The following is a 283,931-nucleotide window of genomic DNA, read 5'->3' as shown; positions in this document are numbered from 1 at the left end:
ACCAATAAATATATGATCATTTTCCACCTTGTTTTGGACCTCTGTCTGAAACGCTTGGTTTTGGCATAAGCGCCTCCTTAAAACTCCAGCATAAAAAAACACACATCATAGTCAAAAGAATGGTGAAATTATGCTCACATATACTGAAGGTGCACATCACTGGAAACACATCAAAATGGTCAAAGACATCCATCTTAGTACATGTTTACATACACCAACAATTAAAAATAGCGCAGATGGGCAAAAGACTCAAGCCACACTAATAAAGAAATGTGTTGATTTTTTATTTTCTATTATGCAGGTTTTTTAAATGTATTTATAATATATATTTAGTGGTTACCATTGTTGAGAATGATGGGAAATGGGTTGCTGAGTAGCAAGACCAAAGTAAAGAGCAAATCCAGAGCAATCAATCAATTAATTTATATATAAAGCACAGTGAAAACAACACTAGTTGACCACTGTCCTGTACAACCACTGTGAAAAGACATTAGGGATGGGCGATACCACTTATTATCTTTTCGATGTATTTTTTTACGAATACTTGGGATAAAATGTGTCATTTAATATAATATTCATGATTCAAGTAATTATTTTTTTAGACTAAACAGAAAATGATCAGACTTCTAACTTGTTAACCCTTACAAAAATTAACCATTTCACTACAGTAACTATAGTTTAACCATGGTTTTAGTTAAATCATAGTTACCACACAATTAACCATGGTTACTACTACAATATTAATCTAGTAAAACAATGGGTTCAGCATCACCTTTAGATTTGTTGTTATTTTAACGTGAATTTACTCGCTGAAGCAGTGTAGTAGTGTCTGAAGAGGTGGGCATACTGTGAATTTATAAAAAAACGCATGCACTCAATCTCTAAAACTATTTTACATTTATATACAGTTCATGTAAAATGTGTAAGAATTTAAGTTTGGTGTAGAGTACACTGCTGGTATGGGAACTTCATGTTAATATTTATTTAAATTAATAGGTGCACTCTTAAAACAAATGTGTTGAAAACAACACAACATGTGTCGTTTTCAACACATGCTCTGAGTGTGCTCAGGGACAACACATTATGTGTTAAAATACAACACAGAATATGTGTTGTGAAAACACACAGACAAATGTGTTACTTTAGTTAACACATTAATGTGTCTTTTTTGTATACATCTAACACAACTGTGTGTTATAGATTTATTTTATTATAAAACATTATTGAAAAAGCTAGATCAGAATACAATATGTAGTTATCATGAAATCACACTGAAGCATTGAATACGGTTCACATACTGTTTATTTTGCATTTTTTCTGGTTTTAACATGGAATTCATACTGTAAAAAATACTGTTGATAAAAAAATAAGCATTTCAAAACATTAATCATATAAAACCGTACCATCCTGCTGATTGTCAGCTTTCTCCAATAAGTGTCTGATGTACATTTTTTTCTCAAAGGATGCTATTTCCTTGAGTTTTGGGATAATCGTCCCCTCCCATTTCATGATAAACATGTCTTCTTTCCCATCTGTCATCTGGGAAAATTCAATGTCCACCTGCAGTGCATAAAACAAAAAACAAAGAAATTATTAATATTAACAAATTATGAAACACAACCTTTGTGTAAAGTTCTCTGCAGCTTAGTTTAACATGTATTACCAAGGCTGGCATGTCCAGAAATCTGGGATATTCCTTGAAGATTTGACCAACAGTTGGCGATTTCGTCGTTATCCATCTTCTACGGTAACTGAATGTTTGGTCAAAAAAAAAAATGCTCCTAACATGAGAAACGGACAAATAAAAAGTTGGACTCAAGTATGCTTTTGCAGTTTGTATACGCACTGCCAAGTAATTTCATACTCATAAATTAATAATGTAAAACATCCTTACATGTCCTTCATTTTCGCCAAATGGGACATTAATCCTTAATGAGGGGAACAGTGACACAATCTCCTTTGCCAGTGCCAGCTTTTCTGAACCAGATGGATAGCTAAAAAAAGGGGCAATACAAGCATATACATGCAGAAACTCGTATTAACACAAACATTGACATGCACACAAAAAAGTTCCCACTTTGAATAATACATTGATACTCTAGACCAGTGATGGGCAAACTCGACCCTTCCAGTGAGGCCACTGTCCGGCAGAGTTTAGCTCAATCCTAATCAAACACACCTGAACAAGCTAATCAATCTCTTCATGATTACTAGAAGGCTAAAGCCAGGTTTTATCAGGGTTGTTAACAAGTTAAATTCTGCAGGACAGCTGCGTTTACATGGACCCTTATAATCGAATTGACTGCTCAATCGGACTAAAAAACCTTCATGTAAACATCTTAATCGATCCGATTGGAATTCCGATTGGATTGAAAGGGGTAGTTTATTCCTTTTGTAATCTGATCGAGAGAACATGTAAACACTTGATCGGATTGAAAACCGAAACTGAAAGGACTGTGCATGTGCAATGACATTGAAATAGCGTAATGACATTGAAATAGCGTAATGACGTATGACGCACGGAACGCGCTGTTCTTCCTGTTGAATAAAGTGTCATCTAAATGAATCATTACGCTATTTCAACGTCATTACACTATTTCAACATCATTGCACATGTGCAGTCCTTTCAGTTTCGTTTTTTAATCCGATCAAGTGTTTACACTCAGATTACAAAAGGAATAAACTACCCCTTTCAATCCAATTGAAATTCCAATCGGATCGAGCTCAATCAGATCGATTAAGGTGTTTACATGAAGGTTTTTTAGTCCGATTGAGCAGTCAATTCGATTATAAGGGTCCATGTAAACACAGCTAATGTTATTTGATGTTATTAATAACTTATGAGTGCAAATCTGTTAAACAGTTATATACTTACAATCCATGCTTTTCTACAAGGTCACTCACAGCCACTTTAACAAGTAACTTTCTCAAAGAAATTGACAATGTCTTTGTGTCTTCATGTTCTCTCAAGATTGTAGGGGCCTTTTCCTCGAGCAGTGTCAGCAGACCAGTTGTGGTGACAGTCCGGCTTACTTCTGTTGAATGAAACTAAGGGAAAAAAAATTACAATTGAAATGTTTACTTTGAAAATTATAAATAGGAAGAGTGAAAACATGACTCACCAGTAATGACTCAACTCTTCCATCTAATGGATCCTGTGTGATACTAGCAGTATAATATATTTGGAATTTGTCAAGCTCCTTCACTTCTGAATTAACATCGATGTCAATAAATTCTTGAAAATCTGTGTCAAATCTCAGTATTCGATCAATAGATACTTGTTGAGAGAGCTCCGTTTTGGCTGAGTTAATCAGTTCTCCAACACTTCCAACTGTGAATAGTTTTCTCCATGTTTCCTTTCCGTCTATGAAGACAGTCGCGAGAACTCTGTGTAAAATTGTTAGAGTAAACGTGATTTGACCCTCGTCTTCCATTACCTAGATAAAAGATATAATAACACCATATTATAATGCTGTAATCATACAAGAGTCATAATTTAATAATGAGAAAATGTAAACGTTAAGTGTATCGCGTTATCAATACACGCAAATAGCCTAGTCAGTGACAAGCAAGGTAACTTAGCACAAAGTGGCGCGCTTTTTAAACCACACAACACTTATCGCCACAACTATGCAGTGGTTAAAAAGACGTTTTTGGTAAAATGACTGTTAGAGACTAGTAAAATGAGTTCAAACTTAAGGTGCCATGTATATTAACCTTTAACGTTACGACTTTTTAAAAACAATTATTAGCAGTCATACCCAATAAATAAACAGCTTTGCAAAGCGTGAGAGCTCGATTGCCTTGACGCTAGTTAACACACAAAACATATTCGGCTACGGAACATGAAAACGGTTAAAACAAACAAATTATGTTTCCTGGACAAGTAACACAACTCTTTCTCATGCTATGTGGAGAAATATTTATTATTTTACACGTTTAATTATATTCACTCACCTGAGGCAGACAGACGCATTTCTGAATTCTGACGGCTGGCTAGGCGTCGGTTGGAAAAGAACGCCACCGCGCATGCGCAGAAAAACATCCCCGTAGTCCCAACAGTTGTTTCCCCCCAGCGAGTTAAAATGCTTTATTCACATTTTCAACATGATAAATAAATCCAATCATTAAAGTTGACATCGCCTGTTGAGTATTTGCAACAGAATATATGCCTTTTATATAAACATGTACTACTAAATGTGTTTAACACAGTAATTGTGTAAACAGTTGAGCACAATATTTACACATCATGTGTCTGTAGTAACACAAAATGTGTTACAAATCCTTTTACACATATTTTGTGTTCATTTTTAACACATCAATTTTAAGAGTGTGTCATTATTGTTCCTTTTATTAGGCTACAATGAAATTTGTTAATAATTTATTATTAGTCTAACTAATAAACTAATTCATAATACGCAATAAACTGTTAAGCATTAAATGGTAAATGGTCTGCACTTATATAGCGCCTTTTGCGGTATTCAAAGCGCTTTACACTGTGAAACATTCACCCATTCATACACACATGCATACACCAATGGTGGCAGAGATGCCATGCAAGGCACTAGCCTGCCACACTTCGGCATGTAGAGTCATGTGGGCCGGGATTCGAACCTGTGATTAGTGGCCGACCCGCTCTACCAACTGAGTCACCGCCCACATTAATATGAATGTAGTAATGTTCAGGTTAACACGTTATCTTGTATTACCATAGGCCTATGTAGCCTACGTAAAAATGAATGTTTTTTGTTTTGTTTTTTGTGTACTATTATGTACTTTTCGGGGTAGATTGAAATTGTTTTCCTACTTAGTAATATAAATGTAACTTATTTGACATCACGACAAAAAGGCACCACCGAAAGCATTAAAGGCAAAAAAAGGGGTGCAATAACATGCAGTATTTTCACAAAATGTAACTGTATAAGTAAATATACACAATTACATTTCATATTTACGTTTAGCAGGGAAATAAATATGCAGTGCAAATGATAGTTTCTCCAGGGATGCTTGTGTGTCAGATGCTGGAAATGTGCCGCCCCTTACTGAAACGGAAGATATGATTGGTTAGAACACATCCAATCGCATCTGAAATGAACGTTCTGATTGGTTGATCAGCTTAATCCGACTGTCTGTCTTGCCAGTGCTCCCCAGAGCATCTCCATGCGTGTGTAGAGATAATCTCTGTAAAAAAAATAAAAATAATAATAATAAAACACAATTCACTCAACGGTGCTGCGCCATTGCGTTATTAGATTGAAAAAGTTCCGGGTCAAAAGCGAGTTGTTTTGGCGACCACGCCTATCATCACCTCCTATCAATCCTAAAACAGATAGGAGGCCATACGACGCCTACAAACCAGAAGCTGTTTCTCTGATTTTCTATCATTACCTCTACAAAGCTCTGATCCCTCTTGTTTGAACGAGTCTTGTGACGGCACAAGTGCTTGTCTGTTTGTGTTTTTCAGCATTTATGAATGTTAAGATGAGTGGAAGAAGAAACAGTTCCATCCTGCACAAGTAGCTAAAATATAAGCTAATATAGCCTAATCCATTTTATTTCACTTTGAAGCTTATGATTATTGTTCATGGTAACCAAATAATAATATCCCTAGTTAAAAAAGAAATAAATAATTTAGAATGGATATTTTTTGGGTGAGGATCGATATTTTTGATACAACATCAGTATCGGAGGTATCGATACTTTTAGAATCGATCCGCCCATCCCTAAAGGACATCACAAAATGCATCACAGATGTCTCAAGAACTAAGATGTACAACCACAGTGCAAGAAAAACGGACATCACAAGCACATGTTTAAGCTTACACCACCCATGACAGACTTTATGATTGCTTATACTCCTACGCCTATTATAGCTTCTATCAAAACTGTTCTGAGGGACACAGGTAAACCGTTGTATAGTTTTGGGCCGGCTATAGCTAAAGCACGGTCGTCCCTCGACTTCAGTCTATACCTAGGAACCTTCAATAGTCTCTGATCAGATGACTTTAGACATCTAAAAGGTGTATATACACAGAAAGTCCGAAAGATAAGGAGGTGCCGGTCCATTTAAAGTCTTAAAAACAAACAGTAACATTTTAAAATTCTATTCTATAGAATTCAATTCTATAATGGACTGGCAACCAATGTAAAGAGTGTAAAATGGGCAATGTGTTCATATTACAAGTTCAAATTACGAGTACTAGTCAAAAGTCTAGCAGCTGCATTTTGGACTGTTTGTAAATGATTAGTACAAGTTTGGAATGAATGAAAGTGAAGAGCAGTAGTCAAGTCAAGATGAAACAAAAGCATGCATAACCCTCTCAAACTCTATAAATGATAAATCCTTTTAACCTTAGCTAGAAGTCTTATTTGAAAAAAGCTGGGTTTGACTACTGCATTTATCTGTTTATCATATTTCAGTGCAGAGTCAAATACGACACCTACATTTTTCACAGAGGGTTTAACATCAGATGCCAAATCACAAAAATCAAGATTAATGTTGCCTGAGATGCCTGAAGGCTCAAACACAAATATGAGCTTTACTCTCATTTAGATGTTAAAAGTTTAAGGACATCCATGATTTCATATCCGACAGGCAGGGTGCTAAGGACTTTAAGCCATTATTGTCATTATGCTTCAAGAATACATTTGAGTGTCGCCTCCATAACAATGAAACGACACTCCAAGTTTGTTATAGACTGATCCCAAAGGAAGCATATAATGAAAACTAAATTGGGGCAAGAATGGAGCCTTGAGGGACCCCTGTCAAAGTAGATTTAGACGATGAAAAACCATCAATACAAACTGAAACATGTCTATCCTCCAAATATGATTTAAATCAATTGAGAACATAGCCTTTGATACCCACACATTGTTCAAGGCGAGAAATAAGGAAACTGTGATCTACAGCATGAAACGCAGCGCTTAGATCTAAAAGCAGAAGTATCACAAAAGTACTGTTTATCTCTAGAAAACTTCAGATTGATCATAATTTGAGGGTACAATATGCTGTCTAATATCAACTATTTTATAACGTTCACATACTGTAGTTGAAGCATCAAAGAGGGCAATAACGGAAGGATTAATAACAGAATTTATAGTGTCAAAAGAGTCCTTGGTCTTTTGCTATAATGTCAGGGAAATAATTAGAATTAGCAGCTTTCACTGCTTCACTGCTTTCTGATATTATATTATTATGATTATATTACCAAGGCTCAGACTTGGGTTTTTGTTATTTTGCTCTCAAAGGTGCTACTGAGTCGAAGATGCCAGTACAAATAGTTAAGCATCTTAAGGTGTTCTTCTGCATTTAAATAATTGGAAGGGCATTCAAGGGCATACAGCTGGCAAGCCTCTTTCAATAATACAGAAAACTCATCACTAGATGTAGAACTGAACACGCAAGACCAGTGTACCGGCCTATTGCTTTTTGAAATTTGATTTAAAATAGAACAAGTAAACATAACAGACTTATGATCGGATAAACTTAAATCACAGATTTCAAGATCACAAATAGAAAATCCATGCAACAGAACAAGGTCTAGTATATGACCCTTATTATGAATGGGTCCTTTCACCATTCGGCCAGCCGCACACACCGGCACCATCTTGCAACTATCGCATCAAAAAGCAATTTTTGAAGCAACGGTCTCCTCTTCATTTCACCATCTCCCACACCCTATGCTACCTAATGATGCAAACATTTTAAAGACTTATGTATTAGTCTGACTGTTAATGGCTACCATTAATGTTGAGTCAGGTACTTTGGTGAAGTGCTTGCACAATAATTTTCTCATGGGATTTAGAGAAAAGATTGTGCACATTATTGTTTTAATAATGTAAATTTTTTTATGATGTAACTTAAGTAATTTGAGTAACACTATTTTTAATTAAGTATTCTGAACTTAATGCATTTAAGGCAATCAGTTTCCTTAGACCATCTGAGTTCTATGAATTATTTAGAGTTTATTAGGTATATTAACAGAACTTAAACAGATTTATGTTTGCTTAAAGAAATGAATGCAATAAACTAAACTCTTTTAAGTTAAGAATACTCAATGTTTTAAGTTTAGTTAACTCAGTTAAAATAAGTTCACAGTACTCAAACCATTACATTTATTGAACTTGTATGTAAAAGGAAATCTCAGTTAGCAGAATGCTAGTATTCTATTTCAAGCACAGCCTAAGAACTGTTTCCAAAACTTTTTTGCCGTAATTAAACAGGGGACCTTCTAACTTAGTACATTAAGATACTCAATAAATAAAATTGTATATATATATATATATGTGTGTGTGTGTGTGTGTGTGTGTTAGGTTTAGGGGATAAAATCTATAGTTTGTGCAGTATAAAAATCATTATGTCAATGGAAAGTCCTCATAATGATAGGTAGACCAACATGTATGTGTGTGTGTGCGTGTGTGTGTGTGTGTGTGTGTGTGAGCATGTATTTATCACTTTGTGGGGACCAAATGTCCCCATAAGGATAGTAAAACCCGAAATTTTTGACCTTGTGGGGACATTTTGTCGGTGCCCATGAGGAAAACAGCTTATAAATCATACTAAATGATGTTTTTTGAAAATGTAAAAATGCAGAATGTTTTCTGTGAGGGTTAGGTTTAGGGGTAGGGTTAGGTTTAGGGGATAGAATATAGAGTTTGTTCAGTATAAAAACCATTATGTCTATGGAAAGTCCCCATAAAACATGGAAACACAACATGTGTGTGTGTGTGTGTGTGTGTGTGTGTGTGTGTGTGTGTGTGTGTGTCACTTTTTTCTGCTTTAGCTTCTGTACTACTAGCTTAAAGAATATCACTAGCTTCTCTTGGAACTTGGCAGTGCAATGCCTTACAATACATAAGCAATACAAATTACATTATGTTTCTCATTTGTAAGTCACTTTGGATAAAAGAGTCTACAAAAGGGCTTAATTAAAATGTAATTTTAATGTTAGTAAATCTACAGATCACTGAAAAGACAAAGCAACTGAAGGTGGCTGTGTGGTTGTAAGTACGTGTGTCATTATTATTATGAATGATGTAATAAACTTCTCTGGGATTTAACATTAATATTTTTGTCTGCCTGCATATGTAATTACTAGATTAAATACAGATGTGTCTGTGAATACAAATTGTCTGTTCAGAGTGGAAATTAGATCTCGAGAGATGCATACAAGATCAGTATGTGTGTTTGAGTGTGTGTGTGTTTGTAAAGGAGGAGAGCTGACCAGAAGGTCACTATCCATCTTCAGATTTCACCAGTGATGGAATAAGTAGTGATTTGTTTTACTTTAGTGAAAGTACTGCTACTGAAGAAATAATTCACTTGAGTACAAGTTTCAGTGGGAGGAGTCCTGATGTACCTGCAACAGAACATCAACTAGCGTGGTTGCGATATCAAGAAAGTCTCATTGGACCGAAGAAATGGAGGAAAAATGTTTGTGAACATTGGCATGAGCACCAACGCGATTTGATGTTTCATCTGAACTGTACCACAACCGAGTAGAAGAGAAAAGACAAGAGACTGCATAAGAAAGAGAAGAGTTGGAGAGAAACTGCCAATTCTCTTGGACAGTCATGTGAGCAAATAGGTAGATTTTTCAGTATGAGGTACTTTTTCATATTGTAACCAATAAAATATATGATTAAAAACATACACATTATATTCTGAAATGCATAACGTATGATCATCATTTGTTTTCATATCTCGTATCACTTCTCGCATGTATTCTGTTGTGAAATGTAATTTATAGTCCAGGCAGAGTCGTCGGGGATTCATCAATAGTTAAATGTTTTGTAATGTGTTCACCCCTGTCGCCGATTCATTATGTAATTTGAACACGCTACGACTTCAGTGACAAGACAGACAGTTGTGTAATGTGAACGGTATCACGATCCGACATCTTTGAAAGTTGTGTAGTGTGTAGGAGTTATTAACCGCTAGGACAGTTTATTTTGAACAAGAGAGGGAACGGTTATGCCTCCTACAGAGAATTGGCAATTTGTCTATAAATCACTTCTCTTTCTCCACCCGGTTGTGGTACAGTTCAGATGAAACATCAAATATTCACTGGTGCTCGTGCCAATGTTCCACAAATTTCTTCGGTCCAATAAGACTTTCATGATACCGCAGCCATGCTAGTTTATGTTCTGCTGCATGTACATTAGGACTCCTCCCACTGAACCTTCCCATGCCACATTTCTTGTTCTCTCATTGGCTGTAGCTCAACGCTGCAGTTGTATTCAGTCAAAACACATTTCACATTGCACGATTTGGAATGGCAGACAGGTCCAGATATTTAACATTCTAGATATCTCGCTGACATCGGCAACGCGTCAGTACTTTTCTCAAATCGCATCTTTGATAGTTCATACATTGTGATCGTCGCTCACGGGAGCGAGCCATCGGTGATCTCTACAAAACTGTCGGCCATCGAAAATCGGGCTTAAAATCATGTAGTGTAAACTCGGCATTATGGAATTTAACGTGGGAGTATAATATCAAACTGATGCAGATTGATAGAAGAAAAGAGCCCATCTGTGCTTGTGAGGAACCAGACGGAGGGAAACAAAATAATGTTCAGTGAAAAGTCAAAAGAAGATCACAATGTATGTACTGTAATTGTAACTATATCAAATATTATTAATAAAACACGGGAACTCCTTGCGTGGGCATTTTTCGCCTCCATATTTTGAATTTCAGGGATATCTTTTGTCAATTTCTGTGGCATTTTTGCCCTGAGTGCCTGTTAAGTTCTGACACTATTGGCATTGGATCTTTCTAAGGTATTTAAAACGCTTGTTTTAGACATATAGTAGGAAGTAACCAAGATATCCCTACATATATTTCAAACTACATTGTGTTAATGTTTGACACAGTTAAAACATTGCAAAAAAAGTGAAGTTTGATCAGTGGTTAAATGTGTTCAGACGGTTCCCTCATACCTGAATGAACGGCTCCTTTCCAGAATAAAATGCAATATGCAGAAAATCACAGTATTACAGTTTTTGTAGTGACAGGGTAGAGAGTCTTGAAAAAGTTAGCGAAGAGAGGACACAAGTGGCAGTTTGAGAGCTGCTGTGCTCATGATGTTGTGCCCTGCGGGCTTCCATCATGCTGCGCACAGAGCGTTTAAGTTTATAATCAGATTTAGAAATTGCCAATTTCTTCACAAAACACTTACCAAAATTTCTGAAAGATTATGTATTTTGTTTTACTTTGTATATGTGATGAAAAAGAATTGTCGTGAAGTTGAATACTTTGAATAATTTTTAATCAACTCAAGTCAAGGTACTATTATTTATTTATTTATACTTAAAAAAAGTTTTTTGACTGAGATATTTCACAAGCTTTCACAAGTCCAGTTCTGTTTGTTCTCTTAATCTTGTAATTGGTGTTATCATGGCCTGGCTGGTCTACACCTCACAGGAGCTCCTCTTCGCCATGGCATGCTGCCTAGGAAATTTGCTGGTCATATGGGCCATGTGTTTGAGGCGGACCCTCCGTCAGCCCAATGTTTTGTGGCATCTCTGGTCATGGCTGATTTTCTGGTGGGGGCGGTGGCAATACCGCTGGTTGTGCTGGTGGATGGGCGGTTTCAGATACCATTCCAGGCTTGTCTGCCAGTCAGCTGTTTGGTGCTGGTACTGAACCAAGCTTCTGTGCTCTCACTGTTGGCTATTGCTGTGGACCGATATCTGTGTGCCTCTATACCTCTCAGGTAAGAGCTTTATCATCAACGATGGCGATATTATGTAATTAAAGAAATAGTTCGGCCACAGTCAATACAATGAAAGTGAAAGGTGATTCCACAGAAGTATGAAAGTCCATTTGATGTATTTCCACTCAAAATACCCCCTCCCCTCTCTCTGGGTGGGGTGTGGTCTCCGTGGTGTCTTCCCCTTGGGAGTGACACCCCCCAACATAGACACTGGTGGTCCCAGTTAGTTGACAAATTTCACTCTTTTTTGGGGAGAGAAAAAAGAGGGAAAGAGCCACAACTGGGCTAGACTGTCCATATTTTTTGCATTGGGGGAGATTATGTGTTGTTCTGGTGCGCTGGCTACTAGGCACACAGTAGTCCGCCCGTCTCGCACCGCCAGTTCACGTAACACAGTTCAGCTAGTTGTGGCATTTCGTATAGGGTCCCCTAGTGTCACTTCATCGACACAACGTCGAGTGAGTGACATATAGGGAATGTCCTGGTTACTTTCGTAACCTCCATTACCTTATGGAGGGAAAGAGACGTTGTGTCCCTCTGGCCACAACGCTGGACTACCCGCTGAAATGGCCGGGACCCTCTCTCGGCTCCTCAGCACAAAACCTGAAAGAGCGGTTCGCACGCCAGCTCCTTTAAACCCATATGTTCAGGGGAGTGGCATGCAAATACCACTCGCCTATTCCCATTGGCATTTTATCAAAAATCAGAGGTGTCTCAGGCTCCCAAGAGTGACCCCTAGTGTCACTACACATCGACACAATGTATCGTTCCCTCCATCAGGGAACAGGGGTTACGAAAGTAACCAGGACGTTTTCCAAACCATAAGGCAGTTGTTGACCAAGATTAACTCAGATGTACTACCAGTTGACAAATAGCAGATGCTTTTCCCACATCCAGACCCCAATGAGGAAATAAAAGCTACTATATATTGTCTTAAATAAATAGTATAGGTTCAGTTGAAGTTAAGATCAATCATCGGCATTTGCAGCATAGTGTTGATTACCACAAAACATGATTTTCTCCTCATTCATTAAGATTAAGAAAGCAATAACTGTTGCGGAAAGGCACTAACAACGGGAATGAATGGGTCCAGTTCATAGACTTTAAAACACACAAAGTTTTAGAAGTATGGCCACAAGATGTAAACATTATACACGTTATAATAATTTTGCTTACTTACCTTGTTATTGTCAAGACGCTGTAATACCAGTGAACCCTGCAATCTGGTAAACCCTGAACACTGATAAATCACTAATTTGATCACCAAAGAATTCATGTTAACCTACTGTATAATGTTTATGTCTTGTGGCTATACTTTTAAAGCAGTGTGTATTTGAACTTGTATGGAATGGCCACATTCACTTCCATTGTAAGTTAATTTACTGTAATGCAATTTTTGCTGTTTTTTAATAAATGAGGGACAAGAAATGTATTAAATTTATTTGGCAATAAACATAGTCCTGAGAACCAATCGTGACTGCAGTGTGTATTTTCCATTTCCATTTTTAATTTTGTAACTAGTAGCAACTAGTAGCTAGTAATAGTAAAAAAAAAAAAAACATTCTAGAGAAAATAGTTTGCCTAAAAATGTATGTCCACATATGTGGACAGCAGGACTAAGTTGTGAAATTGAACTAATACCAAACTACAGAAAGTAAGATTTATTTATGTATTTATTGATTTTATCAAATTGTTGTTTATGTTTCCAGGAGTGTTGGTTATTCAAGTTTTTGAGACATTACAGACATTACATCAGAAATAAGCATAATTAATTCTGATTCAAATAATGGCAATCATCATCCAATCACTGCCAACCATGTTAAAATAAAGTTATACATTATATATTCTGACCATTGTCCCATGTCTGCCAAACATTCTGAGTTGGATTTTAGGATTGAGATCATTTAGCTGCATAAAGAGCTATAGGATTCTCCCTTGCTCCCTATTTAGTGAACGACTTAACCACCACGGTGCTGTCTGTCTTCACTGGTCTCAGAACAATATGAAATGCATGTTATTTTCATCCTAACTCCTTATAAAGCCTCTGAAATAAAAAACAAATGGATGAACCAATTGATTCTCAATGTGAAAATGCACAGTAAATATTGGAATGCATTTACTAATGTTATTGATTGGAACCATATTGTACAGTGATAACAAAAATATCTATACGTTTATTTTGAAATGAAGCAACTCAGCGGTGAACCCTGTGGTGTATGCCCTTCGTATCAGAAAGGCTTACCTGGAGATTTGGTGATGGTATGTGCTCTGCTGGATAGGACAGAGAGACTTCTCAAGAACAGAATGCTGCGGATCAAACCATTACGGCTTCTGAATTACTACATAAGGGAACAACACAAATCTCCATTTTATTTTTTTATTTGTATTATTTTTACTAATAAACATGAACTATAAACACACAAACTGAATAATAACAGTCTGAGATAATCTTTGAATGATTGAATATTTGACATAATCAGTGAAAAGTTTAATTCTTCCAGGCATTCGCCTTAGAACGTATTGACCAATAGGGGGCGCCACAAGCTTTTGAAATATACACTGTAAAAACGATATTCTTTTTTAATGAAAAATAATGTAAAAATGCTACCGTAAGTATCTTTTTAGTTTTAAAGTCATAGATAACCCCCCAAAATATTCTCTCATCATTTACTCACCCTCATGCCATACCAGATGTCTGTGACTTTCTTTCTTCTGCAGAACACAAACAATGATTTTTAGAAGAATATTTCAGCTCTGTAGGTCCACACAAGGCAAGTGAATAGGAACCAACATTTTAAATCTCCAAAGCACATAAAGGCAGTATGAAATAATCCGATAAGATAAGGTTAAATCCATATCTTCAGAGATGGTGGACACTCCTCAAACAGATGCCAGAGAAATTGTTGAAAAGATGCAGATAGACATGACTTTTCCTGTTGTACCACAAAGAGAACAACCCGCAAAAGAGGAGGCTCAGTTCACACCAGAGGAACACTCCAAGGAAGATTTTCTTCCTCTGCTCGATAAAGCACTAAATGGTGTCAGCGAAAGGGTCACACACATTGACAATTTATTTTTCTCTGTTCAGATTTCTATATTCGACTGATAACTTGAAGAAGGCAGTTCAAGAGAGCACACTGGACGAGTCATGTAAGAAACTGGAGCAGATATTGGGAGACATTGACAGTCAGGACATGATTCTTGAAGTGAAGGCAGCTGTCTGTGAATTTCTGGATCACATCTCTACACCCGCAGATATGTTAGATTATATCTACAAGGAGAATCTGTTGGAATATTATTGCAATTTATGCATTGCCTTGCGTTTAAAGCAGATTAAAATGTACCTGTGTTCCACAACGTCGCAGGAAAGACTGAATGGCTTAGTAATGATTTCCATTGAGCAGAGAGTCAGAAGATCCCTGAACATGTAGGTCATAATTCTGGCTTTTGCTGAAGCCAAAAAACAAAAAGAAGACTTTTGCTGAGGCTAAAACCAAGAGGTTTATATCTTATAGCTGAAAGGAGCAAAAGCCAATCTGTAAAAAACAAACAAAAAAACAAAACAGGGGAGGTGGTGGTGCAGGGTGTCAGGTCCTGACTTTGATCAAGGCCCCCAAAATGATAAACCCACCCATGACTATATCTACAGTTTATTTTACCCACTTACTTCTGCCAACCAAGACAAGAGCCTTTTATATATGAACTAATTCAATTAGACAAGAAAAATAAGAAAAACCCAAAAGGCATTGAGTGTTAATCAAATGTTTATTTTTTTATACAAAACAAGGTCATACACAAATGCATGGATGTTCTATAATGTGTGAAAATTCTGTGTGATCTCACAAAAGTTCATGCCAACTGAAAATCTAAATTATTGATAGAACCATGTGCACAGTAAATCTCATTTAATATGATTTATTCTCTTCATGAAATCTTATAGCATAGCTTATTGTACTTGCATTAAAGACACATATGTTGTGAAGGCTTGATTCAGATATATTAGGCATAGAGTTAGTGTTTAAACAATATTTAAACTGTAGTTCCAGGGATGCTTTTCCGCAAGCCAGCAGATAGTTGGCACCACAAGGAAGGCAATAGACTGTATAGTTATCACCTGAGCAGGGTTTGATCCCTCCCACCAAACTATACAACCTACTACCTCACCCTGTCAAAGCACCAAAATGCAGTTTGTAATGATTGTACTCTGCACTTGTTTTCAGGATTCCCATGACAGCATGTCCACGCCAACATGTAGCATCTGCAATTAATAGTTTAAATGAACCGGTTCTTTCGGACTGTTTGTTTCAATGAACCGGTTCAAAAAGAAAATCGTGTTGCTTTTTGTCTTTGTCTATTAGCTATATATATATGCTTGTGTACTCCTGCCAAAGATATTGATGACTCATCTTGCACTACACAGATTTGTTGTCCAATCAAATGCTCTCTAGAATGAGAATGTCCCTCCCCATAATAGCACATGCAATCAAAAAGTAGTAGCTATCATGATTCATGGCTGTGATGTAACTAAAGCCTTTTCAATATGTTCTACCCCAAGTAACTGTTTCAGTATGAAATATGTCAAAACAGGAAAGAAAGGCGATTTCACAGGGTCTTTAATGAAAGACTATCAAGACAAACATTGTTACTGTGGAACAGGGCTGGACTGGTAATCTGGCATACCGTGCATTTTCGTGGTGGAAAATGCACTTTGGGTCCAATCAGGGGTCATCAAATGAACCGAGCGGGCCAGTGGGTTGGCCGCAAAATGGGCCGAATGGGTCACGATAAGCTAAAATGAGCCACTGCTTTATGCAGAATGGACCACAAAACGCAGAGAATGCAACAACCCCGAAAACTTTTGGGCCAGTTGCCATATAAATTCCTGGGTCGATTTCTCTTCCCAGTCCAGCCCTGCTGTGGAATAACATACATTGATAAATTGTTCACAATTAGGCCATAAATGTGTATTAAGAAAGTAAATTGGGTCACTTTTAATTTCATATTGACTCTCCAATAATACCAAAGAGCATAGAGAGAGTGTTGTTGTATGTTCATTTTAAGGCCATATTATCCTTTTCAACTCAGAGAATGACTAAGGTTGTCTAGAAGGAAGTGTGTAAGATGGTTCTATTTCAATTGAGTCCATGTTGTTTGTGGTTGATTTGGCTGTCGCCTTAGGAAAGACAGTAGACTGTATAGTTATCTCAGTGAGAGAGCACAGGGCTCCACAACTATTCAATCTACTACCTCAGCCCCAAGGACAGCAGAATAGATTGCAGATTGCAGACTGTTAGCATTTCTGTGGAGAGAGAGAAGTTGTTTAGCATAACCATACGGTGAAACTTTGAACATTCCAAGTTTAAAACGTTACAGCACATTGACATCAAGCTAGTAACACTTTGTCAACCTTAAAAATGTCTAAAAGTTTACAAAATAACAAAATATCAAACAAATTATAGTAGCGATTATTTTTAACTAACTGTGATCCCCCCCAAATTCACACAGATGTCCTAGCAGAGTGACCACAGACATATTCCACACAATTGTACAACTAAAACATGTCCAAATACGTTTTGCCCTAGTTTGGAACAACAATTGGAACAATCTGTCATTTTATCATTTGAAAACAAACAAATGTATTTTTGTGAAATATTTTGTTGGATAAGTGCTATTTTCTTGGTTTGATCTTTTGTCATATAATACAATGACATTCATTCATTTCCAAGTGTCCATATAGTTTTTAGGGCACAGTTTACTGTATATGCTATGACATCAACTGCCTGAATTCAGTCATTAGAACCACATAACGAGAATCTTTTAGATCACAGTGAAGGTGTTTTCTGTGTTAGTTACAGAAAGAAAACAGTCGTTTGACAGCTCAGCAAACGTGTTCTCCAGACTTGAGTCAGCGATGCTTCTTTGGGTCTGAAAGAACTACCGAACATGAAAGAGACTGTGGAAAACTGTGAGAGGAGTTAAACGTGTTGATCCAAGATGCAGGCTAAACGGGGAGTGCTTATTTTGAGAGCCAAAGAAATTACTCACTCATTCTAGCGAGGCTGGCATTAAATCATGAACAGAAAGTCTTGATCCTTCGCCAGTAATTTGTGCCCATTTTGCCAAAAACTGAGCTCATTCCAACGAGACAAGCTTGCGTAAGCTACGCTTTTTTGTAAACAGACCATGAAAAACATGGCTTCACTCAGCTGCCTCCTGCAGCTTTAACAAAGCTGTGATTCTGCTTTTCTGCACATGAAAATAGAGGGGAAACAAAATGGCGTCGTTTCGGCCATTTTAGGGTGCGAGTGCTATGCATGCCTTATAACCTCTGCAAGGTGTGCCTAAAAGCACGTACACTATTCTAAGAGTCTGTTTAGAAGAGTACGAGTCTCCCTTTCAGCATAATGAGGGACAACATCGGGCTTCAGTTCAACAATGAGAAAGAAAAGATTCATCCTTGAGTCAATAGGGCTCTTTCACACACAACAAAACGTACAGACATGCTGTAAATTCTGGGCATTTGTTTTCTTTAGCATGTACCCTATATGATAAAGTGCATTCAAAACAGAAGGGAAGCATCAAACCATGGGGCAGTGTTAGCATTTTTTGCATTACACTAACAAGTACATTCTGGGTTTGAGGAAAGAACTATAAAAACTATGTTTTTATAGTTCATTGCACATGGAATAGCCTTTCTTGAACACACTTATTGTGTCATTTCCTGTCATGGACTTTACATGCTTAAAAGCTTTCCTGTGTTGTATTTAGCTCCTTTCAACCCAAGTTTTTCAGTGTTCAAACTCATTCTCTTTTAACATTGATCTGCCAGCTAAGTGGTACACCGACACACAAAATTATTAGCAAAAAACAACGAAAGCAGTTATTGTGTGGCGTTAAGAGGTGGATGTCTGTGAACTGACTTTCAGCAATTTGTGAACATACAAAAGTCCTCTTAGCCCCGATTGGGTCATCAGTGATTGAAAAGTTTTGGCACAAGAAGGGCTCAGTGTGGTATAGTGTAGTATCAGCCCCAGACTGCACATAGATCGTCTATGGTTGTGCTTTAACACACCAAGTTCATACAATGAGCACTTCTGAGGAAGAATTTATCCCTGGATTTGCCAAGGTTTGCCAGATTAGTGGCATCAAGTTACACTTTGTTTGAGCCATTAAGTGTCAAAAAGTGTCAAGTTCATGTTAAACTATTTTGCTGATTTGCAATTTCCCAGCATGCATTTCAACATGAATAAATTATGCATATAGTGTTATAGTGTTTATTGACTGTATTTGTATGCTGCTATTATAGTTTTTTTGTTGCCACTGTTACACAGTTGTTGTGTGGTAATGTTAGGAGCTCATCTTTTATCAATCTTGTTGAGGTTTGTTGATTGTCACAGTTATTGAGGTTTGTGTGTTAGGGATGAGGTTTATTGTGGATCTAGGTCAAAAAATTGGGTAACGCTTTAAATTACAGCCCGCAATTTACAGTGCAAGTACACCAAATTTACAGCATACCTTTTTTGTATTAATAGTGTAACTACACCGTACGTACTTGTAGGTATAAGGGAACAATATGAAAAGTTTGGAGAATAAAGGGGTAATAATCTGGAAAATTACAAATAATTTATACTGTAAGTATTTAATAACTAAGGGGTTACTATTCTAATATTATGTGGTATATGACCTTATGTGAAACAACAATCTTACTTTGTGAGCAATTAAGCAAGAACATACACAGCGTACACATATAGGCTACTGTAGGTATTTTTTAACTATGGGTACATACTCTATTATTACAGGATACATTATTTTTTTTTTCTTCACTACTGTCATCTGATGGAGATTTGGTTCCTTGCCATCGTCGCCTTTAGCTTGCTCCGTGGGGGCTTAAATGACTATTAATACTCAGAAAATATTATCGAACTGTATTGACACTATCGGATGAGAACACAAAACTTTAACTATATTGAGCTGAATAATTACATCACTGTCGTGAGCTGCGTTATAGCTGAAATTGAAGTATTTTTCATAATTGATGGATTTTGAAACATTATTGTTATTTTTCTGTTTAGTACTGTGAAGCTGTTTTGAAACAATCTGTAGCCTATAGTATAAAGCGCTATTTAAATAAATGTGATTTGACTTGACTTGACTTAACTTGACATGATAGAGATATTACATGGTATGTTTGACCTACTATGCTAAACAACAGTCGTTTGTGAGCAATTTAGAAAGAACACACGCTGCAGAACATACACTGTATAATATATATATATATATATATATATATATATATATATATATATATATATATATTATAATATAATCGTATGTGTTATTAAAAAGGTACGCAGTGTATGTTCTTGCTAAATTGCTTGCAATCGTATGATTGTTGTTTAGCATAGTAGGTCAAACACCTACCATGTATTTTTAGAATAATTACCCCTTTATTCCCCAAACTTTGCATATTGTTCTCTTATACCTACACATAAGTCATTTATAGGTACACTATTATTGCAAAAATGTATGCGGTAAATTTTGAGTATTTACGCTGTAAATTGTGGGCTGTAATAAGCGTTACCAAAAATTGAATGTACTGGCTTGCCTTGCAAGACATACCTCTCCTCAGAGGCAACGATTGCTTTTAACGTCATGTAAAAATAAATGAAATGGTGTGAAAATGAAAGTTCTCCCATTGCTAATTGATTGTTGACTGAATAAGAAATTAGTAGTTCTCTCAACAAGAAGTTTTGCATTTAGTGAACAAACAAATTCACATTGATTTAACAAACCCAAACCTAAACCTAAACATAAAATGTAACCCCTTACACAAACTCTAAACCTAGCCATGAATTAATGGAAAGAAAACATCAGGGTTTGGAATGAGAAAACAAGGGAACCGTTACAGGTTATTGCCATAAATCAGTCATTTGTTTTTGCATAAATAAATATGGAACAAGTAACCAAATTTGTTAACAATCATTTGCTTCCTTAAATAAAGTATTGGATAGGAGGCTAGCTGAACTGTTATGCGTATATTGTATCAATTTGAAATACTGTTTGCTGATTGGTTGGTCTAAAAGTCATGCTTTTTCGAACAAGCTAAGCTGTCCGGTATCGTGCTATTTCGTCATCTCATACCAATTATTAAAAGTTGTCATAAGACTACGTTGTCTCTTTCTGTCTAAGTAAGCAGTTCTTGGCCAGAATAACCTTAAGCTATTAGTCAAAAGTCTGGATCTGTCTGAAGACTAGGTTGTGATGTGATGTGTGGTGTGGATGTGACTCAAAAATGGACTTGCTAGCTTTCGAGAAGGTTTATATCTGGTCAAATCAATAATCTCTGAAATAAAACCAAAAACAACCATAGCCATGTTTCGAAAACTCTCTTTTTTTACTGTGTTATAATAACTTAACTCAATTTTAAAGTGTTATAATATAAAGGGCATCAAAATTATCCATCAATTACAAAAACAGACCCATTTGTCTTACTATGGCATAATTAAAGAACATTTTAAAATCTACACTCTGTTATAGCTTTCACCATTCAGATGCTGTTTTATCTTCTTCTACTTCTTCTTTTGTTGTTTTTGTTTTATGATCTCGCAACTAAAGCCAGCAATTCTGTAGTACAGTCAGTGAACTATGTTACACAAGGACAACGTTTGATGCCTTACCAGCGAAAGAGGAAATATGCTAATACGGTAGTCTGACAGATGCAGCATTTGGATTATTTTTAGATTATACATGGAACTAGTCTGCCCTTCTGTTCCCCAATATGCTATAATCACCTTGATGGAGACTAACCAGTGCTTTTGGTGCTTTGCCAGATATTTAAGCCCATTTTAGCAGCACTTTAATATTTTTCATATGTAAATGAATTCTTTGGTATTCTCAAAATAAATAATGCTAAGCCCTATGTGTGCTAGTCGCAAATAAATTTTTTATGACATGAGTGTTTAAGAGAGAATGAAGGATTACAGTATCTGTTGCTTTTATTTTTGACAGTGTGGTCGGGATAGAATATGGAATCATAAGGTAATGTTCCATAAATGAGATGTCGCAGGAATATTTAAATTGTATTTTGATGGATTTATCAGTTGAGTAGGTCTAGAAACTCACTGGCGTCAAAACACTGACTTTCCTGTATACTAAAGTAGACAGGGCATGTTCTTGAAAGCTAAATGTGAATCAAAAATATGATTATATCCATACGTAATCAACAATACAGTTATCATATTGAAGGGGGCTTTACGTTTGGCAACTGATATGTGACTTTCATTGCCTGCTTCTCAATTGACACTGCATGACAACAGTGGAGGAATAATTCACCAATAAAGAAAGATGATTTGTTTCAATCACGCCATCTTGTAATGTGTGATGTTAATTTCAGAGCATAATATTTTAATATACTTCCATAAATAATGACATTCTGATCCAGTAGTATGAGCTTCTTTGAGGATGAGCTTCTTGCCCTTCTTCTACTAAATTTATGTGCTGACAGACATTGATTATTCGCATTTGCAGCACAATAAATGGTGCTGTAAGCAATTTTAGTGTTCTGAAGCTTTCACATGACTGATTAGTTGAGTAAGCCATGCCCCCTCATTCCAAAACCCCGCCCTCCAAATATAATTTTGAGACCGAAACCGAGCAAAAGAGCAGCTTTGTTTGTTCCTGTGTCTGTCAAATTCAACAGTGTCACAATAGCATCCTCAACTGACAAACATATGAATCATAGCTTCAATGATCTGCTTCAAATACAACACTATGAGAATGAGCGAAATGATTGACAGGTGAAAAGACTCAGAAAAGACTTTTGTTACAAAGTCAACAGCTGTCACAGAGACTGGTGAAATATCTCAGGACACTTATTTCATTAATAACTTTAAGGGAGTAGGGAACAATTTTTGCATACTTTTCCATGAAAAAAAAAATAGCTTATAGCACCTTTAAGGCATCTGGAACGCTAATAATTTATTTGGTTGTCTTTTAAAAAAATGGCTAGATCACATTTATTAACGCCATGTAAGGTTAGAGATTAGTTTCAATGTAACAAAATGTTTTATGTTAAAGTTTTTTAAGATAACAGCCCAACGTGTCATCGTTGTCTTAGCATTAGCATCGTAGCATGCAGTAGTCTTAGCGCTCTTTAACACTATTGCATTTCAGCCATACTCTATGTGTACGTATCATTATGTGGAAAATTCAACATGTGGTAGCTATTAGTTTTGAGTCAGTTCATGCTTTGTACATTTAAGAAAATACTAAATGTATTAATTTGTCATGAAAATAGTGCTCCTCATGTGAAGTGAACAGAAGACTCACAATTGATTTCAAGTTTGATGTTAGCATGTTGCTAAGCTAATGCCATGATACTCTAATAAGCATACAAATGTATTACAGACAAATAGTAGGCAAAATATGAAATTTAAGGTTGTACTGAACTATTACATAGAACTAATATATTAATTATATTAATAATAAATATTTATCTGCCTTATCCGCCATCTTGGAAGGATTTGTGTCTCTAAGCTTGTCACAATGTGTAATGGGATTAAAAAATTGGCCAACACAAGGTATTTTAGGTAAGTGCCTACCTGTAGGAACAGTCTTTGCATTGGGAGTGTACATACGATGCTTTAAAATGCTGCCTATGAGGGAAGATCACTAAGTTTTGGAATGGATCCTGTTTCTCTAATACGCTTTAGGAATGACATCACAAAACCATGATTTAATTCCTTAAAATCATCTATTCCTTATTACATATATACTGTAATATTTGAACAAACCTGAGTCTCAAAGTAGCCGTTAAACAGACAACGGCTGTTTTTTTTGTCCTACGGAGAGAGGATTGTGATATGCCTAATCTCTCAATAACACTTCTGCTTCTCTCAATAAACGGCTGCCATTTTTAATAGCCTGCTGCTTTTGTTTGCGTCACCTACTGTATGCCATACCAACCTAACACAATCATAACCCAAGCATTTTGTAGGTACTTTACAAAGGAACATCTTTCTGATCCGTCTGAATTTGGTAAATCGGAAAATATGTAAACGAATAAAATCTGACCAACAAAAGGCTTTCCATCTCACCCAGCGATCAAAGGACACAGACGTTAACCCTTGTGATTGTCCAATCACAGGAGGTAAACATGTAAATCAATTAGCCTGCCGAACACTTCCCTCAGTGTTTTGGTTTCCAAGACCAGAAGTGATTTGGATGTTCTCTAAAATCTAACAACGATAATGCCCAATGACAAGCTTGCATTAAATCCCCGGAACTGACTGTTTGGCACGACCTCAGCGATTGAGAAATTGGCCGATTGCTACCTATTCTTGTTTGCATTTTAATTTTCTCCCTGCCTTTCTGTCTTTGAGTCTGTGAGTCTGATGCCAAGAAAGGGGCAGTGCCTGTATGCCAGGCTGAATTTCAATGAATGGAGAAGGTGATGCTGGGCAGAGCAATTTTGGAGGGGGGATACTGGCAAAGTAAAAGGCCACAATTGAAGAAGAAACAAAAGGGAACATGAGACACCGGCTCTGTGCTGTTTTAATTTAACGTAGTAAGGGTGCTTCCCCATTTATAATCCCTTTGACTTCCACATAACCGCAAATTTGCATTCTTACCAAAATGCATGTACAGTGAGGTCCAAAAGTTTGAAACTACTTGTGAAAATGTTCACATTTAATGTTATACTTTTCATTTAGATTATAAAATTAGAGCCAGTTGAATTAAAAATGAACATGGATTTCAAAATGCTTTAGTGTTTGATGTCTCCCTTTTGCTTTTAAAGACAAAATGCATTCGAGTTGGCATAGACTCCACATCTTGATGATCAATGTTATCCAGCATAATTTCAAAATGTTCCAAAGAGAATCTTGTGTCTAACAGGGTCAATATCACAAATATGCTCTGAATTGATAACTTTGATGACATGTATGTGTTTATTCCTATGTGTTTAATATGCTGTATTATATGTGTTTAATCCTAAAGCCTAGTTTATTTCCAGGATGAAAAAAAAGGGTTTTCAATGTGGTCTCTGACATTCAAATCCCACTTTATGTTTCATGAGAATGAAAAATATGAGTTACAGAATGAACAAAAAGATGAGCAGTACACTGTTATCTTTCTTCGTGCAATCTTCTCATCTTATCCTTTGTTTGTACAGCTGTAGATTTGCATTTTCTGCACTGGTGAGCTCATACCTAGCCAACATGTCAGCCGCTAGTACTGAACGAACTGTTAAATGACTTGCTTAACTCTACGTTGAAGACCACATTGTGAAAGCGCAACAGAACATGGCATACTACGATCAGTCAAAAGTGGACACACCTACTCATCCTTCATGATTATTAGCATTGTTTAGCCACATAGTATAGCTATGTAAGTGCTACACAAACATAGTAGCAGTATAATACAAAGCCTATTAGTTTAGGACATCTAGACACTGGAGTTTACGTTACATCAGAGAACGCTGCAAATCCATTAATGTCAACGCAGATGATGTGTTGCAAGGACATAGAGGAATAACGCAATGGTTTTGTGAAAGTGAGGCTCAGTCATGAAACCTAAGGTTGAAAAATGTCTGTTGCAATGCACTCTGACATACACTACCAGTCAATTTTACACACCTACTCATTCTTTATTTTTACTATTGTCAACAATTTGGAAGAATAGTACAGTCATTAAAATTATAAAATAACACAAATGGATGAATGAAAATAGTGTTGTGTACACAACCTGTTAAACAAATTAAAACATTTTATTATTTGTTTTTAAGTAGCCACCATCATCTAGATTACAGTTCTGCAAACCCTGTCATCCATCAAATGTGTATTCTGGTAATCTGTTGACTGCTTTCCCCTCACTATTTGTTTCAAATCGTTAAAGAAAAACATTGAAAACTAAATTTCATTTTTGGTAATAAATAATAAAAAAATAAAAAAACACAACTGATAATTGTCTGCAAAACGATAATGCATATAGGCCAATATAAGCATAAACATTTAAGTCAAAAGGTTTCTAAGGTCATGAGAAAAATGTATTCAGTCAATTGATACCTGGATTGGTATCGGCTCTGATACTGACGTTTTTAGACTGATCGGTAATCGGTCCGACGAGCACAATCCAAATCCGATACTGTGTTTTAGTCATGTTCATTACTGTCAAGCTGAAAAAATTATATAAAAGAACAATAAAAGCACAATTAAAGTAGTCCATATGACTCTTGCATTTTATTCAAAGCTACTTGAAGACTTGCGATAACTTTGTGAATTGCAAAAGGCTGCATTTAATTATTAAATATACGGTATGCATGCGGAGTGCAATTTAGTGAATGGCGCTGCTCTGTTGACACACACACATAAGAACGCTCAGGCTGATGAGGTTGTCGCAGCTATTTTCAGCCCTCAGAGCTCACAGCTATTTTTGAATTTGAGCGCTACTCACCAACAACATCTCTGATGTAGATGCCAAATAGTTTGGTTCACTTATCATATGCATTTAGAACGGCACCAGAGGAGCATTTTATCATAATTTGAATAAGAAGCTAATTAAACTAATGTGAACCAGCCTACATATAGACACTTACAGGACGTCCTGGAGTGTTCCAACTGTCAAAATAAAAGCTTGAGGGTTTTAAAGTTAAAGGTGCATGACTGAAATATATTACTGTTGTATTGTAAAATTCTAAAAGTCATTATTAACAATAATAATCATACTTAATTATTATTTTGATCATTATTATTTGTTTACACATTACAACCATATTTAAGTTGAATGGGTTCCAAAAATAAATGTGTGAATGAAAAGTGGACTGATCTCAACTAAATTGAAAAAGAAACACAAAAAAAAAAAACGTAGACTTAACAATATGGTTTTTCTTAACATGCTATACAGTTAAATTGAAATAATGTTTAGTTAAAGGTTTGTAGTTCTTTACAAATAAAAGAGTACCCCCATCAGTTCCACACTGTGATGTATAGGTGTAGAACTGATTATGAAAAAACAACATCACTGGTATGAATCGGATCGGAAGAGAAAAAGTGGTATCGGTGCATCCCTACTTTTGACTGGCATTATGTAGTGTATTTGTATGAATAATTTTACCCTACGCAGTGCATGAACCCTGCACTATTAACAGCAAAACTCCACTAACAGCTCTTCAGTTTTGCTGTGTCATTGCTCTTGATTATTCCAGCCACACCAATCTGTCATAGTTCAAAAGAATTAAGCTATTAAAAGGTGTAACTTCAAAATGTCATTAATCATTCATCTTATGATTGCCTGTCATCAACCTACACCAAAGAGAACATCCATATTGCCTGCAAATTGTCTCCAAAAGCAGGAAGTTGGGCTTGGCTTGACCTTACTTGACTCTGTCATGCGGTCTCCAAAGATTCATCTGCTACTCAACGAAACTCAATGATAAGAATTCTGCCTTGTCTTATTTATACAAAGACCTTGCAGATTAGACTTAGATCTATGCCCTGACTGGGCCCATAATGTAACTTAGAGGCTCCGAGCATATGCTAAATGTTTGCACATTTGCGTGCAAACGGCAGTGTTTTCGCCTGACGTGAATTTTCACGGTGCTACTCAACTTTAACACTTTCATCATAAAACAAATGCAAATTAAGTTATCTAAACATAATTATAGAATTTTATATGAATCATTATATTCACTTAATGTTCAAGCATGATGTAGATTTAATCATACAGTAGATATGCAGTAAATATGTAGTAAGAAGTATTTTTAGGGTTAAACTCCTGCATGTTCGAAACACTATTTCCATACTTTTATTATCAATACTCAATAAATACTTTATGATATGATTGTATACATTAACAGAAGTTAAACATTAACATGAACTAACAATGAACAATACTTTTACAGCATTAGTTAATCTTGGTTAATGTTATTTTTTTTTACATATGTAAATATAAATATGTTAACATTAATAAATTCATATTTAACTAACATGAAAAACTATAAGCTCTAAAGATGAATTAATGCAGTAAAACATATTGTTTATATTTAGTTCATGTTAACTAATGCATTAGATAATGTTAATGTATAGAACCTTATTGTAAAGTGTTTTTTTACAATAAAGTAGAGTTTGGTATATATGCAGTAAAATGCAAGTATTTTTAGGGTTAATCTTGTGTTTGTTCTTAAACTTCCTTCCTGCTCGCTATGTGGCGTCGGAGCCCAGAGTGCATCTAATTGTCAGCACTACAGTAAATGTAGGAGGCAGCCAAGCTGTATGGGAAAGGGAAAAAAAGAGAGGGAGGGAGAGAGAAAATATGAAGATACATGATAAGTTCATCTGAGGAGAACAGGGGGAGGAGGAAAACGCTGTCTTTTCCTCCCTCCCACACTCCACTTTTTTCCTTTTGCCATCTTTCTCTGAGGAAAATAAACATGTATATGCAAACTTTTATCCCTCTTTGCAGAGCCCTGCGGTTTCACTCAACAAAGCAGCAAATTACCTGCCCTTCCTAACTTCTGCTGACGAGCAATAAAGCACAAAAAAGAACCATTATCCAAGAAAAATCTTTACTCTCTGGCTAAAACAACATGCATCAGCACATCAAGATATTTCAACCCAACACTAGAATATTTCATAGCTTTCCACTTTTGTTTGTATGCAGTGAAAAATATATTATCACAGGGATAGGGATTTGTTTGATAGGAAAGTCTTATACATTTTCAAAGAGTGTGTAAACCAGAAAACCCCTTTAAGTAAAACACACATTGTACAGTAGTACACAAACACGTGGCACGTCACCGCCATCTTGAGAGCTTTTCTTTGTAACAATTTAAAGGCGTGCATTGGATTTCAATCAAACTCATCAATGCATTTTCATTTTCACTGGTCAATTGATTTCATTTCGTCTGGGTTACGGTTCATTCTTCATTCTCTAAACAAAGCAGGGCTCAACAACTGCTCAGCCCGTTTAAGGAATTTAATGTGAAATTGGCCAAAATATCAAATGCACAAAATATTTAAAATTTGACGTATAAAAATGCATCATGCTGATGGATATGAACTGCCTTTTAATGTTAAGCTAAACTAACATTTAGTCTTGAATCAGTGCACTATAACACTATAAATCAGAATATCAGTCTCCTTGTCGACAATATCCCTGTTTGTTGTATTCTATCTGTAATATCGTATTTTGCATATTTCTTTTCTCCTCAATCAGTTCATTTGTTCTTGTCTACATAACAATTGATAATTAGTCCACACATTTATACAAATTCTGACACTGTATTTATTCATATAAACTGTTGCATTTTCTCTATTTTCCTTCCCAAATTAGCTGCACTCATTTTCTTTTGGCATTCATCTACAGTAATTTGCACTGCAAACACAACAGAAAAAAACAAATCTAGTATAAACAGAAAAGCCCACTTTTCTACTGAATACTTGAATAGAATAGAATAGAATAGAATATGAAAAGAAGTATCATTTTGATCGACTGCTCTCATCGAGTTTATGATTTCCTAAATGTACAGCTGAGTCTTCATTGGTTATTTCTTATAGACTCCAGATTTGAAACAAAATGAGGATCAATTGCATTGTCAGTTGACTCACAACAAATCTGTAGGGTTTCAGGACAGACTTTAAAGCAATTTTGTCTGCAGGCCATACACGAAGAGTACTGTCATATCCAAAAACATCACTGTGTCCATTTCCCTCCAAAAGCATCAAAGCAGCAGCCAAACACCATATGAACTTTCAAACCTTTAAATGCATTTAAATCCTCAAACAAATTCAAACTGTAAAATCAACAGCACAGAACAACCCAAAAGTAAAGGAACGCATCTGCTTTTCCAAATGCACACTTACCGATTTGACAAAATAACTTGTTTTTAAAAAATATATTAATAAAAAGACAAGTCCTCAAAACAGCATACAGTCGAAAAAACGTTTATGAAATGTACATCAACAGTTCGTTTGGCCAAACGTTGTTTAGCGTGGTAGAAATGGCGGAATCTGAAGCGGACACGTTTACAAGAGGAAGACAGCCCTGAACAAGAGAGGCAGAGCAGTGGGGCAAAAAAATCGATACAGATGCTGTAAGAAAACTGCTTTAAAAGGAGAAAACAAATTATTTGAGGGATATTAAAAAGTACAAATGCAAGAAAAAATTGAATACCTGCAAGCTAGAAGCTTGAACGTCAAAGACTACAAGAAGGCAGGGTTATGGCGGCGGGAAGAGTAGAAGAGTATAACGACTATGTCGGGGAAAGAGACCAACAAATGTGCTACCACCGAACACGCTCTTCAGCAGTGTTGTGGCTAAAGAAAGAGCTCATACAGCGGCCTCCGCTTCACCCGCCTCACCACGAGCCCTTTCTCACTGCCCACTTTGGCACAGGATGCGAAGTAAACGACAGAAACTTAGAGAGCGAGAGGGAGAGAGAGAGAGAGAGAGAGAGAGAGAGAGAGAGAGAGAGAGGAGGAGGAGGTGAAAGAATGGGACTTTGAGTAGCAGAAAAAGAAATATCAAGAAGAGAGGGTTTGCCATGCAGAAATAAAAGTGAAGTGGTCATAAAGGACCATTTTCTGTATCTAGCGTGCTAAAAATGGCACGCACCATTTTTAAATCTTGTTGAAACAGAGGGTTCACAACAGAAGAGGTGAGAAACAAGGCTCAGAACAGGTAGATAATTACGTAATTGTAGTGCCCTTTAGCCAAAGCATGTGACCAACCCTTTCAGCTATTAGTCAACGCTTTCTGTGGTTTTTCGAAGAATATAAATAACCCTCCTAAAGAAGTGCTAGAGAACAAGGAGTTGATTCTGCCCGCCCCTGAAAATGCAACGATTGCTTTTGTCAGCGTTTGGCATCTGTCCCAAGTAGTTTGAGCCTGCCAGTTATAGTCCCCGCTAATAATTACAAATGTCCAGAGGCTGTTCTGCCTCTGCCTGCGTTCTGGATATTTTTATCAAGGAAACATGACATGAGCACTTCTCAAAGAGCCTTCAGAGACACACTTTGTGGATCCCATTTGCCTGGCTGACAATTCTTGCTTGACATAATTATATAAGTTGCACTTTGCATGAAGACATACAGATGAGAGTATCAAAGAAACATGCATTTAAACAAGCAGATGCAAATTATAGCAAGTTTGCAAGGCTCTCTCAGATACTCAAGTTCCTTACCTTGAAAGAGGAAGTGACTAAAATGTATCAGTCATTACAATGCCGAACTTCACATGGTCCTCTTCCTGGTGCAAGAATGTTCTGATGTAAAACAAGGATACACTTTATTGTATACAGATGGCATCGTGACAAGAAATTCCACGTTTCTCCAGCTTGTCCTGTCTGCTTGCAGGCAGTGTCCAAGGCAGCACAGTCTGTGACGTCATTGTTCCTTTGTTATTGATGCATTTACATATTTCTCATTTGGCGAACTCTCTGAACTCTTCACTTCCTAGCACATCCGTTCCCTGTTTGACCCTCCCAGAGCGGAAAAAAGCCTCATCTTTTTTGATCATCTTTTTTATTGGCACCATGCCAAAGTAGGGGAGTGTAAAAGCACAGAAGGAAATCCTTGATGCAAACAGTCTCTTAGTTGCAGACGCTACAAAGATTTATTCAGTGCTTCTTCCCTCTCCTACAAATTTGCTCCCTGTTTCTCTTCCTGTCGAAGTGAGGCGAGGCTGTAAAAGTTTCAGCTGTGCCGGCTGAGGCTGTCTCAGTTGGCAGCGGTTCAAAACAGCCTTGCTTGCTTCAAAAAGCCAGCCTGCTTGCCAGCCGGGTGAGTTTGAAAAGGCCACGCTACACTCCGCCCATGAGGGAGAGCACGAGAGAGAGAGAGAGAGAGAGAGAGAGAGAGAGAGAGGGGCAAAGCTACACACCATGGCTCAGCCCTTCCCACCCTGCCTTACTTGGCAGTGCAGCTTTTTTTCCATGTTTTGGATGAGGGGAATCTAGGTCAGACCCCATGTGCCTGTCCTGGGACAGATCAGAGCACCTTTTCATGTGTGTGAGGTGTACACCTCTCTCTTGGTACTTACCATTTCCTGCACATGCCATCTTGTCGACTAAAAGCAGGACCCTGACTGCTTTCTAAAAAGGATCCATTTACTCGAGTACATTAAAGCGTACCTTTCAAAAGACACTTGGCTCACCTGTGCCCATATGGTTTCAAAGAAGTATCTGTGCTCTTAAGTTCTATGTAATGCATGTGCACATGGATTGGGCATGCTGGGATGCCTGTACACTGATTGTTTTTCCGTCTGTTTGTTTTGGGTTCATGGCCCAGAGTCATCTCACTTTCAGACCTGAAATGTTGACTTTGGCTTGGCGCACATCGCAGGTGTTAGTTCTGTGCTTAAAACACACAACATTGCTCAAAATGACTGACAGCAGCTCTAAGCAGATGACTGTCACCAATTAAAATATCTATATTTTGTAACCACCTACAGAGTCTGCATAGAACATATTCCCATTACACCAATACTTCTCCAGGATTGTCCATGGTTGCCAAAGTTTTTCTGCAGGTTCACCACTAACGTTGAAGAGCTGCTAACTTCTGGCAAATAATTGTGGCAAATCACAAGAGAGAGAGAGAGAGAGAGAGAGAGTGGTAAAGGCTTGTCACCTGGGTTATCAGTACCTCTTACACCTGTTTCTTGTTGTAGTGATGGCGGAGGGAGACATAAAAAGGCGCACGAGGCATCAGAGTTACAGAAAGAGACTGTACTTGTGTGTGCATGTGACAAGAAGCATGTATGGGGTAAAAGTTAAATAAGTACACATATCAAATTTTTAATTAGCAAAAATGATTTCCTTTCATAATGTAATGCATTCAGTCTTAATTCATAGCACGTCTATTAAGAAAAGATGCAAAAAAAAAATTGGAGATCAAATTAAATATGTTTTTTTTAAAGCACTGTTTAATTAAATTATGAAATTACCTTTAGCTGTCCCAATACAGTATATGGCTAAATTGAATAGCCTACACAAAACTGAAATCCATGCACATGCTTTGTGTAAGCCTATAATGAGATTAAGAAATATCATAAATATTAATAAATAATATTTTTATGAAAAACTTAAAACAAAAAGACACAAACACACACATGACGGTCAGCTGCCCATAAGCGATCTCTCTCTCGGTCACACCACCATCCGCAGGCGGCCTTTATCCCTCTCGGATGCTTAATTAGCCTGATGAGGGCCCGGGTGTGTATAATCACGACCCGGCCCCGCCCACCGCCCTGTCAAATTCATACCTCATTCTTTCAGGCTGGGGAGCCGCCGGCATGACGTACACCCCCCCCCCCCCCCCTTTCCCTGGGGGAGGGCGTGCCCTAAGCCCCGTCTGCCGGCAGGTCATCCCTGCCTTCCTGAATCTGGGAGGGGACAGGGGGACGGAAACAAAAATATATAAAATATGGGGTTAGTAACAGTGTAGTACGCCCCCCAAAAAAATCACTGTTAATTTTAAAAGAGAGGGAATAGGCTAATACAGAGCGGCTCTACCATCTAACGGATGACAGCCGCGCATCCCCAGATGGATCGGAGGCAGTCCTCCAGCCCCTGTTGCACGGAACGCCCCGCCGCATTCTCGGGGAACAGAAGGAGTCTCTCCCACTCCAGGCGGTCGGCAGCGAGCCCCTCCCCGGTCGGCGGTCTCAGACCATGCCACATTTCAGCGGCTGGTAGGGGACTCCTCCGCCCCCTGGCAGCGGCCCTGACCACTCCAGGCAGTCGGTTAGGAGCCCCTTTTCCCCTCGCGGTCGGCGGACATTCCTCCGCTTCCAGGCGGCAGGGCTCTTCTGTCCCTGGGCAGACGGCTGCGGCTGCTCCGTTGGGGTGGATGGTAGTGGCGAGAACTCTACTACGGCGTATCCCTCCTCCTTCCCGGGTCTTCGGCACCAGTATAAAGCAGATTTAGGGAAAGGAGGAGGCGAGATCCGGCTTGACAATGTAAATAATATTTTAATGAAAAACATAAACAAAAGTCACAAACACACACATGACGCTCAGCTGCCCGTAAACGATCTCTCTCTCTCTCTCGCACCACCATCTGCAGTTGGCCTTTATCCCTATCGGAGGCTTAATTAGCCTGATAAGGGACCGGGTGTGTAGAATCACTACCCAACCCTGCCCTCTGCCCTGTCACAAACATTTAATAACAATTAATCAATTATTTATCTATGTAACATTTGACTATTAAAAATTCCTGAATTTACATATCGTATTAGTATTAGTATTAATATCAGGGATGTTGAGTTTCATGCCACCCTTGAATGAATCTGTGCCTCACATGGGCCACCCCAATCCAAAAAGCCTGGACACACCACTGAAGACAAGCTAATGCATTTCACACATTTAAACATGCATGAAACAGAAATAAACAGAATTGCTTTAAAACAATGCAGCTAACCTGTAAATAAATATTTAGCCTATTTAGCATGCAAGCAGGTGACACTACCACAAGCCTGGCAGGTTCAGCTAAGGACACTGTTTTAATTCCCAGTTTTAATTCACTGGTCTGGTCAAAATAAAATGGCCTGTCTTCCAAGAGCAAGATAAATACATGTTGAGTATGAGTATGAGTCAGGTTCAATAGTGTCTCTGTACAAACAACAGAGCAGACGATTGTCCTGGTTATTGCAGTTACTCATTAACAATGGCCCCGCCTGTAACAATCCGGTCAAGTCAGGACACATGTGTCTCTCTCTCTAACCCAGATTCTCAGAGGGAGAGACAGGGCCTGGAGAGACAGCCACATCAAAACACATCACCCTGACCCCTAAGGGCTCTATGTTGCTGCAACATTAGAATACTGTCATGATGTTAATCTTTGAAACCTGCCCAGCACACCATGAAAAAGTGGCAAGATGCCAAGCAAATTTAGAGTTGCTCTAAATGTAACAAATGCATAACTTTAACACTGTATTGATAACAAACAGAGAGAATGTGCGTTAATGAAAGATTGTATATGCTGTTTTTATGATCTGTATGGCTGGGGTAAGTATAAACTGTGCATGTCTACTGGAATGTGGTTTATTTGTGCTATTAGTGCAATTCGGGACAGTTTCATTGACTACTTTTCCCAAGTGCTAAAGCCAAAAGAGGTGATATGCACTTTTTTGTGGCATGTTTTATTGTATTACAAAATGAATTATCAAAGTAAGTAGCATCTGATGCCAGATGACAAATTATGTTAGACCTTTTCTCAGCCATGTTGAAATGACCTGTAATCAACTGGTGCAGTTTTAATATATATATATATATATATAAAAAAAATTTAAACTCTCAAAAATGTAATTTTGTGATAATACATGCGAATGCTTTTGCTCTCTTTAAAAAAAATATATTTTTTTATCTAATACATGGACATTAATTTTATTATTTTATTTATTTATTTCATTATTTTAAGTGTGCAAATACACCACTGTTTCCAGGTACATTGTAACTGCTTTAAAATTACCAATGTGCCATCATGTTCTGTTACTTTCTGACAACATACTTGCCATAAGGGCATAGTACTGTATCCTTTGCTTATTTAGTGAAATCATACAAAAGTCTCTTGCATATGCAATTTATTTTTGCACAGACGTTGCATTAAGTTTAGAGTTGGATGGACAGTGCGCCTTAACTGTAAATATATTCCGATCAGCAGTTCTTTTAGTAAATGAGTAACTGCAGCTACATATCTGAATCGCAAAGTGTGTCATGGTGAAGTGAATCACAAATAAAAAAAATTCCAGGTTAACTTACACTTATGAGGACTTTTCACATTGATGGGCCTTATTAATTAAACATTAGAAGAACAAATTTCTGTTTACATTGAGCAATATTATAAAAATTATATGTATATATACTGTATATAGGGGTCATGTCATGAAGAATCAAATTTTCCTTGATATTTTGACATATAAGAGGTCTTTTTCAGAACTCAAAACATAATTCCCAATTAAAGTAGTTATTGAAACCAAGCTGCAAAAATACCTTGTTACGACATTAATTCATGACTGCCTCTACAGTGGAAAAAAATCAATGCCTACTTAATATCATTGCACCCTTGGCTCCGCCCACTGGTGCTTCAGTTTGTCAACTGAGAGAGAGCCGGACAAAAGTTCTAGTGCGGCCTCACTATTCCTGAACACCAAAGGGGACCCATCTGGACTATTTTGGATAATTTTTGTATGCATGCACTAGACAAACATCTTTGACCACATGATACATATCTTGTGCTGCTTTTAAAAGATGCGGTTACAACTCTGAAGAGGAGACTATTCGCTTAAATACAGCTGCTTTGCCTCTAGCGGTTTTGTGCATAAACTTATCATGGATGCGTTCTTTCACCCATCTGCGCTATTTTTAATTGCTGGTGTATGAACCAGCAATTTGACTTTGACTTTTTTAATACTTTTCCGGCAACGTGTGCTGTATGTGTGTGTCTAGTTCACACCGTGATTTGGACTCTGTATGTGCATCATGTGGATGTGTCTTCATCGTATTTCAGAGTGGATTGTAATATCATCAATCAGCATGGACTGCTCGTGAGCCAGTCATAATACGATTGAAGCTTTAAGCAACTATAACAGAGGGATGTGGCAGTTAAAAACACTTGGAACTAGGGTGGAAAATCATCATATATTATTAAATTATGACTGTTTTGGTGCAAAAAATAAATAAAATATATATATATATATATATATATATATATATATATATATATATATATATATATATATATTATCAGTGAACCTCAGGGAAGATAATAAAACTATAAAAAAAAAAAAAAAAAAAAAAAAAGGAGCATGACCCCATTAAGCTCAGATTGGCAAGCCGGCAGTGACAGTCTCAATGCTATCTTTAAGGCCAGGGCTTAAATGATTAATCGACTTTATCCAAAATGTTGACAATAAAAAATCATCAACAAAAATTTTCATTGCAGAATAGGTGTTTGATGTCATTTAACGTAACATGAGATCACATTAAACATTAATGATGATGCGCAAGAGCAATACTGCAGTTCGTGCCTGACTGAGGAGAGGAAGAATTACACAGCTCACAGACACAGTCCAAACATTCCAACCAGGTGATGTAGGTGATGTAGATCGCAAAGTATGAGGAAATAATAAAAAAAAAATGTAAATACAGAAGCACTCTCGTTGTGGAATAAGCGGAGACAGAGCTGCCACTGCTGAAGCAAACTTGCATGTCGAGCATCTTTAGTTTAAAGGATACACCCCAGAGTTACATCTTAAATGCAGTTATATTTAATGCGTTGTAGCTTTGTTTAAGTTCAAATTATAAGGAAGCTGGTCATGTAAATAATGTCCTGGTCACTTCCATAACCTCCGTTCCCAGATGGAGGGTACGAGAAGTTGTGTCAATGAAGTGACACTAGGGGTCGCTCTTGGGAGCTCGAGACACCTCTGATCTTTGATCAAAGGCCAATGGGAATTGGCGAGTGGAATTTGCATGCCACTCCCCCAGACATACGGGTATAAAGGAGCTGGCGTGCATACCGCTCATTCAGGTTTTGTGCTGAGGAGCTGAGGATAAGGTTCTGGCCATTTCAGCGGGTAGTTCAGCGCTGTGGCAGGAGGGACACAACATCTTGTTCCCTCCATCAGGGAACGGAGGTTACAGAAGTAACCAGGACGTTCCCTATCTGTCAGTCACTCGACATTGTGTTGATGAAGTGACACTAGGGGTCCCCTACCAAAACGCCATAACTAGCTGAACTGTGTTATGTGGACCGGCAGTGCGAGATGGGCAGACTACTGTGTGCCCCGTAGCCAGCACACCAGGCCAACACGTAACCTCCCCCAATGATACTATTAGCGTCAAACGACCCTTCGTCGACAAGTCGACTGCCCAAAAAATAGGGACAGGTTAGCCCCTACATGTCCTTTCCCTCTGTTTTCGTTTTTCTCCCCAAAAAGAGTGAACATTTTCACTCAAGGGGAAGACATGGCAGAGACCAAACGCCGCCCAGAGAGAGAGGGTGGGGGGGCGTTTTGAGTGGAGATACATCACATGGTCTTGCCGAGCATAGTCGGAAGTATGTCATGTGGAGAAGTCCCATGGTAGGTCCTAACCAATGGGTGAGGTGATTCTACGAACATGGCTCGTAGCCCTGCAGGAAGCGGCATGTGCTGAGTGTGGTATGCCATAGCTATGGCATCAATAATCCAGTGGGCGATCCTCTGATTGGAGACAGCACTTCCTTTCCGCTGTCTGCCAAATTAGACAAAGAGCTGCTCAGAACCAGCGTACCTGACTCCTGATACCCACCAGCAGGAGGTGGGAGGAGGTGCTTCGTCCCCACAGTCTGTCAAAACCATCCGGGTGTGGGTAAGTTTGTGCCACAGCTGGGCGTGCAGGGGCGGGGGGGACCGCCGCTGGAGCGCCGAACCTGCAAAGAGGGAATGGTGGACAATGGTTGTAATAATGGCCATGCACACCAGTAATGGGACCCAATGCTCTTTTGTTGAGTGTTTGGGTACCGCAGCTACTTGAGCATGCAGCGAATTTAAATGAAAACAAAACCTAGGGACAGAGTGGTCTGTCTACCATCTCCAGAGCAGCAGGTCTCCTCATCCCTGGGTTGCCTGTCTCAGGGGTGCTTAGAGGTGTTCTTCTTAGCAAGTGGCAGTGAGACGGGTGGCATCTACCTCCTGCGGGGGGCTCGGGGCCATAGGTGGCGCTCCTGGAACAAGAAAGTGGACATCGTCTGCCCGAGAGACCGCACCATGACCTTCGTCGCCCGGAGGGTTCCATTCTAGCAGAGGATTCCACTCTAGCCTGACACCCTGTCATCTCCGTGTCCGCCTGTGACTGGGCGACCACGCCCGAAGGGGGAAGTCCTGTGGAGTTTTCCACGTCTGACTGAACGAGACCGCTCTCCGATGCTGCGCTCTAAAGCTCATCACCTTCACTGGCACCGAACAAGAGGTCTAACTCGCTCTGAGACAAGCCGGCGCACTCATCCGGAAGCCTAACTGGAGCAAACGAGCATGCTGGGGAATGGGAGGTCCGTGGGGATTTACCTGGCTGAGGTAGTCCCATTGGGGTCCCCAAATTGGCCCCAGTGCTAGCCACGCTGGCCTCATACCCGTAGGATCCAAGGCGAGGAGCCGCTTGGGAGCCGCTTACAAAAGCGAGCCGCAACCGCAACGTTGCCATGGTTCACAAGACGCTTCACAAAGGATGTCTCCGCTTGGTCAGCACCCAGGCACGAAAGACAGCGATCGTGGCCATCTGAAGGCGAGAGATAACGATCGCATCCAGGAATAACACACAAACTGAAGGGCATCTTTATAAAGACGCGTCTTTAAAAAGACATTCCGTTTTGTGCCGCTCTAGAATATAATCTTTTAGTTTTGGAAAAATACCCTTTTAGAATATATTGTGGTTTGGAATGAGGTGAATGGAATGGAAGGCTTGGGAATACAGCTGTGTGAACATCAACCGCTCGGCTCTGAAGAGAAAATCTAAATGTGCGGTATGCATGCTAGCTCCAGAAACACTTCAGAAATACGATTACAGCCAAACAATTGCAACACTGATACCTGAAGCCTGAGTTTTTTGTAAAAAAAAAAAACTGAAACAGAAGTTTCTTATTGTATTTAAACTACATGTAAAAGCCTCAAGTTGAGTAATATTGTGTTTTAAAAAAAATGCAAAAACACATGGATTGTTTGAAAGGTATTGCAAATGTATTTAGAAATTCAAACAAATTCAGGCTCACACAAATTTTTTTTAAGATGAACCAATCACGTGAACAATAACGTAACTAACCTAAATGGCCAATGAAAAAGCAGCGGTCGTTCGCGCACTCAATTAGGCAATATATACTAGGCTTCAAATTTGAATAGCCTACAAATGGTCATTTGATTTCAAATGACGAACAAAGACGACAACAGCTTGGCCACCTGAACTGAACCGAAGAAAAAACGACGTCAAAAACAGCCACTTTTTTTTTATTAATTACGGTCATTAGTGTGAGCCCTGAGCACTAATTATGCGCCTAATTATGTATTCCGCGTTATGTACAGAAAAAGCCAGTGAAAGCGCGCCTCTATTTTGCGCTGAAAATTCTCTGCCTCTTAAAAGCATGTGTAACTTAGGAAGCGGCTGTCCTGGCATACCCTCCTGGTGAAGTGGCAGCAGTAATCCGAGCAAGACGAAGACATAGGCTAAGGAGAAGAGCTGAAAAGATTTTTGCGCAGGCCGCCTGTTGAGTACCTCTGAGTAACGCCCCCCATTTGTGCCTGAGCGCCCCCTCTCTGCTGCCTCGTTCACACCGCCCCCCAACACTGTCCAAACGCCCCCTAGGGGGCGGTACCGCCCCCGTTGAGAAACGCTGCTCTAGACCATGTGATCATTTTCTTTTTTGTTGGAATGAAAGTCCTACTGGTTTGGAGTGACATATTTGGGTGAACTAAAGCTGGCAAAGAAAAAAAAAAATACATTACATTTAAGCATTCAAACTATGACCATGACCAAGAGAAATGAAAGTTATTCACTTTAGAATTTAGATATAATAGCTCCACAATGTTACTGTGTTTGTGGATACTCACAACATGTTTGTGTGAATACAAAGAGAGGGCAGGCATTTTTGAGAACGCCCGAGGGAGAACTGTGCACTTGCTCAGCCTGCCCTCCATCTGCTGTCTGTGGGGACGTCAGTGTGACAATATACGGCATCTTTCAAGCATGATGAACCTCTTGTACTGTAACTCATGACAAATCATCTGACTGCCTTTTTTATTAGAAAGGAGAACACCTCCTGTGTGCCTTTTGTTCCTTTTCATTAGATCCCCATGCTCTTTTCTTTGTTTAACCCTATCCCTTGTTGTATTTGTGTGCGTGTGTGTGGGTGTGCGTGTGTGTGTGTGTGCAGAATAGTTCACATATTGCTCTGTACTGCAGCCCCCTTAGGGTGGAATTATATGATCTATAGTTTCCTGTTTACTTTTGTTTGATTTCCTTCACTGCAGAGCATCCTGTAGCCTGTGTTTAAAAGCTGTCAGGGTTTGCATTACCCTGTGTACGATATTCATGCCAAAATTCTGATCGTGCCTTTGCAATACACAGAAGACATCAGTGTATGAAACTTTTAAGAAAATATTTAGTAGATTGGTGATTAACTGAACTAAAACGTGCTTTTGATGAGCAACAGTGTCATAATATTTTCATAATTCTAATCTGATTTGTAATTTCTTTGATGTTCAAATATATAAAGAAATAACTGAATAAACAATGTGTATGCTGATTTCTCTGAAAGTGTAAATGTAGCGGCTCTTGAAAGTGGCACTTTCAACATTCATCTTATTTTACTTACCAAAATGTAATATTTAGCTGTATCCCACATTTTGTCATGTTACCATGTGATTTATTATTTGTTATTAAATAGAAAAATAATAAAAATTGTGACACCTTGGAAGTAAAATTATTTGGAACGGGAAGAAAAGTAAATAATCTCATTCCATTTTCTAATTTATTACACATTGTAGTGTTGACTGCATTCATCAAGCCCAATCATTCAACCGTATTACCAAAGGTATTGTAAATAAAATTACCAAATATAATATATATATATATATATATATATATATATATATATATTTACATGATTATAAAGTTTAACTTTATAAATAACTACAAACCAACATTATGTCCCAAATTAGGTAGCCCCTACTGAGTATTAATTTAATTTAGGCTTAATCTGCAACCATGTTACCCGTTCTGGCATATTTTATTATTATTTATTTTTCATTTTTATTTATTCTACATTTTTATAAATGTATTATATTTAAATGAAACAGTTAATATTATTTTTACCTTCAAATGTGGAAAAAAATATTTTTTAAGGTTATGCGCACTTACCATTTGTAAACAAAATAATGAAAACAAAAAGTGCATATTTTATGATTTTAAAGCCTTATTTTTAGGGTGGCCAGACGTCCCGTTTTTCCCAGAACAGTATCGTTTTTAAGCACTTTTTCTAGTGTCCCGAAACACTAGAAATAGTCGGAATTCTATTTATTTTATTCAAAATGTTTATTGTTTCAGAATTTCAGCATGTACGAAACAAATTCAGATTCACAACTCAGATGAACTATATACAAACAGATGCCATGAAAACTGTCCATCTTAAAGGACAATTGATGGGGTAGGTCAAATAAACGAGATAAGAGATCAGGGCTTTCGCTTGTCCAGCAACACTTCAGCAATTTCTTCACAGTTCTGAATAGTCCTGTCCTTTGCTCCATTAAGCTTGGCCATAGTACCTTCTAGTAAAGTGATATCTTTAAAGTAGGTTAACCAATTGAAAGTTGTAGTGATGGATGTTCTATCCAGAGCTTTAAAACCGTACCGTACCGGCTGCCAATAAAGTCCTTTTTTATTGTGCATTTAGCTGGAGTGTAAAATCGTCCAATAGCAGAAAGAGCATGGGAAACTGTGGTATCTCTAGGTGTAAAAATATCAGAAAGAACAGTGCATACAAATGTCCAGAATGGTACTACAGTGGGGTACTCCCAAAACATATGCAAATATGAGCCTACTATAGACTTATTGCAGAGATGACAATAAGGATCTGACCTAACTTTCATTTTCTACAGTGTACTTGGAGTATGCCCTATTATAATTGCTTAATAAGCTACTAATTGATCATCTGATGTGCGTGGTTCTTAGATGAATTGAAACAACTTGCCCATACCACATCCCAGTCAGGCTTAGCAGTTTCCCAAGAGTATACACCTGGAATATAGAAATACTATAGTAATAAAATGGAGTTATAGAGCTTAGAGACTAAACCACTTCAGGGGGTATTAGGGTTTAGCCACTCCCATAAAGGATGTGGAAGTATTTTAGGGGACCAGAGAACACCATAGGCCTTCAAAGCTGACCTCAGCCTTAAGTATAAGAAAAAAGAGAACCCAGGTAAAGAAAATTCTGCACTTAAATCCTGAAATTATTTGAGGCCAAATTCACAAAAGATGTCTTCCAGGGTGTGAATACCACGGTCAGACCAAGCTTTAAAGATAAAAGGTAACTATTATTATAATATATGGGTGTTGTTTTGGTATAGAGAAAAGGTCCTCTCATTATTTTTTCAACCCTTTTCCATACATCAAAGGAGTGTTCAACGATTGGTCAATCATTTTTCATTAAGCCTTTTGGAATATTTAGAAATGGGAGATCTTGTAAGCGAGTGTCCTGGAAAAAAAATATTTTGTCGCATATTTCCCATCTCCCAAAAAGGCTAATTTTGGGTAAAGGTACCCAAGAAAATTGTAAAACCAATAAAATCACACAGTGTTATTTCAAGTAGCATTACTACTATCTTTAAACTACTACTATCCAATCACAATCCCCTATCAATAGATGTCCAGTTAGTGAACTGATTGAAGAGTCTGTTTGAAAGAGCACACAGATGAAATTGCAGCTGGGAAATGTCAAGTAAGTGTGTATGTATATTTAATGAGGATCTTCAAAATGAGTTTACATTTCTAAAAAAGTAGTCACAGACAGAGCCAAGTTAAGTGGGGTGTGAGATTTGTGGATCTTGCTTTTCCATCGCCAATGGAGGCCACACTGACATCAAGCAGCATGTTCATACAAAAAAGCATGTGGATGCTGCTAAATGTAAGTGTGTCACACCAAGTGTTAGTGATTTGTTTTGGTGAAGCAAAGTTCAGAATCTGACAAGGTGCATGAAACTGAAAGACTTTTTGCTTATCATTCTGCTGCGCACGGCCATAATCTGAGAAATGTCTTGCAGACCAGGCTGGAGGAATCATTCACACCCTCTGACATTAAAAAGCAGTTGGATGCACTGGTTGAAGCTGGTGACATGCGAGCAGATAATTTTTTTTGTGCTGTGAGACACTTTTATTCTGCATCTGTGGATTACCTCCAAAATTGGAGGCACTCATTGGAGAACAGAAACGCTTGAGTGGGCCCTACTGAGAGATATCCCAGAGTGGAAAGACATTCAGAGCAGCCTCGAACACTTCTACTCCTGAATACCCACTCTCAGTTTGATTGACGAAAACACACACTTGATGATTGGGCTTGTGCGAAATACATAGTCACTCGTCGCATCACTAAGTGGAACATGAACAAGACGTCTGTGTCTGAGAGATGGACAGACGTTTTTCGTGAGCTGGAGAGCAAGACCATCAACTTCAGAGTCTTAGCCAAGGTCATGGAGTTTGTTTTATGCCTGCCTGGAACATCTGCATCTGTGGAGCGCATGTTCTCCTTAATGAAAGCAGCATGGACACCGGATAAATCTTGACTCAGTGTAACAGTCATGAAGGTACGGAGCCCCTAAAGGGCCAAGGTGGTGGGGAAAAAATTTGTGGTGTGGGGAAATAATAAACAAATGCTTTTGCATTCCCCTGAGAAACTTTGCATGTACTTGCAAAGCTTGTGCTCTCATATATGCATTCCTGTTCCTCAATGCTCTGCAGGCTATTGGATTTATAAGTCGAGATGACAGGTGCTGGTGCCTACTTTTTGTGGAAAACAGTATCTTGTAAACATGTAAATATATAGTGACTCCTTTCTGTATTGCATCATTACATGATCATACATAAATCTGACATATGGCATTGCCTGTGCAAAAAAAAAAAAAAGAAGAAAAGAAAAATAATTTATATGATTTAATGCAATTCAAAATGCATTATATTAAAAAAAATGCTCAAAAACGACAGTTCCCCATCTGTCGCTCACTTCTACGTTATCTTTCCGACGCGGCTTTCTTTTGTCATGAGAGAAAGCCACTTCAGCCACCCCTCGCGCCTCGCCTCCTTCCTACGGGATTGGGGCAGATGCCACGGGCGATGAAGGTGATTTGGGGACAATGACGGGCTCTGTTCGCCGGGTAAACCCCCTGGAACCAACTGCCTCTAAAGCACTAATAACTAGTGCTGTACATTTAACGTGTAAATTCAGTGCAATTAATTATATAAAAAATTAAGTATTAATCAAGACCTGTCCCAGACTGTATTAAGGAATTGTGTTAACATCTGGGGATATTCAAGCTTAAGGTACCACCTTCATGATTTAGCGACTTCCAGTCAGCAGGGGATAGTAAGTGCATCTTCAGCCATACAGGCAACAATCCACACTAATTGAAAGCAAACATGTCTAGAAGGTAACCCCCCAGTTGCCGAATGTCTCGTGAGAGCTGCATGAGATATTACAGACTTTACTTATTGTGTTTATATGGAGTCACACAGAAACCTTACACTTACCCCTACAGACTGAACTGACAGTGAAATCGGAAACAGTAGGTTGACTTTTCTTAGCTTAAATCAGTCTGTGCTTACAGAAATGTGAAACACTGCCACCTGTGGCAAAAATGGTAAGTGTTGTTGAGAGTATGGGCACGTGTAAGCTCCATTTTCCAGGTTAAATGTCCACAGAGGGGCACCAAAAGCAAGTTGTGAAGTGAATTGTTTTCAGATGTAAAGGTTGCAATACATTTAAGAGGAATTAATTTTTTATAAACTGTATCCCAAACCCGGGTCTCCCACACCACTGATGCAGTGCTCTTCCGGTTGTGGCACTGTGGAAGGTAAACACACTGGAATTGCTGCAAAAATGTATGATAGGAGATTACGTTTACCAGTGAGTCGGCATAATTTGGCCGATCCTAGGGTACCTCAACTCACTGAAACAACATGTCATCTTCCTGTGTGATCATGTTGACCCCTAAACCTAAACCTAACCCTAACCTTAACCCTACCACTAAATCTAACCCTAAAACTAACATTTGTAACATTGAATGAGACTCTCATGAGACTTAATCCGGTTTTGATGCAAAAACTCGCCCATTCACAGGAAGTTGGTGCGTGCATGCAACAACTGCTATGAGATGCTGGACTATTTATCTTTAGGAGTTTAGACCTAAATAAACCTTTAGACCTTTAGATAAAGATCTTTTATTTCCTTCAGACTGGAGGTGGTATGTAAACAAATGCAGGAATCTCCTTATCCTGTCATCCTCACACACTCTTGAAGTGCACATCCACTGATGTTGATGTCCACATTCCTCTTCTGTTTTTAGCAGCGATAATTGCTTCTAGCTCTTCTTTGAGACAGCAATGATGCATATGTGAGTGTTGCTACCTTGTGGACCCACTAATTAGTGCAAATAATTCCAGGCGCATGTACAGGTTAGAAACATTTAGCTGCATGTGTTCAGTGAACGCTTGATCACTTTGCTGAAAATGAAATTTGCATCTTGCATCCTGTGAAAAGCCCATATAAGTCAACCTAAGACAGATTGACAAATTCAATTGAAAAATTGGTTGCTGTGGACTACCAATTTAAGGCTTTACTTGTCTGCCTAATGCATTTTAATTATTTGAATTATTACATCTATTTTATGTATAATTACTGAAATATAATTATTCATAATTATTTAATCATTATATTTTAAATTGTTTTTTATGTGGAGGCCTTTCTCTGCAAATATTGATTATATGCGATCAATTCTATTAATTTGCATATAATTGTATTAATTCAAATAAAAAATGTACTCGATTGACAGCATTAATAATAACATCTCTTTCATCAAAGATGTATTTTATGCCATGAAGAGTTACAAGCTAAATAAACACAAAAAAGAATGAAAACAAACCACACTGACTTCCCCTTCCATCAGTGGCAGGTTGTAGCGAGACACTGTCCCTTTAAGGCCCGAGGAGCTTCGCCACAGTGGGCCAATTCACTGGCCTCTCTCGGGCGTCATGCCAGTTGCTGGGAAGGCTGAGAGAGCGCAGGCCAGTCAGCAGATCCATTAGTCTAGACTGCCATAATCACGCCAGGGAGAGAGAGAGGTGTAGAGGACAGAGTTGGATCCCTCGGGTCAGGAGGGGATGTATGCTAGGCCATTCAACTCAAACACTAATAATTAAAGCTAGAGTTTAAAGGCACAGACCCTGATTTCAACACTTGGTAGTCTGGCTACCTGCTTGAATCAGTAAAGGGACAGAAAATGTTAGGCTACATTATATCTGTATTTGAGGCATTAGATGGGACTAGTGATGAATAAGAGGCCCTTTAAGAGCACACGCACAAACATATATTAAAGGAATTTTTCGCCCCAAAATAACAATTATCTAATCATTTACTCACCCTCATGCCATCCCAGATGTGTATGACTTTCTTTCTTCTGCTGAACACAAACAAATATTTTAGAATAATATATCAGCTCTGTAGGTCCATACAATGCAAGTGAATGGTGATCAGGCCTTTGAAGCTCCAAAAAAGGCATCATAAAGGTAATCCATACGACTGAGAATATTTAAGTCCTTTTTTTATGATACATTTTCCTGCTTGCCCAGTAGGTATTAATATGCACTAAGAATGTGAATCGTCAAAAACAAAAGAAGACTGTGAAAGTGGAGATTTATAGTAAAAAAGGACTTAAATATTGATCTGTTTCTCACCCACACCTATCATATCACTTCTGAAGATATGGATTTAAATACTGGAGTCGTATGGTGTACTTTTATGCTGCCTTTATGTGCTTTTTGGAGTGTGTGTATTTTGTCTTACTGCACTGGCAGAGATTTTATAGTCAAAACAAGTGAAAAAATCTAGAAGTAATCCAAATTATTTAGAATACATAACTGACCTTGAGTAATCTAACGGAATACGTTACAAATCAAATTTTACAGCATGTATTCTGTAATCTGTAGTGGAATACATTTCAAATGTAACCCTGGTCATATCTAAAATAGTTCTGCATGCAGTAGAACAAGTATGCATGAATTGATTTCTCAGCACCACAACATGTGCTGAAATACTTCCCCCTCTTGTGGCAGATATTGGTAACTACACATGACTTCCAGCAATGCAAAAAAGAGCAGTAGTTCTTATAATGATAATAATAATAATAACAATAATAAATATAATAATTTAATAATATATTTTAATTAAATAAATTATAATTAATTAATTTATATGAATAATTCAAGATGATTATTTATATGAAATGTGATACAGGTGTCCTTTAATTGATGCGTATAAAGGCATGAATATAATCCAGTTATCATTCACCTAAGAATATATAACATATATATACTATATATATATATATATATATATATATATATATATATATATATATATATATATATATATCAATTTTTTAAAGTTGTACATCTGAATTATTTTACATTTAATGTCAATTTATTTTTTTATGCATTTGTACCACAATTTGTATTGAAATTTAGGCTTTTAATTGACATTTGGGCTTTTAAGCCAAGTGAAAATGTTGCAAGCTTGCCTCTTGGAAAGGCATAGTTTATTGTCTGGTCATTGTTTTATAACACAACTTTGTCAGTATGTCAGTAATAAATACAATAGCATGAGGATCTGGGATTTTAATCACAGATTTGGTTGAAATGCCCCTTAGCTAATGCAGAGGTCTCCAATTAGTGGACCACAGTCCAGATCAGAACACAGGATTGGGATCATTTCTCACAAATAAATACAATTAGAAACTTGAAAAGGTGTGTTTACACAGATTTTTAATGTGGCACATATTAAATGGGATTATTTTTGTATCTGTACATAGGCCTACTGGTCCAAGCAGCCATCGTGTAGTCAAATTAAACTACAGTAATTTGGCTATTTAATATTTATTATTTCTTACTTTTACAAGCTATTTTGACTGGCAACATGAATTTTTTTTCATGCACAAAAATGCACTATTGCTTTAATGCATTAATATTAATGATTAGTACCTAATGACAGAGCTTTATGTTGCAAGTTCCCCTAAGAGACATTAGTGGTACCCCTCTAATTCTGATGGCAATCCTATTTAACCCAGCAGAGGTGCTTTGCAGGTGGATGGGTAAGACCTCCAGTGAGGGGTGGGTGAGTGGTTTGCCTCTCATTGAAAGAAGGCACGCTAAAGCCAAATGCATGATGCAAAACAGCAGTCACATCTTATTGGACCATTAAGACCACCAGTAATGTTTCAAAGTGCAAACGGACATCTGGTAGAAAAGGCAATGTTTCTGTGTGGGTCATGTCTAGGCACATACTGTAAATGAAAGAATGAAAGATTGTTGAGAAAATGTTGATGCATGCTTTAGTTAAGCACTTGTTTCATTGACTTTATTGTTTGGTAGTTTAATACTGAGACCATTTATATATAACTAACTGGTTGATTGGTTGGTTGGTTGGTTAGTTGGTTGATTGATTGATTGATTGATTGATTGATTGATTGATTGATTGATTGATTGATTGATTGATTGACTGATTGATTAATAATCTACAGTGATCGTCAGTGACTTGATGCCTCTACAGAATGATATCATATAGGAGGTTTGGACAGTAGGCGGGTGAGTAAACCTGCCTTCTCCTTTGTCATAAAAAAGTCATATTTTACTTTCGTAATTATGTTAATATATCTTTTAGCCTCCCTAATGATGACTCTGAAAGGTCAGTACAGGTGAGGTACTTTTTAGGTGTCAATCTGGGCATTGTTTTTGTTTCGTATGTACTTGAATCTCGATAACAAGCATGCTTTAATGTGCATGCTTGCTAATATACAGTGGTGTTTAAAAGTCTGAGAACACACTGAAAATCATGTTTTTAAGTTTTAGAATTTTGAAAAGATTACAATGATATGATGATAATATAATCTGAAATGAAATATGTTCATTTTGTAGTAGTTGTATGAGAAGATGGTACATTCCTCTCTGTGTTGTTTTGGTTGCTCCTGAAGCAGATGGGCTTTACACGGAATCCTATTATCAACTCCTCCGGACTAAAGTACCTTTCATAATCAGCCACACTCATATAAACACACATGACAGCTGCTTCTGCTCTTTTTACTGGACTTTTACTGTTTTTACTGAGCTGATGTCATCGCAATAACCATGTCTGCAGAGAAGGTAGGGTTCGGTAACGGGGCAATTGTTGATCAAAGTGTTTAGAATCAAGTTGAAGTCATGAGGTCATTAGCTTGATAGTGGTGTCTTAGCCAAGCAAAGCTTCTAGAGTTGGTAATAGAAGATGTCAGAAATTTCTGAGGATGTTTTTGGAACTAATCCAATTGAGTAAACGTTAATTATGTCCTGATCCTGGTTACGGGTTAAGAATTATTAAGATTGTCATCCAGAAATCTATGATCTATAATAATCTATAGTCAAAAATCTGGTTATATAGTAAAACCATTCAGTACATTCAAATTAGTGGATCTGTCATGCTAACTTTTTTGTGAAGGGTGCTAAATATATTATTGGGTGTGTGTATATATATATATATATATATATATTATTAGTACTGTGCAAAAGTTTTAGGCAGTTGTGAAAAACTATTAAATTAAAGCTATATGTAATTTCAGTGACACAAGCACCACTGAGTGGAATTGCAAAAATAAACTTTCTTTTCAAAACAGCTTTCTGAATTTTCCCCTCCTCTGCCGTTGATGAAACAAAGATACACCAAACACATGCCATTGGTTGAGAAACGTTGTTGGGGCGGCTCTAAGTGGGTCTCTCAAAACACACAGGAATTTTCATAGCACCACAGAGACACAGTGTTCATAGTTTTCGAAAATAATTTACCTATGAGTTGCTAATAGTTGTCTATGCATTTTAGACTAAAATAAAGTATTTTAACACTGAAAAAGATACATATTATATTTGCATATTATATTATATATTATATACTGTATACATATTATATGTGGTGTGTTTGCCTTTAAAACAACACTATTTCTCCTAAATAAACTTACCGCAAAATTAGTTAATTCACACTGCAAAAGCTTTCCTGTAATCGGTGCTCGCATTCACACACATCCCGGGACAATCCCATAAAGACAAAAGTGTAATGTACAGCATCTTGAATTTACTGATAACCACATCTTTTCTCTCGAGAAGCCTAACTAGCTTACACTGATCATTTAAAATGATGCTTTTTTCTTCTTCAGACAATAGCATTTATTACAATAAGAATGATTAGGGTATTAATTTGCTGTTTATTTGTTGGTGTTTTGTTTAGTTTTTTTGCACTAGCAATGCCATTTTGTTTCAGTATGCCTTAGGCACTTTTTTAATGTACAAATAAAACATATTAGTGGGCTAATATACACATAGTATGCTAACTGTTGCGCTGTGATTAAGCATTGAGAAGCATCAAGGCAAATGTCATCTTTTCAATCATGATTTCTACAAGTAGTAATATCGAATATATATATATATATATACCCAAATAATTTGGGTATTATTTGCAACCAAACCAGACAGTTATAGAAGTGCAGAGGACAGACTCAATGACTGCTGAGTAGAACTGGATCATCAGCACCTGTGGCAGGTTGAACTTCTTCAGTCTGCAAAGGAAGTCTGCTGGGCCTTTTTCTCAATGGAGTCGATGTCAGTCTCCCACATCAGGTCTTGTGAGATGATAGTGCCCAGGAACCTGAATGACTCCACTGCTGCCACAGTGCTGGTGAGTGGGTCGATGCTGGGCTGTTCCTCTCAAAGTCCACTATCATCTCCACTGTTTGAGCATGTTCAGCTCCAGGTTGTTTTGACTGCACCCATGAGCCAGCCGTTCAACCTGCCTTCTGTAAGCAGACTTTTCGTCATCCTGGAGGAGGCCGATGACTGTAGTGTCATCTGCAAACTTCAGGAGCTTGATTGAGGGGTCCTTGGAAGTGCAGTCGTTTGTGTACAGGGAGAAGAATTAGTGGGGAGAGCACAAATCCATGGGTGGCACCAGTGATGATTGTTCATGTGCTGGAAGTGAATTTCCCCTGTCTCATTAACTGCTGCCAATCTGTCAGAAAGCTGGTGATTCACTGACAGATAGAAGTGGGACCCGAGAGCTGGGTTAACTTATTCCATAGGAGAGCAGGGATGATGGTGTTGAAAGCCGAACTGAAGTCCACAAATAGGATCCTTGCATAAGTCCCTGGTCTGTCTAGATGTTGCAGTATATTGACTGCATCAGCCACAGACCTGTTAGCTCAATAAGCAAACAGCAGGGGATCCAGAGTGTCCAGTGATGTCCTTCAGGTGGGCCAACAATTGTCTCTCAAATTACTTCATGACCATAGAAGTCAGGGTGACATATCTGTCCTGCAAGCTTGGGTTTATTTGGGACAGGGATGATAGTGGAGCATTTGAAGCAACTGGGAACTTTACCGAGCTCCAGTGATGTGTTGAAGATCTGTGTAAAGATGGGGGCCAGCTGTTTAGCACAGGATTTTAGAAAAGTGGGTGAAACACCATCTGGGCCCTGTTCTTTCCTTGTCCTCTGTTTCTGGAAGACACATAGGGCAGCACATCTTCTTTAATGCTGTAACATCTGTACACCAACTTGCATTGATGTAAAAGCATGTTCCACTGCCTCTCGTTTTCCCTGTTAACTCTGCAATGTGATCCGCTCTGAACAGCTTAATGCCCAGCAGATGTAACGTGCTGTCCAGAATGGTTTTGCTCAGCCAGGTTTCTGTGAACCACAGAGCAGCAGACTTAGCAAATCTCATATAAATAATTAGCCTATACCTATTTTCACTTATATTCCTCTTCAGAAATTCTGTAGAATGTTAATCACAGAGATTGTACTTCAGGTTTGGAATGTTTCCTCTATGACACCACACCTTTTCATCACAATTTACAAACTTTCTATCGCATCATATATGAGGGGAAATAAAGTTCAGACATTCAATGTGCTGCGCTCTGAATTAAACATTATTATATTTTATCATGTCAGGTTGGTGAGGATTTCTTATTTATTTTTATATTTAACTGATATTTACAATGGAAACAATTCCATTACTTGTAGGCTATATATATATATTTTTTAAATTTTTTAATTTTTTTCCCTTTGCTCCCCAATTTGGAATGCCCATTTCCCAATGCACAAGTCCTCGATGTGAAGTAGTGACTCGCCTCAATCCAGGTGGCAGAGGACGAATCTCAGTTGCCTCTGTGTCTGAGACAGTCAATCCGTGCATCTTATCACGTGGTTGTTGAGCGTGTTACCGCGGATACATAACGCATTTGGAGGCTTCACGCTATTCTCCGCAGCATCCACGCACAACTCACCACATGCCCCACCAAGAGCGAGAACCACATTGTAGTGACCATGAGGATGTTACACAAGGTGACTCTACCCTCCATTGCAACCGAGCCAATTTGGTATAAAAAAAAAAAGGAGTGAGTGGAACAAAATGGCAATGGTTTATGACAGCAGTATGTTTTTTAAACCGCTGTACACAGTGAAACTGTTGAATCTCTATTCGTCACACAAACTTTCCCCTCCACATGATAAATACGTCAGCACTATGACTCACACCCTTCCCAGCACTGGCTTGCATTCACACAGAAGGCTCCCCGGCATTGACCCTGGAAATATCCCGGGATCAGAGCCCAGTGTGAATGAGGTTTATTTAATCCCAGACTGTCTCGATGTTGAGATCCACCATACCATCTGTTGCAGGGTTCCCTGTTCTTCTATTCTATTTTATTTGCACAAGGAATGTTTCTCGAGTAGGTAAGCCAAGAGAACATTTGTCAACATCCCCAACGGGCAGTTATAGTAAAATTTCCTGTCACTGTTTAATATCTCGATTGATTGACTTTTTGATCATCAACTTGATTAATTTATTTTCTTGTCAGCAATTTTCAAGTCATTTGAAAAGGAAAGCAACAATAACAATGTTGACTTTCATAATATTAGCAGCCAATGGATTCTCTTGGCATTATTCTGGATAGGCCCTGGTACCTTTTTATCACAGTTAAATATGCCGGGTTGGTTTTAAATTATGGGAAGATGAGCGTTTCTTAAAGGCCAATTAAAAATTTATGTTCCTTTCATTTTTCCTGGAATAATATTTGCGCTAAAGTAACATTTTTAGATGTCAGAAGATAGCATTGTGTGAGGGCAAAAGGTAAGTGTTTATGATCTGATAATCTGCCATTGTTGTTGTAGCACCTCTAGTGTCTGTTTAACCAGGAAAGTGCAGTGATATGTACAACGAGCCACGTCAAAATATATTTACAAAAATGTAGGTATAGTAACGTGATTCTATGAGACCAGGAACATTTTTATACATTTATGTACTTCCTCTTGAATATCATGTTAAGTTTTAATATGCTTCAGATCGATGCCTTTTTCACGCATATATAATCAGAAGATTTTCTAGATGATTATCTATATTTTTGGGGATTTTTTTCCCAGATATAAATAGGGCTGCTCATTGCACAATAGTCTTTGTCTCTTCAGACATATTTCTCAACACAACTTCGGTAAGGTGTAAGTGCAGGGAAAAGCAAAGGGGGTTGCACAATTGTCTGTGTATGTGTGTGTGTGTGTGTGTGTGTGTGAGAGAGAGAGAGAGAGAGAGAGAGAGAGAGAGAGAGATACATGGTTTATTGCCCTCTTGTGGTTTCAGATTGTTAAACAGAGGCCAACTGAGTGAATTGGAAAGCATGTGAATTGGTCTTCAAATTTAAACGTCGGCTAATTGTAAAATATCTATGCCTCAAAAATATATTGATAAAATAACGTGCTGATCAATAATCAATATGTTGTGACATCTCAAAAGGAGGAGAAATTGTGATAATACAGTATGTCAGGGAGGGGTTGATCAAGGCCTCTGGAGCATGGCACTGAAACTCACTGACCAAAGGGTTTTTCAAGGAAACATACCTGAAATTATGAATGCACCTAATCATTAGCATCTCTGGACAAAATCAACATTTCTCAGCCTCAAAAGCTATATGGGTTCAAACATCGCTAAGACTACCTTAGCAAACAATAAATCTACCAACCAACCAATCAGATATGTTTAGATACATCTTGTTGTCATCAGTTAAAAATGGGCCGTCTCTCCTACTGTGGCTTAATCAACTACTGATAACAGTCTATTAAAGGGTTTTCCCATAACATTTGAGTAAAATCCCCATAGAGGCCGTACTGAAGGAACTCTGTCTTTGCTCTTTGTTGAAGTGAGGTCTATAAATACTCGTATGAGATTGAAACTAATCAGATTATATGCTCCACGCTCCATGCAGTATATTGAAAAGGCTGTGGTAGGCTGTGACGCCCGACCTTCATTGTATAAGAATTAGACTTTCTACATATCCCTCCCTCGAGCACTCTGTACATGTGAGAGATCACTTGTCAAACCATCCAGTTAAATATATTTATACTCCTTTGTTTGAGTTGAATGAAATGTACAGAAACAAAACTTGACAGGGGTGAAGAATGTGATTCAATTTAGTGACGCTAGTGTGTTAAGTTTCAGCCTTAATTCCTTGCATTTGAACTTGGGGAATGTTGGTATGTTTTCCAGGGAGTGGACATTTAGACTAATATTGTTTAATGATGCATCTTTCTAATGAATTCTGTATATCTTTTTGTTTGCTTTCATTGATGTGTGGTAATGGGTAAGTCCTAAACTTTCCTTTATATACTATACTATGCTCAGAAATTTACAAATGCACAAAACATCAATATTAATGCAAGCCATTGTCCTTTTTCAACAGCTACTGTATGTAGAAGCCAAAAATTAAGAAGCCAGAGGCAGATTCTGGGAAGGCCAACGAAGCCGAGGCCAAACCAAAAAAGAGCAAAGCTAAAAAGAGTGAGGATTTGTCAGGCGTGGAGGAGAGTAAACCCTCAAAAAGTCAGTCATACACATTACGCAATCTTGCAAACAAACTCACATAGAATGGCTATCAACTTGATCTTACTGTATCTGGATTATTTTGTTACCCCTGAAGGAAATTAATTAAATGGCAAACAAAGGGCACATGTCTACCAACCCTGGAGTCCCGTGTTCGAATCCAGTGCGTGCTGAGTGACTCCAGCCAGGTCTCCTAAGCAACCAAATAGTCCTGGTTGCTAGGGAGGGTAGAATCACATGGGGTAACCTCCTCGTGGTCACTATAATGTGGTTCGCACTCAGTGGAGCGCGTGGTGAGTTGTGCTCAACAAGCCACTTGATAAGATGCACGGATCGACAGTCTCAGACGTGGAGGCAACTGAGATTCGTCCTCCACCACCCGTATTGAGGAGAGTCACTAAGCCACCACGAGGACCTAGAGCGCATTGGGAATTGGGCATTCCAAATTGAAGAGAAAGAGGGGAGAAAATAAGAAAACAAAGGGCACATGAATGTTGATTTATCTGAAGATTGTAAAACGACATCTTAAGATAGCGCAATCTGCTCAAACTGATGTGATCTGATTCTGCATTACCTCTCAGTAGATAGCAAAACAGTAAAGAAAAAGAAAACAGAGAAGGACCAAAAAGAAGTTGCAGAAAAGAACACAAAAAAGAAGCCAAAGGGTTCTCCAAAAAAGAAGAAAGGTAAGACAGTAAATCTTTGAAAAACGTTTGAGCCATATTTCACCCTCACCCTTGTATTTCACAATTATATTCTATTCTATTATATATTTATTATATATCTCCTATATATTATTATAATTTTTTCTATACATGCTAACATAATATATATTTTCTGTACAGTATAGTATATCATTTGTTCATCATTACAATTAGTGAGAACAATTCTGTATGCCGCTTAAATTATGGAAATGCCTTGTTGATGAGAGAGGTCAACAGATAATGGCCAGACTGGTTAGAACTGACAAAGTCTACGGTAACTCAGATAACCACTCTGTACAATCATTGTGAGAAGAATAGCATCTCAGAATGATATTCTGAGATACGAGTTGGCACTGTTTTGGTGGCACGAGGGGGACCTACACAATTTTAGGCAGGTGGTTTTAATGTTGTGGCTGATTGGTGTATACACGTATGTACAAATACAAATCTGTTATATACAGTGCAAGGGAATGTAATGCAGAAAAGCTAGGATATGTTGGATACATACTGTATAAATAGACTAAGCTGTGTATTGCACATACTTATTGCTCAATAGGGCAGTTTTAACTGTTCATGAGATGGATAGCCTGAGGGAAAAAACTGTTCCTGTGCCTGATGGATCTGGTGCTCAATAATCTGTAGCACCTGCCAGAAGGCAACCGTTAAAAAAGGTAGTGGGCTGGGTGAGAGGGGTCCAGAGTGATTATTCCAGCCCTTTTCCTCCCTCTGGAGGAAAAGGGCGTACAGTTCTTGGAGAATGAGGCCGATGACTGTAGTGTCATCTGCAAACTTCAGGAGCTTGACAGAGGGGTCCTTGGCAGACAAAGTACATGTTGTTAATAAATATTACTCAGTACTTACATGTGTAATTACAATGTAACAAGGACACTGTCAAATGAAGTATAACCATACCTTTGCAACGCATATAGCTGATTCTACCCATTCTTAAATAATACTTTTTAATTTGCTCACTATTTAGAACGGTTTTGTTCTCATAATTTGCATTATTATTATTTTTTATTCAGAGTCTGAAAATATCTGAAATTTCATTGCCTTCATCATCTAAATTATTCATCCTTAATATTGACTCTTCTGGCGGTCTCTTTGATCAGAGTCAGATGATGAAGATGATGAGAACGATGAAGACGCGACCCCACAGAAGAAGACAAAGAAGACAACCACCAAAGAGAGCCCCCCTGCAGGCACCAATGAAAAGAAATCAAAGGCCAAAGGTCAGTTTAGCTTATTCTCATGAATGCATTAAATAAACGGGGACAAGTTTCATTTTGAAAGTTTTCACACTCTCACTATTTTATTACGTTTGTGCACTAACAATGTCCACAAGTGGATATAAATGCATCATCTTTATTATGGGCAAAACGGTTGCTTGTGCACGTTTGTAGTTTGTGTAAACGTTCAATCAAAAAATATGAAAATGGTTTATGATTATTTCACTCTTTGTTTAGTTAATCATAGTTTAAAAAAAATGCAATTCATGTTTATATGATAGATTTGTAAAGTCTGGGTCTGGGACAAGGGTTAAACAATAAAATGTACACTTAAAAGGCTTAAAAAGTAGGGGGAAAAAATTAGGACAGCCTTGTAAAAAAGCTTCCAATTAATTTCTTACTATAACCTTCTTATAATAATAAAAAAAAGATCAAATGTGTTATTTTAAATGAAAAAACATAAAAGTGGGCATATTTTAAGAAACTAGACTACATTTAGTCTCAGAAATCAATGTGAAGCTTTTGTTGGTTTTTCTCCCCAGAGTAAAACACTTTAGGTATGGTATCAGAGGAAGCTGTTAGACAATGGCTTCAGTGTGTGTAACACTTAATGTCATTATGTACACATACATGGGGGTTTGCTTCTCAGAAAGTGGATTAGCTGTAGATCCCGTGAGCTAAGAAGATTAGCCAGAACAATAAGGGAGAGCTGTCTTAAAGATCGCCACTAGGAGTTGAAGTGAAGGACTTCAAGTGAATTTAACTCTTGTTTTTAGTGACGCTTTAAGAGACACTTTTGCTTGTCTTTTAAAGGCTTGGCCTCTTTTGTCCAGTTGTTAAAAGACAGATGGTGAGGTCCTCAGGGGGGCGTCTGATGAGGCCTCTCAGATAAGTGGAGAATCAACTTCAATAAAGTTCAGCTGCTTACAAATCCATTTTCTAGCATACTTTTACAAAATACAGGTGTTATTACAATTGGAAAATGTTTGCGCAAGTTGAATCGTAGTGGCACAGAACAGCTGGAGCATGTTTCAAATCCAATACCTTCAAAAAGACAGCAATCTGACTAAGTGGAGAAAAGACAGAACTAATCGCTCTCTTATACTGATTTATCCCTGTTTTGACATTCAAACTAGAAACACTGCGATTGTTGATATGCAGCCTCTATACATCGAGTCATTACTGTCATAATTTCCATATTTAGCAGAGCTTCCAGTTGTCTTTCTATATCTTAAGCTCATTGGCACACCTAAATAACCCCAGGGGAGTTCTGGGAACTGGTCCCAACTTGGCTTTCACATTAGGGATCTCTGCTAAATTCTCCTTGAACTCTAATTTGGCTCCAATGACTCATACATCAACTGTTGTAGTAAAAAAAAACAAATGCTGAGTTCATTTTAAATCTAATTCTTTTTCTCTTCAGAGAAAAAAAGTGAATCAGAAAGCAAAGGAAAGACGACTAAGCCTAAAAAAGAGCCAGCCTCTATGTTTCAGATAAATGGAGATAAACCAGACTTTATTGCAAAAAAGAAAGGTAATTAACATTTTTGGTACAGTTATTATAGTATTTCTTATGACCATTGCTAATGGTAGCTGCTAGACTTGTTATAGGCAATACAGTCAAATACTTCAAAGGTGGTGTTTGTCATTTTTTCAGTGAAAAATTCTGGTCCTTGAATCTTACTAGATGAGCGTCATTCCAAGAGTGCTGATATACAGTCCAACAGCATTGCGACGCTTCAATATTTGCATCACTCTGCTTGTGTTCATTTTCAAATATCGATTTATCGATTTCATTCACTGATTTGTTCAGTGACCATTTCTGGAAATTGCTTATGTACTCCAGTAGGTGGCGAAACAATAAACATGTTTTATGTTTCAAGTGAGTCATTCAATCATTGATTAACTGATGTGTTAAAAATCACATCAAAACACGGAGTGATTCGCTACCATTCAGAATCATTTTTGGTCGTAATAAACATTATGCCACAAATGCTGTCGATTGAGCTTCACTTGTATTGAACCCAGAATATTCCTATAAATATTTGTTCAGAAACACAGTTTTGTTCATGAACGAAACACCACTAGTTTGAAATAGAGTCTTGAAAGTAGTGCAGAACGAGTTGTGCATGATGCATTGGCTTCTTTTGTAACTGTTTTCACTGGCAGATAAGAACTTTTGTCTGAAACGAAAGTTATTTAAAATTAGTTACTGTTTGTTGAACTGTTGAATAAAACGTCTTACACGTCTTGCTCTTATCCTGGATTAACGTGCAGAGACAACTTGAAGAAGGTTCTTTTCTACATTTTGCAGCTCTGTGGCTTTTTCAACATAGCTCTGTTTGTTTGAGCTCCCCAGGCTAGCAACACACCTACAGGTGAAACTCGAAAAATTAGAATATCGTGCAAAAGTTCATTAATTTCAGTAATTCAACTTAAAAGGTGAAACTAATATATTATATAGACTCATTACAAGCAAAGTAAGATATTTCAAGCCTTTATTTGATATAATTTTGATGATTATGGCTTACAGCTTATGAAAACCCCAAATTCAGAATCTCAGAAAATTAGAATATTACATGAAATCAATAAAAAAAGATTTTAAATACAGAAATGTCGGCCCTCTGAAAAGTATAATCATGTATATGTACTCAGTACTTGGTTTGGGCCCCTTTTGCATTAATTACTGCCTCAATGCGGCGTGGCATGGATGCTATCAGCCTGTGGCACTGCTGAGGTGTTATGGAAGACCAAGATGCTTCAATAGCGGCCTTCAGCTCTTCTGCATTGTTTGGTCTCATGTCTCTCATCTTTCTCATGACAATGCCCCATAGATTCTCTATGGGGTTCAGGTCAGGCGACTTTGCTGGCCAATCAAGCACAGTAATACCATGGTCATTGAACCAGGTTTTGGTACTTTTGGCAGTGTGGGCAGGTGCCAAGTCCTGCTGGAAAATGAAGTCAGCATCTCCATAAAGCTTGTCTGCTGAAGGAAGCATGAAGTGCTCTAAAATGTCCCGGTAGACGGCTGCGTTGACTCTGGACTTAATAAAGCACAGTGGACCAACACCAGCCGATGACATGGCTCTCCAAACCAACACAGACTGTGGAAACTTCACACTGGACTTCAAGCATCTTGGATTGTGTGCCTCTCCATTCTTCCTCCAGACTCTGGGACCTTGGTTTCCAAATGAGATGCAAAATTTGCTCTCATCAGAAAAGAGGACTTTGGACCACTGAGCAACAGACCAGTTCTTTTTTTCTTTAGCCCAGGTAAGACGTTTGACATTTGAAGCCCATGTCCAGGACCCGTCTGTGTGTGGTGGCTCTTGATGCAGTAACTCCAGCCTCAGTCCACTCCTTGTGAAGCTCCCCACACATTTGAATGGCCTTTTCCTGACAATCCTCTCCAGGCTACGGTCATCCCTGCTGCTTGTGCACCTTTTTCTTCCACACTTTTCCCTTCCATTTAACTTTCTATTAATGTGCTTTGATACAGCACTTTGAGAACATCCAACTTCTTTTGCAATTACCTTTTGAGGCTTTCCCTCCTTGTGGAGGGTGTCAATGATGGTTTTCTGCACAACTGTCAGGTCAGCAGTCTTCCCCATGATTGTGAATTCAACTGAACCAGACTGAGAGACCATTTAAAGGCTCAGGAACCCTTTGCAGGTGTTTAGCTGATTAGAGTGTGACACTTTGAGCCTACAATACTGAACCTTTTCACAATATTCTAATTTTCTGAGATTCTGAATTTGGGGTTTTCATAAGCTGTAAGCCATAATCATCAAAATTATATCAAATAAAGGCTTGAAATATCTTACTTTGCTTGTAATGAGTCTATATAATATATTAGTTTCACCTTTTAAGTTGAATTACTGAAATTAATGAACTTTTGCACGATATTCTAATTTTTCGAGTTTCACCTGTATTTTGTTAGTGGCCGCTAATGGTGCAGAAAATACACACATCACCTTTCAGTATTGTAATAGAATGCATGCTTGGAAATAGTTTTAATAGTGTTGTGAATTTACTAATAAATGGTCTAATTTTCGATTTCTTTGACTGTAACTTGTAAATGCCATCTCCAGCCGCTAAGTCTGACAGTGATGAGAGTGAGCCGGAGACTAAACCCAGCAAGACCAAAAAGAAATCAACAGCCAACTCTGCCTCCATGTTCCAGACTGGAGAAGAGAAAGAGAAAGTCAAAGATAAAGACAAGAAAAAAGACAAGAATAGCAAAGACAAGGAGAAGAATAACAAGAAAAAGAGTGAGTAAACGTTGAAACACAATAAGACACTTTTTAGTTTCTCGACAACTCCAGAAGGTTTTGCTGGCTTAAAGAGGTCATATCACACACATACAAACTGTATATATATATATATATATATATATATATACAGCAATCAGCCGCAACATTAAAACCACTGCCTAATATTGTGTAGGTCCAACTCGTGCCGCCAAAACAGCGCCAACCCACATCTCAGAATAACATTCTGATATGATATTCTTCTCACCACAATTGTACAGAGTGGTTATCTGAGTTACCATAGACTTTGTCAGTTTGAACCAGTCTGGCCATTCTCCATTGACCTCTCTCATCAACAAGGCATTTCCAACCACAGAACTGCCCCTCATTGGATGTTTTTTTGTTTTTGGCACCATTCTGAGTAAATTCTAGAGACTGTTGAAAATCCCAGCAGTTACAGACAAACTCAAACTCAAAATACTTGGTGTTTAAGAATAATTTATCTATTCTTCATTCTTCATTCACTGTGACTGGGCCGGCCAAGCTGCTGAACATTGAATAGTCATCATTGAGGTGTACATGTGGGCAGTACATATTGTATATAGGTTTCTAATGTCAGAAATCCACTGATTTCAGAACTGATTTCTCTGGACAGGAAGACTTGAGTTCTGAACAATATTTTTATTGAAAAATGAACTCTTTAGTTTAAGGAATATATTTTTAGATCAAATAAATTCTATTGTTTCATGATATGACCCCTAAATGGCTATATTTATTGTATTTTTTTTTACAAACAACTGACTTAATTTTAATAATATCAAGCACTGTTTATACAGGTACTACCTTAATGAAATCTTCTTATTTCACATATAGGTTCAGCTAAATCTGATGAAAGTGAAGAAGAGGTTACAGAAGTAGCCAAAAACAAGAAAGGCAAAGGAAAGAAAAGTAAAAAGGTTAGACTCTAGTCTGATATATTGCCTGGTGGGTGTTCTGTATTGTACATGTTCTCCAACATACTACTTGGTAATGCTTATGTGCAGGCCACCTGGGTTTAAATCTGGCCAAGGTCATGTACTGATCTCAGCGTTTTTTCCCTTTCATTTCCTGTCAATTATCTTCCATTGTGTACAAACAAAGGCAAAGAAGCAACACTGTGAAATGAGGCAACACAGACGCAAGCCTCAGGGAAAACATTTGTGTAATGCCCAATGGATGTTATGTCTTCCTGTTGACAGGAGGAGAGGCCTCCATCTCCACAGATTGTGTTTGATGACCTTGACGAGTTTGTTCTTCAGGCTGCACCTCAGGGAACCACCATCAAGTGTAAAGTGACAAGAGACAAGCGTGGCATGGACAGAGGCTTCTACCCAACCTACTACCTCCATTTAGACAATGAGAAGAAGGTTAGAGACACCAAACTATACTTCTGATATCTGATTATCCTTCAGATGACGATTCCAACAAAGATTCAACAAAGATCCCTGTGATAAATACCATGGAATGATGATATCCAGCAAGGGATCCTGGTGTGCTGCTTTGTCCCCCAATGAACCTTATTCAGAGTAGCATCATATATAACTTTTGATGAATGAATGAAAACAAAGCTGTGAGAGAGACTATGATTTTAATTAATGCAGCTTGGGACTCTCGTTTATTCTTGTCCAACAGGTCTTTTTATTGGCTGGCCGAAAAAGAAAAAAGAGCGCAACGTCAAATTATTTGATCTCCATAGATTCAACTGACCTGTCACGGGGTGGAGATAATTTTATTGGAAAGTTAAGGTAACTTTCTTGTATTTACATTTAATAAGTATGTATTCTGACATTGTCGGTTTGCTGTACAACTACACTTTTTTGGTTGTTTTGTGGATTCCTTCCTCTTGTCTTTAGATCAAATCTCATGGGTACCAAGTTCACCGTGTTTGACAACGGTCTTAACCCTGAACGTTCCCTCAGAGACATGTCTAACGCCCGACAAGAGCTAGCTGCTATCATTTATGTGAGTGTTCAATTCGACCAATTCCACAGTGGTTTGCCTGAAGGCTTCAAAATATTTCAGAGTTTGTAAAGAAGACACTGATGTTTCTTTCCAGGAGACAAATGTATTGGGGTTTAAAGGGCCCAGAAAAATGACAGTGATCATTCCAGGAATGGATGATGACAACGAGCGAGTACCAATTTGTCCACGAACAGTGAGTTCAATTACTAATCTACTACTTTAACTGATCTCAGAAATGTGATAATACAGGTGAAATGATTCACAAAAGCTTCTTTTCTACTATCGGTCCAGTGCAATCCAGGGCTGTAAACTGGTCAGCTGGGGCCAATAGCCTCAGACCTTGAGCTACGATACTAAAACCGATCTGCATTCCCACCATCAAGCTAATGGCCCCGTAATGTTGCCCTCAAACAGCCCTTAATATGCTGCCCTGGTGCCAAAATCACCCAAGCTGAGTTATCAGACTCTGGAGACTAGCTAGCCCTAGAAATGAACATGTATTTGTACTATGTCCACATTTTGTTTTTGGTTCGAAGTTTTGCGCTAGATACAGAACTTGGCAAGTTCGGCGACAAAATACATAATCACGTCTTTGATTACGCAGATGCCGTAGATCTGACGCATTTGTATCAGCCCAAATATTCAGAAAAGCCCAGATTTTATTTAATGACCAGTACTATCAATTCTCCATTCACCGTTGATCTGTTGAGGTAAGTAGGTAACTAGAAATGAAAAATTGCTAAATGTGTATCTTGGTGCTGAAACCTCTGCCCTGACTCAGCGAAACTCCTCCTTTGACATTGATCCCGACTCAATTCCCAGTTGGCCTTCTTTGGCCCAAGGGTAATCGGTGGGCCAGGGCACTCGGCTGTTGGCCTAAGCAAGCCCCGAAAGTGACAGTGGGAACACAACTGGCCCTGGCACGCATTTCCAAGTGAAATGTTCATTGTGTGGTGCTACAAGTGAGTAACATTTTCTCCCAAACAGATGAGGATTTCAAGGTTAATCTAGTAATCTAGTTGTCTATTTTTAAATGAACAAAACCGAACTCCCTACCCTAAACCTTAATCCTGACCTATAGTCTTATAAAAAGTAAATGTGAGATGAAAAATGCAATTGCTGCCGCAACCACGTTATTTCGAGGTGCTTCTACAGTATGACACTTTCAGCTCTTGTGTCAACTTGCATGCACTTCTGGACTCGTACCACGATCCTTAACATCACAAGGTCAACACTCTATTAGTTGAGCTATCACGCAATCTATTCACATTTGAGCAATTGTAAGCCATACAAGGCATGCACTAAAAAATGTTATATGTCATAACATAGCATTCTGTGACGGGCGAAGAGTAAGTGTTTATGAACTGATTATATGCCATTTAGTTTTCCTCGTGAAGTGTGTTAAAGGAAATAAAATTATTTGTTGTTGTAACGCCTCTGGTGTTCATTTCACCTGCTGCGATCTACAATGAACGACGTAAAAATCCTTTTGCAAAAATGTAGGTATAGTTATGTGATTCTATGAGGTCAAGTTGTGTTTAAGACTTTGAATCATGCCTTTCAATCTGTGTTGCTAGCCAAGAATTTTAGACCAAAGCACTGCCTGTGTCTCAAAACTTAGCAAGCTGACTCAAAGTTTAATGACTGCATCAACATAACATTTCTAACCAAAATAAAATGCCATACATAAGAGACAGGTTATACATAAGAGACACTCTTTGGCAGCAACTTACCACCACTCTCACAAAAAACATTAATAATTCCCCCCAAGTGAACCACAAGAAAAAACTGACCAACGCTCAACTGATTCTAATACTAGCATGTCGCTAAGGTCACATTCACACTAATCCGTTTATGTTTAAATCTCGGTTTCAATCTGTTTTTGGTGGAGAAAAAAGGTGTTCTTGTGTGGATGAGAGGCATAAATGTACGGTAGCTAAATTAATGCTTTTTCAAACAAACTTGTATTAGTGTGGACGTAGCCTAAATTGACAAGTTGATACATTTTTGTAGCACACAAAAATAATAATGTTTAAATACCACAATTTAAATATATATATTTCTTTCTAATTGATCCCTTTTTGTAATTCATTAAAAAAGAGCTTAATGCAACACATTCTAGAATTGCCTTATCCATCCATCAACTGTTTATAATGTTCACTATCCTGTTAATCATAGCAGTAGTGAGTTATGGGGCACACAGATGGCACCATTGCCTGAAAAGATTTTTGAGACTCAGAGACACAAAGTGAAGGGTCAAGGTGCTGTCATGCTTACGCTGAGATTCTGTAGCTGATGAATTAACTTAATTTAGAAATTGACCTCAATAACAAAAGCCTTCAAGCAGGGAAACTTTCTTATTTCACATTCAGGAAAATGACACTCTGCTAGCGCGCTACCAGAACAGACAGATGGACAATGTGATTGAACTTCACAACAAAACACCGGTTTGGAATGATGACAGCGCTTCATATGTCCTCAACTTCTCCGGTCGGGTCACACAAGCCTCTGTCAAGAACTTTCAGATTGTCCACAGCAAAGACAGTGAGTAATAAGGGTGATACTGATAATCCAGTCAACATATTTTGCTTGTCAACTAAACTTATTTTAATGCTGCCTTCAAGTGCACCTGGGAAGCTCTTATGTCTGAACACATTAGCTTAAGAGGATAAGCACAAATTACTGTAAAACACCTACATCAGTTTTACAGGACATCCTCATGCCCTTACATGATTTATTAATGCATGGTATCTGACAAATTATTAATTTATTTGCATAAAGCACACTATGAGGAGTGAGTCTTTAGTTTTATATAAATTGACTTTAAAATCTGTCATATAATGGATTAATATTACTGAACTTAAGAACTGAAATTTAGATCATTTCGCAAAATCATTAACTGCGGAATTGCCTGCTGCTGTCATTCATGTCGACTTTCCAAAACTCTAGATGAGCTAGAATTCTGAGTTCCCCACAGGTAAATACGACTTTGCTTTGTCATACATGTGCTTATACGGAATTACAATGATCTGACTCTACTTAAAGGCACTTGAAGTATGGATTAAATAAGATATTATTTGTAGCATGAACGTGTTGCAATCCAACTAAATCCCATGCTTGTGTTTTTATTTTTTTTATTGGTGCAGATTTGCCTAATTGAGTTAATTCGATTTTAAATCAATTATGTATTTTTAAAGGAATAGTCCACCCAAAAATGTAAATTCTCTCATCCTTTACTCACCCTCATGCCATCCCAGATGTGTGACTTTCTTTCATCTGCTGAACACAAACGAAGATTTTTAGAAGAATATTTCAGCTCTGTTGTGTATATAATGCACATGAATGGGGTCCAAATTGTTGAAGCTCAAAAAAGCAATCGTGATTTCATGCTCGATTACACGTACTAGCGCCATCTAGTGTTCTGTGCATGTGTCAAGCACTAGTAAGTGTAATCGAGCTTCAAATCATGATCGCGCCTATAGACTGCAGATGTCAAGATTTACAGCATAGTGACTCAAAACCAATTGGATTGCTTCTGAAGACATGGATTCAACCACTCGAGTTGTATGGATTACTTTATGCTGCCTGCTTTTTGGAGCTTCAAAGTTTTGGACCCCATTCACTTGCATTGTGAGGACCTAAGGAGTTGAGATATTCTTCTAAAAATGTCTGTTTGTGTTCTGCAGAAGAAAGTAAGTAATACACATCCGGGTTGGCATGAGGGTGAGTAAATGATGAGAGAATTTTCATTTTTGGGTAAACTATCCCTTTAAGGTGAAAAAAAAAGATCTGCAATTTTAACTGTAAATGCTCTGATTTTCAGATAGCTACATTGTTATGCAGTTTGGAAGGGTAGCTGACGACATGTTCACTCTGGACTATAATTACCCCATGTGTGCAGTACAAGCCTTTGCTATTGCTTTGTCCAGCTTTGATGGAAAACTGGCCTGCGAATGACCACAAAGCACGAAGCACAAATTCCACAACCAGTACACAAATCTTTGCAGTCAACACACAAGAACCTCACCATCCAGAATAATGATGAAGAAAGATCAGTTATCTGCTGATGTGGGAATATTTTCATGATTTTCATTGTGCCTGAATACACTGTAAGTGGGAGGCCCTAGACATACCTAAACACAAAACAGTAGCCAACACGAGAGCTGGGCATTATACATGTGCTGCATAAACTGGTCATTATAAAAGTATGTATACATGAATGTGATGTATTTGTTTATTCAGGATGAATGCAGGCTACATTAACTGTAGGACTATTATAGTATATTTCGTGTTGTACTGAAAATGTTGAACATATATGTGGATTTAGTTATTTATTGTATACCAAAACAACTAAATAAGCAATGCAATGTCTGTTTTCATCTTAACCTTCGTGCGACCTTAGGGACATTTTGTATTTTTCGTTTTTGTTTTTTCGATCATTTTGACTGTGTTAATGCCAATGGCATAAATTTTGCCAAAGGTATATATTTTTGGGGGAATTTTGATATTTCAACCTCAGTTCCTTTAATACATCTATAATACACTGTGTACACAAAGTAGTCACACTCAGGACCTTCAGGACAAAAATGTCCCCATTGAAACCTATTAAAACTGCAATATTTGATCCCAGTGCCATTGAAGCATAAAATCATTAAATTTATGACATTATGCCTTCATTCCTGAGCCCTAGCTTCAAAATAAAAAAATAAAATAATTTCCACCAGATGGCACCATTTTCCTCATGTTTAGCCTATGGAGCAAATACATACTTTTCCCCTATTTTCTGTTTGCTGTGTTATAGAGCACTACAGGCCAATTGAATAAATGATTGTGAGCTAAAATTGTGTGGGTGTGTTGGTATGGATGTCAGAGTGTGTTTAGTATGTGTGTATTGAGAAATGTGTTTGTGTGTAAAAAAAAACAACAGTGGCATTATGTAAACAAACTGGCATTTAAATGGTTAAAATCCTGAAAATAAATAAATATTTGGTAGTTATGATTAAAAAATCTAAGTAAGTGAAAGAGGAAAAATGTATGGCAGTTTATTTTTATTTTTTTGATGCAGACATTTTTGTCCTCTAAGGTCCTGATTGTGATTGTGATTGTGTTTTTTGTATTTTTTATCTGACACTGCACAAAACAATTATTCATCAAAATCAATGTTGTTCCTCATCATTGACATATCCAAGACTGTGATAATCCAAAAAATATTTTAGTATATGGAATATATATATATATATATATATATATATATATATATATATATATATATATATATATATATATTTCATAAAATAGAACAGTAGCATTATGTAAACAAACTGGCATTTTAAGGGTTAAAATATTGAAAATGAATGAATATTTGGTAGTTATGATCGGGACTTATGTTGGTTAAAGAAATTAACTCACTGAAAGTGGAAAATAATATTAATATATAATATTATTATGGCAGTTTTTTTATGCTGACATTTTTGTCCTCTAAGGACCACTTGTTTTAATGACGCACAAGGGTTAAATAATTGAGATGCATATATAAAACATAAAAAATAGCACATTTAAAAGTCAAACAGAATTATTATTATTTTATTTTTTTACCTATTGTTGCAAACATGGTATTATGGAATATGTTAATGGAACTTATAGTATGTCGTAGCCAAACATGTTTTGGTATTTTTATGTTTATTCTTTTTCTGTAATATTGTGCATGCTTTTCTATTTAATTCTGATGAATAACTTCTGTTTTGATTTTGTTTGGTCAAATCCCTCTTCATGATAAACACCAACATGCCAGCATTATCTTATGTTTCGCCATTTCTGAATATTTATCAAAGACCTGTGAACGACTCTGAATAGAGACATGTAGGCTACTATTGGTTGATTTGGATTGTAAATATCCTACAAAAACGTAAAAACGACAACAAAAAATGTCCACACAAACATTCATTTTGTTTCTTCATGATAGGTCCATTCTGATGAACTGAAGAAGCTGTCCGTCGGGTGGTGCTGTTTCAAAGGGCAGTATGACATTTCTTCACAAGACTGCTGTGAATTTACTGCAGTTACAGGCCATGTGTATTTTAACACGTTTCAATGCGCTCGAGTCGTATAGTTTGAATTCAACTTACCCAGTATTAATGCTGTATAAAAAAAGGGAAACAACTATACCAGACATTTTTTTTCTACATCTGCTTTCTTTAAAGGTTGCAAGTCGGACACTCTGAGTTGCCCCTTGTAGTATTAAGCTTTTTTATTTTTATACCACACAAAAAATGTCCCTATTCCCTGAGAGATATCGCAGAAATAGGTGTCCTAAAATACAACACTTGACAACAGCGGACTCTGTAAACACGGCATTCAAATCATTTACTCGCGGCACTCGCTCGTTGGCAAATCAGAAAACTCGGAGGCGGCCCTTAGCCAATGGCTTTATTTTGGGGCGGGACTAAATGTGTGTTCGACCAATGGTAAACGGGGCAGTGTTTGAAACGCTAGTAGTTCAGGAATCGCTTCAAAATCTTTCATTGTAAAACAAATAAATCAATAAATCTTTGTTAAATGTATATCTCAAAAAGGATGAACCCTTTCTTATGCAATTTCTGCTTAATAAATATCTAGATCAATACGTTTCTGTTCATAGATAAAACTGACATGGTTGTGTCTCAAAACCTAGCAAGCTGCGAGCTACCTACCTAGACAACATTTTTGAGCATCATGGGCATGTTTTGTATTTTTTTTTTTATTTCTTTATTTTTTACATATATTATTTTGGGGATCACATTTTACACCTTTATGATGGCCAAAAATCTAAATCTAATCTAAACGCACATATGATGCCCAACATTGCTCACTAGGGTTTGAGACACACAGCCAGTGAGCACATCTCAGCTGATATATGTTCCAAAAAAAAACAAAAACATATCAACTGATATATGCTCCAAAAAAATAAAACATCTCAGCTGATATATGTTACAATAAAAAATATATATATAATAAAAAAAAAAAAGATAAAAAGAAGAAGAAGAAGAAGAAAACATCTCAGCTGATACCCACGCCCAAGATTTGCTCGTAAAGTTTGAGTGGGGTGGAGATTTGACTCCCTCCTCCTCTTGACTCCTCCTTGAGCGCTCCGCTCGCTTTCGCTGTGATTTTATACCGAAGTCATACTTCACATTCCAGCTTTACTGTCAAATCGGGAGAAATATTTCTTCAAAAACATCAACGCTGTTTGCCTTTGTAAATGGGCTAATGAGATAGTGCTTCCAATCCCTTTTTTTGCACGTAGCAGAGCAGAGGTTTGCTTTTAAGGTAAGTGCAAAACTCTTATTGGGCTCCTTTGTTTCAGGCAGTCATTGCGCTCGCGCTGGAGTTTTTAGATCATTCTCATTTTTGGCATTTTTTCGGAGCTGCTTGAGTGATGGCTGCATTACATACACATACACACGTGGGTGAACAGATATATGAATACACACACATCGTTTTTACAGCACTGAATGTGTATGAGAAAGCTTGACTGCTAATCCAGAGCAAAATGTTTAATCAAAGACATTGGCCTTGAAACTCCAAAGATTTTCTAATGGAGTATAGAGCACTTACAGGACAAGCACAAACACCTAACCAAAACACTCTCGCGTCATTATTCGTCTTCAAAACAACATGACTTTGAAGTTCAGAGAAGTTGTTTAAGCCTATTAAGTATTCGTGGAAAATAATTTTTGGTCCTGTAAACTAATATATATATATATATATATATATATATATATATATATATATATATATATATATATTGCTATCTGTTATCATATTTTTCATGTAAATAGCAACTAATAAAATGCATAGATTTGCCTTTGATCTTCATATCTAAATGTAAGTCGTTGTGTTTCTAGTAATTGTCTACAAGACATAACCTTCTGTTGAACATGGCACTTAGTTTTGAGTAAGTATGTGCGTATGAATGGCAAAATAAAGAAATACAATAGGCCACTTGGGTAATTAATTAAGTATATAACTAAAACTTTGTAATCTTTACTAAATGTAATTTTTAATTTTTTTTATTTAGTCCGGCTATTCAAAATAGACAGCTGTATTGTGGAAAAATAAAATAAAATTTGAGCATAATACTTTTAAAATCTTTGTTTATAACTGTAAAACTGCTAGAGGTTTCACTTATTGATCTATAGTTGTTGGTTATTTCTAAATGTATATACATATGTGACCAAAAAAGATCTTTGGTTGTAAAAAATTCCTGGAATATTGGCATACGTCTTTGTATTTTTTGTGAGCTTATGAGCTTTAAGACAATAAGAGTAACTCAAACAACTGAATATCCTCCTGCCTGGTATTAGTTTCTCTGGAATTGTAATGCTGTGTGTTGTGTGCATAGAATAAAAGTATGATTCAGTTACATCTGATAGAGGGAGTGTAATAATTTATTTCATTTTAGATAATGCTGGGTTGTTTTTTTAAGATTCTTTGCATCTTGGATCAGTCGCTACATCTGTGTCAGTTCAGCGCTCCCTCTCAGTTTCGCTGTGCAGAGATCGAACGGGTTGTTCAGGTTGTGTAAGGTTACAATTAGCAATCAAAGGAGAATTTCTTAAGACACATGTGACAACTGTGGTGCTAAGAAAAATAAAAATACACCAGAAGTTTCCTTCAACACATCTGTCAGTCTGTCCAAAAGGGAAGAACAACATCTTTCTACATTGCTTAAGATAAGGGATTTGTTTAATATGTCTATTGTTTCTCCTAGACTGATAACGAGATTAGATGGAGACTTTTGCTGTAGTTTCCTGCCTCTCTAAATGTTATTTTATAGAAAAAGACTCCAGTAATCTCACACATCTCCTGTAGAATTTCAGAAGATCTCAACAAGGTCTCAAACGTTGCTTAGATGCAACAAAATAAGAAAGTCGTCAATCTAAGCTATCCATCCATCCATCCATCGTCAACCGCTTATCCTGTGTACAGGGTCGCGGGGGGCTGGAGTCTATCCCAGCTAACATTGGGCGAAAGGCGGGGGACACCCTGGACAGGTCGCCAGTCCATCGCTGGTCAATCTAAGCTATTTCAATGAAAATCAAATTCATCAACCATGTTTCCCCCAACCTCATTACCTGAAATGTAAGTTGATTTCAGGTTAATTGGGCCACTATTGGCAATAAAGTGGTCCAATTTGCCTGGATTCACCCTACTATGTAGATCTAATCTTGTTGTATGTCATACATTTTCTCATTTATATATTTATATTTATTTCTCCCATCCCAGCCTGCTATGCAAAGCCAACTGCACGTAAGCCATTTGTTGGTTGATTTACCCCAAAATATGTTTTCAGATTTATTTCCATTTATTCAGACCTTATTTGTCCTCTCTCTATGAATGTAATCTAATGAGAAGGGGGAATTGTCCTAACACTGGCTGCGAAGCTTCAAGAGGGACTGCAAAACATGACAAGTGTGTTCGCTGACCTCATGGCTTTAAATAGCATTTGAGTGTGTGCTTTATGCTTCAAACCGGAGCGATAACTTACTGATCTCCAGAAGTTGGCCGGTCTTACTTTAGTTTGTTCACCTTGTAAAGCCTGTTTTAAAGTTTGACCCCATTTGTTTCTCTCGGCACGTGGAGCGAGGAGGTCAGGTGTGGTGTCTGTAAATCCAGACTTCAAAATTGTCACTCTTCGTATAATTTCCTGCCAGTCGTATGCTGTTGAATGTTTTCCCTGTAGTCTTGAACATGTGTGACGGATTCGTTCCACATGCTGTGTACGCTTGTTTTCTTTATCATATGGAAGAATTAGTGTTCAATTTTCTGTCTAAAAGTCAGAGATAATGTTTTAGGGATGCCCACAGGCAGACATAAAAGGACAATGTAAATTGTGTCCTAATGTGGCCAAGGTTTTTTCCCCTTACCAAAACTGTCTACTGTGAACCTTTAAAGGAATCGTTCACCCTCATGTCATCCTAGATGTGTATGACTTTCTTTCTTCTGCTAAACAAAAACAAAGGTTTTTAGAAGAATATTTCAGCTCTGAAGGTCCATACAATGCAAGTGAATGATGGCCAGAACTTTGAAGGTTCAAATAGCTTATAATGCAGCATAAAAGTAATCCATATGACTTCAGTGGTTAAATCCATGTCTTCGTAAGAGATATGATGTGTGTGAGAAACAGATCAATATTTAAGTCCTTTTTACTATAAATCTCTACTTTCACTTTCACATTCTGGTCACTTAGTGATTCGCCTCAATCCGGGTGGTGGATGACAAATCCCAGCTGCCTCCGCATCTGAGCGCATTACCACGGAGACCTAGCACATGGGGAGGCTTCAAGCCATCCACCGCGGCATCCAGGCTCAACTCAACACGCGCCCCACCGAGAACAAACCACATTATAATGACCATGAGGAGGTTACCCCATGTGACTCTACCATCCCTAGCAACCAGGCCAATTTGGTTGCTTAGGAGACCTGTCTGGAGTCACTCAGCACACCCTGGGATTCGAACTAGCGAATGGGTGTTAGCCAGCATCTTTACCACTGAGTTACCACCTCACTTTCACATACTTTTGTTCTTTATCGGTTCACATCCTTTGTGCATATCGCCAGCTACTGGGCAGGGAGAAGAATTTATAGTAAAAAAGGACTTAAATATTCATCTGTTTCTCACCCACACCTATCATATTGGAAGATATAGATTTAAACAATGGATTACTTTTATGCTGCCTTTTGGACCTTTAAAGTTCTGGTCACCATTCACCTGCATTGTATGGACCTACAGACCTTAAATATTCTTTTAAAAATGTTTGTGTTCTGCTGAAGAAAGAACGTCTTACACATCTGCGATGGCATGAGGGTGAGTAAATATTGAGGGAATTTTCATTTTCAGGTGAGCTATCCCTTTAATTGGTGTGAGTAACCTAAACTGCATGGGACTAGTTTGGCATTTGCCAAGATGTGACGATAATGTTATTTTAAAAGGAATAGTTCACAAAAAAGAAAACACTTGTCATCATTTATTCATCCTAATGTTGTTTTAAACACATTATGACATGCAAAAACCAATGCCATTTGGGATCATTGACAACAAACCTGGCGTGGCACATCCTGACATACTGTACCGCATTTTGTTGTTTCAAATGTGAATGAGATTTGACAGCAACAGTGGAGGGGATGATTATCAGTGAATACCAATATTTAGGTCTGGTTCTCCCACAAAGCTTTCAAAAGACTTACATTTTTGGGTGAACTATCCTTTTAAAGTGTTTTCCTCAGCGGTAATTCCGATGCATTAACTTAAGTTTGATGGAGCTTTGACAAGTGCCGTCAGGGGATTCAATTTGCAGTAGAATGGCCACATATGTTTCTGTCCAACAGGATGCTGGTTGAAGTCTAAGACGTATTGTATGGACATCTGGAGAGGAAATTGGGTGATGGACAGTGACCATCTGGGGAGGAAACCCTGTAGGGGGGTCTACATAAATCATACACAGATATCCAGGATAACACAAAGTCTATTGATAGTGTAGAGCATCTAAACGCTAGAGTTTTCACTACGTTAGAGAACATCGTGAATCCATTCTTGTGTTGCAAGTACGTAGAGGGAAAAGGCAAGGGTTTGCGAAAGTGAGGCTTCCAACAAGTTGTGTTGTTTGTTGCTATGCATTCTGACGTCGGCATCCATTGATCTATTGTTTAGTCGTGCTTTCGAAAATTCAATTCGAAAAGCACGACTGAACAACCTCAAAACTGGTCTTGTTCATGAAACGCCTAGCCAGAACTTTCTGTTGTGTGTAAACAGCCATATTTAAAAAAAGTACCTATTGATTAGAGCACATGCTCCAACATATTGAGCCATGGTGCTCATGCGGATCGTTCAAGTTTGCATTCGGCTTGCAACATTTCCTGATCCCATTTCCATTTCGTATTCCTAATCTTTCCTGTCATAACTATGCGCTAAGGGCATAAATAAGTGGTAAAAGGACAAAAATTAAATCTTAAAAGTTTGTCTTACAATATAAGACCCTGATCTTAGAAATATGTCCTGTAATGTCTTTATGCAGTAAAGATCCAGTAAATATAATTTATGTGCTTGAGGAAATGGGGGTTTTGGTTTTCTTAAGAAACTTTAGGTCTGAGAAAACTGCAGTGGCAGGTTGTACAGGTTTGACATGGGTTGGGTCCACAGAAGGAAGAGAGAGGCGGTTCAGTCTCCTTTTAACAGGTCTTTATAGTCTCTTTTGTGTTCAGTATAGGGTTTTGTCACAAATGTAAAGTGCTTTTTAGTGTTCAACACCTGCACATGGCTGCCGGTTGTCTGGACTTGTCAGTGTAGGAGCTGTCCTGCTCACGCTGTTGTCTAGAAAGATTTGGTGAATGCATGTTAATATTGTACAAATTACAAATGAGTGCAAATCTCATGAAAACTAGCCCTTTTTTTGAGGACCTTTTTTGCTTTTTTGTGACATTATTTTCATGACAACTAAGCTCCTTTCAGTTGCCGCCCAATTATCAGTAGCCTCCTGTTTCTTTATGCACAATGTAATATAAGATTTTAAAAAAAATATGTATGTGTAAAAATATATTCAAATATTATATATATTTTTTAAGCTGGTTTTAAGGTACTAGAATTTCTCAAAGCCGAACTGTTTTGGATTGGTCATTTCTAAAGACTTTACTCTTAAAAAAGTAAAAGTGCTTCTTGTAGGGCAGTGTTAGTGTGATCTGGTCAAGTTGGTGCAAAAAAAAAAACAAAATTGAACCCATGCCTAAACAGCATTTAATTCAACATTGTTCTGAAGCACCTATTAAACCATCCAAGAAACCGGCATTACTTGCTCATGCCTTAAAATGCCTTCTTTATCTGTAATCTGATCTGTGGCAGCAGCTGCTGTCTACTTGTTGCTCTGTTGTTCTTTGTAAAAGTGTGTGTGTGTGTGTGTGTGTGTGTGTGTGTGTGTGTGTGTGTGTGTGTGTGAGGAGAGTGCAAGGGGAGAGTTGTTGATGAGTAAAGGCCTTTACCCTGTTGACAAGCATTGCAGCTGTTTTTCAAAATCTCCTGTCGATGCTGCTTAGGCCCTGTCAGTGAAACCAAGACTTAAATTGTGAATCACTCCAGATTAATCGTTATTCATCCACCTAGCACTTTGTAAAGATACAGTAATAACTTTGTTCAGAACAAAACATGACCTTGTAACATTTTGCTATAAACTTACTTTGAATTTGGTCAGATGAGTGTATGAGAAAACAAAGGCTGTTGATTTAACTTGTGCATTCAGTGCAAATAGTTATATAAAAAATAACATGTTAATATTAATGCAATCAATCATGCTCCTGACCATATGTAAATTCCATAATAAGGAATTTAACTAGTGATTGTTCGGAGCATTTTGAGAGTGGCAGTCAGCAGGGGGCAGTCAGTGCAACTCCAGCTGTATGGATAACAAACCACACTTAATGAGAACAAGCAACGCCAAATGAGCTTCACATGGCAGGACACGTTCAAATACAGCTGGACAGAACAGAGCTCAGAATGGAGGGGTCTTAAGACGTTTCAAATGCATTCACACGGCATACTAAAAACACAGCTTTTATGCATGAGATTCTACAAAAACAGTCAGTCAGGACATTTTACTTGTTTTTTTATTTTTTATTCTCATTAGTAATAATATTGATTCCCATTAGATTCTGTATAATAATAAAAAAAAATCACTAATACAATTGTTTTATTTAAATCAGCTAATTTAAAGACAACAAATACTGACATGAACATATAAATACTTATGGTCCCACTTTATATTAGGTGTCTTTAACTACTATACAAGATTCTCATTTGCTGCTACTGAGGTTGAGGTACGGTTAGGTTTAGGGTAAGGTTAACAGTGTAACTATAGATGTAATAAAATGCTGGTACTTTAAATGTAAGTACAATGCAACAACTCATACGTATATTGTTTCAATTGCTTAAGTACATAGTAGTTAAAGACACCTTACATAAAGTGTGTCCATACTTATAAATGTATAAATGCACCACAATACAATGTAACTAAAATATTAATTAGTACTGCAATATATTAATGAAAATGAAATTTAGCTGCATTACAGTAATGAGATTTGGTGGGAAAATGTGCTTAATTGTCATGAAAATATGGTCCCATTTCAAAAAAATGTAATGGTCCTAAAATAGGCTTCATTTTCTTTAATATACTTTCCTCTTTATCTCTTTTAATTTTGGGGTGAAATATAACTTAGACATGTTCTTGACAAATCCATGAAATTGACCCAGAGATTTACCAGCTCACTTGAATCTGGTCAAATAAATCCATCCTCCCTCAAAGTGTATATGCCAATATGTGATGTTAATGGGTTAATAGGTTTCATTAAATTCTTCTTTAATGAACATTGGTTATCCGTGAAGAGTGTGGGATGCTTTTGGTTTGTCACTTGATTCTGTAACTCAGTGTCTCTTTAGAGGCCAGCCAATGCTGCTCTTGAAGAGTGACCTTTTCGTGATAGCCATGTTTAAACCCAAGGTCAATATTTACTCATCAGCAATACATGCAAATATCTAAACATGGATGAGAATATTCGTTATGGCAATGATTTAGATCTGAACTTTAAAAAAAAAATAAAAAAAAATCAGTGACTTATATTTTCTTAGAGATAGGGATAGACAAGCCATTTGTAGGTTGATTTTCCCAAAACGTGTAAACCCTCTGACTCTGTAGCTCCAGTTGTGTCCAGTGTTGTGAGTTTGGGACAGGACAATCTTTTTGTCCAACCAAGTGGAAGTGTTAGGGAAACCTGTTTGAAAACAGTAATCATTTTTGCTATCCCATTTGGTGTCACTGGGGCGCAGATACTACATACTTCAGCTTTAATCAAGGGTCAAATAATTCAATTCAGATATAACCGCATGCAGATTTGAGTTTGAAAAGGCAAAACCCCTAACATTAATGATTATTCATGAGCTGCTTCATTCCAGGTTTAGAGATGCATATGTCCACTCAAACATTACAATAGTGTACATATTATTCATTTAGATTAAATATGAAGTGAAATATACTCCTATATTTGAAAAGCTATGAAATATATTCCAATAGTTTTTGATAGTATAGCATTATTTCAGTATTGGATGTCCTCTGTACCACGGGTCTGTACAAGGGTGTCCATGATGGTATTGCAGGGGGGGTCACCAATAATTGTTTGATTTCAAACTAATTTTAATGAAAAAGAAAAATATATATTAAACAAAAAAACATTGTTACCTTGAACCAAGGTTCAAGGTAGCTTAAGTTAAGTCAAGAATAATTAAAAACAGTATATGGTTATGTGTCCTTACAAAGTATGTAGATACATTAAGTTGCTTCTATCGTGCAGGTTATTAAAGGTCAGGCTTAAAAAACTCAATAAACTATATAACAGGGGGTCCCTGCTTTGTCTCTATCCACCAAGGGGCCCTTGACCTGAAAAAAGTCTATAACATTGTATTAGCCAGGTGTTGATATTTATTCATAGATAGCATTGGCTTGCATGAGCCCTGCATTATGAAGCAGCCAGTACACCTAAAACAGCAGTATTGTCCTTGGGGAGAGGACTGTGTGTTTCCTAAGTCTTAGTGGATGCCTAAATTGGTCAGACAACCCACACTCCCACTCCCTCCCCCTTCCATTTCCCTGTTCTTCAGGCCTTTTTTGGACTGGGGTGCTCGTAAGCGAGAGGGAAGGGGAGGAGAGGACGGGAGGGGAGGGGAAGGACAGAGGTGTGGGTGACTCAAAGGATCTTCAGAGAGAGAGAGAGAGAGAGAGATTGAGAATGTTAGGGACACTGTAGCTTTCTTTATAAGGGCATGTCTGGAATTTCAGTCCTTCTCTCTGTGTAGGTTCATTCTAGTGGTCCTGTAGTACCTCCTTATGACAACCACTTTGGCTCCACTAATGTTATAACTAAAGACCAGTTTTGCTGTTTGTGGCATTTCTTGCATATTTGCCATATTATGGTTGAGAGGCACTAAGTGGGATGGATCCTTCTCTTGAAGGAATAGGTCACCCAAATACATATTTAGACTTGCTTTAAGAGAATGTGTCTTAAATATAAGTGTATTTTGTATATAAGTGTATTTTTCACTTGGTTATACTTTTGCGAGTGCAGTAAAGACAAAATATACTTCTATTCAAGATCTATTCTCTAAAAGCAAGTCTAAATATCTTATATGCGGCTTCTCAGGTGAATGCATCTTTTATAAAGGATATTTAGATATTTAAAAATATTTGTATTTTTAATATTATATTCAGCATTCTCAGAAAAGGATTTTTTATTCTGCAGTATAGCCGCTAAATAAAATGTGCATAGTTTTAAATAAGTTATAGATATTTATATTGGAAAACAAGCCAAAACAAACTCAAATCAAAAATGTATTTTGTTGTATTGTATAATGGGGTGAAGACTCTCTCACCTTTCTGTTCAATTCAAACCATCTTTAACTCACATAAAAAATATTCTCTTATTAATAAAGCTGCGTATTGCCAATTTTCTTCACCATATTAAACACACAGTGACACATATATTATTATTCAATAAATCGCGAGCAATCACGTTATAATCTAGCTGCTGAGTTTTTAGTTGTTTACATGATCTGCTTCTGTATTATTTTATTCCTTATTTTTCCTTACATTTTATATAGTGCTTTTCTAGGCACTCAAAGCGCTTTACATAGTATATGGGGAATCTCCTCAACCACCACCAGTGTGCAGTCACCACCTGAATGATGCGACAACAGCCATAGTGTGCCAGAACTCCCACCACACAGTTATAGAGCCAATTAATCGATGGGGAGACCACGGTTGGAGACCACGGTTTAAGCCCAGCCAAGGACGCTCGAAATGAAAGTGAAAGTGAAGTTAATGTGTCATACTATAAAAACAACATGAAATGTCATGGTTGCTTCAATAAATGTCCCTTTCATGTGGAATTTGCTATTAAAACACTGACGAGGTTTAGGCTCTCATTTATCTTTTAAGACACTATTAGTTAGGTTTATGTTAAAGTTTAGGTTAGGGGTTAGTTAGGTTACTCATTAAAACATCCACATAATATTCACCTTAAAAACCTTGTCTGATTACAACATAATTTTACCCGCTTTTGGTACCCCCCACGAGACGTTGCACTGGGAAACTGCAGATGTGTAATTTTATGAGATCTGACTTGTGGTGTGGCAAGTTTTAATGTGTGGAAGTTTGAATGAGGAATGAGAACTCTAACTCCTTTAACTACAATTGCATGTGTTTAATAATGGAATTCTTAAAGGGGTCATGACATGGTTTTTTTTATTGTATTATTATGTTCCCTTAGGTGCAATTATAGTATTAATATATTTTTTTTTAAGAAAAACTTTTAAAATCTAGTGATTTATGACCTTTTCCCACCCTGTTTCTCATCCTCTGATTCAAACAGTCTGTTTTGGGGGCGTTTTCCATTTAAGACTTCAGTGTTAACGCCCACTGTTATGATTGGCTAACGTCAGTGCCTATGTATCAATTATTGACGCCTCCAGCCAGAACAATATGCAAGTAAACTAAGTAAAAACACTGTGATTATTCATAATGAATGAAATTGCGCTTTAAAAAGTAGTTTAAAGTTTAAAATAGATTACTTACAGTTTGTGTCGTCGTTGTTCCAAGAATAGTCGGCACGGACTTATCTTTGAGCAACAGTTTTCTGGCAAAGCCAGCATCATATTGAGATTTGTTCTCAAAACAGTCATCCTTAAAATGTACAGAACAAACGCTTAAGTTAACACTGCCGTGACTGGAACGTCCGCAAAAAATAAACTGCATCCATTTTTCCCTGACGTCTGGATCTTTCGGCAGCTTATTCAGAGGTTTTGTTTGACCACAGCCAGGAACAGCACATCTGTGTGGCATCGTAATTTTCCTGTGCACAAGTAGTCTCTGTCAGAGCTCGCTGTCCATCGACTGAACACTTGTGAGGCGCACGGCGATACTGAAATGAGCGTAGTCTTGCGCTTAAAGCGTAGTTATCTTGTGCTGGAGGCGGTCATATGCAAACGCTGGTACGTCACTTCTAACCGTCACGTCACTTCTAACCATGAATCCAGAACGAGCTGTATTTTGAGCTTGATTAAATAAATGATTCGTTTAGAATGGGGAGGACGTCTTAAAATATTAAACTTGCAGGACGTTTTAATGATACAAAGACCTCTTATATACCAAAAGATCAAGGCAAATTTGGTTTCTCATGTCATGACCCCTTTAATGTCCTTGAGTGATCTAAATGGAATAGGGCTAGAAAAACATCCATTCGTAAAACTGTATCATCTCAACAGCAGCAGAAGTGTCCTAACTGGGGAAAATTGTAATGATGTTTTCCACAGGCGGATAAACCCAAAGTCTAGTGTTACAAAGTTAAAATGTATTTGCAATGATCAGTCCAAATAAGTTTTGTCTCTGAGAAAGTTGCAGAATTTTGCAGTTGATAGAATGCAAATAGTTAGTGCTGAGTGCTCACCACACTGAAATGAAATCCATGACCACAAAAATGCTCTGTGGTGAATTCTTATTAATTTTCTTGGTACTCTGTACCAATTTTTCAGATTTATTTTGCATATGGCCTCAATGACTTAAAAAACTGTGTACAGAATTTCCTTTAGCTGGATGCTGGTCTGTTTGGTTTTGCCTTAATTGTGATTTAATTTAAATAAATTAAATAAAGGCATATGCTTCAATGTTTTAAATGAGTTTTTTAGACAAAAATATAATTGTGCCACCATATAAATTTATTTCATTATAAAAAAAAAATATTTATTTACAAATGGATAATTTGGACCGAATAATAAAGAAAAGCAGCCAATAAGTGCCCAACATAGATTGGAACTCATCTATGTAATGTTATGTCAAGAGTACATGTCTGCAAATTCTAGCAAAGTGTGACTACTTTGAAGATGCTAAAATTATAACATATTTTTTATTTATTTTGGATTTTGTTTAGTCACAACATAATTCCCATAATTCCATTTATGTTATTCCATAGTTTTGATGACTTTACTATTATTCTAAAATGTGAAAAAAAAAATTAAAACAATTATTTATATATATATATATATAATCAGGTCTTATAAATGAATTGGTTGAAAACACTGATTGGACCCACTTTATATTAGTTATCTTTTACTTCTATGTACTTAAGCATTTGATACAATGTACTTAGTTTTTACATATGTGTTGTATTGCATTACACTTACATCTAAAATACCTGCATTTAATTTCATATTTAGATACACTGTGAACCTAACCATACCCTTACCCTAAACCCTAACCCCTAATTGTAATCTAAACCCTAACCCTACCCCTAAACCTTCCCGTACCTCAACCTCGGTTGCAGCAAATGTGAATCTTCTGATTCACATTTGCTGCAACCGAGTTACACAATAAGTGCATTGTATTGGATGTATTTTAATGTTAGTACATAGCAGTTAAAGACACCTAATATAAAGTGGGACCCACAACTGATTATAGACTCATTATTATAATCACTCAATGATCACAGAAGTCCCTGCATGGTTTTTCACGTGCTTTAAAACGGTGTAGTACAAATTTCAATATATGTATGTGAATATTGCTGCTTTTTATTATGCATTGTTATCCTTGCCGCAATGGCTTGGTCGAAATTATGTTTCCAGAGATTAAAAAAAAAATCACCCTTTTAAGCCATTTTAGAGCAAATACGTAACTATAGAGATATCAAATATTGTCAAAAGGCTGAAAAATATGTTACTATTAGAGATTACACTGAAAAAATATGTGAGCTCCTGTCGCTGTCTGCATAGTCCTTAGTCATAGTAGACGCCATATTGGATTCTGTGCGATTGAAAGTGTGCATGCCATGATAACATGATCTATAAATGTTCTACATCACATCTAATTTTCAAAACTGATGTTTTCTGGAGTTTTTTTGTCTACTGAAAATGTTCAGTGTTTAGCCAGCTGAACAATCAACACCAATTTAAAAAATAGTAAAACTGATTAAAGAGATTTAAAAAGTTCCATTGGCTAGTCATGCACAATGTACTTTTACACCAGAGACATTTATCAGTGCCTTTAGTTCTAGATTTTCAATACTAGCACTATTAATACCCTCTAACTCACGAAAGCTGTAAAGAACCTTGAGAACCCGATATCTCGTCACCTGAACTTCGCTTGACATCAGGAGTCTGAAAAATCTGGCACCTTGCTTGGCAGCTCTGCATATCATGGCTCTCCAATGTTCCGATGACCATTTTGTCTTTCCTTTCCAATTCTCCTCTTTCCGTCGTCGCATAATGGGATGAAGTGATTGGCAGGGCTTGTGTAAATAATTACATGATCTGGCAAGATTCTGATTCTGTATTGAAAGCAGGGATGGATGAAGCTCCAGCTCTGAAGGGAGATTCATGGTCACACCATCTGGAATGATAGTTACTGTCAATCGTCCTATTTGTCTTGAGCCGTCTCAATTAACCAATTATTGTATGACAGCCTGGAAAGGGCAGCTGATGTCCTTGCTTGTCTTTTGTTGGCGGGGAGACAACTTTTTGTCATGTATGACTTTTTCCTTAGTAGAGATGTGCACAACTACATATTTTCATAATCAATTTATTTAATGGCCCGAGACAGCTGGGATAGGCTCCAGCACTTCCCGTGACCAAGCAAGCAGCTTTAGAAGATGGAAGATGGATGGAAGTTGTTCAATGAGTTGTCTAAACGTGTATTTGGTTTTAAGGAAGCCCTGTATAATTATGCTGTTTTAAAGTCATATCCACTGCACACTGATTCAGATGCATTCCTTAAGAGGTGTTCACATTGGGCGTGTTCTTGTGTTCAAAATCTTGATGGAGCACAACAGAATGGTTAAAGTATTTTTAACTTGACATGACAAATTTAAAGCTGCACTACGGAACTGTGGACTCTATCGACATCTGTGATTGAAACCTAAATTTGCAAGTCAGTTGCAGGGGAACATTTTACGTCAGTTGTGTTTTGGCACTGCTCTACTGCATGGATGAATTTCATGGTTTTAGGTTACATAGACTTTGGCTGTGATCACTCAGTATAGTATATTTACTGGCAGAGCCAGAGTTTTTATAAAGTGCTACTTTCACTTTGATATTATCCTTTTCGACTACACATTTAAAACTGAGATATTACTTGATTTGAGGAAGATAAGCAATACTTTTATTTACACATTTTTATAAATATTTGTACATATTTTAGGCGAAATATTGATAGAAAACAAAAAGTCGTCATGCTGTTTCTCCCTAATACTTACATGCAGTACACAAAAGTTTAGGTGATAAAATAATGCAATATAAAGTTGAAAACAGTGACAATAATCCAGACTATTACAAGATGTGAATGTGAATGATTATTAAATCTGAATCCAGCTGTAGGTCGAGTTTTAAGGGACGGTTGGCCCGGGGCTTCCCCTCTGTTGTGTGACTGCTTCAATAAGCATAATTTTTAGGTAAATATGGGATGTTTGTGGAGTGGGGAGTCCCCCTTGATCATTGGCTAGTGGACAGGGTAGGGTATCCCCCTCAACTGTTTCACTTAAATGTGGGACATTAGGCTTCCAGACAAGTTCATTTTGGCCAAATTACAGGATGTTTGAGACAGCTGAAACAGCTGGCAAGCATACTAGAGTATACTACACCACTGTGTTTTGTTGCACTTCTTACTACACATTCTTTTTGCTTAATAAAATGATTGGACCCACTTTATATTAGGAGTCTTTAACTGCTATGTACAGTACTTCAGTGTCTGCTCAAATGTTCTTATTATGTACATATGTGCTGTTGCATTTTACTTACATTTAAAATACCTGCATTTATTTACATCTGTAGTTACACTGCTAACCCTAACCATAAACCTAACCCAACCCTTACCCTAAACCCTAACCCCTAATATTCACCCCTAACCCTATCCATACTCCTAAACCTACCCATACCACAACTTCAGTAGCATAAAATGTGAATCTTATGAGAATTTTGCGGAACAACATATTAAACAATAAATTATTGTATGTATTTTAATGTTAGTACATAGTAGCTAAAGGCACCTAATATAAAGTGGGACCAAATCATTTAATCTCAAATCAATATTTTGGAGCAATTTTGTATTTGTTTGTTGAGTAACCGTGTAATAAGCACAGTCCACTTCATGTTGGGGTCCTGATCAAATTTTATTTTGCCATTAAAAACAGTTGACTATACAATTCCTGACACATCAACAAACACAACATTAGAATTTAATTGGCATAATTACCGTGTCCAATATACTGTACTTGGCACTGGTCCATCTTTTTAATATAGGTTTCTTTGCAAAGCCATATTGGTTCTCAAAAGAATCCAAAGAAAAATGTGCAGAGCAAACATATTGTCCCACATTGAAGCATTCAGGAATTTAATTTTAATATTAAGACACTTATTTCTAATGTTGGGATCCCTCAGAAAGCTATGCAGATAACACAATAACGCCTGGTGAAGTTATTCAACATCTTAATCTTTTCATTGGTTAAAAGCAAACTATGGTAACAATATAACTCTTTCAGTGTTGGAGTACCTCACCTCAACATACGACAGTTACGTATGTTATGGAGGTGGGGCTGTTCAAATGACACATCACTGTGACGTTACAGTGTAGCCAAAGTACCAGTCATTTTTGCAGAGTGGAAAAAATGAATGCAGTATTTGGACTGGAGAGGGAGTCTTGAGTTCTGAAACTTACAGTATGTTTTTTTATAGTACAATGCCCTCTTATATGTCAAAATATCAAGGAAAATGTCATTCCTCATGACATGGCCTTTAAAGCTAAAACTAAAATGAGGAAAAAAATCTTAATTAACAAGTTGTCTTGTTACTAATCGACTAGCTTGTTGGTGGACGACAAGTAGACCATCCTAACCAATCCCTATTCCCTTGCATGTTGTATTTAATTTTGTTTTTCATTCTGTTTTACTTCAATCCTCTATCTCTTTCAGTAGTCCTGGGTGTGAGGGCTCACGTAGGGGCCCAGGTGGAGCCGCCACCATTGCAGCCAACGAGTGGAGCACCAGCGATAGCCCGGAGGAGGGGCAGGAGGATGGAGTGGACGGGATGGACAAGGCCGGAATTGACGGGGATGCGGAGGGGGTCTGGAGCCCGGATATCGAACAGAGCTTCCACGAGGCTCTAGCCATCTATCCACCCTGCGGCCGGAGAAAGATCATCCTCTCAGATGAAGGGAAGATGTACGGTGAGTCTTGGAGGGCTGAATACCCCCTAGCAAGAGTTTTTTGATGGATTTACATAGTGCTCAGATTATAACTTGACAAATGCTTCAGCGGCAAACCAACAGAAACATCTGGTAAAATCTTTAGCATTACAAATCAAGAGAGACCTTTTAAAGTAGTTTTCCAAATGTGTCTCCTTAGCTAAAGTGCAAACTTTTAGAAGTTAATGGAATAGTTCACCCAAATATTTTTGTTTGACCATCCTCATCAGCCCAACCTAGCAACATTGGCTCAACCAAAGGCTTGAGTTTGTGGCAAAACTATTTGTTTTAAATGACCAATGGAAGAAAGGGGGAGTGTTTTGACAACTTGTTTGAAAAAAGTTATAATTTGTATTATTCCCTTTGGTGACGCGGTGGTGCAGAAATTTCACACATCAATTAAAAAGATTATGGAACCATTCAGTAAAGCAGTACTATTGTTGGAAAAATACAGCAGTCAAAACAGGGCAAAGACAAACAGGGCCAAGTCATTGCATGGGAGTTTTACAAGTGAGTCACAGGCTCACTTATGACTCTCTACACCTCTTGATTTTCCCGTTCCCATATGGGATCCACTGACAGGAATGCTGTGTGTCCCATTTGAGTCAGCATTCTCAATACACCATGAGTCATACTTCTGTCTTATATTAAGTGTTACATTATTTCTTTATCATACAGTCAGTAGACCAATTGATGTGTGAATGATTCAGACTTGGCACTAAACAGAGCTGCCCTAATAGTGTTATGTATTCCTTGTCTTGTCTCACTGTTGCCCTTTGTTTGTCATTTTTGTCACTTTTGGAGTTCCTTAGTTTTCACTTTTGTCACCCTTGTAGCTCCATAGTCTCCTTGTTAGCTTTCGTGTTCCCTGCTCATTGTTTTCACCTGCCCTCGTTAGTTTGCCATTGGTTTCTGTTTATTGCCCTGTCATCTCGTTTGAGTTCTGTTTGTTCATTGGCTCCCGTTTTCCCATGTCCATGTATTTTAACCCGGTTGTTTTCACTCCCCTCTGTCAATCGTTGAATGTTGTTAAGCCTGGTATGTGTTCCCTGCCCGAGTTCTCAGTTTTGTTTTCATCGTGTTTAAGTTGCCTGTTTTCCCATTGTGGGTTTTTCCTTTGTGTTTATTTGTTTGTTTGTTTTAGTTAAGATGCATTTAGATCCACTCTCCTCGTCTGCCTTCGCTGCCTCCATTCGTGACAAATAGTCCATAAAATGATAGAGTCTACAGTACATGAAACACTCACTAGTGGAATGGAATAGGTTCATGTTTGTTTAGGTTTAATAGTGTCTATATTACTACACATTTAGTGTAATATGTTTAGAGAGGTACTGGACATTTGAAAATGTAGCCTTGAAGACATATACTGAGTGTAAATTTTCATTGCAAATTTTTAAATGCAGCAATTTGTGATGTTGTACTGTATCCATATGGTACTATTGACACTAGGGGTGCCCCAGCAACTAATTATTTTTCTTATGTTGTTTTTTTTTGTTTGTCTTTAACCAATAAGATATAAAGTAAATCTATAAATATGCACTTGGTACCAATTTATTACAAAAGCTCTAATATAATTTTTTTCACTCACTGTAAACCAATATTATCCCATTCCTATATCACAAATTATTTGACTTGCATTGTACCATTCCACAAGAGTTGACAAAATATTTGTTTGACATTTTAGCAAGGGTTGTATTATGTATGAAAGCACATGTACGATAAGAACAAAATTTGTTTTGCAATCTTGGTGTAAAGCTAGTGAACCATTATTGTCTGTATTGTCAGTTTCAGTGGCTACTCAATGGCAATTCTTCAGAACACTTGTGAAATTACAGAACATTCTCTCAGTGTGAATACAGAGTAATTGCCAATGACTAGGATAGTATTGGTCTTAAATCTTTTTAACTTGAAAAATTGACTTGCCCCTAATCCTATTGTTAAACTACTATTTAAGCCACACAGGGCTTTCTTTTATGTTTGTTAGCGCAAATGAGGTCATTTGGCTTTGGGGTCCTCTAACCTTTACTCCTCTCTGTAGAAAAGGCTTATGCAGACCTGCCCACATTCTTTTCTTTTTTTCCTTGGCTCGAAGGGGATACACATTCCACAGCTCTGTGGCCTTGTCCTCCACTGTAATACTCCACCCACGCCTGTCACACGAGCTCTAATCCCCCGTGCAACAGATGAGGAACATTTGTGGTCAGCATGGTCTTCTGAGGTCCATTCAGTGTCTTTGGGCCCCTCAGTGGTCATTGGGACCTCTCCTTTCCCTCTGTATGACCATAAGATTGTCCTCTTTCACTCTCTTTTTCAAACAGTCCAATTTCAGACATGGTTCCAGTACTCCTGCCAGGCCCCCGATGCCAATCTCTGAATGCGGATGGAGTCTTCTGATATGCCTGCCCCAGTGCACACAAGTTCACCAGCCGCAATGTATACTTTGACTAGACAGCACTAAAATAGTCTGGCCATCTGGGGGAGGCATCAGGGAACTGCCCTAGTGACTGTGAATTTTCTCCCTTCAGAGTTCGCTATTTGCTACAGATTTTTCAGAGTCTGAGCTATCACCGGATGTTGATGTCTGAAAACTTATAACATAGAGGAGCATAAACCCAAGGATGCAAGACATACAAATCTATCCATTTAAATGTTTAACCTTTTCTGTTGTCCAAGGCCCCATTTACACCTGGGATTAAGATGCGAAATGGGAAAATGCTAAATACACTTGTGAACGGGGTCCAAAGCGTTTCGAGATTTGTCCACTTCAACCACACTTGTAGGTGGTTGGAAACGCATGTGACCACATTGGACTTGTAGTGTACAGTAAACTCTTATCCATTCGAAAGTGTTCAAACTGTAGCAAAGCATCACTCACACTTTTCTGATTATGTTTGGCTTTAAAATAAAATTCAACCATCCAATCGCACTCACCCGAAGGTCAGTTAATGCATATGTTCTTCTAAAATAACAAATCATTTTGTGTGAATCGTCACATTTGTGCCTGGAAATAGAACTGTGAAAAACCATGGCCCAATTTTTTCATGACTTTCTTGCTCTTCTTTTATTTCAGTCAGAGTCATTTCCGAGCATATAGGGTCCCTAAGCGAAATCCTACTTGGAGACCCACCCATGAATGGTCTGGTTATGTTTCTCCTAATCTTCCTTTTTTTATCCACTACGAATTTGTAGCTACGCTTGTCAATTCCAGCTATAATTCTCTCCTTGCAGTTTCATACTCCCTTCCCTCTCAGGGCTGCCAATAACTGTTTAATTGAGCCATAACAGCTGCCTGAGTCTTACTCGCAGCTTTTTGTATATTTAAAAAAAAAAAATATATATATATATATATATAAAACACCTTGCTTTGCGGGGCCCCCTGGTGGCTCGGGGGCCCTAACCAGCCACTTATACTGCTTATAGCTAGAAAAAACCCTGGACATAGTGATGTATGACATCACTAAATCAGAGACCCTCCTTTCAAAATGAGAACACCAATAGTCAAAGGAGAGGCATTGAGATGCATATTAAGACCCAGTGTAAACAGTGATTTGTTTCACCTGTCCACAATGTCTCCCAAAAGACATTTTAATACCAAGTGTAAATGGGACCACTCCAACTTTGTGGAAGAGGATACTTCAAGTCAATTAATTATTAACAAGCCCAAATCTTTTAGCCATACTTTCCTTGCTGGAGAAAAACTAAACTATTGGGATTTGCTGGTCTTTTTTAGCCATCAAGCAGGTTTCCACTGGTCAGGCTAGTCTGGTTTGCTAGTCTTAGAATGGTTTTGGACACTTGTTTGCTGGTCAAGCTGGGAGATCAGCTGATCTCATAGGCAGCAACTCTCATAGCGGTCCCCACACAAATAGCTCTGCCTATAATGTATAGGTTGGCAGCTCACTAGGTTTTGGAGCCTTTGTCTTTGGATTACTTGTGCAATGGAAACTCAAGTATCAAGTTTTATTTTGTCTCGATCATCAACCCCATTATTTAGCGCTCCTTACTGCTCCTCAGAGCTTCATTACTCAGTGCAGAACTCCCGCTGTCTCCTAACAGAAAGCAGCTCTCCTAATAAGTTTGCTTCCATTGCACCGTGGGAAGACTAGTTAAACAATTCTATGTTCCCTTCCAGTGTCTGGCCCCTATAATGATCTTGATTTGTCACATCCTGCACCTGTGATGTCTTGCCAGGTTTCTTTTTTAAACGTCTCAACCTGAAATCATTTCAGTTTATTGCCATTGTGTCAAAGCTATGGGGTTTGAGAAACATATCAACGCTCACAAACAAATGATCTCAAGGTATTTTTTGAATTATGCAAATTTGTGACTCTGTTCATCATTATGGATCCTTTTATGTTATAGTAGTAGTTATGTATTGAACTTGTTAATAATTACAATTGACTGTTCTCACCAGGGGGGCATGACATCACCTCAGCTGCACAAGCCTCCCAGATGTGATGGTTTCTCTGTGGACATATCTGAAATGCTGTTGTCACTCTTTCAACTTTGAGATACTATTTGATAGACTGCAAAGCTAATTTGCACACAAACAACAATTTTTAGAACTTCTTATCTCTGTAGGTCCATACAATACAAATGAATGGGTACATATCTTTAAAGGTCCAAAAGCATATAAGGGCTGCATAAAGGTAATCCATACGATTCCAGTGGTTAAATCCATTCCTTCAGGAGCGAAATAAGTGTGAGTGAGAAACAGATCAATATTTATGTCCTTGTTTTACTATAAAACTCCACTTTCACATTCTTCTTCTTTTGTTTTTTGCAATACACATTCTTAGTGCATATCGCCACCTACTGGACTAGAAGGAGAATTTATCGTATCAAAGGATTTAAATATTGATCTGTTTATCACACTTACCTATCGTATCACTTCTGAATATATAGATTTAACCACTGGAGTCATATGAATTACTTTTATGCTGCCTTAATGTGCTTTTTGGAGCTTCAAATGGTCTTACCCATTTACTTGCTTTGTGAGGACCTACAGAGCTGAAACAGCTTTGTTTAGCAGAAAAAAGAAAGTCATCTAAATGTTTGGGTGAACTTCCCCTTTAAGGTTAATCCTCGAGTTTATCAACAAAACTCACCTCTCTACCCTAAACCTAAAAAGAGTCACAAAAGCAATGTGAAACAACAAAACGCAATCGCTAAAGCAACCATTCCATTTTGTGGTGCATCTATGACACATTTGATTAATCTTATACTTGTGTGCTCTTAAGGACTTTTACCCCGGCCCTTTACATCGCAAGTGCAACTCTTTATCAGTTGAGCTACCATGCAATTTGATCACATTTGATCCACCGGCCCGCCCGGCTCTCCCTATGGACAGTCCGCCCCTGATCGGTAGCAAAGTGCATTGGCCCACCGGGAAAATGCCCGGTATGCCAGATTACCAGTCCAGCCCTGGTTGTAGTGCTAATTTTACCAGGAAACTGCTATGATATATACAGTGTCAAAATCTGTTTATTGTTGTTTGAGCAGCTAGTGTTTTGTATTAAGTGGTATATATCCAGGGCTCGAGTTGAGGGGGGATGAGAGAGGATGTCATCCCCTTGTTGCAAGAAATACTAAAAAGCATCCCCCATGTAAAACCACCATCCCCCATACCATTCCCTTTAGATCAATTGTGTCATGTATTACTTAGAGAAGTAAAATATTTAATTCTCTACATTTGATAAATAACAGACTTTAAATAAGTGCAATCAGTCGCTGGTCAGAATTAGATTTCCACATGTGTAAAGTTGCCAGATTATATCGGTGAAATCCCCCAGTTAGATCTTGACACTTGTACAGAAATATTCATACACTGAAGGTAATGCAAATTTTCAAAGGTTTTGCACACTTTAAAAAATGGCCAAGATAATATTATATTTATTTAATATTATATCTATATAATATATTATACTGTATTATTTATATATATATATATATATATACATATACAGTATTTTGTTTTTCTTAAAAAAAATAGAAAAAAGAGAACAGAATGGAAGGTATGACAAGTTTGCAATTACAACATGTTCTCAAACAAATCTGAGTAAAAAAAATAATCTTTGACAACACCATCCCCCTTGAATTTGTTTTACAAATTGGCCACTGTATGTATCAGCATTATATCAGCCATCGACCACCCCATTATGTAGATGTGACTATCGGCATCAGCCATTAAATACCGCATATAGGTCAGCCACTTCTATCACTATAAGTCACTCTAATAAAAAAAGAGGTAACAAGTAAAATGGAAAATAAAAGAGGAAAACACCTAAATTACAGAATCAGACTGGCTGAGAGCAATATGGGAGTGAAAGTACGGTGATGTGGGGAGGATTAGAGCTTAAGAACTGAAAGGTCAGTAGGGAAAGGTTTGCTCTTCAGGGAGTTATCAAAGGTCAGGGTGTGAACTCTGCTCTCCCAATTGCCTTAAAGGAATAGACAGTTTCATTTCAGTGCTTAAGACATAAATGCTAAATGTAAAGGCGTTTTCAAATTTAGATAAGTGCTGCCTGAAGTTACCACTTAGGTTGTACAATGGCATCATTTCAAAAAGATATTCCCACAGTGGAGATTGACCCTACCAATGAGGTCTAAAATACCTGAAATCTGGAGATGGCTATCTGTTAGCATTTCCATTCATCTCAATGGCAGTTGCTCGGCTTGCACATGCAGCGTTGGAAATACATGACCTGTGTACTGCCATTTTCACTCATTGGATCTCAGTTTTGGCCCAATTAGATTTTTTTTGCCAGATTTACATGTCACACACAACTATCTGACTGACTAAGTTGTAAAATTTCCATCATGGTTATTTTTGTCCATCATATTAGCCTTTATTTTCCCTGACACGTAGTACATTTGATATTGTCTCGATATAGTCAACATTTTCAGTTATTCAAAATTACAATGCGTACAAGCACAAGTCTGATGAAACAGGTGTTCTAATCCAGCCTTTCTCAAACTTTTTTCAGTCAGGGCACCTTTCAAAAGTGCATAAAATCTCAAGGCACCCCAGTGTAAAATATAATTTAAAAACACTGCATAACCCAAATGTAAATGCAAATGTCCTGTTTATTTAGACAGAACAGTAATGAACAGAGCATAATACGAACTGTAAATAACAATAACAATAATAATAACAACTTTATAGCACCTTTAAAAACACAAGTTTGCAAAGTAATTCACAAAATAATTAATCAGAGACACAAATGCCATAAAACCGTAAGAGGTGGACCGCTCAATACAAGAACCCAACAACAAATCCAGACCAGGAGAACTAAAATGAAGTGCAGGATGCAGTTAAAATAAAATAAAAAGGGGCAGACATGAAAAAAATATATATACAATATGATAAGAAAAAGATGCATGTTAAAAAATGCACCAGAGATACTAAAAGTGGCCTAAATTCACGTTTATTTTTACGTTTCTGTCAGTCTGAGGTGTTGTTGCTATAACGCGTTGCTATGGGTTGCGTCACTTGCGTCAAGTTGTGTGTGTGTCTTGCTTCAGTCTTGTGAGACGGATTTTTGTGGTTAATTTTATATATATATATATATATATATATATATATATTTATCTAAAATGAATTACAATTTTATTAATACGTTCATATGTTTAAAAAGAAGAAGAATGTATTTATGTAAATTCAAATATATTTATATATGAAATGTCAGATTTATTTTTATTTTTATTTTTATTTTTTTTAGCCTACGTAATTTTTTTTTTAGCCTACGTAAATTAAGTGGGTGCCGCGGCACACACCCCAGTGTGCCGCGGCACCCACTTTGGGAAAGGCTGTTCTAATCAATAATTTCCAGAGTTGGGGAACATACTTAGAAAAGTGTTTTTTTTTCTGGCTGAGAGCAACAGAGCACTCTGTAGATCTCTCTCACACATATAGTTCATGCAAGGACACATTAAGATGAAAAGAATAACAATACACAGAATCAAATACACAGAATGATAGGCCTAACTGTAGAGAGCACACAAATATGAAGACAAAGTCAAATCCTGGAAATGTTTCTCAATTTTGAAATCCCAGCCAGACACTTTTTTCAGGTCCGAAAAAAGAGGACGTATGGTCACCCTACCCTGGACCAAACTCTGTCTACCCATCTCTTGCTCTGACTCTGACATGTTTTGACAGCTTCGTTTTGTGTTTGTATAATTTTCACAACAAGTCCGAACACATTCTATAGAATTGCCTAAGGTTCATACAGGATCTTCCAGAAATGTTTGAACTCACTCATATATTCACACACACTGAGGCATGACATAGATAGTTGAAATAATTGCAAACATAGTCATTATATATGTTGCCTGTGACTTTATTTAGTTCATTTATGATTTTCTTCCATACCTGAGTGAGCTTGTAATTTAATATTTTATTTTGATCTCAAGAAATCATTAACCCTAATTGTTTATGTAATGGGCCAATTATTTGTTTATGTAGTTCCAATTTTGGTCTTTATCCTTTGCACAATACTTCATTGTAAAAAGAGTATGTGACTATGCAACTACGTTACATATTTACAGTAGCAAAGGTATGTGATACATCAAACATTCACTGATCAGTCACAACATGCGGGTTGGTGCTGTTTTGGCGGCACGAGGGGGACCTACACAATATTAGGCAGGTGGTTTTAATGTTGTTAATGTTGTGGCTGATTGTGTATTTTAGTTGGCTTTGGTGTAGACCATGTCATACTTAAAGGTGCACTAAGTAACTATTGATCAGCCAAATTGTAATCATCTTATTGTTACTCCTTATTGTTATCTGAAATGTAAAAGTTTTGCTTTTCAGTTTAGCTGAATCTACGCCAGAGGCGGCTGGTGCTTTTCAAAATAAAAATGTAATATGCTATCTATGCAATGTTGCAAACAGCGATCATGAAGCTCCCATAGACTCCCAGAAAAGCATGATATCCAGGCAGGTCCCAAAATGATGTGTGTAGAGCCCCTGGTTCAATCAACAATGATCTTTTGTGCCATTGATTTGAATGGTACTGGCACTCTACGGGCCACTGAAAGTTTTGGAGAATCTGTAAAACTGTACCAGTAAAAATATACATACGCTGTCAGTCATGTACATGTCCCACCCACTTGAGAGTTCGCCCAGTGATCATATAGAGAAGCTGGGCTTCCAGACGTTACAAAAATACATTGATTAAAAGCCCAATGCCAAAAACGCAATCGAATGCATATCTAGTGCAAATAGCACTCATGAAACTCTCATAGACTCCCAGAAAAGCATGGCATCCAGACAGGACCCAAAATGATATGTGTAGAGCTTCTCGTCCAATCGACAGCAAACGTTTGCGGCATTGATTCGAATGGCGCAGGCACTCTATGAGCCACTGTACATTTTGGAAAACCTGTAAAATTGTACCAGTGAAAATATGTACAGTTTTCATTCAGCTATGACTTGTCCAAGGCAAAACCTTGATTGAATGTTGGAGAAGGTGTCCAGTCTAGTATCCCCTTTGCAAGCACCAAGGAAATGAAAATGAGATTTCTTGGAGCATAGTGTTAAGTTTAAGACATTAAAGAAATGTGTTCATGCACATTATACCTCTGTGCTGAATATTGTTTAAGATTTAACATGACTGTTTACCGGGAATAAAAATGGGACTCTTATTATGAAGTGCGGGGGTTGTTGTTAGTGCACGAACGAAGTGGTGTAACTTTTGGGTGTTGTCGAATAAACGGATGATCTATTCTGAAGCGTATTTTTTTTTTGTAAAACACATAGTTCAGCACTTCTAGACGTATTGTTTGAGAATCGTGAAATAAAAAAAAAATTTAATTACGAGATGCCAGTGATTGGATTGGAAACAGCTCCGTGAGAATCTAATTCCAGGCAGAATGCCATTGCACTTGTTTTTGATCTATCTTGTGATTGGCAGTTTTTATCTCTGTCTTTTACAGTTGGCCTTAATCAACGGGTGGGTGGTGGGAGAATTGATAAAATGCTGGTGGTTTTGGTCAATAAACACACACACATATCTGGAGGGATGAAGGGTTAACTGGGGGGAACTTTAGAAGGAAACTGTCAAGGTGAAGAACGAACCATGAAAGGAAGACAAACTAGAAGAGGAAAGATACCGCACAATGTCTTTACTGATTCCTAAATAAAGGCTTTATATAAAGTTCCAATATGATGAGTTAACAAGACCAACATAATTGAATATGTGCAACCGTCAACACAAAAACACAACCATCTACCTCACATATTTACCCAGCTGGAGCACAAGGTGCCCTTTCTGATTTGAGGTAAGAAGGTTAGGTCAGAGGCATTAAAAGGAGTCTTTTATTTTGGGGATAAATGTGTGCGAAGCAGGTTCCATTTCACTTCTGCTTTTCCTGGACACACTTTAGAGGAATCTAAGAGCGAATCAGCACATTCCTTTGGCACAGCCTCAGTCAGATCTGCGGGAGTATTTATGCAGACATTGATGTGAAGTGGAAGTTTAACTGGCCCTTTTAGGCTCAGCACTTTGTCAGTGAAACGTTAGGCCTGTTTAATGTTCTAAACAGAGAGAGAGACAAGTAGACAATTTTAGTTCTTAATGAGACTCGATTTTCAGAGTTGCTACTGCTTTGTACTCTGAGGTAGTGTGTGGTAAGGGATCTTTTTGAATGGTTGGGTTTCCTTGATTTAGTCAGCAAGTTTTTATTATAGACACTATTTATGTAGAGACAGGAAGCTAGGAGACAGAGAAAACAGAGGGAATGGGATTGGAACATAACATGGATGGATTAGAACCTACATCACTCACTTGAGCACTTGTATCACAACTTGCATGGAACACTTTTGTTAACCACTAGGCCACAGAGGCTCTGAATAAAAATAAAGACAATGCCCTCAGCCTTTTTTATACTCCTCCGAGTCCACACTATGTCACATAGACATATGGGTAGTAGTCCACTGCAAGGGCACATCGAGGGCGTAAAATAAAGGACAGGCAAGTCCACATCAAGTACACCATTTGGGACAAGGTCGTATTGCAGTGATCTCATTAAGGAACTGGGATAGTATCTGCAAGGTTGTAGGTTTAAGCCCCTCAAGGCGTGCCAGGCACTAAATGCAATGAAATAGCCCTGCACTCTTGAGTTGCACTATTAAACAGATGTTCGTGTAGGTCTTCTTGGCAGCAGCAATTTATCAAATGATGATAAAATAATGGGGAAGCGCATTATAACCAGGCATAAATCTAGACATGCAGAGTAGAAGAGCTCACTTTCGGCATTTAAAAAAAGAACCGCTTAAGGTTTCTGAACTGCTGTGGTGGAATGATGCTGTTCAGTCTGAGGCAAGTATGCCAGATCACAGTAGACTGCTATATCCCTTTCAACTGAGCACTCAGAAGTAGCCTGCAAGATGTTGCAGAGGCATTAGTGCCACAACATGATTTTCATATTTCCTTGAATTTGGTGAATTTGGCATTAAAACAGTGCAGACAGCATGTACAAATAAACAATGCTATCAGTGGATGTAATTAATTAATAGTAAATCCCCCCATATGTGGACAGGCTGCCATTGGTGGGCTGGGCTGCAGTTTGGTGCCCTCTGAAAGCTTTTGGAGGGGTGTCAGGAGTTTAAGGCTGCTGGGAAAAAGCCAGAGTCTCTCTTTCAATCAGTCTCCTCTGTCTGTCTGGAACAGAAAATGTTTGCCTTCTCCGGTTCATGTGTTCTGCCTGTCAATGTCTACCAGTGTGCAGCATCCACCTGGATGAGGCGACGGCAGCCATTGTACGCCAGGACACTCACCACACACCGGCTATTGGTGGAGAGGAGAGAGTGGAGTGATAGAGCCAATTAATGGATGGGGATTATTAGGTGGCCATGATTGAGAAAGGCTAATGGGGGGAATTTGACCAGGACACCGGGTTACACTCCTACGCTTTAAGAGAAGTGCCCTGGGATTTTTAATAACTACAGAGATTCAGGACCTTGGTTTAACGTCTCATGCGAAGGACAGATCAGTATAATTCAATTAAAATAAATAGAAGAGGCTCTAATTTGATTGGGTTAGTGTAACACCACTAGATCTCTGTTATAATATTCTGGTGCCAAGCATTTACTCATCCAGTCTTTCACAGAACTAGATGTCGAAATGGTTTTTTTTTAAGGGTCAATGCCAATATCTAAAGACAGGTGTCCAGTAAAGACGCTGACTACCACACAATAAAATGCAAAGTAATCTCTTCAGTAATCAAAATACTTTTTGAATGTGACTGTATTCTAATTACCAATTATTTCAATTGTAACTGTAGTGGAATACAGTTACTTATATTTCGTATTTTAAATACGTAAACATGTATTCCGTTACTTCCCAAACCTGATTATGACAACCGCTTAAGTCCCTCTTTTGCTGGTAAACAGCAGCACAAATTCTGATCACACCGGTTTGATCGTACGCATCTGAGCCCAGCATAGTTTGGTTACCAGTTTGATCATACGTGCTAAAGGGTTAATGATTTGTCCAATCAGATATGGTTTTATTAATGAATATTAAAGAGTCTTCCGCTGCCATCATACTTTTTGGAAATTTGCAGCCCGACATGGCAACATTGGCTAAATCAATGGCATGGGTGAGAGGTGGGACCATCTATTTCTTTGACCAATGGCAGACGGGGGAACGTTTGATACTTATTTAAAAACTGTCAATTTTGTTTCATATTACTTGTGGTGCAGAAATAACACACTTCACATTAAACAATAATGAACAAGAAAATATTTGTATGATTTACAAAGAATTTGCTAAATTAAACCATTATGTAAATTGTCACATTCAAATCAATGGGAAAAGAGAACAGATTCATGAACCATTTACAAAGAAATTAAGTCTGTTTGTGTTTTATGAATAAAGCTAGTTGAAAATGTTTATTATTAATTGACAAGACTTTCAGTAGATTTTTTAACTGACTGATTAACTGAAATGTTATTTCCTGTATCAGTCCAGCAAGATCATCAGCCGATGTAAAAAATCTCAATTTGCCCAAAAATTGGCCAATATATCCATCTTTCACTACAATGAATGAATCCTGTGGAAGGTGATCTTGTTCTTGAATTTGTTTATGTTCTGTCCCACAAAGACATTTATTCTGTGTCATACTGATCAGACTGTGAAATTGGCAACAGTAGATTGATAGTTCTGCTGCTGAAATCTGTCTGTGCTTACAAACTATTTTAACCACTGCCCCTAGTGGCCGAAGCTGAAAGTGTTAAGTTGAAATGTCCACACAGTGTGCCAAAAGTGAGTTGTTAATGTGATTATGTAATAGGCCTACGTTAACAGAAATGCATATTTTAATAACCCTAACCAAAACCCCAACCTTAGACCTAACTGTCATTGGAGTAAAAATTCAATTTAGAGGGAAAATGTGCTCATCATTGACATTAGACCAGAAACAATGTCTCACAGGAAGGGCCACAGGAATAGGTAAACACATTTGAATTGATGAAAAAATGTCTGATGGGTTATGGCACTTGTTAGTAATTTGGCAGAATGGGAACCAGAACATTGGAGGTACCATGTGGTAGCAACATGTCGAGTTCTCATGGGATCATGAGGTGTTTATGTTTAAGCAGCATATCATATATAATCTTTCATTTGTTTGTGCATTCACAACAAATGCATGTCCAACCCTGTTGTTCGCTGGTGACCTGCATGTTTATATCAGTCCCTGGTGTTATATATCATGCTCTTAGGGAGCGGGGGGTTCGTGTGTAGAGAGCAGGCAGCACGGCTGTCAGTGAGTGGGGTGTGTTGGGGGGGGGGGCGAGGTTGGGTGTCAAGAAAGATTCATGGTTGAAACTTTGCACAGCTGTTCACAAGGTCAGCCCTTTATAAACTGTGATGAAATCCTCTTTATCTCTCTATACCTAATTTTACCCCTCCCCCATCTTCCTTTGTTTCTGTCCCTTTCTTCCCATATTATCATATTAATGCCAATATACAAACAGATTTATGGTTATAATCATAGAGTAAATTGGCCTTTTGTATAAAATATTTATTTGTCCACACAAAGCGACCTGATTGGACAACACCCTGACACATGGTGGCCCCTTTTTGCCAAGTCACCACCCATATCACCTGACTCGTCTGTCGCAAGCCTTGTCTTTCAATAGTCTATTAATAAATTAATGGTCATATAGGAAGCTTTACACCCTGCTGTGATATTGCTGGTGGAGGCATTACCACATTCTGTGTACCTTTCAGTATATAACAGGCCTTGTTCCCAGTCCACCATCTTTATTTGAAAGTTTTAAATGACATGTGAAGAGGAAAAACATTCATATTTATTCATTTGTGACTGTTTTATCCAAGAAACCCATAGTGCATTCAGTTTTGATCGTTTTGTGTGTTCACTGGGAATCAAACTCATGACCTTGGTGGTGCTAGTGCAGTGCTCTTCCTGTTGAGCTACAGGAGCCGGAAAGACAATTCAAACATAAAACTAATCTTTGTGAGTTTTTTCTCAGTGATGAAGTGTTGTGGGGTAGTTCACTCAATAATACAAATTCTGTCATTATTTAATCACCCCTCCTGATGTTCAAAACCCATATGACTCTATGTACATCACTTTCTTATTATACTTTCATTGGCACATCACTCCACCTATCTGTATTTTGCAGCAATGTGTGTCAGTGCAACTTGTCAGTCAACTGAAGGGGTATTTTTGTATTAATACTAATCCTGAGTTTCTCTCTGATGCCTTTCCAGGTCGCAATGAGTTGATAGCAAGATACATAAAACTGCGAACAGGGAAAACTCGCACAAGGAAACAGGTAATATATCAGTATATCTCTGTTATCGTATGTCTCAAGCAACCTGACTAGTAGCTGGAATGATTACAAAAGGGATCAAAAGTCAATCAATTATATGTATATGCAATTACATTATCATATTTATAGCTGAATAATTCAGTAATTGTTTGGCTTTCTGTATGTTACCAAACAGGCTTACATTTGCTACCCTAGACAATTTAATTGTAATCTTTATTTTGATTAGCTTTCAATGTGTCCTGTTTTCAACTTTACAGCAAAAAATACAACTTAAATTTGAGAGTTTCTGCATTAATGTTGTTTTGTTTTAGTTTCTTTCACTGACTAATACTACAGTGGTCGTGGGCAGAATACTGACACCTATTGGTGTGGAAGCAGAATTACAAAGAGTTCTCAGTTACTGATGCCAGTCTAGAAATTTGCAGACATGACACATTTATTTTCGCAACTGTAAGTGTCCAATCATAGGAGAGTTACCAAAATAAAGTGAGTAGTATGAAAGTCTTTCTAGCATGTAGAAAAGATTAGCATCTTTTCCGCCATGTACAGCCGTGGCCAAAAATATTGGCAGTGACATTTTGTGTTTTGCAAAGTTTGCTGCTTCAGTAATTGTAGATTATTTTTTCACATATTTCTATGGTATACTGGAAAACAATGATAAGCATTTCATGTGTTTTACAGGCATTTATTGGGAAAAACATTCAATTTATGCAGAGTCAATATTTAAATTGTAGACCCTTGTTCTTCATAACCTCTGCAATTCGCTCTGGCATGCTGGATATCAGCTTCTGGGCCAAATCCTGACTGATGGCGATCCATTCATGCCTTATTAGTGCTCGGAGTTGATCACAATTTGTGGGCTTCTATTTGTCCACTCGCATTTTGAGGATTGACTACAGGTTCTCTATGGGATTAAGATCCGTGGAGTTGCCTGGCCATGGTTCCAAAATTTCTATGTAATGTTCTCTAAGCCACTTCATTATCCCTCTTGCCTTGTGACATGGTGCTCCATCATGCTGGAAAATGCACGGATCATCACCAAATTTCTCCTGGATCGTTAGGAGTAGTTGCTCTTGCAGGACGTTTTGATACCATTCTTTAATCATTACAGTGTTTTTGGGCAGAATTGTCAGAGAGCCCACTCCCTTGGATGAAAAGCAACCCCACACATGGATGGTCTGAGGATGCTTCACTGGTGGCACGACACAGGACTCATGGTAGCGTTCACATTTTGTTCTCCGAACTATCGATTTTCCAGATGTCCCAAACAGTTGGAAGGGGGCTTCATCAGAGAAAATAACTTTGCACCAGTCTTCTGCTGTCCAATCCTTGTACTTCCTGCAGAATTTCAGTCTGCCCTTGATGTTTTTCTTGGAGAGAAGTGGCTTCTTTGCTGCCCTTCATGACACCAGGCCATTAAAGCCTTCGCCTCACTGTGCGTGCAGATGCACTCACACCAACCTACTGCCAATATTGAGCTCTGCACTGCTGTTAACACGATTCTGTAGCTGACTCCTCAGGAGGAGACAGTCCAGGCGCTTGCTGGACACTCTGGGGATGTCCTGAAGCCTTCTTCATTGCAGTTGAACCTCTCTCCTTGAAGTTCTTGATGATCCGGTAAATGGTTATTTCAGGTGCAATATTCTTTGCAGCAATTTCCTTGCATGTGAGGCCATTTTGATGCAAAGCGATGATGGATGCACATCTTTCTTTAGAGGTAACCATTGTGAACAAGAACACAATGATTGGAAGCATTTCTTCCCTCCTTTTATAGCAATCAGTCTGCTCTTATAATCCAATCAGAATGATAGAGTGATTTCACCAGTTCTCGTTCACACTTTCCCAGGTGCTGCTGATATGATTAGTGAAATGATGTTAGCTGGTCATTTTGTGTCAGGGCCAAAAACTGAGTTTTTGTGATAAAGTAAATTTTTTTGGCCAATGAAGCTGTTTGCAATTATTTAAAATGCATCTGATCACTCTGCACAATAATCTAGAAACAATGTGAATCAACACCACAACAACTGAAGCAGAAAACTTTGCGAAACACAAAATTTATGTCACTGCCAATACTTTTGGCCACGGCTGTAAGTAACACTCTCGGGAGGCTATTATAGTCATGCCATGCTCCTATCTACTTGAATACCAAAATGGTTGGTCAAGATTACCATCAAATTGAAAATTGAAATCAGTAGTAAAATATGACATCACTGGTATCATACATTGTGCTGCTTTACCTCAGATTACTCAAAACAAATGCAATTTTCCCAGCTTTTATAGCTAATGAGAAAAAACTAATGTGTGCACCTTTAACATCATACTATTTAACTAATTTCCTGTAATTAATGACTATACTGTATTTTTGGTGCTATTAACAAAAGTTAAAGTTTTTTTTTTCATTGATCACTTGGCTATAGACATGTATGTTTTAATAATTTACATGTGTTGGATCATACCAAATGTATGTGGCCCTTTTTTGCCTCAGGTGTCTAGTCACATACAAGTGTTAGCCAGGAAGAAAATGCGGGAATACCAAACAGGCATAAAGGTAGGGCTGCAGTGCCACCTAGTGGCATCTTTTGTACTCCCTCTCTGTTCACTTTTCTCTTTTCTCTTTTTCCCTTCCTCCTTTTCTCCCTCCTCTGACTTCCTTCCGGCAGGTGTCTAGCCATCTGCAGGTTCTTGCGCGGAGAAAGTCCCGCGAGATTCAGTCTAAGCTGAAGGTATGAACTTCGCTGCAGACTTTGCCTGCTCTGCTCTTAACTTTGCTGTAAACTGTCTTTAAGGTGACTTGCCTTATACCCAGATAGCACACAGCATCACAATCTAATTAACATCTGCTAAACATCTTAAAATGATCAGATTTACAAACATTCTAAATCATGAACGTCTCACTTACAACTGATGAATGTCTCGTTGACATCTGAGACATACTGGCATAAGTCTTATAGACGTATTGCAGATGAGGAAACAATGTACAAAATACGTCTTCCAGATGTAAGCACACTTCAGATAGACACCTGGGTGATTGATGTACTGTATGTGTGCTATCAGGGTACTGATACTCACCATTCCTTCCTCCAGTAAGAGCTGCAGCGTAAAACAGAAAACTTTATTGCTCTTTTTTTTCCCATGCAATTTCAAATGCTATCTGTAGCATAGTGGTTCTGAATGTTATAGTAACTTCCAGCCTACACATAATGTAGTTTAATCTACACTGTACAGATACAGTACACTGTGTGATCCCATTTAATAGGGAACATTCTATATACACTTGGTCAATGTTATATAAAGGTTGTGTAGATTTACCGAGAAGGCATTTGAAACTATGTTAATAGAATGTCCTTATGAAGTAGTTTTTGATCATTTATTTCAAATAGTTAGGAGAAAACATAGTACAGCTTTTTCTAAATGTCCTTTAAACATTAGATTTCTAAGCCAATAGCAAAGGTTAAGTAAAGTTTGCTTGTAAACATGAGACTCAATAATTATTCCGAGCTTTCAAATAATGTGGACGGTACAGCTTTGATTAAGTAGTGTTTTAGACAGTTCAAAAACACGCTTCACTATTGAAACATTACACATCAAATGTTACAAACATAAAATGTTACGGTGGCAAATGAATGATGTTGAGATGTCATTTAAGTCAACATGAAATCAACTCATTTTAAATATATGTTTCCTGTTGACGTTGTCAAAAAAGTACATTTGACAAATATGTTAGCTCTGGCACTAGTTGAAGAATCACATACAGCTCAGTAATGTCCAGTGTATTTTCCAGAACATCATTCTCAGTCTTGTTTTATCACGTTGTTCTTGTTTCTAGTCTGCATTATGTTTACAAAGGGAACATGTTTTTTGAGAGCAGTATTCAATTTATTATCTGCCTGATTTAATCACAAATTTAAAAAAAATTATGTTCACTGCATTCACTGGCGTAATGCCTTCTTTATAATTTGTAACATTATTAAATATACAGCGATCCATTGAATGTTAATTTGCATGTGCTTTTTATTAACATTCATCTTTGCCTTCTCTGCATGGTTAATAATTAGTCTTTTTGTGCCAAGCTTGAAGGAAGTAAACTTATCACCTATTTAATCTTTTAAGCTTGGATTGGCCTGCCGCCAAGAAAATAATATTTATCAAAATATGAATAACTACAGTCTTGACTAACACAAAATAAGCATAGTTTTAAAGCTTAGAAGCTGTACAATGCTTTACAATGCATGTAGGCATTATGACCAAAACTGAACGAGTGCTTTAAAATTTGCAGACAAATCAGAAGCGTTCTGTTTTGATAATTTATTCATAATTTTGCACCCTACTTATTATTGTATCGGTAAAAACATCAAACTGATCAAATAGCCATGTGTCATATGTTGTTAGTAAGTTCCCTAAGAGTAGAATACAACCAGCCTATTTGTTTTACTTGCAGACAAAACTATAGAGAGTAATGGCTAAGTACATGTCTTTGACATACATGTTACATGTAAAAAGGTGTCACTTATGAGCCACATTTGTGCTTAAAACTTCATTGAAAAAATTAAAACAGAACCTAGCATATCACATACAGTTACTTAGAGGATGGTATTCCTGTTAAAACAAGTCCCCATACAGCATAATCGATCATTAAATAATTCACATGAAGCACAATGTGCGACCAGCACATACTATAAAGTGCTATCTGGCTAAAAACACATTAGCTTTCCTGGATCAGATGACTTTATCGGCAATGATGTGCTGTAGTATACGTTGTCCTGCATCATGGAATGCTAAAACAATCGTATTAGGATTCCGATCGCTTTAACCACACATGGAAGTCATCCAAATATGGACAGAGACAATCTTTCACTTATATATGGCCACCAGGAGATGGCGCTAAGTACATGATACAGACTCAATGATGGCTCAAATGACACAGAATGGAACTGAATGAGATCTCGTTACTCATGCCTGCATACTTTGGAGAGAAAACATACCTATAGTCATTGTTTAATTTGCATGTATAATTAGATATTATGTACAATTGTTATGTTTTATTTGTTTGGAGAGGCTTTTGGACACTTGAGATTTTTTGTTCACTAGGATAAATGATTTATGTAATGCTATGACTGGATTGTTTTGTCGTATTTTGTCATAACAGAATTTTACTCTTTTTTTACTTTTTTTTGGTGCAACCTTTTTACAACCTGAGATAACAGAAAATCTCAAAAATAAGAAAAAAATGTATGTTTGGCTCAAGTTTTTTTATTATTATTTTCTTTGGCTGAGAGTACAATAATTTATCATGATCTATATCATATTTTTTTTATTTTTTTTAAGTTTTAAAATTATAACAAGCAATTTTATTGATTTATTTGTATTTATAAGTCTTTAATTTGGGGTATGCCACTGAAACAGGAGATCTTTCAAAACACCTTCAGAGCTTAATGGGTTAATAACCCCATGAATTTAATATTACAGTTTTGTTGATTTTAGTTCATGTCTGTTTGCTTTGAGGCCATCCAAATTCGAGATCTCTAGAATTTGGATGGCCTCAAAGCAAACAGACATGAACTAATTGTTAACAAAATTCACTTTTAGCAGAAATACACTTTTAAAATTGACGTTCTATCTCTTCTGGGAAAACAGACTAAAAATATTGATGACTCATGTTGCACTACACAGATTTTTGTCCAATCAAATGCTCTCTAGAATGAGATTGTCCACTGATTAGCAAGTAGCAAATTCAGTTCACCGCTGTGGCATAACGAAAGCCTATTGGCTTTAAAAACAGAATGGACAAGCCTTTCGACATGTTCCACCCAGATAGGAAAGGAAAACTGCGCTTGTCAAGTGAATTCACTGTGTCAAAGCATTAAACGGAGAAATGTGAGTTTCATTGGTTACCTTTTCCCATTCAAATGTGCAAAACACAATGGATTGTCCATTGAGCATATAGAAGGTATTTTACAGTGGAACAGTTGACAACAACACTAAAAATCTAGAAATATAATAATACAAAATACAGTCTGTCCATTCACCTGTGCTCCTCTGAGTCATTTGATCAGTGTGTCCTCAGATCTATTGGTCTTATCAGCATTTTAACAATTTCTCTTCCTTTCAATTTTAGGCCATGAACTTGGTAAGTGAAATGTTTTGTGTAAGCCGCTTTGCCTGCAGAGCTTCATTAGCACAGACACCTGCAAATGCTCAGCTTTTGCTGTTTTTGTGCTTCGGTTTGCGCAGTTCAGTGCTTTGGCTGCCATTGTCGCCTGTCTCACAGTTTGGATGAATTAAGCAACCACTATTGCTGTTCTCCATTGCATTTTTGGCTTGAACTTTTGTTCGTTAAAGCCACAGTTAGCTCAGTGTTTTCTGTTACACTTACAAGGTGTATTATTATAATGATTATTAATACAATGATCTATTGTTACACTGCAACATGTGAAAAATGATAATAACTATGTATGGAAAATACAGATGTGACTATAGCTCAAAAAGTCAATTATGAGGAAAGCAAAATGTTGTTTTGTTTTCCATTGCCTTCTTAGATATGCATTTAACAATTTTCCTGCTCGGGGCTCATAGCGATTTCTTTCCACTTTCTTCTAATTCTTTTTCTTATTTCTGTAAACTGAATGGCACTGCCTTTACATGAAGTGAATGTTTTTCAGATGTCCAGGTGTCATTATGTATAATATCATGTGCTTTCTGGGTTTGTGTGGGTTGCAATTCAAACACAATATCATATGTCGCATGAATTTTGCATGTAACTCTTAACATAAAGCATGTTGTATAGATCTTCCAACAAAATTGCTCACTTCTGAGGTGTGCTTTTCATAAAGATTGCATATGGTCACAGACAAAAGTATTAATAATATGTATTGGGTATTACTCCTATTAGCTATTAATATGATGTACATAATTTTAATGCAGGGGCTTTCGGCTTTTTTAAACTAGAATTTTTTCTTCTAATAACATGTATAATATCTTGATCATTATTTATAAAATATGAAATTAGTTAATAGTTAGAAATGTCATGAAATAGTTTGTATATATCTTCTCCATAGAACCCTGTTTGAAAACTCTGTTTATAATAATAATAATACATTCTATTAATCTAAAAATAATTGATTAATATTTAGATTTATTTTGAATGATTTATTGCTATTTAAATATATATATATATATATATATATATATATATATAATTTGAATTAGAATGGATCATGACATTGAATTTTAGAACTTGTATTATGAAAGCTCGTAAGTCTCATTCCCTTCAGGTTATTTCCCAAATTATTATTGTTCCTTTTATTGTATCATTATTCCCATTGAACTGTGCCCCTTCTTGCCTCTCTCATTCAGGATCAGGCCTCCAAAGACAAAGCCCTTCAAAATATAGCTGCTCTGTCCTCTGCTCAGATTGTTTCCCCTCATTTGATGAAGAGTCAGTTACCTCCTCTTCCTCAGCACCCTTACCCTCCTCCATCCAGGGTCAGTTACAAGCTCAAGAACCAGCCACCCTTTTATAAACAATTCTGTAATGTAAACTTCCTCCTTATGTTGTTTCATGCTCTGTTTTGTTGTGTAGTTTTGGTCTGGCTCTATCCCAGGACAGCCTGGACCTTCTCAGGAGTAAGTACTTCTATGTGAAAAACATCTGATCTGAGCACAATATCCGTTTGAAAGCCTGCTGACCTGTCTTTGTGTTTTTTATAGCATTAAACCCTTTGCACAGAGTCCATACTCCACCCTACAACCCCCACTTCCTACGCCCTTATCAAGTAAGAACAATTGTGTTTGTTTATATTCTTTATATGCATACATAGACACACACAACAGTTCCAAAAAGTATTTGGACACATAAGCCACACTCAAATGAGTTTACTCCAGTCAAAGTAACTGCAGGTGTAGTTCATCACATTAACTATGGACATGTTTCACAAACATCAGACAGCCACAAAGTGTCCAAATACTTTGTCTCTTTATTTTGAGCAATACATTTATACTGTAGTTTTGTCATTTCTTATGCGAAATGTTTTGCTTTAAATGTGTGCTTGTGCCATCTTCATTAAAAATACCACAAGGTTTATGGATTCATATATACAGTACTGTGCAAATGTCACATGAGATGTTTCTTGTCATTTTAAATATCAAATTCAGATTTCCAAACATTCCTTTTGCAAATAGACTAGAATAGAAGTAGAACCAGGAGTCCTGCAACAGATGGTATGACCCCCACAGAGTCTGGATCTCAGCATCATTGAGTCAGTCTGGGATTACATGAACTGTGGCAAGTGGTCTCCAAGATGCTTGGAAAAACCCACCTGACAGCAACCTTGCAAAACTGTGTGCAAGTGTAACTAGAATTAGTGCTGTTTTAAAGGCAAAGGGTGGTCACACCAAATACTGATTTAATTGTTTAAGTTACTTGATATATTCAAATTATTCATGGCATTATGTTTTAAAAACGTCCTCACTATAAAACAGTTTTCACAACTACCTACAACTTTTTCATAGTACTGCAAATATGTTTATATACTGTATATATATAAAGATGTTTCCTCAACAGGTTATGAGCCCTTACCCACCCCATTCCCCCCCACTGCCACTGCAGTGCCTGTTTGGCAGGATCGGACCATTGCCTCTGCTAAACTCCGCATGCTGGAGTACTCTGCCTTCATGGAGGTCCAGAGGGACCCTGATACTGTGAGTGTCATTTGTTTTGCAGAGAATATTTGAATATTGTTTTTTAATCCCTTCTGTTTTGAGAGAAAAGTCCTTTACAAAAGTTCTGTTTGGGTCAATAAACAGGTAAAAAAAATGTCCTGAACATAACAGGAGGGTTAAGAATCTATAAGATCAAGAGACTTTACAGTATAGTGATCCTATCACAGAGCCAGATTTGTGACATTTGGCATAATATCTGGTCCACTTTGCAGCATATTCTGCCGAAGAACTGAAGAACTGAAACCACAATAATAGACCTCCAACAATCAAGTTCAAATAATGGTGAAGCATTCTCTGTGAGTGCTTTTATAGACAAAGACAGAATACATTATTTAAAAAAAGTGTGTAGACTTCGAGAATGTCCAAACGTATGTAAAAGCCTAGTATTTCACTGACATTACTTTGATAACACAGTTAAATGTACAATTGTCCTTGAGGATATCACAATTACACTCACCTAAAGGATTATTAGGAACACCTGTTCAGTTTCTCATTAATGCAATTATCTAATCAACCAATCACATGGCAGTTGCTTCAATGCATTTAGGGGTGTGGTCCTGGTCAAGACAATCTCCTGAACTCCAAACTGAATGTCAGAATGGGAAAGAAAGGTGATTTAAGCAATTTTGAGCGTGGCATGGTTGTTGGTGCCAGACGGGCCGGTCCGAGTATTTCACAATCTGCTCAGTTACTGGGATTTTCACGCACAACCATTTCTAGGGTTTACAAAGAATGGTGTGAAAAGGAAAAACATCCAGTATGCGGCAGTCCTGTGGGCTGAAAATGCCTTGTTGATGCTAGAGGTCAGAGGAGAATGGGCCGACTGATTCAAGCTGATAGAAGAGCAACTTTGCCTGAAATAACCACTCGTTACAACCGAGGTATGCAGCAAAGCATTTGTGAAGCCACAACACGCACAACCTTGAGGCGGATGGGCTACAACAGCAGAAGACCCCACCGGGTACCACTCATCTCCACTACAAATAGGAAAAAGAGGCTACAATTTGCAAGAGCTCACCAAAATTGGACAGTTGAAGACTGGAAAAATGTTGCCTGGTCTGATGAGTCTTGATTTCTGTTGAGACATTCAGATGGTAGAGTTAGAATTTGGCGTAAACAGAATGAGAACGTGGATCCATCATGCCTTGTTACCACTGTGCAGGCTGGTGGTGGTGGTGTAATGGTGTGGGGGATGTTTTCTCGGCACACTTTAGGCCCCTTAGTGCCAACTGGGCATCTTTTAAATGCCACAGCCTACCTGAGCATTGTTTCTGACCATGTCCATCCCTTTATGGCCACCATGTACCCATCCTCTGATGGCTACTTCCAGCAGGATAATGCACCATGTCACAAAGCTCGAATCATTTCAAATTGGTTTCTTGAACATGACAATGAGTTCACTGTACTAAAATGGCCCCCACAGTCACCAGATCTCAACCCAATAGAGCATCTTTGGGATGTGGTGGAACGGGAGCTTCGTGCCCTGGATGTGCATCCCACAAATCTCCATCAACTGCAAGATGCTATCCTATCAATATGGGCCAATATTTCTAAAGAATGCTTTCAGCACCTTGTTGAATCAATGCCACGTAGAATTAAGGCAGTTCTGAAGGCGAAAGGGGGTCAAACACAGTATTAGTATGGTGTTCCTAATAATCCTTTAGGTGAGTGTACTTCTGTTTAGGTGCCTCAAATAAAACTTTAAGTATCTCTCAAGAATTCAGTACCAGTAGCCCGGCAAACTTTTACCAGTGATAAGATCAGTTAATAGTACAATTGTACTATAAAAATCCAGATAAAAACCTGTGCATCCCACCCCCTGGAAACTGTGTAGCAGTTTTGCCATTTTGAGAAAGCTCTTGACTTTACAGCTCTGAAAAAAAAAAAACATTGTTTTAACCTAATTCAATTGTGGACATTGGTTTCACACATTGAATATTAGTTTCTTTGATATGACATTAAAATGTAGGCTCTACCTCTACTCAAATAATTTATGTAGCAAAAAACCTGAATTAATTGAGTTAACCTAATTAAATTTGATCCGTTCACATTACTCTATTGAGCACATTAGCACCCGCCCACTTTTTCAGCTGTCAGGGTTCCGGAAGTATTTTCCATATTCATTTCTTCAATAGAATTTTAATAAAATCCTTCATTAAAGACTTGTGAGCCATGAACCAAACCAACCGGCTCGGAGGTGAATCACAACATCACAAACTTTGTTTTGAGGCAATAAAGTATTAAAAATCAGACAGAAAGACAAAGGTACAAGACTGTCCATCTTTCATGAGGGGACTACAATCCCATGAAGTATTGCGAATGATGTCATTGAATAAAAACAGGAAAAACTGGGAATATATAAAACTATTGATTTTAGGTTGTTGATTATACTGTAAGTATAGAAACAATATATTTTGTATTTATTGCAAAATATTTCAATATGTACAAATATATACTGTAAGTAGTTTAAGGTTGAAGGGAGACCGACTCAATTACATCATTCACAGTGCGTCATGGGAGTGTGCGGTCACTTCAAGGCAAGTTTTGTGGGTTTTTATGGCTGCGTATCACTGATTGGTGAATCATTCACTGCTGTACCATGGGTAATCATCCGTATCATCCGGTAACATCCGTTAGAAGTCTGAATCCATTTGAACATTTCATAGTAATGTGATCATAGTACTTTTTGATGACTGTATTGAATATCACTTGGACTTTACGCAGTATAATTATGTTCTAATCTCAAACATACTGTAAATGTAGTAAGTTGATTTCAAGTGTACTGGTTTAGTATTTCAATTGAGCTGCTTTCCCTTTTTTATAGTGTGTGTGCAATACACATCAGATGGGTTGTCTGTGGGCATACCATCAAGGTCTAAGATTACTGTATGTATTATGACAAGTGTGTCTGTGTGAAAGTGAAATAAACGCTACTTCTTCACCTGTTGCCCCACAGTACAGCAAGCATCTGTTTGTTCACATTGGCCAGACAAACCCCTCATACACGGACCCTCTCCTGGAGGCAGTGGATATTCGTCAGATCTATGACAAGTTTCCGGAGAAGAAGGGTGGACTAAAGGAACTTTTTGAGAAAGGCTCTCAGAACGCCTTCTTCCTGGTCAAGTTCTGGGTCAGTCCCTGAAAATTCACTTTTACTGTAGTATTGACAGGATTGCTTCAGGGGTCGTTCACACAGGATGTGTTCTTGCATTCTGTCTGCACTATGCTTTAATTATTGGTCTGTTTACACATGCGTTAAAGAAAAAGTTCACCCAAAAATATAAATTATGTCATTATTTACTCACCCTTATGTTGTACCTAAGCCATATTCCTTTTTTTAAAGAATGTCACAATTCTATTGATAGATTCAGTTGATAGTGACTCACTTTATAGCTTAAAAAGTGTCATATAGTAGTCCATGCAACTCGCGAGTCATATTCCAAGTCTTCTGAAGGCATACGATCGCTTTGTTGATAAACAGACTGAAATTGAGGTCGTTATTCACTGTCAAATCAAATCAAATCATTGATCATCTCGTTTAATAGAGTCTGAAAACAATATGGCGACTCGTCAATAACACCAAACCTCATTTGGTGATTGGGTCAGGATTCATGATCAATAATGATTGCTCAATAATGACAACGTTTTGAGAGAACACAAACTTGCACTTCACTGTGGAAGCAACCAAGACAGCCATGTGACTGGCTCTAAGATGATAACTCCTAGATCAGTAAGTCCATGTCAATCCATGGAGATTTAATTCCAAATACAATCAAACAAAGCTAAGACAGCTAATCAAGATCTTCGGTTCACTTTTAGATGACAGGCGGGGGTGTTGGAGCAGGCTTGAAATGAAACTTTGCAGATAGTTGGCTCTCCAGGAGCAGACCTGTGTTCCTCGGGTCTATTGGATAAATAATTAAACAACCTCTTTTCTGATTTCTGAACTGATTTCATTCTTTATTTGTTAAATCTTGCAGGCTGATCTGAACAATAGCAACGTTCAGGATGGTGCAGGCTCTTTCTATGGGGTCAGCAGTCAGTACAGCAGTTCTGAAAACATGACGATCACCGTGTCCACTAAAGTCTGCTCTTTCGGGAAGCAGGTGGTAGAGAAAGTTGAGGTGAGTTAACATTTCATTCATTAGGAATGTCACATTCATAACTAGATAACTTTGCTTTTTGCCACATATTTTTTAATACTTAACATAGAAGTTTCATGGAAGCAAACTGCTCTCTATAACTGAAGGTTTGTTGTTTTAACCCTCAGACAGAGTATGCCCGCGTGGAGGGTGGGAGGTATGTTTACCGGATCCATCGCTCCCCCATGTGCGAATACATGATCAACTTCATCCACAAACTCAAGCACCTACCAGAGAAATATATGATGAACAGTGTCCTGGAGAACTTCACTATACTACAGGTAAGAGTATGTGTGGGTGTGTGTACAACACTGATGAAAATGCAAAACAACTGATTGTAGTTGTACTATACTATATTATACTTTAGGCCTACTATACTTTAATATGCTATGCTATATATATATATATTTAAGTGCAATTTATTGAGGGAAATAAGTATTCAACCCCTTCTCAATCAGAGATTTCTGGCTCCCAGGTGTCTCTTATACAGGTAACGAGCTGAGATTAGGAGCACACTCTTAAAGGGAGTGCTCCTAATCTCAGTTTGTTACATTGACAGAAGCAATCAATCAATCAGATTCCAAACCCTCCACCATGGCCAAAACCAAAGAGCTGTCCAAGTATGCCAGGGACAAGATTGTAGATCTACACAAGGCTGGAATGAGCTACAAGACCATCGCCAAGCAGCTTGGTGAGAAGGTGACAACAGTTGGTGCGATTATTCGCAAATGGAAGAAACACAAAAGAACTGTCAATCTCCCTCGGTCTGGGGCTCCATGCAAGATCTTATCACGTGGAGTTGCAATGATCATGAGAATGTGAGGAATCACCCCAGAACTACACGGGAGGATCTTGTCAATGATCTCAAGGCAGCTGGTACCATAGTCACCAAGAAAACAATTGGTAACACACTCCAAGATCCAAGATGGCGGCGCGGTAGCACGCAGCGGCCACTCCGGATCCACAATGGTGCTATTTTTGTTAAAAAAGCCCGACTTTTGCAACACATGGACATCGGAGCAACCAGTGTTCGTGTCTACCATCGCCAGACACTACTCAAATATAAGACTCATGCAAAAACCAAGCTGCATGATGACCTGCAGGAGGCGCTACGCGTACTCGGCTTGCTGCGGAGACCAGGCCTCCAGCCCTCGGCGTCGCCTGATGCCGGTGGCCGGGGAGAGGACGTCGTAGCGGTGTGCGAGAAAGAGGAAGCGCGAAAGAGGGCGGGGTCCATGCTAGGCTAAAACAAACCCTAGCCGGCCGGCTCTCCCGTCTATCCTGCTCTCAAATGTTTGCTCCCTGGACAATAAACTGGACTATATCCAACTCCAGCAGGCTACGCAGCGTGAGTTTAGAGACTGCTGCGTCTTTGTTTTCACGGAGACGTGGCTCAGCGACAGAGTTCGGATGCCGCCATTCAGCTAGACGGGCTCGCCTCGTTTCGTGCCGACAGAAATACAGCTCTCTCGCGGTAAGACTCGCGGTGGTGGCTTGTGTGTTTACATCAACACGGAATGGTGCAAGAACTCTATGCTAGTCTCTAGTTACTGTTCATCGCTGTTGGAGCTTGTGACTGTTAGATGCAGACCTTTTTATCTACCACGGAATTCACCACTGTTTGCATAACCGAGTTTACATTCCCCAGCCTAACGCTAAGGAAGCGCTCTGTGAACTGTATGGGGCTATGAGCTGAACTGCAGAACGCTCACCCCGACGGACTGTTTATTGTCGCCGGAGATTTCAACCATGCAAATCTCAAGACAGTGCTCCCTAAATTCCATCAGTATGTGGACTTTGCAACGAGAGGGGCTGAACGCGCTTGATCTTGTTTACACAAACATCCCAGGCGCTGCACGGGCGGAGCCCCGCCCCACCTCGCTACTCAGACCACATCTCTGTTATGTTAATTCCAGCATACAGACCGCTCGTCAGACGCACAAAACCGCTTCAGAAGCAGGTGAAAACCTGGCCAGCAGGAGCCATCTCTGCTCTTCAGGACTGTTTTGAGTGTACTGACTGGCACATGTTCAGGGAGGCTGCAACATATGGCGATTCTACCAACTTGGAGGAATAAACAGCATCAGTGACCAGCTACATCAGCAAGTGCATTGATGATGTCACTTTCTCCAAGACCATCACCACACGCTCCAACCAGAAGCCGTGGATGACTGCGGAGGTGCGACGCTGCTGAGGTCCCGAGACTCGCCTTCAGAGCAGGCGATAAGGCAGCCCTAAGAACAGCTAGGGCCAAACTGTCACGGGCAATCAGAGAGGCAAAGCGCGCACACGCCCAGAGAATCCACAGTCACTTCCAGGACAGCTGTGACACGCGGCGCATGTGGCAGGGCATCCAGGCCATCACCAACTACAGGACAACATCAGTTGCCTTTGACAAAGATGCCTCCCTTCCAGATGCGCTGAACGACTTCTACGCTCGGTTTGAAGTGCAGAACGACGTGATGGCGAGGAAGTCCACCCCTCCTCCCAACGACCAGGTGCTCTGTCTTACCACGGCAGATGTGAGGAAAACTCTACGTAGAGTCAACCCACGGAAGGCTGCTGGACCAGACAACATTCCTGGCAGAGTGCTCAGAGGATGTGCAGACCAGCTAGCAGATGTTCTTACCGACATCTTCAACATCTCTCTGAGCAGCGCCGTCGCTCCAACGTGCTTCAAGGCCACCACCATCATCCCCATGCCAAAGAAGTCTTCAGTGTCCTGCCTCAACGACTACCGTCCCGTCGCGACTTACACCCATCATCATGAAGTGCTTCGAGAGGCTCGTCATGAGGCAGATTAAGACCCAGCTGCCCCCTCACTAGACCCACTGCAGTTTGCGTATCGTTCAAACCGCTCAACGGACGATGCCATCACCACAACCCTCCATCTGGCCCTCACCCACCTAGACAATAAGGACTCATACGTTCGAATGCTGTTCATAGATTTCAGCTCAGCATTCAACACAATCATTCCCCAGCACCTGATTGGAAAGCTGAACCTGCTGGGCCTGGACACCTCCCTCTGCAACTGGATCCTGGACTTCCTGACTGGGAGACCTCAGTCAGTCCGGATCGGGAACAGCATCTCCACCACCACCACACTGAGCACTCGGGCCCCCAGGGCTGTGTGCTCAGTCCACTGCTGTTCACTCTGCTGACTCACGACTGTGCAGCAATGCACAGCTCGAATCACATCATCAAGTTCGCCGATGACACGACCGTGGTGGGTCTCATCAGCAAGAACGACGAGTCAGCATACAGAGAGGAGGTGCAGCGGCTGATCGAACTGGTGTAGAGCCAACAACCTGTCCCTGAATGTCGACAAAACAAAAGAGATGATTGTTGACTTTAGGAGAGCACAAGGTGAACACACTCCGCTGAACATCGACGGCTCCTCTGTGGAGATCGCCAAGAGCACCAAATTTCTTGGTGTTCACCTGGCGGAGAACCTCACCTGGTCCCTCAACACCAGCTCTATCACCAAGATAGCCCAGCAGCGTCTCTACTTTCTTCGAAGGCTGAGGAAAGCACATCTCCCAACCCCCATCCTCACTACATTCTATAGAGGGACTATTGAGAGCATCCTGAGCAGCTGCATCACTGCCTGGTTTGGGACTTGCACCGTTTCGGACCGCAAAGCCCTGCAGAGGATAGTGAGGACAGCTGAGAAGATCATTGGGGTCTCTCTTCCCTCCATCAAAGACATTTACAAAAAACACTGTATCTGCAAAGCAACCAGCATTGTGGAGGACCCCACACACCCCTCACACAAACTCTTTACCCTCCTCCCGTCTGGCAAGAGGTACCGAAGCATTCGGGCCCTCACGGCCAGACTGTGTAACAGCTTCTTCGCCCAAGCCATCAGACTTCTCAATACTCAGAGACTGGTTTGACACACACGTGTCCTGAGTTACACTTTAATAACTGTCACTTTATAACTGTCTGCTACCTCAATAACTGCTATGTGCATAGAACACTATCTCATAGTATGTTATGTTTACATTTTTAGAAACTGTCATCTTTTTGCACTACTGAGTACTGGTCGGCGCTGCACTGTCTATTGTCCTGTTCATTGTCAGTAATTTGTTGTACTGTCCTGTACTTTTTGCACATGTTTGCACGTGCGCTTTATATAGGTATATACTGTAGGTAGTTTATATAGGTATTTTATTCCGTTGTGTAGTCTCATGTGGTCCTATGTTGGTCCTTTGTTGTTTTTATGTAGCACTATGGTCCTGGAGGTACGTTGTCTCATTTTGCTGTGTACTGTACTAACTGTATATGGTTGAAACGACAATAAAAACCACTTGACTTGACTTGACTTGACACTGTGAAGGACTGAAATCCTGCAGGGTCCCCCTGCTCAAGAAAGCACATGTACAGGCCTGTCTGAAGTTTGCCAATGAACATCTGAATGATTCAGAGGAGATCTGGGTGAAAGTGTTGTGGTCAGATGAGACCAAAATCGAGCTCTTTGGCATCAACTCAACTCGCCGTGTTTGGAGGAGGAGGAATGCTTCCTATGACCCCATGAACACCATCCCGTCTGTCAGTCATGGAGGTGGAAACATTATGCTTTGGGGGTGTTTTTCTGCTAAGGGGACAGGACAACTTCTCCGCATCAAAGGGACGATGGACTGGGCAAATCTGTGGAGGGAGCTGAAGGTTCGAGTTGCCAAACATCAGCCTCGAAAACTTAATGACTTGGAGAAGATCTGCAGAGAGGAGTGGGACAAAATCCCTCCTGAGGTGTGTGCAATCCTGGTGGCCAACTACAAGAAACGTCTGACCTCTGTGATTGCCATCAAGGGTTTTGCCACAAAGTACATGTTTTGTAGAGTGGTTGAATACTTATTTCCTTCATTAAAATGCAATTCAATTTATAAAATTTTTGACATGCGTTTTCTGGATTTTTTGTTGTTATTCTGTCTCTCACGGTTCAAATTAACCTACCATTAAAATTATAGACTGATAATTTCTTTGTCAGTGGGCAAACGTACAAAATCAGCAGGGATCAAATACTTTTTTCCCTCACTGTATATTATACTCAACAATTCTGTACTAAGGCTGTACAATACAATACTATACTTTACTTCACCATGCTATACTATACTAAACTATGCCACACTATGCAATAATATATTACACTATTGCTATACAATACTATAATATGCTGTACTGTACTATGCTATATTATACTATGCCATACTATGTGATACTATACTATATTGTACAATACTACACTATGCTATACAATATTATGCTATACTATACTGTACTTTTCTATCCTATACTACATTACAGTATGCAACACTATATCACACTGTTGCTATGGAATACTATGCTGCTCTGTACTTTCTATACAAGGCTATATTTTACTATGCTATACTATAAAATACAATACTGTAATATTCTATACTATTTAATATTACAATATGCTATACTATACTACTATTACTATACTAAAAATGCAAAACAGATTGTAGCTGAACTTTGATACACTATACTGTACTATATCATCATACTACAGTATACTATGCTACACTATGCAATACTTTTACTATACTATACAATACAATAATATGCAAAACTATAGTATACTATGCTCTATTATGCTGTACTTTACTTTACCATGCTATACCATATTATACTCTGCTGTACTACACTGTTATACTAACTAGACTATACCGAACTATAGTTTACTATGCTCTGCTAATTATGTACTATACCATAATATACTATGCTGTACAATGCTTTACTATACTGTACTATGCTACACTATACTATGCTGTAATATACATACTATACTAGACAATACCATACTATGCATCACTATACTATACATGTTATACTCTGTATATACTATTAATAAAAATATTCCGTACACTACTACCATTAGTTACATCAGCTTCAGCATAAAACTGCATAGTATAGTGTTCTGTTATACTTTTCCCTAATATGTGTTATTATTACGCACAGTAATGTGCAATACCATACCATAGCACACCACAGTGTACTATACTGTACTTAACTAATCTACTCTACACTGCCATATACTATACTATCACTAACATATAGTATGTTATTCTAACCTGTGTTATTCTTTTCACCAGGTTGTAACAAACAGAGACACACAAGAGACTTTGCTATGCATTGCATTCGTGTTCGAGGTGTCCACAAGTGACCATGGCGCGCAGTATCATGTTTACAGACTCGTCAAGGACTGATTGATCACTGTGCTCAGGAGACCTCCAGATGCTGTTCACATGTGTACAAACAAAATTAGACAAAGCTAAAGTTCAAAAACACAAACCAGGAAACTGTGCACTAGGTTGTATTGAATATTTAGTTATATTCCTTAAAAGGAAAGGAAATGTACTTTCAGGGATAATTATATTTCTTCCTTTGTACTTATTGTTTTGTGAGAGTCTGTGGTGGGATAACATGGTACTTAGACGCTGAAGGCACAAAGGTCTTTTTTAAAAGTGATTGTAAGCAAATAGAAAATGAATGCTAATCAATACAAGTTCTCTAATCAGGAACGTTGTGACATGAAACGCTTGTTCTGAATCGTTCGCTTGACACACCAGCGCACTACCTCTGACCTTTGACACACAGGGGGTTTAGATTGTGCCCAGAAGGATGAGCAAGACTTGATTGTGATTAAAAAAACATGTTACGTGTAGGAAAGGAATCTTGAATGTTTGTTATGAGGGTAAATGTAAGTTACAAGAGTGCAACATCAGTTTGGTTTAGATGTTACACACTTGCTCTGTGTATGGCTTGATTTTCTATTTTTTAAAGTGCATATGTGTGAGCTATTTCTACCTCCTGGTGTTGCACGTATTTACATGCTTCTGGAGCATCTTGAAAGCAGAGTATACAACTGTCATTTAAAACCATTTGCCAATGCCATAGTGGTTATTGTAAATAAACGGTACATATGCTGGTTTTACTTGATTACCTGCCCTCATTTGAAGTGCCTTATCACACTTGGGGCCTACCCATACTGGCAAGTAGGCAGCATAATTCTGTAGATGAGGAAACATTTTTCGAGGGCAACTCTGATGTGGTGTAGCCTCACATCAGAGTTAGCCTTTAAAAATGTTACCTGTACATATAGGACAAAACATATCTCAGCAGGTAAGACTTGGGTTTAAATTCACAGTATTTTAGAGTTTTATCTAAGAACATATTAATTATATAATCGCCAAGCAATTTCACTTAACTTAGCTTTGTTACAAATGAAACGTGGGTGCTTATTTAAAACGGGGTGAGTATTTTTCCTAACATTTAATAGCAAGAAAAGACTGTGCCTGATCTATTGTGTTTCAGTCTGATTGATTTGAGTGGCTAGCCATATATCAACAGAGAATTTGAAAATTTTAATTTTTAAAGATATCCTTTAATTCCATATCAAAATGTGCAAAGATCTGAACTATTCAGATCCACTGGTTCTCAGGTACTTTCAGTAATATAAAACACTCTGTTTAGATTGATAGTACATAACTACTCATTATTTGTTATGCTTCAGCTAAAAGCGCCCACCTTAATAGGAGTTTATATCTTTTTATTTGTTTTGTTTTGCCACTGGCACATTCAGAGGTTAATACATACGGTTTTTAAAGATCAGCGCCTTGGCAGTGTATTAAACATAATTACTGAGTGACATTCAATCATCTGTTTGTATCATATGTATCAGTACATTTATATGCATTTGTGCATTGCATTATGAAAACCACATTTGCTATTGCAAAAAGGCTAACTGATGCCTAAAGATTTGTGGGATATTTTTCTTTTGGAACTCCAGATGCAACCGTGAATATATGTGGAATAGATGACTTTTTTGAAAGGACTAGTCCCTAATACTAAAGAGCGTCTTTAAGGTCTTTATACAGAATGACATCCAATTGAATGTGAACAGCATCCACCACAAAACCCTATCTTGCCTGATTGTGTGGTTCAGGTCATGTTTGACATCTACAAGCAAAATCATCCCTCTGCGTGAGTGTGTGTGTGTGTAATTGGGTGTGTATATCTGTGTATTTGTGAGAGAGAAAAACATGATTTTGACATGCTACAAAACATTTTGTGTATATTTTAAGAATGTTAACAGGAAAAGTTTTTATCTCTTTTCTTTTTCCATCTTTATTATTTGCTTTGTTTGTTTGTTAAAAAATCGTTCTTTGCTCTGGTTATTAATAAAAAAGGGTTGTAACATCTATACAGTGTTTCATTGATCTGCTAATAAAGTGATATTGGAGCCATGGAAGCCAAAATTTCAAAGTTGTTCTTTGCATTTTTACCATCTTCACTAGAAACAAAAAGGAAACCGCACACTCGTGAAAAATACCTAAATGTCCTGGGAAAAAATTGTAGTATAATGAATCTTTTTGACTGTCGCTAACAAGGTTTTTGTTACTTTTACAAACACATGGTACTGATTGGGACTCAGATAGGTGTCAGATACACATTTGTATAGTTTGACATTGTCGACAGCTGCACATAGCAAAACATCATCAACAGTTTACTGTCATGAAGGATGCTCTGTCAGGTACACTCCCTGCTCATCTGGATAGGATTACTCTCGTTGGGACATAAAGTTTAAACTAAGGGCTTAGTTAGGGACTTGTTATTTTGTAACTTAGTCAGTGCTAATGGGATATTAATTCATATTCAATCATTCAAAGATTGGAGCACGGATGGTCCAGTCATATTGGGATGAAAATGAATGTTTGAATGCACAAATAATCCAAAACATTTTTGATATATCCTAGTGTGATTATTAAACCACAAAAAGGCTGTGATTCAATTGAAAAACAATACAATTTGCATGTGCTGCGTGCTTCAAAATGAATGTGTAAAGCAGAGCACTCTGAAGTGCACAGCACATACAGACTATATATTATTTATTTAATCAAATCACAGCATTTTGTGTTTTAATAATTACACTTAGCCATGTAGTGAACTGCTCATCCGGAGGTGGGAAACTACTGTCAAAAGCACACAGAAATGCCAAATAATATATACCTTTGTTTAGTAATGTAACATTTACTGTAATTAAATGGTGATCCTAATAATGTATTAAAGCAATATCTCACTTTTGTGATGTTCTGTTGTGCAGCATTTCATGTTGTTTTGGATTGTACTGTGAGGATTTTGTATAAAAGCGCTTCATTTGATAGAAAAGAAATAATGCTAAGTTATGTTAAAAAATAAAATAGTTCTATTTTCATTTGATGAACGTTTTAATGATTTAATTTGTCTAGACAACATTTTGATATTAAAATTTATTCTGAATATGAAATTCTGAAAAAAGAACTATCCAAAAACCTCTTGTGTATTTTTGTATAAACATTATACCCTTTCGGTACATACAATATCCTGGGCAATTGTGCCTTGACAAGAAGTGAATTCTTGAGGCTTTCATTTTAAGATCCCAGATAAATGCATTTTAGTTCACCCCCAAAATGTAAACCTCTAAATCTCCACTTCCTGTTTCACCTCTACATTCTTCTTTTGTTTTGGTGATTTGCATTCTTCATGCATATGACAGGGAGGAGAATTAACATGGATCTGTTTCTCACCCACATCTATCTATCATATCACTTCTGAAGACATGGATTTAACTACTGTAGTCTTATGGATTACTTTTATGCTGCCTTTATGTGCTTTTTGGGCATTCAAAATTCTGGTCACCATTCACTTGTATTGTGAGGAACTACAGAGCTGAAATATTCTTCTAAAACTCTTAGTTTGTGTTTTGTGGAAGAAGAAAAAGGTATTAACATATGGGATGGCATGAGGGTGAGTAAATTATGAGAGAATTTTTAAATAAATGTGTGTGTGGGGGGGCTGGGGGCGGTGGGTGGAACTATCCCTTTAAGAGTTGCAATTCGTAGTTCTTTAGATTTCCTCCATTAGAAAACACTTGACTACATTCCCCACAATGCACGCGGGTGTTTACATACAGTGTGTCAAACATGCGCACTGTGTCATGCTGCGCAATGTTAGATGATACAGTGGATACAGTGGCTGATAGATGAAACAGTGGAGGTCACTTGACGGGACGATGATGGTCATCGATCTGTCATTGAACAATAAAGTCACGCGCTCAGGAATGGAGCACTTATCGAGCGCGCGGAGCATCGATTTGAGTGGCACCGTCATGCAGGTATTTATGATACAGAGGAATATTATGCTTAAAGCGAATCAGCTGTATGTATGAACCTATTAGATGATTCAAATAAATTCAAACTATAAATCTCAATCCCACTGTTCTACATATAATAATAATAATAATAATAATAAAGAAGCAAGTATGGTTTCAAATGTTACTGACTTTGGCTGCGTTGTGGATTAGTTTTAAGCTCCTCCCCCAGACGCGCGCGTGTGTGTGTCTCTGTGTGTGTCTGCAGTACAGCAGGTTTAAAGCACTCTCAAAAGACTTGCTATCGCAGCTGACTGAAGCCTGAGCTGTGCGGCACCATGGCAACGGAGCGGCCCACCAAACTGCGCGTGTTCTCTCTCAACTGCTGGTGAGCTCAAATGATGCTTTTTGCGCCACAATGACGCAGGAAAAGATGATTTATTATTACACCGAGGTTGGGGTGATGATTTCAGCGCTCTTTTATAATATTTACTCAATTTACGGGGGATTAAAAACGTAGCTTACTGTAATTATTTTTAATTCAATTAATTATGTACGTATGCATTTTTTAAAGTTTAATGAGTTTGTGGCACACGTCGTGTGAATTACATAAATTGCATAATTTAGTAGCCTACTTTCTTAATTAATTGGGGTTTTCACGTTCATTCAAAGTGCTGAACTAAATAAGGTTTAATATAACCTTATTTGTTCTCATTCAAGCAGGTTTCATATATTTGAATAATGACATTTTTTATGTTTAATAATTTTTAGATGATTTCTAGCTCTTTTAAGTAGAAAATTAGATTAGAAAAAGTAGCTTGCTGGATTTAATTTATAATGCAAGTATTTATTTATGAATGCATTATGAGTTCAATGTTATGTTGCACATGTTAAAGTTCTGTCATCCAATATGTGAGTTATTACACAATAGTGTTTTACTTATTTCTCCATTATACACACACACATACAAATATATATATATATATATATATATATATATATATATATATATATATATATATATATAGTGTGTAAGTGTGTGTGTGTGTGTCAGAAAATATTGACCATCACACACATACACATACACACACACACACACATATATATATTTATATATATATATACACACACACACACACATATATATATATTTATATATATATATACACACACACATATAGTGTGTGTGTGTAAGTGTGTGATGGTCAATCTTTTCTGATTAATTCTATCTGTTTTGTAGAAGTCTCTGTAAGCATAAAGGTGAAAGCACATGAGCTGACAGGGCTGCAGCGGCAGCAGTCACATGACGTTCAGTCTGGGCCTCCCGCTCTGCTGATGCCAGCACTGTCAGCACCATGTTCCAGAACAACAGTCAAAAATTCAGCAGAGATGCGCTCACGCAGCCTGCGATTGTACAGCCGAGTCTGAAAAATGTGGTTTTCAAAACTTCCACTTTTTTCGACGAGTCAGCGTTTGATTTAAATCATGCATGTGATGTCACACGAAGCTGTGAATCTAATGGGGTCAGAGGTCAGCAGTGTTTGTAAAGTATGTGCAGGATAATGACAATATGTGTGTAAACCTCATTCTGATGTGATTGGGGTTTTGCATTCTGGTTAGAAGGTCACAAGACAAAAGTGACTGGTTTTGCGAGTGTGTTTCTCATTTTCTGGTGTATGTGTTTTTTAAGGGGAATTCGATTCCTGAGTCAACATTGTGCAGAGCGGTATGAGATGATCGCTGAATTGCTGGACAGAGAGCGGCATGACGTCGCCCTGTTACAAGAAGTAGGTAGCACAGTTTAAAATGTTTTAAACACTTATCTTCTGAATGGTTTCAGGGATCTATGTTCTTGTGATTTTAGGGTCAAATTTGACATAATTGCCCTGTATGTATGCACAATACCTTGTCTTATCCAGGTGCTGTGTGACACAATCACATAACATGACACAATCACAGCCAATCAGAAATGTTTGGATATTTTTGGGCCAGTAAACTTTAACTGTGGGCGGAGCTAACAAGGATGAAAGGACATAAGAATAAATCTTGCGACAGAAAAAAACGTCCCGATGCTTGTTGCGGTAACGACTCGTTAAGACTAAAATGTAGATTAAGATGGAAGGGAATGATTTTTCCAGGGGTCCCATAGTCATGTAAATGTGGAAAAATATTAGATTTGAGAACTTGTGATTTCCAAGCCTGGAAAGTCATGAAAATAAATATAATTTTAAAGGGATAGTTTACCCAAAAATGAAAATACTCACATAATTTACTCACCCTCATGTCACCCCAGATATGTTTGCATTTCTCACTTCTGCTGAACACAGTACCACTGTTTCTGAACACCGTACACATCTTGTACACTTTTCTAGGTATGGAGTGAGAGAGATTTCCTTTTCCTGAAGAGAAAACTTTCCTCCTCCCATCCTCATACTCACTATTTCAAGAGGTCAGTTCTCACCATGACATGGAGGGACTTTGAATGTTGCTTTGTACTACAAAGCGACTGGGATTTTGAAACAAAGACTTTGAAACCTTCTGATCAGTGATCAGGTGGCTAGACACTCTCACACATTCCAGAGTCCTGCAGATTGTATCTAGAGAGAGGTTTTAAGGTCAAAACTGTTGTGAAATAAAATCACTAGATAAAGGAATTGTTCTCCCAAAAATTCAAATTCTAGAATAATTTACTCACCCTCACATAATTTTTCAAATTTAGTCTTTATATGAAATAACACCCCATTGATTATTTAGTCATTTACAGAGTATTTGCCGTAGACTCAGGCGCGCATCACTGCATCCTTGATAAGTAACATAATTGTAAAATGTGCCAAATCAGGTCTATTGACATGCCTTAAAGGGATAGTTCACCCAAACATGACAATTACCTCATCATTGACTCACCCTCATGCCATCCCAGATGTGTAAGACTTTCTTTCCTCTGCAGAACACAAATGTAGTTCCCTACAATGCAATTGAATGGTGACCAGACCTTTCAAGCTCCAAAAATCACATAAAGACAGCATAAAAGTAATCCATAAGACTCCAGTTGTTAAATCCATGTCTTCAGAAGTGATATGATAGGTGTGGGTGAGAAACAGATTTATTTTATTTATTTTTATTTATCCTTTATTTAACCAGGAAAAAAGCCCATTGAGATTAAAAATCTCTTTTGCAAGGGAGACCTGGCCAAGATAGGCAGCAAAATTACATCACATCATTACATATGTACAAAGACACACAAATGAAAGCCAATTATGCAGTTACAATGTAATCTCAATAAAAACATTGACATGTGAGGGAGTCCAACTCAAAGCATCTCATTTTCAGATCAATGTTTAAGTCTTTTTTTTTAAATGTTTTACAATAAATCTCCATGTAAAAGACATGTTGATATGTTTCTCACCCACATCTATCATATCACTTCTGAAGACATGGATTTAACCACTGGAGTCATATGGGTTACTTTTACTCTGCCTTTATATGCTTTTTGGACCTCCAAAATGTTGGTACCCATTAACTTGCATTATGAGAACCTGCAGAGCTGAAATATTCTTCTATAAATCTTAATTTGTGTTCCACAGAGGAAAGAAAGTCATACACATCTGGGATGAGATGAGGGTGAGTAAATGATGAGGGAATATTCATTTTTGGGTGAACTATCACTTTAAGGCATGCCAATAGAATCAATAGAACTGATTTGGCACATTTTACAATTATGTCACTTATCAAGGATGCAGTGCTATCTACAGCTATCACTAAAAAACAGTGATGCTCGCCAAAGCAAATAGCGAAGTAAAATTACGTGCTTCCACATTGGGCAAATTTTGGACTTTTAACATCATTTTCTTTTGTTAACCTACAGGGTTGTGCACCATTCGGACATGAATGTTAATGCCCTTTAAATTCCATTTCAGTTCCTGAATTTGAAGGAAATTTGAATTTAGGTAGAAAACTCTGAATTTAAAAGATGGAAACATTTTAATTTAAGGAAGTAGAATTAACATGGAATGAAAAAAATAAACAAACATATATAACAGCTGTTTGTGTAGTTTTTAATAATACATTTTTCAGAATGAATTAAACCTATAATCGTGTTATCACACTTTTCCAGAAACATTAGATGCAATTAATAATCAATGTTTGAAATGCCACCAACAGAAATTTGGATTTCAATTACATATTTTATTATATTTCATATATTAACTGTCATTTTAAGGACCAGGTTGAAGAACACTTAATGCCCCAGAATACTCTTTTTATATATATATATATATATATATATATACAAAAATCTTCAAAATGGAACCAAACATCAAGTTTAGATTTACTAAATCATCCTGTTACCCTAATCTTAAAATCTCAAATCTGTAGACGAGTGTCACACAAACGGCTTTTGTGCTCAAGTCTTCCTGATAATATGTGATTGTTGCCGTATATGCAGCAATATATGCGTGTTCATGTTTGAGAGAAACACAGCATGAGACACCTAAAAGGAAATATTCGATTTTTTTCTTGCATTCTTCCATCTGATACTGGTGTTTTAACAGTGGAGTTATTGGCAGTGGGCTCGCTGTTTTCTCCAAACACACAATCCAAGATGCACTGCTTTACCAGTATTCTCTCAATGGCTACCCATATATGGTGAGTTACTTTAAATACTTGGTTCTGATTGGTCAATCACTGCATTCTCTAGTCATATAGTTGCCTAATGACCACTAAACTGTAAAACTGAACATTGTCCCAGGCAACTGGTTTTCTATGTACAAAGCTGTGCTAGTTTTATGTCTCTTGCATCACTCTGCTGTCTCTTTCTTCTCACATGATGTAATATTTCATATCCATTTATTAATTTATTTTGTAAGCAACCATGTAATAAGTGGGATAAAGCAGTCACCTGATCATCAACGAAATTTATTTTAGCATTGGGACTGTTTATTGAGTGATAATGACTGACTTGTCATTATCCCATACTTATCGCCATGTGTGTGAGAACAGTACAGTATATGGATGGCCTTTGTACATCTCCAGTAGCTGTTTTAAGAAAAGGCTTGGCCAAACAGTACATCAGAATTTAGTGTTGGAATATGACATACTTGGAATATGTCATACTAGCTTATATGTATCATAAGCTTAAAATAGAGTCATAATGACATGTAAAATGAGACTTAATGTGACTACATCAGATAGAGGAATCTGATACTTGTTTTGGTCCTTAACAGTGATGGTACAATGATTTTTATAACAACGTGACAGGTTTTCTAAATCTATCTTCATGTGTGTGTTTTCATCTCAGCTGTGCCATGGCGACTGGTTTGGAGGGAAAGCAGTGGGATTGGTCATTGTAAACATATTTGGGTTGAAGGCACACATCTATGTTACTCATGTAAGTCAAAGGAACATAACATAAATTAAATGCAGCCAAATTACATTTTCTTTCTCAAAGAATATTTCCACACTGGAATGAAAAAAATATTTGAATCTGCTTGCATCACTGTTGCTGGTGCTTCCTTTTTTGGGTCTACCAATGACAGATAATATATTGTTTCATAAAAAATAACGTAACGGTTATTGCTAAACCAAGCATAACTATTAATTTTGCTCTTTAGGATTTTACATGGGAAAAGAAAAATGTGGTTGTGAATACATTGACTTGTACACATAGTGCCGTATCATGTGTCAGTCCACTCTCTCCTAAATCCATGCTGGCTTTATTAAATCTCAGGATGTGATCTTCAAGTTCAGTTAGGTTTATGTGTGTGTGTAAATGGAGATGATGCTCTTTTAGTAATGATACTCTTTTCCTCACAGTTACATGCTGAGTACTCCAGGGCTCAAGATGAATACCTCCCCCACAGAACAGTGCAGTCGTGGGAACTACTGCAATTTGTGCGGTAAGAGACAGCATTATTGTAGGTTGACAGGTACAAGTCACAAAGAGAGACATGTATACTAAGGTTACAGTATACATACGATCCTAAGATCCTACCATGTTATGATGGCGTATAGTGGAAAAAATGAAATTAGGGCTGATAGAATGAATGCATTAATACATGCAATTAATGAAAAAGTGGAACGCGTTAATTTGTCTTAATCGTGATTAACATATTTGCATTTAATACAACGTAAACACTGGTGTGAAGGGCGGAACCTTTGTAATGTGTCCTCCCGGAGGGATTACACTGACGTACATGCCACAAACAGACAAAACAACAGCACCAGCCTTTCTACCAAGAGAGCCTACAAGCTTATCCTAAAACAGCATAACACGGCAGTCCCATAGACATTCTCTGAGCGGTACTATCACAACCCACTAGTTGACTGTTACACTATCTCCTTTGATAGAGCCACGGAGGTTGTTATCTCTATAAATAAAATAATCTCTAACGGCGATAAAATGGAGAAAGAAGCTCTTAGTGCTATTTGATGTACAACACAAGCCCAGACTTCTGATAGAAATCATGTATTTTTCAGCCCATGTAAAGGGGATCGCACACCGGACGTATCTGGTGGACGACGTGGTGCATTCTAAAATTCAAAACAATTGTTTTATATGAGTGTACGCACACCGCCGCTCGCCGTCTGTCATCGGCGCCCACCTACGACTCTTAAAAGGCTGCTTAAATTTCTGCCGCGCCCCCTAGCACAACCCATATCATCGACCCAAATCATCATCAGTGGACTTGTATTATTTACTACCCTTGCTCATTCTTGAAGAAAACCTTTAGAAAACCTAACTTTTGTGTGTACTGTCTGCCACTTGAACCATATCAACGTGCCCTGTGTTTGATACCTTTGCCATGTCCTTGCCACGATGCGGCGTGGCACCTCTCGTCCGCTGTGTGATAGGTGTGAGGTGCATTTAATTACAACAGAAGCACACTGACCAAATCAAAAAACGCATGCGCTTTCATGGTTTTGGCATTGAAGCTCTGAATGCAACTTCACGATTGCTGTAATAAAGCGGAAAGCCACAGTCTACCGGCAAATTAATATTGTGACGGATGAGAGTTTAATTAATTAATGAGATTTAATGCTCATTGCAATTAATATGTAACCTATGGGGAGACTACTTAATTCAATTAGTCAAACTCCCAGTTAGATTTTGGGAAACATTTGTTTACTTGAATTGTTGCTATTTTAGTGCATTTCTATCTTTATACTGTTTGGAAAAATTTTCTTTTCTAAGATGGAAATACATTTTGCCAAGAAAAGAAGTATATAAAGTGTTAAATTTCAGCACGTTCAAAATCTGTATTCATCACGATTAACTACAAAAAATTATGCGATTAATCGTGACAAAACATTTTAATCGACTGACAGCCCTAAAAGTAATATATTAGAGCTTTCAACTGAATACAAATTTGAATCAAATTAACTGATGTTATGCTGATTAATTAAACAAATTAATCATAACTATCAATATTTGCTGGAAAAGGACCCCAAGTAAAATAATATATATATATATATATATATATATATATATATAATTATTAAATATTTATTTCATTTGGAAAAATATTAATATTAATTAATTTATGTATTATATTATATTATATTTGAATACAATTCAAAATATGCTGTGGATAAAATTATATTTACTTAATGTTTTAAAAAATTCTAAAATGTATAATATATAATAATTCAGATAATTAAAATACATTACATTATTGTGGCAGACAAGTAAAGCATTTATTAGACAATACAAAAAGTGGTTTTAGAAGCCAATGAATACAATATATTGTTTATTTCCATATTATGGAACATAAGTCTATTATTGGCCTACATTTCTAGTGTTCATTTTGCAATTTATTTGATCAGTCTTTCCAAGGTAGACTTATTATAATGGCTTTTCTAAGGATCCGTCTAGATGGAATGTTGCAATTATTTAAATATTATTTTTTTCATGATGTATTTCATGTCTTATTTAATTAAGCTGACAATTCATAATTGTGTATATTGATTTACTGATTTAAAGGTGCACTCAGTAACTTTGTTTGTGTCATCTTGGACTTACACTGACAGCTTCTTGCTTGGGTGCATCATCATTCAAAATCAGTAGTTTTAAGTTTCAGAATAGTCCAAGTGTCCAATAGCTGGGCGGTTAATGAGATTAAGCAAGTAGTGTTCGTCTGATCATGTGATTCTAACATGGCAGCCCCCATGAGGGACCCTCTCCATGAAACATAAATAAGCTTTTATAATGTTACAGATGAGACTGAAGTCTTCATTTCTTTAGGAGTTCAACTTTTTTAACAAGGAACAAATTACTGAGTTCACCTTTAATAATCTGATGACTCTATACCTCTATACTATATGCCCTCTTTAGCCACACATCCTGTGAAGCAGACATGGTGATTCTGGGAGGGGATTTAAATATGCACCCTAAAGACCTTGGGAACCGTCTCCTCAGAGCTCACACTGGACTCAGAGACTGCTTCACTGAAACAGACAAATTTGATGTTAGTTCACTTCCTTGTCATTCACTTCACTGTAGATTCTGTTTGTGTACTAAGATAAATGAGAATCCTCACTTTCTGTTGCTCTCTGCAGGGGTGTGAAGATGGCCACACTCTTATAGCAGATAATCGCTTCACAAAGAAGCAAGATCTTGTTCCCTTTGAGAAAGGCATCAGGATTGACTACATTCTCATGAAGGTAAATAACCATAAGGACCTTATATAAAGCTATTACTTGAGAATTGAAGGTTATGTCTGTTTTTGAATTTATTAGTGATGTTTGATTTGAAGCCGAATAGTTCTATTGACAGTAAAACGGTTGTTAAAGCAAGCATAAAATTTGACCCTATTTCATTTCTTAATACATATTTCTGGTCGTATTTTCCATGATTCGTCATTGCATGTTATTCCTAAGATTTTTTTTTATATATATATTTAATCCAAATGTAGTAACTTGCTCCACCTCTAAAAAAACTTTCAAAAACTTTCCATTGGTTAGTGTTAGCCAATTGCAAAATAACTAATTAAACATTGTTTTAGGCTACTGTTGTAGGTAATTCAGCCTTTTATAAAAATTGAATTAGGTATGTACTGTATATGTAAGTTAAAAATAGCAAGTATAACATTTATGTGAAATTTGTATTTAGTTTTATTTACAAACCTTACCATGAATGGTTTCAAAATAAGCAAGTTTAACAAACTATTTTATTTTGAAAAAATTCATTTATTAATAAATTAACAATATGCATTAATATAAATGAAAACTTTTTAATTACATTTTTTAATAACAAAAACAAAACAAATTAAAGCTGCGAGCAGCGATGACGGGCCCAAGCCGGTGGCACCGCCACCCCTGGGCCTTTAGGGTCGCCGCGCACGACGGGCAATAACGTAAGCTCGCTTCGACCGTCGAGAAGATGTGTGCAAATTCCAAGAAATCCACATTCAAACCAAAATATCTGACTTTCTGTTGGTCTGTTTGTTCACTTGAGACATAAGGGGGTGATTTAAAAGCATTTTGAAAGTGACACACTTCCTTCTGCCAGTTGGTGGCGCTATAACTGACTCACAATAGCAACATCCATGCGATCGGCCTCTTACAGCGAACACACTGCTGAAGTTTCGTCGAGATCAATTAATGTATGCAGAAGTTATAACAGACTTCCTGTTTCTCTTACTGCCTTCTGCCAGTTATTATAGGCTTTGTACTTTACTCACGCTCCAATACCGACGTAGAAAATCATCCTCTTTACATGCGTAAAAATATGCTTGGAAACATCACAGTGGAGCGGTGCTTACTGTGAATGATACTGAATTGTACTACTGACTATTTAAACAGAGTAATTTTTATATGGTAGGTTTACTATTTTATTATTATATTTTATTGCGGCTATAATGAACAGGCTGCAATGTCAAGATTGCAATGATGGAGTGTGTGTGTGTGTGTATTTGTAACCTTAAAGGGGTCATATAATGTCATTTTTGTACAAGTTAATATGAATCTTTAGGGTCTAAATGAAAACTTTGTAATATACTTTTATTAAAAATTCTCATTAGTATTTTAAGAAAACACTAATTTTAACTGCTCAAAAACAGCTCCGTTTTCAGCACGCCGTTTCAGTGCATATGACTTTAAATGATAATGAGGTTTGGTCACCCCGCCCCTCCCTCCGTTCTGGGGGAATTGTAGTCTTGAATCATATGCATTTGCAAGATGTAAACAGTATTTTGCCAGTATTGTGTTATCATTCATCTTCATGCAGTTATAACTGTTTTTTTGACATTACTTCTTAATCAGTAACATACAAGTAAACCAGGTGTAACTTAGTGTTACCATGTTAACTGTAACACCTGCGTACACAGTTTTTAATAACACAATAACCATAACGCGTTGTTCATTATAAACGTGGGATTATGAATTATATTGAGAACGTCGTAACGTTATGGAAAACATGCCGTAATGTACCCTGAGTGTAAACATTAGCCACATGCAGTTTAGCGTTGTTTTGGTTAAACTCACCTCTGAATGCTGCTTTACCTGCAGTTGAGCGTTGTTAAACTCACCGATGAATGGGGTTGTACACCACAATGAGCGTTGTTAAACTCACCGATGAATGCGGTTGCCTATGAACGCGCTAAACCTTTGCTGAGAGGGCACTTTGATATCAGATTGTGAGGGTTTTTAAACATAAAAAACTGTTGGAGGGCCAGATAAAGATGATCTGGGGGCCACCATTATACTAGCCCTGCCATAGATCATTTATTGTAGCCTATTCCTTTTTATTTTTATTTATTGCAGTCTCGACCCATTCGCAGCAGACCAAAAACGCACGTGCAGGTCCAGCTGTTTCGTTTTGGTGGTGCGATTAAGACTTTCGTCGAACATCAGCACGAACGGTCCCGTGATTTTGGAAATTAGTCATCATCCGCTATTCCAAAGCGCGTAATGGCTGATGGCTGTCGCTTGCTGGAGACCCTTCACAGCAGTTAGATGTTTTTCACTTTTTGAATGAGACTCCAGCGCCCGTACACCCAACATTCCCAATTTAATAGCTTTCTTGCATAAGCAGTAGGCTTCAAATGCGTTATTTGCAACTGGCTTTAACCAAGCACAAAATTCAGATTTTTCAAGCCAAGTATCGCTAAACTTGCACTTCCTCATAACTGAATAAAATCCGTTTAACGTCTTTCTGTGGTATCCGAGAGACTCGCGCCAATAACACGAAAGCTCAAAGCTGATTGGCTGTTGCATGTTGGTCTATTTTGTAGTCATAATACAGCTGAATTACATTTGGACTAGCTGAAATAAGAAACTACAACACCACGGAATTAAAAAAAAAACATTCCAAAGCGCTGTGGAGCATTTAAATGAGATTTACATGGACGTAGGAAAATTAAGACCTGTTAAAAATTATTTAAGACCTAGAACACAATACTTCAGCAAATTTAAGACTTTTTAAGGCCTTAAATTGTCATTTTGAAATTTTAGACTTTTTAAGACTTTTTAAGACCCCGTGGAAACCCTGTTTTTTTTTTTGTTTTTTTTTTTGTAGAGTATTTTTTTATTGTATCACCAAAGCAATGACGCTCACGACTCCCGTTGAAGTATCCAGCATCTCTAAGGTCTGCAAACTCCATCCAGAACTGAGACCTATATACATTTTTAAGAGTCCTCAAGCTGATGTTTACACCGTGTACAGCGTACGAGTGGCCCTCGTTAAAATATTGAACGCAATGATGCAGTATATCTTGTTTTTCCGTCTGGTCCGCCTCTTTTAAAAACTCCAAACACCGTTCTCAACAGTCAACACGTACAAGTCTTCTTCTTACGTTAAAACAACGAGAATACAGAAAGAGAATACTTTCTGTTGGTCTGTTTGTTCACTTGAGACATAAGGGGGTGATTTAAAAGCATTTTGAAAGTGACACACTTCCTTCTGCCAGTTGGTGGCGCTATAACTGACTCACAATAGCAACATCCATGCGATCGGCCTCTTACAGCGAACACACTGCTGAAGTTTCGTCGAGATCAATTAATGTATGCAGAAGTTATAACAGACTTCCTGTTTCTCTTACTGCCTTCTGGCAGTTATTATAGGCTTTGTACTTTACTCACGCCCAATACCGACGTAGAAAATCATCCTCTTTACATGCGCAAAAATATGCTTGGAAACATCACAGTGGAGCGGTGCTTACTGTGAATGATACGAATTGTACTACTGACTATTTAAACAGAGTAATTTTTATATGGTAGGTTTACTATTTTATTATTATATTTTATTGCGGCTATAATGAACAGGCTGCAATGTCAAGATTGCAATGATGGAGTGTGTGTGTGTGTGTGTATTTGTAACCTTAAAGGGGTCATATAATGTCATTTTTGTACAAGTTAATATGAATCTTTAGGGTCTAAATGAAAACTTTGTAATATACTTTTATTAAAAATTCTCATTAGTATTTTAAGAAAACACTAATTTTAACTGCTCAAAAACAGCTCCGTTTTCAGCACGCCGTTTCAGTGCATATGACTTTAAATGATAATGAGGTTTGGTCACCCTGCCCCTCCCTCCGTTCTGGGGGAATTGTAGTCTTGAATCATATGCATTTGCAAGATGTAAACAGTATTTTGCCAGTATTGTGTTACCATTCATCTTCATGCAGTTATAACTGTTTTTTGACATTACTTCTTAATCAGTAACATACAAGTAAACCAGGTGTAACTTAGTGTTACCATGTTAACTGTAACACCTGCGTACACAGTTTTTAATAACACAATAACCATAACGCGTTGTTCATTATAAACGTGGGATTATGAATTATATTGAGAACGTCGTAACGTTATGGAAAACATGCCGTAATGTACCCTGAGTGTAAACATTAGCCACATGCAGTTTAGCGTTGTTTTGGTTAAACTCACCTCTGAATGCTGCTGTACCTGCAGTTGAGCGTTGTTAAACTCACCGATGAATGGGGTTGTACACCACAATGAGCGTTGTTAAACTCACCGATGAATGCGGTTGCCTATGAACGCGCTAAACCTTTGCTGAGAGGGCACTTTGATATCAGATTGTGAGGGTTTTTAAACATAAAAAACTGTTGGAGGGCCAGATAAAGATGATCTGGGGCCACCATTATACTAGCCCTGCCATAGATCATTTATTGTAGCCTATTCCTTTTTATTTTTATTTATTGCAGTCTCGACCCATTCGCAGCAGACCAAAAACGCACGTGCAGGTCCAGCTGTTTCGCTTTGGTGGTGCGATTAAGACTTTCGTCGAACATCAGCACGAACGGTCCCGTGATTTTGGAAATTAGTCATCATCCGCTATTCCAAAGCGCGTAATGGCTGATGGCTGTCGCTTGCTGGAGACCCTTCACAGCAGTTAGATGTTTTTCACTTTTTGAATGAGACTCCAGCGCCCGTACACCCAACATTCCCAATTTAATAGCTTTCTTGCATAAGCAGTAGGCTTCAAATGCGTTATTTGCAACTGGCTTTAACCAAGCACAAAATTCAGATTTTTCAAGCCAAGTATCGCTAAACTTGCACTTCCTCATAGCTGAATAAAATCCGTTTAACGCCTTTCTGTGGTATCCGAGAGACTCGCGCCAATAACACGAAAGCTCAAAGCTGATTGGCTGTTGCATGTTGGTCTATTTTGTAGTCATAATACAGCTGAATTACATTTGGACTAGCTGAAATAAGAAACTACAACACCACGGAATTAAAAAAAAAACATTCCAAAGCGCTATGGGAGCATTTAAATGAGATTTACATGGACGTAGGAAAATTAAGACCTGTTAAAAATTATTTAAGACCTAGAACACAATACTTCAGCAAATTTAAGACTTTTTAAGGCCTTAAATTGTCATTTTGAAATTTTAGACTTTTTAAGACTTTTTAAGACCCCGCGGAAACCCTGTTTTTTTTTTTTTTTTTTTTTTGTAGAGTATTTTTTTATTGTATCACCAAAGCAATGACGCTCACGACTCCCGTTGAAGTATCCAGCATCTCTAAGGTCTGCAAACTCCATCCAGAACTGAGACCTATATACATTTTTAAGAGTCCTCAAGCTGATGTTTACACCGTGTACAGCGTACGAGTGGCCCTCGTTAAAATATTGAACGCAATGATGCAGTATATCTTGTTTTTCCGTCTGGTCCGCCTCTTTTAAAAACTCCAAACACCGTTCTCAACAGTCAACACGTACAAGTCTTCTTACGTTAAAACAACGAGAATACAGAAAATGTGCTTAGACCTCCACCTAGTGGTTATATTATAGAATTAAAGGAGAAATTACATATGAGACAGCTTTATAACTGAAATGGCTTTAACTGAAATAGACAAGTTTAATATAACTATACTGATAAGTGTATATTTCCAACGTCATGTTTGTGTTATCCGTTTCTGTAAGTTTTTGTGACGTGTTTCAGAAAGATAATCGCTTAGACAGAGTAATAGTTTATTTTCATCTTAACCGACATCACAGTTGATCAGTGAAATAATTCATAATTCAATATATTGATACCGATTTCTTTATCAACTGTTTGTTCAATTGAGACATAAGGGGTGAATTCAAAGCATTTTGAAAGTGACACACTTCCTTCTGCCAGTTGGTGGCGCTATAACTTTGACTCACAATAGTCACATCCACGCGACCGGCCTCTTCAAGTGAAGAAACTGCTTAAGTTTCATCGAGATCAAGTAATGTATGCAGAAGTTATAACACACTTCCTTGCTGTTTAAGCTTCATTTATGTGCTTTTTGAGCTTCAAAGTTCTTGTGCAATGTGTTCCACATTCAAACCAAAATATCTGACTGTAGGTCAAAGTATGAAACCAATACCCCACTTTTGTCTGAAGGTGGCGCTACTGAGCCCCTGCACCAGGCATCAAAAAGAAAATTCAAGTTTGAAGAGCTGCCGCGACAGCAGTATTTAAGATATCAATAATTCTTTCACACGTCTACATCTGCCGCGTGTTTACATTATACACCTAAAGTTTGAAGTAAATCGTGTAACAATAAGTGGGTGATTTTAAAGCATTTTGAAAGTGACACACTTCCTTCTGCCAGTTGGTGGCGCTATAACTTTGACTCACAATAGTCACATCCATGCGATCGGCCTCTTACAGCTGAACACACCGCTGAAGTTTCATCGAGAGCAATTAATGTATGTAGAAGTTATAACACTCTGACTGTTTCTCGTTTCTCGCCATCATTTCGTTTCCTTGCCACGGCCAAACCGTTGGAGATATCAATAATCTGCCGGCAATTTTTCATGGTCAATGTCTTGACATCATGCTGACCGAGTTTGGTGGCGATTGGTGGAGTTCTCTGGGAGGAGTATTCCAAATTCCATTGCGTGCGTTTTTCAAACAACCCTAAATAGACGGTTTCCTGTTGGTCTGGGGTAAAAAGTGAAAGTATGAAGGATATATGAAATGATGAGATCTATATGTGTACCGAGTTTCATATTATTACATGCAAGCGTGTTTGAGTTATAGACCAAGTTTTCGGCCCCTGTTCCAGGGGCGCTGTCGAGCCCCTGCCACGCCCGGTACCAGCTTCAGGCCGGCCCTAATGACCGCAGGTTCTGACCCGTGTGCAAAGTTTCAAGAGTTTTTGAGCATGTTAAGAGCCCCAAAAGTGCCCCGTAAGTCGTAAAAAAAATAAGAATAAGAATAATAATAATAATAATAATAATAATAATAATCCTAACGAAAACAATAGGGTCCTACGCACTTTGTGCTTGGGCCCTAAATAAACAGAGTTTACATAGAAACCAATACTGACAGCATTAGCAATTGCGGGCATGTTCTACCGCTGTGCTACATTGATCAAATGCTTGGCACAGGTATCAGCATAAAGTCTCCAACCATCTGGTTGGTATCTGGTCAATACATGTGATTTTAGCGGCATTTGCGTGAATTGACTTGCACCTTATGAACTGTGGTTTATTCAAAGGGTCATATTACGTGTTAACAGCGGTAAAAAAAAATGTGTGGCATTAAACAAATGTTGCGTTAATGCGTTAACTTTGACTGCACTAATATATATATATATATATATGAACACAACAGTTAGTTCCGGTCCTCGAATCTGACGAGAGATGTTCCATGAGCACTGATGGTCTGACACCAGCAGCACTCGGACACTTCACTGTGTGTATCACTCCGCTTGTGTTCATCGTCCTAAACTAAAGTGTAAGAGCAGTGCAGATGTGTTAAGAGCTAATGTAGGCTACGTGTCTCTTTTTACATAAATATTTTTTTTACATTACATACATTAGCCAGCAGGTTGTGGCAAATTTTTGTGTGTAATATGACCACAATTGGTGCCAGTTGGTGACGTGAAGTGAATCCGTTAGTCATTGTTTACATAGAACAGCACCACGTGATCGCTCGTATTACTACTACATTACTAAAGCTAGGAAATAGCTTTAAATGGCTTTAAACAAACAACTTCAGCATTACGGCTCATAACAGCTGAGACTAATTAATTACACAATGGGTGCTGTTTAAAATGGCAGAGGACATTGCGGTTTCTATAGTGAATGACTTTTGCGCACCGGCTACCATGAAATAGAGAGAAATACCCCTGCTTGGACGCTATTTTTCCACTGAGAAGGCTGATCTTCAGAAAGCTGACAGCATCTCTGCTTGGGAGTGGCATCAGGTGATTGCACATGCTCCGTCTCTCTCTCTCTCAAACACACACACACATCTATCTTTGTTTATCCAAAAACTTATTCGAAACAGCCCAAATCGTGATACTATTTCTGAAGTGACATTTTTAATTACTAACGGAGGCTTGTACACATCATTTGGTTTGAACCAGCAATGGCAGATTCTGATCTGACGAGTAATAAAGTAGTTCTATGCACAAATGCTCTTTTTATGACTGTACTCAGTTTTTCCTAATTTAAATTTACTTGTTCATTGAACTTTGTATATATCAATATCACACTTGCAATCATGCTATATGATCCTAAATCAGCACTGCTGTGATTACCTATGGCATTCATCTTCAATGTAGCCTTATGTACTCTTGGCATTTTCTCAACCAGCTTCTTGAGGTATCACCATGGGATGCTTTTTAAACTGTATTGAAGGAGTTCCCATCTATGGTGGACACTTATTGGCTGCTTTTCTTTATTAGTTTGGTCCAAGTCATCAATTTCAAAAACTTTTTTTTTTTAAAATGCAATTTTAGCTTTGTAATGAAATAAATGAATATGGTGACACATATTGTGTCCCTGAACAAGTTAAAAAAAATAACAGTCAGTATCTGGTGTGGCCACCAGCTGCATTAATTACTGCAGTGCATCTCCTCCTCATGGACAGCACCAGATTTGCCAGTTCTTCCTGTGAGATGTTACTCCACTCTTCTACCAAGGCACTTGCAAGTTCCCGGACATTTCTGGGGGAATGGCCTTAGCCCTCACCCTCTGATCCAACAGGTCCATGACATGCTCAATGGGGTTAAGATCCAGGTTCTTCGCTGGCGATGGCAGAACACTGACATTACTGTCTTGCAGGAAATCACGCACAGAACGAGCAGTATGACTGGTGGCATTGTCATGCTGGAGGGTCATGTCAGGATGAGCCTGCAGTAGGGTACCACATGAGGGAGGAGGATGTCTTCCCTGTGACGCACAGCATTGAAATTGCCTCAGTTCAGTCCGATGATGCTGTGACACACCGGCCCAGACCATAACGGACCCTCCACCTCCAAATCGATCCCGCTTCAGAGTATGGGCCTCGGGGTAATGCTCATTCCTTCGACGATAAAAGCGAGTCCGACCATCACCCCTGGTGAGACAAAACCGTGACTCGTCAGTGAAGAGCACTTTTCGCCAGTCCTGTCTGTTCCAGCGAAGGTGTGTTTGTGCCCATGGGTGACATTGTTGCCGGTGATGTCTGGTAAGGACCTGCCTTACAACAGGCTTACAAGCCCTCAGTCCAACTCATCTCAGGCTATTGGGGACAGTCTGAGCACTGATGGAGGGACTGTGCGTTCCTGGTGTTACTCGGGCAGTTGTTGTTGCCATCCTGTACCTGTCCCGCGGGTGTGATATTCGGATGTACCGATCCTGTTCGAGGACGATCAGCTGTCCTTCTTGTCTCCCTGTAGCGCTGTCTTAGGCATTTCACAGTATGGACATTGCAATTTATTGCCCTGGCCACATCTGCAGTCCTCATGCCTCCATACGTTCACGCAGATGAGCAGAGACCCTGGGCATCTTTCTTTTTGGAGTTTTTCAGAGTCAGCAGAAAGGTCTCTTTAGTGTCCTAAGTTTTTATAACTGTGACCTTAATTTCCTACCGTCTGTAAACTGTTAGTGTCTTAACAACAGTTCCACAGTTGCATGTTCATTAATTGTTTATGGTTCATTGACAAGCATGGAAAACATTGTTTAAACCCTTTACAATTAAGATCTGTAAAGTTATTTGGATATTTACAAAATGATCTTTAAAATAAAAAAGGGACGTTTCTTTTTTGCTGAGTTTATATACACTGGCAGACAAAAGTTTGGAATAATGTGCAGATTTTGCTGTTTGGAAGGAAATTGGTACTTTAATTCACCAAAGTGGCATTCAACTGATCACAAAGTGGTACTGATGTAAAAAAAACTGCACATCACTATTTGAGAAAAAAGAAAATCTAGACAGGCCCCATTTCCAGTAGCCAACACCCCCAACACCTTATCCTTGAGTGCTCAAGCTAAATTGCTAATTTGGTACTAGAAAAATACTTGCCATTATATCAAAGTTAGAAAGCTATTTGGTTCATTAAATGAATCTTAACATTGTCTTTGTGTTTGTTTTTGAGTTGCCACAGTATGCAATACACTGGCATGTTTTAAGGACAATATTAGGTCAAAAATGGCAACAACAAAAAAAATAAACAACTTTCTCTAGAAACTCATCAATCAATCATTGTTTTGAGGAATGAAGGCAGACATGCTTGAAAGATTTCATACAAAGGTGTACACTACAGTCTTCAAAGACAAAGCACAACTCTCTCTAATAAGGACAGTAAGAGATGTGGTAGACCAGATGTACAACTAAACAAGAGGATAAGTACATCAGAGTCTCTAGTTTGAGAAATAGACGCCTCACGTGTCCTCAGCTGACAGCTTCATTGAATTCTACCCGCTCAACACCAGTTTCATGTACAACAGTAAAGAGAAGACTCAGGGGTGCAGCCTTATGGGTAGAATTGCAAAGAAAAAGTCACTTTTGAAACATAAAACAAAAGAAAGGTTCGAGTGGGCAAAGACACACAGACATTGCACAACAGATCATTGGAAAAGAGTGTTACGGATCTTAACCCCATTGAGCTTTTGTGGGATCAGCTAGACTGTAAGGTGTGTGAGAAGTGCCTGACAAGACATCCACATCTATGGCAAGTGCTACAGGAAGTGTGGGGTGAAATGTCACCTGAGTATCTGGACATACTGACAGCTAGAATGCCAAGGATCTGCAAAGCTGTCATTGCTGCATATGGAGGATTTTTTGATGTGAACTCTTTTTTTCTAATTGTAATAGTAATTTTCATGTCCTCCTGACTATACATTGTGATCAGTTGAATGCCACTTTGTTAAATAAACACACACACATATATATATATATATATATATATATATACATATATATATATATATATATATATATATATATATATATATATATCTTTATTAAATAAACACACACACACACACACACACACACACATATATATATATATATATATATATATATACAGTATATATTGTGTATACGTACTGTGTTCAACTAATTATTTATTTCTCTCACAATTTGTATTATTATTATTTGTGCTTTTTCTACTGTAGGGCTCTAAGAGAGTGAACATGAAATGTGAGTCTCTGTCCACCACTAAGGGGTCAGTGGCTGATAAACCCTTTCCATATTCGGATCATGAGGCCCTGATTGCTGATTTTGTCTTGATGCAGTCAGAGGACAACAGAGAGCATGGAGTGAGGACCACAGAGTACTCAGATACTGGTATGTCTGCAAACCTTTCAGAGAACAGCACAATAGAGAATTGTGGTGCATATAAAGTACATGAAGGTACTTTGCTTCAGTTGTAGAAAAAGGAATGAAGGAATACTGTATTACTGAACTACTCAAAGAATACCTGATATGTGATTGTGATGAGTGGTGGTGGAGTAGTGGGCTAAAGCACATAACTGGTAATCAGAAGGTTGCTGGTTTGACCCCCACAGCCACCACCACTGTATCCTTGAGCAAGTCACTTAACTCCAGGTTGCTCTGGGGGGATTGTCCCTGTAATAAGTGCACTGTAAGTCGCTTTGGATAAAAGCGTCTGCCAAATGCATAAATGTAAATGTAAATGTGATGAGTCACGTTATGTAGTTTTCACTGGTTTGGGGAAGGAATTGATGTATATCCAGCTCAAAAAACCAGGACCTGAACAACCATAGATATTGGGGGACCATCATATTAGGTGTATCTCCAATATTCTTAATTCAGATTAGTGGTCAACAAATAGGGGTTTTCAATGGCTGATTCTTAAACTGTTACCCCCCAATCCGAAAAATGCAGTTACAGTCTTGCAAACACTATGCCTAACCGAAAAGCACTACATTACTTCAGCCTTGTCTCAGTAAGCTGAAATTCATACACGTGATATTTGAATAGATAGCTTGGTGAATTCTGGTAGTATCACCCAATTTCAATGTACACATATTTATTGTGAAACTATATTAATAACCCATGCCATTTCTCTTTCAAACATGTTTGATACCAACCCATACAAAATGTTTGGGGTTTAATGTTAGAAAAAAAAAAAATTCTAATTTTAATAAAGACCTAGCAAATATAATGAAACAAATTTATCGAATCAAATGCCAATTATTCAAATTAATCACACATATATATACCGATCAGCCACATCATTAAAACACCTGCCTAATTTTATGTAGGTCTTCCTTGTGCCACCAAAACAGCCCCAACCCACATCTCAGAATATCATTCTGATATGATATTCTTCTTTGCTGCTACTGAGGTTGAGGTATGGGTAGGTTTAGGAGTAAGAGTATGGTTAGGGTTAGGATTAGGTATTAGAGTTAGGTTTTGGGGTAAGGGTTGGGTTAGGTTAGGGGTTAGATTAACAGTGTAACTACAAATGTAATGAAATGCAAGTACTTTAAATGTAATTAAAGTGCAACAACATGTATGTACATAATAACTACATTGTATCAAATGGTTAAGTACATAGTAGTTAAGACCACCTAATATAAGGTGGGTCCTCATAAATACTTACATTTAAATAATTTGAAATATTATATATAGAATTTCAGAAAATTCAGTGAAATTACATTACATTATTGTGGCAGACAACTAAAGCATTCATTAAACAATACAAAAAGTGGCTTTATAAGGCAATATATAGTTTATTTTATTGAATGTAAGAGTATGATTGGCCTACAGTTCACAGCAATCCATTGTTGCAATTAAATCGATCAATCTGTCCCAGGTAGACTGATAATAAGGCCTTTTCTAGGGACATTTCTATGTACACATGCGTCAGACGGAATGCGTCACTTGGTTGCATTGTGTCATAAACAGGGTTTTCACATTCTGTCAGTGTTGTAGTCAAGACCAGCCCATCCAAATATGAGTCCAAACCAAAACCAAAGAGGTTTGAGTCAAAGTCAAGACCAAGACAAGAGAGGGCTGAGTCTGGGTCACGCCGAGACCAGAGGAGGTTTAAGTCCAAGACTAGACTCATATAGACCTAATGCAATCTCAATGATTGTGTTAAGTGTACAGTGTGTGCATCTAAATTGACTCTAAGCTCATAATATATCAAAAATACCTCATATAGTATTTGCTTTTGTAGGTTTAAACACTATTACCAGTCGAGAACAAAACATTCATAAATGCCATATTCTAGGTTAAGTGAACACAATTTTAAACAATTATGACAGTGTTAAAATTGAAATGAAAGGTGCAAGGTTCCTTTGGCTTAGCATGTTAATACAAAACAGTAGCTTCTGTGTTCTATTATATTCTATTCATTGTAAAACAAGTAAACATTTCTGAAATACAAAATACATGCTATTATTCAGAAAAACAAGTGGTGAAAGTTGGCTTTTTTTATAAAATGCACCCGTGTCCAGATATTTCACATACATATGTACACATATAATGGTCTGATAAGCTTCAGAGTTTCTCGTACCGCTTCGCAGTTTCTTTATAACATAAAAGCAGATACTTCTCCGTTGGTATGCATGACTCCAACAAGAACTGAACACCAACAGAGTAAAATTCAATAAGTATCAAAATATTACAAGTATTATTACACTTGTTGAAAGCATAAACTAAAGATGCCATCGTAATTTCTTCTCTCATCCAACACCTCGAAGTGCCCCTAGTGGACTCAAAAGTCACTCTTAGATTTGGTGAGAAATTCAGAGGAAAAGTACAGTATTATTCAGCATTACCCACGGCAGGCGAATATGCGAAGGAAAATTTGAGTAGTGTTTTTAATAGTCATTGGTGCAGAGTGAGTGCAGAGTGAGTACTCAATTAGTCGATAACTTGTGCACATCCCTAATGTCGACTTGTGTGCTCTTTAGCAAGTGCAACGCTCTATCATGTTGAGCTACCTCGAATGTAATCACACTCAAACAAGCTTGTAAATGAAGTTGATTATGTGATACAGAAGTCATACACTGTAGTAAAAATTTTTAGATGTCATAAGATAGCATTGTGAGTAGACCAGTGTATAAAGTAAGTGTTTATTAACTGAAAATCTGCTGTTTTAAACGTGATTTATGTGAAAATGAATCAAAGTCATTGTTTTTGTAGTGTTTATTTAACCTGAAAACTGCCGCAATATGTAAAATGAGCCATGTAACAATAATTTTGCAATAATATAGGTAAAGGAATGTGATTCTATAAGACCAGGTTGAGATTTGCTCTAATATTGTCATGTCTTCTGACAGCAGTCCCAATATCAGAACAGGTAGACTTGGTCTCAGAGGCTCGTGCAGTGGTAAAGGAAGGCCTATGTCAAACAGAGGTCCTTCGTGCTAAAGCCATGCATCTGATGGTTGGTGGTCTGCTGCTACTGCTGCTGCCCCTGCCTATGGCCTTCCTGCCCTGCTTATGCTCTGGAGACCCGTTCTCCTTCACCACCATGGGCTTTCTGGGAGCTGTGTGCATGATTGTCCTGCTATCCGGAGCTCTGCTCTACATTCTCTTCACCACACACATCAAAGTCCTGAAAGAGACTGAGGACCAGATGAAACTGACCTCAAATGATCTCCAGACTAAACTGTCAGGGTGTAGGGTGTCAGGGTCTTCATCCTCTGATGGTTCTCCAGAGCACCAGCCCTTTAAATGGGAGGAGTGAGTTTGTTCAGATGGAGGTTGACTCCGAAGTGCTGGTCTGGGATCAGGTTACTGTACCTCAGTGTTCCATAATAGCTATTAGGATATAACTTGAAAAGCTGACTTATGATCAGTGCTCTGAGTCTATACATACCTCAACACAATGAGTGATGGCATTAATAATGGAACTGGTGCTCCATTTCTGATGAACTGAAACTTAAATGCAAATGTTTTTGTGAGGGTGATTATTGAATTCTATGCTCGTATAATTGTTTCCCGAGCCCTCGAAGACACATTCTGTTTGGAAAGTGTGCTTAATGATATTTTAATGTAACTCGAAAGAGACTTCAATACATTTTTATCAGCTTGTTGTTGCAAAAGTATTAATAGCCTTTAGCAACATGTTTTAAGCATTTAAATCTGTTCAATCATTTAATCATAAATAAATCAACACAATTGTAAAATGATTTTGTTCTTGTTCAAAGTGACACAAGGATCTTAAAAGCCATGATTTTCCACCTGGTGTCTGTGGAGAAATATTCAGCATGGAACCTATATGATTTTCTTTAGAAAATATACAGTATATGATCTATATATTTCAAAATGTATTTCTAGTACATTGATGATCTGTTTTGCATTATAGAAATAAATTATCTTTGTTAAATTTTTTAATGAATGTTATAAAGTATTATAGGAAAATGTCAATTGGGGTCGCTGTGTCTATAAATGTTAAAAAGGAACATTGCGGGTTTAGTCAAGTTAAGCTATATTGATGGCATCTGTTGCATGCTGGCGATTACTACAGAGAGTTATTTCCACCCATCTCACAGTAAATAAATAAATACAATAATGAATGTGTTGCATGCTTTCAATGGAGGTCTATGGGACAAACAATGAGGCTAAATTGGGATTATTGTGAAATATTCCCTAGAATTGTTCCCTCCCAGTCCACAAGGTTGTGCTGTTGCTTTATCAAATGATCAAAACATTTTTGAACACATGCTGAAAAGCTGAAAACGTTAGCCATAAAACCACAGGATTTCTCAGTCATCACAGTAGCTGGGCAGAGAAAAGAAGCACACTTCAGTAAGAAAAAAAGTAAGGTGTAAAATCAATTTAGGCAGTAAGATGCACCTTTCTTAATCATCAACCAACATTCAATGGTTGATTGAAAACTAACACCTACAACAAAACTCATAAGCACATGGATAATGGGTGCTCAAATATAAACTTTATACAAACAACCTGCTCGGGTTTAGTAAAGAGTTACACTACTTTAAAAACTCTTTGTGTTTAATCTCAACAAGGTAAATCACAGAGTGAAACTAAAGTTTAAACACTTTTTTAAACACATCAAGTAATCTCCCTGTCAGTGTTTTGCTATTTGACTGTATAACTACTAAAGAATCCATACTATATATGGACTAGCACATTTCTAACCTCAACTCTCCATTTAAACTATTAAAAAAACGAATAAAATAAAAAATGCATGAATAAAAAAAAACGTAATCCTAAAATAAATGCTTCATATGGTAACATTTAAATTAACTGGTTTTAACATGACTGAATCAATCTGAATACATTAGTAACACCATCAAAACTCATTTTGAGGGTTAGATCGGTTAGAAGTAACTTGTTAAGGTTAAAATTTCAGGTTACCACTTTGCAGATTGTGTTGGTTGTGTGAGTGAATGCTCATATACTGCATTTTAATCTGAATTTGAATAATGCAGTCTAATGCCAGACCTGTCAGTGTGATGACACAAACAGCCGTTTAAAGATCTCTCATCATTCACATTGAAATGTATTAACATTGCACAAGCCATCCACATCACACTCATAACATAATACATGTGGGTCCTTTTAGATAGATAGACAGATGATAGATCTGTAGACAGACAGACGCTAGATAGATAGATAGACAGACAGACAGACAGACAGATAGACAGACAGATAGATTTTATCACAAAATATAAATGGATTATATAATCTGATTAAAAGTGGAAAAATCCTAGCTAAAATTAAGAAAGAAAAAGCACATGTGATATTTGTGCAGGAGAACATGAATAGTCATAGGAGAGGAGTATCAATTCTTGTCACATACGAACATCTAATTGAAAGTTAAAAACTACAGTTTGCGAGAGCTCATGAGACAAAAGTTTTACTTTTTGGAGAAATTTCCTCTGGCCTGATGAAACAAAAATGGAACTTTTTGGCCATAATGACCATCGTTATGTTTGGAGGAAATAGGGTGAAGCATGAGGGTGAAGCATGGGAGTGGCAGCATGGGGGTGGCAGCATGGGGGTGGCAGCATGCTGGTGCACTTCATAAAATATACGGCATCATGAGGAAGGTAAATTATATGGATATACTTAACAAAATCTCAAAACATCATACAGGAAGTTAAAGCTCGGTCACAAATGGGTCTTCCAAATGAACAATGACCCCAAGTATAAATCCAAATTTGTGGCAAAATGGCTTAAGGACAACAAAGTCAAGGTATTGGAGTGGCCATCACAAAGTCCTGACCTCAATCTGATAGAAAATGTGTGGGCAGAACTGAAAAAGCATGTGCGAGGAGTCCTACAAACCTGATTCAGTTACACCAGTTCTGTCTTGAGGAATGGCCCAAATTTCCAGCAAATGATTGTGAGAAGATTGTGGAAGGCTACTTAAAACATTTGATCGAAGTTAAACTATTTAAAGGCAATACTAGCAAATACTAACAAAGTAAACGTCTGACCCACTGCGAATGTGATGAAAGAAATAAAAGCTGACATAAATAATTCTCTATACTATTATTCTGACATTTCACATTCTTAAAATAAAGCAGTGATCCTAACTGACCAAAGACAGGGAATGTTTTCTATGATTAAATGTCTGGAATTGTGAAAAACTGAGTTTAAATGTGTTTGGTTAAGGTGAATGTAAACCTCTGACCTCAATTGTACATGCACTGTAGTTGTTGTGATAGTTGTGAGTATTAAAGTATAATTAAATAATACAAAGTATAGTAAATCATATATATATATATATATTTTTAATTTCAGAACTGTTTTTTCCCCTTGTGGAATATAAATGGATATCTGTTATGCATCACTGAATAAAAACGAAATCAAATAGGTCCACTAAATAAAAATCCATACTAAACAAAATAAAAATCCTTATATAAAAAAGCAAAATGACATTTAAAAAAAGAAGAAATAAATTATACAAATTTTGCGATGGGCATCTAAACGTATCACAAGAACTGCAGACAAACAGACTAAAAAGGTGTGATACCAGACCCTGATTTGAGACGTCACAACAACCACATATACAGCTAATACAAATTATTATTATTAACGCGCAACACACAATCCAATAACCACATCACTCTTATCATTCTTAATATAACAAAAATGCTTCCTTTATGAACAGATAGACCCATTCAGAAATTTGATATTAATATATGTAAAACACATTTATGAAAAAATATCTGTAAATATGGTTAATTTTCACATAAAAATACTTTTAGATATATTGACAAAATATGTGATATACTACAAAAGGATGGTTTTCGTCAATGCAACACACACACACACACACACACACACACACACACACACACACACACACACATATATATATATATATATATATATATATATATATATATATATATATATATATATATAATGATATTTAAGCATATATGTAGCTACATATTCCACTACTTGTATTTGGGATATATATATATATATATATATATATATATATATATATATATATATATATATATATATATATATGTGTGTGTGTGTGTGTGTGTGTGTGTGTGTGTGTGTTGCATTGACGAAAACCATCCTTTTTGTAGTATATCACATATTTTGTCAATATATCTAAAAGTATTTTTATCATTATATAACTATAAATGCATATACAGTTCTTGTTCATATATAACCATAGATCAGATTTCTGAACGGTTATGCTCAAAAAGTGTACATCCCCTTTGCAGAATCTGCAAGATGTGTATTATAAAAATATACAAAACTGTCAAAATATATATATATTTATTTTTTTACTGTCCTGTGGAAGCTATTTGGCACAACACATTTTCACATATATTGACCACAATTTACCACAGAGATGAAAAAAAACAACAACAAAAAAGTCTCAAAACTAGACGTCTTCTGTAGTGAACTACAGTTGTGCTTTTAAGCACGGTTGCTATGAGGCTCCAGGTAACTGACAAGTTTAAAACGTGAATGTAACAGTGTGATTGGACAACAGCGCAGCACCTCCTATGGGCGTGGTCTATGTGTGACTACACAACTGCACGCATACTGGTTATATTTGGCGGTCTCGGCGGATTTGGGCAAATAGGCGCGAGCAGGACCATTGAAAGAGAGCAGCAATGATGGCTGACACGCTTCGGTCGACCTCGGCCGCAGCCCCCAAGTCGATGGAGGACACCTCTCTGGTGCTGCCGTCCGACAGAAAACAGTGCACAGGACAGCAGCGGGTCCGGGAGCAAGTGAAATCCATTAAGAGAAACAAGACGGTCAAGACCATCTCCGTTACGCCGACAAGTAAGAATGCTGTTTCTATGCAAAACTGCATTAAATATAACAATATGTGTGTATATTTAATATTAATTAGAAAACTAATTAATAGTAAATGAGGCAATGCATTCTTGACAGGTTAATGCGTGGCATAAGTGCATGAATTAAACATGAGTAAGTGAAGAACCCTTAAAAGTAGTTGTTTGTTGGTGTTAAGGTTGATTCAGGCATGGAAGATTACATGTTTCACTTTTTAAACAAATTGTTTTAATTAATACCACCAACATAAATCTACTTTATGTAGAAAATCTACAGATGTTTCTTACAGTCTCCCAAACACTTGTCTCAATTTCTGCCTATCTTGACAATTAATATGCTGGATGTGCCCATCATGCCCAAAATAATAATTCCTTACATTTATATGGCGCTTAACATAGTATATGGAGAATCTCCTCAACCACCACCAGTTTGCAGCATCCACCTGGATGATGAGACGCTGCCATAGTGTGCCACCACAATCCGGCTTTTTGTAGAGAGTAAATTAATGGATGGGGATTATTAGGAAGCTATGGTTGAGATGGGCCAATGGGGGAATTCTGGGCAGGACACCGGGGTTACACCCCTACTCATTTATCAGAAGTCTCCTGGGATTTTTATTGTCCACAGAGAGTAAGGACCTCAGTTTAACGTCTCATCCGAAAGACAGTGCCTTTTACAGAATAGTGTCCCTGTCACTATATTAGGGCATCAGGACCTATACAGACCTCAGGGTGAGCACCCCTTGCTGGCCTCCCTAATACCTCTTCCAGCAGCAACCTTGGTTTTCCCCAGGAGGTCTCCCATCCAGGTACTGTCCAGGCTCAGCCCTAATGCACAGGCCTATCGTGCACAAAATGTAGTCTCACTAGGTTTTGTGACACAGCCATAATTATTTTAAATAGGAGAATTGTGTGTGTCATTCAACGCAAAATCAGACTGTTTGCCTTTTTGGAAAATCTTTGTAATATTATTTATTAGCAAGCAAATACACAAGCACTCAGACATGAATATAAAAATATGTGAATAAAAATGATTGAATGTAGATAGTTTACAAATAACATGGAGTTTAACATATATATGCCTTTCCCATTATATCACCTTTTAACCTGTTGTATGTTATAGTCCTGCAGTGTTAGAAATGCATGTCAGACTGCAGGACACTGACATAATAGAGTTTCTAAATGTTATTAATGACAGTTAAACAGTTCTTTTTTATATTTATGTATTTTGAGAAAATGTAAAAATTAAATAAGTTGTCTCAAAATATATTACCATTTATATATATATATATATATATATATATATATATATATATATATATATATATATATATATATATATTAGTATGTATGTATGTATGTTATTTATTTTAATTTTTTTTGCTTGAAACTCATCTAGGCTACCTGACAAAACACTATTTACAGTGTGCATAAAACACAATCTTTGCAGTTAGTAAACTTTAAATTTGTTTGCACCTTCTTCAGGTCCGGTGTCATCGACAGAATACAGTGAGCCTAAGTTCCAGTTCTCACCGACAAAACTCAACGACACCCTTTTCAAACGGGCCAGCCTTAACATGAGCAGGAGACAGAGCAGAATGGTATGGATTGCACTAAAATATTACATGATTTATAAATTATTTTTAAATAATAAAGGTTTATAAATGTGCATATAATGTGCGTCTCCAAGCTGCAACACCAAAAAATATTTTAAGGGGGAATACTAAACCTTTTCATATTAGTATTAGAATAGTATTCAAATTAGTCTGAAGAGATGTATTTCTGTTTAGACGGATAAATGTTTAGTTATGAAGAATTGCTGCTTTGGCAATTTTGGGTTATTTGAAGCAGTGTGAATGACTTTGCTTCAATATATGTTTCGCCTGAGTACTTTTAAAAATAAAGCTGTCGTCCAATGTTGCAGATTCCCCCTCTGTCACTCACTCGATGTGTCGATGTAGTGACACTAGGGGTCGCACTTGGGAGCTCAAAAACACCTCAGATCTTTGAGAAAAGGCCAATGAGAAATGGCAAGTGGAATTTGCATGCCACTCCCAAGGACATATGGTATAAAAGGAGCTGTAATGCATCCATTCATTCAGATTTTTTCTTCGGAGTCGAGCAGTTGTGTGTCAGCGAGCTGAATACTACTGCCGGTCCATTCACTTCTCAAGAAGCGTATGCTGTTGGATATACAGTGCATTCCAGCGGCTTTCTCTCCATCTGCATGGCTAGTGCAGACTACGCCCCTGGGTGCTTCGACAGCACTGAGCAAGAGTATATTTTCCTCTATTTGAGCAAACACATTGACTTGAACATCTTTTTAAAGATGCCCTTCCGTCTCTGTATAGTTTCTGGGTGCGGTCGTTACCTCTCCACCCTGCCTTACGTGCCTGGGCCTTAATCGCTTTGAGGAAGCATTCGCGGAAGGGTCACGTTCTCATTGCGAGAACATGACCATGACAACGTTGCGGCTTTCCTTCTTCCGGGGGAAAGCCACTTCCCCCGCACCGGTCCTTCTACCTACAGGTACTAGGCCAGCCTGGTTGACGCTGGTGGCGATTTTAGGTCTCCAATGGTTTCGGATCTGCCAGGTAATCCCCCGTGGGCTGCTCATTCCCTAGTATGCTCGTTTGTTCCCGTCCAGTTCTGGGATGAAACAGGCAGCTTGCCCCAGTGCCGTATACCCCACCCCCACCGGGTCCCTTTCTTTCCAGAGGTGCACGACGGGCTGACAAGGTCATGGGGGACACCTTTCTCTGTCCGTACCTGATCTCTCAGCTCGTCCGCTCTCACTACCCTCGACGAAGGGCGGCCGAGGATTATGCCTCGGTTCCTCAGGTGGATAAGGCGGTTGCGGTGAACTTGTTCTGGGGCCTGTAGGACTACGTCGTCTCTTGAAGCTAAAGCCTACAGCGCCGCTGGCCAGGCCACCTCTGCCCTGCAGGTCCACCAGGCCAAGGCACTGAAAGAACTGCACGAGGGTAGTTCTGATCCCGATGTGTTGCAGGAACTGGGCAATGAAGGTCATGGAGCGGGCACTTGGGCAGACGATGTCCACTCTCATGGTCCAGGAGCGCCACTTATAGCTGAACCTGGTCAAAATGAGGGACGTGGACAAGGCATGTTTCTTGAACGCACCCATCTCCCAGGTCGGCCTTTTCAGTGACACTGTCAAGGACTTCGCCCAGCAGTTGCCAGTGACACATCTTTCTCTGGTGAGGCACAAGAGTTTGTACCCCTTCTGCTCGCCGAGGGCGTCCCCTTGTGGCGGCAACAGCCCAGGCGGCTCCGCCCCAGCCTGAGCCCAGTTCTCGGCCCTGGCGTAGAGCCCCCCGCAGGAAGCTGACACCCCTCCCTCAAGGCCTGCCGCTAAGATCCCCAAGAAGGCTCCTAAGCGCCCCTGAGACAGACGACTTAAGGAGGAAGACGTCTGCTCGAACTCAGGATATGGTAACCAGACCACTCCTTCCCCCAGTGGAGGGCTGGGAGGAGAATCTTTTGTTCCCCTTTGTTTTATGTTTGCCACACCCAAGATGGGCTGCGGTACTCAAATTGTAAAAAAAGAGCAGTTTCCTCTCACACAGCTGGTGCCCACGGCCAGCGTCACCACGGTGACCGGACACTGAGCACTCGCAGCCAGGGCCCCGTGAACGCAGTTCCCCCACCTTCATGCGCCAGGCTGCACAACGGCCTAAAAGGCCCTTCTCTTCAGTCGCCAACCAGCCCTACGACGGGTACGCCGAGCGAGGTAAGTGCTTCGAGGCTTACCTCAGTGCAGCCACCCCGGGTCGGAGCGTCACTCCTCGACGTGGTGCTTCTGCTCCCACCGCCATGAGGCCCCATCACCAGGTACATCAGATGTGATCGTTCCTTTGGTGCCCCTCGCCCGGAGTTTGGACATATGGTTAGGGCTTTCCAACCCGTTGCGCTGTTTGGCCAGGACCATCCAACTCAGCTACGCGATTCAGTTAGCCTGTTTCACATCAATGAAGGGCGAGAACGCCGCCGTCCAGAGATCTTCACTGTGCGGAAATAGCGGTCCTTCTGCAGACTACATCGACATAACGTTTCGTTCCCTCCATCAGGAAATGAGGGTTACAACAGTAACCAAGACATTATTAATTGATTTAAATGACAAACATGCAAGTTATTTAATATTTTGGTTACATTCAGGGATGTGCATATGCATACTGCTTGTAGTCATTATTGAGTGAAATAAAATTGTACATATTAGACGTATTGTACATTTATTTATATATATATATATATATATATATATATTATACACACACACACACAATATATATTGCATAACGAATAAAGTATAATTTTGCACCATTACATATTTAATATTGTGACATTATTTTGATGGCAGTAAAGCACATTTCACCTGCCAAATTATCATTAATTGATAAAAATCTCATTCTAATTATTATAATGCAAAGAAATAAAATAAAAATAAAATTGCATTTAAAATGTATAGTATTTATACATCAAGGTAAGTCAACAAGTCTCATTACTTCATTACAAATGAAGCTAACGAGACTCACCATTCAAAATTATACGAATTAGAATTTTTTAATAATTGATTTTCTTTCTAAAAAAATAAAATGTTACTTTTTACATTATTATTTTAGCATGAAATACAATAACGTAGCTTACCCTGATCTTGGCAGTGAAAGTTTAGCTTTGTTTCCTGTGTCTCTAAAATACAGCTAGATTATATTGTTTATTGTGAAACATTGCAGCTTAATTGAATTTGCCCAATTAAATCTCACTCTGGCTTCTTGGCATTTGTTCTGTTATTGTTCCAGGGCTGCATTATTACGCAACATTGGTCAATCTTTAATGACAAGTTCTAAAGAACGACGTGTAGTTTGAACCCAGCTATCAGTGTATGCTATTTCTGGAAACGCATGTAAAATTAATGATGTGCATAGTGCATGTTTCTGATTGTAAGACACTTGGATGATGTTTATGATTTCAAAGTTTAACTGATCAGACTTGCTTGTTATTCCCAGATAAGAGCGGTGAGAATGGTGTCAGGTTTATAAGATTACGATATCTACACATGTGCATATATCCTGCATTTATTTGAACATAAAGCATAAAAAGGGGTTATAGGTATGGTGGTATAAAAAAATAAAAATAATTAAAAAAAGTTTGTATCCAGGATATAAACAGGGGATTTGATCCATAATCCTCATACTAAGAATAAAAAATGTAAAAGGCCCTAGTGTCAAAAATGCTAAGATTGGGTTATTATAAAATTGCAGGGCCAATAGTGATAATTGGTTTAAGTTTCACTTTGTTTTATTGAGTAATGGCTTTCAAAAACCGTACATTTATGATAAATGTGTTAACTCTAAACATCGATATACAGCCAAACATGCACAAGAATATTCTTACTTTAATCAAAATTTTGTCATATGTCGTATATTTTGAGATGCATCATGTAAATGTGTTAATCCGATTACCATAGCCCAACTAAGCAAATATTCTGGCATCAAAGATGCAAATACACAGAATTATTTGTCATGTTAACACCTTAATCTGAAAATCTACTGTTGTTGAATATTCATTCATGCAATATCTGCTTGACTTGACTTGCTCGTGTCCAAATGAAAGTATTCCTGGCTGTTACTTGGAAAGAGTGGGAAAAGAACATACATGGCTTAGTTTATTCTTAATAAATGACTTAACCAGAATATTGACCTTAATCAGAAGGTTAAATAATGTGCATGCAAACAAGGTCATTGTCTTTATTGTAAAGCAACTCATGCCCTGTGGTTTGTGGTCCTATGGGAGCACTTCGGTAGTTCTGTTCTTGCATTTTGACACCAACTAAACTTCAAAGTTCCAGTGTAACGTGGCCCTTATCATTTGCTATGGTAAGGTTAATCAACTGTTCATACATCCGTAGGTTCATATTTGCGTTAATTATTTACAAGGAAGGAGCATTTCAAGGCGTTGCCACATTTCACATTAACTGAGGGCTGTTAATGGCCTGTTGCCAGAGAAACACACCTGTGACAGTGGGGGTGTGGTTGAGCATCCATCCGGAGAGAGAAAGCGGTGAGTGTGCATACACCTGAACCAGATAATGATTAATAGCACTGCAGTGAGCTTGGGGAGAGCGGTATATAAGGGACCATGCTAGCGTCAAGAAGAGAGAGCGAGAGCTATAGGCCACTGCCCTGTATGCATTTTTGTTTGTGTGTTTTTGTTTATTAAAACTTTGATGCTTCGTCCAGTTCCCAGCTGCTCCTTTCCATTGAACCGGTTACAACACAGTTCACAAAATGCTTGGGAAATGATACATTGTGCGTATGGTCATATAAATGTTGTAAAATGAAAACAAATATAAATAATTGATTTCTGTCACTAAAAACAAAAGAGCCTTTTGTGTGAACACAAGGAAAGAGTATTGAGCATGCACAATAATCTCAAGCAATACTAAGCTTGAGTGTCCTTATGGCCACAAATCCTTAAAGGGATAGTTCACCCAGAGATGAAAATTCTCTCATTTACTCACCCTCATGTCACCCCAAACTTACTTTCTTCTGCTGAATACAGACAAATATTTTTACAAGAATATCTCAGCTCTGTAGGTCCTCACAATGCAAGCGAATTGTGACCAGATCTTTGAAGCTCCAAAAAGCACATAAAGGCAGCATAAAAATAATGCATATGACATTTTTTTTTTTTTTTTACAATACATTCTCCCTGCCCAGTAGGTGGTGATACGCACAAACAATGCAAATAGCGTTCACAAATATAAAGTGAAGGGGAGATTTTTGTCAAAAAGAACATATTGATCTTTACCTTTATCAACAGCACAAACGTCACATCACCAAAGACTTGGATCGTTAATCGCAAGTTTAATTGAGTGGAAGTTATTTTAAAGTATAACTGAGTTTCTGAATTAAAGGGCTAGATTCACCCAGTTTACATCCTGTGTCATGTCTTTGATTTATTGTCTTACATTAAGGCTCCTTTTTGTATTTGTGGGTTTTGAATGCAGATTACAATATAGAAGTGTAAATGTCTATAGTGGTGAATGGGAGATCATTCTGAATATATTATATTTTTGCATTCCCATTTGCTCCAACAGCAAAAGAAAAAATCCACTATTATGTTTCCATGACTTTCCAAAACAAAAACAAACAGAGTGCTTACTACAGTCAGAAGAGAGAAAGATGGCAAATGTACTGTCACTTTGGCAGCTATATTTGAAACACCATTGCATCAGTGTCATTTGGTTTTATTTATTTATTTATTTTAATTAATGCAAGATTGAAAAAGCTTTGTAAATACATTTACACTAAGAAACAGATTAACAACAGGATTGTAGTGCATCACTAAGCCAGTCTTTGCGGTAAGTGTTTGCTGGCCTTTTACAGTGTGCAATTCAGCCTGAAAATACTTGAAGCATTTGCACTGTTTTCTTAATTACTTCTTGTGGAGAAGTAAATAAAGCAGAATTGATGAAGTACTTTCTACATTGAAAAGTTTAGTTTAAGCATGAACTTGAAAATATTAAGTAAAGTCTACATTTGTACATGTGGTGGTGAGGGCGTGGTTAAGTGCAGGTTTGGAACAGTAAGGATCATCGCCTGGCAATGATTGTCTCTAACAGCTGTTCCCCTTCTGTCGCTCTCTCCACGTTGTGTCGGAGAAGCGACACTAGGGGTCTCTCTTGAGCGCCGATATTCACCTCTGATCTATGAAAAAAGGCCAATGAGAGTTGGCAGCCAGTATTTGCATGTCCCGCCCCCGGACATACGGGTATTTAAGCGGCGCAAATACGGGAGTTCATTCAGAAAATTTCTTCGGAGCCGATGGTCTGTCTGCAGTTTGCTGCGAGTTACACGCCACTTAAACGTTCCTGTTTTCCTCTGACGATCTGCATGCTGTTGGATCTTGACGGCGCACAACAGCGGCTTTCTCCTTCTCAGTGCACGGCGTGCATTGTTGCCCCTGAGCGCTTCGACAGCGCAGACACGCATACACACACACACTGTGTATTAAAAGAGTTTTTACTAAAAGAGTAATTTTCTCTAAAAGAGCAAACACAGCGGCGTTGAACGTCCTTTTAAGGACGCGTCTTTTTCAAGATGCCTTTCCGCCCCTGTGTCGTTCCTGGATGCGGTAGAGTGCTCTCTGCTTCAGACGGCCACAGGCGCTGTCTCGTGTGTTTGGGCCGCGATCACACCGAGGCGGCGTTTGTGGTTGGTTCATGTTCTCACTGCGAGAACATGACCATGACCACGTTGCGGTCGCGGCTCGCTTTCAACAGAAAGCAAGCCACCCCAGCTGCACCCCGCATTGCTCCTTCTTCCGGGATTAAGGACGGTGCGGTTGGCGCTGGGGGCGATTTGGGGCGGCAGCGGGTGCAGTTTCGCCGGGTAGCCCCCCGCGAACCTCCCGTTCCCCGACACGCTCGCTGGTCTCCGTCCACGCTCGCGGCGATAGCGGCTCGCCTCACGGCCCGGCTGTCTATCCTCCCGAGTCCGAAGCAGATGAGCTCGCCGCTGCATCGGAGAGTGCGGTGTCTGATGCCGAGGACTCCCCTGGACTGCCGCCTTCGGGACAGCAGGCCCAGGCTGAGGCCGACGCTCAGATGTCCGACATGCTTGCCCGGGCCGCCTTGAGCGTGGGGTTGGACTGGAACCGTCCATCCTCCCCACAGCCTTCTCGGTTGGATGATTGGTTCCTGGGGGCAGCGCGCCGTTCGCGGCCTCGCATCCCCCGGTCCCTTTCTTCCCGGAGGTGCATGATGAGCTGACGTCTACATGGAGAGCCCCGCTCTCCGCTTGTCTAGGTGCCACCCGCTCCACTCTCTCCACCCTCGACGGCGGAGAGCGCCACGGGTATGACGCGATTCCCCAGGTTGATAGGGCAGTTGCGCACCATCTATGCCCCGGTAGCCCTACCTCCTGGCGGGGTCGCCCCGTACTCCCGTCCAAGCCCTGTAGGACAACATCCTCGCTTAACGCGAAGGCCTACACTACGGCTGGACGCGCTGCCTCCGCCCTGCATGCGATGGCCCTCCTGCAAGTCCACCAGGCCAAAGCTCTCAGAAACATGCACGGGGGTGGACCTGATCCTGATGTGTTGCAGGAACTGCGCTCAGCGACCGACCTCGCCCTGAGAGCGACGAAGGCCACAGCGCAGGCACTCGGACAGACGATGGCCACCCTAGTGGTCCAGGAACGCCATCTTTGGCTCAACCTGGTCGAGATGCGTGAGGCTGACAAAAACCGCTTCCTGGACGCACCTGTCTCCCAGATTGGCCTTTTCGGTGACACCGTCGAGGACTCCGCCCAACAGTTCTCCGCGGTGAAGAAGCAGACGGAGGCCATTTCGCACATCATGCCCCGCCGCAGACCTGCCGCTACGGGCCCTGCCCCGTCTGCCCGCCGAGGGCGTCCCCCTGCGAGGAAACCAGCTCCTGCTCCGCCTCAACCCGGGCCCAGCTCTCAGCCCCAGCGTCGAGCACTCCGCAGGCGGCACACGCCCCCTGTCTCACGAACCCCCGGCTCCCAAGCGTTCCTGAGACAGCCGACCCAGAGCCGAAGACGTTAGCTCCGGAGGTGGTAAGACCGCTCCGTCCCCCGGTGGAGGGCCGGGAGGAGAATCCTTTGTTTTTTCATTTGCCACACCCCCTGACGGGGGCTGTGGTACCCACATTCTCAATAAAAGAGCTATTTCCTTTGCCTCTGGGTCACCTGGCCCGCAAATGCCGTTTTCACGGCAATGTGCTTTCAGATCACAACAGTCCCGGTACACCGGACGCGGCGATCCCGCCTTCCGCCTGCCCACGACTGTCCCCCGGCCGGCCGGTTCAGACGAGTCCAGAGGACGCCAACATCAGACCTCCTCCTCAGTCAAGAACCCGCCCCCTGCCGGGCGCGCGGAGCAAGGTAAGTGCTTTGAATCTTTTCTCAGCACCTCAGCCTCAGGCCGCAACGAAGCCGCCCGACGCTGCATTACCTGTTCCGCCCCGCTGCGAGGCCCAGCCGGGTACGTCCAAAATACTCGTCCCTTTGGTGCCCCTAGCGCAGAGCTGGGAAGCATGGCTTTCACTTCCCAATGCATCACGCTGGCTGCACCGGACCATTCGACTCGGTTACGCAATTCAGTTTGCCCGGCTCCCGCCCCCCTTCAGGGGCGTCCGCTTTTCCGCAGTACACGGCGAGCACGCCAGTTCCCTGCGCATGGAAATCGTGACCCTCTTAGCCAAGGGCGCGGTAGAGCCCGTCCCTCCAACCGAAATGAGGAAGGGTTTCTACAGCCCTTACTTCATTGTACCCAAGAAAGGCGGCGGCTTACGACCAATCCTGGACTTGCGAGTTTTCAATCGGGCCTTGTTAAAACTCCCGTTCAAAATGCTTACGCAGAGAAATATTCTGGCTGGCGTTCAGCATCTAGATTGGTTCGCAGCGGTGGACCTGAAGGACGCGTACTTCCACATCTCAATTCTGCCACGACACCGACCCTTCCTACGGTTCGCGTTCGACGGCCAGGCATTTCAGTACAAAGTCCTCCCCTTCGGCCTGTCTCTGTCCCCTTGCGTCTTCACGAAAGTCGCAGAGGCGGCCCTTGCCCCGCTACGAGTAGCCGGCATCCGCATTCTCAACTACCTCGACGACTGGCTCATCCTAGCACACTCTCGAGAGTTACTATGCACACACAGAGACCAGGTGCTCCGGCACCTCAGCCGCTTGGGGCTTCAGGTCAACTGGGAAAAGAGCAAGCTCACTCCGGTTCAGAGCATCTCTTTTCTCGGGTTGGAGTTAGACTCAGTCTCAATGACAGCACGTCTCACGAGCGAGCGTGCTCAGTCGGTGCTGGACTGCCTCGCTTCCTTCAAGCCAGGCACAGTGGTCCCTCTAAAACTTTTCCAGAGGCTCCTGGGGCATATGGCGTCCTCCGCGGCGGTCGAGCACTGACCACTCCAGCACTGGCTCCAGACTCGAGTCCCGAGACACGCATGGCACCGCGGCACGCATCGGGTAAGGATCACCCCCGCCTGCCTCAAAACCCTCCGACCCTGGACAGACCTCTGCTTTTTACGGGCAGGAGTGCCCCTGCAGCAGGTGTCCCGACGCGTCCTGGTCACAACCGACGCCTCCCGGTCCGGGTGGGTTGCCGTGTGCAGCAGGCACGCAGCAGCGGGCCGTTGGAAAGGGGCCCCGCTGCGTTGGCACATCAATTGCCTGGAGTTGCTGACCGTCCTTCTTGCTCTCAGGAAGTTCCTCCCGTTAGTTCGGGACAAACATGTCCTCGTGAGATCGGACAGCACCACGGTGGTGGCGTACATAAATCGCCAAGGCGGCGTATGCTCCCGCCACATGTCACAACTCGCCCGCCGTCTCCTCCTATGGAGCCAGCAGCGACTCAAGTCGCTGCGTGCCACTCACATCCCCGGCAAGCTCAACGTCGTAGCGGACGCGCTATCACGACAACGCCTGCCCGGCGGGGAGTGGAGGCTTCACCCCCAGTCGGTCCAGCTGATTTGGGAACGGTTTGGCAAGGCCCAGGTAGACCTGTTCGCCGCCCAGGAAACCTCCCACTGCCCGCTCTGGTACGCCCTAACAGAGGCTCCCCTCGGGACAGACGCGCTGGCACACAGCTGGCCCTCGGGGCTGCGCAAGTACGCATTTCCCCCAGTGAGCCTTCTTGCACCGGTGCTGTGCAAGGTCAGGGAGGACGAGGAGCAAGTCACGTTGGTGGCCCCCTACTGGCCCACTCGGACTTGGTTCTCGGAACTCAGGCTCCTCGCGACAGCTCCTCCCTGGCGAATTCCCCTGAGAAAGGACCTCCTCTCTCAGGGACGGGGCACGCTCTGGCACCCGCACCCAGACCTCTGGAACCTCCACGTCTGGTCCCTGGACGGGACGCGGAAGAGCTAGCCGGCTTACCGGCGACCGTTGTGAATACCATCAACCAAGCCAGAGCTCCCTCTACCAGGCACCTTTACGCCCTAAAGTGTCGCTTGTTCGCAGATTGGTGTTCTTCCCGAGCCGAAGACCCACAGAGATGCGCGATTAGGTCAGTGCTTCTGTTCCTACAGGAGAGGCTGGACAGGAGGCTGTCCCCGTCCACCCTCAAGGTGTATGTTGCCGCTATTGCCGCCCACCACGATCCTGTAGACGGCAAGTCTTTGGGTAAGCACGACCTGATCCTCAGGTTCCTGAGAGGCGCCCGGAGGTTGAATCCCTCCCGGCCAGGCCTAGTTCCCTCCTGGGATCTCTCGGTAGTCTTGGCAGGACTCCAGAGACCTCCCTTCGAGCCGCTCGAATCAGTTGGACTCAGGGCCCTCTCTCTTAAGACGGCCCTGCTGATCGCGCTCGCCTCCATTAAGAGGGTCGGGGACCTGCAAGCGTTCTCTGTCAGCGACACTTGCCTGGAGTTCGGTCCGGCAGATACGTCTGTGATCCTAAGACCGCGACCGGGCTATGTGCCCAAGGTTCCTACCACACCATTCCGAGATCAGGTAGTGAACCTGCAAGCGCTGCCCCGGGAGGAGGCAGACCCAGCCCTTTCGTTGCTGTGTCCAGTGCGCACCCTGCGCATTTACCTGGACCGCACACAGAGCACCAGATGCTCTAAGCAGCTCTTTGTCTGCTTTGGGGGACGGCAGAAAGGGAATGCCGTCTCCAAACAGAGGCTCGCCCACTGGGTTGTCGATGCCATCACACTGGCTTATCACACCCAGGCCGTGCCCCTACCCGTACGGGTCCGAGCTCACTCAACAAGGGGTGTTGCGTCCTCGTGGGCACTGGCCAAGGGCACCTCCTAAGCAGACATCTGTAGAGCCGCGGGTTGGGCAACACCCAACACCTTCGCGAGGTTTAACAACCTCCGCGTTGAGTCGGTTGCGTCTCGTGTTTACCCCTCCCAGGGTAACTAGAAGGATCCCGATGTTCGTATGGGGCATTGGGGAAGGGTACGTGCAGCCGGGTACAGACGATGCGTGGCACTGGATGAATCCCTGCCCGCCTCTGCATCGAGAGAGCGACAGAAGGGGAACGTTTGGTTATGTATGTAACCTCCGTTCCCCGAGGGAGGGAACGATTCGTTGTGTCTTTCCTCCGTCATGTCACTGAACCGAGCCACTGTTGTGGCCGGACCATTTCGGCTCCTCAGAAAAATCCTGAATGAACTCCCGTATTTGCGCCGCTTAAATACCCGTATGTCCGGGGGCGGGACATGCAAATACTGGCTGCCAACTCTCATTGGCCTTTTTTCATAGATCAGAGGTGAATATCGGCGCTCAAGAGAGACCCCTAGTGTCGCTTCTCCGACACAACATGTCGTTCCCTCCCTCGGGGAACGGAGGTTACATACGTAACCAAACGTTTGTCATTGCAGTGAGAGTGGAGATGGGTTTTAAGAGTGAGCCAGATGCAATGTCACGAGAGAGAGTAATTGAATAATTAATGAGCTTGGATGACTGTTTGCAAGTTTACTTACACCATTTTTATTGTTGATTTTGTTGTTACATTTGGCCACTTCTTAATTGGTGAAGCCTAAAGTTCATTTTCCACTCAAAGTTACCTGTGAATGATAATAAAAAAATCATATAAGCGCTTAAACGAAAATACGAGCTTCACATTTCTGCTTTTATAACCTCTCAGGTATATTTACTCAATACACTTCCATTGCAAGAGCATTACAGGGAGGGATCAGCTGAAGTTGTAATTATCCCGGAATATTCCTTTAAAACCCCCTGTGATTTATCTTGGTCCATTAGCATTTTATTCTTTCTTGCTTTTTTCCCCAGACTGTTCGCAACGTATCAACACAGGAGACCGTGAGAAGACGGACCCAGTCTGCGCACAATGGCGTGAAGGCCAGTGACCGAGGATTTGTTGTGGATAGATCAGGCACCCAGTTAAACAAGGAAGCCATGCAGAGGTCTGCCACAATGCGAACTACCCACACAAGTGTGGGGCAGGAGAATAATGGCCTGTCACAGTTGATGAGGAACGTCACCATGACCAGAAGCACATCAGATCCGACAGGGTGAGCGTGTAGAAAATGCCTCTTTGCAAAAAACAACTTGGATGCATACAAATTAGCATAATTATATTATGCACTAAAAGTACGTACTTCGCTTTTGATGGTAAAGTCCATGTGGTGAAATTAAAACACATTACGATGTGTACAAAATAGGGCTTGAAACTCACAAAATTAAGCAAACATTTCAAAACCTCCTACTCAATGCAAAAAGAGCATTTATTGAAACCAAGCTGCTAAAATGACTCGTTCTCTACTTCCTCTATATTTTGATGTCACACTGTGGTAGATATTTGCATCTGACTGCCTCCACAACAACACGTCAATGCCTACTTTACCTTTAATTACTTCCGTAGCCCGCCCAGCAACTGTGAGCAGTAAGATCGCAAGTAGAGAACAGGTCTGTCAAGAGCAGAGCCAATCATAACAGTGGGCGTTTACTTCAAGTCTTAAAGGAGAAGCAGCAGCAAAACCAAAGTGTTTCTGACAGAGGGTTAGAATGAGGGGGCACATTATCTTGTTTAACAAATAAATGACTGTTTATTTGTTTGTTTGTTTTTTGGTGAAAAAAAAAAACTTTTATTATATGTGAACATCAAGGAACATATTAAAACAATAAAAAGGCATGTCATTACCCCTTTAAGCAACAGCAGCAGTTATATTTAACATGTGCAACTTGGAATAGACTTTGAATAAAGAAATCAGTAACATTTATAATAATATATAAGTTTTAATTAGGGCTGTCAATCGATTCCAATTTTTAATCGAATTAATTACATGATGTCCCGATTAATTAATCGCATATACAAATATTTGCTGAGAAAGCCCCTCATATAACAATAACTCGATATATATATAATGATTATACATATTTATATCAATATATAATTATACATAGTTATCTTTAAATATTTAAAAAGAATATATATATATATATATATATATATTAGAATACAATGTATTGTTTACTACCATATTATTGATCATAAGTCAATCATTGGCACACTCCATTTCACAAGTGAATTTGTCAATCAGTTGGAGATTCATTATGAGGGATTGTTTAAGGACCGTCAATTTACACCAGCGTCAGACATGCTTGTGTAGCGTCTCGGGTGTGTTGCATCATAAACAAAAAATGTTTAGTTCACTGTGTCAAGTTAAATATAGTTTAATACTCAATATTTAAACACATCTTGAGATCCCTTAGTTCGCATTTGCGCTCCTTCAAAGTTTTGAACACAAGAACGTAACGCATGTTTCTGCTGCTGAATTGTTTTCTTCACTGTATAAACTGTGCGTTGCTCATACAGCTGAAATTGCACTTACTGCCCTCTGGAGTAAACAGGTGGTACTACAAGCTTGCATTTCTCTGGAATCTTCCTTATTATGGTCCGGGGACATGAGTTAATTGCGTAAATTTTTTTTAACGCATTATTTTTGGTAAAATGAATCGCACTGAATTAACGTGTTAAATCGACAGCCCTAGTTTTAATATGTATTGATATTATGCAAAAATTTATTTTGACAGTACGTTATCAATTTATAGGGATAGTTCACCCAAAAATGAAAATTCTCTCAGAATTTCTCAGCTCTGTAGGTCCATACAATGCAAGTGAATGGTGATCAGTTCTTTTAGATAAGCATAATTCATCAGACTCCAGTGGTGTAATCAGTGTCTTCTGAAGCAATCCAGCTGGTTTTGGGTGAGAACAGACCAAAATATAACTCCTTTTTGCAATGTTCATCTTGAAAGAAGTCTCCTTGTTGATCATGATTTCAAGCTCGATTACACTGCCTACAGTGTCATCTAGCTTTCTCTGCATGCATCAAGCACTAAGAAGTGTAATTAAGCTTGAAATCATGATTGTGCCTAAAGACTGCAATGGCAACATGTACAGTGAAATAGAAGTTATGTTTTGGTCTGTTTTCAACCAAAATCAATCGCTTCTGAAGACATGGATTTACTCTATTGGAGTAATATGGATTACTTTTATGCTGACTTTATCTCCTTTTTGGAGCCTCAAGGGCCTGATCACCATTCACTTGTATTGTAAGGACCTACAGAGCTTAAATGTTCTTCTAAAAATCTTTGTTTGTGTTCAGCAGAAGAAAAAAGTAATCCACATCTGGGATGGCATGAGGGTGTGTACAGTGGTACAACTAACTTGGGTGAACTATTCCTTAACAATAAAAGCAACCCTTCTCTCGCAGTTTAAAATGACTTCTTATACTTTAATGAATGATTCACATTTATGATGATCACATTCAAAATGGCGGGGAACCGCTAGTCTTGTTATAAATGACTAATTGTGTATCTGTTTCTTTTTCAAAACATTTTCTGAAATGTTTTCCAATCAGCACGAATGGAACTACAGGATCTGTACATAACATCACTCTGCAGGTAGCGGTCGAGTACCTGAAATGCACGGACGTGAGCTATCAGCAGTGTGGAGCTTCCTTTATACAACATCACACCTTCACAGAAGACAAAGCCAAGCAGGAGGTTAGAGAACAGCTTTATTAGCCTATAGGAAGATTTAGTCTTTGTCAATTCTATCTCTCTATGCCAAAAAGCGTGTAATGCAGTTTTAACCTATTTAACCTCCTGAGAGCTGAGCGTGACTGCTGTGTGCATTTTCTATTTCTGTTTTGATTTGTAACTAGTAGCACCTAATAAACATGAAAAAATAAAAAGAAATAAATAGATAAAATAGTTTTCCTAAAAATGTATGGCAACATATAGAAAGTAAGTTTTCTTTATTTATTTTTTTATCAAATTGTTGTTTATGTTTCCAGGAGTGTTTGTTACAGACATTACCTCAGAAATTAGCATAAATAATTCTGATTCAATGTAATGGCCATCATCATCCAATCACTGCCAACCATTTTAAAATAAAATTTACATTATAAAGTAAAATATGCACCGTGTCTGCCAAACATGTTTAGTGGTCGAAACATCATCTACAGCCTGAAACTGAACGTTTGACGATTGAATGCACATAGCTGCATAAAGAGATATAGGATGCTCCCTATTTAGTGAATGACTTTAACCTAAAGTTTAACCCTTTACTGGCAGCACAGAGTCTCCTGAACTGAGATAATTCAGTTTATATGAATTTAATTGATGTGCTGCATATAGCGAAGCAAAAATACAATGTCCACACGTGTATGCAGGGTTGCACAAGGTTAATAAACTGTACCTTCTAAAGACCGAAATATACTTCATGCAAACACAGACACTAGCACTTGGCCAATGCATGGTCTCATTGTACATGCATTACATGCACTCTTGTATTGCTCTGGTGGTTAAAAACCTCAGACCACAAGGGGGCAATAGATTTTTCAGGCGTGACCACAAATCCGGATGTGGTAGATGAGTCGATAGTTGAGGAGTGGGGAGAGGCACAGAGAAAAATCAAGTTTGTTTGAATAGACTGGGGACAAAATGTTTTATATATTGTTTGAAAAGATACTAATACAACTCTGATTCCGCCATGACTGTTGTTGATTGAAAGAAGAAAATCTGCTGTAGCGCTCCTTTCAGAAATGCTGAGAATGCAGTGCGTACTTGCGTTTGGTTATAATTGAGTGCTGACACCTTTAACAACGCAGTGAAGCTTGAAATCGAGTTTGCGTAGCAAGGTGCGTCTGCATTCACGTACTTGCGTGTAGAGAATGTTTGGGCCTTAACCCAAACCTAAACGTAACCAAAAAATGCAACATACAAATTGAGCCTGTTACTGATTATGCAAACAAAATTACATCCTGGTTTCAACGCGGGAACCGAACCCGGGTTTCCAACACTCCAGACGCAACTCACTTTCAGTCACACCACAAGGAAAGGTAAATGCTCTGGAGCCGATGCATAAATGTATGATAAGAGATGCCGCTTATTGGTGAGTCTGCAAAATGTGGCCACTCCTAGTGTACTGGAGCATTCGGGTACAACATGCCGACTTCCTGTGTGATTATGTGGACTGTATGATGAATGGTGTTATGTTCTGTTATTAACTTTATATGACTGTTTATACAATAATATGTGTTTGGTATTCCTGGAAGGTTTTGCTGTTGGGAGGGATTCCTGCTCTTATTTGCTTGCTGAATGTTGAAAATTCACTGCTGCAACAAACAGCATCTGCTGCACTGCGCAACGTTGTTTATAAGGATCCCGATAACAAGCTTGAGGTGAAAAGTTGTGGAGGACTAGAACCCATTTTGAACTTACTCAGAGAAACCGATGTCACAGAAACCCAGAAACAACTCACTGGTAAGACCTGACACTCTCATCCAAATTTTAAAGCTGAAGTGTGTAACTTCTCTCTACTTAAAATTATTTCTCACAGGTTAATATGCAGAGACAACTATAAATTAGCTATTCATAGGTTGATTTTACCGAAATGTGTAAACTCTAGGTGCATCCCACTTCTGCACTATTCTACTTAATTTTGTAAGTGTACAGAGAAGTACGTTAACACTGAAAGTGCAACAAAAAGAAATGTACCATGAGTACCCAGACAATGTACTTTTTCAACCATCAAAATGGTGTGGAATGTTGGACTCGGCGCTCACGGCTTGCCGTACGTAGCAGAAGGGGTGGAGTTACCTGGCTGTGTTACATTTGGAAATAATGGAGAATATAGTAGCTAGAAAAACTTCAGTGAAGACAGCACCCTACACACATTAGATGAATGCTTTACCCCCCCCCCGATTGTGTGAATATGTATGTTGTTTGAGATGCAAGTGTTGAACAGAGGTTGGCTGATGTGCTGTGTTTAAAACGTCACTTCCGTAAGCATACTTATGTACAGTAAAAAAACTTTTATGTGTTCCATTTGGGTGGTACTGTGTTTATGTGGTACTTTAAAAAAATTATCTGTTTGCTTTGGGTGGGACTACCTGTAATAAGCTATTTGACCAAACAAAGGCAGACGGGGGTTGGCAAGATGGGTATATCGGGTGTTTGGGAAATCTGCTTGGAATCGTTGCAATTCTTTTTTGCTGTTCCAATTTCCGCACAGAACATACACGCTTTACCTCATATTGAGAATGTAATATGAAGTATATAGTATGATCCTTTTGATGTGTGTACTGTTCTACAGGTCTGTTGTGGAATCTGTCCTCGGCTGACCCTCTGAAGGTAGAGCTCATCAGGTGTGCCTTGCCCTTGCTTACAGAAAACATTTTGATACCATACACCTGCTGGACAGACACCAGCAAACACATTGACACAGAGGTCTTCTACAACACTACCGGCTGTTTACGGTAAGAGTTATTGTCCTAGACCCATTGTTGAGCCCATTAAAGGAATAGTTCACCCAAAAATGAAAATTCCGTCATCATTTAATCACCTTTGTTTCATTCTAAACCCATAGAACGTCTCTGGTTACTTAACTGTATCCCCTGTTCCCTGAAAAAGGTTTGTGTGCGATGACTGGGGAAGCATTTGCTGGCGACCAAAGGCAATGTAAAGATAAAAACCGGATGAAAATGTCACTGTGTCTACAACTGTATTATATTTAAAATAAACGTGAACATGCTGCAATAGTGAAAACAATGATATTAAAAAGACTTCAACATTGACTCTTCAGACTTGAGTTGAGCACATTGATTCTCTGGCAGTGTTGGTTAAGTTTGTGTGACTTCCTATTATTAATCGATGTGATATGCTGTAAGGTAGCATTGTATACCAGTTCTGTTTGTTATCAGAGGCAGATCATGAGAATAATTCTGAGAATAATTGACCCTCCATCTGACGGGCTTTGCAGAACATCCCATTAAATGTAGATTTCCATGAACAGCATGATTATATGTGCTCTTGAAGTGGTAAAATTGACTGGATATTATTCTTATGTGGGCTAGAATGCAGTGTGGCGAGCATCTGCCATTTACACCGTTGAAGTGATAGTTCACTCAAAAATTAAAATTCTATAATAATTTATTCACCCTCATGTCGTTCAAAACGTGTATGACTTTATATCTTCCATGAAACACAAAGGAGATTTTGGGTGAACTATTAATTTAAGTTTAGTGAAGGATCCGTTGGAAAAAAGGGGCTGCCATTAACTGTATTAATGTTTACCTATGGTTACACTCACAGAAACCTCAGCTCTGCTAATGAGGAGCAGAGGATATATATGCGCAGTTACCCAGGACTGATTGACTCGCTTATGGCACACATTCAGTCTAAGGTGGATAGTGACGAGCCCGATGACAAGGTTAACATGCTGTCCTTTTTATTCCAGTTATTTGCAAGCACATATGTCTTTATAAAGCTTTCACGTTTTACATTGCATGTTTTATCTTTATTGGACTTTTTTTTTATTATAATCTGAAAATATATAGTGCAACAGGCTATAATTAAGCAGAGAAGTAACTTTAGACTATTGCTATTATTTTTGTTTTTGTGACTTTAAGCAGTCAGTGGAAAACTGTGCCTGTGTACTCCATAACTTGAGCTATCATTTGGAGAAGGAGGACCCTGACCACTTCAAACACTTCCCTGATGATAACCCGCTTGAGAAAACAAGCAATAAGAGCCTCTTCAGCCCCAAGAGCACCAAGAAACTTAAGGTACAAGCTTATCATTAACCACACACTTGTTTGGATAGCTGTTTGTGTTTCAAAGATGTCTTTTAATACATTCACCATCCTTTTATGTGATCAGATGTTAAGCTTACCAGTAATAATGGAGGGTAAGCCTGAAGGAGTAAGTTGGCTTTACAACACAAAGTCCCTGCAGTGTTACGTGTCTCTGCTGAGCTCTAGTCACAAAGAAGCCACTCTGGAGGCATGCTGTGGAGCTCTACAAAACCTTACTGCTTCAAAAAGCCAGGTATGTACACACACATCAAACTTGAATACATGCTCAGTCTTTTTTCAGGGATCATCTGGTGTTTTGGGTCTCGCAAAATCATCCAGATGACCCAGTCGTGGTTAATCAGGCCACATCTTGTGGATAATAGTGAAAATAAGATGATTGCAATGTGACGAGATCTTATAGGATTGGGACCAAACAGCTGTGTGGCCACAAGAAAGCCACTTGTTAGTGAGGCTTATCTGAAAAAAAAAAAATTCTTAAATTTACTAGGAAGCATAAAGATTGGACTGTGGTCTGATGAGTCCAAATTTGCTCTATTTCAAAGTGATGGGGGCATCAGGGTAAGAAGGGAAGCACATGAAACAATGCACCCGTCATGCATAGTGCCCACTGTACAAGCCTCTGGAGACAGTGTTATGATCTGGGGTTGCTTTAGTTGCTCAGGTCTAGGCTCAGCAATGTTATGCAGCAATAAAATGAAACCAGCTGACTACCTGAATGTACTGAATGACCATGTTATCCCATCAATGGATCTTTTCTTCCCTGACGGCACGGGCTTATTCCAGGACAACAATGCATCGGCCTCAAATTGTGAAAGATTGGTTCAGAGAGCATAAGGAATAATTTTCACACATGAATTGGCCACCACAGAGTCCTGACTTTAACCTCATTGAAAGTCTTTGGGATGTGCTATAGAAGACTATATGGAGTGGTTCTACTCTCCCGTCATCATTACAAGATCTCAACCTAAAATGTTTGCAACTCTGGACAGAAATAAATGTTGTGACATGCAATTTTTTATTTTTTTTGCCAGGCAGTGTATTTTGATAAATACATTATATGTTTAACATCTCACATTGGTTTTTCGATATCAAGGCAAAATTAGGAAAATTAATATAATTACATTGAAATATTTAACACTGAAGCAGCTCTCATGTTCATTAGGGAGTACAAAAAAAAAAAAAAACTAGCAATGTCTTTTGTCTCCAAACTAAGTCATTGGTTTCTTTACAAAAAAAACAAAAACAAGTATTTGCATACATCTTTAACTCTTTCCCCGCCAAACACGGAATTTTCCGGGTTTTATGAAAAAAACGCTTCCCCGCCAAACACAGAATTTTCCGGGTATCCGTGTTTTAGGTGGTATACGGTAAGGAAGACCTGCGCGCATGTTTTGAAAGAGTACGCAACTCTTTGATCAAAGAAACAGACTGCGATCGTCTCAAACGTGAAGTGGAACACCATACTAATACTAAAGCACTTGTTTGATAAAAATGCCTTTTTATTTTGATATATAGCATCTTCATATATTCATGGAAGAAAATATTCTGCGGGCCATTAAAGTTTAGCGAAAATCGTGAAAAACCCTGGCGGTGGCTGGCAACTTTTTTTAAAAACGCTGGCGGGGAAAGAGTTAAAGTTAACCTAAAAGTAGCAAGAATGAAGAAGAACCCTGTTCTCCTTGTATTTACAATTTACCTGAATTTTTAAATACATTTTAGGTCCACTTTAGTTAGGGTCTCAGCTTGCGTTTCAAGATGCGAATCATGAACGCAGCTTCACGATTGCTGTAGGAAAACAGATAGCCACAGTCTTCTGGCAGATTAATATTGTGGAGGATGAGAGTTAAAATGCAACCAATGGGGATACTTGTTCTTTAAATTAGTCAAACTCCCACTTAGATTTTTGGGAAATATTTAATGTTACTCAAATCATACTTGTTGAGTGCATGCCACTTCATTGTTTGATGTCAAAAATAGAGAATAACGTGATTATTTCAAATGTCATGTAAACCCGGATTTCTTGACTTGTCAAATGTTTTAAATAAGCTGATTTTAGAGAGTAATCAGAATATTGGTGTGCATGTAAACAGGCTTAATATCTTATGTTCAGGAATATGGGAAAAAAAAACAATGTATTGCAATCTAAAGCCACTTTTTGTATTGTCCTTTTGGTAACACTTTACAGTAAGGTTCTATTTATTAACATTATTTAATGCATTAGTTATAATGAAAAAACAAATAGCAAAATGTTGTTTACAGTATTTATTAATCTTTGTTAATGTAAATTAATAAAAATGTAATTGTTCGTTGTAATTGTTCATTGTTACATGAACTTTGTTCATGTAAGTTCATAGTGCATTAACTAATGTTAAAAAAAACTACTGATTTGAAAATTCTATTAGTATATGTTGAAATTAACATTAACTAAGATTAATAAATTAAGTATTAAGTAAATTAAGTATAAATTAAGTAAATAAAAGTATTGTTCATTGGTAGTTCTTGTTAACTAATATTGACATATAGAACCTTAGTGTAAAGTGTTACTGTCTTTTTAAATGCTTTACTCATGTGCCACAATAATGTAATGCATTTTAATTATCTGTGTTATAATTTTCTTTTACAATATATATATATTATTTAAATACAACTATTTATAATGATATAATTATATATTGAAGTATTGTTATTTGAGGGGCAAATATTTATATATGTGATTAATTGTGATTAATTCGATTAATTAATCACCATTCCATGTAATTCATTTGATTACAAATTTGTATCGATTGATAGCCCTAATTATATTATATTTAGGGCTTTTAAACACTTAAATCAAATTAATTACATGATGTGCCGATTAATTAATCGAATTCATTGCAAATAAATGCATATCAATATTTGCAGAGAAAGGCCATCAAATAAAGATGATTTAACATTTAATAATTAAAATAATGACAGGCCTAAATATAAAATACATTAATATAAACCATTCAGATCATTATTGTAGCAGATGAGTAAAACTCTTGATTAGAAAATACAAACCATGGCTTTATAAATCAATATATTGTTTTCTAAATCATATCATATCCACTTATCATATTTTATTTAATATCAATCTCTCGCAAGAGTTGCTTCAGGAAAACTGAAGAATTATGTGTTTCAGTTTGTAATTGTTCTTAGTTGTTCACATGTACCTCATTCCTAATCTGGTGCAATGTTGATGTTGTGTTATTAGATTTGTATAAATGCATGTGAAAATAAAGTTAACCTGGAGTACTTTGCATTCAGAATGTACTTTGCAGTATTTTGCAATTTAGAAACCACACTTTGCCATATAGTGATTTCAATTTAATTGTGAAGCTCTCTGTGATGTTACTGATTGCTCTCCTCCACATTGATCCAGTGATGCCAAATGTGCTGAGGGTCTTGAAGAGGTATTGCCCTGAAAAACAAACAAACAACCCAGACATCAATAGGCATGCTTTCCAGGCATGTTTTAATTGCTATAATATTCATACTTGTCCCTTTTCCTCTTGTGGGCTTCTTCCAGGCGATCCTCACATAGCCAGACATTCTCCTGGAATTAATCATTTCTTTTTGGAGTGAAGTGAATCTAAAATTAAACCAATTTTCATCAGTTGTGTTCAAGTTAATACAGTTGTTGATACACTTGACCTCTGTGCAGATGTCCACTGCGGTAAGTCAGACCATCGTTCAGAAGATGAATGGCCTGTCTATCATTTCCCCTCTGCTTAAATCGAGAAACTCTGGCTTACAGATGACCGCCATGTCTTTGGTGGGGAACATGTCCAGGGTATCATTTCTGCGGGAATCTTTGGGTAAGCGTCTTTCTTAACACCTTCTGTAAATGCCTGTTGCGTTGTCACAACAATTTGTTAGTGACAATGTGTTTCATGGTCTTAATCACAAACACTGCTTAAAGCAGCTGGGTTTTCCTCATGAATCAGAGAATTTAGAGTGGCGATACTCACCTGTTTAGAATGAAGGGTGTGCAGTTTTTGAATTAAAAATGAGTGAATTTACATATGTACATGAGAGATTTATTTACATTATTTAACTATGGGGGAGTCCTGAAGGCAGTTTAATTGTTCATGTGGAAAATGGCCTGTGGGTAAAAACTGTTCTTGTGCCTGATGTCCTGACGCTCAGTGCTCTGTAGCACTGGCCAGAGGGCAACAGTTCAAAGAGGTAGTGGGCAGAGTGTTTGGGGAGTGTTTTTACCAGGATGTTTTAATCACTTGGAAGAAGTACAGGTCTTGAAGGGTGGGCAGGGGGGCACCAATAATCCTCTCAGCAGTCCTGACTGTCCATTGTAGTTTCCTTCTGTCAGATTTGGCTGAATCAAACCAGACTGTCATAGATGTACACAGGACAGACTCAATGACAGCCGAGTAGAACTGTGTCAGCAGATCCTTTGGCAGGTTGAACTTCCTCAGCTGTTGAAGGAAGCACAACCTCTGCTGAGCCAATATAACTTATGTTATATAATTTATGTTATAACCAAAGTAATTTATGTGTCATATATAATCCCAAATCAACACATGTGCGCGCACACACACACACACACAAAAATTAAGTTATATTGTCTCATGTTTTGTGGCAAGGAGAGAACAGATGTAAAGGTTTATAGTCAAAAAGTTGTTAAATTTTAGTCTGTTTCCCACCCAAAACTGATTGTTTCACTTCAGAAGACATGGATTAAAACACATGAGTTGTATGGATTACCTTTATGCTGCCTTTATGTCCATTTTGGAGCTTGAAACTTTTGGACTCCATTGACTTGCATTGTATGGAAAATAAAATTAAATACATCTTTATTTGTGTTATGCAGAGAAAGAGTTTCATTCATGCTTCTCATTACAGTAAAGGTAATTTTTTATTGCTGTATTATACTGCAAAAGAAGTAGCAGCGACAGTACAGCGGTCCGGATGTATTTTTAATTGTAAACTGTTTGGCAAAGTGGTTTACTTGCTATAATGATTGAATGTTTTCTGGAAGGGTTGTTGATGCTTATATTGGTTGTTGTTCTTTAATTACTCTAACATTACTCTGTGAATATTGTTTTTGCCAATTGCAACATGTTTAATAGGCTATTATAACTTTACTTCCTAAGAAACTGCATATTTCTGCATACCCTGAAGTCTAATTCTCAATGGGTTCCCTCTGGATTTTCCTTTTGGGTTTTTATAATGGGGAGTGGTAAACATATAGTGGTCTTTGGTAAACATTACTTGACGATACGTGGACATTTTGTTCTACAAAATAAATTAAACACTGTAATGCCTCAAACGTGTCATAGCAACCATGTTTCTCTCTTTTTCTGTTTGTCCTACGAAGGTCATCTCCATCTCCGTCTACTATTAAGTAATCTGTTCAACCAATACACCATTTAAAACTGGGGTGGGGAACTTCAGGCCTCAGGGCATATAAGGCCTGCGAGACCATTTTAACCAGCCCGTGAGGCCATTTGAGAAGTAATTGGAAAAGCAAAAAATGGCCTTGTTTCAATTAACTTGAAACAAAAAAAGATTCCTTAAATATACTGTTTAAAAATAATTTTAAATGATAACAACACCAGTGGTAAATTCTCAGGGCCAACAAAGCCTTCTCTGCTGCCTAACAAGCCAAATAAATACATATTTTTCGTTCTCAATCACCCTTTTGCCTATGTATTTTTAATCGCTTTCCACTGGATAAAATGAAAGTTTATCCAGTCAGAATGTGTTCAGTGTGACAACTGTTTCACAAATCACATGACCGAAGCAGCGCGTGAGTTTGAGCTCCACCCCCTCAGGCCTTCAGAATTTCCACAGAATCCCTCAACAGTGCAAATGAATGGGCAAATTCATTAGCCAATCAGATTGATTTATATGTTCTTGGTGGGTGTGATCTTTAGGATATGTCCCAGTCAAGGCCTTTTAGTTGGCGTTTAGTGACGCAATCATACTTAAAGTGATGATATGTAATTTGAAAGCGAAGAGCGCGAGATTGTCATCACTGTTGCTATTGCCATTGAGAAAGAGATCCTTATGGATTTACAAACCCGAGATGTTCTCCATGACCGTGTGATTGCTTCATTTATAAACTGGAAAGGAGAACTGATTTTCACTTCAAGTATATTGTTAAGCTCTTTTTGCATTGTTATAGCAACATCAGGAGTTTTCTTTGTGTAAATTATGCTGCTTGAGCATTGTGTCAGAGCAAGTTATAAAAAGTAGTGCTGCATTTCATTCAACTCGGAAAGTCGGATATTACAACCTCCTACAAGGAAAAGTACAGTGAAATGCATCTTAAAGCCAGAATTACAACTTATTGGCTTGTGCAGAAATTCTCAACTCCGATTTCACCGAAATGCAGGTGCATGATGTCACACAAACATGTCATCACTCAGGGAGATATACAAAGTAAGTGATAAACATTCACTTTATTAAGAAATATCGATAAATGAGTTTGTTTCCACATTACATGATATTAAAGCTTGTTTAACAAACACCTGCTGCAGAAATCTTTTGGTAATCGTACACCTGAAGCACAAATGCTAGCGCTGCAGCATTGTTTATCAGTTGTGTTGCTAGGAGACATCTCTAATGACAGTCAAACCCCTGCTAAGCTAACGGGAGTGCTGCAGTTCCAAATATCAGGGAATGGAAAGCATTTATGTTCGGAGATATCAAGTAGGAATATCTCACATCCAACTTGAATGGAACGCAGCATAAAAATGAACCCTGACGAAACAAAATTTATTGCAAGCAACATTTAAATAGCAAATATTATGAGATAGATTTTTCCAGGTATTTTAGACCTTGGTAGATTCGTATGAAAGTAATATAATGTACAGTATAGTAAGGCTGCAGTTAAAATTAGGCTTGCTTGAGCATTAAGTGTCGTTTCAAGTTCTGACTTTCCTGCGTGGACGTGTTTTTAAAATGTCAATTGGTATTACTAGTTAGCTGTGACATAATGTTTGATACCCAAAAGCATAGGGTGTCTTATTAATTGTGAAACTGTGTTTTCTTAATGGCATGAATAACACTGAAGGCCTAGACATTAAATGCACGACCAGCCACTGAACAACACAAAATATTGTATAATAGACAGACCTTTTATTGGTTTTGGTGTGTGAGCACGTAACGGAATGCTTGCATTAATTTCAAACCACAATCAGAAATTTGTATGGCCCGTGAATAATTTCGTAAATACTCAAATGGCCCTTAATGGATAAAAGGTTCCCTACTCCTGATTTAAAAGATCTAGGCTGCAGATTCCTTCCAATGAAAGCACTGATCAATCTAAATGACTTTCAGCCGATGATTTCTTATTATGTGTAAAGAGTGCACAATAGACAACACAGCTACAAACAGGAAGTCCGTGCCTTGTTTTTGTTATAGCAGTGTAGATTTTGATCCTGCAATGATGACATCCATCTGTTTTGACTGCAATAGTCCATTACATGACATCCATAGTAAATCTTCCTCCAAAAGTTCTTTGCAATTTTAGGTTTAACCACAGATGTCGCTAGAGAGCCTGCAGATCTGTAGTGCAGCATTAAAAATATATAGTTTTTTCACATTGTGATAATTTGATTATTATAATGACCATCTTGTTTTGCATTGCAGTAATGGGAATTTGGGGGTGTAAATGAGCATAATTGTCATGAAAATAATGTAAATGGCTCAAAAAATTGGCTTAATATTTCATATGCAATTTCTTTTCTTAATTTTATTTTGTATTTAAATATGACCAGGACATTTTCTTGGCAGGTTTTGTGAGAATCACTCAGAGAAGCTTTCCCAATTTTGAATAATAATGAAATAATAGCTTTGGGGTTTTTGGGTGCCTAGTTTAGTATTTGGGCTGCTAACACTAAGGTTACAGGGTCAATCCCAAGAAATAGTGATTCAGAAAATTCCAAATAACTAAAAATATTATACTTTGTTATTACTGTTGTGTGCCAGATTGCTTTAAATGTATAGTACTTTTTAGAAAAACTGTTCTATGTAAGGAAAAAGAGAATGTTGTCTCTGTTGTCCCATATGTTGTTAATGGATTTTGGAAACTGGAATGGAAGCCCATGTTCGAATTCTACAACATACCCCTTTTATTCTTAGGAAGCAATAACATGAGAGGTGCTGCACTGCAAAGTGTCTAAAGTTTGAGCTAAAAAAGAGCTTTATAGTTGTAGAACAGACATACCTTGAAAGGTGAGAGTTTGGAAAAGTGATTGTGTGCCCCTTTGTATTGGAACCACTAGGCGCCTCTGGGGTTCATAATCGAATTTAAACCTGGAAATAAAGTTTTAGGATTTTGAAATATGTAAAACAAAGAAACGCTAAAAAATAATATATAAAACATATGTAAAATAATACACCATTTCTAGGCCACAATGTAAGCATATGTGTGCCATTGACCATGTTAAGTCTTTTGTACAAAAGGTCTTCATTTTCTTGCTTGCACTGTAACACACAAGATGCTCTTTGAAACATTCTCAAATCATGCTGGATAACATGGATCGTCAGGTTTTGCACAAACTTGTGAAGTCCAATCCAGCACAAGTAAGTGTTGTCATTAAAACAAAGGGGGACATACCAAATACGAAGATATTCTCCAATTCAAATTCATGTCATTTTTCTTTCATGTTAAATTTCCACTCAATATGTTATGTAAATATATATGTATCTTTTGAGGAAAAAAGCTACCATTAGTGGTTTCATATTCATGAACACCACTGCATATCTAAAACATTGATACAATTGAGAAACTATATTTTGCGTTATGATGAACTATAACTTCAAAGTGTCTTATATTTGATGTTGTTTTCATCAAATCATCATTCTTATTTTACTGCAATAGAAAAGTGTTGCATTTAGTCAGTCCCTAAACGCTAATGTTTTTGTCAACAGCCAAGGCAATTCTCCCAGACATCGCCTCTGTTCTCACAGATGTGACCCCAAGCATGGTTAAGCATGAAAGCACCATCACCACAGCGTGCAGAGTGATGCAAACACTCCTGTTGGCTGAGCCTGAGAGTGCCAAGAAAGTATTGAACACAAACCTCATTTACTCGCTGACCAATCTGAGTGAAAATATGTAAGTATACCTAAAAAAAATTGCATATGTGAAAGTGAAACAATACCATTAGTGCTTACATTATTTCAAAATAGCTGCTCAGCTCTCCTTCCTCTCTTTTGTTTTTACTGACTGCCTGCTGCTTGTAGTTTATGGTAAAAAACTAACAAACGTGGGTGAATCTTACTAAAAGAAATAACAACATATAAAATAAGTCCAGGTCACATTTCACACCAAAATCAAAAAAAAAATGTATAAAAAAAACTAATATTGTGTAGGTCCCCCTTGTGCCACCAAAACAGCGTCAAACCGAATCTAAGAATAGCATTCTGAGATGATATTCTGCTCACTACGATTGTACAGAGTGGTTATCTGAGTTATCGTAGACTTTGTCAGTTCAGACCAGTCTGGCTATTATCTGTTGACCTCTCTCATCAACAAGACATTTCCATCCACAGAACTGGGATGTTCAAAACATCCAATGAGCGGTCATTGGATGTTTTTCTGTTTTTGGCACGATTCTGAGTAAACTCTAGAGTGTGTTGTGTGTGAAAATCCCAGGAGATCAGCAGTTACAGAAATACATAAACCAGCCCGTCTGGCACCAACAATCATGTCATGGCCCAAATATGATGGTTGATGCATTAACTGAATCTTCTGTCCTGCATGATTTTATGCACTGCACTGCTGCCACATGATTGGCTGATCAGATACTTGCATGGATGATTGTTGGTGCCAGATGGAATGGTTTTGAGTATTTCTGTAATGCTGCGCATTGTGACTTCATTACCATCTCGTGTATGCGTTATTTTTAATTCATTAATTCAGCGGTCCATCCTCAATTATTCCTTACATATAGTGTATATAGATATATACACTGGCGGCCAAAAGTTTGGAATAATGTACAGATTTCTTCTTATTGAAAGAAATTGGTACTTTTATTCACCAAAGTGGCATTCAAGTGATCACAATGTAGTCAGGACATTAATAACGTGAAAAATTACTATTACAATTTTATTCAGAACTATTTCAAAATGTTCTCATCAAAACATTCTCCACGTGCAACAGCTTTGCAGATTCTTGGCATTCTAGCTGACAGTTTGTGCCGATACTCAGGTGACCTTTAACCCCACACTTCCTGTAACACTTGCCATAGATGTGACTGTCTTGTCGGGCACTTCTCACACACCTTACAGTCTAGCTGATTCCACAAAAGCTCAATGGGGTTAAGATCCGTAACACTCTTTTCCAATTATCTGTTGTCCAATGTCTGAGTTTATTTGTGTTTCTTTTCTTTTAGATTTTAGATTTAGACAGAGGAGGATTTTTTTGCAATATGATAATGATAATGATAATATAACAATAAAAAAAAAAAAAATCTTAATGGTCCTAAAAATAGGTTTAATTATTTCTTAGATTTCTTATTTGTTTCTTTTGAATTTGGGGTGAAATGTGACCTGGTTCTTTAGATATTTAAAAGTATTTTTTGCTTTTAGGTCATTTGACACTGCCAGAAAAGCTGCTGGAATTCTTCTCTACAATATTTGGTGGCAAAAAGACATTCAGAATGCATTGAAAAAGGTAAGATTGACGTTAACTACTTTCAGTAAGTGAAGCCTTTTCCAACTGAATAGAAGTTTGCTTATTAAATTGTTTTAATAAAAAAAATACAAAAATTATATATATATATATATACACAGCCGTGGCCAAAAGTATTGGCAGTGACATCAATTTTGTGTTTTTCAAAGTTTGCTGCTTCAGTATTTGTCAATTCTTCTTTTTTTTTTTTTTTTCACATGTTTCTATGGTATACTGGAAAACAATGATTGGTTGGCTGCCAATCGCAGGGTTGGTGGTTCGATTCCCAGCCCACATGACTCCATATGCCAGTGTCCTTGGGCAAGACACTGAACCCAAAGTTGATCTCAATGGCAGGCTAGCACCTTGCATGGCAGCTCTGCCGCCATTGGTGTATGAGTGTGAGTGTGAATGGGTGATTGGGACACAGTGTAAAGTGCTTTGGTAACCTCTAAGGTTAAAAAAAGCACTATGTAAGTGCAGACCATTTACCATGGATACCATGTACTGATTACCATTGCACCATGTCTGCCAGACATGTTAAGTAGTCCACTTTTGGATGGATTTTAGAAGTGAATGCTAAACTTAGCTAAATAGAGAGCAATAGGTTCAATAGTGAATGACTTAACCTCCAGTCTGCACTGGTCTTTGAACAGTTTGAAATGCACCTTATTTTCATCCTTACTCCATATATAGCCTCTGAAAGCAAACTTTTTCAGCTCTTGGATGAACCTATTGATTCTCAATGTGATGATACACAGTAAATCAAGGATTTCTAAAGGGGGGAAAGTACACATTTGTGTAAATTGTTCAGTGGTGTGGCGTCCTGTGATAAATCGCTTAATTAAAAAAAAAAAAATGGCATGTCGGATGAAACTAGAGACACTAATCTTTTGACTCGAACAGGTTTCAGCTGCGCCATGTTGTTTTGTCACTATGCCAGTGCAATGTCTCCTGAACTGAGATAAGTCGATTTAAATTAATTTATAATGAAGCCATAATACAATATCCATGCACGTGTTCACGGGGTTGCACGAGGTTAAAGCAATTGTAATCACAGAGATAATGAAAGATATGTTCATAATTCCTGATGGAAATCAACCGTCTCACTCCTCTATGCTAGTCAGACCATAGTAATAACTTTTACAATTCCACCAAGTCTGATTTCAGCATAATTTCAATTCACCTCAGGAGATCCAACAGGCATGTGTGAACATGTGATGATGAAGTAGTGATTCGGAGAAAAATCATCACATGCATTTGATTCCCAAAACTTTTGTGGTGTTCATTTTGATGCATTTTAAATAAAAAAAATTTTATTTGCTGGACTTCATTTGTATGCTTTTTAATATACTGTATATATATATATATAATATATAATATAATTTTTCTAATAATTTTTTTTGCAGCAAGGGCTGAACAAGGAAACATGTATAAATGCAGTCACTGCTACCGCTTACAAATATGCATCAGACATGAATAGACACTGATTAACATGCAAGTGAGTATAAACTTATTATAATTTTGATATAACTTAAAAATTCCTTCTTATATATTTATTTATTTATTTTTGCTGATATGGTCTCCTAGAGCTGCATTCTGGATTTTAGGATACTCTCCTGTCTATGTATATTACAGACCACGACATTTCCAGGAAAAACCTGCAGAAAGTTGCTGAAAGGGATATTTCAACCAAGAATGAAAATTCTATCACCATTTAAAAGTGAATGGCGACTGAGACTAATATCTCCTTTTGTGTTCATACAAGATAAACAATAATCTTTGGGTGATCTATCCCTTTAAATTAGCAAATAGGAATATGTATGTCTAAACGGTACACATTATTGTGATTCATGGACAAGTTGTGTAGTCAATAACCAATCTCATGGTAAAATCTTTTATTCAGTTTTATCAGTGGATTAGAGCCATTAGAAACATACACTTAAGCTTGCCAAACTTGCACTACTGGTCCTGCAGAGTTATAATTACACTCTTCTTCTTTTATTGATTTCTTACTTCTAGTCCACCTCTGTTATTTTACCAATATTGCAATATTTCAAGGTGATTTAAGCTTTTTGATCTTGATGCAATGGGACATGTTTACTTTATGTACTTTATTTGGCAACTGTATGTATCATTTTAAAATGCGTGCATTCTATATATGGTGCTTTGGATGCAGCTTATGTGCCATCTTTGCAGTGACTTTTTGATTTTGGTACATTGTAGTTAACCACATTAAGGCTTGTTTTCCAAATATAACACATTCTTCATTAAAAGTATTAAACTAATCATTAAGGGAATCTTTGACCAAAATAAAGGGCTCATTAACCGTAACTGTAATTGAAACCAGAATCCATTCATAATCTCTTTATTGAACCAAAGATTTTGCCTTTTCTGTTTCCTATTTGCTCATATAATGAATGCACTATATTTTGTGAATATATTGTTTGATATGGGGTAATTAAGTTTTACTTTGTATGTAACAATTTTTTATTAGAGTTATTGTGATGAAATTCTACTTATTTGGTTTGGCTTTAACATGTTTACGATACATTTCGGTGCAAAAATAAAATGTGTAAATAATTTAATTCCCTGTTACGTTATTGTTGAAAAGCAACAAAAAGACAAAAAAATATAAATTTACCTTCAAATTAATTATTTTATATTAAAATCTTAAAGTTAATTATATTTTTCATAATCATAAAGAGAATTTGCTGATGACCAAATGTTTGCAAACATCCTAATTTTAAAGTTTTATCTTTTTTCTATTGTGTAATATGTTGTAATTTCTGTATTCAACTTCAATTCAATTTACAGTAGAAGCAAACTTTGTATTTTTAAGAGCTTAAGAAAAGATGCAATTGTATTATCAAACAGATACAGTGGATAAAAAAAAAAGTTTACACACCCCTGTTAAAACAGCAGGTTTTGTGTTGTAAAAAATTAAACAAAAATAAAACATGTCAGACTTTTTACACCTTTAATGTAAACATTACAACCTATGCAATGCCACTGAAAACTGGCACATTTCAGAGATGGAAAACAAAACACTTAGAATAACCTAACTGCATAAATGTGCACATCCCTGAACTAATAATTATTTGAAGCACACTTTGATCTTATTACAGCACTCAGTCTGTTTGGATAAGAGTCTATTAGCTTGGCACATCTTGACTTGGTTATATTTCCCCACTCTTCTTTTGCAAGAACATTCCAGATCTGTCAAATTGCGAGGGCATCTCCTGTGTATGGCCCTCTTCAGGTCCCCCCACAGATTTTCTATAGGATTCAGATCTGGGCTCTGGTTGGGCCATTCCAAAACATGAATCTTTTTTTGCTGAAGCCATTCTTTAGTTGATTTTGATGTGTGCTTTGTATCATTGTCATGCTGAAATGTGAAAGATCTCTTCATTTTCAGCTTTCTAGCAGATGTCAGAAGGTTCTGTGCCAAAACTGACTGGCACTTGCTGCTATTCATGATTCTCTCCACCTTCACTAAAGCCCCAGTTCCAGCTGAAGAAAAACAGCCCCAAAGCATGATACTGCCACCACCATACTTCACCATGGGTATGGTGTTCTTTTGATGATGTGCTGTGTTGTTTTTGCACCAAACATACCTTTTACAATTTTGGGCAAAAAGTTCAATCTTGGTCACATCAGACCATAACAGAGACTGGATATAGGTTTTTGATGGGCTTGGATGTTTTTCGTTAGAAAAGGCTTGGTCTTGCCACCCTGCCCCATAGCCCAGACAGATGAAGAATACGGGAAATACTTGTCACATAGGGAGAAACCAGTACTTGCCAGAAAGAGCTGCAGCTCATCTAATGTTGCTGTAGGCCTCTTGACAGCCTCCCTGACCAGTTTTCTCTTTGTCTTCTCACCAATAAAAAGTTCTTTCTCCACTTGTTGATGACTGTCTTCACTGTGTTCCATGGAATATCTAATACCTTGGAATGTTTTTGTAGTCCATCTCCTGAGCGATACCTTTCAACAGTGAGATACCGTTGATGTTTTGTAAGCTCTTTGTGGCCCATGGCTCTTGTAGTAGCATGTAATTAAGAAGATGTCATAAAAATCCTACAAGAACAGCTGAGATTTATTTGGAGTTAATCTTAGTCACTTCAGGTGAAGACAGGTGTGTACTATTTCACAGCCACATACTCAATTATAAAAGGGTGTGAACACTTATGCAGTTAAATTATTCTAAGTTTTATTTTATTTTATTTTTCTCTGAAATGTGTCACTTTAGTTTTCTGTGGCATTGCATAGGTTGTAATTTTTACATTAATGTCTGACATGTTTTAACAGGGGTGTGTAGACATTTGATATCCACTATATGTTAATTATTAGTTAATAATACAGTAATAACAAATACAAGAAACTGAACATTTTGACATTTTCTTCAAATTTTTAACAAAACATAATTTTTTGCCATAACTTGTATCACCCATTATAACACCATATCTTTCACTTTCCTACTTTAACAGTAGAATTGTTTACTGTTAATAGAAATAAGTACAAACAATATTGTAATAAATATCTTGTTAAAATATGAACGTTTCATGAATGAGTGTTAAAATCAATGAAAGTTGTTTATATAATATAGAAAACAGTTTTTTTTTTTTTTGGTGGAAAATAAAAACCTTTCATCCAACTTTTACCTCCTGTGATAAAAAAAGTAATCAGAAATAAATTGTTTTTGTTTACAAGTTTGTTTCCTTTTTTGTCATTTTAAATACAGTATGAGAGTATGAGCCAAAATATCACTGGCATTAAATTTCAAACATTTTCTCAAAGATTTTGCTCTTATGGAAAGAAATTGGTACTTTTATTCACCAAAGTGGCTTTCAACTGATAACAATGTATAGACAGTACATTAATAATGTGAAAAATGACTATTACAGTTTGAAAAAAATAACTTCTTAAACTACTTCAAAGAGTTCTCCTCAAAACATCCTCCATGTGCAGCAATGACAGCTTTGCAGATCCTTGGCATTCTGGCTGCAATTTGTCCAGATACTCAGATGACATTTCACCCCACACTTCCTGTAACACTTGTCGGGCACTTCTCACACACCTTACAGTCTAGCTGATCCCACAAAAGCTCAATGGGGTTTAGATCCGTAACAATCTTTTCCAATTATCTGTTGTGCAATGTCTGTGTGTCTTTGTCCACTCAAATGTTTTCTTTTAGTTTTTCTGTTTCAAAAGTGATTTTTTTCTTTGCAATTCTTCTCATAAGGCTGCACCCCTGAGTCTTCTCTTCACCACTTGACCTTTTTGACCCTCAAATAGAGAGATGGCCCTTGGGGGGCACTTATAAGTTTCAGCTTTTTATTTTTAACCTTTACTCTTTCTAAAGCAAGTTTGAGTAAAAATGCCAAATAAAAAAAAAATTCTACTCAAAGGCATGTGACATCAAATAAAAAGAGTACATTTAGAAGTAATCCAAATGTAATCATATTACATAAAACGTGAAAACTAAGCGATTACATTACCAATTAAATTTTTGTCATGTAATTTGTAACCAGTACCAGATTACAATTGAGAAGTAATCTACTCAACACTGTTGTTTGTGTGCAACATGCATTCGTTCTTTGCACCATTAATGTGCAAAGTCACACAGAGTGACGTAAAGATATGAGAGATTGTAGCCCCTCCCCAAATTGGGTTTGCGCTTGATCAAATGAATGTAACATACACTTTGTCACATATAAAAAAGGATGGATGTTTTATGTCTATGGATGTCCCCATTACCATGATGCTGCCTAAGGCCCTACAAACCCACAGCCAGCACTGCTCTCTCTTTTTCTGTCTCCATAACAGAAATAGCATATGCACATGTAAAACACCTGTTGTTCTGTCTTGGTGCTATTTTGCCTTCAGCAGAACTTGATAGTGTTTCCTCAGTCTGATAAAGACTGCAGATCTGAACTGGCTTTAATTGCACAGCTGTTGTGAATTTTAACAAAACGATAATTAAATAAAAAGCAATAATGTGGAAACTTTCAGACATAGAAATCAAAAGTGTTGTATTATTAAAATGCAAACAAAGAATAGATAGATAACAAAAGCTAGTGCTGCTTCATTTTCACATTTATGTATTTATTCCTTTCTTTATGTGCACTTGTAGTCCAAATCAAACCAACTGTTTTTAATCAGTGAGAACACCCAACTAAACACAAATGTATATCTGTATAGTACACACAGTTTTCCTGAACATCTCATTTCACAAGTTCTTAATGGGTTGTAAGGAGTCTAGCATTCACTTCCTTAGGCCTCTCTTGGTTCTCTTTGACCTATAGTAGAAAAAAGATAGGTTTCAATAATAATAATGGCAATAATAATTAATAAGAAAAATGCCAAAAGAGTCTGCTCCCAAGTCTCAATGATATTTTGGTACCAAGATAGCTTAAAGCTTAAGTCCGTGCTTCAATATAAATCTATGGGATTTTTTGGTTAGAGCTAGTCACTAATGGGGAAATGCTGACATTTCAGATTGCAACCTAAACCCTCCTTGCCCACAAGTCATTCGGTTCTGACTCCCACATTTGCCAAACAAGCAGCTCTGCCAGCTGACAGGAATGTGTCCCTGGCAGCCCGATCACGTGCATTTACAAAGACTTGTGTGTCAGTGTTCCATGCCTGAGGCGGCAGCCGATGAGTCACAGTTTGGTTTGAAGGAAAATCCCTCAGGGAGTTTAAAAAGAGCCAATACCAAACAACCCTGAGAGAACAGTACAGGCATGCATTATAATCAACTTAATTCAGAACCAGTTTATAGAACAACAGCTGGAAAGTTTCCAATCATATAAACGTCTACTTCACAGCTCTTCATGCACATTTGATAACGAATATGTCATAATGCTTGGAGAGCAGAACTGTTAAAAAGTGTATAATACAGATGGATAAACAACTTCACCACTTTTACAGTTTAGATGGAAGATACACCCAGTTTCACTCACGTTTTCAGGTGGTCACTGACTCTGTTTCTCAAGACATTGATCTGTAGAACATATCCATAATCATTTTCAGCCTGTATGCACACTTTTAAAACACTAAACATCTTAACACAGGATAATAGAATCCTGATGATTGAGTAGTTTGTACATTTGGTGAAAATACTCAGATTAATGTTTTCACATGGCATTCCACCAGGAAGACAATATATAAGAGTTGTTATTTATGCTTTTTCCTGTGAAGCGTTTAATTACTTCACTGTTTATCAGAAGTGATCAAGTGATGATGTATGCCTCTTACTTCATATTTCTGTCTGGTATACTGGTACTGTAACTCAAACTTATCGGCCTCTAGTTGACGCACACAGCTCAACAGTTCCTTGGCTTTTTCCCTTGGAAGACAGAGGGGCAGTACAGACGAGAGTGAATTTCAATGTTATCAGAATTATTCATTGATTTTGTGTGATTTTATTCTACAATACTTGTAAAAGTCGTGAAGAGATTGTCAATTTGCATTCATTTAATAAACAATGGCACAAAGCTACAGGCACACTGCACCCTCATGCCATCTCAGATGTGTATGACTTTCTTTCTTCTGCTGAACAAAAATATAGGTGCAAACTCTGCCAGAAGACTCCAGACGTCCATGTCTTTAGAAGTGATTTGATAGATGTGGGTGAGAAACAGATAATTAGTTACATCTTTTTACCATAAATCTCCACTTTCACTTTCAAAATGTGAAAGAATCTAAAAGTGAAATGGAGATCTATTGTAAAAAAAATGACTATTTATCTGTTTCTCACCCACATCTATCAAATCACTTCTGAAGACATGGTCCACTGGAGTCTTACACTGTGTCCTAACCAGATGGACGAGATGCCACATCACACAATAAAAGGTATCTTTTCCATGTTAAACAGAGTTTTTGTCCTAACCAGACACGATACACAATGAGCGACAGTGACAGGGCTTTCTATTTTTGGAATGGTTTCTATTTCTGCAACGTCACACCGGCCAGCGCAGTCAACAAATGAGTCTAAAATTATTCTTATTGCAGTATATTAAGGTCTGCATCTCACCAGCCAGTTCAAAACAACTTGATTTTTGCATTGTACAGACATATGTTTACCAGGATCTCCGCCCTAACATAGGAAATTATGCGCTATCAGCCAAGAAAACTTTGATGAGTACCGCAAAGGCTGTAATATGCCCTTGACCATTTTGTCCCTGAAATAGAGAGATAGCCCTTTTTTTTTTTTGCAGAAATGAGCTGGGTGCATGTGTAAAAGTTTTTTTATTTTTAACCTTTATTGTTGTGTTTGAGGTTTCAATCTCTTCAGCCGGAGCTCTGTCACAACAACAACCACCATTCGCCACTAAGTGGCGGTGATGTCACCACAACGCTTGTGCCAGGCTATGTGCACGTTTAGGCCACGTGAAGTGTCGAATGCCCGCTGGCAGGAGGTCACGGGACAGATCCAACATGTGACAGGTCTCCAGCCCATGCCGAGCCCGCTTAGCCCCCTCTATCCTGCCGAACAAAAGCTGTTTATGCATGCGGTGGCCGGGCATGTGGGCTACATGACCAAGCCAATGCAACCTTGCCTGCCGGAGGAGCTCACCGATGGGACTTTGTCCACATCTTTCAAAGATTTGTGAGCTGCTCACACAATCCAGCCTGGTTAAACCCAGGATGGATCTTAGGCAGGCCAGCCTAAATGTTTCTATCCGGCGAAGATGTTCCATTGGGGGTCCACGTTTCACAAGCATAGAGAAAGAAGGGAATGACCGTGGCTGAGAATACCTGAAGCTTCGTGCGGAGCAACAAACCAGGTAGCTTCCACACAGCGTTACGCTACCGATGAAAAGATAATGCCGCTCGACTGATTCGGAGTGAGACCTCTGCTGTCAAACCGGAGCTGGTCATAAGCACACTGCCCAGGTATGGAAAACACTCCACTCTCTCACAACTGCCCCATCACCAATTGGGAGCTGTGGGGGTGGAGTGTCCGATGGTACATAATACCCAGGCAGGTGCTTAGTTTTGGTTGGGCTGATGGTAAGGCCCGATCTCTTAGTGGCAAGCTCCAGGTTCATCAGCAGCGCCTCCAACTCCTCCTCTGAGTGAGCAGCAATCACCAGATCATCAGCATACATAATGTGGTTGATCAATAGGGAGCCATCCCTTGACTGCACCCGGGCATCAATCAACCTCCCATTATATCTGTACCAGATGGAAATTCCTCCGGTACAGCCATCGAAGGCTTCACGAACCACGTGGTCGAAATAGATATTAAATAATGTGGGAGCCAGGGGACATCCCTGTTGCACTCCAAGGTGAACAGGGAATGGCTCTGACTCCCGGACACGTAGTTTTACCCTGGCCTGCTCGCCATCATGAAGGTCCTTAATGATCACGAGCAGCGGGTCTGGGACTCCGAAAGCATGAAGAACAACCCAGAGCCCAGGCCTACTGATGGTATCATAGGCCTTGACCAGGTCAATAAAGCAGAGATGTAGGTAGATGTAGATTCCTGTTGGAATTCCCTACACCTCTGCTGTAGCAGACGGACAAAGAATATGGCATCTATGCCCTTTCCTGAAACCACACTGGGGATGCTGGTAGATCGCACAAAATTTAAATGTACTTTTAAATGTTAAATTTTAATAAAAATAAATATAATATCTTTCCTTCTTTTAGTTTCTGTCTGACTTGCACTTGACGAGTAAATACTGACCAGAGGAGGTTTTGTTTATTCAGTTGCCATGACAACTAGGTTTGGAATCAGAGAGTTTTGAACTGAATGGAATCAGACAGTTTTGCCTAATCCGGCAGTAGCATCGCAGTTTCGCGCTCTGTTCTCAGAAGTCCTTGGAATGTGCGTATGCGCAAACCTAGTTGTCATGGCAACTGAATAAACAAACCCTCGCCTGGTCAATATTTACTCGTCATCAGAATAAGGTAAATGCCCTGGCTATTGTAACCTATTGTGCTGTAGGTGTTTTGGGTTTAGTTATAAAACTGAATGATATCAACATTGAACATTATTATATATTTTTTTATTAAATAGAAGATGAATTCCATGTAGGGATACATGCAGTAGTCCCAACAAGCATTTTCTTATTTTAAATGAAACTGTGTTTTTTTAGGTGGTAGATCTTTATTGAGTTGGTCATTTAAAAGTAGATCATCACACAAAAAATTGTGTGCACCCCTGCTGTAGACGATGAGAGTGGGCCTGTCGCTTTTTCTCAGCACTAGCTTACATAAAGTTTTAATTTGTGGTTTAGTGGTAATCAGTTGAGGGTGAAGGGGTTGGCCGCTGTGGTGGCTACAAAGCGCCATGACAAAAAAAAAAAAAAAAAAAAGCTGTCTGTTTTTTTTTTTTTTTTAGCTCTGTCACACACACACCCCACCAATTCAGAATGGCAGAAGGGAGACATACCGGCTCGTTCTTACATTCTCTCTGATTCCCTGTCACGTGGAGATTGGTGAAATAATCAGGGGTGTAAAGCAACAAATTACAAATACTCACGTTACTGGAATTAAGTCGTTTTTTCCCAGGAATTGTACTTTTTTAAGTGCTTTTAAAATTGTATACTTTTATTTTTACTTGAGAACATTTTAAGTGCTGTAACTGTACTTTTACTGCACTATTTTCACACTGTCTGTGTTCACTACTTCCCCATCCTGATTTTGTTTTTCTCTATCAACCCCAGGGGCGTGGCCACAAGGGTGGCACGGGGTGGCAGCTGCCAACCCTAAAAAATAGCTTTGCCACCCCATTTGCCACCCCAGATGACAGCTCGGATACGGAGGGGCGTCGGCTTAACTTCCCCCCATCTTAGGCTACTTCAATCGATTGGGTCACGAAAAGTACTTATCAAATATGATCTATAATTCACAATAGTTTTAGTTTTAAGTCTGATGTCTTTATTATGTAGATAAAGTGCATTTCTGCCCCTGCAGCAGGCTAGTGTAAACGGCAGATCGGTAAATCCACGGGTGACGGAGCGCAGCGCGCGGACTCGTCTCGGAGGAAGAATGCGCTCGTCTTGTCCAGATTGGACTCCGAGTAGCCTATAGTTGTGAGAATCTCCACGAATACGAAAGCAAATTTTTCATTTGAATCGCATATTCTGACAGGTGTAATGGTATTGAAATTGTCATTCAAATCACAGTGATTTCAGGAGACAAAACTTGACAAAAAAAGCATGTGGAGAAATTATATGTGTTAACTATATAAATGTTTTTAAATTAATATATTAAAAGCTTTTTATTTAATTTTACATAAACATAATTAAAACATATATTCAACATTTAACATATCTCCAAGATGATCTTACTTGGTTTGGGATTAATTACTAATTGCTATTAAAATGTAAATGTATCAAAAGCAAATATAGCCTAAGCAAATATTAAAATGGCAAAGCAATAAAATGTCTGTGCAAACTAAATAATATTTATTGGGACAGTGTTCATCATATAGTGATGTCACTGGCATATCTTAAGTTCACCCCTCCCCATTCTTTAATCATTTCACCAAAACTACAACATGTGGCAGGCCCACGACCACCAGGCTGAAGCCGTTTAGACTGTTCTCTTTTTAATGCACAGAAACAGGTAAAGTCAATCATGTGTCTATCTTGCTCGTTAATCTACAAAAGTTACCTGAGTGGTGGTTGTTATAATGACTTATGTATATTTTTAATCAATGCAAAGTTGCTATCGTTAGCTCATTAGGCCTACGACGACATTGTCCACGGCGACACAAGTGGATTTTTTTGAAAGGGCAAGTAAGTAAAAGACATTTACTTGCCTGACCGGACAAGTAGCCTGATTAAAACTTCAGTGAGAAAAATAACTAGGAGAAAAGCGAGAACGGTTCTGATTTTATTACATTTAACGTTAGACAGCGATTACAAATGGATAACAGTGTATTTCTGGTAAAGCTGAGGCCAGCGCAGCCTGTCTCTTTGTGAGAGACTTTAGTGGAGAAATCAAACCAAATGAGCATAACAAAACTCACAGAAGAAACATACATTCAAAATGTTGAGTTTATTATTAATAACATGACTATGTTTTGTCGAATATTATTACGATTGCAAATGTTACATTGATTTAAGTTAAATAAACAAGTAGTTCATATTAAGTTACTTGCATTTTAGACACATTATTAACTGTTTTTGTTCTATTTTACCATCGAAAATAGTTCTAAACAAAGAAAAACAGCACTCAACGGTGTTTTACTAAATGATTCATCGTTTTGAATGAATCGGGTGAATCAATGACTCAGTTATTAGACTAAGTGACTTGCTGCCACCTACTGGCAGTTTAGTTTGATGTTCAAAAGTATCATACATTTTTTTCCAAAATGTCTTATTTGTATATTCAAAGGTTAAATTAAAACATTAATCTTATAACATTATTTATTGCATTTGTAATTTCGCAGTATACATTATTTAATTTGATTGGTATATTGCTATAGTGTGTTACTATTAACACGTGATTTATTGATCAAATGCAAACATTTGACATGAAAGATAATGCATACATTAAATAAGGTTTTAAAATTGGCCTTCATAAAAATAATTACCGCCATTGGATAAATATAAAAAATATGCACATTTTCAGAAGTAAAAGCTGATAGAACACTGATGGGGATATTGCTTTAGAAAAATTATATTTACACCACCAAAAATATCCCCCACAGACCAGACGAATTTTAAGCAGGAAAAAGTCTGAAGGACAGATGATTCCTGTTACTTTAATGGAATTCACCAGGTTTCTTGAACCTTTTAAAGAAGTCTTCTTTGAGCTTTTCCGTCTTGCAAAAATAGCTGTTGTGCTACCTGTGAGTAGTGCCTCATGTGAGCGCAGTTTCTCTACGCTGAAACTTGTTAAAACACACTTGCGCTCCACTATGTCAGATGGTAGATTGAGCAATTTGTCAATACTTAGTATTGAGTCTGAGCGGTCAAAGGCTATAGACATGGATGTTTTCCTTAAACGTTTTTGTGCACAGTATGGTAACCGGCGAATTCAGCTCTTCTGATTTTTTGGGTTCTCATGTTTGACTATTTGTCTGAGTCAGTCTGACTAGTTTAACTGGTTAACATAGTCATTTACAGTAGTATTTCTACTTCTCTGTGTCATATTCAGATTTTTTTGTACAGATAATGAGTTAATGGCTGCTGCCTTACATGTTTGACTATTTCATATTTGAGTCTGATACTGTTTTGCTACTCTGGTTGCTCTTAGCTTTGCTGCTTTTATTTGTGTTTTATGTGATGTTATGCAGGTATTATTTTCACATTATTTAGGCTATCTGGTTGTTCTTTAAAGAACTTTGGTCCGCCTAGTGGCTGTTGTAAATCAGTTATCAGTAACTGTTGTAATCAGTTACAGTAGTATACTGCATCTTGCAGAATATGCATAATTTAATTTAATTTAATGCAAGTTTTATTGTTTGGTAATCAAAATATTCTGGATTCCTTATCTTTTTATCAATATGAATAAATAAATGCACTTTGAGTACAAATTAAGGAATCAATTTATTTTAATTACAAGTGTTTGTTTCTACCAGTAATCTCCACTAAAGCAAGGGCATTTTTTCCATGATTACCCCATTAATATGCTTACACACACATTTTCATGCACACACATTATCACACATGCACTCATACACACTCTCCCACTCTCTCTCTCTCTCTCTCTCTCTCACACACACACACACACACACTCAAAAACATACTCCTACACACAATGTTAGAAACAGATTGAAAACGATTGTACTTTAAAGATTTCTTATCCAACGTTAGTATTACAGCCTTCATCTTTCAGTTGAAATGGCTGATAGTTCAGAATTTACTGTTAGCCCTCTCTGAACATCAGAAATTCATTAAAATAAGCACATGTCCCTCATAACCAGTATAACACTTTTATTTTTTTTACATATATCATGGGAAGCCTAGTTGACACCCCTCATTCAGCTCTTGCCCCCCCTTTGCCACCCCAAATATAAAATCCTGGACACGCCACTGATCAACCCGTCAAATCAAATCACACGTAAAAACTTAAACGGCAGCTGCAGATCAGCGCGAACTGTGCAGGATGCCAGTTCAGTACAACACCTGAACATCTTGGCCGCACCTAAAAGGGATTTTCGAAGTCCCTTCGAAAAAGGCCAATTGCTTGACACATCAAGGTAAATTGAGAGTCTGTGTGTCTAAAATGTACCCTGTATATTAACTATCTATCACTGAGATTATTGCGTTGATGTGAGAGATTAAGGCAATGTTATCTATAGGGCAGTGCGACACAATCTTGATGTAATCTTGAAAAAAGAGAAGTCCTCGATATGGATGATAAAATTTTTAATCATTTTCTATATTTAGCCTATATTCTACATTTCGAACAAGGGTGTTCATTACATCAATCATGATAGGAAGAGCACCACTGGTTGGTTGATCTAGATAAAATATAAAAGATTGACTTTTTATTTCCTTACATATGTGTGCTGTTTAATTGACATGCGGCTAATGTTTTAGCATTTTTGCAGGTACGCGACTAAATGGTCAAATACACAAATTCCAGCAATACCCATCTTGGTGAGGTATTATTGTAAACATAGTCGGTTTGGTATAAAGGGAATTTAAACAGTGGGACAAAAAGCGTGTATGCATGAAAATGTTGGACTTGAAGTGCACATGCTACCGAATTGAGTATTGTCTATTAGGCTATATCTCATATAAAGGCAATCAAACAACAGTAACAAGGAAACAAGAAAACTACTCACTACTTTAGGCTGATTAACTTGAGTAGCTTTAAAAGTATTCATGTAATAGAATAAAACAGTGACATTTTTAAATAATAATATTTTTTAATAATACCGACCCCAGATGTAGACAGTGTTCATTTGTATAATAAATTTCCAGGAAACTAGACATGACAAAATATTTTATAATTATGCTTAGACTTTATCTTTATCTCTTTATTTCTAATGCCTGATAGAAAAGTGTCAATCTTTGTAGAGAAATAATTCAGCAGAATATTCCACCAGTCACAAACTTCATGCATTAGAATGAGAACACAACTATTTCTGGGCTTAAAAGATACAAGAACTAAATCAATGTGGAACATTGTATTTCAAAAGGAGTACAATGTGCCCCCCATGTGCTACTTAAAGGAATAATTCACACAAAAATAGTAATTCTGTCATCATTTACTCACCCTCATGCCATCCCTTATGCTGTTTTATGTAATTTTTGGAGCTTCAAAATTTTGGCACCCATTCGCTTGCATTGTATGACCCAAAAGAGTTGAGATATTCTTCTAAAAATCTTAATTTGTGTTCTGCAGAAGAAGGTCATACACATCCAGATGGCATGAGGGTGACTAAATGATGAGAGAATTACAATTTTTGTTTGAAATATCCCTTTAAAGCACGATGTGGCCCCTGTACCAAACAACTGCTCTACCGCCTCTGTCGCGCCAAGTGACCCTGCTTTTTAGTGTTTTATTTGCGTTCCTCGCATTGTTTTTAAAATGTTGTATGCCCAACAATAACTCTCTCAGTCGGCATTAAGGGAGATTTAGACCCTGCCCATAAACTGATTTTAATGTAATTGTTTCATACATTATGATATTGAAAATAACTTTCATCTTTTAATTTCAGTAATCATGTTGACCTTTTATTATAATATTTTTTTAATTATATGTAGTGTTTTTAGTTTCATAGCTAAGTGATGCATTTTAAAAGTTGTCAATCACAAACACATTTAAAAAAAACAATTTTTTTATTCTTTCTGGCAAACAGCCATAGTAATTATGTAAATTATGGTATGTGTGCAACATTTTTTAATTGCAGCATCAAGTTTTTATTTTAAAAGGGCATAGCTTTTGCAGCTCAGTACTCAATACACACTACTCATGAGTACTTTAAAATGAGCTACTCTTTTACTCTTAGTTTTTAGGACAGGTATATTTACTCTACTCAAACTACATTTTTAAGAAGTAACAGTACTTGAGTATTATTTTTCAGTGCTCTTTCCACCCCTGAAATTAACTACAGCAGTACTGCATGAACACAAACAATGGGAACAGACTGAATGAGTATGAGATTGATAAAGAAACTTTGCAGTGTGTGTGTGTGTGTGTGTGTGTGTGTGTGTGTGTGTGTGTGTGTGTGGTTGTGTCTTTATCCCCTCAGGGTTTGCCACTGAAAGCGTAGGCACATACGAAGCTTCATTGAAATAGTTTTTATTTGGAAATTATTTCATCTGTGATTGCTGTGTTTTCTAAATTTAATTGTCAATTATCCTCATTTTTGTGTATTAGTATCGCTGTGTAGCATCGTGCCTGGTGTGGACTGACAGACTGCATGTTGCTGGAATCTTATCATGTCGGGTCTGGTTAGGACAAGGTGTTGTGAATTACTTTTATGCTACATTTATGTGCTTTTTGAGCTTCAAAGTTTTGGTCACATTTCACTTTCATTGTATGGACCTAGAGTTGAGATGTTCCTCTAAAAATCTTTGTTTGTGTTCAGCAGAAGAAAGAAAGTCATACACGTCTGTGTTGTGAGTAGTGTAGACTGTGTTTTCTAACAGTCTGAATATTATTATTTGTATTTTTTTGGGGGGGGAATTGTTATGTATTAAACCAGAAGCACTCGGTTTACAACCGAGTGAGACCGGCCCTTTATTTGTCATTGACCAATGCTTGGATGTAATGAAAAATTTGTTACGGTTGGAGTGACAACCGTATTTCATTGCAGTGTGTATTTGGCCAATGTGTCACAAATGTCAAATTATTTCAACTCCTAATAGCTACTGCCTAAATTTGCTCTTGTCGGATATTGTGGTTTGACTAACCTGAGACCTGAGTCGTTGGCATTGTCGATGTCCAGAGGTTTGCGGCGATCACTCAGAATCTTCTTTTTCTTCTCTCTCTCAGTTTGCTTCTTTCCACCCCGTCTCTCTGTCTGCAGAGAAACATCACAGATTTTGAAAGCTTCTGAAAGTGAGGATTTTGTAGGACCGTTTTAAATAATGTTTATAAAATAATTCAACATGCATTTTTATTTCCAAAATAGGAGTGCCACCTTTCAAAGCTCAGTGGTCCTTGATGATTATCTAAATTTAAATGTACAGGGCTTTCCTTGGAATGAAGTTGGCATACCAGATTTTCCTTAGAGTGTCACTACATGTCTTGGAATTACTGTAGCCATGGGGGTGGGGGTGGGGGTGGGGGTGGGGGGTGCAATAAAATATGCAAATTTGATAATGGCATAAACATGCCCAAAAAAACAACGCTTAACACAATTTGCATGGCGTAATTCCCTTCAGGCCAGTTCTGAGTGCTCTGTTGTGGACAATGCCGTAAACTGCCATGAACTGGCACACTTGGGACTGCCACTGTGATCCATCCAGGCGCTTCAGTCAGCTCTTTTAAATGCCAAAAGTGTGTCATTTGTAGTGATTTTGCCCAATAGTGTTTTACCTGAGATGATCGCAGCTCTCACCTTCTGCATGTAACCGCCAAAGTGCAAACTGGTGAGTGTTTTCTTCTTCTTAGCATCATCGTCTGCCCTTTTTTTGGCTTCCTCATCTTCTTTCCGAGCTCTTTCCTCCTGAACATTTCAAAACAGGAAAGGTTGTGTAAAGCCAACTAATTCCGGTTTGTTTCTCTCTGTCTAAAGTAGCAGGGAATTGTAGCACGTGCTACAGTTTTCACCTCCACACGCTTCTGTCGTTCCTTCTCACGTTCGCTACGGATCCTTTGTTGCTCAGCTCGCTCGGAACGTCGTTTCTCCTGTGGAATTAGTTACATGAGTAAAACGTTGAGAATATTTGCACAGAGAAATCACTTAACAAGAGCCGAAGGTGGGTTTTTATTCTGCAGAATGACAATACTGATTCAAATTCAGCCTTGAACTGACTATTAATGAACCCAGCCATGACCAAATGGAATGTTTTTCTTTAGGTTGCATATTTAACCTCATGGTCATACAGTATACCGGTCATTTTGCTCAAGATTTTGCTGATTTTGTTTTTGAAAACATTTCAGTTACTTAACAAGGCCAGCCATGTGAGTGGCTTCGGTGAACTGGGACACCATTGTTCACTCACAATCCTGTCTGTAAGGCTGATAAGTTCCTCCTCCTCTTTCTTACGGTTTTCAAAATGAGCTTCAATCAGTGTCTGCAGCTCATTCAGGTCCTTCTCCATGCGCTTCCGATGGATATCCTGAAGGAAACACAACGTATGACCATTGAGATTGTACCTGTGACAATTTTCCACATAAGATGTGCAATAAAAATCGCTTCAGGGTCTGACTGGTTTATAATTAGCATCTAAAAATGTGAAGTCAGTGTACAGTAATATGTTCTGATGCATTCATACAATTAATGGCTTTTATAAGTCTAATAAGGAAACAGAATATATCATATAGAATGTTCAGTTCCAGTAATTTGCAATTTAAATTTTTAACTGATTGGTTTTTGGATTTTATGTTGTATTTAGATTTATTCTTAAAAAAAAAAAAAAAAAAGATCCAATTCCTGTTCATATGCGGTAATTGGTCGAGCCTCAAGTATGTTGACAAATATGATGAGTTTGGCAAAACTGAAGGGCATGATTCATAAAAGTTCATTTCCAGATGCAAACTAACATTCCCAAGGTATTTTTAACATTCATAGTCTGTAAAAGTCCTGTGAATTTGCCACATTTACTCACATCAAAATCAACTCTTTCTCCATCTGGAATCTTTGGGGGCACCAGGTTTGGCAACATAAAAGGTCTAAAAAATACAACATTGCACTATATGAAACTATATGAAAAAAATAAATACTTGATGGGTACTGATGTTTAGAAACAAATCAAATCCAAGGTATCCGTTGATCTAAACTTACTTCAGGAATTTAGGCTTGGCCTCCTCTGAAGAATAAAACAAACAAACAATCAGAAGTCAATTTCATATCCATGGCAACACATGAGTGTTTTTCATGAGGAATTGTTGTGTATGAGCCCTCAAGTCATCGTGAATACTTGGAGGCTCATTTGCATGAATTTGTTGTTTTTGTTCTTGTGACATTTATGACATAATGACAGATGTTGGCGAATCAACAAATCAGTTAATAATAAAAAAAATTATAATAATAATACCCAAATAATAACAAACACAACCAGATAATAACCAAAATAACTAAAATATCATGCCTTATTTCATTCGGTAAATAACACTATTTTAATTAGATTTTCTATCGTTTTAGGATGACCTAATGTTTAGAACAACAATTATGCAGAAAGGGTGTGTGGCATTGTACAGGATTCTACATGCTGCAAAGGATTGCTGGAGAGCTACAAGCCAATCATACATTTCTTCTGTAGTCAACACAATAAACTAAAATACCTCCACCATCTTCTGTCTCTTCTTCTCCCACTAAAAGAAAGAAAGAAAGACAATCAGAAGAGTGTTGTAGAGGGTAATCAACAGCACTGATTGTGCAGAGGAGAGTGAGACTGAAATAGAAAACTGATAACAAAATAATGATGGAGAAATGAACTTGCACTCGACACTTCAACCAAACATGTAGCACTATTTTTTATTCATTCTGTGTGTGTGTGTGTGTGTGTCTATATTGTGAATGATTGTCTACATTATGTGCAGTGCTGGGTACATGCAATGGTCTGCACTTATATAGCGCCTATTGTTAACCTTAGAGTTAAAAAGTGCTTTACATTGTGACTCATTCACACATTCACACACACATGCACACTCACATTCACACACCAATGGCGGCAGAGCTGCCATGCAAGGTGCTAGCCGGGGGGCTTTGTTCCTGTAATAAGGGTTCTGTAAGTCGCTTTGGATAAAAGCGTCTGCGAAATGCATAAATGTAATTGTAAATGTAGGTGCCTTAGTGATCAGCTTGCACTGTGTGCACTGTGTGGCCTTGTGTCCTAGTTGTCAGATTGCACTGTATATGGCGTGGGACCAGGGATCAAAGTGGACAACTCCCACTTTAGGTGGCTTGGGACCAGGGATCATAGTGGACAACACACACTGTATGCACGGAGCAACTCAGGTTCCTTAGTGATCAATTCGCACTGTGTGTTCTGAATGGCCCATGGGTCCTAATGGTCAGCTCGGACAGTATGTGGCAAGGGGACCTGGGGTCCTTGTTATGAGCTTGTACTGGATGCGGTGTGGGATCATAGGGAACAATTCACACTGTATGCAAGAAGCAGCTCAGGTGCCTTAGTGCCACTGTGTGCTAAGGGGCCCAGATGTCCTAGTGGTCAGAAATGTTAAGCTTTATATTTCTGTGTTTAAGCCCTCAAAAATTGGTCACATTCACTTCCATTGTAAGTGCCTCACTGTAACCTTGACATTTGCTTTTTTTTTTTTAAGAAATTGAACGAGTGGAAATACATTTTTGTGGTAATCAACGTAATGCCACAAATGCTGTTTATTTAGCTTAACTTGGACACAAACATTCCTTTAATGTTGTTGTACCTGTTTAGGACTCTGTGTAACAGTAAAATATGCTGTAGCAGGTGAGTCAGTGGAAGCATGGAGGAGTGTGAGGTCAAACTAAGGAAGTCTGATACAGGCATGTGGAACAGCACTTACCCTGTTCCTGAGTGGTCTCCTCCTCTGCCTCTGCCTCCTCTTCCTCCTCTGGAGCATCGAAAATGGAAAAAGATGCAGGACGGATGCAGTTACAGCTTAAGTTTCAGAATTTACTGTTAGCTATGTTTCATTACATACAAATTCTTGGGAGCTCAGTCATTTTGTTATGTCTGGAATAACGTTAAGAGTGTGGAAAAAGGGTCGTGTGTGTGTGTGTGTGTGTGTGTGTGTGTGTGTGTGTGTTTGTGTGATTATCTTGAGATTAACTTCAAGATATGAGTTAATTCTCAAGGGAAAATAAGATGTATACTGTACCAGCCTGGGCATGATGTGTACTGATGTACCCTTATGATTAAAGCATACCTCACATCTCTCAGATGGTTACACACATTTCTACCAAGCTGGACAACAACTGTTATCAATGATACAAATGTGTGGGCATATCTGTGGTCAGTGGCTACAGTATAGCAAATGTCTTGCAAAATTTTTTTTATTGTGGCTACACAATGGTATGCCGGTGATGGATATCTATGTACAGCAAATCTATTGGACACATTTAAAATGTATGCATTTAATTGCATAAGATACAAACTATGACAGTTGCATCTGCAAACAAATGATTCTTGACCTTTTCTGAGCCTTTTTTGCTGTTATTTTCAATCAACTGGTCTTAAGGTGAGTTTAATGGATGCATGAGGTCAGTTACTCTTAAGTTCACACAGGTGTTCTAGCAGAGTAACCACTAGTGTAGTTCATCACATTAGGTATAGACATGTTCTACCAACATTTGACAACCAGAAAGTGTCCAAACAACCTTTTTGTCTTCATTTTGAATGCTACAGTGCCTTGCGAAAGTATTCGGCCCCCTTGAACTTTTCGACCTTTTGCCACATTTCAGGCTTCAAACATAAAGATATAAAACTGTAATTTTTTATGAAGAATCAACAACAAGTGGGAAACAATCATGAAGTGGAACGAAATGTATTGGATATTTCAAAAAATTTTAACAAATAAAAAACTGAAAAATTGGGCGTGCAAAATTATTCAGCCCCCTTAAGTTAATACTTTGTAGCGCCACCTTTTGCTGCGATTACAGCTGTAAGTCGCTTGGGGTATGTCTCTATCAGTTTTGCACATCGAGAGACTGACATTTTTGCCCATTCCTCCTTGCAAAACAGCTCGAGCTCAGTGAGGTTGGATGGAGAGCATTTGTGAACAGCAGTTTTCAGTTCTTTCCACAGATTCTCGATTGGATTCAGGTCTGGACTTTGACTTGGCCATTCTAACATCTGGATGTGTTTATTTGTGAACCATTCCATTGTAGATTTTGCTTTATGTTTTGGATCATTGTCTTGTTGGAAGACAAATCTCTGTCCCAGTCTCAGGTCTTTTGCAGACTCCATCAGGTTCCCTTTCGAGAGGTCTCTCCTATTGCGTAAGTAGCTTACGCTATGGGAAAACTCAGTTTCTCGAGAAATATTGAAGTCTTTATGTAAAACGCATTGCAGCTGCACAGCAGACAGCAATGAGCTGAGGCAGCTCGGTCATTGGCTGTGCTGCGCAACTTGCTCGAACCAATGACGGGCGACTCTGAACGCGACCAATGAGCGCTTCACGCCAGCGCCAGAGCCTGCCAAGATTGGCGTGGCTAAGGCTATATATTAGGCGCCCGTCGTGAGAGTTCTTTAGATTTAATCTCCTTCAGCAAAGACCTTCTCTTCGCTGGATCCTCTGGATTATTGAGTCTTTTCAGCCGCCGTCGACAAGCCTACAGCAGGACTGCTACTGAGGACGCCGGCGCCTTCAGCCGCCTTCAAAGCCTTCTGCTACGCCATCCGGCGAGCATCACCTTATATCCTTTACTAAGCTATAACTTTTACAAGTGTTCGCCTCTGCAACGCTTTTTGTCCTTAGTAAGGAGCAAATTCGAGGCGTTGTTTAAAATGTCTTCGACCTGCGCCTCGTGCAGAGGCCCTCTTCCTGACGGGGACCATCACATTATCTGCGCTCGCTGCCTGGGACCTGACCACGCAGAAGCTGCTCTCACTCGAGGCGGATGCCTCGAATGTGACTCCCTGGGCCTCACCGAGCTGCGCGCTCACTTTCCCGCCTTCGCCGCGAACGAGCCTGCTACCACCGTGCTGCCATCCCCTCTGTTCGAGCCGCACAAGAAAAAGCGCCGCTCACGGAGGCCGCCAGAGCATGTGGACTTCAGCACCACCCGAGGACTCCCTGCCGCCGGTTCAATTCACGCAGGCAGACCAGCACCCCTCTGGATCGCTGGGTCTCGTCTCGTTCGGCGCGTCAGGGGACGACGGTGAAAAGGATGACAGCCTTTCCATTGACACTGCATCCGACGACTGACCGGGCTCGGCCTTCGACCCCGCGCCATCGACACTAGCGGACACGAGCAGGGGCACCAGCATGGACTCAGAAATCGTCCGCATACTGTCCAAAGCCATGGAAGACCTCGGGCTCGACTGGTCTTCTCCGGAAGAACCCGCCTGCAGCCGGCTGGACGAGTGGTTCCTGCAAGGGCGCCGGCAGGCCCCTCGACAGAGACCCTCCCCTTTCTTCCCCGGAGTTCACGACGAACTCACAAAGTCGTGGAAAGCCCCGCGACTCTGCTCGCCTGAAGCCTTCTTTCTCTTCCTCGCTCTCCTCGGTGGACGGCGCGAGAGAAAGAGGCTACCAGGGAACCCCGCCCCTCGAGGAGGCTATGGCCAACCAACTGTGCCCACCCTCCACCGCTGGATGGAAAGCCAAAGCTTCTCATCCCTCGAAGCCCTGCAGATCTACCTCAGCTCTCGCCGGTCGCGCATATGCCGCCGCCGGCCAAGCTGCTTCAGCGCTTCATTCCATGGCTGTTCTGCAGGTCTATCAGGCAAAACTTCTCCGCACCATGGAGGAGTCTGGACCTGAACCTGAGGCTTTCAAGGACCTGCGCAGCGCCACTGATGTAGCCCTGCGAGCCACAAAGGCCACCGCCCAATCCATCGGCCGGGCCATGGCTAACCTGACTGTCCTTGAGCGCCATCTGTGGCTGATGCTAACAGAAATGAAGGACGCGGATAAGGCGCCATTCCTCGACGCGCCTATCACCCCAAGCGGCCTGTTCGGACCGGCAGTAAAAGAGTTCACTGAACGCTTCACTGAAGCCCAGAAGAATTCGCAGGCTATGCGTCACTTCCTGCCTAAGCGCTCCAGCTCATCACAGAGCCGCCAGAGACCGCCTCAGCTGCAGCAGCGAGCCAGGTGGCGCCTCCCGTCTCCCAGCCCAGACCTGAAATGGACGCTCGACGCCGCTCGCGTTCGCTAACCGAAAACAGCCGCCTGAGCGAAGGGGACCTCGCCCAAGATCGTGCTGAACCCGAGCCTCGTAAGCCTTCCTAGCCATAGGAAGAAAGAGAGAGAGTGCGTGTCTCGCAAAAGCCGGACCACTCTCTACAAAACGTGTAAAACATTACCCAGTCCCCTTACAAGCGGCTGGAAATGTCTGTACAGCAGTCAATGGGCCAGTCACAGAACTCGCTCACCTGCAATCAAATGCCGTTTTAACGGCAACACACAGAAATCACAAAAAGAGTCATTTTCTGCCTGTGTCACTAAGGGGTCACGTGTCCACACTAAAGTGCGCATTCCCACATATCAATACTGTCCAAACAGTGCCGAATACTTCCCCAGCTCAAGCTGGACGCCCCATAAATGTAGATCGTGTGTCTATTGTCATGTATGCACCACTACACATAAGCACTGTTTCCATAGTTATAAACACTTCCCCAGTAAAAGCGGGAAATACTATAAAGGTAACGCGCGTGCCTGCTGTCATGCATGCACCCACCCCTACACACAAACACTGTATGCATGCCCAAAACCCCCCCGCCTTTATGAGGCTTTATGAAAATGGCGCGCGTGCCTACTACGGTATATACACCCCCACCCATAAGCACTGCCCATACAGTTTCAAACAGTTCTCTGGCTCATGCCGCGAGCATCACAGATGCAGCACGTGAGCCAAGAAACTCCCCGCTAAGAACGGGAAGCTTTATGAAAGTGGCACGCGTGCCTATCACAATGTATGCACCCCCACCCGTAAACACTGTCTATACAGTTTCAAACATTTCTCCAGCTCATGCTGCGAGCATTACGGAGATAGCGTGCGTGCCTGTAATCTCACATGCACCCCTGCACTCGGCACTCAACAAAGCTGCTCAGCGCGCTCCCGCGCCTCTAAGAGCTGTAAGCTCAGTGTTAACACAAGGCAATTCACCGGCAGGGTCCATACGTCACTGCGACACGCCCCCAGCCAGCATTCAGCCCATGTCTGTGCGAGCAAAAGCCTGGGAAAAAATCCCTGACATGCCAAAATGGGTTTTGAACATAATAAAACACGGTTACTCGCTTCAATTCGCTCGCAGACCACCCCGCTTTTCAGCGGTGGTTGAGACGAAAGTGAGGAAAGATGTTTCACATGTTCTACGCACCGAGGTGCTCAAACTGATAGAGAAGAGCGTTATAGAAACTGTTCCTCCCTCTATGAGCGAGGCAGGTTTTTACAGCCGCTACTTTCTCGTCCCAAAAAAGGACTGTGTCCTCCGCCCCATTCTAGATCTCAGACATCTGAACAAAGCTTTAATGATTCGCTCGTTCAGAATGTTAACGACCAAACATATCCTCGCGCAAGTTCGCCCCGGTGATTGGTTTCTATCAGTGGATTTGAAAGACGCTTACTTTCACATTCCGATAGCGCCTCATCACAGGCCATTTCTGAGATTCGCTGACGACAGTCATACCAGTACACAGTACTACCGTTCGCCTATCATTGGCCCCCGTACATTCACGCGAAATGTATGGACGCAGCACTTTCCCCTGAGACAGCGGGAGTGCGAATACTGAATTACCTCGACGATTGGCTAATCCTAGCACAATCAGAGAGTCAGTTAACGACGCACAGATCTTGGATTATCAGTCATCTAGAATGTCTGGGTCTGAGAATCAATTTTGCAAAGAGCGTGCTATCCCCAGCCAGAATATCTCTTTTCTGGGAATAGTGCTAGACTCAGTACAGATGACGGCGCCTCTCATCAGAGCACGCTCGCTATTCGGCGCCTTGCAACATCATTCAGGGCGGCGCCAGACGCTCGCCAAACGATTTCAAAGGATGCTCGGTCTCATGGCCTCGGCATCAGCTGTACTCCAGCTAGGATTGTTGCACATGCGTCCTCTCCAACGCTGGCTCAAGAGCCGTGTCCCCACTCACGCGTGGCGCTCGGGCCACTTTTTAATCAAAGCGAATCACGGCTGTATAAAAGCCCTGACGCCCTGGAAGGCCGTCGACTGGTATCAAACCGGCGTGAGTCTGGGCGTGAACACACGAAGAAAAATGATCACGACAGATGCCTCCAAAATAGGATGGGGGGCCCTTTACGAGGGCAGGCCTGTCTCCGGTTTTTGTTCAAACCCGGAAAAGCGCCTACATATAAACTGCCTGGAAATGAAAGCGGTCGCCTTGGCTCTCAGAGCCCTGCTTCCGTACCTGAAAAATGAACACGTCCTGGTCTGAACGGACAACATGACGGTAGTGTCGTATATAAATCGCCAGGGTGGACTCAGGTCAAGCTCCCTGCACTCTATGGCCAGGGAGCTCATCTTATGGTCACAGCACAACCTGCGCTCGCTGAGAGCAGCGCATGTGCCAGGCATCCTGAACCAGGGAGCGGACATGCTGTCCAGAGACAAGGTTCTCCCAGGAGAATGGTCTCTCCACCCCCTGACGGTCCAGTGGTTATGGCAAACCTTTGGCGAAGCAGAGGTCGACCTCTTTGCCTCCAGGGAAAATGCGCATTGCCCTCTTATCTTCTCAAAGAGCATGGACGCGCTCGCCCAAATCTGGCCGAGCCGCCCCTTGTATGCTTTTCCCCCGATCGCGATGCTACCTCAGGTCATCAGTCGGATCAGGGAGGTGAAATGTGCAGTGCTCCTGGTAGCCCCACTCTGGAAAAACCAGACATGGTTTCCAGAATTTATGCAGATGATGCAATCTGCCCCATGGCCGATTCCGTTGAGGCTGGACCTCCTCAGGCAGGCCAACGGGATGATTCTTCATCCCCGCCCCGATCTGTGGGCCCTTCATGCATGGCCCCTCAACGGGTTCCAGAGAACCTCCCCAGCGGAGTGTTGAGAACCATCACTGAGGCGCGAAGCCCTCTACGAGGTGCTTATATGCCCAAAAGTGGAAAGTGTTCAGTGACTGGTGTGATACCAAGAGCTTGAACCCCAAATCGTGCGAGATACCAAGTGTACTCGCCTTTTTGCAAGAGCTGCTGGAGGCAGGCCGCACACCCTCCACGCTCAAAGTCTATGTGGCTGCCATAGCGGTGTCACACAATCCTGATAAAGGACACTCATTAGGGAAAAATGACCTAATCATTCGTTTCCTAAGAGGCGCTAGGAGGATGAACCCTTCTCGCCCCCCCTCGGTACCGATCTGGGACCTGGCCACGGTCCTGGACGCACTCAAGAGTGCCCCGTTCGAACCTCTCCGAACCGTGCACCTTAAACAGCTCTCACTCAAAACTGCGCTCTTGCTGGCACTCGCCTCAGTCAAGAGAGTGGCCGACCTGCACGCGCTGTCATCAAGCGCTGCTTGCCTGGAATTTGGACCTAACGACTGCAGAATTGTCCTTAGGCCAAAGCACGGGTATATTCCTAAAGTGCTCTCCACACCCTTCAGAGTACAGGTGATATCTCTGGCAGCTTATCGCCTTCAGCAGACTAAAGCGACGCTAATTTACTCTGCCCGGTCAGGGCGTCAGAGTATACTTGGAACGCTGCTGCCCTGCTCAGACAGATGGAACAATTATTCATATGCTTTGGCGGCCGCACTAAAGGTCTCGCAGTTTCAAAGCAAAGAATATCGTGCTGGATAGTAGATGCTATAGCGCTGGCTTATGAAGCCAAGGGCCTTCAATGCCCCTTAGGCGCCAGAGCTCACTCTACGAGGAGCATGGCCTCCTCGTGGGCGTGGTCGAGTGGGATACCCATTGAGGATATTTGTGCGGCGGCAGGCTGGGCCTCGCTCGACATTTATCAGGTTTTATAACCTACAGGTCCCCTCATTGCATTCCAACATTCTATCAGCCTGACTGTAGTATGGACTGGAATACATATATGCTGAGCATTATCTCCTCCCTTATAAGGTCCGTCTCTGACTGACTTAGGGAGTTTTTTATGCATATCAGTAAATAGAAAAATCAGTACATAAGATATGTGCGTGTGTTTTACAATGAGCTCCCACCATGGGCCACCTTGGGCAAAGGCGTCTGTAGTATTCCATTATATAGCTCGCCGTTGGTCGGCTCGTTGAATAATCACTTTGCTTTAAGGCTCAGGCATCTGCCTCTGGCTTTATAGAGCGAAGTCAGCACGCACGGCGCTTTTGCATGGTGTTCCCATAGCGTAAGCTACTTACGCAATAGGAGAGACCTCTCGAAGGGAACGACTCGGTTACTAACGTAACCTCGGTTCCCTGAGAGGAGGGAACGAGTATTGCGTAAGCTGCCGTGCTTGTGCTTGGTCAGTCGCTTCAGTCGATTGAACCTAAAGAACTCTCATGACGGGCCTAATATATAGCCTTAGCCACGCCAATCTTGGCAGGCTCTGAGCGCTGGGCGTGAAGCGCTCATTGGTCGCGTGTTCAGAATCGCCCGTCATTGGTTCGAGCAAGTTGCCGCAGCACAGCCAATGACCGAAGCTGCCTCGGCTCATTGCTGTCTGCCGTGCAGCTGCAATGCGTTTTACATAAAGACTTCAATATTTCTCGAGAAACGGAGTTTTCCCATAGCGTAAGCTACTTACGCAATACTCGTTCCCTCCTCTCAGGGAACCGAGGTTACGTTAGTAACCGAGTCGTTTTCTTCCAGAATGGTCCTGTATTTGGCTCCATCCATCTTCCCATCAATTTTAACCATCTTCCCTGTCCCTGCTGAAGAAAAGCAGGCCCAAACCATGATGCTGCCACCACCATGTTTAACAGTGGGGATGGTGTGTTCAGGTTGATGAGCTGTGTTGCTTTTACGCCAAACATAACGTTTTGCATTGTTGCCAAAAGTTCGATTTAGGTTTCATCTGACCAGAGCACCTTCTTCCACATGTTTGGTGTGTCTCCCAGGTGGCTTGTGGCAAACTTTAAATGACGCTTTTTATGGATATCTTTAAGAAATTTCTTTTCTTCTTGCCACTCTTCCATAAAGGCCAGATTTGTGCAGTATACGACTGATTGTTGTCCTATGGACAGAGTCTCCCACCTCAGCTGTAGATCTCTGCAGTTCATCCAGAGTGATCATGGGCCTCTTGGCTGCATCTCTGATCAGTCTTCTCCTTGTATGAGCTGAAAGTTTAGAGGGACGGCTGGGTCTTGGTAGATTTGCAGTGGTCTGATACTCCTTCCATTTCAATATTATCGCTTGCACAGTGCTCCTTGGAATGTTTAAAGCTTGGGAAATCTTTCTGTATCCAAATCCGGCTTTAAACTTCTCCACAACAGTATCTCGGACCTGCCTGGTGTGTTCCTTGTTCTTCATGATGCTCTCTGTGCTTTAAACAGACCTCTGAGACTATCACAGAGCAGGTGCATTTATACGGAGACTTGATTACACACAGGTGGATTCTATTTATCATCATTAGTCATTTAGGTCAACATTGGATCATTCAGAGATCCTCACTGAACTTCTGGAGAGAGTTTGCTGCACTGAAAGTAAAGGGGCTGAATAATTTTGCACGCCCAATTTTTCAGTTTTTTATTTGTTAAAAAAGTTTGAAATATCCAATAAATTTCGTTCCACTTCATGATTGTGTCCCACTTGTTGTTGATTCTTCACAAAAAATTACAGTTTTATATCTTTGTTTGAAGCCTGAAATGTGGCAAAAGGTCGAAAAGTTCAAGGGGGCCGAATACTTTCGCAAGGCACTGTATCTAGTTTTTAACCTTAACAATTATAACGCACTTCTTTTTTCGTAAATGCTTTGCTTAAACAAAAATGTGCTTCTGCTGCATTTCTTCAAAAGAAAATCAAATTGCTTTGAATTGTGTTATTTAATGCAATGATATGCATACATTTTTATGTGACATGTCCAAATACTTTTTAAGCCACTGTATACCATAATATTAAATTATTACCATATTACCATGGTTTTTACATGGTTCTCCAAGCTATTTCAAAGTGCACCATGGTACATATCCACAAAAACATACTATTGCCATGGTACATGTAAAAAACAAACAAAAAACAAACATTCAAACATGGTACCGCCTTGGTACTTGGTAAAAACCTTTCTCATGCTGAACCTCCTCCTGCTCCTCCTCCTCCTCCTGCTCCTCCTCCTGCTCCTCCTCTTGCACCTCTGAGCCAAACCATGCAGATTATGTTAGTAAAAAAGCCAACAAACAGCCTCGGTTAAGAGGATTCATGTGCAAATAGAAGCTAAAAGCTAAAAGAGGACCTATTCACAAATGATACTTAAACATGAAACATAATATGGATTATTGATGATGTTTTTACCCTAAAACTTTCCGCTCCATTTCTTCTAGATGTGTCATTTTTAGGTGTGATTTGTAGAAAAACATGTGTTTGTTGAAAGCTGACAAGCAAAGTCAATAGATCTTAAGTAAATGATTGGACAGGCTCGGCTTTCACATACACAAATCTACATGACACTTTACATTTCTCAATACCGCACTTACATGTGAGAAGTCTGTCAGAATGTTTATCAGTTCATCTATAATGGTCTTTCGGTGTAATGTATACAGCACAGAAACCTGATTGGCTGGTATTGAAATATGTTGTGAAAGTGTTGAGTTGAATGAAAAAGTTGAATGGTCTTGTGAACTCCTTGAATACTGTTTAAAATATTTCCTATTATAGTTTCCATGTAATGACAATTATATAACAACCTTGTTGAAAACATGCAACCATATACAGTACAGAAGTCTTTACGTAAACCTCCCCATTCTCCCTAATGACCTGTTGCATCACAGCTCTGACATACTGTAGCTGCAAAGGAAATATTTTTGCCTACTCTCAAACCAAAACATTGTCTAGTCAGAAAGTATAAAAAGGAGATTACAAAAAGACAACACTTACCCTCCTGCTCCCTGGAGAACAGAAGAAAATAGTGCTGTTATTTCCATTGTTCACATCGCTGAAGTATCTTCCCAACAACAGCTGCTTGAACTTCATTAATACTGTACAGACTACATACTTATCAGATGAGTATTATATATTTGTTCAAATGAATGGTATTAAAATAAACTAGAACACTTGTGATAATAGGAAGCAGTTGCTGTACACAGCATGCTTGTGCAGACTGTAAGGGACATTTGAAAGGTGAACTTTCCAGACCGAACTGGTATACTTACTCATATTCTTCTACCTCTTCGATGTCTGACATTTTTACTCTAAGAAAAGAAAAATGATGTTACTGGTATATAATATAATAAATATAATATAATATGCATTTATTTTATTCATGTATAATAATTTGTATATTTTATATGATAAAAGATATTATACATTATTATATAAAATATATTAGAAAAAAAAAAAACAGTTCATCCATCCATCCATCCATCCATCCATCGTCAACCGCTTATCCTGTGTACAGGGTCGCGGGGGGCTGGAGCCTATCCCAGCTAACATTGGGCGAAAAAACGGTTCAATAGTAAAAAAAAGTATTTAGTCTCAAAATATATTTAATAATTTGAGGGATTGTCATTAACTACATACATCTAGAACATGAAATGCTTCTTAAATATAATAAGCATTTAATAATCAAATGTGATATATTAAAATACATCAAGTAACTGACAAATGAGGCACAGCGTGACCTCATGGATCATAGATGTTTTGCATTGCACTGAAACAAAGAGGTTTTCAGGAACATAATATAGTAGTTGTTGCTCTTTAGTGTTTTGTGAGAACATCAAAAGGACCTTATTAAAAAGAAATCAAACTTAAATTAAATAATTATAATAAACAATTAAATAAAAATATATATTTTGGTTTTTCTAAATACAAAAAAATTTAGTTATATTTTTGCTATAATCCTTCAATGTAAAAAAAACAAATAATAAATTAAAAAAAAAAAAACATTTTACAAATATTCAATTCATTATGCATAAACAGTAAGATAGCACACAATTCTCTTACCTGATATACAGCAAAGAGACAAACCGAAAGAAAGTCTAGATGTCAGAGAGGCTAGCAGCACACCACCTCTTGTTACTTATATCATTCAAGCCGGGGAGTCTTTGATGGGGGTCATACAAAAAAGTCCTTCTCACTCATTGTGTTTATTTTTATTCCCAGAGATAAGTGGCAAACAGCCTTGCAACCATTCCCTAAAAGGCCACAGCCATTGCTATGACAGAGAGAATGAAGATAGGGAATGTCCATATCCGCACTGCTCTCTAAGAGGTGTTCACTGATAACATGAAGGTCTGCTTATAGTTCCTGACCTGTACTATGGTACCATGCTAACCATTTCATATCTAATGCTAATGCCAACAGCATGAGCTATGACTGTACAAACCAGTCCAATCAGAAAACTCAATAAACTTCACACTATATTGTACAAACAAGTAGGAAAGAAAGTTGTATAATAACTAGAAAATAATGTCAAGAGAAACTTTGAATGATGGCCTGGTTTGAAAGTATAAAACAATTTGTAAGCATTACTGTATATAGATTAAAAAGGGATATATGAAAGATTGTAAATTTGAAAGCATGTAGGCCTTGCTAGGTGGTTGCTAGGATGTTGATGTAGACAGACAGATAGAGAGAAAGACAGACATGCAGGTAGATAGATGGACAGACAGTTATAGAATCAGACATAAAATATTTATAAACTTCATAAACATGATTGTAGCACAAAGTACTTTACAAACAAGTGGGAAAATATATTGGTTATATGTTACAATAAGGTTATATTCATTAAAATTAATTCAAAGTTTAGTTGTTATTACTAGCAATAAACAACACTTTTACATTTATAAATTACTAATAATAATAATAATAATAATTAAAGCAAAACATTTGAAGTTGTTTTTATTTTCATAATGTCGGGCCTATTGCATTCAGTTTTAAAGTATATTAATGACAAGACACGATTAAGGCTGTTGAATTTTTGGTAACACTTACTATGAAGCTCATATTTATAATGCATTGTAAAGGCATGCATTAGTAATGTCTCATAAAACACCTTAAACATGTTACAACGTCTCATAAATAATTGTTACTCCAATTATAATACTTAAGAGTATGAGTAATGTATCAGAACACAAGCAACATCCAATTTCATCTGCAGAAGTTATAATTTATTATATACATATTTGTATTTAAGTAAAGTGACAAAAGCAATGTCTTCTTGTAAACATCCATAAGATATGTGTAAATGGCTATAAGACATTTCAAGTCATGCTGGAATTTATATACATTACACATGCACAAAATACTAAATAACACACATTCAATGTACATTTTGAGATATTACGAAAAACACTTGTAAAGCAAGGTTAAAATATATCAGAAACTCTCTCTAAAAAATACAAATAAATATATATATATATATAATAGCCAATTTTAATAAATAAAAAATCTAACTCGAGATTCTATAATGGACACTTTTCCATAAACTTTAATGTTTGTGCATCTTATTTTAAGAATTATTTTATAAATAACTTCCATTATATAAGTTTGACTTCGGATGAATTGCATGTGGCAAGTTTATGTTATGGCTGTTTATAAGAAGATATTGCTTTTGTAATTTTAAAGCAGGCAAAGAGCACTTATAATATGATCACGACATAAAACCTTTTGACTGTTTACACTACACAGCACTTATATGATAAACTTTATTAACTTCTGCTGTGTTAAAACTGGATGTTGCTCGTGTTGTAATACATTATACTCTTAAGAAGGGAAGTCTTTTAATGCATTATAACTGTAGTTACAATTATTTATGAGAAGTAATAACTTATTAAAGGTGTACTATGAGATATTATAGATGCAGTATAGTTCATGTTTAATGCCTTTATAATGCATTAGAAATATGGGCTTCATAGAAAGTGTTACCAAAATTTATTATTATTATTATGACAGTTAAAAAAAAAAAAATATATACGTTTGAGAATTCACAGAAAAGGACTCGCATATCCTGTTTCATATCAAATGGATGACTCATAGCATATCATTAGTCAGGACATGACACAACATAACCACTGGTATAAAACTTTTTATTAATCTACAAGATGACCCTTCTAGGCAGAAACCACAATTACATGACAAGACATTAAGGTTTGCTTAAAGAAAGAAACGTAGGCTGTTGTTGGATTGCAACTTTTCCTGAGTTAGTAAGCAAAGGGGTTAAAAGGGCACGTCCATTTTGACATTTCTTCATTAAAATACATTTTCATATTGTGACTCGAGACTCTGGCAAGTTGAAACAACAGCAAACAGAACGCATAGCTCAGTTTCAGCACATGATTTCCCCAATTCATGAAATATGAAACTTTAACGCTTATTTCGAGAAGGTTAAACAATTCAGGACATTCAGGACATTATAGTTGTACTATTCTGAGTTATGCCCTGACTACACCTCTTCCTCTTATAACTCACATGACAGAGTATATCGAGAAACAAGATCGCAGTTTGTCACAAAATGGCAGTATGGTTGTAATCCTGAGAAATTAGTTGAAATAATCCCTGTGATGTTCTTATTTTGTTTAGTAAGACATCATTATTAAGTTACAGTTGCATCCCAAAATCAATCAGTATAAACTTTCTAAATGCTACAAATAAAAACACAAGCCTTTAATTTATCAAAGAAAGTGAATCAGCACAATGTCGTGAAAAGCCGAGGCAAAGAAGCAAAAGTAAGGAGTTTAGAGACAATCCTTGGCACTGACTGTCTGGAAGAGTTTGGCAGTCATGCTTCTTTCAAGATCTCCAGAATCTGCAGAGAAAAATGACATTGATTTATTATCTATTTTACATCATACATTTCTGGGTGAATAACATGTCAAGACCATGACCATTGTGCACATTTTTCCTTCATGTAGTCATGATTTAATACAAAAAAGCTGTCATTGTTAACACTGTAATACAGTAAATCAGCATAAATTAAATCCAGTGCAGCAAATACTAACCGCAATGTATAAATACCTCTTTTTATGCATTATGGTAATTCGAACGTTGAGGGAAATGTGCTTAATTGTCAAGAAAATAGTGTCACAATGTGAAAAATGAAATCATAACTTTCCCTTATCCATAATTAATGCCTGATTTTCTTTATGCAAATTCTAAGCTATATTTTGGGGTTGAAATATGACATTTCAAACTTTTTATAGGTTTATTTAGAGACAAAAAAAAATATAAAAATCATTACCTCACCTTACCTTTAGCAATGAGAATGTCATTTGTGGTCCTGTTCTTGTCCTCTTTCAAACAAACTTTTCTTACTGGAGATGTTCACATGTCTTAGATCCTGAAAAGGAAAAAAACAATTCAGGATGTGTCAGAAGTTAACCATGGAAAAGAAACGGTAGCCATCGGCATTACATATTCTAAGCTTTTAGCTCAGTTGAGTCGAAGTGCAGCAAAACAAGCCGTAGAGTTTCTGTGTCATATGATAAATATGGTTAAAAAAATAAGAAATTGTAAGTTGCACAAAGAAAATGAAGCTTATTTTTAGAACCATTAACCCTCCTATTGTCTCTCCTATTGTCTTAGGGTCATTTTGACCCGGGACATGTATAGAATATGTTAGAAATACTGCATCGGTTTTGATACTGGAACCAAGCATGGTGACTTTGTCAAGACCATCAAAACAAACTAAATAAAAATAAATACATTTTTTTTAATTAATTGTAATAAATTGTTCCTTCCATTTTCTTTTCATTTTGACATGTTTGGGAAGAACCAGTTGAGTCCTTTCACCTTCGGACAGTTTTTTGTAAATCTATGAATCAAATTTGACATATAAATATTTAACATTTTCTTAAAGGTGCACTCAGTAATTTATTCCTAATTAAAAAGTTTAACTCCTAAAGACATGAATTGTAATTTTACAATATATGTATAAAATCATAAGCACTCACATTAAAACAAAGACTTCAGTCATATCAGTAAACTTATAAAAGCTGCTTTTGATTTTCCCAAAACTCTTGAATTGAATATTTGTGCACACATGCACATGCAAATTACTGAGTCCACATACACAAACACACAGTGTTTTTTACAGTTTTGAACAGGTAACATATTAGTAAATAAGTTTAGGGTACAATGAGGCTAATGGCTCCTTAATGGTAAAATACCTATTGGATATTCTTTCCCCCTAAAACATTAGATTGCAGAAAGAGCCAATACAGCAACTTCCTAAAGCACTGTAACACTGCAACACATTTTTAACATTTGTGGGAGGGAATGGATTTGCTGCAATGGACATGCAATTGGGCCCAGCTCGACTGCTGGAAAAGGTAATAGAGATTCATTAATAAAATAGGCATGTACTGAAATGTACTGTGACTGTAAAATGTACACTGGTTATTTTCTACAAGCAGAATGAATCAGAAATTGTTGTAAAAATTTTGAGATGTTACAAAATTCCAGTTATTTTTAAGCAATCCTAATATGCATTTTGAATGGTTTTCAATACAGGTCAAAAATGACCCGAAGGACAATAGCAGGGTGCAGTTTATAAGACAATAGAAGGGTTAAGATATTTAGCATTGTGACATTATTTTCAAAACAATTAGGCAGACTTACCCCCCATATACTCACTACTGCAATGTGAAAATATTATGATGATGAAAGATTTTTTATTTAAATGAAAGTATTTTTGGCTGACTTTTAGGCTTATTTGAATAAAAACTTTTTAACAATACAGTAATACATTATTTTTTTTGTACATTCTATTAGATTGTAAAACTAGTTCTCTGATATTTTTGCTTAGCCCTTGAGGCAAAGAAAGAGGTTGTTTGAGGATATCCAGGAACCCTCTGCCTTTATCTTGACTGAATGATGACTCATTTCTGAGAAAACCTGTCACTTTGTGGGCGGAAATAATTCCACATTCACAAGAGACATAAAACATATTTGTCTGATGACTAACAAGACCAAAAATGAGCTCAGTGCAAAGTGTAACACTGCCACCAAGCCAAACACTGGTGAAGGTGCTGAGTGATCCAGCAAGTGTAGTTGAGATCTTGTCAATCAGTTCTAGTGAGTAAAATGTCTTCTGTGATGCTCCTCGGCTAGAACGTAGTAAAGGGCAGCACTTACCGAAGGACTATGAGATGGTGACACAGTAAATGTTTTCCTCTGAACCCAACGATTGATTCGATCAGAAATTCCAGAAGAAAAACTGCGAAAGTCCTAAAACAAAGTAAACGGTAACAACAATGAATTACATTTACATTTCTGCATTTGGCAGACGCTTTAATTTAAGACGCACGGTTAAATTAACTGTGATATTTTTAATCACGGTTAATAGTGAAACTGTATAATCCCATCTAAATATTTATACACTGCATCATACAAACATTCAGAAATAGCATTAGGGTTGATGTTTCAGAAAAAAACGCTCTGAAAACCAAATCCTCCATTCATCCTCATTTAAATCTAAGAATGCTTTTTAAACAAATCACCCCCTTCACAGTATTGGGACGTTTGGCCCCCGTCTCCCCCAATTCTATGCCAGTGGATATAAGGCAGGGACATTCAACCTTATTCAGACAAAGGGCCCCTTGGAGGATAGAGAGACTGAGTAGGCACCCCGTTACACCATCGAGTGTTGCATTTTAAGCCTAAAAGTAGTAATTCTGCAATTCTTACCTTAAAGGGATATTTCACCTAAAAATGAAAATAGTCTCATAATTTACTCACTTTAATACCATCCCAGATGTGTATGACTTTCTTTCTTCTGCTGAACACAAATTAAGATTTTAGAAGAATATTTCAGCTCTGTACGTCCACACAATGGATGTGAATGGTGACCAGAACTTTCAAGCTCCAAAAAGGGCATTAAGAAATCCATATGATTACAGTGGTTTAATATATGTTTCTGAAGCGATGCAATTACTGTGTGTGAGAATCAGATCAATGTTTACCTATAAATCTCCAATTTTACTTTCACTTTCAGAATGTGAAAGTGAAAGTGGAGATTTATAGTAAAATAATACTTAAATATTGATGTGTTTCTCACCCACACCTATCATATCGCTTCTGAAAATATGGATTTATCTGCTGGATATGGAATACTTTTCTGTGGCCTTTATGTAATTTTTGGAGCTTGAAAGGCCTGATCACCATTCACTTGCATTGTATGGACCTACAGAGCTGAAATATTCTTCTAAAACATTTGTCTGTGTGCTGCAGAAGAACGAAAGTCATACATATCTGGGATGGCATGAGGGTGAGTCAATTATGAGAGAATTTTCATTTTTGACAGTTTTTAAAATGTCCCCTTTCCCTTCAAATCACTTGTAGCCTAATGTATTCAGGTTGATTCTGTGGTGTTATAGAATTTTTTTGACTTAAAAAAACTAAACAAAAACAGCTCATTTAGATTTTACAACAAGAAGCATATTGCTTTCAAGTAAACCAAAAATTGTGCTTCATGTGTTAACATCTAAATGAACTGGTTTTATTCAATTATTTTTATTTTATTTAATCTGACTAAATTTACCTGATAAATTAGGTTACACCAACAAAAGTATTTTTATGAGTTAAATCAAATAGAAACAAATATCCTTTTAAGTGTAGTACCATATTTATGTATTTACATACTTTTGCAATAAATTGCAAACCCATTGCAATAAATGTACTCTTCAATGAATAATTTCATAAAGACATTTATGAAAGATATTTAAATAATTTCATTAAGACATTAAATAATTTCATAACACATTTCATAAAGTTATGATTCTGCCACTGAACATTGGCATTACCTGTTTGGAGAACAAGTTAATTTTCTCCGATCCCTCCTGTTCTTTCTCAAAGAGCTCCCTCTTCCTTGACACTTCGTCCGCTAAACACACCGTCTTATGAACTATCGGCGATTTGGCAATCTGCCATTTCTGCAAGTTTAAAAGTGCATGATTCCTTAAGCATGATTTATATCTGTCATATTGGACAATATTTTTGTATTGCAATCTCATATGAAATAATATATTGAAAGAGCTTTAAAGAGATGCAGACCTGTGATGCTTGAGACAGTCTTTCCATTTTCTCCTGAATGGATCTAGATGATATTCTTTGTCCAGAGCTGGTCGAACAGTACAGACAGCATTCAATTTAACACATCCTCATATTACTGCAATTACAATCAGAGTATAAATGTGGTAATACGGATGGACTCACTTTCTCTGAAATGGGGACTGCTCTTCATCGTCTTGTTCAGGGCTCTGTGTGTTTAACAGAGTACGCTATATTGAGTATTATATCAAGTATCAACTATTATATTGAGTATTTGTGTGACAGCATACAGTAAGTTTGTAGTGAATCAGTCTTTAATGGCTTTACCTTATTAGATTCAAAAGTCTTCGCTGAAGTTCGCACACTTGCACTGTTGATGAAATCAGAAGGTAATAGGTCTATTAATTAATAGATACAGATTCTGTAGTAAATACAGATTTTACAGCTATTTGATGCTGCTGAGGGAGGGGCATTTTGGACATTTTGTCTACTGGAGTACTCTGACTAATAACTTGAGTACTTGTCGAGTACTCAAGGGGCGATTACATGTTCATAACTGTATACGTATATAATAACATGTCTGACAAACGTCTATGGCTGCTGCATTGTGTCTTGTTGTTCCAGTGTTTTTTCCAACGTTTTTTCATTATTATAGGCTGTTATAAAATAATATCTTGTTTTCATTAATATCATATTTTATCATTATGTGCGGATTTGCTGTCCAAAGCTGAAAGAATGTGCCCCACACACGTCTGTCTGTTCTTCCTGCAGGTTACCATAGTACCGTAGTCAGTTTGAAGACGCATCATTGTGTACTATTTAGCTGTGCTCTGTCTAGCTGTTTGAAACGCTTGCATGCTGTATATGCGTTGCTTTAGTGCGTTGAGTCCATTGCCATACGCGCCTGGTGTGTGTGTCTACAAAAAAGCCGCAATGCTCTGTATTGTTATTGCTGTGATTCATGAAGCGATCCATTTAACTCGGAGAGTCTGAGTTTCCACCTTTCAACTGGGGAAAGTGCAACAGAATGACACTAACTTGGAAACTCGTGCAGAAATCTTCAACTCCCATTTTGTCGAGATGCAGGTGCGTGTTATTTCATGCAGGGCAGGGAGGTTCACAGTCAGTGACAAACATTTACTTTTATTAAATAATATCCATTTACGAGTCAAAGTTCTTACATGAAATGATAATAAAACGTGTTTAGCAAACGTTTTGCAGAGGCAGGTGTTCAAAACACGGTTAATTACACTCTCTTTTGATTATCGTAACGATACCATTGCAGTGTTGTATCAGTTCGGTTGCTATGAGACATTTCTGACAATCAATGTACCCCTCAAAACCACAGTGTAATCAATCTCAAAATTAAAAATAAGCTCTTTGTTTGTGTGTTTAGCTGTCAGGAAATTGTCACTGGATTTCAAATTAAGTGAAAAGTCACATCATGCGAGATCACTATCGATCATCATTTTTTATGATCGATCATTGCTGCTGTTGATTACTCGAGTATCTGAGTACTCGAGTAATCAATGCCCATCCCTAATGCTGCCATTAAAGAGGTCATGAGGAATCCAATTTTCGACATCAATCTTTTGACTTATAAGTGGTCATTGTACTATAAATTCACATTGTAATTTTCAGAACTCAAAACGTACTCCTCACGCTGGGAGGAGAATGCTTTGTTGCCTTTTCTTTGATTCGCCGCCGCATGCTGAAAGTCTACGGTACCCACATTTTCAGAAAAGGAGTGGTTTCCTCATTTCCTGGGTCACACACTCAGTGTTTACGTCCATTGTTATTGCAATTGCTGGACACCAAACATTTATGGCAGGCACGACGCTACAGAGGTGGGCCCCCCGCCACCGCGCGCCCAGCTGCAGCACAACACACCAAAGCCCAGGCAGTTGTGATGGATTACGAGGAGAGTTCCTTCCTCCCCCGTCGCTGTCCGGTCCTATGGTGGGTACCTGGAGCCAGATAAGTGCTACGATGTCCCCAGTCTCAGCACGGCCACGAGTTCTGGGTCCAAGCCCCCTCAATGTGGTGCCTCCGGCTACAACCTGCCGTGAGGCCCCACCCACCGGTATGACGTGATTGTCTCCTTGGTCCCCCTCGTCCAGAGCTTGGGGGCGTGGTTTGCGCTCCCCAACCCATCGCAATGGCTGACCGGGACCATCCAACTCGGCTATGTGATTCAGTTCACCAGGCACCCACCCGGGTTCAGTGGCGTCCGTTTTACCTCTGTGGAGGTGTTATCTCTTTTCTCAGGTAGGAGTTAGACTCAGTCTCTATGATGGCGTGCCTCATGAGTGAGTGCATGCAATCAGTGCTGAACTGCATGAAGATGTTCAGGCGAAGCACGGCAGTCCCAATGAAGCATTTTCAGAGGCTCCTAGGGCATATGACGTCCTTGACGGCGGTCATGCTGCTCAGGTCGATGCATATGAGACCGCTTCAGCACTGGCTTCAGACTCAAGTCACAAGATGGGCATGGCACTGCGGCACACATTATGTGGTTATCACGCCAATCTGCCTCCTCCTCTTGAGTCAGCAGCAACTCAAGTCGTTACTTGCAGACACGCTGATGCTGACTCCACAATGCTGTTGACGGTATGTCTCTCGGGAAGCACGACCTGATCATCAGGTTCCTTTGAGGCACGAGGTCGCTGGACCTCATGGGATCTCTCCGTGGTCCTGCGGGGAGCCCTGTTTGAGCCCTGGAGTCAGCTGAGCTAAACTCAAGTCTCTTGAAGACTGCCCTCCTGACCGAGCTCACGTCCATCAAGAGGGTAGGGGACCTGCATGCATTGTCTGTCAGCGACACATGCCTGGAGTTCGGTCCGGATTACTCTGATAATACTATTGATGTGATCCTGAGGCCTGACCGAGCTATATGTCCAAGGTTCTCATGACCCCATTTAGGGATCAGGTGGTGAACCTGCAAGCGAAGCTGCCCCATGAGGAGGCAGAATTAACTGTGTCCGATGCGTGCTTTGCGCATCAACTTTGATTGCACGCAGAGCTTTAGACGCTCTGAGCAGCTCTTTGTCTGCTTCGGAGGACAGCGGAATGGGAGCGATTTATCCAAACAGAGGATCTCCCACTGGTTCGTTGATGCTTTAGCATACCATGCCCAGGACATCCCATGCCCCTTGGGGCTTCGGGCACACTCAACCAGCCTCCTGGGCCCCGACCAATGCCTCTTTAGCAGACATCGGTAGAGCAGCGGGCTGGACAACACCCAATACCTTCGCGAGGTTCCGCAATCTCCGGGTTGTGCCGTTCCTCCCACGTGTTTTGTCAGGTGCGAACAGGTAAGTTTGTGGGACATCTGGCTAGGTGTATCACTTGCGTATAGCGCCTTTCCCCTCATGGAGGGGGAGACGTGTGCTTTTTACCCCCAATACTGTTCACAAGACCGTTGGCCCTTGAAGTCCTTCCTCCTTAGCCCTGTGGTAGGCAGATCCATGGAGAAATTCGATGCCGGCCCAGTACATGTGCTAATAGGCCCTTTACTGGGGTAGGTGCTCCGCATGCATTGGTTGCCTCTATGTAACCTTGTATGATTAGGCAGTGTCACCCTCTGCCACCAGTCGCCGTGTTTGTAGAGCTCCATCCCCTCTGGGTACGACCTACCAAGGGGAGTTCTCCACATGCGACAGTGCCGACAAGACTCGGTAAGACCATGCAACGTATTTCCACATAGTTGCCTCCCCTTCGGGCAGACTGTAATCTCTGTGGTGTCTTCCACTTGGGAATGAACACCCCCCGACACGGACACTTATGACCTCCAGCTGAATTATTTACATTCTTTTTTGGGGAGAAAAAAAAGAAGAGGCCACGGCTGGGGCGGCCTGTCCCCATTTTTTGCAGTCGACTTGTCCCCGAGGTGCAGGGGAACCGTACAACGCTCGTAGGAGCGTTGGGGTTGGTTACATGATGGCCAGGTACGCTGGCTATGAGGCACACAATGATTTGCCCGTCTCGCACTGCCAGTCCAGGTAACACAGTTCAGCTAGTTGTGGCGTTTCGTATAGTGACCTCTGGTGTCATTACATCGACACAACTTCGAGTGAGTGACAGAAAGGGAACGTCCTGGTTTCTTTCGTAACCTCCATTCCCTGAGAGAACGAGATGTTGTGTCCCTCCTGCCACAACACTGAATTAAGCGCCGAAATGCCCTGGACCCTGTCTCGGCTCCTCAGCACAAAACCTGAATGTGTGGTTGTGAGCCAGCTCTTTTTATACCCGTATGTCCAGGGGAGTGGCATGCGAATTCCACTAGCCAATTTCCATTGGACTTTTCTCAAAGATCAGAGGTGTTTGGGGCTTCCAAGGGCGACCTCCAGTGTCACTACATCGACACAAGTCTTGTTCATTTCATCAGGATTGGAGGTTAGGAAAGTAAACAGGATGTTTTACAAATATAGGAATATTTGTGCAAGTCATTTATGTTCTTGATTTAAAACAAATATTAATATTTGTGCAAAATTATGTAAAAAAAAATAAAACAAATATAGTAACGCTTTACAATAAGTTGTATTTGTTAAGAGTAGTTAAGTATACTGCAGTTAACATCCACTAACTTTTACAGTACTTAAAATCTTGGCTTAATCTTGATTCATTTAAAATTTTTAAATATACTAATACATTTTAGCTATATACGTTAACATTAGTTAATGCATTATGAACTAACACATATTGATGAAGAATTGTATATTTAGAAATTAACATTAACTAAAATGAATACAAAAAAATATTAATTGATAATGTATTCTTGTGTTTTATTTTATTAATAATAAATAAGACGAGACAAAGTTGGTTACTGACTGAACTGAAATGCTTTTATCCGGCCCCCCTTTTTAAGTGACTCCTCTTACGTACATCTTGCTTATCACGTATTAAACTAGAATACTAGAATTTTTTACAATTCAGGACCTTAACATTTGTCTAACAACAGTCAACAATGTAATCACCAAACATTAGATCTATTACTTATTATATAATTTTGCATTTACATTGAGGCCTTCAAATCAATAATTATTCTAGCACATTTTATAGTCTTTGAATCTTGATGGCATTTTAACTTCTCTTCCAAATCTTGTGGTGATAACTGTCTTGCTCTGTCTTTCAAGTGAACCATTTTGACATGTGTGCTTCACCACAACAGGTAAGTCTGGATTCATTTCTTCTTGTAGCATTGCATTTGTGTTTGACTCAGTGTAAAAGTCAGTTTGTTCATGTGTTGATGTAAACTCTTGTTCTTTTGTCTTTAACAGATGCTTTCTGTTTCTTCTGTAAACCTTTCCATCAGGTGTGCAAAGAACATATGACCTTGGCAACTCATGCTTCTTCAGAACTGTTGCAGGTTTCCAGATTTGTCCTTGCTGTATCCTCACTTTGTCCCCAGGTGATATGTTTGGCAATTGTTTGGTGTTTCTGTCATAATAACATTTCTGCTTTGACTGCCTGTTTTTGAGCTTTTCTTGAATTTGTCCACTTACTTTTGGAGTCAACAATACAGTGGAAGTTGGCAGTTTCGTTTTCATCCTTCTCCCCATTAAAAGTTGTGCCGGTGACATTCCAACGCCATCTAGTGAGTATTGCGATATTCCATCAATGCAACATATGGATCTCCATTCTCACATTGTGACTTTGTGAGCATTTTCTTGATGGTCTGGACTGTTCTTTCTGCTTGTCCATTAGACTGAGCATATCCCGGACTAGACTTTTTGTGCTCGAATTCCCAGTTTTCTGCAAAACATTTGAATTCGTGACTGGCATATTGGGACCATTATCTGATATTACCACATCCGGTATACCATGTCTGGCAAACAGTGATTTCAATGCAGTTATCACTCCTCTACACGTAGTGTCAATCAGTTTTGCAATTTCTGGAATGGCACATTGTGATACCATTTTCTCAATTTGAGCTGACATTCCTGGCCAATAAATGATGTCTCTTGATCTTTCCTTGCATTTCACCATGCCCAAATGTGACTCATGAATTCGGTCCAGCATTTCATTTCTCATTTTGTTTGGAATTATGAGTTTTTAGCTTTAAACATCAGTCCTGATGTGTAACTGAGTTCTTCTTTAAATGTCCAATATTTCTGAACATCTTTATGAACTGAGCCTTTCTCAGCAGGCCATCCTTTCATGATGTAGTCTTTCAACATCTGTATTTCAGGATCATCAGCTGTTGTTTTTCTGAAGTCTTGAAGTTTCTTTTCAGATACAGGTAGCTCCAGTGTTACGCAGTTTACCTCCAACTCCTCTTCAAGCAGGTCTCCGATGTGTTCATCAAGGTAAGCACGACTCAATGCATCTGCTATATGCATCTCTTTGTCCGGCTTGTATATGACTTTCAGATTGTATGTACCTTTGCTGTCTGAGCAACATCCTTTGTAGTCTCAATAGTGTTTGGTGTAGCGGTTTTTTGAAAATGCTTTCAAGTGGCTTGTGATCACTCTCTACGTGAACCTCTCTGCCATATACATATTGGTGGAACTTTTCACATCCGTATACGATAGCAAGTAGTTCCTTCTCAATTTGCGCATATCTACGGTGACAGTCTGTGAGTGTTCTTGAGCCTTATGCTACTGGTCTGTGTTCTTGTAGCAAAACTGCACCCATTCCTTCAGAGCTTGCATCTACTGACAAAGTTAACGGTTTATTGACATCGTAGGATTTCAGTATTGGTGCATTCTTTGTTAGTGTTTTGAGTTTCTGAAAATGTGTTTCTTGCTCACTTCCCCAGATCCATTCAGCATCATTCTCCAGCAGCTTTGGCAATTTGGCAAGATACTGCAACATACCCAGACATCTTTGAAGAGCTTGTTTATCTTCTGGTGGAGGTAATTGAACTACGGCTCTTACCTTCTCTTCATCTGATTTCAGTCCTTCTGCTGTCAAAACATGACCGATACACTTGATCTGTGAAGCTCTGATCTGATATTTTTTTTCTTCAGCTTGAGGTTGTACTCTCTTGCCCTTTCAAGGAGTTTTATCAGTCTGGCATCATGCTCTGGCGTCTGGCGTCATGCTCAAGGCAAAGGTAGGAATCTGTATCTTCCTATGGGCGTGTTGAGTGTACACAATTTGGAGCTTTCCTCGTCCAATTTGGTTGGCATCAAGCACCGAGAATCCTTTGGCATTTGGCATGTTTGACAAGACTTCTTCAATTGTGAGCAGTGGGTAGCAGTTGCCATTTTCAAATCCTGTGGGTCGAGACATATGCAGACTTTATCTGGCTTGACAATTGTCACCATGCTACTCACCCACTCAGTTGGCTCTGTTTGTCTCGCAATGAAATTTGAGTCCTCCATCCTGTGCAGTTCTTCAATTATTCTTTCTTATAGTGCGACAGGAACTTTTCGTGGAGCATGTATAACAGGCTTTACTGTCAGATCCACTTGAATGCGATGGTATCCAGGCATGCATCCTAGACCAGTGAATAGATCTTCATACTGTTTCAGAATGTCATCATCAACAGACACTCCATGTATTCTTTTTATCATTCCCAAAGCTTGACAAGTAGCTCTTCCTAGTATTGCAGGAGCATCTCTTTCTATGATCTGGAACTGAATTTTGTATTTTTGACCTTTGTACTCACAGGTTAACTGTTTCTACCCCAATGGTGACATCTGGTGTCCTGAGAATGTAAGCAACTTGCAGGTGGATTTATTCAGCTTCTCCGTTGTGCCCAACGAATTGAAAGTCTTTAACGAGAGAACATCACATTCTGCACATGTCCAGCTTCAATGTGTTGCTTGCCTCTTATATTGATTATTTCTGGCCATTTCTCTTTCTCTATCTCTGTTGTGACAGCTTGTATACTTTTCACTTTGTTTCTCTGCACTTCTACCGTGCCCAGGAACATATTTTTGTCACTTTCTTCGGTTTGCGTATGCATCTTTTTTTGCAAAATGGTTCTTTTTACTGCACAGTCTGCACGTTTGTCCGTAGGCAGGACATTTTCTCTGCTCATGTTTATAACCACATCTGCTGCATTTTGTGTCGTCATTCGAGTCATGCTGCACCTCTTTTGGCATTATCCTGTTGATTCTTAGCTTCATTTCTACAGTTTTGGTCTTGTGCATGTCTACTTCTTCGTTTAGCACTTTTACATGGTTTTTACATTTCGTTAGCTCGACAAATGTCCAAAGCTTTTGCTAATGTGAGGTCTGCCTCTCTAAGTAATCTGGCTCTTACTGTGTCATCTCTTATGCCACAAACAAGCCTGTCTCTGATTAATGAATCATGCAATTCTCCGAACTCACAGTCTTTTGCCTTGTTCTTTAGGTCCGTGGCGTAGGCATCAATATTCCTTGAGCCCTCCTAAAGAATATGTGACATGTAAGGTAGGTTTTTTCTCAGTTCACAATAGTCTTTGAACTTTTGTTTGAGAACGTCGATTTTGTCTCTCTCACGGTCTCGAAATTCTAAAGTATTGCAAACTTTAATTGCCATAACAGATAGTTTGTGATACATAATGCATTAACTAACGTTAACAAATACAAAATTATTGTAAAATGTTACCAAAAACATAATTATGCATACTTTTAATTAATCAGTAAGCCTGTTATAATGTATTTTTGAAAATGACCTTATAGTCTTATGCTCGATAATTGTTAGTAAAACGCAAAACTACAATAGAAAATTAATTAAAGATATACTGTAGTGAGCACACATGGTACTGTACGTTTTGGCCACATTGTGGTATTAAAGTATGTAATTTTGTGAGCCAATACACCTGTTTAAAAATTGGGTTCACTTTTCAGCAATTTGAACTGAAATTATATGACACATGCACATTGCACTTTCAGTCTTTGTTAGGGCTGTCAAAGTTAACATATTCATACGTTTGATTAAATATATCTAAAATTGGTAATTTTTCGACTCAGTTTACTTTTAACAATCATTAAGTAATTTGCAGTCTTTGTATAGTTGAATTTATCGGTCATCTAAGCCCACTAAGTATGACATTTCATCATTTGCACCAACATCAATCAGACAACTGTAGTAAAAGGCCAGTAGCAAAAACAACATTGTCACAAATTATTTAAAGATATTATATATACAGTGAACATAAAATGTTTTTACTTATTACAAGAATTGCCAAAGCCATGTGATCAGTACCTTCTCTGTAACGGCATCCTTTCTCCCTCCTTCTTCCTCATCATCTGAAACAGATCATGCGAGTGAGGTTCAGAGCAATACTTAGTGTGTTGACTTAAGTCAAATATTTAACAAATGCGCGACAACAGCCCTCACAGCATAGGGTATAAATAATTAAAAGCATCCCTACGACTGGGCTGGTTCTATATATATATGTCTATGACGTAGTACTTAAACATTTTATTGACACAGGCAAATTTGACAGTATTGTGGCTTGTTTTACTGTACATATGATATGCAAACTATGATACTTTAATAAGAAATATGTTGACTCTTGATGAGTTGCAAGACAACAGCTAATATGCCATCATGCTTGAATAGCTCAAATTACAAAGAATAAATATAGTGAAATGAGAGCTTTGTTACCCTGAAAGACGCTGTTCTGGAGCTCTGCCGTGTGAATGCAGGTTTTGGGGCTGGCTCAAAATTGCTAGGTGACCCATTTTCATGTGTCTGTGCACATATGCAAACAAAATAAGACATTGAGAAATGAAAGAACAACTAGATTTTTAGTCTCAAAAAACACAACCATGATTCATTTTTTGTTCAAATTCTTAACCATAATTATAAGCAATAGTGATGCTTGCCTTAGCATGTGACATATCACACAAATATTACTCTAAACCTTATTATTCACATCAAAATAACCTCAATCAATTGAGAGAAAGATGATTAGGCAAACAAACACAAAACACAAGGCTGTCTCTCTCTCTCTCTCTCTCTCTCTCTCTCTCTGTGTCTCTCCTTTGCTTAAGAGAGTGGGCGGGACCTTATGTAACCTCTTTCTCTTGAAACCGATGTGACTATTAATCATATCTGTCAAGATTTCCTGCTTCTGTTGGCCACAGGAAAGTAAAATTGTACCTTTGTTACCATAAAGCTTATTGCTATCATAAAGGTCATAGTTTAATGTTCCTCTAGAGGGAGCCCTAACATAATTCTACTTGAATGCCTCAATGGATTTGCAAATGGATCTTGTGCAAGAGCAGGGCTAAAAGTAAACATACATTACTGGAATGCCACATTCCCTGGAAAGAAATCTGTGCACTAGTGTTACCACAAAGGCACCATGGGCATTGCAGTCAATAAGCAATTTGTCAGGTGTAAAAAAATACAGGTGCAAAAGGTGCAAATGCAGGCTGAGTGAATATGTACACACATCTCACACGGATTTTGTATCAGGTGTAAAAGCTTCACAGTTCAACTGAAATTGTTCAAGAGGAAGCAATTGTATCTTTGATGGTGGATCAATAACCTGGTGATAATATGATATCAACTTACGTATCAAAATTGCAAAAAAGTACTCAAATGTACCATGGTATTTTCATTGTTCTTTAGACACTTTTAGACATGTACTACGGTGGTCCCATTATCCTCGATTTACATATAAATACCATTGTATATGAATAGGGTAAATATTTAGTACTATGACAGGGCTCAACCATAATGATTTTTTATGTTGTCCTGTTTGGCTTATTTTTCCTTGATTGATGATTCAATTGTTATTTTTATTTCCATTAAATGTTTAGTTTTTGTACACAAAAATGTAATACCTAATATAATATAATTATAATAAAATAATAATGATATATACATTCACCGGCCACTCTATTAGAAACACCTATACTGTACATCTACTTATTCATATGGTTATCTAATCAGCCAATCGTGTGGCAACATGGGCAGTTGGTCCGAATGGTGCCAAAAACAAAAAACATCCAGTGAGCAGCAGTTCTGCGGGCGGAGAGGGCTTGTTGATGAGAGAGGTCAGCGGAGAATGGCCAGATAGGTTAGAACTGACAATGTCTACTGTAACTCAGATAACCTCTCTGTACAATTGTAGTGAGCAGAAAAGCATCTCAGAATGCACAACATGTCAAACCTTGAGGCAGATGGGCTACAACAGCAGAAGACCACGTCGGTTTGCACTTCTGCCAGCCAAGAACAGAAAGCTAAGGCTGCAATGGAACTACGATCTGTGTACCTCATCAGACCAGGCAATACTCTTTCAGTCTTTAACTGTCTAGTTTTGGTGAGCCTGTGCCCACTGCATCTTCAGCTTTCTGTTAGGTGTACCTAATAGAGTGGCCGTGAGTGTATAATATAAATCTATGATACATGCATGTGTGTACATATATATATATATATATATATATATATACAGTATATATTAGATCTGTCAAAATCAACGCATGAACGCTTGTGATTAGTTCATGTTTTAACATATTCATTTTCCTTAATCGCGATTAGCACATTTACGTGAACAATTTAATTTACCCAGAAGCATGACAAGTCTTAACTATCACTGAAATGCAGAATGAGACATTGTAGGCAAGCGATTTTCATGTGTAGTTCTAAGTGGCGCTTGACGCTGCCATTGACACCCTAATGCGAATCATGAATGCAGCTGTAGGATTGATGTAGCAAAGAAGAGAGCCACAGTCTGTGGAGGATGAGAGTTTATAGGATTTTATGCCCATTGCAATGAATATGCAATCAACTGTATGTGGGTCTTTAATAAGTCAACCTCCAAATTAAATGGGAAATGTACCTTGTACCAAGGTAAGCCTACAAGCTTAGCATAAAGTAGCTGATGGAAAGTGGATAGCCACAGTCTACTGGCAGATGAATATTGTGCAGGATGAGAGTTTAAGAGATTTAATGCCCATTGCAATGAATATGCAACCTATGTGGGGACTAGTTCTTTCAATTAATCAAACTTTCAGTTAGACTTTGGGAAACATTTGCTTACTTGAATTGTTGCTATTTTAGGGCATTTTTATCTTTATACTGTGGAAGGCTTTGTTTGGATTTTTTTTTATAAAACATTATATTGTTTAATTTTGTTTTAATTTATATTCCTAAGAGGATATAAAGTGTCAAATTTCAGTACTTTCCAAATCTGCGATTAATCGCAATTAACTACAAAAAATTGTGTGATTAATCATGATTAAAACTTTTCATTGACTGGCAACACTAATATATACATAACATCTTCATGTCTCACCAGCGTGTCTCCATTTGGTGTGGGGCTCATAGAGCCTGAGTGGGCGGGGCTGTATGGTGGCTCCACCTCAGAATCCTGAGTGGGTGGAAACCTGAGGCTCAGAGGAGAAAACACTCTGCTGTTGGCTGGTGGTGATGTGGGACTCTTATCGAAGGAGATGGAGACAGAGCTGATCAAAGAGAATAATGATATGATCTAATTTGAGCAGGGCAAAATTATACTTGCATTATCACAATAATCAAAGAGCATACAGACAGATCAATGTTATCAGATATATCAATACTAAAAAGCTGGGTTTATACTATAATCAGCCCAACATATTTAATAGTTATAAATGTAGTATCTAAATACCTCACAAATTTTCGAGAGGATTTTGTGGGAGTAAGTGATGTTGAATCTTGTTTTGGGCTTCCATTTCGCTATAAAAAAAAAAACAAATGGCAATTAACACATATTTAATTTACTTCACTTATTCAAGACATAAGAAAAACAAAAATGAAATGGAGGTGGATTATTCACAGTCTACTGCAACCCAGGAATTTGGTTGGTGTTTGGAAACATACACTATGGGTCATAGAAATAAATGAACACATTGTTTTAGTTTCAGGTCTTTGCACTGGTCACAGTCCACTTTAATTGTATGGAAAAATAGCAGCTGGCACAGCCAACAAAACATTTCCCTTTGTGTTCCTTGAAAAAAACAAAAAACAAAAACATGTATTGAGCAGTTAATGACAGAACTTTCATTTTTAAGTGAACTATATACCTTTGAGGTATGACGAATTTACCTTAAAATATCAAATCGAACATACTTTTTTTAAAGCTCATTTACTTTTTATGCTAATTTGCCCTTCACTAGCCATTCTTTACACTGTGTATTTATTACAGGTTGCATTGGCTTCAAATTCACCTTTGTTTTGAAAGGTTTCACAGAAGTGACGAAGCGCCTCAAAAATGGGTCAAATGACCTCATTTTCTCTCATGACTTGGCCCTGTAGGTGTGTGTGTAAGGTAAACTGTGCCTCCCGCAGCTCATTCTGTTAACTCTGTAGATGATTAATTACACACTATGTGGATAGAAACGAGGAACTTCACAGCAAACAGATGACCTCTGACCCCTGGTCACATGATGATATCTGTCAGATTTACACTGTGAGGAAGTGATGGCTTTCTGACTATGAATGACTTTGAAAAAAAAACTGGCAACATGCTGGCAACAATGCAATTCATTGGAACTCATGGTTCAGGTCCGTGTCTGACAAATGCAATGAGGCATGGTTCAACAGTGATTACCGATACAACATGAAGCGAGTTTACACTGGCTTCGTGTTTACTGTTTCTACTGTCACTGGACTACTGTACCTTAAACCTAATGGGTAATGCTTCAAAGTCATTTGCAGATTTAACATGGTGTGTTTTATACAGGATCGTCTGTTTCACAGGCTATATGACAAAGGTTTGAGGAAAACATAAATCCTGGCTGAGAATTCATGCATAACCGTATCACAAGAAAGAACTGACGGAATGTCAATATTTCTGCAATGAATATGTCGTGCCAAAACATGCAACTATTTAGATAACTTGAGTTTATTTACAGTTGAAGTCAGAAGTTAACATACACCTTAGCCAAATACATTTATACAAATCTTTATACAAGCCACAACTTTGGATGTATGCTTGGAGTCATTGTCCATTTAGAAGACCCATTTCTGACCGAGCTTTAACTTCCTGGCTGAAGTCTTGTGATATATCCACATAATTTTCCTTCCTCATGATGCCATCTATTTTGTGAAGTGCACCAGTCCCTCCTGCAGCACCCCCACAACATGATGCTGCCACCCCCATGCTTTATGGTTGGGATGGTGACAATTGGATTGCAAGCCTCTCCCTATTTCCTCCATACAAAACGATCATTCATTATTCATTGGCCAAACAGTCAAATTTTTGTTTCATCAGACCAGAGGACATTTCTCCAAAAAGTAAGATCTTTATCCAAATGTGTACTTGCAAACTGTTGACTGGCATCTCTGTGGCGGTTATGGAGCAGTGGATTTTTCCTTTCAGGTTATTTCGATATAGGAATTGTTTTACTGTGGATATAGATACTTGTCTATCTGTTTCCTCCAGCATCTTCACAAGGTCCTTTGCTGTTGTTCTGGGATTGATTTGCACTTTTCACACCAAACTACATTCATCCCTAGGAGACAGAATGCATCTCCTTCCTGAGCAGTATGATGGCTGCGTGGTCCCATGGTGTTTATACTTGCATCCTATTGTTTGTACAGATGAATGTGGTGCCTTTAGGCATTTGGAAGTTGATCCCAAGGATGAACCAGACTTGTGGAGGTCCACAAGATTTCTGAGGTCTTGGCTGATTTCTTTTGATTTTCCCATGATATCAAGCAATGAGGCACAGTGTTTGAAGGTAGGCCTTAAAATACATCCACAGGTACACCTACAATTGACTCCAGTTAGCCAATTAGTCTATCAGAAGATAATTGACTAATTGCCTAAATGCAGGTGCACACTGTACGATTTATAATAGTCCTTCATGGTTGTTGTTTGTCAGACTGTACGATGTGAATGCATTTATATCGCCATGGCACACTGTGCGATATTATGTTATACTGCACAATATACATGATAGCTGACTGTGGTCCCAATCAGTGAACGTGACTCATGTTACGGGAGTGTTGCGGAATAGAAGAGAAACGGCGAAATGTACCCACCACGGAGGAGCATTTTTATCTCACTCTGAAAGTCAGGACATCAGCATTTCCATTGCTCCAATACCACTCCATCACGAGCACAGGCTAACATTTACAAGAAAGATGGATTTTGTCAAACAGGCCTATACTAGCTTGATCACAAATCCAGAAAATTATAGATGTTGAGAAATAATGTGAGTGCGGGAGGTACCCTACAGCAATAATGAGCTACCACATGCAAATATTCATTGTGGAAATAAAAAGACTTGTGGCCCGAAGAATTACAAACTTCACCGTTCACATTGGAGAAAACAAAAAGGTGGGTTATTGTCTTTCTCCTCTTTTTGATTGTAACCCATCGGCCATTGCAAATGCAATGCAATGCAAAATTTCGAAAATACATATAGGCTGATAATATATCACGCTTGCAAATTCCCTATGGATGATGCACAAACATGATGCAGATTTCTATAATTGTATCCAACTGTATATGCTGATTTGGATTAAAACGTCCCATAAATACTTACCAGTATAAATTGTTCAATCTTTCTATTCTATTTATTTATAAATACAATTGGAGTGGTGTGAATCTTAACTAAAGAAGTTTACAGTAAACATTTACATTCTCGTTTACAAAATTACTTGTATCATGCACAAAGTAGATGTCCTAAACGACTTGCCAAATCTATAGTTTGATCATTTGAAATCTGTGGAATCGTTAAAAATGAGTTTTAATGACTTCAATCTAATTGTATGTAAACGTATTACTTCAACTGTAAATTAGTCATACATAACTGCTCCTAAAGGCAAGCTATTTGTTCTATAACAAAATTATTAAAACTATAAAAGTTCACAAATCATCCGGCAAAACCTCATCACCCCTTACCAAAAATTTGTTCCCGTGCCTTTGGATGCTAACATGGACAGGTTACACTTTTTCTTAAAAAAACATGAAAAAACTACAAAAGGTTCAAGAAGTACAACCCAGACTACTTTAAACATGGGTTATGTTTAGTATCGTGTTGGGTTACCAATTGATGTCCAATGTATAATCAGATTCCTAAACCAAAATCAGTCGAGATCCACTGCATATGCAAATATTTGTTGAAATAGTTGAAACTACTTATATAAATTCACAGTATATACTGTATATAATCTGCATTTTCTTGAAGAAAATGTTAACTGAGCTTGTTGCAATGCATTATTAGATTCCCTATTACTTGAAATATATGCGTGTGATGCTGCCTGGCCAAAACAAGGGTAACAGTCTTAGAAGTTATAATAATTATGCTCCATCAAGAGCACACAATGATGCCTTAAAATGCCATTTACATAGGTAGGCAGCTCACTAGGTTTTGAACCAGAGCTACTGTTACAGTAATTGCAAATTGACTGCACCATACATACTTAGAACATCTTAAAGCTCCTTCTACATCTTCGCACCTCTAAAGAGGAACACTACCTGTCCTCCTACCTTCTCATGCGTTTCTGAGGGCTCTGATGGCACGAGGGCCTCCTTGCAGCGCTGAACATTATCCCTGAGCTCATCGTCCCGCTTCTCCCCCAGCAGCTCAACATGAGGCTCCCCATCCAAGATGTCCTCTATGTCCCCCTCCTCTCCTTCCTTGTGCTTCCTCAGAGTCTCCACGTGCCTCATCCTCCGCCGCTCATCACGGACTCGCAGCATCTCCACAAAGTCCATCTGTAGCTGGGCCAGACCGCCACCAGAGTCGCCACTGGAGTCACCAGCTTCAACAGGTCCGCTAACACTGGAGACATTAGATTAGAGTGTGCTTAATGTAGTGGAATGTTAACGTTTCACTCTTTTCTGTTTCTTCTCCATAGGGGTCATAACTCAGTCGTCTTTTCACTCTATGTTTTCAAAGATTCATCAGCAATTTATGTCACCGGGAGAAGTTCGGCTAACTCGGATTCATTTACACTTCTAAACTTATTTATCAGACAAGACTCTCATTTGAGATCAAGCAGTTTTTCTTCATACACATGGGCAGTGTGGTGTTATTTCACATGAAATCCTTTAACAAAACATGTATGAGACCAAACTACAGCATTATTATAGGAACTAGGACCTATTCATATTCTCCTTTATGGTATCATAAACTCTTATCTGAAGCTCTCTAAAGCACCATCCTTGTGTTCAAGTTCAACTGCATCATGCAAATAGTTATCATAAAATTTGCATTTATTTCAACATATCTCTGAGATTATCATTTTAAAGTCAAGTACAGCTCTTAAGCCTTTGAACTGAGAAAGGAAAGCATAATACACGATTAGCATTGCTTTGGTTTCTGCATATCATTTTGTGTTTAAAGGTTTCTGTGGCATCTACCAAATGTTTTTATTATTATTGTTATTATTCTTCTTTGGATAGTTCTTATTGTTGTTGGCCAGTTGATCTCGCACCTACTGTTGTGCAGGTTGATCTCTTCAGTGGGACTTTCATCTGTGTCCGCGGTAGTGCTCGAGCCCCTTGTCTTCCTCCTCTTCTCTCTCTCCACCTCTTCCTCATCCTCCACAGTCCACTGTCGAGTCAGCCTTTAAGATCAAACACACACCCACACCAATGTAAAGCATACAGCAGCAAAATATACAGTACATATAAAAATACATATAAACACCTATACACTATTTGAAATATGCCTCCATTGCAATTTTACCAACAGGTACACTTAAAAAAAGTGGTAACCTGCCATAGTTACCTAAAGGATCTATTGCTACTTGATTTACCCAATAACAATAACTTTGGTTTGTCTAACCTAATTTGCGAGGTTTATTTTGGGTTAAATAACATTTTGAATTGAAGGTGTCATGCATTGAGATATTTGACCTTGATCTTTTGACATATAAGAGGTCACAGTACTATAAAAACACACTGTAAGTTTCAGAACTAAAAATGTATTTGTTAGTCCAAAAAGGCTTTATTGAAACCAATATTCCTAAACGACTCATTTTCTACTTCCTCGTACATCAGCACAAGTCTGCCTCTGCATAAACAAGTCAATGCCTACTTTTTCATCATCGCCACTTTGGCCCGCCCACAGGTTTGCATTTAGAGTGGTGAGAAGAGTCGGAACGGCAGGGACAAACACAGGAATTATTGGAGCAACAAGAGGTTTGAGATACCTGCGAAGTTTACAAAACGTTGTGCAGTGCCAGGTTGTGGAAAAACAGACTCTTTGTATTTGATTCCTAATGTCCTAACATTAGGATAGAGTGGCTGACATTTATTTCTAATGACAACGTCTTACATTAAAAAATTGTCGAAAAAAGTCCTTTGCCGAATAGTCGTTTGATGTCATTTAACGTAACATGAGATCACATGAAACTCTAATGATGACGTGTGAGAGCAGCACTGCAGTTCACGTCTGACTGAGGAGAAGAATTACACAGACCACTGTCCAGACGCACTCTAAACTTTCACAGCTTCAGGTGATGTAGATCACAAAGTATGAGGGAATTATAATGCAATTAGAACTAATATTTACTCATTTTATAATACAAAATAAGTAAATACAGAAGCACTCTCGTTGTGCTGCTGCTCCACTGAAGCAAAACTTGTGTGTCGAGCATCTTTAAAGGAAAAACCCCGGCATTAAATCTTATAGCTGAGTTATAGCTTTATTAAAGTTCAAATAATACAGAAGCAGATCATGTAAATAACTGCAAACTCCGAAACTGGCATTTCTCTGTGCGGTCAGCGCCTCTTCTATGAGTTGCATGAAGTGTCCCGATCTAAGGGGGAGAGATTGAAACTGAACACGGCTGATGAACACTTTGTCATGGGGATACTCGTCCCTCGAGCGTGCATGCTTAATGCAGCTAGATTATAACGTGATTGCTCATGAGTTATTGAATCATAATATATGTCACTGTGTGTTTATAATCATGTAGAAAATTGGCAATATGCCACTTTATTAATAAGAGTTTGTTTTTAGTGAGTTAAAGATGGTTTGAATTGAACAGAAAGGTGAAAGAGGAAGTCTTCACCCCATTATACACGGCAACAATATACGTTTTTGATTTGTTTTTGTTTTGGCTTTTTTCCAATATATATTTAAAACTCCTTTAAAACAACATACATTTGACACAATCATTGACAATTATTTCATATGCAAAGATGTTACCCAATCATAGCAGTGGGCGTTTACAATGAAGTTTGAGCTTTTTAATCAGAGGGCAAAAAATAGAATAGAAAATGGACAGTTATTTCTAAATTATGATTATTTTTGATGAAAGAATCTTACTAACATTATAAGTCAACCTCAGTGAACATTATAAAATAACATGACACCTTTAAATAATACAACTTTAGCTGTTGCCACATAAAGCCAGTGTTGGGTATAATACATTACTAATAATTAATTCATGTAATTACATTTATTTTCATTCTAAAAAGTAAAGTAAGGGATTACTCTTAATTTTTCAGTAATGCAATTACAGTTACTTCTGATGTAAATGTGTTAAATACTGTGTAGACTATATAAAACAAGAGTGAATTTTAAATCTAAATTGAATGTCTAATGATAAAATGTATGTTTTCTAATTTAATGCAGCCCCCTTAAATTATTTAGCAAGTTCATGAATAATTTATTTGATTTTATATGGTTAATTTGAAAGAATTAAAGAATATTGTTATTACTGTAGTAATTCATAATAACAACATGCAATATGTGTAACACAGACACTGTAAAATAAAGTGTTATTGATGTAATCATAGAACATTTATGATTTTTGGCATTGTACTTCTCTGTATTATCTCTTTGACCATTCATGCTGATTCAAGTGATTGGCCAATAGCAGCAATCTGTGGTCAAATATTACTGTATAAAGGTTACTAAACTAAATAATTAAAAGTAGAGTACAGTACATAACTGATTTCCAACATGTAGCTATGCAAATTTCATGTCTCACGTAATAAAATAATTTCCACTCAATATTTTGTCTTTTTTTTTTAACAAACTCATTTGGTAAGCACCCTCATATTACACAGAATCAATGGATAGACAGACAGATAGACAGATAGACAGACAGACACACAGACAGAGAGACATATATATCTATCTGTCTGTCTGTCTATCTATTGATTCTGTGCAATATGATACAGTATATATACAGACAGACAGATAGATAGATAGATACAATAGACAGTGTCATTCTGAGCTCAATAACTACTGAAAGCCACTCTGACAACCTTTTTTCAAAGTATAGAATATGAATTACGATCAAAGGTCTCAATTATACATCCCAGAGGTGGACTATTGTATTTCAAAGGTTGAAAACAGTGTTTCATTGTGCAATAACTGGTTTTTCGAGCTCTGTTTTGGTTAAAGGATACTTGGTGCCTTGAGTTTGTAAGCGTGACATTCCATTCCATACAGTACTGTAAGTGCATTACACTAACTGTCAAACTGACCACTGCAGCTCGCCCTAGATACTTTCCAGTTACTTTCAGCAAAATTACTTTCAGTTTTTCTTTTAATCATGAAGTTGTTTTTCAAAATACACAGGACTTCAACATAACTCAATTAATAAATATCCTATTACAGGAAGATGCTATGCTTTATGAACAACAAAACTCCTGTGCCTTTTTTTTTTTACTCCGTTTCCTCTTTTAAAATAATTTAAAATATTTTATAAATTACATTATTTATCTACAATATTCAGAATTGAGAAGACAAAAACGTACATCTAATTGCTATCCAAGCAGTGCTATAATAGTTCTAATAGTTGTAATGGTAAGTATCATCAGCATTTGTTCTGCAACCTGTTAGTAACCGCAACATCATTAACCAGACCAAACAGATGAACTTTAAATGTATATTTAAATTTACTTACGACGACAGAGCAGACCAGTTTTTCCGGCTAATGGACATTATCCCTGTTTCTTATTTGACGTCCGGAGAAAATGCTGTTGAAGTGTATTTGGTCCGCGCTCTTCCCTGTATCTCTGTGTGTACCTTTACCCCGCACCTTGACAAGAGACGCGTCACATGACCACAGCCATCAACACCGAGAGTGCAGATCGCAAAAGATCAGCGTTAATATGCGGTTACAAAAGTGCTTCTATCTTTTAGCAACTCAGACATAGTGTGTTAAAGCACATGAACAACTTCAGCATATCTGGCTGGATGAAGAATATTTACACTGCAAGCGACGCGACAAGACTCACTTGTCGACGAATATTTTTACACAGCAAGTTAGCAACGCAACATTTTATTTTTTATAAATTTTTATTATTATTTTATTTTTATTTATTATATTTTTTTGTGGCCAAAATATATTAGCAGATCGTGAAAATATGTTGTAAACCGCAAGGATGAAACAATAAATAAATATGTTTTCCAAATGATAATTAGACTATATATATATATATATATATATATATATATATATATATATATATATATATATATATATATATATATATATATATAGCATATATAGGATAGGATATATTTTGTTTAAACCTTAAAATGTCAAAATATAGCCTATTACAAAATGTTCTTCAGGAGCAAGAAAGTGCTTTAATATAAATGCATTAAAATGTACATATGGACTAGAACAAACTAATTATTTGTATAAGTGTATACTTTCTTTAAAGTGGATTCTATGGGTTTTGACAAATGAAGAGGGGAGTGTGTTTATTTGACATTGGGTAGCCTATAGACATGCTATATGCTGACATATGCAATATGAGGTAAACAGTGTTGGGTATATTACTTCTGAAATTTAATCTGGTACTAATTGCAAATTGCACGACAAATGTAAATAATGTTATCTTTTAGATTGCATTTTATACACAATCTAATTTGATAAATTTTTGATTAGGCCTTTTTATGTTTTGATTGAAATCCCAATTTTCACTCCTTTCATTAAACATTAGTAAACATGAAATCAAGCAACAATTTGTCAGTCACTGATTCTTTGAAAGTCAAGCCTGATGGGTAATGTAATTGATACGTAATCATGTAATCCATGAAAAAATTACTGTAATCTGATTATGCACATTTAAAATTGTAATGCCATCTGGTTATATGTGCTGGATTTTTGTAATCTGATTGCATAATACAGATTACATGTAGTCCATTCTACTCCGCACTGGAGGTAACATACACATATCTAGTTATTTCAGAATGAAACCTCAGAACATATATCAACACATATCGTTTTAATTTAGAATATTTTATGCTAAAGATGTTTTTACAAATAATTAAAATGATTGTTATAATAATATTTATGTAGTAATGGCATTTCTGAAAAAAAAATATTCTTGCTGATATATATACACACACACACACACACACACTGGTGGCTAAAAGTTTGGAATAATGTACAGATTTTGCTCTTACAACACTACGAAATAACGCCACAACACAACAAATTTAAGACACAGCACTGCTCAGAAGAGGCAGAGAGCTGCTCGTCTCTCAGCAAATCACTTCAAGAGTTTCCCGGCCAAAGCATCACAAGAGAGCGTTGACCGGGGAATCATTAAGTCCTCAAGGTGGTGTAGCGATTCACTACAATCTGGGTGGTGGTCGACAAATCTCAGTTGCCTCTGCATCTGAGACTGTCAACCTGCACATCTTATCACATGGCTTGTTGAGCGCGTTACCGTGGAGACATAGCGTGTGTGGAGGCTTCACACTATTCTCCACGGCATCCACGCACAACTCACCACGTGCCCCAAAGAAAGCAAATGACATAGCGACCACGAATAGGTTACACCATGTGACTCTACCCTCCCTAGAAGGGCACGACTACCACTCCAGGGGTGGTAGTCGTGTGGATTACTTTCATGCTGACTAAGTGTGCTTTTTGTACCGTAAACATTTTTTGTCCATTCACTTGCACTGGATGAAGCTAAAAACATGGGATACATCTTGGATGGCCTGAGGGTGTGTAAATTATCAGCAAATTTTCATTTTTGGGTGAACTATTCCTTTAAAAACAAAAAGTACAGTTTTACAACTATTATTTTCAGATAATTTTTTGTGTTATATCTTATTAATTGTGTTGTGGCTTAATTTTGTTGTGTTGTAGCTTGTTTTCATTATGTTGTGGTTTTGACATTGTTGTGGCTTAATTTAATTGTGTTATGGCTTATTTCAATTGTGTTGTGTTTTATCTGTTGTGTTGTGGCTTAATCTCGCTGTGTTGTGACTTATTTCCATTGTGTTGTGTTTTTTCTGTTTTGATGTGGCTTAATTTAGTTGTGTTGTGACTTATTTCCATTGTGTTGTGTTTTATCTGTTGTGTTGGGCCATAATTTAGTTGTGTTGTGGTGTATTTCCATTGTGTTTTGGCTTTTCCGTTGTGTTGTGGCTTAATCTCGCTGTGTTGTGTCTTATTTCCTTGTGTTGTGGTTTTTCTATTTTGTTGTGGCTTAATTTTGTTGTGTCTTATTTCCATTGTGATGTTGTTTTCGTGATGTGCTGTGGCTTAATTTTGTCATGTTGTGTCTTATTTCATTATTGTGTTATTTCTATCGTGTTGCGACATAATGTAGTTGTGTTTGGCTTATTACCTTATTTTGTGTTTTTTCCATTTTTTTTTTGTTACTTATTTTGTCATGTTGTGTCTTATTTCCATTGTGTTGTGGTTTTTTGTTGTGTTGTGGCTTAATTTGTCTGTGTTGTGTCTTATTTCTGGTGTGGTTTTTCCTTTTTGTTGTGGCTTTTCCATTTTGTTGTGTCTTAATTTAGCTGTGCTTTGTCTTAATTCCATTTTGTTGTGGATATTATGTTATGCTGTGGCTTAATTTAATTGTGTTGTGTCTTTTATTGGTTTTCTGTTGTGTTGTGGCTTATTTCTTTGTGTTGAGGCAGAATTTAGTTATGTTGTGGCTTATTTCCATTGTGTTGTGGCTTATTTCCTTATGTTGTGGCTTATTTTCTTGTGTTGTGGCTTATTTCCTTGTGTTATGGTTTTTCAATTTTGTTGTGTTGTAACTTATTTCCATTGTGTTGAGGCATAATTTAGTTATGTTGTGGCTTATTTCCATTGTGTTGTGGCGTATTTCCTTGTGTTGTGGCTTATTTTCTTGTGTTGTGGCTTATTTCCTTGTGTTATGGTTTTTCCATTTTCTTGTGTTGTGGCTTATTACCTTGTGTTATGGTTTTTCCATTTTCTTGTGTTGTGGCTTATTTCCTTGTGTTATGGTTTTTCCATTTTGTTGTGTTGTGGCTTATTTCCATTGTGTTGTGGCTTATTTCCATTGTGTTGTGGCTTATTTTCTTGTGTTGTGGATTATTTCCTTGTGTTATGGTTTTTCCATTTTGTTGTGTTGTGGCTTATTTCCATTGTGTTGAGGCATAATTTAGTTATGTTGTGGCTTATTTCCATTGTGTTGTGGCTTATTTTCTTGTGTTGTGGCTTATTTTCTTGTGTTGTGGCTTATTTCCTTGTGTTATGGTTTTTCCATTTTGTTGTGTTGTGGCTTATTTCCATTGTGTTGTGGCTTATTTCCATTGTGTTGTGGCTTATTTCCATTGTGTTGTGGCTTATTTCCTTGTGTTGTGGCTTATTTTCTTGTGTTGTGGCTTATTTCCTTGTGTTATGGTTTTTCCATTTTGTTGTGTTGTGGCTTATTTCCATTGTGTTGTGGCTTATTTCCATTGTGTTGTGGCTTATTTCCATTGTGTTGTGGCTTATTTCCATTGTGTTGTGGCTTATTTCCTTGTGTTGTGGCTTATTTCCATTGTGTTGTGGCTTATTTCCTTGTGTTGAGGCATAATTTAGTTATGTTGTGGCTTATTTCCATTGTGTTGTGGCTTATTTCCTTGTGTTGTGGCTTATTTTCTTGTGTTGTGGTTTTTCCATTTTGTTGTGGCTTAATTTTGTTGTGTTGTGGCTTATTTCCATTGTGTTGTGGCTTATTTCCTTGTGTTTTGGTGATGTGTCTTAATTCTGTTGGCTGTGTTGTGTACCCCTTAGGCAAACAAAATATTTCAGCCAAAAACAGTTAAATTAGTAAACAATGTCAAGTAACTTATATTTGAGACAAAACTAGTTTTGTTGCAATGTGTTGACTGTAATCATCTGAAATGTTGTGCTTCTTTTCAAAAGGGTGTTATATATTTGTATGGGAGTTGAAAAATTCAACAGACTGCACAACAAATCCGTTTTAATGCAGTCAAGCAAAGGACATAATTTTAAACCAGCTATTCACAGTGGCATTTGGTTGACAGTTCAGAATCCATTGAAACACATCAGCTGGAGGTGTTTGTTTGCCACACCTTTAAGAGACAGGTAGACCTGCTGTACTTTGCCCAAGCCAATCTGAAACATCAAACAGACACCTGAAAAGCCACAGCAGACTATTCAGCATACATGGGTTTGGTCGAAAAGAAAATAATAGCCCAACTCTACTGGAATGACAAACCTGGTGACACGTTTCCGCAATATTGTTCAGTTTATTTTTTGTTTAGCCTGTTCAGTTATGCAAATAAAGAAAAGAAACATTCCACATAAAGAATGGCATAATGAACTTAGCTGTTAAACATAAATAACTAAAGGAAGCAGCATAAGTGGCCTGAACGCCCCACCCAATGCCACCACAGGGAAGACAAGAGATATCCACTATGCAAATAAAGGGTTGGAGTCCACAGTCTTCAAATGGCAGATCGTCTTTATCTCATCATCTCTTCACAATCCTATGGCCTCCATTCAGTAGCAATTTAAAGAACATTTGCATCAGATTAGACTAAACAAAGAAACACAGTACAGCCGCTTAGTCCTTCAGGCATTTTACCAGCATGGCATGTCATCACACTTTAAATGTAAATTGTTTCAATAGCTGTGTTGGTCTGCACTTTTTGGGAGATAACAGTATAATTATACATACATATCTGCATGAAATTTGAGCCTTTATTTTAATTATCTTAAATTACCTCTATCTATGTGCAGTTTTTTTTTACAATGCACATCAAGTTTATGACTTATATGAACAATAGTTTGTAAAGATTAATGGTAAAATCTTAACTAAGACATCCTACACACACAGTATCACAGAAACAAACTGTCAAACCTATTATATTAGCAATTTAGTGAAACTAAACGTGTACTGAGACTGGTACATCAACTTATATTTTACTTTGTTTATTCTTGAAATACATCAGAATACCTTTTGTTGACTTTTCATTTTTTTGTTGAAAATATTCACTTATCTGCCACTTGAAGGTTATGCAATCACCTGAAATCTCGAATTACTGTATCTGGTATTAGATTAGTATATTTAGTATTGAACTCCAAACCTAACACATTTTAGATCAATTTGTCAAACAAAAAGTTGCATGACCTTAACTCTTAACCTCACTAGATAATGGTTCACTGGATGGGGCCTTTTGCCACATCAAACATCTTCTTTCTTCCCTCCATACCAGACATGGCCTCCACGTTCTTCCTCCAGTCACTATCCTCAACTGGCCTCTTCTGCAGAAAGAAAGAAAATGTATGGACTTTAAAGGGATGTTTTCGATATTAAATAACTTTGTTCCATTCCAATTTAGACGGAGGAACTTCTGGACATGCATTACTAATACTATTATCACTGGGTTTGCATTAATCGGCTCCATTTAATCCATCTGGTTTTTTTGTTTTTTATCAAGAGTTATGTCACTTCCTATCATGTTCCTGTTTGGCATCCTTGCATGAATACTAAATGAACCCAGTAACCCAGTTTACTTATTTGAGTTAAAAGACTGGATATAAACTTTAACACGGTTAAAAAGTGATTCTGTCATACTGATTTCATGCTAAAATGTGTAACGTTTAAGGAGTATGGTTATAGTTATGAAACAATAATAACAGTGTGTAAGTGATAACACATTTTTTGGGGGGTTATGCTTAAAATAAGTGAAAACTACTTACAAATAAGGTAAGAAGTTTTTTTTTATCTTACCCCATTGGCAAATATATATTTTTTTCTGTTGTAATGTTTTAATATTTTACCAAAACAAGACAAAATACTCAATAAGAGTGTCTTATTATCATTCAGGGAGCATACATGAATCTTAGTTTTTTTCTTTCTTTCTTTCTATTTAGTATTGTTTTATGTTTTCTTAGTCTGCATAATCTGTGATATGTGATAACTTCTTGTGTGATCATATTGCCCAAACAAAATATTTTCTTCTAATGCACCAAACCTTTGTTGTCTCTTGTACAACACCCAAACTGTATTCTATTCAAGACAATCATTGAAAAGAATTGTTACTGTCACTGTTTGGTCTTTAGAAATGTGGCCTTTAACTCCCCCATTTCAGATTTCATGAGCCTCTGCTCTTCAAACAGCTGTTGGTGATGATTTCAGTCTTTCTGAGCTCTGTTAAACTCAGAAGAGTCATGGTACATTGTCTCTTTTCATAGCTACACAGTGAGCATTGCCTACAACTTTAGCCGCAGTTGGCAAAGTGCAAAAATGTATTGTTTTGGGAGTGCAGTTATAAGGGAATGTTTGGGAAACTGTCACTAGTGTAACCATGTGGGATTAACAGTTTTCTCTTATCATCTTGGATATGTTTGTAAGTGAGCCATGAGCACATGGGATAAGACTTGCCTTAGCTGGATCAAATTGCTTGGAAAGCTGGAAAGGAAAGGTAGCTTTCCAAGCAATTTGATCCAGCTAAGGCATTTAGCTGTTGTTCAGCCACCAAAAGCCGTTCTGTGGTCACTTTCGTTCTACTTGAAAAATTATTTTATCTGGCAGAATTCAAGTCAACACATTGCAATGGACTGTAAAAAATGGACTTGTGGAAGTTCTACTGTGTGGTTTTGCTCTATATGGTCTCATCTGTAGGCATTAATATAAACATTTCCATATGCCTAGGTATACATTGCTTGAATTGGTTAAAATAGACAATGGTTCTCAAATGGTGGGTCGCAACCCAACAATGGGTCGAGGGTACTGTATGTTACGATAGGGTTGTAGCAGGCAGCAGGGAAGAAAAACAATGCTAGATGCAAATAAAAAAGTCCAACTAACTGCAATCATGCATAGTTAGCATAGTAAATTGGAATATACTTTGTTGTTGTGCGTTCAGTATTTTCGTGCAAATTTCTGTCACTTTGTAGAAGCTATGCCAACATGGGTAACATGGCTTGATCCTCAAAACATTAACAAAGCTACACAAAGTAAAAGAAAATACTATCCAGACTACATAATATACAGGTGAAACTCGAAAAATTAGAATATCGTGCAAAAGTTCATTAATTTCAGTAATTCAACTTAAAAGGTGAAACTAATATATTATATAGACTCATTACAAGCAAAGTAAGATATTTCAAGCCTTTATTTGATATAATTTTGATGATTATAGCTTACAGCTTATGAAAACCCCAAATTCAGAATCTCAGAAAATAAGAATATTGTGAAAAGGTTCAGTATTGTAGGCTCAAAGTGTCACACTCTAATCAGCTAAACACCTGCAAAGGGTTCCTGAGCCTTTAAATGGTCTCTCAGTCTGGTTCAGTTGAATTCACAATCATGGGGAAGACTGCTGACCTGACAGTTGTGCAGAAAACCATCATTGACACCCTCCACAAGGAGGGAAAGCCTCAAAAGGTAATTGCAAAAGAAGTTGGATGTTCTCAAAGTGCTGTATCAAAGCACATTAATAGAAAGTTAAGTGGAAGGGAAAAGTGTGGAAGAAAAAGGTGCACAAGCAGCAGGGATGACCGTAGCCTGGAGAGGATTGTCAGGAAAAGGCCATTCAAATGTGTGGGGAGCTTCACAAGGAGTGGACTGAGGCTGGAGTTACTGCATCAAGAGCCACCACACACAGACGGGTCCTGGGCATGGGCTTCAAATGTCAAACGTCTTACCTGGGCTAAAGAAAAAAGAACTGGTCTGTTGCTCAGTGGTCCAAAGTCCTCTTTTCTGATGAGAGCAAATTTTGCATCTCATTTGGAAACCAAGGTCCCAGAGTCTGGAGGAAGAATGGAGAGGCACACAATCCAAGATGCTTGAAGTCCAGTGTGAAGTTTCCACAGTCTGTGTTGGTTTGGGGAGCCATGTCATCGGCTGGTGTTGGTCCACTGTGCTTTATTAAGTCCAGAGTCAACGCAGCCGTCTACCGGGACATTTTAGAGCACTTCATGCTTCCTTCAGCAGAGAAGCTTTATGGAGATGCTGACTTCATTTTCCAGCAGGACTTGGCACCTGCCCACACTGCCAAAAGTACCAAAACCTGGTTCAATGACCATGGTATTACTGTGCTTGATTGGCCAGCAAACTCGCCTGACCTGAACCCCATAGAGAATCTATGGGGCATTGCCAAGAGAAAGATGAGAGACATGAGACCAAACAATGCAGAAGAGCTGAAGGCCGCTATTGAAGCATCTTGGTCTTCCATAACACCTCAGCAGTGCCACAGGCTGATAGCATCCATGCCACGCCGCATTGAGGCAGTAATTAATGCAAAAGGGGCCCAAACCAAGTACTGAGTACATATGCATGATTATACTTTTCAGAGGGCCGACATTTCTGTATTTAAAATCCTTTTTTTTTATTGATTTCATGTAATATTGTAAGTTTCTGAGATTCTGAATTTGGGGTTTTCATAAGCTGTAAGCCATAATCATCAAAATTATATCAAATAAAGGCTTGAAATATCTTACTTTGCTTGTAATGAGTCTATATAATATATTAGTTTCACCTTGTAAGTTGAATTACTGAAATTAATGAACTTTTGCACGATATTCTAATTTTTCGAGTTTCACCTGTATATAAAATTGCACTATTTTACTTAATACTTGAGTGAGCTATGTATTTTTATGCTTATTAGAATACCAAGTTATTAGCTTAGCAACATGCCAAGCTACCAAACATATCACAAAGTAGCTGGAAAAACTGTTTAATCTAATTATAATGGCACAATATGCCAACCTGAAACTCTGTTGGCAGTGTAGGCAGTAGACATCAATACAGCTCATTAGATATTGGAAAAGAGCCCATACTTCTTAAGCCACATCCAGACTGATCTTTTTTTCCTTTGAAATCCCAAACTGACATTAAAAACATTTTCAATTCCTGTGTATCATAATTTTCAAAAGTATGTGGGAATGGAGAGCATTTTCAAACCACTCCATTTAATTCTGAGTTAACTGGAGACCTAGTGTGGATGAGAGGCATAAATGTAATGAAATCAATGTGTTTTCAAACTAAATCATATTAGTGTTTGAATGTTAAGAGTCTTGTCACAAAAATCGAATTGTCTTTATTTCATGAAAACACAACTACAAATGCTCAGACCATCAGACTAAAATTAGGAGGCTACAAATAGACCAGATAAAGACTGCCAGTTTGTCAATGTCCAACTGGTTGTTAAACTATGGATTATGTGGATTTTCATACCTCAAGCTTGTTCAGAAAGACCCTAGCTTTGATATACAGCTTTCTTTGTATAAAGCGCTCCACTCAGTTCCTAAAAGAGAAGCCAGAAATGTTATTTATATGGTGTTAATCCTATTTGATGTGGATGATTATTAAAATGAGATTACATTCATTGGTAAACAATATTACACAATGAAGCTGACTAACAGCATTAAATGCTTAACCAAAAGGACTGGTAACATGAGAAACAAACACCATTTGCCTAATTTTCCTACTTATCATTTTAATTAAAATACAGCAATTATGACATTGGTTGCTGACATGGATGGCTATTTACACAGCAATTAGTCAAATTAAGTTTTGCATCTAAACTATGAAAGCTAAAGTGCAAAATATGGGGTTGGGGTGGTGTGTGGTGAGCAGCAATTATTGTACCATTAGATTTCAAGTTTTTCAAATGAGACAAATGTTTGCAGATAGACTGTATAAATGTATTTGGTTGATTTAATATATTCAAAGCAACACAGAGTGCACTCTAAGTATACATTTTATCAGTACATGTGCTCCCTGGGAATCGAACCTCAACATTAGCATTGCTAGCATCATGCTCTATTGAACTATAGAAACACTTCATTTAAATACAGGAATGATATATTAGGTTTCCTGCAGCTAAGGACATGCTCTGTGTCTGCAGAGGACGAGCGTTCTAAAACAAATACCTGTGTTTCTCCTCATCCTTATACAACACCTCCTGATCCAGCTCCTCCTTGGCTTTGGCCACCATCAAACTGTATAGACACACGCAGACATTCATGCTTTAATGTTGAGTAAATGTCGACAAATATTTGGTTTAGACACATGTCTGCCATCTAGTGGGGTGTCTTTGCTAATTTATAATAATTATTAATATAATTATAATTTTTTTTAAAATCGGTGTTAGGGAAGGCAAGCTTCACTATTACCATTGTGGTAACATATTAAGTGTTTATAAAGGGCTTCATTAATGACTAATACTTCAATTACAAATGCATTGTGTATCATCTATATGTGGTTCAGTATGCACTAAATGGTGACTTTCATGCTTTTATATAATACCTGCAAAAATGTTACTCCACATGTTATAAATGTTTAAATTTCAATCAATTATTCAACATTAGTAAACAATAAAAATGCATTAAAAATGTATTAAGGAGTGGCCAACATTAGAAACCTACGTACATACAGTAAAATTTAGTGTGATCATCAGACTGTATTGTATGATATATGCTGTGAATGAGCATGAAGACCTGATGAGTCTTTTTCTAGAAGATTTTAGGTAACTAGTACTATATATATATATATATATATATATATATATATATATATATATATATATATATATATATATATATGGACAGCTTTCAGAAAAGAACCATTCTTTTGACATCAACATGACTAGGAAAGGAAAGTCTAGGAAAAGTCAACAGTGTCATCACTGTAATGAATATGCATAATCCCTCCTTTTTATCTCACTATAATAGTCTATTTTACTGCATTGTGTCATAAATAATTAATTAAGACATTTTTGTTGATACATATAAATGTTTTAATGGTTAAAAGACAGAAATGTGAAGCTTATAATTGTATAAAAGCGCTTACATTAACTCTTCGTCATCACACTAAAATCATGTTAACACACATATTGTTTATGTCGTGTGGCTATACTTTTGTAACAGTGAGTATTTTAATGCCTACAGATTGGCCCCATTCACTTCCATTGTTTTTAACTGATTTTTGTTTTTCAAGAAAAGTCCACATTTTTGCGGTTATCAACATTATGCCACTAATGTTGTCGCTTGATTTTAACTTGTACTGAACACGGAATATTCTTTTAAGGTTTTACAAACATGTAATTTGCAATTCGCACAATTTTAACAAGAAGTGCATGAAAGTTGCGCTTTTTTCATGTTGTTATAGTTGCATATAAATACTTTACAAGGCATTTGTAAATGAATTATTAGTCATTAATGAACTCCCATATAAACCAAAGGGAACATTGGGGTTTGGGATTAGAACAAACCCCTAACGCAATTCTCACAATTTGGCAAGAAGTGCATGAAAGTTGGACTTTAGGCCAGTAAGTAACTGTCACGATCCCCTGTTGTCTGCCCCGTGTTTCACTTGTTAATTTGTCATGCACTACAAATCCCACAATTCCCGGCCTCCCTCACTGCCTGCACTCATCATTGTTCTCACCTGTGTCTCGTTTAGTCATTAGTGTGTTTGTGTACTTAAGCCCATGTGTTTGTTCAGTCTCTGTTGATCGTTGTTTTCTGTGACGTTTGGCAGAAGGAGGCAGACGAGGAGTGAGGATCTACACGCGGATTTTATTAATCAACAGTGGAAACAAGACAAACAGGAACAAATGAAACATCCACGGTGGGAAAACTGAAATCAAAACATGAAAACATCAGGGGTACATGGACAAGATCAACACGGCAAGGCAGGCACGAAATCTACTTCACAACATGAGCAAACAACGATCAACAGAAACATTTTAGTCATTCATTATATTAAAAACAATGAACATCTTACCTCTTATCTGAAAAAGACCACACACAAACACAAACATGCATGCACACACACACAAAGAAAACTACACATTATTGTATACTGGTGACTTATTTTAAACAAATCAAAATCAAACAAATACAAATCAAATAGTTGTCTGTGATATTTAATGGATTTATACTCACCCTTGTTCAGGCATCTTGGCAGCTGAGCACTAAAACTCTAAAAGAGAGAAAAAAAAAGCATAATAATTCTATTCAACATATTGTAGATTCATTTGACACTTTAAATAAAATGTAATATTGTTCTCCCACTGAATTCCCATTGAATGAATATTGAAAAAATAATGGCCACATCCTGTCCTCTTCTGACTCCCACACATTTTTCCTAAACACAAAGTCATGAATGATCCCCTGCTTTCTTATCTGGACTAACGCAAAGGCAAGAATTTGGACCGGTCTGGCTCCACAAATAGAAAGGAATCGAAATGGTTAAAGCATTTAGTGAGGTATGATTGTTCTCTTTTGGAAAAATGAATACACGATGCTGCATGTCTCTTTATTCACTTACAAAAATCTGAATAAATATGCATTTATAGTAGCTGTAACGGTTTATAAAAGAGCTAAAGGAATGTTTCAGGTTTAGTAAGTTAAGCTCAATAGACAGCATTTGTGGCATAATGTTGATTTCCACAAAAATTCATTTGGACTAATCCCGTTTATTGAAAAAAATGTAATAATAAAAAATCAGTTACAGTAAGACACTTAAAATGGAAGTGAATGGAGCCAGTCTATTAACATTAATATACACACTGTTTCATATAGCCTCAAGACATTAACAATATGCATATTAGCATGATTTTAATGTGATACAAATTTATAATAACCTTATCTGTGTGAAGTTATAGCCAATATTACAACTTTGTTACAACAGAGATTTTATCACACTAAAATCATGTTAACACATATAATGTTTTTATCTTGTGGCTTTGCTTCTGAAACAAGTATTTTAGCATGTAGAGACCGGCGCCTTTATCTTCCAATGTTAGTGTCTTACTGGTTTTTTGTTATACACGTTCATAATAACAATAACTTCCCATCAACCCATTAACTTACCTGACCATTATCATTGAGTAATGATGGGGATTATGAAAGCATGTCTATATGGGACATTGAGGATATGATATTGTTAATACTGAGGAAAACTGAAAGCTTCAAACAATTTTACCCATCGAGGGTCAGAGGCATATGCTTAAAAAGAGTATCTTACTGTTAATATGGCAATGAAAATACAACAACAGTACTTCAGAATGAATAACTTGAAGAATACATTTTATAATGGAATATATTTAGTTTCAGTGATTATTTGTTATTATTTCTTCATCAGTAGAAGCTTCTGACCTCACAGTGTGGTGATGTATTATGCGGTCCTCAGACTGATCACAGATATATGAAGAGAAATGTGCCCACTTATTTTAATCTCTAATCTGTCACTGGAGGATATTATTAGAATACACTAAATAACTCACTCTTTTGGTCTCTCTCTCTCTCTCTCTCTCTCTCTCTCTCTCTCTCTCTCTCTCTCTCACACACACACACACACACACACACACACACACACACACACACACACACATGCCACAGCTCTTTACTATCAGTCTGCTTGTTGTGCCATGGGACCATCACTTGTCTGGTTTATTTACTCAAGCCAAGAACTGACTGAAAAAATATTCAAAACTTTTCAAACTCTTTAAAATATCTGAATGTCATTGCATTCAGAAATTATACTACATCTTTACTGGCACTAAAAATGTAACATTTTATACAGTTACTTTTAACCGTTCTCCTTAAGTTCACACAGGTGTCTAAGCAGAGTAATCATGGGTTTAGTTCACACATTACAGTAACTATAGACATGTTTCACTAATGTTTGACAGAAAAAGTACAAAAATGTATGCCTTAATTCGGAGCATTATATCCATTTATATATATACAGTGGGTACGGAAAGTATTCAGACCCCCTTAAATTTTTCACTCTTTGTTATATTGCAGCCATTTGCTAAAATAATTTAAGTTCATTTTTTTTCCTCATTATTGTACACACAGCACCCCATATTGACAGAAAAACACAGAATTGTTGACATTTTTGCACATTTATTAAAAAAGAAAAACTGAAATATCACATGGTCCTAAGTATTCAGACCCTTTGTTCAGTATTTAGTAGAAGCACCCTTTTGATCTAATACAGCCATGAGTCTTTTTGGGAAAGATGCAACAAGTTTTTCACATCTGGATTTGGGTATCCTCTGCCATTCCTCCTTGCAGATCCTCTCCAGTTCTGTCAGGTTGGATGGTAAACGTTGGTGGACAGCCATTTTCAGGTCTCTCCAGAGATGCTCAATTGGGTTTAAGTCAGGGCTCTGGCTGGGCCATTCAAGAACAGACACGGAGTTGTTATTTTAGCAGTGTGCTTAGGGTCACTGTCTTGTTGGAAGGTGAACCTTCGGCCCAGTCTGAGGTCCAGAGCACTCTGGAGAAGGTTTTCGTCCAGGATATCCCTGTACTTGGCCGCATTCATCTTTCCCTCGATTGCAACCAGTCGTCCTGTCCCTGCAGCTGAAAAACACCCCCACAGCATGATGCTGCCACCACCATGCTTCACTGTTGAGACTGTATTGGACAGGTGATGAGCAGTGCCTGGTTTTCTCCACACATACCGCTTAGAATTAAGGCCAAAAGTTCTATCTTGGTCTCATCAGACCAGAGAATCTTATTTATCACCATCTTGGAGTCCTTCAGGTGTTTTTTAGCAAACTCCATGCAGGCTTTCATGTGTCTTGCACTGAGGAGAGGCTTCCGTCGGGCCACTCTGCCATAAAGCCCCGACTGGTGGATGGCTGCAGTGATGGTTGACTTACTACAACTTTCTCCCATCTCCCGACTGCATCTCTGGAGCTCAGCCACAGTGATCTTTGGGTTCTTCTTTACCTCTCTCACCAAGGCTCTTCTCCCCCGATAGCTCAGTTTGGCTGGACGGCCAGCTCTAGGAAGGGTTCTGGTCGTCCCATTTTAGGATTATGGAGGCCACTGTGCTCTTATGAACCTTAAGGGCAGCAGAATTTTTTGTAACCTTGGCCAGATCTGTGCCTTGCCACAATTCTATCTCTGAGCTCTTCAGGCAGTTCCTTTGACCTCATGATTCTCATTTGCTCTGACATGCACTGTGAGCTGTAAGGTCTATAGACAGGTGTGTGGCTTTCCTAATCAAGTCCAATCAGTATAATAAAACACAGCTGGACTCAATTGAAGGTGTAGAACCATCTCAAGGATGATCAGAAGAAATGGACAGCACCTGAGTTAAATATATGAGTGTCACAGCAAAGGGTCTGAATACTTAGGACCATGTGATATTTCAGTTTTTCTTTTTTAATAAATGTGCAAAAATGTCAACAATTCTGTGTTTTTCTGTCAATATGGGGTGCTGTGTGTACAATAATGAGGAAAAAAATGAACTTAAATGATTTTAGCAAATGGCTGCAATATAACAAAGAGTGAAAAATTTAAGGGGTCTGAATAGTTTCAGTACCCACTGTATATATATATATATATATATATATATATATATATATATATATATATATATATATATATATTTTTTTTTTTTTTTATGATTTCAGACATAATTTAAAACTTTTTTTGTGAAATGTTTTACTTGAAAAGCATGCCTGTGATCTCTTTCTTTAAAATAAATGCCACTTGGTTTGATATTTTGTTATCTAATACACATACATTGAGGGATCAACCCTAAATTGTCGGTACTTCCGAAAGTGATGTATTGAGAGAAACAAGAAGAATATCGATAATAAATATTTTTACAGTTTTTCTCGATTGCTTGAACACATTTCCTGAAATGATTCCTCCTTTTCTCAAAACTCTTAACACATTCCATAACTTCTCACCCAATTCCCCAAACTTCCTATTTTCAGGCATTTCAGTCAAAATGAGGCTCTCCACACAAAACCATTCAATCTTGCTGAAAAAAATTATTTTGCCCTCAGAAATGACACACAAGCCCTCAAAAACACACACACTACAACATAGTCTTACACACTGGTGAGATAAATTCGAAACAATACTACAACAACGGTAATAAATTATGTTGCTTGTGGTTCTCCCCCTCAAAAACCTTTTCACATGATGAACACAAAAGAGGCAACAAATATATACATTTGCACATTTATTATTTCTTAATGTACTGCACAATACACCAAACAACAACAACAAAAACGTTATTCTGCCCCAGCATCCCTCATAGTCATACCACGGACAAGGACATGGTCAACTAGAGTGGCACGAATTTCATCCGAGACTGTTGTCTCCTTGCCCTTCCCCTTCATCCTCCTCCTCCTTCCCCTCCTCCTCTTTCTCCTCTCACTACTTCTCCCCCACCTCCTCCTCCTCTCCCTACTCCTCCTCCTCTTCCTCCTCCTCCTCTTCCTCTTTCTCCTCTCCCTAATTCTCCTCCACCTCCTCCTCTCCCTCTCCCTACACCTCCTCCTCCTCTCCCTACTCCTCCTCTTCCTCCTCCTCCACTTCCTCCTCCTCCTAATTCTCCTCCACCTCCTCCTCTCCTTACTCCTCCTCCTCTCCCTACTCTTCCTCCACCTCCACCTCCTCCTCTCCCTCATCCTCTTCCTCTCCCTACTCTTCCTCCACCTCCACCTCCTCCTCTCCCTCATCCTCTTCCTCTCCCTACTCTTCCTCCACCTCCTCCTCTCCCTCATCCTCTTCCTCTTTCTCTCCCTACTCCTCCTCCACCTCCTCCTCTTCCTCTCCCTACTCTGCCTCCTCCTCTCCTTACTCCTCCTCCTCTCTCTACTCCTCCTCCACCTCCTCCTCTCCCTCATCCTCTTCCTTCTCTTCCTCCACCTCCTCCTCTCCCTCATCCTCTTCCTCTCCCTACTCTTCCTCCACCTCCTCCTCTCCCTCATCCTCTTCCTACTCTTCCTCCACCTCCTCCTCTCCCTCATCCTCTTCCTACTCTTCCTCCACCTCCTCCTCTCCCTCATCCTCTTCCTCTCCCTACTCTTCCTCCACCTCCTCCTCTCCCTCATCCTCTTCCTACTCTTCCTCCACCTCCTCCTCTGCATCTCATCCTCTTCCAAACTGCATTAACTGACTTGGGCCCTATTGACGGTCCTGATTGGTGTGTCATCCATCTTCCTGACTCTTCGTCGCCTCCACCTGTGCCTCATCCTGTGTGCTACTCTGATCCTCCACCTGCGCTGACTCTGCGTGATCACTCTTGCATGCTACTACTTTCTCAATCTCCACATGGTCGTCAGGTCATGAGACATGCACGGATTCCTGTGTCTTAAGCTTTCACAGTTACAGTTCAACAAATCAGACTCGTGTGTCAAAAAAGGGGAATTGTGTTTATAGTTTAGGGAAACGGGTGTGCTTTTTGATAAATGGCATAATGTTTATGAAATTGTAGTTCAAAAGCCTGGTTATAGTGTTTAAGCAATCTAGAAAAACTGTAATAAACAAGTGATTTTGTTATTTATTTTCCATGAAAATAATAGTTTTTTCATAAGATTCAAAGTAACTAAAAATTACTTTATACTAGCTATATAAACAAATTATGGAAGCCCTGAACTGCTAGATGAAAAAACAATTTCACTAGGCAAATTACATTTTTTTAGGTCTCTTAATGCCTTCCTGAGCCTATGTCCTACAAATCTTTCTGTCTAATATTTGTATCTGTCTAAACAAAATCACAATCCTGACATCATTTACTCACCCATCATTTACAATTCTGACATCATGTTGTTCCAAACCTGTATGACTGCTGCAGAAAACAAAACAAGATGTAGGCAGTGACAGCCTCAATCACCATTCACGTTCATTGTATGTAAAAAAGATACAATGAAAGTAAATGGTGACATTTTCCAAAGATCTCAGTTTGTGCTCCACAGATTAAAGAAAGACAAACATATGTGGAAGATCACAATGGTGAGAAAATTATGACATACATTTCATTTTTTGGGTGAACTATCCATTTGAGCTTGTTAAAGATGCCTAGAAGGGACACCAGCAAACAATGCAAGAGAGTAGGCCAGCATGTAAAAGACAGCATATACTGTACTAGTAACCAGGTTTGCTGGCCTTTTTCATAAGAATCCTTGGGTTTTGTGTCTGCCTGTAATGCCAAAATCTCATTCTCCACTAAATATGCTTCATGTGAAGAAGATGCATGAGTGCAGCAGTCAACACTCTCTGTGCTGTCCATATACGTTCAGTTTGATACATTATTTCTAGGTGTGGATGTTTGTGTAGTGTTTTGGTCTGATCTGAAAAATCCAGCAGCTGTCCAGTCAAGCAGCAGGGCAACATGCCTCCAAGAATTATCTCCTCTTCCCATTGATCCCCCTGCAGTCTCATTCGAGCCCTGTTTCCCTCATGCTGGCCTTTCAACATCAAACTAATACTGCAATACTTGCTATGACTATTACTGAATAAAGGGGCCCAAATCTTTAAATCTTTAAATCTTTAAAAAAAATAACAATAATAAAATTACCCAATTTTATGGAATTTTTCTATGAAATTGAAGTGCGTAAATCTTATAATTAGGCTAATATATGTAAGCAATATCACACTAGCAAGAGTGCAATATGTCCTTACATCGGCACTGCTGTGATTACCTATGACCCTGGGCCTGCAGCCGAATCACAGCAGTGCTGATTTAGGGCCATATCGCACGGTTGCGAGTGTGATATTGCTTATATTCAACAGTTTAATGAACAAGTGCATTTTAAAAAATTAAGAAAAACTGAGTACGGTCATGAAAACGCATTTGTGCATGGAAATTTCTTATGTGACAAATCAGAATCTGCTGTTGCTGGTTCAAAACAAATGATGCGTCTCAAAAACATTACTTCAGAACTACTAGTATCACAGCTTGGGCTGTTTTTAAAATGTTATTGGAGAAACAAGGATGTGTGTGTGTGTGTGTGTGTGTGTGTGTGTGTGTGAGAGAGAGAGAGAGATGGAGCGTGTGCAATCACCTGTTGGTGATGCAGTCTGTTAGACAGCTTTCTGAAGATAATGTCATTTTGGTCAAATGATTCCTATTTTCTCATTGGAAAAATAGATTTCCTATTTCATGGTAGCTGGTGCGCAAGAGACTTTCACTATAGAAACCGCAATCTCCCATTGCGAACAATATTTTCTCTCCAATGTGGAAAGTGCCTTGGTTTGTGTAATTAATCAGTCTGTTGTGTTTATCAGCTGTGATGAGCCGTAATGCTGAAGTTGTTAGTTTAAAGACGTTTAAAGCAATTTCTTATCTTTAGTAGTGTAGTATTAATACGAGCGATCACGGAGTGCAGGTGAATATAAACAGTGAGTGAAGCTGACACACGTCATGTCTCAAACTGGCTCATATTACACCAAAAATGTTATTTTTTCCACCACCTGCTGGCTAACATATGTAATGTCACAATATTAAATGTATAGAGACAGATATTCAGTAGTTCATAATACATCTGCACTGCTCTTACACTTTAGTTTAGAATGGCAAGAACACAAGCAGAGTGATACACACACAGTGAAGCGTCCGAGTGCTGGTGGTGTCAGACCATCAGCACTCATGGAACGTCTCTCATCCAATCAGATTCGAGGATCGGAACTAACTGTTGTATATATATATATATATATGAGTAAAGTTACTGTATGAATAAATACACAGTATGTCTTATACCTAGGGGCAAATCCTTATATTGTCCTAATTCATTATTGTTGTTTTTTTATGCCTAGTGTTTCTAGCTTTTATTGCTCTGAAATGGCCTTACTATTATTTTAAGAAAGTAAATTAATATTATTTGAATTTTTCCATCAGATGTGATTAGAGTTGTGTAATCTATGAATGAATCCTCCCTAGTAGACAGACACCTTAGATTATGTCATCATCATATGGGGTCAATGAAATGACAATATTTTCAGGCTAAAGCCAGACTGGCTTCTTACAGCAGTCAACACATTCTGCCAGATAATCAGAACATGGTTTATTTATGTATTTCCACTCAACACAGCAAAAGAAATGCCATAACACATGTGGGACAGTTTTTCTGTCTGGCTCACATCAAAAGATGTTTCTTTAAAGGGTCTAGCCAATAATCTTTTTCACTTCACTTTACCATATTGCTGAAATATGATTAAAACTGTCATATGGTGGTAGTAAACTGAAATGATTGTGAATAAATGTAAATGCAATGCAAAGTTTTATTATAACTATTATGTTATATTTATTATAGATGCAGCAGTTCTTTATAATAAAGAACAGTGCTCATAATGATGGTTGAGTCTGCCCCCTGCTGGAAATTTTCATGCAATGTCATCCAAACAAAATACATACTGTATACTTTACATACTGTATAGACAAAGCAACTAGACAATCATAACTGTGGATTGAAGCCATCATTAAATGCATAAAATAACTGATGTTTATTTGTAACCTTGAAAAATATTAATATTAATATTTATTCAATATATTATTAATATATACATTTTATATGACTGTATATTAAAATATATTACATTTGGCTGGTAAATTCTTTGAGAAAAAAATACAGTAACCTATAAATCTAGACAGTGATTAGATCAAACATTCTTATGAATCCATATACAATCAAAACTTTAAATAAGTTCACAATCTTAATAATTGATTTGAACATTATTTAAATACAGAAACAGATTAATGTGTGACAGCTGTTAAAAACACAAGAGCAGTTATAGTTCTCTGAAGGATCATATTTGCCCATTATTTACACAGCTCTTCAGGGAAGTATCTGTTTTCTGTTTATAACAGTAAACACAAGAGTGAAAGAGCTACACCGAATTCATCAGCCTCTCACATTCGTCTGCTATTTTAACACAGTTTACACACATAGTCTCTCTGCTCCTCGCATGTCTCTGTCAGTGACGCACAGAACTTTCTGGAATATGAGTAGACAGACAGGGCAACCCCACCACAGGCAAACAAACACAAAGATCACATAATCGTTTGGTTTTCTTTAAAACATATTCAAAAAAAATTATTTCTGCTATAATGTTTCATAAATACAGTAGCAATAACGTCTTTGTAAATTCAGGGGAATTTTGCAGAAATTTCACTGCATTTTTTCAATGTTTTGTTTTGTTTTGTAAATGTTTATCATTTGCTTTGCGTATTTTCCTGAGTGCCGACATGTTTGTGCTATGTCACGCACCTTCATCTCGGTGGACTCAGAGTAAACAAATTCCACACTAGTAGAAATTCGGACTTCAAGTGGCGTTCCATTGCACTTTTCCAAGTAGAAAGTTGGAAAATCCAATATAGCATAAGAGTAAGACCAGCTTGCGTACAGTCTCTTTGCCAAAAATATGCTGAGTTTGCAAATAAGCCCATGGCACGCTGCAAGAGTTTTGTAAGAAAATGCTATTTGCTCAGGTGATTGCTGGGGCTTGTTCTTCTATCAGCTTGCACAGTGAGGTGTTCTTTTGTCCATGATCCACAGAAGTGTGTCTTTATCAAGGTAAGCCCTAAAAAACTAGGCACTGGCACACATCTCTATCGTAGGTCATTTGTTTTAATAAATCCACACATAGCTTGACTAAGTCACTAAATATGCTCTGGGTTTTCCAGGTCCAAGTACACATTATGAGTCAGGTTACTAGCCATTTAAGCCATTTTTAGTTCATTAGAATTATGCCATCATATGCCATTATGACAGCAGGCCAAGGTAAACTTACCTAGCAAACACTCGGTTTACATGGCTCTTCGGAGCAGCAGCAGTACACAAATCTTGGTGGTAGATATGCTAGACTGGAGGATTGTGTTTTGTGTTATTTGTGCAGCTTCTCTGCTTTGATGGGGAATTGTATGTTTGTCTAATTGTGCAGCAGCAACATGTCCTACATGCTAGATGCATCATGTCTTGTGTTTGTCAAATTGTGCAGCAGCAACATCATGTCCACATGCTTAACTTAGTATGTCTGTGTATGTTTTAGCAATAGCAATGATCTGTACTTGCTCTGAGGCAGCAGCAGCAAAGCAGATGAAGTCCACCTAGAGCTCCTTAAATATGTCATCCTCACATTAACATGCTTAAATCTTTCGGAGAGTTGTAATGACTGAAATTACTAAGTTCAGGCATGAAACTTTGAATGGTGACAGGTTCTTTTTGCTTAATTCTTTACGAGAGTTGTCATGACTGAAATATGCTCATTTAACCATATTCCTAATTTCTCCTTGACATGTGGATGAATTAATCTGTGTATTCATAAACATCTTTTAAGCAGTGTTTATTATCAACATGCAGCTATTGAACCCATTTCACATGGGCATATGGCTCTATTATAGACAGACTAACTGTAGGTCACTTCTCTCATTACAATGCTTGTAACATAAACCGTTGCACCACACCTTTGGTAAAAAATTTCACAACATGACTCAAAATCATAAGAATATGATTTTTGCAGTACATCTTTGCTCTAATATCAAAGGTCTTACTTTAATAAAGTTATGCTCCAACGTGCATTTTCGTCATAAATATATTGGTTGTAGCTTTTTATACTATGTTAAAGGCTACATTGGTTTGCTTTTCTTGCAAAAATACCCTAACCGCATAAAAAACATTGACAATACATGTAATCGTGTATTTATTGGATTTATGTTTTATCCGTCAAAGCGTTTCTAACAGTTTTCTTGTTAAGCTGTAGAAACATGATGTAGCTCCTCTATTAAGCTCCCATGGGAAAGTTCCTCAATTACGTCATATCCACCAATTCACTCACAATAGTATAAACTTGTATGAATCTAAAGAAAGTGGTTCACCGCTGTTCAAATGCACTTTGGATCGCTGAATAGTCTAAACATTAAATTAAGCAAATGACAATAATTGCTGCCCGGGCAAGCATGGCCGTCAGCTCCGCGTCGGCCTGCGACTGAGCTGCCGCACCCGAGGGGGGGAGTCCAGCTGAGTCCTCGGCGTCAGACATGACGAGCCCGCTCTCCAATGCCGCGATCGATAACTCATCTTCGTCACAAGCTCCAAACAAGATCACTGGCCCGCCGAACCCGGCAACCTCGCTCCAGAGCTCGCTCGGAGCATACGAGCGTGGCAGGGAATGGGAGGTCCGTGGGGGAATACCCGGCGGAGAAGCTCCCATTGGTATCCTCATATCGCCCCCAGTCCTAACCGACCCCACCTCATACCCGTAGGTAGAAGGACCGAGTCGGGGATCCGCTGGGGTGGCTTGCCCTCTTACGAAGGCGAGCCGCAACCGCAGCGTAGCCATGGTCATGTCCTCGCAATGAGGACATGAACCATCCATGCACGCTGACTCCACGTGGGTGGCACCAAAACACGTAAGGCAGCGATCGTGGCCATCAGAAGTGGAGAGATATCGACCGCAACCTGGAAAATACACGAACGAAAAAGCATCTTGAAAAAGACGCATTCGTTTGCGCCACACTTTTAGAGAAAAATAGATACTCTTTTGTGAATTTATATATATACGTGTATATATATATATAGGAAGCTCTGCTCTGCTGTCGAAGTGCCCAGGGGTGTTGCTCAACACAACCGTAGTGTGCGAAGGGGAGAACCGCTGTAATGCGCCGTAGATCCAACAGCTTTAGAGAGAGAGAGATGAATGGAACAGCAGGAGGGATTCAGCTCAGTGAATGCGTCCACTCGGCTCAGAAGAACAAATCTGAATGTGTTTGCAAGCGGCACTCCTTTTATATCCGTATGTCTGGCGGAGTAGCATGCTCCAATTGGCATGCTCCAATTCTCATTGGCCTTTTCTCAAAGATCAGAGATGTCTGGGCTCCCAAGAGTGAACCCCTAGTGTCAATTCATCGACACAACATCAAGTGAGAGACAGATAGGGAACCCAAGTTATAATTGTAAGTTTATTGTCAGTAAGGGTTTTATTAACTGCTGGTTTCTTGTAAACGGAAGCTGTTACGCAACTTGACTATGTGTGCACCTTTATAATTTGACCAGTGCAACTGCACCAAAATACCACACCGCTGGATATGCCAAATGGCCTTTAAAATGAATAATAACAGATACCGGATTGTTTTCATCTCCCTTTTTAAAATTAATAAGCCTATTTATTTTGTATTACTGTAACTATACAAAAATATATGGCAGCTAAAAAAAAATTATTTACATTTATATTATATGCATTTTTTATGTTGTCTGCAACCCAATCAGAACAGACATGGGCCGCAAAACAGTAGTGTATGCTGTAGTTTATTGTGTTTTGCACCTAACTTTTATAGTAAGTTCTTACTACCACTGTATGTGTCTGATCTGCCGTCCAGAGTCAAAGGGTCAAGCTGTTTTTTCTCTTTCGCTAAATGGAAGCGCAGCGAAGACGAGCAGCTGTACATCATCACATCATTAGCTGTGTAACTCCAGGCCAATCGCATGTAAGCCATTGCTTTATAAGTCTGCTCACAATCTATCTCATTGCTGTTTCAGTGTGCTAACCGGCAACCTCCACCACCCCACCACCACCAGTTGAGCCCTGTCCCACACGGGGGTAGGCTCCTCGCCCCTGCCTCCTATCTCTGTCAGGATATGATGGTTCCGAATACAACTCCCTCGCACCGCCAGACATTACTATGCCAAAGAGAGACATTACTTTTCTGTTTTACATTCATCAAATAAATGGCATCTTAAACCTTACTCAAGCCTGCATGTCTTCCGGATAGAAATATCTTTAGCATTGTTTTCATTGGACACAGTAAGGAAGGACAATTTTAATATTCTGTAATTCTTATATTTATAAGTTCAGGATTGTCTCATTAATACAGACTGTGAACCAGTTGATCATGCTAAATGTCGTACTGCTACAGTATACTGACTCCCATGGGCAAGTCCTTTTCAATTGTATTGACAGACAATATTCTTTTCATTTTCAGTTTCAGTTTCACAACTCCATGGCTAGGATTATTTGGTTCTCAATGTACACTGAGACATTTTGAGACATATCAGTCAACAGTCAACAGTCTCTCTTTGTCAGTGGGCAATTCAATTTACAATACTTTCAGAAAGTTGAAAAAGATTGTAGACCCCTTTACAAGTGTGTTTGTGTTATATAATTCCAAATGCAATTAATTTATTTTTCATAGATCAACACACCCATCACAACGTGGAAAGACTTGGATTAAGAGATGTTAACTGTAGTCTTCATGTCTGTCATTTAAGGCTATTCAGAGTTCTCATTCAGAGTCAGAGATAGAAAGAGAGTGACATATTGTGTTCTTTGGGTCATTGTCTTTCCGAAAGGTTCGTTTTCACCCTTATAACCGTTTTCAAAAGGTTATATGCCCTTTTGAAAGGGTTATCTTCAAGGATTACTTTACATTTCGCTCTGTTTTCCTTGATTGTCTCCCAGTCCCTCAAAAATATCCCACCAGCATAACACTCTGTGTTTCAATCATGATTGTTCTTAAGGATGATCAAAAAAGATGCATTGTTAAAGCTAATTTAGGAAGTCCAGACCCACATTCAAAATACTGTAATTATATCCAAGCTATCCTATCAAACTATTATATCACTGCTTTAAAAATCACAAAAATGTTTCGTATTTGATTTCACAGGAATGTGCTTTGACCTTAAAAACATTTTCCTGTAAGAGAGGTTTAGATTTCCAGTCAAAAGGATTTAGAAAATCTACAAAAGGAGATTTAAAAGCATGGGATTCTTGTAGCCTATAACATGATACTAAACAGGAACAAAGTCAAATCCAGTCTTGTTTACATAGCACATTCTACAGGATTCATATCGACCTTTCGGGTGACCTTATATTGCTCACACTGTAAATGCCCTATGAAGAATATGAAGACAAACTTCATTGTCACATCATATATTTGAAGTAAATAAATAACTATGCAGGTTCATTTATAGCTCTTATCTACTTTAAAAGGACTTTCCAAAATGTGAATTAAAGCTTAACAACTTCCACAGAACAAGAAGTATAATGTAGTCTAATTACAGTTCAACACTATATATACACCCAGACATTCACAGAGACAATTTATCCCAAAACTACACAATATAGCATGACAATTCCAAAAATCTAACAAGGTCCAGCACTCTGTAAGTCAGGCTGCTGACTCATCTCGAGGTTGTGCCTTTTTTAACAGAGCCTCTTTAGTAGCCCATGCTCTGGGAGTTTCCAGTACACACAATCTCCCTATTATTGCAACACCACAGGCACAGCCCAGGGCACTAAAACTGCCTAGAGTTGGGACCACAGCTATACTGGAGAGTGTAAATTTCTCCACTGATGGTTAGGTTTAGGGTTGCATTCCTGCTTTCAGTATTACATCATTTACAACTAAAAATACAACTCACTTTTAGTGCCACCCTGTGGACATTTCACCTGGAATCTCACACATGCAGGTACACTCTACAACAATTCCTGCTTCAGCCACTGGGGCAGTGATTCAAATTTTGGTAAGCACAAACTGATTTCAGCAGCAGAACCAAGTGACAGATGAATTTGTGCCAAAATAATGTAGAGTTTTATTTGCCGCACATCCTTTGAAATCAACAAAAGACATTGACAGTGTTTTCTTATTCTGCTATCCTACTATATATAATTATGGTTAGATGCAGACAGATCAGAACAGACCTGCGGCTCCATTTTGGGTCGCCGATTGGATTTCCATACAATCTGACTTCTCCATCTGTGGTTTTTAGATTATTAGTGACGTTAGCAGATCTTTAACAGTCAGTAATTACATTTTTCATTCATGGAAAGGAACCATAGGTACCATAGCTGTGTGGATGCAGCATCATATAAATTATACTGAATGTATACTGAATGAGCATTTTGCCACTTCAAAATGAGACTTTTTTAGCATTTTGAGTGCTTATGGGACAGCCATTTGTCGGGACAGTGTTTCACTATCTATCTGTGAAGTACAGGATAAGAGGGATGTCATAATTTTGTCCTAAATATGGGATGTCCCGGCTAATAAAAAGAGAAAGTATTTTAACTAAAACAAAATACACACTTCAGCTCAATTCACAAGCCACTCTTTGTTACTGCAGGAGTGCATTTTAAGAACTATAACTTAACTTCCATAATGCACAATGGCAAAACATATTCACCCTGAAGAAAAAATCCCTGTTTGACAACTTCTTTGATGGCTTCAAACTGATGACTCAAGAAAGCAGGAAAGGCGGGACACTATTAGTCAGTGAGGCCATTGTCCGGGCATGTGCCGCAGAGGCACTTGAGGTTGAGATTCGGGTAAGCAGGGCAACTGTAAGCTGCACTTAACATACAGAACTACTGCAGCCTCTATAGTCATGGGCTTCTAATTAGTATAACATATTCTGCTGTTGCCTTGGGCCATTACAAACTAATTAAAAGAGATACACACTAATATGCCTTACAAAGCCAAAGTATTTTTTTATTTGGGTCTAACTTATAACATAATGAACTTTGTGCAGAATTCAAAAGCAATTCTTTAGATTGTTCTTTTTTTAACTATTATACAGAAGATTATTTTCAAACTTTGGCAACTGTTCAGGTTACGTAGAGTACAGAATATGGAAAAATTGCAAAAAGATAATAACAGCATTGCCTAGCCATCAACCTTGTTTTCCACTCAGTCGGATACATTCCAAGAAACAGCAGGCAAGTCTTCCTGGCGTGCGTTTTCTGCTGTTGAAAAGCCTTTACAACTGAATAAATCCAGATTCTGCTTTTAAACACTTATGAAATGTTAACCAGTGCATCACAGGGGCTGTGAGTCATACTTCATTTATGGTTAATGACTTCAAAAGCAGCATCATACTTAATACTGACAGTGAGCCAAAAATGGAGTCCTCCAATTAGGAGGTAAACCAAAAATGTATTTTAAAAATGTACACTCTGACACTCTGCTGTAAATTTGCATGCATGCTGAATTATGGTGAAGAGAAATCCATGGGGTCTCTCTATTGCCATTGGCTTTGCAACAAAAGGTCAAGCAAAATAACTCCAATGATTTTAAAAGATTATCCATGGCATAACACCAATGCGTATAATTCCATCCAAGGAGTCATTTACAAAGAGATGTGAATATCACTTTAGAAAATGGTGGAAGTGCAAAAAAGTCTTCAAACTTCTCTGTGGTTTTTAAGTTTGGAATAAACCTTTCGTCTGGAGTTTCCTTAACACTGGGCTTCCAAATGCCTTCCCTTTCTCGTCCACAGTCTCACACTCTTTTTAGGATCCTTTGTCTGTGCTGAAGAATTCTGGTGGATACAATAGTCATACTGCATTAGTGTGGTGTTTACAGGCTGATGAGCAAAGAGTATTTAGTGGGTTATGGCTGTGGGAATAATAATACTGTATATATATATATATATATATATATATATATATATATATGGTCTGATTTCCTCATTGCACTTGAGCATATGTTCCATGTTTCATTCACTTGAATGAAAAGGGGCTTGTCAAGCGTGAATGCCTTTTAGAATTAATTCCGAATTATGTCCCCAAGTCAGAAAATCGTAGAGGAACGTGTACAGGATTCTTACAGTATTGAAGCTGTAGTAGCCTATTGGAATTTCTATCATAATTTGGGACCAACTAAGGACTGTAAATGGGTCAAATAAGATCCTGCTGAATTCCTACTGGATTTTATGATTCTTATTTTATTTTTAGACTCCAGTTGGGTATTCTGTAATCTTTGACAAACTCTATTGTGCTCTATTTGTTATACTGGACACTTAAATTAAATCACATTGGGGAGCTATCAGAGTTGTAAAATTCAGAAAGATTTATATCAGATTTTCTTTTTTGTACTCTTTGTAATCATTCAGTAATGATGTTTTCTATAGTTTTGTCTTTTTGTTGTGTTGGAACCCTGTGAGCAAATTCCCATTATTATCCTTTAGAACTGGTTAGACTAACTAAGTTAAGACAGAAATTCCAATAGGAATCCTTTGGGATTTCTGACTAGGGCATTTATGTCATGCAAACCCTTTGATTTTTCCATAGACCAGAATGTAATGCGTCAGTCTTTGAAAGAGCTTAAGCCAACAAAGGGAAAGCAGATGTTATTTTGGATAATTGGTTCCTGAGAACGCCTTTCCAAAATATAGAGTTGATTGTTAGGTCAAAACGATTACAGCAACATCAAAATCTGTTCATCTGCCATATGTGTTTACCCTCAGCCGTTGAGTCAAAGCTCGACATCTCCCTCCCCGCAGCTTCCCAGATGTGACATGTGTCTTTTCCTGCCGGTCTGAACGGCGACGCGGTTTTTGAATCGCACCAGCGCGAGCGCAATCTCCGCGTTCCACGCCGTTCCCTCCTGCTGGCACCTGAAGTCAATCTCTTTACCGCCGTTCATCACGATAGTGAAGTACACCAGACCCCGCTTATACTCCACGCAGTCCAGCGTGCTCATCTCCTCGAAGCGCATCTCTTTACTGTTGTCGCCTTTACAGTCGTACAGACAGAGTCCGTCCTCCGTGAGGACACAACGCTTCTTCTTCCACAGCTGTAGAAGTCCATTACTCCTCTTCTCCAAATGGCCATCTTTCATGACTTTACACATGCTCATTCTGGATAGGCGTTGGTGTAACGCGGTATATGAAAAATAAGCAGGCAGTTAGAATAACGTGTCCACTGCTGTATCGTGTAGCTTTAACGAAGAATAACACCACTTAATTTATGACGTAAATAGCTCATTTTAAATGTTACACGTGAAATTATTTCCGCTAAAGAACTGATTCCTGTTCCACGCATCGTCGCTACATTGCCGGCAGACACCTCCGCGGTTATAGAGCCATTTCCGACTTTTATATATTGTTACAATCTACTTGGAAGTCCCGTAATATGGGCATGTTGGTACTTGCCCCTCTGAAAGGGACTCTTCTCGTGTTTCTGAAGGACTCTCCCCCCACCCCGCTCTGACGTCACTGGGATTTAGTCCTACTTTAACATACGCTGGAATGCTGATGCCTAATAAACATTAGCGTGTGCGTCCATTGGTGCCCTGGTATATTACACAATACTCCAAAAACGGCCATCCATTTACGAAAGGATTCCTATTTGATTTTTCTATCATAATCTAAACATTAATGATGATACTTCCCTATAGAATTACAATTTATAGAATTACAGTCCAATGGGACTCTTATGATTAGGCTACCAATTGGACAAAATACACCCATGAAGACTTCTTTTAGGATTTTAAAACTCATATAACTCCCTGTCAGAAATTAATTTTTACATAAAGGGGCTACATTTAAAATATGAGGGACATATTTATATATTTTTCTTTCAAAACATAAACTTTGTCTCATTTGCTGATGTCAAACACATCAATGTAATCTGTTAATACACCTTCTCAAGATTGAGAATGTATTACCTCTTATCCTAAGAACTAAATCAACATATTGTATATTATATGCAATAATATTTATAACTAGGTCTATAATAGATTAAGAACCATAGCACATGCTACAAATAAAAACAAATTAAAGAACAAGGTCATTTTTGGAGGCAAGTTTTGCCTCAAGCCTTCTTCATTTCTGGCTTCAAAGACAAATTACTTGAATTATCCAGTATAGACATATATTTGGGTTTCTTGTGAACATTGTTATGTATCCAATGGAAATTCAATAAAAAAAAGTACAGTAAACTCAGTGAAGACTATATTTGGAATACATGTACACCTATTTATTCATGTGATTATTTAATCAGCCAATGGTGTGGCAGTAGTGCAGTGCATAAAATCATTTAGATATGGGTCAGGAGCTTCACTTAATGTTCACATCAAACATCAGAATGGGGATAAAATTTGATCTCAGTGATTTTGACCCCGGCATGACTGTTGGTGCCAGATGGGCTGGTTTGAGTATTTCTGTAACTGCTGAGCTCCTGAGATTTTCACACACAACAGTCTAGAATTTACTCAGAATCGTGCCAAAAACAAAAAACATCCAGTGAGAAGCAGTTCTGCAGACAGAAATGCCTTGTTGATGAGAGAGGTCAAACAGAGAATGGTCAGACTCGTTCGAGCTGACAGAAAGACTATGGTAACTCAGATAACCCCTCTGTACAATTGTAGTGAGCAGAATAGCATCTACAGCACAACACGTCGAACCTTGAGGCGAATGGGCTACAACAGCAGAAGTCCACGTCTGGCACTTTATTCTGACCATAGTGCTCTTAGTAAAGTGCTCAGTGAGTGTATAACCTTTGGAGACATTTAGGATTGATTCTAAAATCCAAATAATGATAGAATTTCCAACAAGAGTCATGTAGCCTCACATTGTTTAGGGTTATTGTCAACACTTTCCAATAAGGTTCCATTCCATTCATTAACATTGTTAATGCATTAGGTGTCATGAACTGAACCCTTACATTTTTATAAACGTGGGTAATGTTAATTTCAACATATAGGAATACATTTTTAAAATCAAAAGTTGTATATGCAAACATTAGTTAATACACTATTAACTAACAATAAACAATTGTATTTGTATTAACTAAAGATTAATAAATGCTATAAAAGTACTGTTCATTGTTAGTTCATTTTAACTAAAGTGGTTAACTAATGTTAATAAATGGAACCTTATTGGAAATTGTTACCGGATTTAAAAAATATGTATTTTTACTAAAGGCAAATGTGCTCAATCATTTGTTGGGTTAAATGTAAAGTTGTGTTTCTGTAAAGAAAAGATTGCTTTGCCTGGATATATGGCAGGAAATATTTGACCATATATTGAATAGACTTCAAAATCAAATTATTATAATTATTTCTTTTTTTTTTTTTACATTTTATATTTATCTTTACTATTATTTTTGCAATAGGTAATGGTGAATCTTCACTCTTTGTTTAAGTTGTTCACTCTTGGTGGTTTCAAACTTCTCTCTTACAATTAGGTCACATTCTCCCATAACTTTTAGTCTACTGTCAATTTTTTAAAACCCTCACCAAATGTTTGTGTAGACACAATCATATCTCTGTGGTCTGTTGAGAGCTTGTTTTTGGCTTTGGCATGCACTGTGAACAATGAGACCTAATTTACTGACAGGTGTTGCTTCCAAAATTATGTGAATTTACCACGTGGACTAAAGTAAGGTTCTCAGTTTGGTATTTGTTTCACAGATGAAAAAAATAAAAAAATACAGTAAGTTTACAGATCTAAAAGAACTGAAAGGCCTGATTCCTTTAACCGCAGAACATTGTGTTGGAACACCGAACAGTCTTGAGTTTTCAGACTGAAGGAGGACTGAACTCATCCGATATTCTTGTCTTTACTGATACAACTGAAATGGAATGATGAACATTTTTGAAAGCCAATGTTGCTCGTGAGAAACTCCTTTCATAGTTGAAACTTTGTTTGAGCTCATTGTGCATTCTGTCCACTAGAGGACTATCTTTTCCCTTTTTTCTATTTTGAAACCCAATTCAAAAGCTCCATGCCATGTTGTTTCAAGGGTGTCATGCCACACATTAAAAAGCCATTTTGTTTTGGTCATCTGCAAAAGTGTTATTTGTCTGGCATAAGCACTGCTATATGCTCAGAAAATACAAAGACGTTTGAACATTCATCTTACTCATACCCAACTTTAACACTTACAATTCATTGAGATTTTACATTATGAATGAAACCTGTGTTGCCTGAGCGTTCATTTATAACTGTTATAATTGTTGTTGTTTTCTTTCACAGATAGAATGTGTGTAGGAGGTACATTACATGTCAATGCTAGATTTGGCAGGAACCTCTGTACTTCCCTCGGCCTCCTCCACAACCATTACATGCACACAGCATGTTACATGATTAATAATATGACTCCCACATAGCCTATGCTCAAACACTGTGAATTTTGTTGACTTGATGTTGAATCGATTTTTTTTTTTTTTTTTTTTTTTTTGCATTAGTGCTAACATTTATTTTCTGTTGAGATTGACTTCTTTACTTTTTGGGTCCAAGAGACCCCAAGCGTGTGTAACTGCATTGAAAGTAAATGCATCCACACAAACAATGATGAGCATTATTTGGAGGTTGCATTTTTTCTTTGATATTACATTCTTACTCCACTAAAGGTTAGGTTTAGGGTTGGGGCTTGGGTTCAGGGTGTTAATTAAAATATACATTCCTGTTGACTGTATTGCATCATTTACAACTAAAAATACAACTCGCTTTTGACGCCACCCTGTGGACATTTTCCATTTTACCCAACAACAGTTCCAGCTTCGGCCACTGGGGACAGTGGTTAAAATTTCGGTACACACAGACCGATATCAGCATCAAAACTTTTGACCGACTTTTTCCAAATTTATAGTGACTCTGCAGTAGCATATACATTTTTCATCAGCCTAAGATTTTTAAGCCGTTTTAGTCTTTATTGCAATTAGAAAAGTGGTCAATAACTGTGTCTGTGATATGACATACATTGTATATTTGGGTGCACCAGTGCTGTGTTGTTGTCTCCAGCTTGCAAATATTGCGGTAGCCAGGGTGACAACCTTTAAACAGGGTCAGGAGGGAACTTAAAATGTAATGACTTATTCAAGGGTTATAAGGGACTTCCCAAAAGGGAGTGACTTGACATGACTGGTAGTGTCAGAGCATTTATCTTTCAGGCACAGTGAAACTGAATGAGCGTGTAACTCAAACTGCATATTTGACATTGTATGATGGTTAGGTTATGAAAGTTTTGCATGTGATCAAGATTATTTAAATGGAATGCAGTTACATTCTACACATACTCGAATGGTTTGCCTAAAAAGGAAATTTCTCATTTAAAATTTACCATGTTGTTCCAAACCTATATGAATTTCAAAAAACAACATTTGCTAAAAAAAATTATTTGAATTCCTGGTTGTTTCTCGTCAACATCCGACAATCCGACTCAAACAGAATATTTTATTATAATTTTGTACTTTTTTTAAGCTTTAAAGTGTGGCACTATCCACTGCCATTGTATTAATAAGACAAATATTAATTAAAACATCTCATTTTAATTCACCCTCATGCCACCCCAGATGTGTATGACTTTCTTTCTTCAGCTGAACGATTTTTAGAAGAATGTTTCAGCTCTGTAGGTCCTCACAATGAAAGTGAATGGGGTCCAAAACTTTAAAGCTCCAAAAACACATAATGTCACCATAAAAGTAATACATAAAACTCCTGTGGTTTAATACATGTCTTCTTATGCTATCTAATCGATTTGGGGTGAGAAAAGACCAAAATGTAACTTATTATTTTATTATTACTAACTATTTTTACTGTTCATCTTGATATTGCAGACTCTAGGCACAATCATGATTATAGAAGGTGCAAGTGAGCTTTAAATCATGATCACCAAGAGACTGCTGATGTCAAGATTTAGAGTTCTCACCCAAAACCGTTTAGATCACTTCAGAAGACCACTGGAGTCATATGGATTACTTTTATGCTGCCTTTATGTGATTTTTGGAGCTTCAAAGTTCTGGTCACCATTCACTTGCATTGTGAGGACCTACAGAGCTGAAATATTCTCCTAAAAATCTTTGTTGTGTTAAGCAGAAACAATAAAGTTATTAACATCTGGGATGACATGAGGGTGAGTAAATAATGAGAGAATTGTATTTTTGGGTGAACTATGCATTCTATCAAAACTGATCCTTCACATTCAACAAATAGAGCTTATATATTTTATCAACTATACTTATAATTCAGACTTTTATCCAATAATTTAAGGATGAAATAATAATAAAAAAAACACTTGTATAATTGACTCAAGACACCATAATTGTGCATATTGATACTTTTACTTGCTATTTCTTCTTATTAAAGTACATGCAAAATGTGATATTGTGTGATATTAAAAACATTTGACAGTCTTTGAAATAAAAGTGATCATATACAGTGGCCCCAAAATGTATCTAGACACTATGCCTTTGTTTTAAAGAGTAATAAATCAAACCAAATTTCTAGCCTCAAACAAATGAAAAGTATATCTTTTGTTTTATTACTTAAATTCCAACGTGTTGCTTGAACAGTTTGCTATCTCTCATAAATTCCACTTGTTTTCATGTTTTGTTACTTTTAGAAGTGTCTTAATACTTCTGGGGCCACTTTAGCTAGTGCATCTTAAGACAAGACATTTAAATCTTGCATGCTTTGAATAAAGCTAAAGGGAACATTCTTTACAGTGATTAAGCTCTGGTATGTCGACCCAATATACGGAACAGACATCAAACAGAGGAAAAGTAACATTACCAGATAGCTCAAGTGCCACTAAATCTGTGTGATTACCTTAGGTGAGTAGACAAAAGTGTTAATCCCATGCTTTGTTTAAATAGTTGACATTCTTCCAAGTGTTTGGTAATGTTCTGGAGTTAAGAAGAGATGTTTGTGGGTTTGAAAACAATACAATTATTTTGAAATGCATAATGTGACATCTCATTATGATTGAGACAGACCACTGATACATATATAGAACTGGATTGCTCATGACGTCATATCAGTGAAGCCACTGTGCCACCATATTGCTCTGGCCAAACATTCCAATGTCCCTATTGACTTAATAGGAAATCATCTAATTTTGGCGAGTACACATTAGTCCTTCAATCACCGATTTTATGTCTGGAAACTTAATGTACATCCCTACAATGCAAACGGCCTACACATGTATTTAATTATTTAAAGTTGGGAATTATTACTTCATCAGCGAACAGATCAGCTGAATGTAAACAAGTCCAGAAAAACAGAGGTAAGATACAAACAGACATTTTCAGACTCATTTATTGTGATCATCGAAGTGTTAAGAGTTACTAGTTTTATATTTTCATCAAAAAGTGCCCTGTTCTCGCAGTCACTTGAATAAGAGCGCGCGCTCGCTCCCTCTGTCATGCGCACAGCGGGTGTTGAGATTGAGGGAGACGCTCAAAGCAAAGCTGGTTCAAATTAAACCGATGCTTTAGATTTAAATGGCAAACGAACTCATAATTTATGATATATATCCATGTATGACAACATGCATATCCCGGGCATTTTAGGCTAATTGAAAATCACGGTTTGACTTTTTTAACAACCTTCTGAGGCAAACGGACATGTTGGCACCCCCAAAACAAGCAAATATTACAGCTTTTCATACTTATATTACAACTTGTGGACAGTTTTGCCGCTTCCTGTGGTGATTGTTGGGCTATTCTACCCAGTGTTCAGTTTAACATTGTGTCAGCGATCCAGTTCTATATATAAAGTTTCGAGCAGAAGAAATAGAAATAAGCCTTGGGTCAGCTTTATGCTAAGCTAAAATGCTATTTCTAGCCATTTTACATGCACATGTTAACAGACACGATCATATTTTTTTTTATCAAGAAATTCACGTTGGATAAATTTCTTTTTTTTAGTTAGACCTTTGATATTAGGGCAAAAATCTAATTCTTGATAATAATTTTGAATTATTTTCCTGTAAAAATCCTTAAAACATGATCAATTTGATTTATCTTGTTTTAGAAACAACAACTGCATAAGATTTTAAGGTTTTGCAGAGAATGAATTTTTAACATGTGTATTTTGTCTTACTGTACTGGCAGACTTTTTATAGTCAAAACAAGTGAAAAAAATCAACCAGTGTTGAAGAAGTAATCCAAAGTATTTTGACTAAATTACTGACCTTGAGTAATCTAACGGAATATGTTATAAATTACATTTTACAGCATGTATTCTGTAATCTGTAGTGGAATACATTTCTAAAGTAACCCATCTGGACTCAAGTTTCCCTCCCTTGTGATTGACACGTTTCCTGTTTGATGACAATGGCACGCACTCACTTGCCCTGTACACACACATGCACGTGAGTAGGTAGTTTTCAGGTGCTTATGCAGAAACTTATGAATAAGGGATGTGGGGTAAATTGTGTTTTGGTGTCTATTGAGTGTGTGACAGTGCTCCAGATCCTTGACCATATCCAAAACCTTTTGGACCAAAGTTTTTGGCATAACAACCTGTGCAGAGCACAAAATGAGTTAATACGATGACAATCAGAGAAAGAATGACAATGACAAAAGGCCTCATTTATAAAGACGTACATGAAATGATCTTAAATGTGAGCATACGACAATATCCTAAATGTTCCTACAAATTATTTATAAAATGTCTGTATGCACGGAAAACTTTTTCTATTTGCATCCCATTTCATTTAGCGCAATTCATCTTAAAATCATGCTGACTCCACTTACAGAACGCCAACAAATGTCCTAAATGGTGAGACAGAATACAATAAAGGTGCATGGGCAAATTATTAATTTGTTCTTTCATTCATAAGGAATGTTGTTCTGAGGTTGGCAAGGCTTTCTGACATGCTGAAGTGCAACAACCATTTTCTGTTCAACAACCTGTTCAACAACTCATCATTCATCAATCATGTTATTAATTTTCATCATCAATTGATCATAAATCTATAGATTTACCAAGTTTAATGTAAATCCACATCATTTTTCAACCATTGTCCATATCCCACTGTTCTCTCCTGCTCACTCTTGCTTTTGATTATGCTGCATTTTAGTCAAATCATGCGTTTTTCTTTATGTCCAACAGCAGACAAGAGTCTGAAGGATGAATTAATGAAATTAATGAAAAAACTGCTCATTTATTGTGTAAATGAGCAGTTGGGCTATAAACATATTCTGTTGGATATCCAAAATAATTTACAATACACATACGTAATCTTAATAAGACCACATTCTGACCCATACTGGAATATTCTTGTTCAAATGTGCTCACTCATTTTCAATAAATTAAGTCAGTCACTGACTTCTCATATTTGCATCATTATAATTGAAGTCAGCATGAGGATGAGCAGAAAAAACATTTGTATACACGCTTGTCACAGTTGACATATGCATAAGAATATTTTCACACGGTTTCTGCCTTTATAAGTCCAGATTTGTTCCTCCTTTTGGCATAAGACCAAATCCATGGAATTTAGGATAAAATCTGATTGTACATATGTTTTATAAATGAGGCCCAATATTTAATTTTTAGAAGAAAATGTGAGTGGTGCTTGCTTTTGAAAAATTCATCACCAAGATGCTTAAAAATGTTCTGGGTGGTTGCAAGGGCAATGCTATGCAGTTGTTAAGGTATACTGCATGGCTTTTAACATGTTGCTAGGATATTCTGGGTGGTTGCCAGGGCAGTGCTATGCAGTTGCTAAGGTATTCTGAATGGGTTTTAGTATATTGCTAGGTAGTTCCTAGGGTGTTCTGGGTGGTTGCCAGGGCGATGCAATGCAGTCACTAAGGTATCCTGAATGGCTTTTAACATGTTGCTAGGTAGTTGCTATGGTGTTCTGAATGGTTTAAATAGCAAGCACCATTAAAAAAGAGACAGGATAACACTGAATATTTTGCCTTTGCAGTAGATTTCTCCATCCTTGTCAGCCAAAGTTGTGGACTCAAGCCCTTTTCCACACTTAGCACATCGAAAACAAGCCTTATGCCATGACTGCACAGGAAAAAACAAAAAAGCTCAATTAAAATCATATTCGGAGATTTCAGAGTCACTCATAAATACAAGCACTATGAAACATATGGCCAAGCTAACTGTCAGTAACAAAGGACATACATGTTGTTAAGTTTATTTTAGAGCTCCACAACTTCATTTCCTCCAGTCATTTATGCTTTTGACTTACACTTCCTGCGCCTATGATTTTCTCAGCCGCATAGACGGCCTTGCTACATCGCGGACAAGCATCAGAGGCACCAAACTTTTGAGCAAACTTGGATGTGTTGGGATTGTTGGTTGGCCGGTGTGTTTGAGGCCTGCAATGAAGAGACAAAATGCAGCATAAGGTGTGGAGCAATTTTTGGAATAAAAGTGTACAGAAGTGATTTCTTACTCATCAGGTTTTATGCCCAGTGATTCTCCTTTGTCCATGCTCAAAGTCCCTGCACCAGCACCATAACCGTAGCCTTTAGGCCCATATTTTTTGCCATAACAAGCCTTGCAGTAGATCTCATTCTCATGGACGGCCACAGTAGTGCTGTCTAGATTTTTTCTGCACACCACTGAAACAAGAAAGATAAGAGAATAACATATATATATATATACATGTAAATATATATACACTTATCGGCCACTTTATTAGGAACACCTGTACATCTACTTATTCATGCGATTATCTAATCAGCCAATTGTGTGGCAGCAGTGTAATGTATAAAATCATCCAGATACGGGTCAGGAGCTTCAGTTAATGTTCAAATCAATCATCAGAAAGGGAAAAAAATTATCTCAGTGATTTTGACTGTGGCATGATTGTTGGGGTCGAGACAGGCTGGTTTGAGTATTTCTGTAACTGCTGATCTCCTGGGATTTTCACACACAACAGTCTCTAACAGTCTCAACATTCTCCATTTTACTCCAAATGGTGCAAAAACAAAAAACACCCAGTGAGCAGCAGTTTTGTGGATGAAAACGATTGGTTGACTTGTTCAAGCTGACAGAAAGTCTACAGTAACTCAGATAACCACTCTGTACAATTGTAGTGAGCAGAATAGCATCTCAGAATGCACAACATGACAAACCTTGAGGTGGATGGACTACAACAGCAGAAGTTCACGTTGGGTTCCACTTATGTTAGCTAAGAGCAGAAAACTGATGCTGCAGGCGATGTTTTTCCTATCATCTGCTGTCCAGTTTTGGTGAGCCTGTGTCCACTGCAGCCTCAGTTTCCTGCTCTTAGCTGAGAGTAGTGGTACCCAGAGGGGTCTTCTGCTGCTGTAGCCCATCCGCTTCAATGTTCAATGTGTTGTGTGTTCAGAAATTATTTACTGCATAGCACTGTTGTAAAGTGTTGTTATTTAGGTTACTGTCACCTTCCAGTCAGCTTGTACCAGTCTTATGATTCTCATCTGACCTCTGTCATTAACTAGCCATTTTCTCACCATTCTCTTTACACTAGAGATTGTGTGAGTGAAAATCCCAGGAGATGAGCAGTAACAGAAATACTCAAACCAGCCCGTCGAAATCACTGAGATCACATTTTTCCCCATTCTGATGGTTGATGTGAACATTAACTGAAGCTCCTGAGCTGTATTTGCATGATTTATAAATTACACTGCAGTCACACGATTGGCTGATTTGATATGCGCATGTATAAGTTGATGTACAGGTGTTCCTAATAAAGTGTTCAATGAGTGTGTGTGTGTGTATATATATATATAAAGAAAACAATCAGATGGGCTTTACAAGACTCCAAAAAATATATTAGATATAGTAAATTTGTTGTTTTGAGTATTGTTTTGTGTTATTAGTAAGTTTGTCTTACTATAAAACATTCCAAACTGTTACATAAAATG

General features: G+C 38.3%; 9 protein-coding genes and 2 long non-coding RNA genes across 19 annotated transcripts in view; 5 read left to right on the top strand and 6 right to left on the bottom strand.

Annotated features, from left to right (window-relative positions):
• Positions 1 to 1,290: 1,290 nt before the first annotated feature.
• LOC127618473 (uncharacterized) lies at positions 1,291 to 4,016 on the bottom strand. 2 transcript variants are annotated; one of them, XM_052090938.1, is made up of 6 exons: positions 3,958 to 4,016; positions 3,123 to 3,437; positions 2,876 to 3,048; positions 1,895 to 1,994; positions 1,664 to 1,781; positions 1,291 to 1,560 (listed from the first exon to the last, which is right to left on the bottom strand). In XM_052090938.1, exons 2-5 carry the CDS (start codon positions 3,432 to 3,434, stop codon positions 1,764 to 1,766), a joined length of 603 nt encoding a protein of 200 aa, XP_051946898.1. In that variant the 5' UTR covers positions 3,435 to 3,437; positions 3,958 to 4,016; the 3' UTR covers positions 1,291 to 1,560; positions 1,664 to 1,763. The 2 variants fall into 2 exon arrangements, with proteins under 2 accessions (XP_051946898.1, XP_051946899.1); XM_052090939.1 differs by having other exon boundaries at positions 1,664 to 1,751.
• A 53,249-nt stretch (positions 4,017 to 57,265) lies between these two features.
• On the top strand, positions 57,266 to 67,588 carry LOC127618468 (tubby-related protein 1-like). The gene is made up of 10 exons (XM_052090930.1): positions 57,266 to 57,323; positions 58,744 to 58,854; positions 61,412 to 61,591; positions 62,444 to 62,526; positions 62,809 to 62,976; positions 63,242 to 63,354; positions 63,463 to 63,571; positions 63,666 to 63,764; positions 65,944 to 66,115; positions 67,395 to 67,588. Exons 2-10 carry the CDS (start codon positions 58,806 to 58,808, stop codon positions 67,526 to 67,528), a joined length of 1,107 nt encoding a protein of 368 aa, XP_051946890.1. The 5' UTR covers positions 57,266 to 57,323; positions 58,744 to 58,805; the 3' UTR covers positions 67,529 to 67,588.
• Positions 67,589 to 70,688: 3,100 nt separating this feature from the next.
• LOC127618464 (transcriptional enhancer factor TEF-5-like) lies at positions 70,689 to 122,805 on the top strand. 3 transcript variants are annotated; one of them, XM_052090923.1, is made up of 13 exons: positions 70,689 to 70,876; positions 86,593 to 86,846; positions 101,609 to 101,673; positions 104,331 to 104,393; positions 107,786 to 107,797; positions 109,024 to 109,152; positions 109,250 to 109,293; positions 109,378 to 109,442; positions 110,231 to 110,367; positions 113,345 to 113,518; positions 114,369 to 114,512; positions 114,659 to 114,811; positions 120,647 to 122,805. In XM_052090923.1, exons 2-13 carry the CDS (start codon positions 86,708 to 86,710, stop codon positions 120,758 to 120,760), a joined length of 1,239 nt encoding a protein of 412 aa, XP_051946883.1. In that variant the 5' UTR covers positions 70,689 to 70,876; positions 86,593 to 86,707; the 3' UTR covers positions 120,761 to 122,805. The 3 variants fall into 3 exon arrangements, with proteins under 3 accessions (XP_051946883.1, XP_051946884.1, XP_051946885.1); XM_052090924.1 differs by lacking the exon at positions 107,786 to 107,797; XM_052090925.1 differs by lacking the exons at positions 104,331 to 104,393; positions 107,786 to 107,797 and adding an exon at positions 104,156 to 104,218.
• Positions 122,806 to 124,549: 1,744 nt separating this feature from the next.
• LOC127618462 (sphingomyelin phosphodiesterase 2-like) lies at positions 124,550 to 148,857 on the top strand. 3 transcript variants are annotated; one of them, XM_052090920.1, is made up of 11 exons: positions 124,550 to 124,707; positions 124,957 to 125,071; positions 126,374 to 126,470; positions 127,056 to 127,132; positions 129,234 to 129,327; positions 129,980 to 130,069; positions 130,495 to 130,577; positions 133,013 to 133,145; positions 133,237 to 133,341; positions 144,500 to 144,671; positions 147,641 to 148,857. In XM_052090920.1, the coding sequence occupies exons 2-11, from the start codon at positions 125,022 to 125,024 to the stop codon at positions 148,048 to 148,050; spliced, it is 1,311 nt and encodes a 436-aa protein (XP_051946880.1). In that variant the 5' UTR covers positions 124,550 to 124,707; positions 124,957 to 125,021; the 3' UTR covers positions 148,051 to 148,857. The 3 variants fall into 3 exon arrangements, with proteins under 3 accessions (XP_051946880.1, XP_051946878.1, XP_051946879.1); XM_052090918.1 differs by having other exon boundaries at positions 124,952 to 125,071; XM_052090919.1 differs by having other exon boundaries at positions 124,897 to 125,071.
• Positions 148,858 to 152,372: 3,515 nt separating this feature from the next.
• Positions 152,373 to 189,304, top strand: LOC127618455 (plakophilin-1-like). Of its 3 annotated transcripts, none has more exons than XM_052090909.1 (14): positions 152,373 to 152,600; positions 154,097 to 154,212; positions 166,407 to 166,648; positions 169,001 to 169,145; positions 170,702 to 170,909; positions 171,742 to 171,904; positions 172,740 to 172,857; positions 173,060 to 173,212; positions 173,307 to 173,474; positions 176,925 to 177,078; positions 182,162 to 182,348; positions 183,824 to 183,908; positions 185,315 to 185,406; positions 185,496 to 189,304. In XM_052090909.1, exons 1-13 carry the CDS (start codon positions 152,426 to 152,428, stop codon positions 185,393 to 185,395), a joined length of 1,995 nt encoding a protein of 664 aa, XP_051946869.1. In that variant the 5' UTR covers positions 152,373 to 152,425; the 3' UTR covers positions 185,396 to 185,406; positions 185,496 to 189,304. The 3 variants fall into 3 exon arrangements, with proteins under 3 accessions (XP_051946869.1, XP_051946868.1, XP_051946867.1); XM_052090908.1 differs by having other exon boundaries at positions 173,057 to 173,212; positions 185,544 to 189,304; XM_052090907.1 differs by having other exon boundaries at positions 173,057 to 173,212.
• A 688-nt stretch (positions 189,305 to 189,992) lies between these two features.
• LOC127618437 (troponin T, cardiac muscle isoforms-like) lies at positions 189,993 to 213,918 on the bottom strand (the record flags this gene model as incomplete). Its single annotated transcript, XM_052090869.1, has 12 exons — positions 189,993 to 190,207; positions 190,874 to 190,914; positions 191,169 to 191,259; positions 200,744 to 200,853; positions 201,394 to 201,501; positions 201,606 to 201,683; positions 202,001 to 202,117; positions 202,607 to 202,670; positions 202,783 to 202,807; positions 203,283 to 203,312; positions 204,507 to 204,554; positions 213,837 to 213,918. Coding segments are annotated over 12 exons (828 nt in total), but the record flags the coding sequence as incomplete, so codon positions are not given.
• A 3,868-nt stretch (positions 213,919 to 217,786) lies between these two features.
• LOC127618463 (ladinin-1-like) lies at positions 217,787 to 243,695 on the bottom strand. 2 transcript variants are annotated; one of them, XM_052090922.1, is made up of 14 exons: positions 243,509 to 243,695; positions 240,077 to 240,208; positions 239,127 to 239,421; positions 235,296 to 235,363; positions 234,945 to 235,113; positions 232,304 to 232,390; positions 231,899 to 231,942; positions 223,085 to 223,127; positions 222,923 to 222,966; positions 222,761 to 222,827; positions 222,511 to 222,639; positions 220,844 to 220,936; positions 218,954 to 219,047; positions 217,787 to 218,516 (listed from the first exon to the last, which is right to left on the bottom strand). In XM_052090922.1, exons 1-13 carry the CDS (start codon positions 243,544 to 243,546, stop codon positions 218,976 to 218,978), a joined length of 1,281 nt encoding a protein of 426 aa, XP_051946882.1. In that variant the 5' UTR covers positions 243,547 to 243,695; the 3' UTR covers positions 217,787 to 218,516; positions 218,954 to 218,975. The 2 variants fall into 2 exon arrangements, with proteins under 2 accessions (XP_051946882.1, XP_051946881.1); XM_052090921.1 differs by having other exon boundaries at positions 218,959 to 219,047; positions 243,509 to 243,693.
• On the top strand, positions 229,728 to 234,998 carry LOC127618477 (uncharacterized). The gene is made up of 4 exons (XR_007967434.1): positions 229,728 to 229,814; positions 230,375 to 230,419; positions 231,062 to 231,120; positions 234,948 to 234,998. It is a non-coding gene; the product is annotated as an uncharacterized LOC127618477 (long non-coding RNA).
• Positions 243,696 to 247,899: 4,204 nt separating the features above from the next.
• LOC127618476 (uncharacterized) lies at positions 247,900 to 253,837 on the bottom strand. Its single transcript, XR_007967433.1, has 3 exons — positions 253,724 to 253,837; positions 253,026 to 253,095; positions 247,900 to 249,106 (listed from the first exon to the last, which is right to left on the bottom strand). It is a non-coding gene; the product is annotated as an uncharacterized LOC127618476 (long non-coding RNA).
• A 16,291-nt stretch (positions 253,838 to 270,128) lies between these two features.
• On the bottom strand, positions 270,129 to 273,484 carry LOC127618475 (pleckstrin homology-like domain family A member 3). Its single transcript, XM_052090941.1, has 2 exons — positions 272,788 to 273,484; positions 270,129 to 271,866 (listed from the first exon to the last, which is right to left on the bottom strand). Exon 1 carries the CDS (start codon positions 273,183 to 273,185, stop codon positions 272,802 to 272,804), a length of 384 nt encoding a protein of 127 aa, XP_051946901.1. The 5' UTR covers positions 273,186 to 273,484; the 3' UTR covers positions 270,129 to 271,866; positions 272,788 to 272,801.
• Positions 273,485 to 278,343: 4,859 nt separating this feature from the next.
• The window catches only part of LOC127618474 (cysteine and glycine-rich protein 1-like), a 10,496-nt gene continuing 4,908 nt past the window's right edge, over positions 278,344 to 283,931 (bottom strand). Inside the window, exons 3-6 of the mRNA XM_052090940.1 lie at positions 282,473 to 282,641; positions 282,266 to 282,395; positions 281,985 to 282,078; positions 278,344 to 280,577 (exon numbers count right to left, since the gene is read on the bottom strand). Of these exons, the coding sequence (XP_051946900.1) occupies positions 280,501 to 280,577; positions 281,985 to 282,078; positions 282,266 to 282,395; positions 282,473 to 282,641 (470 nt within the window). The 3' untranslated portion in view covers positions 278,344 to 280,500. The remainder of the gene's footprint in view (positions 280,578 to 281,984; positions 282,079 to 282,265; positions 282,396 to 282,472; positions 282,642 to 283,931) is intronic.

Source organism: Xyrauchen texanus, chromosome 25 (genome assembly GCF_025860055.1).
Source record: "Xyrauchen texanus isolate HMW12.3.18 chromosome 25, RBS_HiC_50CHRs, whole genome shotgun sequence".
Classification (NCBI taxonomy): Eukaryota; Metazoa; Chordata; class Actinopteri; order Cypriniformes; family Catostomidae; genus Xyrauchen; species Xyrauchen texanus.
This window is presented reverse-complemented; position numbering and strand designations above follow the sequence as displayed.

Excerpts from the sequence above, each read along its gene's own strand:
- LOC127618464 (XM_052090923.1), top strand. The coding sequence starts at position 86,708 with ATGGACAAGGCCGGAATTGACGGGGATGCGGAGGGGGTCTGGAGCCCG. Across the intron at positions 101,674-104,330 it reads AAACTCGCACAAGGAAACAG|GTGTCTAGCCATCTGCAGGT; the intron begins GTAATATATCAG and ends TCCTTCCGGCAG. Across the intron at positions 114,812-120,646 it reads AGAACTTCACTATACTACAG|GTTGTAACAAACAGAGACAC; the intron begins GTAAGAGTATGT and ends TCTTTTCACCAG.
- LOC127618468 (XM_052090930.1), top strand. The coding sequence starts at position 58,806 with ATGTTTCAGATAAATGGAGATAAACCAGACTTTATTGCAAAAAAGAAA. Across the intron at positions 62,527-62,808 it reads AAGGAAAGAAAAGTAAAAAG|GAGGAGAGGCCTCCATCTCC; the intron begins GTTAGACTCTAG and ends TCCTGTTGACAG. Across the intron at positions 63,765-65,943 it reads TACCAATTTGTCCACGAACA|GAAAATGACACTCTGCTAGC; the intron begins GTGAGTTCAATT and ends TTTCACATTCAG.
- LOC127618463 (XM_052090922.1), bottom strand. The coding sequence starts at position 243,546 with ATGTCCATTAGCCGGAAAAACTGGTCTGCTCTGTCGTC. Across the intron at positions 240,209-243,508 it reads AACTGGTCTGCTCTGTCGTC|GCTGACTCGACAGTGGACTG; the intron begins GTAAGTAAATTT and ends TTGATCTTAAAG. Across the intron at positions 222,828-222,922 it reads CAGTCCCCATTTCAGAGAAA|CTCTGGACAAAGAATATCAT; the intron begins GTGAGTCCATCC and ends CTGTTCGACCAG.
- LOC127618475 (XM_052090941.1), bottom strand. The coding sequence starts at position 273,185 with ATGAGCATGTGTAAAGTCATGAAAGATGGCCATTTGGAGAAGAGGAGT.
- LOC127618462 (XM_052090920.1), top strand. The coding sequence starts at position 125,022 with ATGGCAACGGAGCGGCCCACCAAACTGCGCGTGTTCTCTCTCAACTGC. Across the intron at positions 129,328-129,979 it reads TCAATGGCTACCCATATATG|CTGTGCCATGGCGACTGGTT; the intron begins GTGAGTTACTTT and ends TTTTCATCTCAG. Across the intron at positions 133,146-133,236 it reads CTGAAACAGACAAATTTGAT|GGGTGTGAAGATGGCCACAC; the intron begins GTTAGTTCACTT and ends TGCTCTCTGCAG.
- LOC127618455 (XM_052090908.1), top strand. The coding sequence starts at position 152,426 with ATGATGGCTGACACGCTTCGGTCGACCTCGGCCGCAGCCCCCAAGTCG. Across the intron at positions 169,146-170,701 it reads AAGACAAAGCCAAGCAGGAG|GTTTTGCTGTTGGGAGGGAT; the intron begins GTTAGAGAACAG and ends TATTCCTGGAAG. Across the intron at positions 173,213-173,306 it reads AGAGCACCAAGAAACTTAAG|ATGTTAAGCTTACCAGTAAT; the intron begins GTACAAGCTTAT and ends TTATGTGATCAG.
- LOC127618473 (XM_052090938.1), bottom strand. The coding sequence starts at position 3,434 with ATGGAAGACGAGGGTCAAATCACGTTTACTCTAACAATTTTACACAGA. Across the intron at positions 3,049-3,122 it reads GAAGAGTTGAGTCATTACTG|TTTCATTCAACAGAAGTAAG; the intron begins GTGAGTCATGTT and ends TTTTTCCCTTAG. Across the intron at positions 1,995-2,875 it reads CTTGTAGAAAAGCATGGATT|CTATCCATCTGGTTCAGAAA; the intron begins GTAAGTATATAA and ends CCCTTTTTTTAG.